The sequence below is a fragment of the Pristiophorus japonicus genome, chromosome 2 (genome assembly GCF_044704955.1).
Source record: "Pristiophorus japonicus isolate sPriJap1 chromosome 2, sPriJap1.hap1, whole genome shotgun sequence".
Taxonomy (NCBI): domain Eukaryota; kingdom Metazoa; phylum Chordata; class Chondrichthyes; family Pristiophoridae; genus Pristiophorus; species Pristiophorus japonicus.
The window spans coordinates 10,588,930-10,869,496 of record NC_091978.1 but is presented as its reverse complement, the minus strand read 5'-3'; the positions used below and the strand labels follow the sequence as shown (position 1 = coordinate 10,869,496).

The 280,567-nt window shown below is 46.2% G+C and overlaps 1 protein-coding gene and 2 non-coding genes across 12 annotated transcripts; 2 read left to right on the top strand and 1 right to left on the bottom strand.

Annotated features, from left to right (window-relative positions):
• Positions 1 to 40,293: 40,293 nt before the first annotated feature.
• On the top strand, positions 40,294 to 40,475 carry LOC139253110 (U2 spliceosomal RNA). Its single transcript, XR_011591899.1, has one exon. It is a non-coding gene; the product is annotated as a U2 spliceosomal RNA (small nuclear RNA).
• Positions 40,476 to 59,683: 19,208 nt separating this feature from the next.
• Positions 59,684 to 261,487, top strand: m1ap (meiosis 1 associated protein). 10 transcript variants are annotated; one of them, XM_070866777.1, is made up of 11 exons: positions 59,684 to 59,988; positions 117,067 to 117,353; positions 118,633 to 118,818; positions 138,911 to 139,100; positions 146,460 to 146,621; positions 173,551 to 173,707; positions 175,366 to 175,507; positions 193,002 to 193,208; positions 204,306 to 204,470; positions 239,863 to 240,058; positions 249,388 to 249,459. In XM_070866777.1, exons 2-10 carry the CDS (start codon positions 117,096 to 117,098, stop codon positions 240,025 to 240,027), a joined length of 1,632 nt encoding a protein of 543 aa, XP_070722878.1. In that variant the 5' UTR covers positions 59,684 to 59,988; positions 117,067 to 117,095; the 3' UTR covers positions 240,028 to 240,058; positions 249,388 to 249,459. The 10 variants fall into 10 exon arrangements, with proteins under 10 accessions (XP_070722878.1, XP_070722880.1, XP_070722879.1 ...); XM_070866779.1 differs by lacking the exons at positions 239,863 to 240,058; positions 249,388 to 249,459 and adding an exon at positions 261,193 to 261,487 and having other exon boundaries at positions 59,685 to 59,988; XM_070866778.1 differs by lacking the exon at positions 239,863 to 240,058 and having other exon boundaries at positions 59,688 to 59,988; positions 175,426 to 175,507; positions 249,388 to 254,238.
• trnak-uuu (transfer RNA lysine (anticodon UUU)) lies at positions 196,191 to 196,263 on the bottom strand. The gene has a single exon. It is a non-coding gene; the product is annotated as a tRNA-Lys (tRNA).
• Positions 261,488 to 280,567: the final 19,080 nt, after the last annotated feature.

The window sequence follows — 280,567 nt, the reverse complement described above, 5'->3', positions numbered from 1 at the left end:
AGGCATTGCTGGATCTGATTCTGGGGAATAAGGCAGGTCAACTAGAGCAAGTGTCAGTAGGGGAACATTCAGGGAACAGTGATCACAGTATTATAAGGTTTAGATAAGCTATGGAAAAGGATAGGGAGCAATCTAGAGTAAAAATACTTAATTGGAAGAAGGCAAATTTCAGTGGGGTACTAACAGATCTGGCCCAGATAAATTGGAATCAAAGATTGGCAGGCAAAACGGTAGTGGAACAATGGGCTGCCTTTAAAGAGGAACTAGTTCGAGTATAGTCGAGGTACATTGCCACTAAGGCGAAAGGTAGGGCAACTAAAGTCAGAGCTCCATGGATGATGAAAGATATAGAGAATAACATGAAGCAGAAAAAGAGTGCGTATGACAGATGTCAGGTCGAGAATACATCTGAGAATCAGGCTAAATATAGAAAGTTCAGAGCAGAAGTGAAAATAAGAGGATCAATGAGAATAGAATGGCAACTAACATAAAAAGTAATCAAAGAGTCTTCAAAGGCATATAAATAGTAAATGGGAAGTAAAAGGGTTGGGGCCGATTCGGGACCAAAAAGGAGACCATCCTACACATGGAGGCAGAGAGTATGCATGAGGTGCTAAATGAGTACTTTGCATCTGTCTTCACCATGGAAGAAAATGCTGCCATAAACATAGCGAAGGAGGAGGCAGAGGAGATATTGGTTGGGATAAAAATTGATAAAGAGGTACTAGAAAGACTGGTTGTACTTAAAGTAGATTAGTCATCAGGACCAGATGGGATGTATCCTCGGATGGTGAGGGAAGTGAAGGATGAAATCGCAGAGGTACTGGCTATAATCTTCCAATCCTCCTTAGAAGCGGGGGGTAGTGCCAGAGAACTGGAGAACTGCAAATGTTACACCCTTGTTCAAAAAAGGATGTAAAGATTGTTATGTCTTTAATATTCTTATGAATGACTCCACAAGGTCTAGTATTGTACTTGAGCTGTTGTGATCTTAATACCATTTATTGTAACTCCAGAGTGAGGCACAAGCATGTTGGGCAGCCTTTTATACAGGTCTCCCACCGCTGTACCCTCTGGAGGCACACCTTATGTGACTATACAGTCAGTATACATGGTCTACATACATGTCAAAGATAAACCCAGCAACTACAAGCCAGTCAGTTTAACCTCGGCAGTGGGGAAGCTTTTAGAAACAATAATCAGGGAGAAAATTAACAGTCACTTGCATAAGTGTGGATTAATTAAGGAAAGCAAGCACAGATTTGTTAAGGCCAAATTGTGTTTAACCAACTTCATCGAGTTTTTTGATGAGATAACAGAGAGAGTTGATGAGGGCAATCTGGTTAACGTGGTGTACATGGATTTCCAAAAGGTGTTCGACAAAGTGCCACGTAATAGGCTTGCCAGCAAAGTTGATGCCCATGGAATCAGCTGCAGTATAGCGGGACCTGGGGGTACTTGTGCATGAAACACAAAAGGACAGTATGTAGGTGTTGTGTATGGAGAAAGAGTTAGACTGAACACTGTGAGCTCAAAGTAAAGTGTGACCTTAGTCTTCTATTGCAGATCTCCAGAGTGCCTCTTCAATCTGTGAAGCTTTCTTAAATACCTGTGCTCCCAAGCGATTATGGGATCCCTTGGTACTCCGGGGAATGAGCCTTCTGGTGGTTGTACAGAGTAAATACAAGTCCAAATATATAACAACATTTCCCCCCCCCCGCCCCCCCCACCCCCCGCAAAGTCAATAGTGTAACTATTTACAATATGAGTCGATCTAGGGCCCTTCTTGCCCTGGTTGATCGTCTCGGTGTGAAAGCTGGTGTTGTTGAATCTTTTGTTGGGTCCTCGCTGGGCTGCTGTGCAGCTGGCCTTGCTGGGCTGCCTGGTGTGTTGGGCCCTGCAGGGCTGCTGTGGATGATGGGTTCTGCTTCGTGGTCAACCATGGTGTCGGTTGCCACTGATGTGTGTGTTGGGGGATCAAAAAAGGTAGGGTCCAAGGTGGGTTGCTCAGGATAGTCCGTGAATCTGAGTTTGATTTGGTCCAAGTGTTTCCACTGAATGAGTCCATTTGAAAGTTTGACCCGAAACACCCTGCTCCCCTCTTAGGCCACTACAGTGCCAGGAAGCCACTTGGGACCTTGTCCATAACTTAATACAAATAAATTGAAATCACTGATTTCAATCTCGCGTGATACATTTGCGCTATCATGGCATGCACTTTGTTGAAGCCGCCTGCTCTCTACCTGTTCATGTAGATCAGGGTGAACTAACGAGAGCCTTGTCTTAAGTGCTCTTTTCATGAGCAGTTCAGCAGGTGGGATCCCAGTGAGTGAGTGTGGTCTCGTGTGGTAGCTAAGTAGGACTCGGGATAGGCAAGTCTGCAGTGAGCCTTCAGTTACCCTTGTCAAGCCTTGCTTGATGGTTTGCACTGCTCTCTCTGCCTGACCATTGGACGCTGGTTTCAACGGAGCAGATGTGACATGTTTGATCCTGTTACAGGTCATGAATTATTTGAACTCAGCACTGGTAAAACATGGCCCGTTGTCGCTCACTAGGACATCAGGTAAGCCGTGTGTGGCAAACATGGCCTGCAGGCTTTCAGTGGTGGCAGCGGACGTGCTAGCCGACATTATCTCACATTCAATCCACTTGGAGAACGTGTCTACAACCACAAGGAACATTTTACCCAAGAACGGGCCTGCATAGACGACGTGTACCCTAGACCACGGTTTGGAGGGCCAAGACCATAAACTTAGCGGCAGCTCCCTGGGGACATTGCTTAACTGCGAGCATGTATTACATCTGTGAACGCAGGGCTCTAAGTCTGCATCGATACTGGGCCACCACATGTGGGATCTGGCTATCGCTTTCATCATTACGATGCCTGGGTGGGTACTGTGGAGGTCATTGATGAAGGTGTCTCTGCCCTTCTTGGGGACCACTACTCGATTGCCCCACAGAAGGCAGTCTGCCTGTATAGACATTTCATCTTTGCATCGCTGGAATGGCTTTATCTCTTCCTGCATTTCCACTGGGACACTGGACCAGGTCCCATGAAGCACACAGCTTTTGACTAGAGATAATAAGGGGTCCTGGCTTGTCCAGGTTTTGATCTGCCGGGCAGTGACGGGTGATTACTCACTCTGAAATGCTTCCATAACCATGGCTAGATCTGCGGGCTGCACCATTTCCACCCCTGTGGTGGGCAATGGCAGCCGACTGAGCGCATCGGTGCAGTTTTCTGTGCCTGGCCTGTGGCGGATGCCATAGTTGTATGCGGATGTGAGCGCCCATCTCTGGATGCGGGCCGATGCGTTGGTATTTATCTCTTTACTCTCGGAAAACAGGGATATAAGTGGCTTATGGTCAGTTTCCAATTCGAATTTTAGCCCAAACAGGTATTGATGTATTTTCTTTACCCCATAGACACACGCTAACGCTTCTTTTTCAATCATGCTGTAGGCTCTCTCGGCCTTATAGACAGACCGGTTGCAGTTTCCCGAAATCATTAGCTTGTTGCAATACACACCCGACGCCATATGACGACGCATCACATGCTAGTACCAAACGCTTACATGGATCATACAACACAAGCAATTTGTTTGAGCATAACAATTTTTTCATTTTACAAAGGCATTTTCTATGCTTTTGCCCCAAACCCATTCGCCCCCTTTTCGTAGGAAGACATGTAGTGCTCTAACAGGGTGCTAAGACCCGGTAAGAAGTTACCAAAGTAGTTCAAGAGTCCCAGAATCGACCGCAGCTCCGTCACGTTCTGTGGCCTCGGTGCGTTCTCGATTGCCTCCGACTTCGCGTTGCTGGGCCTGATGCCGTCCGCCGCAATCCTCCTTCCCAGGAACTCCACTTCAGGTGCCAGAAAAATGCACTTTGAGCGTTTTAACCTGAGCCCCACGCGGTTGAGCCGACTAAGAACCTCCTCCAGGTTCTGCAGGTGCTCGACTGTGTTCCGACCTGTGACCAAGATGTCGTCCTGGAAGACCACGGTGTGCGAGACCGACTTCAGTAAACTTTCCATGTTTCTATGGAATATCGCCACCGCTGATCGGATTCCAAACGGGCATCTGTTATAAACAAAAAGATCTTTGTGTGTGTTGATGCAGGTGAGGTCCTTCGATGATGCCTCCAGTTTCTGCATCATGTAGGCTGAAGTCAGATCCAGCTTCGTGAATGTCTTTCCTCCCGCCAGCGTTGCAAAGAGGTCATCGGCTTTTGGTAGTGGGTATTGGTCCTGCAGGGAGAAACGATTGATAGTTACTTTGTAATCGCCACAGACTCTGACGGTGCTGTCTCCCTTGAGGACTGGGACAATAGGACTGGCCCACTCGCTGAACTCAATCAGTGAAATGATGCCCTCTCGTTGCAGCTGGTCTAATTCGATCTCTACCCTTTCTCTCACATGTATGGTACTGCTCCCGGCTTGTAATGGATGGGTCGCACCCCCGGAATTAGGTAAATTTGCACTTTTGCTACTTGGAATTTCCCGATGCCTGGTTCGAACAGCAAAGGAAATTTGTTTAAGACCTGGGCACACGAAGTGTCGTCAGCGGGCGATAGCGCTCAGACGTCGTCCCAGTTCCATCGTATCTTTCCCAGCCAGCTCCTGCCGAGCAGCGTGGGACCATCGCCCGGTACCACCCAGAGTGGTGGCTTGTGCACCGCTCCATCGTAGCAGACCTTTACAGTAGCAATGCCGATTACAGGAATCAGTTCTTTAGTGTAAGTTCTTAGTCTCGTGCGAACTGGAGTTAAGACTGGCCTTGAGGCCTTGTTGCACCACAACCTTTCGAAAGTCTTTTTGTCCATGATGGACTGGCTCGCGCCCGTGTCCAGCTCCATCGACACCAGGAGTCCATTTAGTTCAACATTCAGCATTATCGGGGGACACAGATAGATAAATTTTTAACCAATAAGGGAATTAAGGTGTATGGGGAGCGGGTGGGTAAGTGGAGCTGAGTCCATGGCCAGATCAGCCATGATCTTTTTGAATGGCGGAGCAGGCTCGAGGGGCTAGATGGCCTACTCCTGTTCCTAATTCGTACGTATGTTTTTACATATGTACGTATGTACGTATGTTCAATTCATGGTGAATGTGTGCACCCCATGTACCTCCGCCTCCTCTATCTGAGGCTCTGGTTCGTAGTGATCCTCCGTGGATCTGTCCTCCTCTGCAACGTGGTGGTTTGCAGGTTTAACAGGCTTAGCAGCTCGCCTGCACACTCGTTGTCCCATTGTTCCACAGCCCTTGCAAACGTATCCTTTGAATCAGCATGAATGGAAACAATGATCACCCCCGCAGCGCCAACAAGGAGTTAATGACCTTGCATTTATCACCCTTGATGGTGGACTCTGAGACATCTGCGGACGTGTAGCTGCAGGTATGTGTGACCTGTCGTGTACGTTATGATTCGAAAACAATATCACTTTGTTCACAGTACTTGTAGCAGCACTTGTGTGCTGAGAGATTTGCTTAGTATTGTCACTGGTGGCAATGAACGCCTGGGCTATCGCTATGGCCTTACTCAAGGTTGGGGTCTCTACAGTCAAAAGCTTGCGAAGTGTGGTTTCATGGCCAATGCCAAGTACGAAAAAGTCTCTGAGCATGTGCTCCAAATGTCTTTCAAATTCGCAATGTCCTGCAAAGCGTCTCAGCTCGGCGACATAACTCCCCACTTCCTAGCCTTCAAACCTTTTGTAGGTGTAGAACCGGTACTTCGCCATCAGAACGCTTTCTTTCTGGTTCAAATGCTCTCGGACCAGTGTACACAAATCGTCGTACGATTTCTCCATGGGTTTCGCTGGAGTGAGCAGATTCTTCGTGAGGCCATACATTGGTGCCCCACAGGCGGTGAGCAGGATCGCTCCATGTTTGGCAGCGCTCTCTTCCCCATCCAGCTCGTTGGCCAAGAAGTATTGGTCAAGTCGCTCCACTAAAGTTTCTCAATCATCTCCCTCCGAAAATTTCTCCAGGATGCCCATTGTTCTCTGCATCTTTGGGTTCGCTATCTGTATCTCGTCGCCTGTTGTCGTGTATGGAGAAAGAGTCAGACTGAACACTGTGAGCTCAAAGTAAAGTGTGACCGTAGTCTTTTATTGCAGGTCTCCAGAGTGCCTCTCCAACCTGTGAAGGCTTCTTAAATACCTGTCTCCCAAGGAATTATGGGATCCTTGGAACTCTGGGGAATGAGCCCTCTGGTGGCTGTACAGAGTAAATACAAGTCCACATGTATAACAGCAGATACAGCAAGTGATCAGGAAGGCCAATGGAATCTTGGCCTTTATTGCAAAGGGGATGGAGTATAAAAGCAGGAAAGTCTTGTTACAGCTATTGTTGTGGCCACACCTAGAATACTGCGTGCAGTTTTGGTTTCCATATTTACGAAAGGATATACTTACTTTGGAAGCAGTTCAGAGAAGGTTCACTAGGTTGATTCCGGGGATGAGGAGTTTGACTTATGAAGAAAGGTTGAGCAGGTTGGGCCTCTACTCATTGGAATTCAGAAGAATGAGAGGTGATCTTATCAAAACGTATAAGATTATGAGGGGGCTTGAAAAGGTGGATGCAGAGAGGATGTTTCCACTGATGGGGGAGACTAGAATTAGAGGGCATGATCTTAGAATCTTAGCCCATTTAAGACTGAGATGAGAAGAAATTTCTTCTCTCAGAGGGTTGTAAATCTGTGGAATTCGCTGTCTCAGATAGCTGTGGAAGCTGGGACACTGAATAAATTTAAGACAGAAATAGATAGTTTCTTAAACGATAAGGGGATAAGGGGTTATGGGAAGCGGGCAGGGAAGTGGAGCTGAGTCCATGAATAGATCAGCCATGATCTTATTGAATGGTGGAGCAGGCTTGAGGGGCCGTATGGCCTACTCCTACTCCTATTTCTTATGTTTTTATGTTCTTATATTCTTAATAAACAGCATGGATACGAAATTGGCAAGTTACAGGAAACAGAGTGTAGTGGTGAATGGTTGTTTTTCGGACTGGAGGAAGGCATACAGTGGTTTTCCCCAGGGATCGGTTCTAGGATCATTACTTTTCTTGATATATATTAATGACTTGGATGTGGGTGTACAGGGCACAATTTCAAAATTTGCAGATGACACAAAACTTGGAAGTATAGTGAACAGTGAGGAGGACAGTGATAGACTTCAAGCGGGCATAGACATGCTTGTGGAGTGCACAGAACATAAGAATATGAGAAATAGGAGCAGCATTAGGCCCCTCGAGCCTACTCCGCCATTTAATACGATCATGGCTGATCCAATCATGAACTCGGGTCCACTTCCCTGCCCGCTCCCCATAACCCCTTTATCGTTTAAGAAACTGTCTTAAATTTATTCAATGTCCCAGCTTCCCCAGCTCTCTGAGCAGTGAATTCCACAGATTTACAACCCTCTGAGAAAAGAAATTTCTCCTCATCTCAGTTTTAAATGGGCGGCCCCTTATTCTAAGATTATAAGAACATAAAAACATAAGAATTAGGAACAGGAGTAGGCCATCTAGCCCCTTGAGCCTGCTCCGCCATTTAAAAAGATCATGTCTGATCTGGCCGTGGACTCAGCTCCACTTACCCGCCCGCTCCCCATAACCCTTAATTCCCTTATTGGTTAAAAATCTATCTATCTGTGACTTGAATACATTCAATGAGCTAGCCTCAACTGCTTCCTTGGGCAGAGAATTCCACAGATTCACAACCCTCTGGGAGAAGAAATTCCTTCTCAACTCAGTTTTAAATTGGCTCCCCCGTATTTTGAGGCTGTGCCCCCTAGTTCTAGTCTCCCCGACTAGAACTAGAATTATGACTCCTAGTTCTTGTCTCCCCTATCAGTGGAAACATCCTCTCTGCATCCATCTTGTCAAGTCCCCTCATAATCTTATACGTTTCGATAAGATCACCTCTCATTCTTCTGAATTCCAATGAGTAGTCGCCAAAGCTACTCAATCTTTCCTCATAAGTCAACCCCCTCATCTCCGGAATCAACCTAGTGAACCTTCTCTGAACTGCCTCCAAAGCAAGTATATCCTTTCTTAAATATGGAAACTAAAACTGTATGCAGTATTCCAGGTGTGGCCTCACCAATACCCTGTATAAATGTAGCAAGATTTCCCTGCTTTTATACTCCATTCCTTTTGCAATAAAGGCCAATATTCCATTGGCTTTCCTGATCACTTGCTGCACCTGTATACGAACCTTTTGTGTTTCATGCATCAGGACCCCCAGGTCCCACTATACTGCAGCACTTTGCAATTTTACACCATTTAAATAATAACTTGCTCTTTGATTTTTTTCTGCCAAAGTGCATAACCTCACACTTTCCAACATTATACTCCATCTGCCAAATTTTTGCCCACTCACTTAGCCTGTCTATGTCCTTTTGCAGGTTTTTTGTGTCCTCCTCACACATTGCTTTTCCTCCCATCTTTGTATCGTCAGGAAACTTGGCTACGTTACACTCAGTCCCTTCTTCCAAGTCGTTAATATAGATTGTAAATAGTTGGGGTCCCAGCACTGATCCCTGTGGCACCACACTAGTTACTGATTACCAACCATTTATCCTGACTCTCTGTTTTCTGTTCATTAGCCAATCCTCTATCCATGCTAATATTAGTGAGGGTGATCAATAGCTTGGTCAAAGTAGTGAGTCTTAAAGGAGGAAAGGGAGGTGGTGAGCCAGAAGGGTTTAGGAGAGAATTCCAGTGCATTGGGCTTAGGGCTGTTGAAGGCAGAGTCGCCAATGGTGGGGCAAAGGGAGGAAGAGCTGTACATGAGGCCAAATGTTGAAGATACAAAATTGGTGGTGCATTTCTAAAAGGACAGAGCATGCTATCATGGAAAAGAATGATTCTTTTACATTTAAAAAAAAGTCACATTCTGTTCAATTTTGAGTACTTTTGACTTTACAATTAATATAGTTTTAATCTACAAAAAGAAAAAGAAAGTGACATTTGGATTTTCAACAGAACAACTAGTCCAGCATTTCACCACAAGGTACTTCAATGCTCAGGCTCTAACATCCGATTCCTGCTCCAGTTCTCAGAGATACTATACCCCATCCAGTTCCCGAACTCTTCTGGCCTTCCCGATTTATATTGGCAGTCTGCTTCTGCTCTCCCTCAATTCAATTTGGAATTATTTTCTGCCTCAATCCCAATTCACTCTCTTCTTCCCTCACCCTCTTATTCAAGCTAGCACCATTCCTCCATTCCAGTTCAAGCTAGCACTCCTCTCCCTCTCCAAAAAGCTGGTACATTTCCACCCTCTAGTTCACACTGCCTCTCTTACCCCTTCACTTTTCTCTCTCAGTGAATGCTGGCACTCTGGAAACATCACTCCCAGCTTCTGACCACTTCACTTCATTTCACCCTTCTCTATCCCCTCATTGCTACTCCTTCCATCTCTCTTCCATGGATTTCCTAGACCCTTTATGCCATCCATTGCTCCATCATTATCTTTAATTCATCCCTTCATGACCATCATTGCACTCTCCTCTCCCTTTCTTTACCATCCATTCTCCCCTCACTATCATTATACAGTGATTACACTTCAAAAAATACTTCATTGTCTGTAAAGCTCTTTGCGATGTCCATTGACTGTGAAAGGCGCTATATAAATCCAAGTCTTTCTTTCTTTTCACTGCCCCTTCCTTTCCTTTCCTCTTCTGTTCAGTTCTGGTCTGCATGTTATAAAAAGGATATATAAAAGCACTGCAGAATGTGAAAACAAGATTCACAAGGGTGATACCAGAACTGAGAGTTATATCTATCAGGAAAGATTGAACGGACTGGGGCTATTTTTTCTAGAAAAGAGAAGGCTGAAGGATGATATGATCGCGATCTTTAAAATTATAAAAGGGTTTGATAGGTTAGACTTGTGCAGGAGACCAAAGCTAGGGGCCATAAATATAAGATAGTCACTAATAAATCCATCAAGAAATTCAGGAGAAACTTCTTTCTCCAGAGAGTGGTTAGAATATGAAACTCACTACCACAAGGAGTAATTGAGGTAAATAGCACAGATGTATTTTTGAGGAAGCTAGATAAACAAATGAGCGAGAATGGAATTGAAGGTTGGCATGCAGGTACAGCAGGCGGTTAAGAAAGCAAATGGCATGTTGGCCTTCATAGCGAGGGGATTTGAGTACAAGGGCAGGGAGGTGTTGCTACAATTGTACAGGGCCTTGGTGAGGCCACACCTGGAGTATTGTGTACAGTTTTGGTCTCCTAACCTGAGGAAGGACATTCTTGCTATTGAGGGAGTGCAGCGAAGGTTCACCAGACTGATTCCCGGGATGGCGGGACTGACCTATCAAGAATGACTGGATCAACTGGGCTTGTATTCACTGGAGTTCAGAAGAATGAGAGGGGACCTCATAGAAACATTTAAAATTCTGACGGGGTTAGACAGGTTAGATGCAGGAAGAATGTTCCCAATGTTGGGGAAGTCCAGAACCAGAGGTCACAGTCTAAGGATAAGGGGTAAGCCATTTAGGACCGAGATGCGGAGGAACTTCTTCACCCAGAGAGTGGTGAACCTGTGGAATTCTCTACCACAGAAAGTTGTTGAGGCCAATTCACTAAATATATTAAAAAAGGAGTTAGATGAAGTCCTTACTACTAGGGGAATCAAGGGGTATGGTGAGAAAGCAGGAATGGGTTACTGAAGTTGCATGTTCAGCCATGAACTCATTGAATGGCGGTGCAGGCTAGAAGGGCCGAATGGCCTACTCCTGCACCTATTTTCTATGTTTCTATGTTTCTATGGATAGGGTTAGATGAAGAGTAGTAAGAGGAGGCTTGTGTAGAGCATAAGCACCGTCATGGACTAGTTGTGCCAAAATGCCTGTTTCTGTGCTGTACATTCTATGTAGTTCTATGTAGATCACTGATATCCATTCAATCCTATCACTGCCATATATTGTTCCCTTTATTGGTAAGAAAGAAATGTGTAACTTCTAACAGAGGTAATGATGTGGTACTCTGAAGTGTACATGGCCCAGCTTCAAAAATTTACTGAACAGGAATCGAGATTTGTTTGATTGTTGAAAGAGGCTTTTGAAGGTGATGAGAGGTTTAAGGGATGTGACAGGGAAGTAGGATCTAGCGAGAGAATTCTAGTGTTCAAGGATGTGATGGCTCTGCCACCAATGGTGGAGTGGTTGGATACAAAATCGATGAGAATATAAAAAGTAGAAGATACAAGCAGAGCTGTCTGGCCGGAGGAAGTTGTAAAAGTAGAGTGGAGCAAGGCCATGAATCTTTGTGAGGGACATTATATAGGGTCAAAAAGTCAGCTTGGGATTGAATGGGACATTGAGGTTATGAGCAGTCCCGTTCAGTCTGAGGCAATGTCCAGGGAGGTCGATGGAATTAGTAGTGAGGGTATGGAGTTTGAGATGAGTGGCAAAAAGTGATGGCTTCAGTCTTCCCAATGTTCAACTGAAGGAAGTTGTGGCTCATTCAAGACTGGATCTCAGACAAGCAGTTAGACAGCACAGAGGCAGTGGAAGGGACGTGAGAGGTGGTGAAGTAAAGCTGGGTGTCCACGTGGTTACGATTAGATTATATAAGAGGGAGACCAAATTAGGTAAGAGTTCCACTAAGCTACATCATGAAGGAGAGCCATTGGAGAAGTATAGTGTTGTCAACTGAGTGAAAGGCTACAGAGAGGTTGAGGAGAATGAGGCATGATAATGCATCATGGTTACAGTCATAAAGAATGTCCTTCATGACTTTGGTTAGAACCATTTCGGTGCTGTGGGAAGGTGAAAACCTGATTGGCGGAATTAAAATAGGGAGTTGTGGGAGAGATGGATAATGATCTGGGAGGCAACAATACGTTCAGCAACTTTGAAGAGGAAGGGGAGGTTGGAGCAGTAGCTTACAAGGGGCCATGGGTGGGCTTTCTGAGGAGAGTTGGTGATGGTGTTTTCAAAGGGGGGCAGTGCATGAGGAGAGGAAACCATTTGCAATTTGGGAAGTTGGGTGCTTAGCCGTTTAGTAGGAATGGGGTTCAGAGAGAAGCAGGTGGACCTCATCGACAAGAATAGCTCTAAGACTGCATGAGGAGAGATGGAAAAAACAAAAGAGAGATGCAGTTCAGGACTCAGGTAAGGTGGCCTGAGGCCTGGTTGGCAAAGGTTGGGAAGCAACAGAGACAGCTGAACAGTTGGTCTTTATATTGATGACAAAGAAATGAATAAGCTCACCAAGCAGAACTTTGATTGTGGGGGCAGGTAATAAAGGAATGAATAACAATTACAATGAAACTTTGTAAGGTAAAATAGGAAGAATCATAGGCAAATAGCAAAATAACACTGTCCTAAGTTTCCTTCACAACTATCTCACTGACTCTGTGAAAAAAAGTGTACAAACAGATCTCATAATAATCTATGTCACTTCACAATTCAAAATTTTAAGTGCTACCAAAAAATGGATATATATATATATGCTAAATAAAAATATTAAAATATCAAATTCATATATATACTGCACAGCACATGTTGGAGAAATAGACTCATCACTCCCTTTCCTACTCTAACTTATTAATCCCAGCACCATTAAAACAGTGCTGCTCCTCACCTCCCTCCAATGACAAATACATTTTTAAAAACCACGTTCACCCAACTACCGTAGTTAATTTATCTTGTAATTGTTTCCTCTTATTGTCTACTTTGGCTATTATCCAAAAACATTGGCCCTTAACCTGGATTTTTCAATTTAAGAAAAACATTTCAAAGATTGGTGATTTACAGAAATTAAGATACCGGAGCTAAAAGGGTTAAATTATGAGGGCAGGTTGGATAGACTAGGCTTGTATTTCCTCGAGTATAGAAGATTAAGGGGGTGATCTAATTGAGGTGTTTAAGAAGATTAAAGGAGTTAATACGGTAGATCGAGAGAAACGATTTCCTCCGGTGAATGAGTCCAGAACAAGAGTGCATTACCTTAAAATTACAAAGAGTAGTGGGAATCTGGAACTCTCTCCCCCAAAAAGCTGTTAAGACTGGGGGTGAATTTAAAATGTCAAAACTAAGATTGATAGATTTTTGTTAGGCAAGGGTATTACAGAACCAGGGCGGGTAGATAGAGTTTAGACACAGGTCAGCCATGATCTAATTGAATAGCGGAATAGGCTCGAGGGGCTGAATGGCCTCCTCCTATTCTTATGTTCCCAAGTCCCTTGTTTTGCTGCCAGTTACATAAATAAGTAACATACTCCCAGCAGTGTTTATGCTTTAAGTGGCTAGCGCCACTCAGTGGTTTGCTAATTGTAAAGCACCAGTCCCAATATGTGTATCCATTATTTCTCATTTTCCTGACAAAAATAAAACAGCTTTGTTTTATGTCCTCATTTTTTTCCATGAGGAGGGAGTTGGGTATATGAATAATCTGAAACAAACTATAAAATGAGTTATATTCACAAGAAATGTAATGATTTCTTATTAAGTGCATTTACCATTCCTTTGTCTGTGCACTTAATCTGTCGAGATCCTGTTGAATGCTTTCATTCCCTTTTGACATGTAGCTTAGACAAAGAATTTACTGAAGTATTCTCTTTAATATCATTACTAAAAAGCGGAAAGGCACGGGATACATGAATTGACCTCTGTGGGACAATTGGCCACCAAACAGGGCTTTTTCTATTTCTTACCACCCTCAGCTTGATGTTGTCCAGGCAGTTTTCAAACCAGTTAGCCAATGTGTCATTACTTCCATAAGCTTTAACCATTTTCAAAATTCTCCAACAACAGGCACAGGCACTTGCATTTATATAGCGCCTTGAACATAGAAAAAGCCCCTAAGGCATAATCAAACAAAATTGGTGCCGAGCCAAAGTATGAGACATTGGCCCAGATTTTGGTGTAATAATAACAGCAAGGTTAACAGCGCTCGCCTTTACTACAGGATAAATCTGACAGCAACTTCTAGTGTCCGCACATACGCAGTTAAACACTGAAATCCAGAAGTTGCTATCAGAGCTATCCTGCTCCTTCACAGGGTGTGTTGTTGCAGTCCTCACAAATAGAATCAGCACTGAAATCAATGTAATGGCTTCAATTTAAGGTAATTACCCAATAGTCTCTCACTAAAAACAGCTGCAAAGGTTAGGGCGAGTGCATTCAGGAGTGAGTGAGTTTTTAGCAGCATAATAAATTATAATTATTGCTGAACAACCTCTCTGGCCCTGAAAAATTAATTTTACAAATGTGGAGTCTCATTCCCTCAGAAAAAAATTAATATTGCAGATTTTTTGGAAATAAATTATTTTAGTTTTTCTGTTTTTCTTTTATCTCTCCCCCTTAATCCCATCTGTATGTCCCACTCTTTGTTTCACTTCCTGTACAATGATTTAAATGCAATTTACATGTCCTGTTTTTTACTTCCTGATTTGCAGTCTGCATGTTTCAGTGAAGATTCTCCAATCTGATTGGTTGAAGAGCCTCCCTGCTTCATTCTGCTCACAGATGCCATAGTTTCCCTGTAGAGGACGGTGTACTGAATCAGATGCCCGATTTGTAGAAATCTTTGCTGACAAGCCCACAAAAAGTCTCAGGCAATTGCACACGAGGTGAATGGCAGAAGCCGTTCCTTCGCCGCTGAGAGCAAAAGCCATGTCATTAGAATGGTGACTAAAAGCTTGGTGAAATAGGTGGGTTTGAAGGAGGGTCTTAATGGACGAGAATGAGGTGGAGAAGCGGAGAGAATTCCAGTGTGTATGACAGATAGCTGCCAATGGTGGGCAAAGTGATTGGGGGATAAAACTTTATCAAATGAGATTCTGAAAATGATAATTATTTATATCCACTAATTTAGTTGCTTCCTCAAATAATTTATTAATATTTGTGAGGCATAATGTAATGCATTAAAAACCATCCTTTACAGCTTATACGCTCTAATAGCTTATACCAGATAAGACTGATAACAGCACGTAAAATTCTAAGATTGTGACACCTTTTTTTGAATAACAGAATCATATTTGCTATGATTCAGTCCTAATGTACAGCCCATTTATTCATGAAGTCCCCCAAAATATTAAACATCATCCTGATGGTTATCCTGAGTGGGGTAGGGGAGTTATCACTGATGTCCTGACCTCAACCAACATCACTAAAACAGATTATCTTGTTATCACACTGCTGTTGGTGGAAGCTTGCTATGTGCAAATTGGCTGCCGCGTTTCCTATACTACAACAGTGATTACTCTTCAAAAAGTACTTCATTGGCTGTAAAGTGCTTCGGGATATCAAGTGGTCATGAAAGGCGCGATACAAATGCAAGTCTTTCTTTCTTTGTGAATAACAGGACACCCAAAACTGCAAACAGTGCTCTAAATGTGACCTGTAAGTTTCATACAAAATATCTTTACATCTTTAGTCTTGCACTCTAGATCCTATTTATAAAACCCAAAATGCTGTTTTTTTAAAACAGCTGTATCCCTGTACCCTCAGTTTCATGAAATTATGTATTTGAACCCTTAGGTTTTTTGACATCAATAGAAAAAATCGGGAGAGATGTAAAACAGGCTGCCATCTCGCTAGCACACATTTTCGCAGAAAGTCAAGATATACTCCAAAGTCTTCAAGAGAGCACCGTAAAAATTGGAGGAATTAAAGAAAAATGGAATACAAGAAAGTAGGAAAGGAATGCTGGGCGATATCTTTTTTATTCAGTCGAAACAATCACGCAGAACCGTGACATTATTATCAAGGTGTCATTAACTGACCAGTGACCTGAAAAGTGATGTGGTTATGGTTATCCCACAGTTTCCCTATAGGAGCTTTGTATTCCTACCTTTTACAGCTCCAGGCCACCTAATTCAAATATAGGTAAAGTATATTAATTAATTATACAACATTATATCAGGTGAATTTTCCAATACATCCATTTTTATTTTTTTTATTCTGTATTTTATCTATAATTAAATAGCTAATAGGATTCCTCAAAATTATCATCTGGATCACAATCTATACACGTAAAAGTGAAATTAAAGCTTTCCTAATTTCTATGCCTTGTGACTAGCTGAGAAGATTCTATAAACGGAAGATGGGCAGCAGGTTGAGCAGCAGGGGGAGCTGGAAACATTCTATGTGATGCTGGGATGTTACACCAGAGTGCCTCACACCTTGCCCAGAAGGAAGAGAGCGCACAGTAAACAGCAGGTCTGATCAAGAGGCCAACTGCGTAATCGGATAAAATTGGGCAAAATTAACATTATCTTGCGTTATCTCTTTGAAGTAAATTGTGCCACAGAATAATACTTAGTTTCAGTTTCAAAGTAAGTATAAAATGTGTAACCCACACTTCAAATGTGTCAGTCATGTATCTGTGGGTAGCTCTCTCACCTCTGAGTCAAAATGTTGTGGGTGCAAATCCTAGTCCAGAGACTTGAGCACATAATCTAGGCTGACACTCCAGTGCAGAACTGAGGGAGTGCTGCACCGAGGCCCAAAGGTGAACGTAAAAATTCCCATGGCATTATTTTGAAGAGCAATGGAGTTCTTCCCGGTGTCCTGGCGAATATTTATCCCTGCACCATAATTAAAACAAATTATTCCCTTGCATATATAATATTAAAGGATATTCTAATTGAAGCGTTTAAGATGACCAAAGGAGTTGATAGGGTAGATGAAGAGAAATTATTTCCTCTGGTGGGGAGTCTGATGTGGGAAGCACGGAGTTAATGTCAATGTTGTTTTGAAATACTGTAGCTATGTTACAATACATGATGGGAAGCTTTGCCAAAACAGACAGAAGCATAGTATAAAAACATAAGAAATAGGAGCAGGATTAGGCCATTTGACCCCTCGAGCCTGCTCCGCCATTTAATAAGATCATGGCTGATCTGATCATGGACTCAGTTCCATTTCCCTGCCTGCTCCCATAACCCTTTACTCCCTTAATCGCTCAAAAATCTGTCTATCTCCACCTTAAATTTATTCAATGCCCCAGACTCCACAGCTCTCTGGGGCAGAGAATTCCATTGATTTGCAACCCTCTGAGAGAAGAAATTCCTCCTCATCTCAGTTTTAAATGGGTGGCCCCTTATTCTAAGACTATGTCCCCTAATTTTAGTTTCCCCTATGAGTGGAAATATCCTTTCTGCATCCACCTTGTTGAGCCCCCTCATTATCTTAGGTTTCAATAAGATCATCTTTCATTCTTCTGAATGTGTATAGGCCCAACCTACTCAACCTATCCTCATAGGTCAACCCCCTCACCTCCGGAATCAACCTAGTGAACCTTCTCTGAACAGCTGTAAGGATCGAATCCCCAAGGATTTATTGGACATTATCTGGACATTGCGTTTTAATCCCCAAGGATTCGTTGGACATATTTTTTTCACCGCAGAAAAAGCTGGAAGCTGTTTGTGGGAGGGGCCCAGGTACTTCTCCATGTTGGACTTAGAATGATGGGCAGGGGATCTGGGAAGACAATGGCCAAGATAAGGCAATTCATCGCAGGTGATGAGCAGATGGAGAGTCCATTGTTAAGCAATGTGAATTCGTCAAAGGTAGATCAAGTCAACTGATCAGTGATCGAGCCATTGCCTGGATAGATACCAGAACAATAGAAAGCCATTAAGCCCAGACCGGTCGGAAGCGAAAACCCATCACTGGACTCAAAACAGGAAGCCTCGAAAACAAGGATAAAACTTTATTGGACCAAACGATACACCCACAGGAAGCCTTGAAACAAGAACAAACTTTATTCAGCCTGAAAGGGCAGACAGTGTGAGGGTATAAAAGGGGTCATGTAGCCATAGCTCGCTCTCTTGCTCTCGCTCGCTTCGCCTCTACAAGGGCCAAGCCCTCCGTATGGGACGGAGAGAAGAAATCAGAAGAGACACGTTTACATCAGGAGAAGCAGTGAGTAAGCCAAGGAATCGGTGAGCATCATCTCTGCACATGCATCTTTTTAAGATCACAGCCACGGTGTGAGGGGGTATCGTGTATTCTCCCAATCAAATCTTAGGGGATTTCAGGGGAGGTTTTAGATGTGGGTACTTCGCGATAGGGGATAGTTAGATGAGCCAGACTGTGTATTGTACTGCATTTGTTTGTTTTACACACCAGGGCGTGTATGGTTTTACTGGGTGCAGATGTGTGTTTTAACTTTAATAAAAGCATTACCGGTTGAGACCAAGGTATTCATCCCTGACTCATTCATCTATTCAGTACAGTAATCACTCCCAGTGATAGAACTATTGTAAAGTGAGGGTGCTTCGAAAACACCTAAGGAAAACCACTTACAGAATTTGGTGACCGCGGCAGGACCTGGGTGTACTGAACAGAGTTATGGAGGATATTAAGGCCAAGAGATCGGCAATGGGGGCTAGGATTTCCTCATATATCTTTGGGAAAGTTAGTGTAACACAGCAGTGGGTACTAGAACTTTTATGGGCTGAGAGTCTGAAGGACAAAGCTGCTGAGTGGATGGGGAGTAACAGGCATAGAAAGGCAAAAGAAAAGGCCATCTGGCTCCTGTGTCTGCAGAAGCAAGTTCAACTGCTTAGGGAACAGGTTGGTAGGCTTAAAGCAGAGCTCAAAGAGTCCGAGGAGCAGTCAGCCAAAAAGGGTCATGGCAGGAACGAGGCTTTTAGATGAGTTCCCGTAAGAAAAGCAGGAGAGGCACACTCAGGAGGAAATCTCCCGTAACAAACGGGAGTACCTGTAGTGTCAGGTAACAGAGGCCAAGCTCAATCAGCAGGTCGCACGGGAGGAGACCACTCATCTAGCAGTAAAGTAAACGGGCTGGAGGGGCAAATGAAGGATATTAAGACAGCATATAGGGTAGCCACCAATAAGGGTTTTGAGAATGGGAATCACGGGCCCTGCCAAGAGAAAATCCAAAGCTTGGCTCACGCTCTATCCAAGGCCAAAGGAATGGGCTGCATAATGGCCCCGGAGGGAGCCCGGGTGAACTGGGAAGAGGAAGGGGAAGACATTAAGGATTGGGAGCCGGTCAGGGACGCACGACCTCCGCCAGAGGCGCAGGGACCCATGCATCCCATACGTCAGCGGAAATACGGTGCGCCCATAGACGGCCACGATCAGGGGATGCTGCAAAGCGATTTTGTGGTCCCATTCACAACCCTACAGCTGCAAAATATAATTTCAGGGGAGCCCAAGCTTACCAACGAAGGAGCCCCATCAGTCCACTTCACGGAGGTGGAACAGGTGGGAGGGATTAATGGGTGCAATGAAGCAGAAGTTCACAAGCTGCTATTATTTTCCCTAGAGGAGAAGATGTATCAGGTCCTATCTGCCGGAAAGCAAAAGGAGACAGGAAACCATAGAGGGCTTAAAGGAGGAAATCCGAAGAGCCATGGGTCACACCCAAGGTAGTCCATTCTCCAGGGTGGAAAGGACGCTGCAACTGGCTGGGGAAACACCTCAGGCTTTTGCGGACCGGCTCTGGCCGGTCTATAATAAAGCCTGTCATGGAATGCTGGACCGAGCGCAGTTGCAGGGGGAGCCAAAGAACTATTGGCTCAGGACCCTAGTGTCAAAGATTTGCCCCGGATTAGGGTAAAGTCCGAGAACTGGTTTGACCCTGAAAATCTCCAGAACACGGAGGCCGATGTGCTCTGTCACATGAGTCTGGTATTCAAGGTCGGCGTGGAGGTCAAACCAGTTAAAGGGAAGGTTCATGAGATGAAGCCCAGTGAGGGTAGTAAAAGGGAATGGCGCCAGGAAGGAGATAGCTCAGAGAGGGTTAGGACGTGTTTCGGATGTGGGAAGCCGGGCCACTGGAGGAAAGACTGCCCAGCCCTGAGGGAGGGGCAAGGCAAAGGGGATCCTATCCTCCAGTGTCTACAGCAAAACCTGTCAAGGTGAAGGGACCTACCCCGAAACAATTTGATGTTTTGGTGGTCGCCTTTTGGACAGCTTTTGTGCCAGAGCAGGGAAGGGTAGATGCTGCCGTGAGCAGGGAAATCCAGACCTCTCAATGCGAGGAGTATTCGTAATAAGGTGGACGAATTAACTGCACAGGCAGCAATTAATGAATATGATATAATTGGCATCATGGCTCCAGGGTGACCAAGGCTGGGAACTCAACATCCAGGGGTATTCAACATTCAGGAAGGATAGACAGAAAGAAAAAGGAGGTGGGGTAGCGTTCCTGGTTAAAGAGGAAATTAACGCAAATAGTAAGGAAGGACATTAGCTTGAATGATGTGGAATCTCTATTTGTGCAGCTGCGGAATACCAAAGGGCAGAAAATGCTAGTGGGAGTTGTGTACAGACCACCAAACAGTAGTAGTGAGGTTGGGGACAGCATCAATCGAGAAATTAGGGATGCGTACAATAAGGGTACAGCAGTTATCATGGGCGACTTTAATCTACATATTGATTGGGCTACCCAATACGGTGGAGGAGGATTTCATTAGAGATGGTTTTCTAGATCAATATGTCGAGGAACCAACTAGAGGGCTGGCCATCCTAGACTGGATGATGTGCACTGAGAAAGGACTAATTAGCAATCTTGTTGTGCAAGGCCCCTTGGGGAAGAGTGGCCATAATATGGTAGAATTCTTTATGAAGATGGAGTATGACACAGTTAATTCAGAGACTAGGGTCCTGAACTTAAGGAAAGGTAACTTCGATGGTATGAGACGTGATTTGGCTAGAATAGATTGGTAAATGATACTTAAAGGATTGACGGTGGATAGGCAATGGCAAACATTTAAAGATCACTTGGATGAACTTCAACAATTGTACATCCCTGTCTGGAGTAAAAGTAAAATAGGGAAGGTGGCTCAACCGTGGCTAACAAGAGAAATTAAGGATAGTGTTAAATCCAAGGAAGAGGCATATAAATTGGCCAGAAAAAGCAGCAAACCTGAGGACTGGGAGAAATTTAGAATTCAGCAGAGGAGGACAAAGGGTTTAATTAGGAGGGGGGATATAGAGTATGAGAGGAAGCTTGCTGGAAACATAAAAACTGACTGCAAAAGCTTCTATAGATATGTGAAGAGAAAAAGATTAGTGAAGACAAACATGGGGCCTTTGCAGTTAGATTCAGGTGAACTTATAATGGGGAACAAAGAAATGGCAGACAAGCTGAACAACTATTTTGGTTTTGTCTTCACGAAGGAAGACACAAATAACCTTCCGGAAATACTAGGGGTCCGAGGGTCTAGTGAGAAGGAGGAATTGTAGGGAATCCTTATTAGGCGGGAAATTGTGTTAGGGAAATTGATGGGATTGAAGGCCGATAAATCCCCAGGGCCTGATAGTCTGCATCCCAGAGTATTTAAGAAGTGGTCCTAGAAATAGTGGATGCATTGGTGATCATTTTCCAACAGTCTATCGACTCGGGATCAGTTCCGATGGACTGGAGGATAGCTAATGTAACACCACTTTTTTAAAAAGGAGGGAGAGAGAAAATGGATAATTATAGACTGGTTAGCCTGACATCAGTAATGGGGAAAATGTTGGAATAAATTATTAAAGATGAAATAGCAGCGCATTTGGAAAGCAGTGACAGGATCGGTCCAAGTTAGCATGGATTTATGAAAGGAAAATCATGCTTGACAAATCTTCTAGAATTTTTTGAGGATGTGACTAGTAGAGTGGACAAGGGAGAACCAGTGGATGTGGTGTATTTGGACTTTCAAAAGGCTTTTGACCAGGTCCCACACAAGAGATTGGTGTGCAAAATCAAAGCACATGATATTGGGGGTAATGTACTGACATGGATAGAGAACTGGTTGGCAGACAGGAAGCAGAGAGTCAGGGTAAACAGGTCCTTTTCAGAATGGCAGGCAGTGACTAGTGGGGTGCCGCAGGGCTCAGTGCTGGGACCCCAGCTATTTACAATATAAATTCATGATTTAGACAAAGGAATTGAGTGTAATATCTCCAAGTTTGCGGGTGACACTAAACTGGGTGGCGGTGTGAGCTGTGAGGAGGACGCTAAGAGGCTGCAGGGTGACTTGGACAGGTTAGGTGAGTGGGCAAATGCATGGTAGATGCAGTATAATGTGGATAAATGTTAGGTTATTCACTTTGGTGGCAAAAACACGAAGACAGAATATTATCTGAATGATGGCAGATTAAGAAAAGGGGAGGTGCAATGAGACGTAGGTGTCATGATACATCAGTCATTGAAAGTTGGCATGCAGATACAGAAGGCGATGAAGAAGGCAAATGCTATGTTGGCCTTCATAGCTAGGGGACTTGAGTATAGGAGCAGGGAGCTCTTACTGCAGTTGTACAGGGCCTTGGTGAGGCCTCACCTGGAATATTGTGTTCAGTTTTGGTCTCCTAATCAGAGGAAGGACGTTTTTGCTATTGAGGGAGTGCAGCGAAGGTTTACCAGACTGATTCCCGGGATGGAAGGACTGACATATGAGGAGAGACTGGATCGACTGGGCCAGTATTCACTGGAGTTTAGAAGGATGAGAAGGGATCTCATAGAAACATATACAATTCTGATGGAACTGGACAGGTTAGATGCAGGAAGAATGTTCCCGATGTTGGGGAAGTCCAGAACCAGGGAGCACAGTCTAAGGATAAGGGGTAAGCCATTTAGGACTGAGATGAGGAGAAACTTCTTCACTCAGAGAGTTGTTAACCTGTGGAATTACCTGCCGCAGAGAGTTGTTGATGCCAGTTCATTGGATATATTCAAGAGGGAGTTAGATATGGCCCTTACAGCTAAAGGGATCAAGTGGTATGGAGCGAAAGCAGGAAAGGGGTACTGAGGTGAATGATCAGCCATGATCGTATTGAATGGTGGTGTAGGCTCGAAGGGCCGGATGGCCTACTCCTGCAACTATTTTCTATGGTTCTATATCTCTATGTTTCTCTCTCCGGTATTCCCACCACTCTTTGACTAGCACGCACCCAGCCTGTGTACCTGTATTCGCTTATGTACGAGGAGTGGAGGAGACCATGCATGAGGATGGGGGTGGAAAAGGTAAAGTGGAAGTACTTCGTGGACACCGGGGCTTCGAGCACGGTGATCCATGCGAGTAACCCGACCGATTCACCCTGATCCAGCAAGGTTCCACACAGTCTGCTGGGGTTCACAGGAAACGAGCAGGCGGAGACGATGTCCAGACCGTTAGCTATAGATTTAGGACCTCTCCACGCTGTTATGTCTCAAATAAAGCAATATGACTGAGTACTATAGACTCGAGTAAGTGTGACCTTCGTCTCGTTATTCTGACTCCAGAGTGCTGGCACAACATGGGAGGCCTGCTTATATGCCGTGCTCCCAAGGGATGCTGGGATCACTTGGGACTCCAACAGGTGCACCCTCTGGTGGCGGTAGAATGCTGATTACAATGTATTGCATACATAACATCACTCCCCCCAAAGTCAATAGTACACTTATTTACAGGGTGAGACGATCTGGGGCTTTCCGCTCCCTAGTCGATCGTCTCGGTACAAACACAGGTGCAGGTGAGTTGGTTGGGCCTTCACTGGGCTGCTGCGCAGCTGGCCTTGCTGGGCTGCTGGGGATGGTGAGTTCAGCTTCATGGTCAACCGTGATGTCGGTTGCCACTTGTTTGTGTATCGGAGGGTCGAAGTTGGTGGTGTCCTGTTCAGGTTGCTCTTGGGTGTCTGTGAATCACACTTTGGTTTGGTCCAAATGCTTTCTGCAAGTCAGTCCATTTGCAAGTTTGACCTCAAACACCCTATTCCCTTCTTTGGCTACAACAGTGCCAGCAAGCCATTTGGGACCATGTCCATAGTTGAGTATAAATACAGAGTCATTGACTTCAATATCGCGTGACAAATTTGCGCGATCATGGTACATGCTTTGTTGATGCCGCCTGCCCTCTACATGATCATGGAGATCGGGGTGGACTAGAAAGAGCCTTGTTTTGAGTGCCCTTTTCATGAGCAGCTCGGCACGGGGAACCCCAGTGAGCGAGTGGGGTATTGTGCGGTAACTGAGCAGGACTTGGGACAGGCAGGTCTGCAGGGAGCCTTCCGACACATGTTTCAAGCTTTACTTGATGGTTTGGACTGCCCGTTCTGCCTGGCCGTTAGATGCGGGCTTGAACGGGGCAGATGTGACCCGAATTGATCCCATTGCGGGTGATGAATTCCTTGAATCCAGCACTGGTGAAGCATGGCCTATTGTCACTGACAAGGACATCAGGCAGGCCGTGCGTGACAAACATGGCTCGTAGGCTTTCGATGGTGGCAGTGGACGTGCTTACAAACATTCTTACACACTCAATCCATTTTGAATAAGCATCCACAACAACCAAAAACATTTTGCTTAGGAACGGGCCCGCAAAGTCAACGTGGATCCTAGACCATGGTTTGGAAGGCCATGACCACAAACTTAGCGGTCCCTGGGTGCATTGCTCAGTTGAGAGCAAGTGTTGCATTGGCGCACGCAAGACTCCAAATCTGAGTCGATGCCGGGTCACCAGACATGGGATCTGGCTACAGCTTTCATCATTATTATGCCTGGATGGGTGCCGTGTAGGTTGTGTATGAACGTTTCCCTGCCTTTCTTAGACAAAACCACGCGATTACCCCACACAAGAACATTTCATCTTTGCGCCGCTGGAACGGCTTGATCTCTTCATGCACCTCCGCTGGGACGCTGGACCAGCTCCTATGGGAGGACACAGTTTTTTACAAGCAACAGTAAAGGATCCTGGCTGGTCCAGGTCCTGATCTGGCGGGCCGAAACGGGTGACTTTTCGTTTTCAAATGCATCCATCACCAAGAGCAAGTCTACAGGCTGTGCCATTTCCGCCCCAGTGATGGGCAATGGTAGCCGACTGAGAGTATCAGCGCAGTTCTCTGTGCCTGGCCTGTGGCGAATTACATAGTCATATGCTGACAGCGTGAGCACCCATTTTTGGATGTGAGCAGAGGCATTGGTATTAATACCTTTGCTCTCTGAGAATAGCGATATGAGCGGTTTATGGTCAGTTTCTAATTCGAACTTAAGCCCAAACAGATACTGGTACATTTTTTTCATCCCGTAACCGTGCCAGAGCTTCTTTTTCAATCATGCTGTAGGCCCTTTCGGCCTTGGACAAACTCCTGGAAGCATAAGTGACCGGTTGCAATGTTCCCGATTCGTTTGCTTGTTGTAACACACGCCCGACCCATTACGATGACGCATCTCAAGCTAGCACAAAACGTTTATATGGGTCATACAGAACAAGCAGTTTGTTGGAACATAACAGATTTCTGGCTTTCTAAAAAGCAGTCTCTTGTGATTTCCCCCATACCCAGTCATCTCCCTTGCGAAGCAACACATGTAGAGGTTCTAACAAGGTGCTCAACACAGGTAAAAAATTACCAAAATAATTGAGGAGTCACAGGAACGATCGCAGCTCCGTCACGTTCTGTGGTCTTGGCGCATTCTTGATGGCCTCTGTCTTGGTATCGGTGGGTCTGATGCCATCTGCCGTGATTCTTCTCCCAAAGAACTCGACCTCTGGCGCCAGGAAAACACACCGAGCGTTTCAACCTGAGTCCCACACAATCTAGCCAACTTAGAACCTCTTCCAGGTTCTGCAAGTGTTAGATGGTGTCCCGAGCTGTGATCAATATGTTGTGCTAGAAAACCATGGTGCGCGGAACTGACTTTAGCAGACTCTCCATGTTCCTTTGAAAAATAGCTGTGGCCGATCGAATCCCAAACGGGCATCTATTGTAGATGAACAGACCTTTGTGCGTGTTGACGCAGGTGAGGCCTTTCGAAGATTCCGCCAGCTCCTGCGTCACGTAGGCCGAGGTTAGGTCCAACTTGGTGAACGTCTTCCCTCTTGCTAGCGTCGCAAACAGGTCGTCTGCCTTGGGTAGCGGGTACTGGTCCTGCAGTGAAATACGGTTTATTGTTATTTTATAGTCCCCACAAATGCTGACCGTGCCATCGCCCTTGAGAACCGGAACAATCGGACTGGCCCACTCGTTGAACTCAACCGGCGCGATGATGCCCTCTCGTTGCAGCCTGTCCAGCTCGATCTCCACTTTCTCTCGCATCGTGTATGGCACTGCACGTGCCTTGTGGTGGATGGGTCGTGTACCGGGAACTAAGTGGATCTGCACCTTCGCCCCAGAGAAATTTCCGATGCCTGGCTCAAACAACGACGGGAACTTGCTCAAAACCTGGGCACATGAAGCGTCGTCGACGGACGAAAGCGCTCGGATGTCGTCCCAGTTCCAGCGGATTTTCCCCAGCCAACTTCTGCCGAACAGTGTGGGGCCAGCTGCTGGTAAACCATAGTGGTAGTTCGTGCACCGTTCCATCATAGGAGACTTAGCGCTCAGGGTACTCGGGAGTTTAATTGCCCTTGCAATGCCTGCCATCGGGTCATAAATCCTACACCCGGTGAAACGCTCCCCTGCTACCACCGAACTGGATCCGTCGACATATATTTTGCGGCCCATGGGGTGTAACCCGACCCAAAATCCTTTGTCTCCATCCCATACTCCCTCTACCGAGCACTTATGGGCCGCCCCTGTATAGATCATGTTAGCTGCCAGCTTGGGCTCACACAGGCCTTGCACTCTCAGATTCATCTGTGAGAGCAATAAAGTCCAGCGAGCAATGTGAGCACTGCTCACCATGCCCTCCTTTATCCTCCCATCAAATAACATCTGAGTGGGGGTATGGTGGGTTAGTAGAATGATCTGGGATGACCCCGTGAAGAGCTGGGAGTGCTTCACGGCCCAATGCGTGGCAAGGAGATGCCTCTCACAACTGGAGTACCCCCATTCTACATCTTTGAGGACTCTTGAGGAGTAAGCCACGGGTCTCAGTTTGCCGTGCTGCTGGCACCACGCTCAAACTGTTCCCGCTGGCTGCTATTTCTAAAAAGTCCTCCCCATCATTAATCGCCCCTAGTGCGGGTGCCGTCTGCAGGTCTCCCTTGAGACAATTGAATGCGGCCGTGCAATCCTCATCCCACTCCCATCTAACTCCCTTGCGGAGGAGCTGAAGTAGAGGGGCTGCTGTGGCGGCGGAATCCTCAATAAAATCCCTGCAGTACCCCGTAAGCCCCAGGATGGATATCACCGCCATCACGGTTGTGGGGGTTGGTAACTTCTGTACCGCTTTCTGTTTGGCCTCGTCGATAGCTCTTTCCCCAGCCCTTATGGTCAGCCCGAGGAATTTGACTTCCCTTTGACCAATCTGAGCTTTCTTGGGATTGACCTTGAACCCGATGTCCTTCAACAGCTCCAGCAGCTCGGCCTGCAGCGGACCATGCTTCTCCCCCCTCGTTGGAGAACAAAAGCATGTCATCTACATACTGCACCAACTGCTGGGGGGCCTGCTGAAACTCTTACACTGGTGAAAGATGGAGGGGCTGTTGTGGAAACCCTGGGGAAGGCACGTCCAGGTATACTATTGCCCTTTAAATGTGAATGCGAACTTGTGCTGGTCCTCTCTTTGTGGGAAATTGACCAGAACCCATTCGATATATCCAGCACTGTGAATGTGGTCGCGGATGCTGGAATGCTCCCTATCAGGTTGGCTATGGCCGTGACAGTGGGTGCACAAGCTGGGATGTTCCTGTTGAGCACCCGATAATCCACGGTAACCGGCCAAAGAGGAGAGTTCACGTGGGTGGTTATGGGCATCAACAACTCCTGAACTACCAGGGATCCCAGTGCGGTCTGTAATTTGGCCTCTGCCTCCCTGGGGAAATTATACTGTATCTGCGGTCGGGACATAGGGTCTCCTTGTACCCTGACTTCTACCCCCATCACCCTACCGCAGTCGTGTTTGTGTGTGGCGAACGATGCAAGATTGTCCCGCACGTAAGCCTGGTACTCAGCTGGAGTAGTATTAACCAGTTGCTCTAGGTCGTAACTACCCCTCTTTTCATCGTACACACTGTGCCTCTACCTTCCCCTTTCCTTGGGATCACTACCACTTCTTTTTCCTTCCTTGTACACACTGCCCCCCCCCAAAGACAGTGGTTCCTTAAATCTACTATGATTCTGTGGGCTAACATACAGTCGGCCCCGAGGAGTCCTGACCCTATTTTCACTTTATTAGGACGCATTCCCACCTGGTGTGTGTTATGTATGCAACACCTTGTAACCAGCATTCTACCACCACCAGAGGGCGCACCTGTTAAGAGTCCCAAAGGATCCCAGCATCCCTGAGGAGCACTGCATATAAGCAGGCCTCCCATGCTGTGCCAGCACTCTGGAGTCAGATTAAAGAGACTAAGGTCACACTTACTTGAGTCTACAGTACTCAGTCCCATTGCTTTATTTGAGACATAACAACTGGCGACAAGTAATAGATAACGAACCATCACGCGAAAATGCAGAGAACTGTTGGTACCCTGGAGAAATTCTCAGAAGGTGATGATTGGGAAGCCTTCGTGGAGCGACTTGACCAATACTTCGTGGCTAACGAGCTGGAAGGGAATGAGAACGCTACCAAACGAAGGGCGCTCCTCCTCATCGTCTGCGGGGCAACAACCTACGGCTTCATGAACAATCTTCTTGCTCCGGTGAAACCAACAACCAAATTGTATGAAGAACCTCTCGTTGCAGCCTGTCCAGCTCGATCTCCACTTTCTCTCGCATCGTGTATGGCACTGCACGTGCCTTGTGGTGGATGGGTCGTGTACCGGGAACTAAGTGGATCTGCACCTTCGCCCCAGAGAAATTTCCGATGCCTGGGGCCATTGACACCCACGAATAAGATACTTAACAGCAGTCCAAGGGACAGTCAGCGCGGAATGCCTAGCCATAGTCCCTTTGTTCCTAACAATGGAAACTTTAACTCGTGCTGGAGGTGTGGGGAAAAACACTCAGCTAGATCTTGCAGATTTCAATAGTTTGTCTGCAGGAACGGCAACCTCAATGGCCACTTAGCTTGAATGTGCAGGAAGTCTGCAACCAGACTAATATATGAGGCGGATGGACCAGAAGAGGGTTCTTTGAGGCAGGATGACTTTTGGGGCGAATCGATGGACGCCGAGGTTCAGCGGGTCCATGTGGCGAATATTCACAGTTCATACACCCACGATGATGAGGGTTTTGTTAAATGGTATCCCTGTACGCATGGACCTGGACACTGGCTGGCCCCAGTCACTCATGGGCGTTCAGCAATTTGAGAAGCTATGGCCATTTAAAGCCAGTAGACCAAAATGAGCACGTGTTGAGACACAATCACGGACTTACACAAAATAAATCATTCCGGTGCTAGGCAGTGCAATGTTGACTGTCACACACAACGGGGTAGTGAATTGGCTGCCGCTCTGGATTGTCCCGGGCAATGGTCCCGCACTGTTGGAGAGGAGCTGGTTAGCCGAGATGAACTGGAAATGGGGGGATGTTCATGCAATGTCATTTGTGGAGCAAAGTTCGTGCTCACAAGTTCTGCAACAATTCGATTCACTATTCCAACCTGGCGTCAGGACTTTCAAAGGCACGAAAGTAGTGATACACATCACCCTGATGCCAGGCCAGTGCACCACAAAGCCAGAGCGGTGCTGTATGTGATGCGGGAAAAGATCGAGAGCGAATTGGACCGGCTGTTGGGAGAGGGCATCATTTCACCTGTTGAATTCAGCGACTGGGCGAGCCCCATTGTTCCCATCCTAAAAGCGGATGGCTCTGTCAGGATCTGTGGAGACTACAAGGCCACCATCAATTGGGTGTCCCTACAAGATCAATACCCGCTCCCGAGAGCGGAGGACCTTTTCGCCACGCTGGCAGGCGGCAAGCTGTTCACCAAGTTGGACCTCACTTCAGCCTATATGACCCAGGAATTGGCCGATGAATCTAAACTACTGACCACCATCACCACGCACAAGGGTCTGTTCGTTTATAACAGGTGCCCGTTTGGTATTCGATCAGCGGCGCCGATTTTTCAACGTAACATGGAAAGCCTGCTTAAATCCATTCCTGGAATGATCGTATTTCAGGATGACATCCTCATCACAGGTCGAGACACTGAGGAACACCTCCACAACCTGGAGGAGGTGCTACACCAACTGGACTAGGGAGGCCTGCGACTCAAGAAGTCTAAATGTGTGTTCAAGACTGGGAATTAAACATACAGGGGTATCTGACGATTCGGAAAGATAGACAAGAAGGGAAAGGAGGTGGGGTAGCTCTGTTAATAAAGGATGATATCAGGGCAGTTGTGAGAGATGATATTGGCTCTAATGAACAAAATGTTGAATCATTGTGGGTGGAGATTAGAGATAGTAAGGGGAAAAAGTCACTGGTGGGCGTAGTTTATAGGCCCCCAAATAATAACTTCACGGTGGGGCGGGCAATAATCAAGGGACTAATAGAAGCATGTGAAAAAGGAATGGCAGTAATCATGAGGGATTTTAACCTACATATCGATTGGTCAAATCAAATCTCACGGGGTAGCCTGGAGGAGAAATTCATAGAATGCATACGGGATTGTTTCTTATGTTACAGAACCTACAAGGGAGCAAGCTATCTTAGATCTGGTCCTGTGTAATGAGACAGGAATAATAAACGATCTCCTCGTAAAAGATCCTCTCGGAATGAGTGATCACAGTATGGTTGAATTTGTAATACAGATTGAGGGTTAGGAAGTAGTGTCTCAAACGAGCATACTATGCTTAAACAAAGGGGACTACAATGGGATGAGGGCAGAGTTGGCTAAAGTAGACTGGAAACACAGACTAAACGGTGGCACAATTGAGGAACGGTGGAGGACTTTTAAGGAGCTCTTTCATAGTGCTCAACAAAAATATATTCCAGTGAAAAAGAAGGGCGGTAAGAGAAGGGATAACCAGCCGTGGATAACCAAGGAAATAAAGGAGAGTATCAAATTAAAAACAAATGCGTATAAGGTGGCCAAGGTTGGTGGGAAAATAGAAGATTGGGAAAATTTTAAACGACAGCAAAGAATGACTGAGAAAGCAATAAAGAAAGGAAAGATAGATTACGAAGGTAAACTTGCGCAAAACATAAAAACGGATAGTAAAAGCTTTTACAGATATATAAAACGGAAAAAGTGACTAAAGTAAATGTTGGTCCCTTAGAAGATGAGAAGGGGGATTTAATAATGGGAAATGTGGAAATGGCTGAGACCTTAAACAATTATTTTGCTTCGGTCTTCACAGTGGAAGACACAGAAACCATGCCAGAAATTGCTGGTCACAGGAATGTGGGAAGGGAGGACCTTGAGACAATCACTATCACTCGGGGGGTAGTGCTGGACAAGCTAATGGGACTCAAGGTAGACAAGTCCCCTGGTCCTGATGAAATGCATCCCAGGGTATTAAAAGAGATGACGGAAGTTATAGCAGATGCATTCGTTATAATCTACCAAAATTCTCTGGACTCTGGGGAGGTACCAGCGGATTGGAAAGCAGCTAATGTAATGCCTCTGTTTAAAAAATGGGGCAGACAAAAGGCAGGTAACTATAGGCCGGTTAGTTTAACATCTGTAGTGGGGAAAATGCTTGAAACTATCATTAAGGAAGAAATAGCGGGACATCTAGATAGGAATAGTGCAATCAAGCAGACGCAGCATGGATTCATGAAGGGGAAATCATGTTTAACTAATTTACTGGAATTCTTTGAGGATATAACGAGCATGGTGGATAGAGGTGTACCGATGGATGTGGTGTATTTAGATTTCCAAAAGGCATTCGATAAGGTGCCACACAAAAGGTTACTGCAGAAGATAAAGATACGCGGAGTCAGTGGAAATGAATGAGCATAGATAGAGAATTGGCTGGCTAACAGAAAGCAGAGAGTCGGGATAAATGGGTCCTTTTCAGATTGGAAATCGATGGTTAGTGGTGTGCCACAGGGATCGGTGCTGGGACCACAACTGTTTACAATATACATAGATGACCTGGAAGAGGGGACAGAGTGTAGTGTAACAAAATTTGCAGATGACACAAAGATTAGTGGGAAAGCGGGTTGTGTGGAGGACACAGAGAGGCTGCAAAGAGATTTAGATAGGTTAAGCGAATGGGCTAAGGTTTGGCAGATGGAATACAATGTCGGAAAGTGTGAGGTAATCCACCTTGGAAAAAAAAACAGTAAAAGGGAATATTATTTGAATGGGGAGAAATTACAACATGCTGCGGTGCAGAGGGACCTGGGGGTCCTTGTGCATGAATCCCAAAAAGTGAGTTTGCAGGTGCAACAGGTAATCAGGAAGGCGAATGGAATGTTGGCCTTCATTGCAAGAGGGATGGAATACAAAAGCAGGGAGGTCCTTCTGCAACTATATCGGGTATTGGTGAGGCCGCACCTGGAGTACTGCGTGCAGTTTTGGTCACCTTACTTAAGGAAGGATATACTAGCTTTGGAGGGGGTACAGAGACGATTCACTAGGCTGATTCCGGAGATGAGGGGGTTACCTTATGATGAGTAGACTGGGTCTTTACTCGTTGGAGTTCAGAAGGATGAGGGGTGATCTTATAGAAACACTTAAAATAATGAAAGGGATAGACAAGATAGAGGCAGAGAGGTTGTTTCCACTGGTCGGGGAGACTAGAACTAGGGGGCACAGCCTCAGATTACGGGGGAGCCAATTTAAAACTGAGTTGAGAAGGCATTTCTTCTCCCAGAGGGTTGTGAATCTGTGGAATTCTTTGCCCAAGGAAGCAGTTGAGACTAGCTCATTGAATGTATTCAAGTCACAGATAGATAGATTTTTAACCAATAAGGGAATTAAGGGTTTTGGGGAGCGGGCGGGTAAGTGGAGCTGAGTCCACGGCCAGATCAGCCATGATCTTGTTGAATGACGGAGCAAGCTCGAGAGGCTAGATGGCCTATTCCTGTTCTTAATTCTTATGTTCTTATAAGGTCACAGAGTGACCTTGTTCCCAGAATGTGCCTCATGTGGTTACATACTGTAGAGTAAGGACTTCACACAAAGGAGAAGGGTAGAGGGACCATGGCAGTCAGTACAGGTCAATTACATCGGGCCATTGCTCACCGTAAAGGGGGGTTACAAGTACTGTTTGGTCCTAGTGGATGTTTTCTCAAAGTGGGTTGAAGCCTTCCCTTGTCGATCAACCACAGCTCTGGCGACGGCAAGGATCTTGGTGAGGGAAGTGTTCACTAGGTGGGGACTCCCGCAAATCATGGAGTCCGACCAGTGGAGCCACCTCACAGGGCAGGTCACACAGGCTAGCTTGAAAGTGCTAGGGATAGAAGGGAAATGGCATGTGGCTCACAATCCACAGTCATTGGGGGTTGTGGAGCATCGGACCATCAAAAAAAGGCTGCGCTGCGGAAGGAAACAGGACAATCCCTGAAAAAGTGGGTTGAGGTCCTGCCGTTTGTTCTGATGGGGGTCCGAGCCAGCCTCTCAAGAAGCACAGGGTATTTCCCACAAGCTCATGACTGGTAGGATCATGCGCACGCCCACCCATGTTCTGCCGCTGGTTCTCACAGCGGTGCAGGTGAGAGAGGTAAACCGAGACAAGTTTGTCAAGAATCTGTTTGAGCCCTTGAAACAGATTCATTGGCAATCTGCCAGCAACATGGGGGAAGCAGCACCGGAGCAATCAGTTGCTGCTCAAGCCCTGGAGAACCCACAAGTGGAAGGTAGGAGATCAGGTCATGGTCCGCAATTACGCATGGGTGGGCATGTTTGAGCCTTGTACATGGGACCCTACAGCATCATAGATAATGCCAGTCCCATGGTGTACGCAGTTAAGCTTGCGAAGCGCACAAAGTGGTTCCATGTGAACCAGTGCAAGTTGTTTAACCCGGGGGAAAGAACGAGAAACAGAAAGAAGCACCAAGGCGCTGTAAACAGCACAGTGGACGCGGGTCTTCCTCTCATAGTTTGGGACAGTGAGGAGCCCGTGGGTGTGGTGGTTAGGAGGAGTAGCAGGATCCCACGGCCGAGAACTCCGTGGTCGCCTCCTTACACACCGCCGAGGAGCCGTAAAAGGTCCAGGGTCATAGAGACCTAGCGGGACCACCAAGACGGGTGGCGATGCATATAGTTTTCTTCTCAATTTCGTGTTTTACAGGGTGTTTTTGATGAAGCCAGACTTATAGAGGTATACCCTCTCTCAAAAAGGTTGTTATTTCTTTGTATCTTCACTGGGAGCCGAGAAATGGAGACAGCCCCGGTAATCATTCTTTGGAGCTTGGCCGGACAGGGTACAGCAGGAGGGGGAACGTCAAGTTGTCCTTCCTCGATAGATGTACTGGGGGGAACGGACCCACCATGACACAGCAGGGCAGGGTAGGGGACACTGACGGGATGGCAGCCTATTTCCATGAGGGAAGGTCGCTAGGATGGCTGGGATCCAATTCGACAAAATACTCCAGCCACGCTGGATTCACATACGGGGAGGCTTCCATACCGTGTCCCAGACCGAAGGTCACAGCCACAAGGGTTGGGGTGACCGAGGGCAAGCGCGTATGCTTGAAGTGAAAGGGACACATTCCCCTGGGATGGTGGTGGTGGCTCAGGAAATTGAGTCAGGACACAGTGAATCAGACAGCGGACTGGAAACAACTGGGGAACGATACGTACCGACAGATCACGGGGTCAAAGGGGAGAGTGGAAGTGTGCTGGGACAAGTGGTGGAAGGAGGAACAGGGAATTTATGTGTGAATTTGGGGGTTGGAGAAGATCTGCCCAGCAGGTGTGCCGAGTGCCTTCTTGAGGCAATGGTAGGATGCCGGGGTTGGGGATCAGATAGGATCGGAGTATGGATTCCTGCGTGATCCCAGACCCTCCCAACACAATAAATGCCACTGAACTTGTAGCACACAAGAGGAAACCCCTGCCCACAGCCCCACTGGTACAGACGACAGAAGTTAGGAGTCCAGCCACCACACCAGGCTCAGGTAATGGTTTAGTTTTAGTTCCGACTGGAAAGGTTTTATTCCAGGGGGTGCATTACGCGGTCGCGTCAGTCATTTTAAACCTAACCGGGGTACATCTGCCTGAGTGGTGTCCAAAAGAAACTGAGCAGCTGTATGAGACGTTCATTAAAGAAATGTTCCGTCAGTTCTTTGAACTCAGTTACAGGGATGTGAGTCGGGAAAGATTGTATGATATGGGAGTGTACGATAACATTAGTCCGAGGAGGCAGAGGCGAGGGGTGCTCAATGATGTCGCTACGGCGTTTAGCGCGGGTACATCTCTCGTCAATAGTATGGACGACATGCAGCTGCAGATGCAGATCAGTCATTTAAAGGACCACCGGCAGAAAATCCTGGGGAAAGGGAACGCGGTGGTCGGGTCGGAGTTAGAGGAGGACCAGGCAATGACTGTCCATTTAAAAGAGGTTATCACAGAGCTGGAGACACACGCAAAGACCGTAAATGCATTAATACGGGAGGACAGGAATGCCTCGGTGCAGGCAGCACGAAACGAAGTGTGCGTGTTGTACGGTGCCTGGTTGCTGAGCGAGGGACGGAGTAAATTAGAGGACCTCCAGCAAGGTCGCATCCCATCTTGGATCAGCAACCGGCACCTCATTGCGCTCAGCCCGTATAGTAATTCGATGAGCCCGTGTCAGCTCCATCTAGCCTCCAAGGCCTACCCAGTCCCAGTGGATTGCGATCGGTCCAACCACACAATCATGGGGATAGTGTTGCGTATACCGGTAATGGGCGGGACATCACAACCAGCGCCGATATACAGTGTGGAGAACATTGGGGTCATACGGGAAGGGGTGCACGTGCAGTGTCATGCGGTCCCACCATTTGTTATAAAGTGGGAGCACACCATGACTGGCAATGACCTCAAGGGGTGCCAGAGCAGGGGTGCACACGTCATATTGTGTCCCCAGCATTTGAACGCGTTCGATCGGCCAGAGTGCAAATTTGAATCAGAGAGTCGAGATCCCATCAATTGCACCATTTAGGTGATTGCCCAGAGGCACGTTGCACCTGAGGTAGCATATGCGGGCAATGGGACATACTGCGTAACATAGAGACATAGAAAATAGGTGCAGGAGTAGGCCATTCGGCCCTTCGAGCCTGTACCACCATTCAATATGATCATGGCTGATCAGTTTTGCAACTTTAGTACCCAATTCCTGCTTTCTCTCCATACCCTTTGATCCCTTTAGCCGTAAGGGCCACATCTAGCTCCCTTTTGAATATATCTAACGAACTGGCCTCAACAACTTTCTGTGGTAGAGAATTCCACAGGTTCACAACTCTCTGAGTGAAGAAGTTTCTCCTCATCTCAGTCCTAAATGGCTTACTCCTTATCCTTAAGACTGTGATCCCTGGCTCTGGACTTCCCCAACATCAGGAACATTCTTCCTGCATCTAACCTGTCCAATCCCGTCAGAATTGTTATGTTTCTATGAGATCCCATCTCATTCTTCCATAACCACGAGCGTGGCCAGTATCGAGTGTACTGGGATACTTGGTGCCCGGTCACCGACAGCGCTTTCTGCTTCAAACCACACACCGAAGTTCAAGTGGCACAGGAACGTATTATTCCGATCCTAGAACCATCCATGGTACACATTACGGTAAATGACACGATCCCGAACCTGCAACAGTACATTACCCAAGGCCCTACATCACTACTGGCCAAGAACGGAGAGGTGCTCATCAAGGTCAGAGAGGCAGTCAGTGCCCGCTGGAAGGAGCACTTCGAGGATCTCCTCAACCGAGACTCTGTCTTCGACGTGAGTGTCCGCGACTCCATCCCACAGCATGTCACCCGCCACCATCTCAGCACAACCCCAGCCCGGCACGAGGTTGATAAGGCCATCCGACAACTGAAGAACAACAAGTCATCAGGAGCAGATGGAATTCCCGCCGAAGCACTAAAACATGGTGGAGAAGCTCTACTAGCGCGGATTCATAACCTCATCTCTCTTATCTGGAAGGAGGAGATCATGCCAGATCTCTGAGACGCTGTAATTGTGACCATCTTCAAGAAAGGTGACAAGTCCGACTGCGATAACTACAGAGGAATCTCCCTGCTGTCGACCATCGGGAAAGTCATCACAAGAATCCTCCTGTAGGTGAAGAACTCCTCCCAGAGTCGCAATGCGGATTCCACCTACTAAGGGGCACAATGGACATGATATTCACCGCGTGGCAGATTCAAGAGAAATGCAGGGAAGAGCACCAACCCTTGGCCTTCTTCGACCTCACAAAAGCCTTCGACACTGTCAACCGTGAGGGATTATGGAGCGTCCTCCTCAGATTCGGCTGCCCTGAAAAGTTAGTCACCATTCTCCGCCTGTTGCACGATGACATGCAACACATGATCCTGACCCATTCCACGTTCGGACTGGGGTCAAGCAGGGCTGCGTCATCGCACCAATGCTCCTCTCGATTTTCCTTGCTGCAATGCTCCAATCGCACCCTTAGCTAGCTCCCCGCTGAAGTGGAGTTAAATTGCAGGACAAATAGGAATCTGTTCAACCTCCGCAGCCTCCAGGCCAGATCCAAGATCGTCCCATTCTCCGTCATCAAACTACAGTATGCAGACGACGCCTGCGTTTGCGCACACTCGGAGGCCGAACTCCAAGCCATCATCAACACCTTTACCGAGGTGTACGAGAGCATGGGCTTTACACTAAACATCTGTAAGACAAAGGTCCTCTACCAACCTGCCCCTCGGTTATCAAAATTCACGACGAGGCCTTGGACAATGAGGACAATTTTCTATAACTCGGGAGCCTACTATCAACAAGGGCAGACATTGACGACAAGATCCAACACCGCCTTCAATGCGCCAGTGCAGCCTTCGGTCGCCTGAGGAAAAGAGTGTTTGAAGACCAGGACCGCAAACCTGGCACCAAGCTCATGGTCTACAGAGCAGTGGTGATACCCGCCCTGCTATATGGCTCAGAGACATGGACTATGTACAGCAGGCACCTCAAAACACTGGAGAAGTACCATCAACACTGCCTTCGCAAGATCCTGCAAATCCATTGGCAGGATAGGCACATCAACGTCAGTGTCCTCGCTCAGGCCAATATCTCCAGCATTGAAGCACTGACCATGCCCGATCAGCTCCACTGGACGGGTCACATCGTCTGCATGTCCGACACAAGACTCCCAAAACAAGCGCTCTACTTGGAGCTCCGACATGGCAAGCGAGCCTCGTGGGCAGAGGAAACTCTTCAAGGACACTCTCAAAGCCTCCTTGAAAAAATGTAACATCCCCACCGACAATTGGGGATCCCTGTCCCAAGACCACCCAACGTGGAGGAAAAGCATCCAGGAAGGCACTGAACACCTTGAGTCTCTTCGCTGAAGCCAAGCGTCGACAGTGGAAGGAGTTCATGGCACCGCACCCGACCTGTTCCTTCAACCACCGTTTGCCCCACCTGTGACAGAGATTGTAGGTCCCGCATTGGACTCTTTAGACACCCGAGAACTCATTTCTAGTGTGGAAGCAAGTCATCCTTGACTCCAAAGGACCGTCTATGATGCTGATGAGTGGGTAAAGATGAAACCTTGTTGCAGAGGCAATGGGCAAACATAAGACAGTTGAGATAACAGAATACATCTGCTGAGAGTTTACGTGATTAACAATTGACAGTTGCTCGGTTGTTGATCACGTAAGCTCTTAGCTTGACAACTGTTAAGTTTCGCTTCCGCTTGATCATGTATAATTACGCTGCCACAACTATTGTAAAGTTGAGAGATTTCAGGACTTGACTTCGGGATGCCGAACGTTCTCCCCTGCATGCTTGTATTAAAGAATTCTTGGATCGTGGAATGTAAGTGACTTCGAATGGTGTTTTTTCCCACAACAATTGCCGTCCGCTGAAGGTCCGGAGATTGAAACCCTGGGAGACCGACAGAAAAGAGGGTAAGTAAAATTAATATACTATTCATAATTAGGTCTGTCGATCTCCTCAGTGGTTTTGCCGGGCCAACAGGGATTCACGTACAATACGGAGTCACAGTGACCACGTTCGAGAAGGCAGCGCTGCGCAAATGAGTTACGAGAGTCATGGGAACCTAAATAAAAAAGTAAAGTGACCAGACTTAAAAGTTTCAACGACAAGTTTAGACATAGACTTGCGAGTAACCAGTCTAAATGGTTATGAGAATCACGGGAACATAAGCGAAGGAAATAAAGTGACCAGACTTAAAAGTGTCGATGTAGATTTGTGAGTAACCGGTACTGGGGTCGGTTAACAACATGACCGATGTATCAGGGGAACTTCAGGGTCGGATAACAGAATATCTGTTGAGAAAGCATGATAAGGTGGAGCAAGGAGGATGGTTTCCAGAAGGAAGTCCAGAGGGAATGGTGGAATAAGGAAAGTAAGCATAAGGAAATATAAAGCATTTGTAATACTCAAGAATGTGTAGAGATGGGGAAGAACATCAGGAAAGAATGACAAAAGAAAACGATTAAAAAGAAATAAAAATAAAATCATTAGAAAAAGAAAATGAAGAACTAAATGAAAAATTAAATAAAGTAAAAAGGGTAGGTGTCAAATGCGCCACAGTACTAAAAGGGCGATCAAAACCAAGTGCCCCAATAATGAAGGAACTATTTTAGGGATGGATATGTTAGAAGAGGTGGGCACCCTTATAGACCCAAGGCAGAGGAAGGTTATCTGGCCAAATACCACAGTGAACAAGAAACATAAATCAGAACTACGAGTAAGTCCCAAAAAGGCATTCATAGGTCAGACTTCTGTGTAATACCTGGGACATACCATCCAACATAGGGCTATGTCCGATGACCGATGGACAGCGGTGGTGAGGGGAGGGGGTGGAGGGAAGAGGGAGAGGTAAGGGGAGTCAGGCAAGTTTTAGGACTTTTTAAACTATTGCCGGAATTTTATCCCAGAGTTCATGTCCTTAGTAGCCCCTATTACAATCAGTCACCTGGGGACCGGAACAGGAATTGGCGTATATGCAAGTTAAGCAAGTCCCGACTATGTCCTAGCTTTGGGGGTGCCCGATATGAGTAAACCGTTTCACCTCTCCTGTGATAAACAAGGAGATTTTTACAATGCTATATTAGTACAAGAACACAGAGATAGGAAACGACCAGTAACCTATTACCCCACCCTCCAATCACTGGTAGTAGCCAGACTGCCCCGATGCGTCGCAGCCTTAGATGTGCCGTCTGGGCAGTTCACGTCAGTGAGCCAGTTGTGATGGCAGGACAGACCATATTACACACCCAGCATATGAGAATCTGTATCACTGTAGCTACCAACTTTATATGTATTATCCGTACTAATTTCAAATGTATTAACTCGTTCTAAAATGGCCGCTCATGGTTGTTGCTGACTCTTTAGATCTCACTGTAAGGGAAAACAATGAGTGACATTTCTTTGTTAAACAACCTTGAGGGACCGTCTGATCATGGGAATGTAGCAACAGATCGCTTCTCGGTCTTTTGGCTAAGATCAAGTGTAGTATCTGTTCTTATCAGTTTAATATCCCCTATCTGGGGACCAAATATTAAATTGTTTTATGGAACAGGGAGATGGAACAGGGGCTTGCTCCGTCCACTCCATGCATCGACCTGGTATTGCAGTATTTCCAGGAATGGTGCAGCTTCCCCTCTTGATCTTGGCTAAGATCAAGTGTAATAGCGCAAAGTGATCTTTGGCGCTGGAGTTGATCTGACAAGAATGAACAAAAAAAAATGTAGCAACAGATGTAGAAGCTAAACTGTGGGAATACCCAGAGAAGCAGAACTGTGTCTTCCTTGCCTGCAAAACAAAGATAAGCTGGAGATGACTTAATCTTCTCTCATGATTAGGGGCATTGCTTAAATAACTGTGTAAATGACTAATTTAGCTTGTATCTATGCCACAGTAGCTGATGTGATAGGACAATGAAAAGGGGTGGTACCATTCACGAACTGTATAAATGTATTGATTTTGTAATGATTTTTGCTTGCTCTGATGGATTCGACAGACTCATCGAGTCAGTGCCCCTTTATCAGAGCAAGACCCTTCATCGATGAAGCCTGAATAAAGTTAGTCTGAACTAAACTTTAAAGTGTTTGAATCAGTATATTCGCTGAAACAGATTGAGGGAAAAGAATCCGTATCAACATTTGGTGTCAGAAGTGGGATCTCAACGGACGACTGCCGAAAGCTTGCGAATTAAGAGCCGAACTAGCCTTGGACGAGACGGGAGGAAAATGGCCACTGGAGTGAGTATTCTTTAAATACCACTTCGGTTTCCTCTAGTCCAAAAGTCTGAGGAAAGTTTGGCCACTCACTGGTTCTCAGGTAGCGTCAGAATGAGATCCAGGTCAATCTGTCGAATACCTTTAAAACTTAGAAAATAAGTGTCCAAGTCAGGTACGACGTCGACCTTGTATATCACTTGGCCCGTCTAGGCGCTGATTGGACTTACAGACTAACTGGGATACGATTACCGCGGGGCGACGCGAGGGGGATTGTGTAAATTTGACTTGTACTTATGCCAGGTACGGTGTCGACCTTGTATATCACTTGGCCCGCCTAGGCTCTGGATAAGATAAACTACCTTTACCACGGGGCAACGCGAGAGGGATTGTGTAAAGTTAACTTGTACTTATGCCAGGTACTGTGTCGACCTTGTATATCACTTGGCTCGCCTCGGCTCTGGATAAGATAAACTACCTTTTTACCACGGGGCGACGCGAGGAATTGTGAATGTCTGTCATTGAGTGAGAGTCCTTGTGTGATTTTTTGACTGCGGAATGAATTTTTATCTTTTCATGTTTTTTAAAAGCCTGTTTGGAAAAGTGGTGCAGCTGTCTATTAATTTAGGCTCCTCCCACTTCTCCAAACAGAGTGAAAGTTTTTTTTCAACCTTTGTAGTGTTGTCCTGTATGTGGGAAGTTTTAAGACATTTTAAGTTAGGATTGCAGGTGTGGATATATTTGGATGATAAGTTACGGAGCTAGGAAATGCACAAAGGATAAGTTTGTTGAGTAAAAGATGAAAAATACATGGTCCCGGTGGTTGAAAAAAAAAAGAATTTATTTGACACGCTCACTTACTTGTCGAAAGAAAACATGCAATGATTGATTACATTGGGTTGAAAGACATAAATTTAGTCTAGGAATGAGATAAAGAATGCCTTTTTTAAAAAAAGCTTCTAGCTCAAAAAAAAGTTTTAAATAAAGATTGAAATTACAAAATTTGAATTGGGATTTTGAGATATTAAGAGAAGGCACAACAAAATACTGAGGTGGATTCAAACAAAAAAAAATGATTATATTAAATCTGTTCTCTTAAAGAAAATAGGAGATATAAAACTAAAAGGTTTGGAAACAATCTAGAAATACCTTCAGGGATCAGGTCAAACTCCCGGCGAGTGGCGAGCTATCTGCGAAGGTGTAAAAGGGACTTTTGAAAAATGTTAAAAACAGCAAGCTTTAGCAGTTTAGAAGAGTCATTTTAACGACTTTGAAACTGGAGCATTTTGAGATAACGAAAAGCAGCCCTCAATGCCTACGTTGCGATGGAAAAAGACATACTGGTTGATATCGGCTGTGAAAAAGATATTGGTTTAATTGGGAAAAAAAGAATTTGAAGTAGTAAAAGACACTCTCCATTGATAATGATTTTAAATTACGAGAAAGCTTCACTGCAGTTTGAAAGATTTCCAAAATGGACGTTGTTTATCAAGGAAAGTCCCGAACAGTCTAAACAAGCAGGAGGTTTTGAAAATAACGAGGAGAAAAGATCTAAGCTATGCGAACTCAGCACAGAAAAAAAAACTGGGAATTAGAGAATCTTACTGAATTTTTAAATTCTTATAGAAAATGGATTTTGTGCTGAGAGAGAAAAAAACCCACAAGATTTGCCCAGTGAACGGGACCGTAAAATAAAACGAAATGTTAGAATGTACACAGCGTGTGTGAAAATTGGATTTCAGTAAACAAAATAGCTATTAAAAATGTGTGGTCTCGTTTTAAATCAATCAAAAGAAATCTTTGGCAATTAGAAGAAAACATTGGAGTTTACTCTAAAATGCCGTCTTTCCCGATGAGAAGACTTTTATTATGACGGCTTTACTAATGATTTCTGCTGTGTTAACTGATTCCTAATTTCTAAGCAAGTTTTGAAGGCACAAAGATTTAAAAAAAAAATTTTTTCGGATGATTACGCGAAGTCACGTAATGACATCAGCTCTTCTTACAAACCTGTAAAGGAGTTAACCCTTTCCATTGACAGCTGTTTTATACTGGACATTATTAATTTGAATTTCTTAATAGAATAAAAAAGACTCACCTGACAGATAGAGGAAATGGTGGAATAGTCAGAATAAAAATAAAACAGAACTAGCCTATGTAATAATACTCACCTGATACAAATAAAAGAAAGATATTCAAACAAAACAAATTCAAGAGTTAAAAGCTAAGATAAATAAGCTGGAAGAGATTTTTTTTTTCAAATGGGACCAGACGGATAGTGCAGTGCGCAGTCATAGCACCATCACCTATGGCAATAGAGCCAATGTACCCCACGGTGGGTACGTATAGTCTACAAAACCAACCTAACTTTACCTCCGATTTCACAGAGTGACCGCAACATGCATAGATAAAAGATGAGTAGACCAGAACCTAACACCTGGTGACGACCAGGCTATCTGTTTAAAATTTGCAGATAAAACACTCACCGAGATGGGACCGCAGCGGCTACTTCGACTCTGGAAACTCAGGATACTGGGAACCTTAAGGCCCACGCAAGCACTGGATAATACAGATGGACTACGAGAGATATAGCACACGCAGGAAAGATACAACTACATGAACTAGCTTTGTTTAATTTGACTGCCGACATATGCAACCCAGCAGCCAAGGACTGGAGCAAGGACAGAACTTATTTTAATGCATGGCTATGTATAGTATATTAAGTAAGGTTGTAATGCAGCAGGCTGCCGATGCCATGGGCGCCAGTAGATTCCGAGGACAGGAGCAAGTTCATAGGACCAAAAGGGGAAGGGCACAGAAATCCAACTGGATGGAATTTCAGTTCTAGAAGCTCATGCCTGGGCGGACGAAGCTGCAAAACAAGCAGCCAAACCCACCCCGCAAGAACAGAAGGTTGGGAAGAGAACGGAGCAAAGGGGGGGGCTAGTAATAAAAGAATCTAAAGAAAGGATATAATTTGGGGTGCGTCAGCGACTACTTACCCAAAACCTAATGGATATCATTTTTCCTAGCTTCTGTGGGAATGAAACTGTGGCCCCAAGTTTCCACATGCGGCGAAAAAGGCGCACTTCAGAGCTGGGCGCCTGTTTTTTGCGCCGAAAACGGCGCCGGAAAAAAAGTGCGGTATTCTCGAGCTCCTTGGAACTCGATGTCTGCTTGGCGCAGCGCACAGGGGGCGGAGCCTACCACTCGCGACGATTTTGTAAGTAGGAGGAGGCGGGTACAATTGAAATGAGGCTTCTTGGTGCCGGCAACCCTGCGCGTGCGCGTTGGAGCGTTCGCGCACGCGCAGTCTGAAGTAAAAATTGGCACTCGCCCATTTTTAAAAGTGCTGCAGAAAAAGTGAAGATTTGTTTCTTGGACCCCTGCAAAGGCTTGTATTTTAATTTTCTTGATATTTCTGTGTGTGAGGGAGTGCTTTTAGCAGCACTGCTGAATAAATCAGCTGTTGAAATCAGTGAGTTCAGCTTTTCACTGCTAAACTTGCAGAACCGGTGCCTGCAAATTAAGGACTGTGTGTTTGGAGAAATAAAAGTGCCAATTCAACTTTGCAATGGATCAACGTCCACCAAGAACAAAGAATTTCTTGCATGAGGAAGCAAACCATTGCATAATATGTGGTGTTGACAATGCAGCACCCATTCTGCAAATTTAAGTATAAAGATGTCGATGTGGCTGCCTCTCCCTGTCCAAATGGCCTCAGTCAGTCCCCCTCACAGCTCGAAGGCTGCTGCTGTTCTTTCTTCAGCTCCCGGCCAGCCACTGACGCCGCTGCAATCCCATGGCCGAATGGCCTCACATCGCTCCTGATTCTTCGGCTGTCTTCGAGCCACTGACGCCGCCCCATAAGCGTGGCCGAACGGCCTAAAGAATTTAAAATCTGCAGCTACGTGTGTCCTGTGTTCATTCTTCGGCTCCCGGCCAGCCACTGACGCCGCTGCAATCCCATGGCCGAATAGCCTCAAGTCCGTCCGGGTGCTGCATCTTCGCGGGGAATGAAGGCCTGCCTCAAGCACCGCAGCTCAGCTCGAAGGCTGCTTGCTGCCGCTGCCGTCGAGACACTGACGCCACACCGCTGCCTGAAAGACCTGCCTGAAGCACTTTCACACAGGTAGGAACATGGTTTATTTAATCTTTTCTTTGCTTATAAATTTTTATTCAGGTTGGATTTATTTGTATAATATTTGTATAAGTATAACTAAGGATTGATTGTAGAATTTAATGACTTCCCTTCCCCCCCTCCCCCCCCCACCTCATTCCCGACGCCTAATTTGTAACCTGCGCCTGATTTTTTAAAGTGTAGACAAGGTTTTTTCAAGCGTACAGAAATCTTCACTTACTCCATTCTAAGTTAGTTTGGAGTACGTTTTCACTGTGGAAACTTTGAAATCAGGCGTCAGTGGCCAGACACGCCCCCTTTTGAGAAAAAAATTCTGTTCAAAAGTGAAACTGTTCTACCTGACTAGAACTGCAGAAAACTAAATGTGGAGAATTCCGATTTCTAAGATACTCCGTTCTACACCAGTTGCTCCTAAAAATCAGGAGCAAATCATGTGGAAACTTGGGGCCTATAAGTCTATACCAGAACCTGGCACAACGGATCCTCGAAGGCCCGGAACCCACTACCCTGAGATTTAATGTCAGAAATGGAACAGGGCAATGTCGAACAAAAAGGGGAATACTGGAAACACTAGGCACGGGTTATGCAGCAGGAGTTACGACGATGAATGCCATAGGCCTGTATGCAATATACGACCGGGTTAACCACTTAATGGCGTAGTCTTGAGGGGTTTACTGGGGAGGGACTTGGATAACCAAGCTCTACAAGCGCGGTTGGAAGATGGCGTGGAAGGGGAACTGTTACAGGTGGCCCATACATTATAGAAGCATGCCAAGACAATAAATTTGATCCACGCAATGGGGAACGATATAAGTAAACGATTACAGGCTGAGATAGTTTGCTCTGGGTATGGGGCCTGGATATTAAGCGAGGTACAACATAATTTGGAGCAACTCCAGAATGGAGACATACCAGATTGGATTCCGAACAGCATACTTAACAATTGGACTCTAGATAAAAAAATGAATAACACATGCGAGGTACGAAGGAATAGTCACGCATGGGTGCCAGAATTCAGATGTATTACTGGGTGGGTGAATATGATCGGATTTATGTTGTCCATACCACAGTATGATGTAACAAAGGGAGACCCCTTATATCAGATCGATAATATTGGTGAAGTGAGAAACCAAACTCGGTTACGTTACCATCAGCCTGCCAGACGGGTGGTTAAAATTAACAATAGTACCAAAGGCATTGACATAACTGATTGCTTTAAAAATAATCAAGTGATTTTATGTCGAGGTACGCCACGAATGACGAATGATGATTGCAGATTCCACCAAACAAACGGATGCATGCTGAGTATAACTCCTCTCGAACACGATCTTGAGACCATCGCTGCCCCGCAAGGGAACGGAGAGTGATGCGTGAGCACGGGGGCAGCCAACTTAACCATTAAGACCAGGGGAGGAGTCACCCCCTGTGTCCTCATTACTCCTAACTTCTGCTTCAGACCCAAGGGAGAAATAGACATAGACGGATATCATATACATCCCGAGACAATGGAAATCATCAACGGAACAATCACGGATACCCTCCGAGAGGGGTACGAAGAGGCGGTATGGGAACCGCAAGGCAAACAGATACCGGAATTAAATGAGGAACAATTACGTCTGGTGCAAGGAATCCAGAATCAAAGACGACTGATGGAAGAAATAGACAACTTACAGAGAGACGCTAACGCAATGCTGGCTGATCAGCCCTGGTACTCAAAGCTGTGGGACATTGGACTTAATATTCAAATTCACCCATGGATAAGAATAATATCACACGTACTTGTAGTAATACACGGTCTGGTTATGATGGTCATGATGGGATTAACATGTGCACGAATTAAACAGGCCAAACGATAAGTCAGGGCACGCACTATGATTAAGGCCATAAGGGATGAAAATTTAAGCAGTCCTACAGGAAGGACTTACCTTATATAGCTCTGTGGGAAGGTTTCAGGAGATCCCGAAGCTTGGGAGGTGAACGTGTTGATTCTTGGATTCTTTTACCTCAATCTGGTTCAGTAAAATTACTGAGTCGAATACCTCTTGTGCTTTGAACAAAGCAGTCTTTATTTTACCGGCCGGCAAGACTTATCAGAAAGAGGATATACATTCTCGATCGAGCGTACACACTCCCTACGGATAAGTGAAGTTACATCGTAAAGCGACAACAGTTATACATTCTCGGCAAAAGATAACAAGATAGGGCTAGAGTGACATCCTAGTTCAACCTATCTCTTTTGGTCCCTCTTTCCCTTTGTCCACTCATAAGCTGACCTAAGTATGGTCTGATTTTAAACAAAGACCTTCTGTTAATGTTTCAGGTTAATAACATGATTTAATAAGACCTTGAGGTTTTTCTGCAAGCTGTGGGTTTTGTTTCAATATGTGTTAGTGTTGTAACATTTCGCAGTCTTGAGTCCGAGATGTCATGGCTATTCCTCCATGAATTCTTTGTTAGCTTATACTGTCCCTATACAATTCCCACGTTCTCAACTTCAATGTCTCTATACATTTTAAACATTCACATTCCCCCCTTTTATCATTCCATGATAACACTTAGGATCATTCTAGGAGTAAAATGTATAGGGACTGTGAACACACCTAATATCCAGAAAAGTTCCCATTTTGCGCAAAAACATAAGACATGTAGCTCTCGTCTCTGTCTCCCCTCCCATGCGCCGAAACTGTCATATATCAACACTATTATACAGACTGGCATACAGACAGCTTCATCTTATGGCTCAGGATTCAGATAAATAGTCCAATTATTTTGCTGATTAAAAGAGTTCAGTTTTCCCGTCTCTCTTCTCAGGTCACCGTCGGTGTAGCTGGCTGTCTATCACTACGGGTAAAAGTTCAAACTGGTCCACGTTCCAATTAGGATGCCAACGGCCTTGTTCAGCTATGGAGAAGAGGAAGTCTGGAACAGAAACAGGAGTTAGAATAACCAGTAAAATAGGTTCGTTAGAGGGTGGTGAGCTTGCAGTGGTGCAGGTGAACCCAGGCACTTTTCCCCTCAACCTTGGCTGCAGTGGGGTAGTGAGTAACACCTGAAAAGGCCCCTCCCATTGTGGCTCCAATCCCTTCCAAATCCATACTTCCCTGGTGCCACGAGGGACAATTCGGGTAAAACTGGGAGGTCGAGGTGAGCATCTTGAACCTGGTTGTGAACTAGTCGCTGAGCCTGAGTCAGAGAAAGAACATAGGTGGTCATCAGTCGAGCTGAGATCTCATATCTAGGAACAATTTCCCTCATTAACACCTTAACAACAGTTTGAGCCTTATTGTCCAGGTTAGGGTAGGCTTCAATCCATCTGCTAAACACATCTACTATTACTAACACATATTTGTAACACTGAACTTTTTGCAACTCAATGTAGTCCAACTAAAATGTCTCAAAGGGGACCTTCGGGTAGGGGCGTTTTACCCCAATCACAGGGGACTCCCTTCCCTGGATTATGTTGCTGGCCAACCAGGCAACGACTACTGATGTTCTGGGTGAGCGCCTGGAGTCTAGGGTGCCACCAAGTAGCCAAAAGTGTGTCACTTGTGGTCCTTACTCCACAATGAGTAGCAAAATGCATACATTCAATAACCCATAGAGCCAACTTGTCAGACATGCAAGTCTGTTCCACGGGAGTGGTCCAGAGTTTAGAAACATTGTCATAAGTACATGCATAATATTTCCACAACAGTTTATCTTTTTCAGGAGCGTCCTCCTGTGCTTTTATAACATCTTGGATGGTTGGCATTGGTTTTTCCGAGGCTAACTTATCCTTTGCAGGATTTTTAGTCTGACTCATAATTTTGGGCACTACCATCTGTTGGTCACGAGAGGCCTGTTTGGCCTCTTGGTCAGGACAATGATTCCCGATATCAACCAGAGAATTTCCGGTTGTGTGGGCGGTACATTTAACAATGGCAATGCGTTTGGGGAACATGAGGGCTTGCAACAAATCAGATACTAGCTGTTTATGAAATATCTCATTCCCCTGTGAGGTTAGGAATCCCCTATTTTTCCATAATTGTCCGAAATCATGGGCCACCCCAAAGGCATACCTAGAGTCAGTATAGATATTGACTTTGAGATCTTTGGCTAAGATACAAGCTCGGGTGAGGGCGAATAGTTCAGCTTGTTGAGCAGAATAGGCGGTTTCAAAAGCGGCAGATTCCAAGACCTGATTCTCCTGGTTTACTATGGCGTATCCTGAGATTCGTGTATCTTCTGGATTAATAGAAGTACTTCCGTCAACATACATAAACAATCATGACTGGGTTCTTCCTCATCTTGGGGTGGCTCAGTAAGAATACAGTCTGGATTAATTGCAGTACAGTGCCGAAAGGTCAGTTTAGGATTGCCTGTGATTTCAGTGGGTTCTGTCGGATAGAGGGCCAGTCCACATTGCCCTGCACTGGGATCTCAATCGGATCAATGGGAGTATAACCCACTTGGGAGGGATCCTCTGCCCACACATGAGGATCCACATAGTCAGGTATGTCCGAGCCAGTATGATGCTGTAGAGTCGTTAAGACCTTCTCGGGGTCCCCATGAAATTGGACTATTCGGCCATGTTTTACGATTTGCACATCCTGGCTGGTAGGGTCAGCCTCATCTATGGCCTTGCGTACCATAACTCCCAAATCTTTAGCATGGTGAGGGGCTGATACTTCACGAGCAATATGCGGTGCCATTGTTAGGGGCTGTTTCCACAGATTCTTATCCACTTCCACAAAATCTGCCTCTCTTTCCAGTCCAGTCACTCTAGCCCTTAATAGAATTCCCTTCACTTCCCCTTCGTGATCCTGATAAAAGTTCTGTAGGTCCTGATTCTTTCCACTGGGATCGTATGCTAGGGTCACGTGATAGGGTGCCTGCGGCAGGTCCAGAGACCACCACTGAGGGGTTCTAGTGGTATAATACTGCCGCTTAAGGGTTTCCTGTTTTACAATAATCCCATCATCTCCACACTCCAAATGCAACTGGAATTTGCAGAGGAGGTCTCTAGCCATCAAGTTACAGTCCAGATTGGTTGTGATAACAACTCGATGTTCCACCGATTCTTCCTGGTAACCCATTTTAACCGGTTCTGACACTGGGAATGTCGAGATTTGTCCCAGGAATCCTGAAAGTTCCTGTGTTTCAGTAGAGGCAGGGAGTTTAAGCTTTGATTGTACAGAAGACATGAAGGCTCCCGTATCTATCAAAAAGGGTTGCCACTCATTCAGAATGGGTTCGTCGTCCGGGGAGGATCCCTGCACAATCAAGTTGCGTAGTCAATCGGGGGACAATTGACCAAAGGGGTTGTTCTGGGAGAAGTTAGTGTAAGATCCTCCTCTCCCCCCTTGCCCCCCTCCTCTTCCTCCTCTTCCTTTTCCATGCTGACGGCAGGGGCAATTTTTATTCCAATGTCCTTCCTGCCCACAATGAAAACAGTCAATTCCTCTTACCCAGTCCCGGCCTCTTCCCATACCATGCCGGGGACAATAGGGAGGTTTATTAGCAGGGCTCGGGCCGTTTGGTTGTTTAGTATAACCGTATCCTTGCTTATCCATCCAATCCTGTAAGCAACACTGCGGTTCTATTGATCCTTCCTCCCGAGATGGCTCTTCCTTTCTAGTCACGTATTCAGTCTTGACCCGGGTTGGGGGCGCACCTCCCCCCTCCCCTTTCTTTTCCTGCCAATAATATCTAACTGCCCTTTCCATTTGTCCGGATAGCGTGAGCAATCAAATAGTTGTTCGAAGATCACATAGACATCTATAGTGGGGTGGTCTGCAACTTGTTGTGCATCAGGGTTTGGCATTGGTCTGACAGGGAATTGGTGTCGGGACTTTGGGATCTTGGAAATCATTTCTAGGTCGGAGGATGTTTCGGAGCTGTCTGACTGCTTGACAGTTCTGCGTCTCGATCGGCGGGGGTGTTTGCTATATCTTTCACAACTTGGACTGGTAGATTGACTAGAAGATTTACGGGACTGTCTGTGATGTCGAGATATAGTTCTGCCCTTTCGAGTATGAGATCTGGTTCTTTCGGCTATATTGCTTGTGAACTGGGGATCCGAATCACTATCAGAGGATGAGGAGTCAGTTTGGGTTTGTTGCTTTGGTGGTATGGGGTTATTTTTAACTCCTCTCGCCGGAGTGTAAGGTGGAGGGTGTTGGGAAGAGGACTGGAGCAAGGGGCCAGGGGGTGCGGGAGGCGCCGTTGGGCGGTGAGTCAGTGACCACTCATCAATTTCATCATCAGCCTCGGTTAACACAAAGCCAGCCATTTTACTACGTAGTCGGTCAATACCTTTCTCAGAGGTCCCAGAGGATCTCTTAGTAAGTTTCTCGTGCGCACATTCTTTTTTTTTAAGACGTCTACAGTTTTAACATGTGTTCCCTCTGTCAATGAAAGTCCTAATTTAATAGCATTTGTTTGCCAACTTGACAGAAGTGATGCATCTTTTAATTTTTTTTTTGACAATCCCTGTGCTTTTTTGCTACCTCTACACTTCTAAATAATTTTCTAAAGTCTTCAGCTCTTTCAGGGAATTCTTCACGTAACTTTTGTAGCGGACTATCCGCATCCGTTGTTTTATCCAACTGATTACCCATTTTCACGCTGCCCCTCGTATTACCGTGTCGTTACGCGTTCGTGTCATCGTGCAATTTAAACAAACTTAAAATAAACACAGACTTTACGGAAACTAACACTGACTTTTAACCAACTCCAAATAAACAGACTTTACTAATGCTAACACTGATCCGCGTCGCCCCACGGTTTGCGTCGCCACGCGATTAGAATACTTAAGATAAACAAAGACTCTAACACTAATCCGCATCGCCCCGCGGTTCGCGTCGCCGCGCGATACTTAAGACTCCCGCGTCGCCCCGCGGTTCGCGTCGCCGCGCGATTAGAATACTTAAGATAAACAAAGACTTTAACACTGACAAAGACTACTGACACTGGCACTGACTTTCGCGGTTCGCGTTGCTGCACGCTTGTGTCGGCCCACGTTTACTCGGGCGCGTGCTGCCGCACGTCCCACATCACCACGTGTTCACGCTGCCGTGCGTCTGCGTCAGCCCTCCTTTACTCGGCCACACGCTCGCGCCGCTGCGCGTCTCGCATCGCTGCGCGTTTGCGCCGCTGCGCGTCTGCGTCACCACGCGTTAGCGCCGCTGCGCGTTCGCGTCGGCCCTACCTTCCGAGTTGCTGCGGGATTTAAATTCAATCAGTGCCTAGACGGGCCAAGTGATATACAAGGTCGACGTCATACCTGATTTGAACACCTATTCTCTATTTAATTCCCTGTGAGCCTAATTTTCGAAATTTATTTTCTTATTTCCCTATCCTTTCGCGTCACTGCGTAGTTTAAATTCAATCAGTCAATGAAAGCCCTAATTTAATGGAGTTTTTCTGCCAACTGGACAGGAGTGATTTATTTTTTTTACTGCAGTGGAATTTTTCTCATAATTTAAAATCTCAGAACATTTTTTTTCAGCACCTATTTAGTACGTTACTTTTTTTTTGTATTTTTCATAACTAGAGAAAAGTCTGGCACGTAGGCTGTGGACTGCTTTTCGTTATCTCAATTGTTCCAGCCTCAAGGTCGTGTTATTTAATATAATATTTTTTTGAATCCTTTTGAATCCATCTCAGTTGTTTTGCTGTGCCTTCTCTGAATGTTTTCTTTCAACAAGTTTTTCTTTTTTTTTAACCACCGGGACCATGTAATTTTTTCTTTTTTTTTTCAACAAACCTATCCTTTGTGCATTTCCTGGCTCCGTAACTTATATACGTAATTCAATAAGGTTCACACTCTTAAACTTCCCACATACAGGACAACACTACGAAGGGTTAAAACAAACTTTCATTCTGTTTGAGATAAAACAAACCACAACTCCCCGGCTTTTTTTTTACAGTAAAAATCACAGAAGCATTTCTCATTTAAACAGACATTCACAAGAGTCTCTTTTCTTTCTTATTAATTTTTGGATCCATGATTGATCATCTATCCCTATCTAGCTCTAACTATAACCTATCTTTCCAAGTCGCCGCTTGGTTTGCGTCATCGCGCAATTTCCCTATCTCTATCCCTATTCTAAGTTTGAAAGGTATTCACCAGATTGTCCTGGATCTCGCTCAGACACTACCTGAGAACCAGCGAGTGGCTAAACTTTCCTCAGACTTTTGAAACCGGGGGAAACTGGAGCAGTATTGAAATCATACTCACTCCAGTGGCCACTTTCCCCTCGTCTCGTCCAAGGCTAGTCTGGCTCTTAATTCGCAAGTTTTCGACAGTCGTCCGTTGAGATCCACTTCTGACACCAAATGTTGATTCTTGGATTCTTTTACCTCAATCTGGTTCAGTAAAATTACTGAGTCGAATACCTCTTGTGCTTTGAACAAAGCAGTCTTTATTTTACCGGCCGGCAAGACTTATCAGAAAGAGGATATACATTCTCGATCGAGCATACACACTCCCTACGGATAAGTGAAGTTACATCGTAAAGCGACAACAGTTATACATTCTCGGCAAAAGATAACAAGATAGGGCTAGAGTGACATCCTAGTTCAACCTATCTCTTTTGGTCCCTCTTTCCCTTTGTCCACTCATAAGCCGACCTAAGTATGGTCTGATTTTAAACAAAGACCTTCTGTTAATGTTTCAGGTTAATAACATGATTTAATAAGACCTTGAGGTTTTTCTGCAAGCTGTGGGTTTTGTTTCAATATGTGTTAGTGTTGTAACATTTCGCAGTCTTGAGTCCGAGATGTCATGGCTATTCCTCCATGAATTCTTTGTTAGCTTATACTGTCCCTATACAATTCCCACGTTCTCAACTTCAATGTCTCTATACATTTTAAACATTCACAAACGAATCTATCTGGAACTTGCCTACAGGGAGATAGTTATTGGGAAATATGGCCAGCTTGGCGTATAGCCAAGGGCCAAAAGGGGGGAATTGTAAGAGAAATTTGGCATTAGAGATATCAGCAGGACAAGGGTTAAAGTGCTGGTTCCTGCACTGGCCCATAAGGAGGTAAAAGGCCTCTCTTCGGCCTTGTACCAAGGCTCCAGAAGTTATCAATTCAATAATATTCCGACAGGATACGATGTGAGAACCTAAACAGATGTTGATAAGACCTTGCGAAGCGGCTCGAGGTGGACTCACAGATAACAAGGAGGATCAGGAAAGAGAGTGCGAACAGCTGAATGCGATACTCCTGGAATAGTCACCAGAGTTATCATGAAATGATAAAAGGGGGGAATGAGAATCTGTATCACTGTAGCTACCAACTTTATATGTATTATCCGTACTAATTTCAAATGTATTAACTCGTTCTAAAATGGCCACTCATGGTTATTGCTGACTCTTTAGATCTCACTGTAAGGGAAAACAATGAGTGACTTGTCTTTGTTAAACAACCTTGAGGGACTGTCTGATCATGGGAATGTAGCAACAGATGTAGAAGCTAAACTGTGGGAATACCCAGAGAAGCAGAACTGTGTCTTCCTTGCCTACAAAACAAAGATAAGCTGGAGATGACTTAATCTTCTCTCATGATTAGGGGCATTGCTTAATTAACTGTGTAAATGTCTAATTTAGCTTGTATCTATGCCACAGTAGCTGATGTGATAGGACAATGAAAAGGGATGGTACCATTCACGAACTGTATAAATGTATTGATTTTGTAATGATTTTTGCTTGCTCTGATGGATTCGACAGACTCATGGAGTCAGTGCCCCTTTATCAGAGCAAGACCCTTCATCGATGAAGCCTGAATAAAGTTAGCCTGAACTAAACTTTAAAGTGTTCGAATCAGTGTATTCGCTGAAACAGATTGAGGGAAAAGAATCCGTATCAATACATACTTTAGTGGAACTATTGAACACAGGAAAGTTGAGGGCCGTTTCTGATAGCCGACGGGCAGCCTGAGAAGCAGTGCTTCTTCCAAAGATAAATCCGTTCAAATTATTCGAGACCATGGGGTGAACCCTGCAATTGGAGTTCTGACCCAAGGAACAGAGCTTAAGTGTGAGTCAGTAGTAGAAGAAGAGGAGAGTTGTGGGGTCAAGGATACACCACTGGAAGAGTCCATTTCAGTTTCTCATGACTAGTGATACAGGTGTATGCTTAGACATGAGAGGAAGGGGACATTGGAAACACTGATCACAGGTAAAACCGTTTGAAATTAAATCAAAATCCGTTTCAGCCAATAGGAGGGCCACCAGCCAATGCCTTAATTATTTTGTTGCAGATAAAGGATGCGGCGACTGAACATCGTCCTGGAAGCACTGGAGGATCCTCCTCCTGGTATTCCACGGAAGATGTCCAAAGCAAACACTGGGGACAAAGAATGGGTTGGTTTTGGTCCCAATAGGAAATGTAATGTATGATAATGTACACCATAAGTTGGTACCCGTGGTACTATACTTGACAGACATAGGTCTTCCCCGGTGGTGCTGAAATAAAACCCAAAAGCTGTATCAAAAATTAACCAGACAAGTGCTGGAACAAAGGGTTAAAGAGAACGGCCATGCCCCCGGGCCAACGCCACAAAAGGCGACACAGGAGAGATACGCTTAACGATATGACGGCCATATTCAACACTGGAACCTCAATAGTTAATCCGATTGATTTAGCAACCCTGGACAGTAAAAAAGAGACCTGGGCTCCAGAATTAAAGAAATTCTAAGGGAGCAGAATCAGAACCAGGACTCCCAATTGACTGAGGATCAGGTCCTCACCAGTCGGCTTCAGGACGTGGCTACTGTCCTCGAGGCGCATGCCCAAACCATGAATAAAATTATTAAAGAGGACCATAAAGCTTCCGAGAATGCTGCAAGGAATGATATCTGTAGCACATTTGGAAATTGGATGGTGGAACAGACCAGGGAAAATTTTGCCTGGATAAAGGAAGGTGAGATACCCTTATGGATTAGAACATAAGAACATAAGAGCATAAGAAATAGGAGCAGGAGTAGGCCATACGGCCCCGCTAGCCGGCTCCGCCATTTAATACGATCATGGCTGATCCGATCATGGACTCGGGTCCACTTCCCTGCCCGCTCCCCATAACTCCTTAATCCCTTATCGGTTAAGAAACTGTCTATCTCTGTCTGAAATTTATTCAATGTCCCGACTTTCACAGCTCTCTGAGGCATCGAATTCCACAGATTTACAACCCTCTGAGAGAAGAAATTCCTCCTTATCTCAATTTTAAATGGGCGACCCCTTATTCTAAGATTATGCCCCATAGTTCTGGTCTCATCATCATCATAGGCAGTCCCTCGGAATCAAGGAAGACTTGCTTCTATTCTTAAAATGAGTCCTTACGTGGCTGAACAGTCCAATACGAGAACCACAGTCCCCGTCACAGGTGGGACAGATAGTCGTTGAGGGAAAGGGTGGGTGGGGAGTCTGGTTTGCCGCACGCTCTTTCCGCTGTCTGCTCTTGATTTCTGCATGCTCTTGGCGATGAGACTAGAGTTGCTCAGCGCCCTCCTGGATGCACTTCCTCCACTTAGGGTGGTCTTTGGCCAGGGACTCCCAGGTGTCACTGGGGATGTTGCATTTTATCAGGGAGGCGTTAAGGGTGTCCTTGCAATGTTTCCTCTGCCCACCTTTGGCTGTTTGCCATGAAGGAGTTCCAAGTAGAGCACTTGTTTTGGGAGTCTCGTGTCTCCCTTATCAGTGGAAACATCCTCTCGGCATCCACCTTGTCAAGCTCCTTCATAATCTTATACGTTTCAATAAGATCACCTCTCATTCTTCTGAATTCCAATGAGTAGAGGCCCAACCCCCTCAACCTTTTCTCATGTCAACCCCCTCATCCCTGGAATCAACCTAGTGAACCTTTTCTGAGCTGCCTCCAAAACAAGTATATCCTTTTGTAAATAGGGAAACCAAAACTGTACTCAGTATTCCAGGTGTGGCCTCACCAATAACCTGTACAACTGTAGCAAAACTTCCCTGCTTTTATACTCCATCCCCTTTGCAATAAAGGCCAAGATTCCTTTGGCCTTCCTGATCACCTTAGCAATGAGAAATTGGCTAATCTATCCTGTGAAGGAGAGACTATCTCAGGATGCCAACTCAGGAGAATGGTGCGAGTATACCCCACACAAATTGAATGTAAAGTGAACGGTGTCAGTCTGCTGGGACTGATACTTGCAATACCAGTGATTGTACCAGGAACAGAGCCTTGAGAGGTATATCGAGTCCAAGATATCGGAATCATTAAGGGAAATACATACATAATGTATCATGAGACATTACCCTATGCAGTAATATATGAAGATAGTTTAGTGGGAACCAAGTTGGAAGGTTGTGCCACCCGTGAGGAAATAATAATTGTGGCCTGTAGATTTAACGTATGAAAGAAAGGGATAAACTGTACTATGGAGGCCAGTGAAGCCCGTTTAACACCAACGCAGGCTGCTTATGTCGACAAAGGACAGTACTGTGTAACCACTAACCATAAAACTTTTGAGTACGCAGACCAGATCTGTGAGATCCCCAGCCTGGTTTTCTGTTTCACCCCAGAGGTTTAGACGAGAAGAACTGATCGATTTCCACAGACGAGAGTCCACTTCAATCCAGAAGTCCGAAGACATCAAGAAGGAACTACTAAACTACACCAACAAATTTGGGTACGAAGTGTTCCCACTGCCAGAACACATGGTGGAGCTACAGAAAAAGATCACCGAATCCCAGAAGATATACTACATGCTCTAGCAACAGAACAAGGACATAAAAAAGGAAATAGAGGAAATTAAGGTCACCACTTGGTGGGATGACTTATAGGACTTGGGACTGAACATTCAGGTCCATCCATGGAGCTGCATAATATCGCATGTGTTAGTGGTGATTCAACAGATGATTGTTATATATCTCCTTCATGACATCTGTGGATGGATCCGGCGAAGGAAAGCCAAAAGGTTGGCTAAAGCAATAACTCGAGTAAGGGAAGAAGGGGAAAGCACACCTCTCAAACCAGGCCCGTATCAAAGTATTTAGAGCAATTCAAGACGGGTGGGGCACTGGGCAGCTAGAGATAGGGAATAAGTAGTGGTAGTTTATATCCAGGCATAGCCAGGTCGTCAGGACACTGGTGATGCTGTAAGAGGTTCAATAGTCAGGATGAGACACTTATGGATATGAACCCATACGTAGAACATCCGGGTATGGCTGTTAGGCAGGGAAACAGGAGGGATTGATGTGGGAAGGACGGGGTTAATGTGAATGTTGTTTTGAAACACTGTAGCTATGTTACAAAGCATGATGGGAAGCTTTGCCAAAACAGACGGCAGTTAATATGTAACAGTCGGTATAAAGACATTTCATGATACAGATGCAGTGTCGAAAATCCGGAGTTCCGGAATACGGATTCTGGACTGATCGGTGGCAGGGGCGTCCGGAACCCATAAAATGTTCCGGAATCCGGACCCGCCGACCTCAGGGTCTGCTGCTGCCCGACCTCGGGCCTGGCTTCACAACCCCTCGCCTCACCCGCTGCCCTTACCTCGCCGCCACTCAACTCGCACTGCTTGCCGCCGCTGCCCTTACCTCGTCCCGCTCGCCGCCGCTGCCCTTACCTCGCCTCGCCCGCCGCTAATGCCCTTACCTCACCTCGCCCGCCGCCGCCCTTACCTCAGGGCCTCCTCGCCGGCAGGCCCGAACACCTCCTCCACGACAGATCCCGCCCGAACAGCTCCTCTTCGGAGGGGCCCGCCCGAACACCTCTCCGCAATGGGGCCCACCCGAACAGCTCCTCTTCGGTGGGGCCCGCCCGAACAGCTCCTCCATGACAGGACCCACCCGAACACCTGCTCCATGACGGAGCCCGCCCAAACACTTCCTCCATGACGGGGCCCGCCCAAACACCTCCTCCTCAGTGGCGGCGCCCCACCTGAACAGCTCCGTAGCAGCAGGCCCCGCCCGAACAGCTCCTTGGCAGCACGGCCGGCCCGAGCAGCTCCTCTTCGGTGGAACCCACCTAAAGACCTCCTCCACGACAGGGCCCGCCCGAACACCTGCTACACGATAGAGCCCATCCAAACACTTGCTTCCACAACGGGGCCCGCCCAAACATCGACTCCACAATGGGGCCCACCCGACCATCTCCTCCTCGTCGGCGGGGCCCCACCTGAACAGCTTCGTGGCAGCAGGCCCCGTCCGAACAGCTCCTTGGCGGCGGGGTCCCGCCCGAACAGCTCCACCACGGTGGTGTCCGTCCTAACAGCTCCACCATGGCAGGGCCCGCTTGAACAGCTCCACCACGGTGGTGCCCGTCCGAACAGCTCCTTGGAGGCGGGCCCGCACGCTTTCTGATGTTCCGAAATCCGGAAATACCTGAACTTAGGCTCGGGTGTTTCCGGATTCATGACGTCAGAAAGACGATCGAAAGTCTGGAAAATCCCGGAATCTGGAACGACCTCGGTCCCAAGGGTTACGGATTTTCGACGCTGCACCTGTACCTTGTTACAGAGACAGTGGGTAAAGATGAAACCTTGTTACAGAGACAATGGGTAAAGATGAAACCTTGTTACAGAGGCAATGGGCAAACATAAGACAGCTGAGGTAACAGAATACATCTGCTGAGAGTTTACGTGATTAACAATTGACAGTTGCTCGATTGTTGATCACGTAAGCTCTTAGCTTGTCAACTGTCGAGTTTTGCTTCCGTTTGATTATGTATAAATACTGCCACAACTACTGTAAAGTTGAGAGACTTCAGGACTTGACTTCGGGATGCCGAACGCTCTCCCCTGTACTAAAGAATTCTCGAATCGTGGACTGTAAGTGACTTCGAGTTGTGTTTTTCCGATAACAGAATCCAAAACAAATTGATTTAAAATTAGAGCTAGGGCATTCAGGAATGATTGGAGAAAATACTTCTTCACACAAAGGGTAGTTGAAATTTGGAACTCTCCCCCTCAAAAAGCTATTGAGGTTAGGTCAATTGAAAATTTCAAAATTGAGATTGATAGATTTTTGTTAGGCAATGGTATTAAGGATTACAGAACCGAGGCGGGTAGATGGAGTTAAGCTCCAGGAAAGCCATGAACTAACTGAATGGCAGAATAGCCTTGAGGCGCTGAATGGCCCATTCCTGTTCCTATTATTCTATCTGGTCATTATGTCATTGGTGTTTGTGGGACCTTGCTGTGCACAAATTGGTTGCTGTGTTAAGGAAACATGGGACTAAATTGGATAGTTCTTTCAAAGAGCCGGCACAGGCACAATGGGATGAATGGCTCCTTCTGTGATGTAAGATTGTATGGGCTGGAAATTTGGTGCATTTGCACCTCCTGTTCGCACCAGGGACACTATCGGGGCGCAAATGCCTTACCGTCAGGGCGCGACATTGGCAACGAATCCCGCCATACTCACTGGGTGTATAGCAGCGGTGCTATGGTGTTGAGCCCTGATCTCCTGCGCCCGAAAATCATGATGTCATCGCTGTGCGCATAAGCCCCCTTAGTGCCCCGGCCCTGAAATTGGCTTTCACTCCCTGTCCCAGTACCAGGCGATAACACGACAGCTTCAGGGAACATGTATCAGGCAGCCAGCCACTACTGGGGAGAAAATTAAAGGGAAAGTGGCTGAGCGCGGGAAAAAAAACATACCTTTTCATTGCCACTCCTCATGCGGTTTCTTCACAGGGTCGTGGCTGCGATCGCTCAGCCCGGCACTCTTGTTTCCTGGTGGTCCAGTTAGGTGCTTTTTTCTTTTGCAGAGTCGGCAACGTGGGCCCTTCCTGTTAATTGAGGGAAGAGCCTCTCAGACGCGGCCAAGTGCATAGCACTGCTGAGGCTTCCACCATCTTACCGCCAGAGGAAGGAAGTGGAGCGCTTCACTCCACTTCCTTCCGGAGGTGGTAACCCGAATTTATCGATCGGGGCGGGACTTCCACGCCTATCGTAAAGTTTTGCGCCTCCCGGATGTTTTATCCCCCAAGTGGGGTGATAATGAATTTCACCCCCTATGAATTTATGATAGTGACTTCAAGCACCTCATTGGCTGTAAAGTGCTTTGGAACATTCTGAGGTCATGAAAGGCGTTACACAAATGCAAACTTTTTTTTTTACATCAGCACAGTTTTTTGTCACCTTTTGAGTAAGGAAGTTATGGATTCGAGCCGTACTTGAAGGCTTGTGGATATGATCTAGGTTGATGCTCGAGTCACTTTTCGCTGCCGTTGCCCTCCTGCATCAGCTCGCGCTGCTCCCTGAAGTGGCATGCCTCCATGCTGCTCCCGAGGCCACCACACAAGGTCCAGGTCGGTGATTGGAGCGTGGGCAGATACAGTAGGAGCGGCGAGAGACTGTGGAGGGATGTGATCTGGGCCCAGGAGAGGCGTAAGTTCAGGGCCAGGCCAGCCCACACTGCAATATGTGTATGCACTAGGTCCGTGCAGCAGAGCAGGTCTCCAGTCATCTTGGATAACCCTTGCCACTGAACCAAGACCTAGCTCTATGAAGCTCGTGTGGTGGCTGGTGTGCAACGGCCACCACACGTTAAAAAGATCTACGCACAGGCATCTTCCACCCTTTAGGATATAGTTCAGGACCTGGAATATTAGGTTCTTCATTGAAACACCTGTGAACTTATTCTTTTTTGGCGTGGAAGCAAGTCATCCTCATTTCGAGAGACTGTCTATGATGATGATGATGATGACGCTCGAGTGCAGTAATGAGAGATTGCTGCATTATTGGAGGTGCAGTTCTTCAGATAGGACATTAACCCAAAGCGTTATCTGCCTGTTTCAATGGTTCATAAGAACTTAAGAAATAGGAGCAGGTGTAGGCCATTCGGCCCCTCGAGCCTGCTCCGCCATTCAATAAGATCATGGCTAATCTGATCTTGGCCTCAACTCCACTTTCCTGCCTGTTCCCCATAATCCCTGATTCCCCTGTATTTCAAAAATCTGTCGATCTCCGCCTTGAATATATTCAATGATTCAGCCTCCACAGCTCTCTTGGGCAGAGAATTCCAAAGATTCACGACCCTCTGAGAAAAGAAATTCTTCCTCATCTCCGTCTTAAATGGGCGACACCTTATTCTGAAACTATGCCCACTAGTTCTAAATGCCCCACAAGGGGAAACATCTGCATCGACCCTGCCAAGCTCCCTCAGATGTTTCAGTAAAATCACCTCTCATTCTTCTAAACTCCAATAAGTATAGGCCCAACCTGCTCTTATTGGAGTTTAGAAGAATGAGAGGTGCTTGTTCTCACCAAAGATGAGCGGGAGCGTTATTTCTATATTCAAATCGGGAATCCAACAACTACCTTGTCGAGCCCCTCCGTATCTTACATGTTTCAATAAGATCACCTCTTATTCTTCTAAATTCCATAGGCCCAACCTGCTCATCCTTTCTTCATAAGACAACCCTATCATCACAGGAATCATCCTAGTGAACCTTCTCTGAACTGCCTCAAATGCAAATATATCCCTCCTTAAATAAGAAGAACAAAACTATACGCCGTACTCTGGGTATGGTCTCACCAATACCCTGTACAATTGTAGCAAGACTGCCCTACTTTAATACTCTATCCCATTTCAATAAAGGCCAACATTCCATTTGCCTTCCTGATTACTTGCTGTACCTGCATACTAACTTCTTGTGTCTCATGCACAAGGACCCCCAGGTCTCTCTGTACTGCAGTATTCTGTAGTCTCTCTCCATTTAAATATTTTGCTTTTCTATTCTTCCTACCAAAGTGGAAAACCTCAGTTTCACACATAATGCTCCATTTGCCAAATTTTTGCCCTCTCACTTAACCTATCTATATCCCTTTGTGTCCTCCTCCTCCTCAGAACTTGCATTCCCACCTTTCATTGTATCATCAGCAAATTTGGCTACAGTACAATTGCTTCCTTCATCCAAGTCATTAATATAGATTGTAAATAGTTGAGGCCCCAGCACTGATCTCTTCGGTACCCCATTAGTTAGTTTGCCAACCGGAAAATGACTCACTTAACCCGACACTATGTTTTCTGTTAGTTAGCCAGTCCTCTATCCATGCTAATATAACACTCCCAACACCTCTTATCGTGTGCCTTTTATGTGGCAACTTATTGAATGCCTTTTGGAAATCCAAATACACCACATCTCCTGGTTCCCCTTTATCCATCCTGCTCATTACATCCTCAAAAAACTCTAATAAATTTGTCAAATATGATTTTGCTTTCATAAAACCATGTTGATTCTGCTTGATTGTATTATGATTTTCAAAATATCCTGCTACAGGTTGAGCGTCCGAAATCCAGAATTCCGAAATTAAGAATTTTCCGGCATCCGGATAGATCCGTGGCGGGGTCGTCCGGAATCCATAAAATTTTACGAATCCGAACATTTTTTAAAAACGATTCCCACTGCCATTCCCTAATGAGGGGGAAAAATACCCCCAAAAATTAAAAAAACATTCGCAAAACATTCACAAAACCCTAAACTACTAAATCACGGAAAATGAATTTTAAAAATGAAAACTTTAACTTACCTTTTTTGTAGGTCTTCAACGCAGGTTTTACGCATCCACCGACGCTGCTCAACCCAGAGCCGCCGCCCTCCCCTGCCCCTCTGCCGGCCGACTCCACCGCTGACGAGCCCTCCCCGCCCCCCCCCACCCACACCCGACCCGTTCCGCCGCCAACCACACCTGCTGCGCCGACCCTCTCCACCGCCGACCCGTTCCATCAGCGACCTGGTCCACTGATGCCCACCCCTGCCACCGACCCTCCGCTCCACCGACCTGCACTACCACCGACCCGCTCCGCTGCCGACCCCCCCACTCCGTTCCACCGACCCAATCTACCACTGACACAATCCACCGCCGAACTGCTCCGCTGTCGAACCCCCCCGCCACCACACTCCACCACCGACCCCACCCCTCCTCCCTTTCCTCGGCCCAGGCGTTTCCGGATTTGGGATGCCGTAAAGACATTCCAAAATCTGGAAATACTCGAACCTCGTCCCGGGCATTTCTGGATTCAGGACGTCAGAAAAACGTCCCAAAATCCAGAAATACCCAAAATCCGGTCACAAGTATTGTGTTTCTAACACAGATGCAACTGCACACAGGGAGGTTAAAGTAACAGTGACCTCAGTCTTTATTAAGATACTCCAGAGTAAGGAACAGGCCTTAGAGGCCGGCTTATATATAGTGCTCCCAAGGGATGCTGGGATCCCTTGGGACTTCAGGGGATGCGTTCCCTGGTGGCGGAACATGGGAGTGCATGCTTTACAGATACACAACATCACTCCCCCCCCAAAGTCTAAGTGAAAACTATTTACAAGGTGAGGCGGTTGGGAGCCTTTCTTTCCCTGGTGTACTGCCTCGGTACAAGTGTCTGTTCTGGTGTGTTGGCTGTGCCTACGCTGGGCTGGGGTATTGTTGGCCCTGCAGGGCTGCTGGGTGAGCCCGGCCTTGCTGGGCTGTTGGGCGTGATGGGTTCAATTTCCTAGTCTGGGGTGGTATCGTTGATCCTTTGGGTGTGTGTTGTGGGCTCGAAAAAGGTGGTGGCTGCTGTTGTTCAGGGCAGTCTGTGAAACGCAACCTCATTTGGTCCAGATGCTTTCTGCAAATTTGTCCATTGTCTAGTTTGACTACAAACACACTACTTCCTTCTTTAGCTATCACCGTGCCCGCGATCCACTTGGGACCATGTCCATAGTTTAGCACATACACAGGGTCATTCAGATCAATTTCCTGTGACACAGTGGCGCCACCATCGTTTACGTTTTGTTGCTGCCGTCTGCTCTCTACCTGATCATGCAGGTTGGGGTGAAACAGCGAGAGTCTGGTTTTAAGTGTCCTTTTCATGAGTAGCTCAGCCGGGGACACCCCGGTGAGCGAGTGGGGTCTCGTGCGGTAGCTGAGCAATACTCGGGACAGGCGGGTTTGGAGTCAGCCTTCTTTGATTCGTTTAAGGCTCTGTTTGATTATATTGCCCGCTCTGCCTGCCCATTGGAGGCTGGTTTAAACAGGGTCGAGGTGACATGTTTGATCCCATTGCGGGTCATGAATTCTTTAACTTTGGCACTGGTGAACCAGTATGTCAGGCAGGCCGTTGATGGCAAACATGGCCCTCAGGCTTTCAATGGTGGCGGTGGCGGTGCTTCCCGACATTATTTCACATTCAATCCATTTTGAAAAAGTATCCACCACCACCAGGAACATTTTACCGAGAAATGGACCCTCATAGTTGACATGGATCCTCAACCATGGTCTGGAGAGCCAGGAGCACAAACTTAGTGGTGCCTCTCTGGGCGCGTTGCTCAACTGAGCACACACGCTGCATTGCCATACACAGGACTCTTAAGTCGATACCGGGCCACCATACGTGGGATCTGGCTATCGTTTTCATCATTACTATACCCAGGTGTGTGCTGTGGAGATCCGAGATGAACGTCTCCCTGCCCTTTTTGAGTAGCACTACGCCGTTACCCCACAACAGGCAGTCTGCCTGAATGGACAGCTCTTCCTTATGCCGCTGGAACAGCTTGATTAGCTCTTGCATTTCAATAGGGATGCTGGCCCAGCTCCCATGCAGTACACAGATTTTTACTAGAGACAGCAGAGGACCTTGGCTGGAACAAGTCCTAATCTGGCGGGCCGTGACAGGTGATTTATCATTTTCAAATGATTCCATGACCATCAACAAGTCTGCGGGCTGCGCCACCATCAAAAAGTTTGCAGGCTGTGCCATTTCCAATGGTAGGCAATGGTAGCCGATTGAGAGCATCCGCACAGTTCTCGGTGCCTGGCCTGTGGCGAATGGTATAGTTATACGCTGATAGCGCGAGTGCCCACCTTTGTATGCGGACTGAGGCATTAGTATTTATCCCCTTGTTTTCAGCGAACAGGGATGTGAGGGGCTTGTGATCGGTTTCCAGCTCAAATTTGAGGCCAAACAGGTACTGATGCATTTTCTTTACCCTGAACACACACGCTAATGCCCCTTTCACAATCATGCTGTAGGTCCTCTCGGCCTTAGACAAGCTCCTGGAGGCATAGGCGACAGGTTGCAACTTTCCCGCAAAGTTTGCTTATTGTAAAACACACCCGACTCCATAAGACGACGCATCACATGCTAGCATATGTCGTTTACACGGGTTATACAATACAAGCAGCTTGTTGGAGCATAAAATGTTTCTAGCTTTCTCAAAAGAAATTACTTGTTTTTTTCCCCATACCCAGTATTCACCTTTACGCAATAACACATGTAGGGGCTCTAAGAGGGTGCTTAACCCCGGTAGGAAATTACCAAAATAGTTGAGGAGTCCCAGGAACGACCGCAGCTCCATGACATTCTGTGGCCTGGGCGCGTTCCTGATAGCCTCTGTCTTGGCGTCTGTGGGCCAAAGGCCGTCCGCCGCGATCTTTCTCCCCAAAAACTCCACTTCTGTTGTCATGAAGACACATTTCGACCTCTTCAGCCGCAGCCCTATGCGATCCAGTCGCTGAAGGACCTCCTCCAGGTTTTGTAGATGCTCGACGGTGTCCCGACCCGTGACCAATATGTCGTCCTGAAAAACCATCGTGCGTGGTAACGACTTGAGTAGGCTCTCCATGTTTCTCTGGAAGATCGCTGCAGCCGACCGAATTCCAAACGGGCTTCTGTTGTAGATGAACAGTCCCTTGTGCGTGTTGATTCAGGTGAGGCCCTTCGAAGACTCCTCAGCTCCTGCGTCATGTAGGCCGAAGTCAGGTCGAACTTGGTGAATGTCTTGCCCCCTGCCAGCGGCGCAAATAGGTCTTCTGCCTTAGGTAGCGGGTATTGGTACTGTAGCAAGAAACGATTAATAGTTACTTTATAATCGCCGCAAATCCTGATCGTGCCATCACTTTTGAGTACTGGAATAATCGGGCTGGCCCACTCGCTGAATTCCACTGGGAAGATGATGGCGACGTAGCTTGCCACTTCCTGACCTTCAGATCGCTGGCACGTGTAGAACCGATACCTCGCCATCAGCACGCTCTCCCTCGGGTTAAGATGCTCCCGAATCAGTGTACACAGCTCCCCATACGACTCATCTGTGGGTTTCACCAGAGCCAGAAGATTCTTCATGAGGCTGTCGGTCGGTGCCCCGAAGACCGTGAGGAGTACTGCTCTACTTTTTGCAACGCTTCCTTCTCCGTCCAGCTCGTTGGCTACAAAGTACTGGTCTAGTCGTTCAACATAGGCTTCCCAGTCCTCACGCTCCGAGAACTTCTCCAGGATGCCCACAGTTTTCTGCATCTTTGCGTTGGATTCGTATACTCGTCACCAGTTATTGTGTTCCTAACACAGATGAGACTGCAATAGGGAGGTTAAAGTAACAGTGACCTCAATCTTTATTAAGACACTCCAGAGTGAGGAACAGGCCTTAGGGGCCGGCTTATATACAGTGCTCCCAAGGAATGCTGGGATCCCTTGGGACTTCAGGGGATGCACTCCCTGGTGGCGGAACATGGGAGTGCATGCTTTACAGATACACAACAAGGTTTCTGCATTTCGGATGCTCAACCTGCACTACTCCCTTAATAATGGATTCCTGCATTTTCCCAATGACAGATATTAGGCTAACCGGCCTATAGTGTCCTGCTTTCTGTCATCCTCCTTTCTTGAACAGGTGCATTACATTTGCTGTTTTCCAATCCGCTGGGACCTTTCCAGAATCTAGGGAATTTTGTAAGATTACAATCAATGCATCTGCTATCTCTGCAGCCACTTCTTTAAGATCCTAGGATGCAGGCTATCAGTTCCAGGGGACTTGTCAGCCTTTAGTCCCAATAGTTTGCCTAGTACTTTTTCTCTCGTGATAGTGATTGTAGTAAGTTCCTCCCTCCCTATAGCCCCTTGATTATCTACAATTATTGAGATGCTTTTAGTGTCTTCTACTTTGAAGACAAATACAAAATATTTGTTCAAAGTCTCTGCCATTTCCTTGTATCCCATTATTAGTTCCCTAGTCTCATCCTCTAAGGGACCAATGTTTACTTCAGCTACTCTCTTTCTTTTTATATACTTGTAGAAGCTCTTACTGTCTGTTTTTATATTTTCTTGCTCGTTTATTCTCATAATCTATCTTCTCCCTCTATTATTTTTTTAGTCATCCTTTGCTGGTTTCTAAAAATTTCCCAATCTTCTGGCCTACCACGAATCTTCGCAACATTGTATGCCTTCTCTCAATTTGATACCATTCTTAACTTCCTTAGTTAGCCACGGATAGGTCACCTTTCTCATAGTCTTTCTTTGTCACAGGAATATATCATTATCGAGAGTTATGAAATATCTCCTTAAATGTCTGCCACTGCTTATCTACCGTCTTACCTTTGAATCTATTTTCCCAGTCCACTTTAGCTAACTCTGTCTTCATACCTTTGTAATTCCCTTTATTTAGGTTTAAGATACTAGTTTCCGACCCAAGTTTCTCATCTTCAAACTGAATGTGAAATTCTATCATGTTATGATCACTCTTCCCTGGAGAATCCTTTACTATGAGATCCTTAATTAATCCTGTCTCATTACACATTACCAGATCTAAGGTGGACTTTAACAATCCTACGGTATTAGTCAAGGAAGAGCTGAAAGTTCACCCATTATCCATCACATCATTCATCTCTCAACAAAAGCGGATTCATCTAATTGTTTGTGGGATCTTGCTGTGCGTACAATGGCTGCTACATTTACTCATGTAACAACAACACTAGCATTATAATTAATTCTGTGTGTGAAATGGGGATTTCAAGCTCTGCTATAATTATAGAGTTAAGAAGGGGTCTCGGGACTCAGATGAACTAACAGGCTGTTTGCAGTGGTCAGCTTTTAGATCACTTAAAAAGCAGTTGAGATAATGCTAAGAATAACATGTTGACTTTGCAATAACTAACCGACTTAGCAATGGAACCACAAGGGGCCTAGAAGCGGATTAATGGGGCAGAAGTAAACTGTTAACAGGATACCACCTGGCCTGAGCAAAGGTCAGGCTAACAACAATAGATTGTGGCCACATCAGCTTCTCTGGTAAAGGAGGCGGTACCTTAATGTTACGCGAGCTAGGCAGGAAACAGAGGCAAGTGATTGAGACGCGAAATGGAATTAACCAATCAGTCACTGTGTACGCGGGCCTTAAACTAATCAAAGTGTGCCAAAGGATCGTGCACGAGGTTGAGCATATACGTTTAAGAGTATAAAGGTTGTTTGAAACTACATATCGTTGGATAGTGACCTGGCTAGACCCATAGCAGGTCACCTCCCCACTGGTGCGAATAAAGACTGCATGAATCTTTGAACTCAGACCTGGTGTCAAGTGTTTACTTTAAATACTCCACTTCAGTGTGAGACATTTAAGGACTTTTCTGAGCGATATGATAAGGCACTATGTAAATGCATATTGTTTTTCTTGTTATGGGAAAATGCTCTTGGAATTCAGGTGGCCCAAAACATTTCTCAGGTATTTCACTTGAACTGTTCCGTTATAGGAGGTGCAAGTTGGAAATAGATCTGAACAAGAAAAATGTTCCAAAATTACAAGCCCTTGACCCCCTTCGAGTAGTCACCCATAAGAACATCAATCAGGTAAAAGGTGAAGTTGCAAGCCTGCCTCAAGCTACAAGATAAGACCATTCTTCTTGCCCATGCCCCACTGACCCCCAAGCAGGCATCAGCAACTATACAAAGCATGCACTTCCATGTTCCGCCACCAGGGAACGCATCCCCTGAGGTCCCAAAGGATCCCAGCATCCCTTGGGAGAACTGTATATAAGCCGGCCCTTAAGGCCTGTTCCTCACTCTGGAGTGTCTTAATAAAGACTGAGGTCACTGTTACTTTAACCTCCCTGTGTGCAGTCTCATCTGTGTTAGGAACACGAGTATACGCATCTAATGCAAAGATGCAGCAAACTGTGGGCATCGTGGAGAAGTTCTCGGAGGGTGAGGACTGTTGAACAGCTAGACCAGTACTTTGTAGCCAAAGAGCTGGACGGAGAAGGAAGCGCTGCAAAAAGGAGAGCGGTCCTCCTCACGGTCTGCGGGGCACCGACCTACAGCCTCATGAAGAATCTTCTGGCTCCGGTGAAACCCACAGATGAGTCATATGAGGAGCTGTGCACACTGGTTCGGGAGAATTTTAACCCAAGGGAGAGCATGCTGATGGCGAGGTATCAGTTCTACACGTGCCAGCGATCTGAAGGTCAGGAAGTGACAAGCTACGTCGCCGAGCTAAGGCAACTTGCTGGACAATGTGAGTTTGATGGCTACCTGGAGCAGATGCTCAGAGACTTTTTTGTACTGGGCATTGGCCACGAGACCATCCTACGAAAACTTTTGACTGTAGAGACACCGACCCTCAATAAGGCCATTGTGATAGCACCAGGTGTTTATGTCCACCAGTGATAACACCAAACAAATCTCTCAGCACACAAGTGCTAGCAATGTTCGTAAATTAACTGGAACTGTGTTTGCGAGCAGAAATGTACAGGGCAGAAACCATGAGTCTGCAACTGCCAGCAGGCCTCAGGTGACCCAGATGACTCAGAGTCCGCAACAAAGGATGAATGCAAGGCAGTTCACACCTTGTTGGCGTTGTGGAGGCTTCCATTCAGCCTATTCGTGCACTTCAAAGGGTATGATTGCAAGAGCTGTGGAACAATGGAGCACCTCTGCAAAACCTGCGAACCACCACGTGGCAGAGGAAGATTGGTCCATGGTGGATCAAAGCAATTTCGAGCCTCAGAGGAGGCAGATGCTGAAGTACACAGGGTGCACACATTTTTGACAAAATGTCCACCGATAATGCTAAATGTAAAGTTGAATGGCTTACTCGTAGCCATGGAACTGGACACTGGCGCTAGCCAATCCATCATGAGTAAAAAGATGTTTTAGAGACTGTGGTGCAACAAGGCACTCAGACCAGCCCTGAGCCCCATCCACATGAAACTGAGAACATAAACCAAAGAGCTCAGCACTGTCCTGGGCAGCGCCATGGTCAAGGTCACCCACGAGGACACGGTGCACGAACTGCCACTCTGGATTGTCCCGGGCGATGGCCCCACACTGCTTGGAAGGAGCTGGCTGGGCAAAATCCGCTGGAACTGGGATGACATCCGAGCGCTATCACATGTCGATGAGGCCTCATGTATCCAGGTTCTTAACAAATTTCCTTCCCTTTTTGAGCCAGGCATTGGAAACTTTTCCGGGGCGAAGGTGCGGATCCATTTGGTCCCAGAGGCACGACCCATTCACCACAAGGCGCGAGGGGTACCTCACATGATGAGGGAGAGAGTGGAAATCGAGCTGGACAGGCTGCAACTCGAGGGCATCATCTCCCCAGTGGAATTCAGCGAGTGGGCCAGCCCGATTGTTCCAGTACTCAAAAGTGATGGTACGGTCAGGATTTGCAGCGATTATAAAGTAACTATTAAACGTTTCTCGCTACAGGACCAATATCCGCTACCTAAGGCAGACGCCCTATTTGCGACGCTGGCAGGAGGCAAGACATTCACCAAGCTCGACCTGACTTCGGCCTACATGACGCAGAAGCTGGAGGAGTCTTCGAAGGGCCTCACCAGCATCAACACACACAAGACACTGTTCATCTACAACAGATACCCGTTTGGAATTCGACGGTGGCAGCGATCTTCCAGAGAAACATGGAGAGCCTATTCAAGTCGGTACCAGGCACGGTGGTTTTTCAGGACGACATATTGGTCACGGGTCGGGACACCGTCAAGCACCTACAAAACCTGGAGGAGGTCCTCCAGCGACTGGATCGCGTAGGGCTGCGGCTGAAGAGGTCGAAATGGCAACAGAAGTGGAGTTTATGGGGAGAAATATCGCGGCGGACGGCATTCGGCCCACAGACGCCAAGACAGAGGCTATAAGGAACGCGCCCAAGCCACAGAATGTCATGGAGCTGCGGTCGTTCCTGGGACTCCTCAACTATTTTGGTAACTTCTTACCGGGGTTAAGCACCCTCTTAGAGCCCCTACATGTGTTATTGCGTAAAGGTGAGAACTGGGTATGGGGAAAAAAACAAATAATTGCTTTTGAGAAAGCCAGAAACATTTTATGCTCCAACAAGCTGCTTGTATTGTATAACCCGTCTTACGGAGTCGGGTGTGTATTACAACAAGCTAATGTTGCGGGAAAGTTGCAACCTGTCGCCTATGCCTCCAGGAACTTGTCTAAGGCCGAGAGAGCCTACAGCATAATTGTGAAAGAGGCATTAGCACACATGTTCGGGTAAAGCAAATGCATCAGTACCTGTTTGGCCTCAAATTTGAGCTGGAAACCGATCACAGGCCCCTCACATCCCTGTTCGCTGAAAACAAGGGGATAAATACTAATGCCTCAGCCCGCATACAAAGGTGGGCACTCGCGCTATCAGCGTATAACTATACCATCCGCCACAGGCTAGGCACCGAGAACTGTGCAGATGCTCTCAGTCGGCTGCCATTGCCCACCACGGGGGTGGAAATGGTGCAGCCTGCAAACTTGTTGGTGGTGGTGCAGCCCGCAGACTTGTTGATGGTCATGGAAGCGTTTGAAAATGATAAATCACCTGTCAAGGCCCGCCAGATTAGGACTTGGACCAGCCAAGGTCCTCTGCTGTCCCTAGTAAAAAACTGTGTACTGCATGGGAGCTGGGCCAGCATTCCTGTTGAAATGCAAGATCTAATCAAGCCGTTCCAGCGGCGTAAGGATGAGCTGTCCATTCAGGCAGACTGCCTGTTTTGGGGTAACAGCGTAGTGCTACCCAAAAAGGGCAGGGAGATGTTCATCTCAGATCTCCACATCACACACCCGGGTATAGTAATGATGAAAGCGATAGCCAGATCCCACGTGTGGTGGCCTGGTATCAACTCTGACTTAGATTGCTGTGTACGGCAATGCAGCGTGTGTGCTAAGTTTGTGGTCCTGGCCCTCCAGACGATGGTCGAGGATCCATGTCGACTATGCGGGCCAGTTTCTCGGTAAAATGTTCCTGGTGGTGGTGGATGCTTTTTCAAAATGGATTGAATGTGAAATAATGTCGGGAAGCACCTCCACTGCCACCACTGAAAGCCTGAGGGCCATGTTTGCCACCCACGGCCTGCCTGACATACTGGTCAGTGACAATGGGCCATGTTTCATCAGTGCCGAATTTAAAGAATTCATGACCCGCAATGGGATCAAACATGTCTGGCGTAAAAATAAAAAAGGGAAGATGGCTCAACCGTGGCTATCAAGGGAAATCAGGGATAGTATTAAAGCCAAAGAAGTGGCATACAAATTGGACAGAAATAGCAGCGAACCCGGGGACTGGGAGAAATTCAGAACTCAGCAAAGGAGGACAAAGGGTTTGATTAGGGCAGGGAAAATAGAGTGCGAGAGGAAGCTTGCAGGGATCATTAAGACGGACTGCAAAAGCTTCTATAGTTATGTAAAGAGAAAAAGGTTAGTAAAGACAAACGTAAGTCCCCTGCAGTCAGAATCAGGGGAAGTCATAACGGGGAACAAAGAAATGGGAAACCAATTGAACAAGTACTTTGGTTCGGTATTCACTAAGGAGGACACAAACAACCTTCCGGATATAAAAGGTGTCAGAGGTTCTAGTAAGAAGGAGGAACTGAGGGAAATCCTTACTGGTCGGGAAATTGTGTTGGGGAAATTGATGGGATTGAAAGCCGATAAATCCCCAGGGCCTGATGGACTGCATCCCAGAGTACTTAAGGAGGTGGCCTTGGAAATAGCGGATGCACTGACAGTCATTTTCCAACATTCCATAGACTCTGGATCAGTTCCTATGGAGTGGAGGGTAGCCAATGTAACCCCACTTTTTAAAAAAGGAGGGAGAGAAATCAGGGAATTATAGACCGGTCAGCCTGACATCGACAGTGGGTAAAATGATGGAATCAATTATTAAGGATGTCATAGCAGCGCATTTGGAAAGAGGTGACATGATAGGTCCAAGTCAGCATGGATTTGTGAAAAGGAAATCATGCTTGACAAATCTTCTGTAATTTTTTGAGGATGTTTCCAGTAGAGTGACAAGGGAGAACCAGTTGATGTGGTGTATTTGGACTTTCAGAAGGCTTTCGGCAAGTTCCCACACAAGAGATTAATGTGCAAAGTTAAAGCACATAGGATTTGGGGTAGTGTGTTGGAGTGGATTGAGAACTGGTTGGCAGACAGGAAGAAAAGAGTAGGAGTAAATGGGTACTTTTCAGAATGGCAGGCAGTGACTAGTGGGGTACCGCAAGGTTCTTTGCTGGGGCCCCAGCTGTTTACATTGTACATTAATGATTTAGACGAGGGGATTAAATGTATTATCTCCAAATTTGCGGATGACACTAAATTGGGTGGCAGTGTGAGCTGCGAGGAGGATGCTATGAGGCTGCAGAGTGACTTGGATAGGTTAGGTGAGTGGGCAAATGCATGGCAGATGAAGTATAATGTGGATAAATATGAGGTTATCCACTTTGGTGGTGAAAACAGAGAGACAGACTATTATCTGAATGGTGACAGATTAGGAAAAGGGGAGATGCAATGAGACCTGGGTGTCATGGTACATCAGTCATTGAAGGTTGGCATGCACGTACAGCAGGCGGTTAAGAAAGCAAATGGCATGTTGGCCTTCATAGCGAGGGGATTTGAGTACAGGGGCAGGGAGGTGTTACTACAGTTGTACAGGGCATTGGTGAGGCCACACCTGGAGTATTGTGTACAGTTTTGGTCTCCTAACTTGAGGAAGGACATTCCTGCTATTGAGGGAGTGCAGCGAAAGTTCACCAGACTGATTCCCAGGATGGCGGGACTGACATATCAAGAAAGACTGAATCAACTGGACTTGAATTCACTGGAGTTCAAAAGAATGAGAGGGGATCTCATAGAAACCTTTAAAATTCTGATGGCTTTAGACAGGTTAGATGCAGGAAGAATGTCACCTTACTTAAGGAAGGATATACTAGCTTTGGAGGGGGTACAGAGACGATTCTCGAGGCTGATTCCGCAGATGAGGGGGTTACCTTATGATGATAGATTGAGTAGACTGGATCTTTACTCGTTGGAGTTCAGAAGGATGAGGGGTGATCTTATAGAAACATTTAAAATAATGAAAGGGATAGACAGGATAGAGGCAGATAGATTGTTTCCACTGGTCGGGGAGACTAGAACTAGGGGGCACAGCCTCAAAATATGGGGGAGCCAATTTAAAACCTAGTTGAGAATGAATTTCTTCTCCCAGAGGGTTGTGAATCTGTGGAATTCTGTGCCCAAGGAAGCAGTTGAGGCTAGTTCATTGAATATATTTAAATCGCAGATAGATAGATTTTTAACCAATAAGGGAATTAAGGGTTATGGGGAGCGGGCGGGTAAGTGGAGCTGAGTCCACGGCCAGATGAGCCATGATCTTGTTGAATGGCGGAGCAGGCTCGAGGGGCTAGATGGCCTACTCCTGTTCCTAATTTTTTTGTTCTTATGTTCTTATTAATGTTGGGGAAGTCCAGAACCAGGGGTCACAGTCTAAGGATAAGGACCGAGATGAGGAGAAACTTGTGGAATTCTTTACTACAGAAAGTTGTTGAGGCCAATTCACTAAATATATTCAAAAAGGAGTTAGATGTAGTCTTTACTACTAGGGGGATCAAGGAGTATGACGAGAAAGCAGGAATGGGGTATTGAAGTTGCATGTTCAGCCATGAACTCATTGAATGGTGGTGCAGGCTCGAAGGGCCGAATGGCCTACTCCTGCACCTATTTTCTATGTTTCTATGTCACCTCGGCCCTGTTTAAACCAGCCTCCAATGGGTAGGCAGAACGGGCAGTACAAACAATCAAATAGAGCCTTAAACGAGTCACAGAAGGCACACTCCAAACCCGCCTGTCCTGAGTACTGCTCAGCTACTGCACGAGACCCCACTTGCTTACAGGGGTGCCCCCGGCTGAGCTACTCATGAAAAGAACACTTAAAACCAGACTCTCGCTGGTTTACCCCAACCTGCCTGATCAGGTAGAGAGCAGGCGGCAGCAACAAAATGTAAACGATGGTCGCGCCACTGTGTCACAGGAAATTGATCCGAATGACCGTGTTATGTGCTAAACTATGGACATGGTCCCAAGTGGATCGCGGGCACGGCCACCAGGGAAAGAAAGGCTTCCGACCGCCTCACCTTATAAATAGTTTTCACTTTGACTTTGGGGGGGGAGTGATGTTGTGTATCTGTAAAATATGCACTCCCATGTTCCGCCACCAGGGAGTGCATCCCCTGAAGTCCCAAGGGATCCCAGCATCCCTTGGGAGCACTGTATATAAGCCGGCCCCGAAGGCCTGTTCCTCACTCTGGAGTGCCTTAATAAAGACTGAGGTCACTGTTACTTTAACCTCCCTGTGTGCAGTCTCATCTGTGTTAGGAACACAATACAAACAACATGCTCAGTTGAAATCTTGTATTGTTAACTCTGGTGGGAGACAGCATTGTAACATGAATTACTTTATATCGTTGTTGGCTTGGAGCAGCAGCCTTTTCAGCAAGTACCAAGTAAGACTGCTGGCCACAAAATTTCCTGGTCTCCGCCCAAACCCTGCCCTGTTACTTCTTTCCATCAGTTTTAAGTTCTTGACTGACACAGTTGGAGATGGATAAGGATGAAAATGGAAACAGTCTCATAAGAACATAAGAAATAAGAGCAGGAGTTGGCCATTTGGCCCAGCGAGCCTGCTCCGCCATTTAATACGATCATGGCTGATCTGATTATGGACTCAGTTCCACTTCCCTGCCCGCTCCCCATACCCCTTACTCCCTTATCGCTCAAAAATCTGTCTCTCTCCACCTTAAATATATTCAATGATCCAGCCTCCACAGCTCTCTGAGGCAGAGAATTTCATATATTTACAACCCTCTGAGAGAAGAAATTTCTCCTAATCTCAGTTTTAAATGGGCAGCCCCTTATTTTGAGACTATATCCCCTAGTTTTAGCTTCCCCTATGAGTGGAAATATCCTTTCTGCATCCATCTTGTCGAGCCCCCTCATTACCTTTTCTGTTTCAATAAGATCACCTCTCATTCTTCTGAACTCCAATGTTTATAAGCTCAACCTACTCAACCTATCTTCATAAGTCAACCCCTTCATCTCCGGAATCAACCTAGTGAACCTTCTCTGAACAGCCTGCAATGCAAGTATATCCTTCCTTAAATACAGAGACCAAAATTGGACGCCGTACTCGAGGTGTGGCCTTACCAGTACCCTGAAAAGTTGTAGCAGGACTTCTCTGCTTTTATACTCTATCCCCCTTGCAATAAAGGCCAACATTCCATTTGCCTTACTGATTACTTGCTGTACCTACATACTAACTTTTTGTGTTTCATGCACAAGGACCCCCAGGTCCCTCTGTACAGTAACACTTTGCAACTTTTCTCCATTTAAAGTGTAATTTGCTTTTCTATTTTTTCTGCCAAAGTGGATAACCTCACATTTTCCCACATTATACTCCATCTGACAGATTTTTGCCCACTCACTTAGCCTGTCTATATCCCTTTGCAGATTTTTTGTATCCTCCTCACAATTTTCTTTCCCACTCATCTTTGTATCAGCAAACATGGCTACATTACACTCAGTCCCTTCATCCAAGTCATTAATATAGATTGTAAATAATTGAGATCCCAGCACCGATCCCTGCGGCACCCCACTAGTCGCTGTTTGCCAATCGGAAAATGACCCATTTATCCCAACGCTCTGTTTTCTGTTAGTTGGCCAACCCTTTACCCATGCTAATATATTACCCCCAACACCGTGAACTTTTATCTTGTGCAGTAACCTTTTACGTGGCACCTTATCGAATGCCTTCTGGAAATCCAAATACACCACATCCACTGATTCCCCCACATCCGCCCTGCTCATTACATCCTCAAAGAACTCCAGCAAATTTGTCAAACATGATTTCCCTTTCATAAAACCATGCTGACTCTGCATTATGCTTTTCCAAATGTTCCGCTAATGCTTCCTTAACAATAGATTCCAGCATTTTCCAATGACAGATGTTAGACTAACTGGTCTATAGTTTCCTGCTTTTTGACTGCCTCTTTTTTTAATAGGGGCGTTACATTTGCGGTTTTCCAATCCGCTGGGACCTCTCCAGAATCCATGGAATTTTGGTAGATTACAATCAATGCATCCACTATCTCTGCAGCCACCTCTTTTAAGACCCTAGGATGTAAGCCATCAAGTCCAGGGGACATGTTCGCTTTTAGTCCCATTATTTTATCGAGCACTACTTCATTAGTGATAGTGATTGTATTAAGTTCCTCCCTCCCTATAGAAACATAGAAAATAGGTGCATGAGTAGGCCATTCGGCCCTTCGAGCCTGCACCACCATTCAATATGATCATGGCTAATCATGCACTTCAGTACCCCATTCCTGCTTTCTCTCCATACGCCTTGATCCCTTTAGCTGTAAGGGCCACATCTAACTCCCTTTTGAATATATCTAAAGAATTGGCCTCAACAACTTTCTGTGGTAGAGAATTCCACATGCTCACAACTCTCTGAGTGAAGAAATTTCTCCTCAACTCGGTCCTAAATGGCTTACCCCTTATCCTTAGACTGTGACCCCTGGTTCTGGACTTCCCCAACATCGGGAACATTCTTCCTGCATGTAACCTGTCCAATCCCGTCAGAATTTTATACGTTTCTATGAGATCCCCTCTCATTCTTCTAAATTCCAGTGAATATAAGCCTAGTCGATCCAGTCTTTCTTCATTTCTCAGTCCTGTCATCTCGGGCATCAGTCTGGTGAATCTTCGCTGCACTCCCTCAATAGCAAGAATCCTCAGATTAAGAGACCAAAACTGTACACAATATTTAAGGTGTGGCCTCGCCAAGGCCCTGTACAACTGTAATAAGACCTCCCTGCTCCTATACTCAAATCCTCTCGCTATGAAGGCCAACATGCCATTTGCCTTCTTCACCGCCTGCTGTACCTGTATGCCAACTTTCAATGACATGATACCCAGGTCTCGTTGCAGCTCCCCTTTTCCTAATCTGTCACCATTCAGATAATAATCTGCCTTTCAGTCCCGATGGCAAACCGCTTCCTAAAGGCCTGCCTGAAGAACTTTCACACAGGTAGGAAGATGGTTTATTTAATCTTTTCTTTGCTTATAAATTTTTATTCAGGTTGAATTTATTTGTATAATATTTGTATAAGTATAACTAAGGATTTATTGTAGAATTTAATGACTTCCCTTCCCCCCCCCACCTCGTTCTGGACGCCTAATTTGTAACCCTGCGTCTGATTTTTTAATGTGTAGAACAGGTTTTTTCAGTTCTACAAAAATCTTCACTTGCTCCATTCTAAGTTAGTTTGGAGTACGTTTTCACTGTGGAAACTTTGAAATCAGGCGTCAGTGGCCGGACACGCCCCCTTTTGAAGAAAAAAATTCTGTTCCAAAGTGGAACTGTTCTAACTGACTAGAACTGCAGAAAAAAAAATGTGGAGAATTACGATTTCTAAGATAGTCCATTCTCCACCAGTTGCTCCTAAAAATCAGGTGCAAATCATGTGGAAACTTGGGCCCATAAAATGGAAAAGAGTGACTAAAGTAAATGTTGGTCCCTTAGAAGATGAGAAGGGGGATTTAATAATGGGAAGTGTGGAAATGGCTGAGACCTTAAACAATTATTTTGCTTCGATCTTCACAGTGGAAGACACAAAAACCATGCCAAAAATTGCTGGTCATGGGAATGTGAGAAGGGAGGACCTTGAGATAATCACTATCACTAGGGGGGTAGTGCTGGACAGGCTAATGGGACTCGAGGTAGACAAGTCCCCTGGTCTGGATGAAATGCATCCCAGGGTATTAAAAGAGATGGCGGAAGTTATAGCAGATGCATTCGTTATAATCTACCAAAATTCTCTGGACTCTGGGGAGGTACCAGCGAATTGGAAAGCAGCTAATGTAACGCCTCTGTTTAAAAAAGGGGGCAGACAAAAGGCAGGTAATTATAGGCCGGTTAGTTTAACATCTGTAGTGGGGAAAATGCTTGAAGCTATCATTAAGGAAGAAATAGCGGGACATCTAGATAGGAATAGTGCAATCAAGCAGACGCAACATGGATTCATGAAGGGGAAATCAGAGGCTGCAGAGCGACTTGGATAGGTTAGGTGAGTGGGCAAATGCATGGCAGTTGAAGTATAATGTGGATAAATGTGAGGTTATCCACTTTGGTGGTAAAAACAGAGAGACAGACTAATATCTGAATGGTGACAGATTAGGAAAAGGGGAGGTGCAACGAGACCTGGGTGTCATGGTACATCAGTCATTGAAGGTTGGCATGCAGGTACAGCAGGCGGTTAAGAAAGCAAATGGCATGTTGGCCTTCATAGCGAGGGGATTTGAGTACAGGGGCAGGGAGGTGTTGCTACAGTTGTACAGGGCCTTGGTGAGGCCACACCTGGAGTATTGTGTACAGTTTTGGTCTCCTAACTTGAGGAAGGACATTCTTGCTATTGAGGGAGTGCAGCGAAGATTCACCAGACTGATTCCCGGGATGGTGGGACTGACCTATCAAGAAAGACTGGATCAACTGGGCTTGTATTCACTGGAGTTCAGAAGAGTGAGAGGGGACCTCATAGAAACGTTTAAAATTCTGACGGGTTTGGACAGGTTGGATGCAGGAAGAATGTTCCCAATGTTGGGGAAGTCCAGAACCAGAGGTCACAGTCTAAGGATAAGGGGTAAGCCATTTAGGACCGAGATAAGGAGAAACTTCTTCACCCAGAGAGTGGTGAACCTGTGGAATTCTCTACCACAGAAAGTAGTTGAGGCTAATTCACTAAATATATTCAAAAGGGAGTTAGATGAAGTCCTTACTACTCGGGGGATCAAGGGGTATGGCGTGAAAGCAGGAAGGGGGTACTGAAGTTGCATGTTCAGCCATGAACTCATTGAATGGCGGTGCAGGCTAGAAGGGCTGAATGGCCTGCTCCTGCACCTATTTTCTATGTTTCTATGTTTTCTGTTTTTACCACCAAAGTGGATAACCTCACATTTATCTGCATTATACCGCATCTGCCATGTATTTGCCCACGCATCTAACCTGTCCAAGTCACCCTGCAGCCTGTTAGCATCCTCCTCACAACTCACACTGTGACATAACTTAGTGTCATCTGCAAACTTGGAGATATTACATTCAATTCCTTCGTCTAAATCATTGTGGTACCACACTAGTCACTGCCTGCCATTTTGAGGCCGTGATCCTTACCAACGGATCCATTACAGTCCGGACCACGGTCAAACACGTCTGCGTCATCCCCCAACCCTCTTCTCAATCTTCCTTGCTGCCATGCTCCACGTCACAGTCAACAAGCTCCCCGCTGGAGTGGAAGTAAACTACAGAACCAGTGGGAACCTGTTCAACCTTCACCGACTCCGGCCAAGTCCAAGACCACCCCAACCTCTGTCGTCGAGCTACAGTACGCAGACGACGCCTGCGTCTGTACACATAGAGGCTGAACTCCAGGACATAGTCGACGTATTTACTGAGGCATACGAAAGCATGGGCCTTATGCTAAACATCCGTAACACAAAGGTCCTCCACCAGCCTGTCCTTGCCGCACAGCACTGCCCTCCGGTCATCAAGATCCACGGCACGGCACTGGAAAAAGTGGACCATTTTCCATACCTCGGGAGCCTCTTATCGACAAGAGCAGACATTGATGACGAGATTCAAAACCACCTCCAGTGTGCCAGTGCAGCCTTCGGCCGCCTGAGGAAAAGAGTGTTCGAAGACCAGTCCCTCAAATCTGCCACCAAGCTCATGGTCTACAGGACTGCAGTAATACCCACCCTCCTATATGGCTCAGAGAGATGGACCATGTACAGTAGACACCTCAAGTCACTGGCGAAATACCACCAACGATATCGCCGCAAGATCCTACAAATCTCCTGGGAAGACAGATGCACCAATGTTAGTGTCCTCGATCAGGTCAACATCCCCAGCATCGAAGTACTGACCACACTCGATCAGCTCCGTTGAGCGGGCCACATTGTTCACATGCCTGACACAAGACTCCCGAAGCAAGCACTCTACTCGAACTCCTACATGGCAAGCGAGCTCCAGGTGGGCAGAGGAAACATTTCAAGGACACCCTCAAAGCCTCCTTGATAAAATGCAACATCCCCACCGACACTTGGGAGTCCCTGGCCAAAGACCGTCCTAAATGGAGCAAGAGCATCCGGGAGGGCACTGAGCACCGCGAGTCTTGTCGCCGAGAGCATGCAGAAATCAAGCGCAGGCAGCGGAAAGAGCATGCGGCAAATCTGTCCCACCTTTCCTTACCCCCAAAGACTATCTGTCCCACCTGTAACAGGGACTGTGGCTCTCGTATTTGACAGTTCAGTCACCGAAGGACACATTTTAAGAACGGAAGCAAGTCTTCCTCGATTCCAAGGGACTGCCTATGATGATGATGATGATGATGATGATGATGATGAATCTTTTCTGACCATGAGATTCAACTTCAGGGTCCTATACCCACGAGCGAACCAATCCAAAGAGATTCTCACTGTAGTCTATCGTGTGCACGCCCCCCAGATAGCAATTATTCTCTTTGTCCAAACTAACCTGGCAACCATGGATCCTTTTCTGAGTTTTAGAAACATAGAAACATAGAAAATAGGTGCAGGAGCAGGCCATTCAGCTCTTCTAGCCTGCACCGCCATTCAATGAGTTCATGGCTGAACATGAAACTTCAGTACCCACTTCCTGCTTTCACGCCATACCCCTTGATCCCCCGAGTAGTAAGGACTTCATCTAACTCCCTTTTGAATATATTTAGTGAATTGGCCGCAACTACTTTCTGTGGTAGAGAATTCCACAGGTTCACCACTCTCTGGGTGAAGAAGTTTCTCCTTATCTCGGTCCTAAATGGCTTACCCCTTATCCTTAGACTGTGACCCCTGGTTCTGGACTTCCTCAACATTGGGAACATTCTTCCTGCATCCAACCTGTCCAAACCCGTCAGAATTTTAAACGTTTCTATGAGGTCCCCTCTCACTCTTCTGAACTCCAGTGAATACAAGCCCAGTTGATCCAGTCTTTCTTGATAGGTCAGTCCCACCATCCCGGGAATCAGTCTGGTGAATCTTCGCTGCACTCCCTCAATAGCAAGAATGTCCTTCCTCAAGTTAGGAGACCAAAACTGTACACAATACTCCAGGTGTGGCCTCACCAAGGCCCTGTACAACTGTAGCAACACCTCCCTGCCCCTGTACTCAAATCCCCTCGCTATGAAGGCCAACATGCCATTTGCTTTCTTAACCGCCTGCTGTACCTGCATACCAACCTTCAATGACTGATGTACCATGACACCCAGGTCTCGTTGCACCTCCCCTTTTCCTAATCTGTCACCATTCAGATAATAGTCTGACTCTCTGTTTTTACCACCAAAGTGGATAACCTCACATTTATCCACATTATACTTCATCTGCCACGCATTTGCCCACTCACCTAACCTATCCAAGTCACTCTGTAGCCTCATAGCATCCTCCTCGCAGCTCACACTGCCACCCAACTTAGTGTCATCCGCAAATTTGGAGATACTACATTTAATCCCCTCGTCTAAATCATTAATGTACAATGTAAACAGCTGGGGCCCCAGCACAGAACCCTGCGGTACCCCACTAGTCACTGCCTGCCATTCCGAAAAGTACTCATTTACTCCTACTCTTTGCTTCCTGTCTGACAACCAGTTCTCAATCCACGTCAGCACACTACCCCCAATCCCATGTGCTTTAACTTTGCACATTAATCTCCTGTGTGGGACCTTGTCGAAAGCCTTCTGAAAGTCCAAATATACCACATCAACTGGTACTCCTTTGTCCACTTTATTGGAAACATCCTCAAAAAATTCCAGAAGATTTGTCAAGCATGATCTCCCTTTCACAAATCCATGCTGACTTGGACCTATCATGTCACCATTTTCCAAATGCGCTGCTATGACATCCTTAATAATTGATTCCATCATTTTACCCACTACTGAGGTCAGGCTGACCGGTCTATAATTCCCTGCTTTCTCTCTCCCTCCTTTTTTAAAAAGTGGGGTTACATTGGCTACCCTCCACTCGATAGGAACTGATCCAGAGTCAATGGAATGTTGGAAAATGACTGTCAATGCATCCGTTATTTCCAAGGCCACCTCCTTAAGTACTCTGGGATGCAGTCCATCAGGCCCTGGGGATTTATCGGCCTTCAATCCCATCAATTTCCCCAACACAATTTCCCGACTAATAAAGATTTCCCTCAGTTCCTCCTCCTTAATAGACCCTCTGACCACTTTTATATCCGGAAGGTTGTTTGTGTCCTCCTTAGTGAATACTGAACCAAAGTACTTGTTCAATTGGTCTGCCATTTCTTTGTTCCCCGTTATGACTTCCCCTGATTCTGACTGCAGGGGACCTACGTTTGTCTTTACTAACCTTTTTCTCTTTACATACCTATAGAAACTTTTGCAATCCGCCTTAATGTTCCCTGCAAGCTTCTTCTCGTACTCCATTTTCCCTGCCCTAATCAAACCCTTTGTCCTCCTCTGCTGAGTTCTAAATTTCTCCCAGTCCCCAGGTTCGCTGCTATTTCTGGCCAATTTGTATGCCATTTCCTTGGCTTTAATACTATCCCTGATTTCCCTAGATAGCCACGGTTGAGCCACCTTCCCTTTTTTATTTTTACGCCAGACAGGAATGTACAATTGTTGTAATTCATCCATGCGGTCTCTAAATGTCTGCCATTGCCCATCCACAGTCAACCCCTTAAGTATCATTAGCCAATCTATCTTAGCCAATTCATGCCTCATACCTTCAAAGTTACCCTTCTTTAAGTTCTGGACCATGGTCTCTGAATTAACTGTTTCATTCTCCATCCTAATGCAGAATTCTGCAAAGTTTTGAAGTCCAATTGAAGGGATCAAAAAGAATCCTTCCATTTGTAAGATCACATCTTGCATATATGTCTTTAGGTTCTTCTGATACTGAACCTCCGGGGGGCGCTAACGGGTGCAATGGCGTTTTCACCCTGGGGAGGGGGCGAGCGCCCGGGGAAATTGCCTTGATGGTTTGGCAGGGGGAGGGGGGGGCGCTGTCCCGTCAGCGCCATGCCCTGCAATTTCCAGAAGAAATGTTGATAGAATGTTGCTGAAGTTTTGATAAAGTGTCCCAGAAAGTCTTCCAATGTGTTCCAAAAGTCCTCTTCAAACCTCCAGCAGCAAGTGAACAAAAAAAGGTGATAAATCTTTAAGTAGCATTCAAAATGATCAGCAATTACTTGTTTACTCCTGTCAGCTGGTCACCGTTAGGAGAGGTTGTTAAATGAAACACTTGGCGGAGCTGACCGGTGCCCTGGACCAGTTCTCGAGGGGAAAGGCTCCGAGGCTGGATGGGCTGACCGTGGAGTTCCAAAGGGCGTTCTGGGACGTCTTGGGGGGGGGGGGGCGACTACACGCGGGTCCTGGAGGAAGATCTGGCGATCTGAAAGCATAAAAGGCACAAAAACTGCGTTAAGGTGAGGGCAAGAGGCAGGAATGGAGCAAGGAAGGCAGACAGTATCAGGAGCTGGAAAGTGTTAAAGCCTCCTGATGTGAGGGGGAAGTGGGATGAGAAAAGGAGGGGATAAAGATACCATTGTTGCCCCCAGCAGGGTTGATGTCGCCGGGGGCCATGGCGCCCACCACCTGCTGACCAATAAGTCGCAGCACTCGCTCCTCCAGATTGAACATCTGCTGAAGTTGAGGTTCACCCAACCCCGTCCTCTGCTGCTCATTCCGATTGTGTGCCATCTTGGCCTGCAAAAGAAAGTGTGTCAGTCAGAGTCCAGCTATGTGACTGGGAGATATGCTTGCCATCGTTGAATAGCAGTGAATGTAGGCAAGGCGTGAGATGAGGATGTGAGTTTGAGTAGCTGCACATGTTTGGTGGGTGAGTGGTGGGGAAGTGGTGGTTTGCTCAGTGTGCATAGACAGAGGTTCAGAGGCTGGTATGTAAGAGGTATGGAAGCATGTACTCACCTTGACCACCTGTGATTGTTGAATTTCTTCCGGCACTGTGAGGCTTCGTTGAATGACAGTGCTGGCTGACACCTCCTCTGCCACTTCCCTCCACATTTCCCTGAAGACCTGGGGCAATGGCAGTCTTCCACTTTCCGGGAACAGAGTTTCCCTCCTTCGTTCGACTGCCCCCACCTCTCAGGTCTCCTTCAGAGGCAGGACTGGTAAAAATAAGCAGCTACAGCTTGATATAACCTCCCCTTAAAGAGCTGGAATGAGCCAGTGTAAAGAATGATTGCTGAAAGCAATTCACCTGAAATTGGGTAGCTCTCTGGTGTTGGTGCCCCTGTAGTACCCCACTGAAGTGATTGGCGCATGATTATCGCCCACCCTTCCTTCCTGGGGTGCTAATGCCCAATTTAAGATTCCTTTGCGCCTGGCGCTAAATTTTCAAAATTTAAAAAGCTAACACCCCAAATGGGGCACAACCGAATTTCTCCCCCTTTGACTATCTTCTAGTCAAAACAGAACACCCCACACCTGGAGTATTGTGTACAGTTTTGATCTCCTAACTTGAGGAAGGACATTCTTGCTATTGAGGGAGTGCAGCGAAGATTCACCAGACTGATTCCTGGGATGGTGGGACTGACCTATCAAGAAAGACTGGATCAACTGGGCTTGTATTCACTGGAGTTCAGAAGAGTGAGAGGGGACCTCATAGAAACGTTTAAAATTCTGACGGGTTTGGACAGGTTGGATGCAGGAAGAATGTTCCCAATGTTGGGGAAGTCCAGAACCAGGGGTCACAGTCTAAGGATAAGGGGTAAGCCATTTAGGACCGAGATAAGGAGAAACTTCTTCACCCAGAGAGTGGTGAACCTGTGGAATTCTCTACCACAGAAAGTAGTTGAGGCCAAGTCACTAAATATATTCAAAAGGGAGTTAGATGTAGTCCTTACTACTCGGGGGATCAAGGGGTATGGCGTGAAAGCAGGAAGGGGGTACTGAAGTTTCATGTTCAGCCATGAACTCATTGAATGGCGGTGCAGGCTAGAAGGGCTGAATGGCCTGCTCCTGCACCTATTTTCTATGTTTCTATGTTTCTAGGCGAGGTAGCGTGAACAGGCTTGGACCAGCAACACTCACGATTTTCAAAAAGTTCTTTGCACAAAAGCTTTAGACGTAGGGCGGTGTGTACTGCTTTCTATGAGGTCTTAAGATGAATAGTTTGAAACAATAATAAATGAAGTTAATTGTCAGACATATTATCATCTCTAGCTTTTCGAATCTGTTGTTAAAAAAGTATAAGGAAGGAATTATCCAAACTGTTTTACCTTCTACAATTTCAGACTTCACCTCAGTGCTTCCATAGCCCGACCATCCGAAAGAAAGCCAACTTGTGGATATTCTCATAACTCAGCAACAGTATTCTGAAATATATAATGATCAATGAGTACATCCACATTGATACCTCTCTTTCCGCCGTCAACATTATCCTTAAAACCCACCTCTGATCAAGCTTTTGGTCACCTCGGAATATCTCTATCTTTGACTGGCTGTCCTCTTTCGTCCGATTACGCCTCTGTGAAGCGCCTTCGGACATTTTACTATGTTAAAGTTACAGAAAGGCAAGTTGTTGTTGAAAACGAATGGCCATTTCATTAGTTCAATGGGAGCCCGGCAGAACAGCTACAAATTCCCTGTCAATGCAAAGCCTCTGAAATGGTTCTGTGGGGACAGAGTCTTCCACTCGGCCCTACAAGGCCAGAGGGCAGGACCTCGAGCAAAATTACCGCTGACAAAGCCTCATGTGAATCTGCCACAACAAGGACAGACGTGGTGGGACCCACTTGGGGTTCAAGGCCAGGATAGGGGGCCTAAAGAACCACTGAAGATCAAGGATGCAAACTTCAAAATATATATATATTACAAGTGTGGGGGAAGGCTCTTTCCTATTCCATGGGGGAAGGAGGGAAGACTCCCACACCCCCAGTAAGCTTTGGCCAAGGTTCACGAGAACACCAGAGGAATCAAGGGATATGGAGATCACTGGGAAAGTGGAGCATAAGTCAAAGATCAGCCATGATCTCACTGAATGACGAGCAGTCTCAAAAGGCCGTATAACCTACTACTGCACCTAATTCTTAAGTTCCCAGCCTCTTCAGCAGGCAGGGTTAGCAGTGGAGAGCGTTCATTCCACCATGCACTAAAATGTAACACCAACCCCCTGCCCCCTTCGCTCCCCCGCTTAGTGGGGTCTTGCGAACATTGATCACAAATCTTATCCCCCCAAAAAATCTCCATCCCCAACACATCCTGCGAGAGGCAAATCCCATCCCATACCCTCAAAACATCTCCAATCCTAACACCCTGCAAAGAGGCAAACCACCCCGCTATCACATACCACAAAAACATGTCCAACCCTAACACCTTGCAAGAAGCAAACTCCTCCCATCCCATTCCCGAAAATATCTCCCACCCTGCAAGAGGCTACTCCCCTTCCCATACCCTCAAAAACATCTCCCGCCCTAACACCGTGCAAGAGGCTACTCCCCTTCCCATATCCCCAAAACATCTCCAACCCGAACATCTTGCACGAGGCAAACACCCCAAAAACATGTCCAATCCTAACACCCTGCTAGATGAAAGCCCACCCCATCCCATACCCCCAAAACATCTCCAACCCTAACACCCAGCAAGAGGCAAACAACCCCAGCACATACCCCACAAAACATCTCCAACCCGAACACCCAGCAAGAAGCAAGCCCCCATCCAAAACCCTCAAAACATCTCCAACCCTAACACCCAGCAAGTGGCAAACTACTCCAGCCCATACCCCCAAAATATCTCCAACCCTAACACCCTGCCAGAAGCAAGACCCTCCCCCACAAATCCCATACCCCCAAAACATCTCCAACCCTAACAGCCTGCAAGTGACAACCTTCCCCCCACCGCTGCCCCCCCCCCTGGCGCCCGCCCATCCCATCCCCCCAAAGACATCTCCAACCCTAACACCCAGCAAGAGTCAAACCACCCCAGCCCATCCCCCCCAAAACATCTCCAACCCTAACAACCAGCAAGAGGCAAACCACCCCAGCCCATCCCCCCCAAAACATCTCCAACCCTAACACCCAGCAAGAGGCAAACCACCCCAGCCCATACCCCCCAAAGCATCTCCAATCCTAACACCCAGCAAGAGGCAAACCACTCCAGCCCATCCCCCCCAAAACATCTCCAACCCTAACACCCAGCAAGAGGCAAACCACCCCATCACATTGTCCCAAAACATCTCCAACCCTAACACCCAGCAAGAGGCAAACCACCCCAGCCCATACCCCCCAAAACATCTCCAACCCTAACAGCCAGCAAGAGGCAAACCACCCCATCACATTGTCCCAAAACATCTCCAACCCTAACACCCAGCAAGAGGCAAACCACCCCATCACATTGTCCCAAAACATCTCCAATCCTAACACCCAGCAAGTGGCAAACTACTCCAGCCCATACCCCCAAAATATCTCCAACCCTAACACCCTGCCAGAAGCAAGACCCTCCCCCACAAATCCCATACCCCCAAAACATCTCCAACCCTAACAGCCTGCAAGTGACAACCTTCCCCCCCCCACCGCTCCCACCCCCCCTGCCGCCCATCCCATCCCCCCCAAAACATCTCCAACCCTAACATCCAGCAAGAGGCAAACCACCCCAGCCCATATCCCCCAAAACATCTCCAACCCTAACACCCAGCAAGAGGCAAACCACCCCAGCCCATACCCCCCAAAACATCTCCAACCCTAACATCCAGCAAGAAGCAAACCACCCCAGCCCATACCCCCCAAAACATCTCCAACCCTAACACCCAGCAAGAGGCAAACCACCCCAGCCCATACCCCCCAAAACATCTCCAACCATAACACCCAGCAAGAGGCAAACCACCCCATCACATTGTCCCAAAACATCTCCAACCATAACACCCAGCAAGAGGCAAACCACCCCAGCCCATACCCCCCAAAACATCTCCAACCCTAACACCCAGCAAGAGGCAAACCACCCCATCACATTGTCCCAAAACATCTCCAATCCTAACACTTAGTAAGAGGCAAGAACACCCGCCCCCCACTCATCCTCCCAAAAAGATCTCCAACCCGACCACCCTGCTGCAAGCGGCAGCATGAGGTGTATAAGGGCGAGAATAGGGGGTGGCAGTGGTAAAATGGCGCCTGTCTGTGGGAAGAAGGAGAGAGAGAGGCGAGCAACCATCAACAAGGGCGCGCGCCAAACGCCAACCGCCTCCGGCCCGCGAGCCCGGGCTGCGCGCGCATCCTCCCACCCACTTGACGCGCCAAGTCAGAAAGGGCGGGAAAATGGGATCCCAGCCGGTTGTCTGCTCCCGAGGGAGGCACAGGAGGCGAGGTGGGTCAAGGAGAGCACGCCGAGCGCCATTACAAGATTAGCTTTTTGTGGTTAAAAATTAGACCTGTGCATTTGGGCCATTCCCTTTGAGCAATTGTGAATGAGTTATTTTGTTTTTACTCGCATTTTTGTTTTAATTAGATTTTTTTTAACCACAGAAATATTTATGTTTTGCGTAAAATCCGCCTTCCCTCTGAATGAGATGTTGGTTTTTAACTTTCATAGAAAAATATTTTATATATATGTTTCACTTAAATTTCTCGAGTTTCTTCAAACGGTTTTCTTTTTTGGTTTGTTGCTGAGAAATGTTTGTGTTTGGTGCATCTCCAAAAAAAGTATTGAATAACACATTTTGTTTTTATTTAAAAAAAATGCAATTTCCAGCAGGTGATCAATTCAAATACAATGTTTGAAAAAAATATGGTATGTACATCTGCAATCCAACAATGGCAGGAATCTTATAATGATAATAGATATTGTATCATTTATAAGTATAAAAAACGAAGGTACTTCTTTATAAATTTATTTTTATATTAACAAAATAGCTTCTATAAAATGGGTCATCGTTCATTGTACTATTTCTCGCATGCAAATATTTCCCTCTAAAATATGCTGCCTGGCGTGGTGCTGAACCACATCTGCTGGAATTGGCCTCAACACCCATGGTTCTGGGAAGGAGAAAATCAGTTAAAGATTCCTGCTTTTCGTTGCTATTTGGTGACCCCAGAGGGTAAAGGTGCATGTGTGTAAACACTCAAAGACTTGCATTTATATAGCGCCTTTCGTGACCTCAGGACATCCCAAAGCACTTTACAGCCAATGAAGTACTTGTGAAGTGTAGTCACTGTTGTAATGTGGCAGCCAAATTGCACACAGCAAGCTCCCACACACAGCAACGCGATAACGACCAGATAATCTGTTTTTGGTAATGTTGGTTGAGGGTTAAATATTGGCCAGGGCACCAGGGATAACTGGCCTGTTCTTCGAATTAGTGTCTTGGGATCTTTTGCGCTGCACCTGAGAGAGCAGGCGGGGCCTTGATTTAACATCTCGTCCGACAGTGCAGCACTGCACTGGAGTGTCAGCCTAGATTTATGTGCTCAAGTTTCTGCAGTGGGACTTGAACCCACAACCTCTGACTTAGAAGTGCGGATGCTACTAACTGAGCCACGGTTAAAGTAAAGGTAGGATCTCACTGTGATTACCCTCCATTGTTGTACAGGCTGCTAGTACTCAATGTTTAGATTCTCAGGTGGATAGCCACATGTGGAAGTACTGGCTTTATTAATAGAGGCATAGAGTACAAAAGCAAGGAAGTGATGCCAAACCTTTATAAAACACTGGCTTGGTCTCAGCTGGAATATTGTGTCCAATTCTGGAAACCACACTTTAGGAAGGATGTCAAGGTGTGGAGGAGATTAACAAGAATGGTTCCAGGGATGAAGGACTTCAGTTACGTGGAGAGACAGGAGAAGCTGCGGTTGTTCTGCTTGGAGCAGTGAAGGCTAAAAAGAGATTTGATAAGAGGTGTTCAAAATCATGAGGGGTCCAGATAGACAGTAGATAGATAGAAACTGTTCCCATTGGCAGAAGGGTTGAGAACCAGAGAACAGAGATTTAAGGTAATTGGCAAAAGAACCAGGGGGAAGATGAGAATATTTTAATGCAGTGAGTTGTTGTGATTTGGAATGCACTGCCTGAAAGGAAGTAGAGTCAATAGAAACTTTCAAAAGGGAATTGGATAGATACTTAAAAAGGATATTAAATTGTCTTTGATTGTCCACAGGATACTTGATCAGATATCCATTTGAAATCTAATAAGTATCGGCAAACCCTGCTGAATATAACAGCAAGCTTTAACTTAAAAGCATATATTAATACAATTCATAACTAGATTACATTACCGTTCTAATTGGCGTTTCACACCTGAAACCACCCCATAGTAATGGGCGGGTTGAGTGTTGCAGGCTACTTCCGCTTTGACAAGTTAAAATGGCGTTGGGATCCTTTTGACATCATGAGACCCGATTTACATACTTGCTTCAGGCTGGGTTGCCCTTGTGAAGGCCATGGGGAAAATGACCGCGTATTGGTACACTCATAATGAAGGATGAAACTGAGTACTGTATACAATGAGCAAGCGTGACCTTAGCTCCTTTAATAAGACTCCAGAGTGCAGGTACCTCGTGTGTGGCCTGCTTATATACCGTGCTCCCAAGGGATGCTGGGACTCCAACAGGTGGGCCCTCTGGTGGTCAGGTGTTATACAGGTTACAAGGGGTTAAATACATATCATGACTCCCCCGTGAAGTCAACAGTACACTTATTTACAAGGTGAGACGATCTGGAGCTTTTCGCTCCCTTGTCGATCATCTCAGTACAAATGTGGGTGTAGGTGAGTTGGTTAGTTCTTCACTGGGCTGTTGGGCAGCCGGCCTTGCCGGGCTGCTGGGGATGGTGAGTTCAGCTTCGTGGTCAACCATGATGTCAGTTGCTACTTGTGTGTGTGTTGGAGTGTCAAAGTTGGTGGTGTCTTCTTCGGGTTCGTAGCTGTTGGTGAACCGCAATTTGATTTGGTCCAAATGTTTTCTGTATGTTTGTCCATTGGCCAATTTGACTTGAAACACCCGACTCCCCTCTTTGGCTGTGACCATGCCAGCGAGCCACTTGGGATCATGTCCATAATTGAGCACAAACACAGGAACATTAATCTCAGTATCGCGTGACAAATTTGCGCGGTCATGGTACACACTTTGTTGATGCCGCTTGCCCTCCACGTGATCATGGAGATCGGGTGGACAAAAGAGAGCCTTGTTTTTAGCGCCCTTTTCATGAGCAACTCGGCTGGGGGATCTCTTGTGAGTGAGTGGGGTCTGATGCTGAGCAGCACTCTGGACAGCCGGGTCTGCAGGGAGCCTTTCGACACGCATTTCAAGCTTTGCTTGATGGTCTGAACTGCCCGTTCGGCCTGGCCGTTGGATGCGGGCTTGAACGTGGCAGATGTGACGTGTTTGATCCCGTTGCGGGTCATGAATACCTTGAATTCAGCACTGGTGAAGCATGGCCCATTGTCGCTGACTAGGAATCAGGCAAGCCATGCGTGCAAACATGGCACGTAGGCTTTCAGTAGTGGACGTGCTTACAGACATTATTGCATATTCCATTTTGAGTAAGCGTCCATGACAACCAAAAACATTTTGCCTAAAAATGGGCCCGCATATCCACGTGGATCCTCGACCACAGTTTTGAGGGCCACGACCACAAACTTAGCGGTGCCTCCCTGGGTGCATTGCTCAGCTGAGAGCAAGTGTTGCACTGGCGCACGCATAACTCTAAATCTGAGTCGATGCCAGACCACCACACATGGGGCCCAAGTTTCCACATGATTTGCGCCTGATTTTTAGGAGCAACTGGTGGAGAACGGACTATCTTAGAAATCGCAATTCTCCACATTTTATTTCCTGCAGTTCTAGTCAGGTAGAACAGTTCTACTTTAGAACAGAATTTTTTCTTCAAAAAGGGGCGTATCCGGCCACTGACACCTGATTTGAAAGTTTCCACAGTGAAAACGTACTCCAAACTAACTTAGAAAGGAGCAAGTGAAGATTTTTGTAGAACTGAAAAAACCTGTTCTACACATTAAAAAATCAGGCGCAGGTTACAAATTAGGCGTCCAGAACGAGGTGGGGGGAGGGGGGAAGGGAAGTCATTAAATTCTACAATAAATCCTTATTTATACTTCTACAAATATTATACAAATAAATCCAACCTGAATAAACATTTATAAGCAAAGAAAAGATTAAATAAACCATCTTCCTACCTGTGTGAAAGTGCTTCAGCCAGCCTCACAAGTTCGTTCGTTCGTTCCCGACGGCAGGGGGGGGGGGGAGGAGGAAGCCGTTCCCGACGGCGGGCGGGAGGGAGGGAGGGAGTGCGGGACCGACCGACCGCTCGCCCGACCGCAGCTGGTAGGGGGGGAGGAAGCTGTTCCAGACGGCGGGTGGGCGGGAGGGAGGGAGTGTGGGCCTGACCGACCGACCGACCGCAGTGGGGGGGGCGGGGGGAGGAAGCTGTTCCAGACGGCGGGCGGGCGGGAGTGCGGGCCCGATTGACCGAACGCAGCGGAGGTGGGGGGGAAGGAAGTCGTTCCAGACGCCGGGAGTGCGGGCCCGGTCGACCAAACGCAGCGGGGGGGGGGGGGGGGGGGAGAGCCGTTCCAGACGCCGGGCGGGAGACAGTGAGAAGGCTGCAGGAAGCCTCAGTGCTGATGGCAATGTGCTTTTATTAAAACATTTTCAAAAATTAAACAGCTACAAAGAACTACAAAAATTGCCGAGTGCCAATGTTTCCTTCACACTGCGCGTGCGCGAATGCTCCAACACGCACGCGCAGAGTTGCCGGCAGGAAAAAAACTAATTTAAATAGTACCCGCCCCCTCCCACTTACAAAATCGGCGCGAGTGTAGGCTCCGCCCCCCTGGGCGCCGCGCCAAACAGACAAGGAGCTGCAGGGCTCTCCAGAATCGCGAGTTTTTTTTTCCGGCGCCGTTTTAGGCGTGAAAAACGGGCACCCAGCTCTGAGGGGCACCCGTTTTTTATCGTGTGGAAACTTGGGGCCCCATGGTATCTGGCTATGGCTTTTATCATTACAATGTCTGGTTGGGTGCTGTGCAGTTCACATATGAACGTATCTCTGCCTTTCTTGGGCAAGACCACATGATTGCCCCACAATAGACTGTCCGCCTGCAGCGACAACTTGTCTTTGCGTCTGTGGAATGGCTTAATCGCCTCCTGCATCTCCGCTGCGACACAGCACCAGCTCCCATGGAGGACACAGTTTTTTTTTACCAGGGACAGTAAAGGATCCCGGCTGGTCCAAGTCCTGATCTGGCTGGCCGTAACGGGGGACTTTTCGTTCTCGAATGCCTCCATGACCATGAGCATGTCCGCTGGCTGTGCCATTTCCACCCCGGTGGCGGGCAATGGCAGCCGACTGAGAGCATCTGCGCAGTTCTCTGTGCCCGGTCTGTGGCGGATTACATAGTTGCATGCCGACAGCGTGAGCGCCCATCTTTGGATGCAGACAGTGGCATTGGTGTTGATTGCTTTGCTCTCAGAGAACAGCGATATGAACGACTTGTGGTCAGTTTCAAGCTCAAACTTGAGGCCAAATAAGTACTGGTGCATTTTTTTCACCCCGTAAACGCACGCCAGGGCCTCTTTCTCAATAGGCTCTTTCGGTCTTGGACAAACTCGTGGACGCATAAGCGACCGGTTACAAAATCCTCAATTCGATAGCCTGTTGCAACACACACCCAACCCCGTTGTATGACGCATCGCAAGCTAGAACTAATCGTTTACAAGGGTTATACAGGACAAGCAGTTTGTTTGAACACAACAGATTTCTGGCTTTCTTAAAGGCAGACTCTTGTGAATTCCCCCCTACCCAGTCGTCTCCCTTGCGCAGTAGTGCATGTAGGGGTTCTAGCAGGGTGCTTAACCCAGGTAGGAAATTACTGAAATAATTAAGGAGTCCCAGGAACGACTGCAGCTCCGTCACGTTCTGTGGTCTCGGCCCGTTCTTGATGGACTCCGTCTAGGCATCGGTGGGTCTGATGCCGTATGCCGCGATTCTTCCCAAGAACTCAACTTCCTGCGCCAGAAAAACATACTTCGAGCGTTTCAACCTGAGTCCCACATGATCTAACTGACTAAGAACCTCTTCCAGATTCTTCCAAGTGCTCAGTGGTGTCCCGACTTGTAACCAGTATGTCGTCCTGGAAAACCACGGTGCGAGGAACTGACTTTAGCAGGCTCTCCATGTTCCGCTGGAAGATAGCCGTGGCCGACCGAATCCCGAACGGGCACCGGTTATAGATGAACAGACCTTTGTGCGTGTTGATGCAGGTGAGGCCTTTCGAAGACTCCTCCAGCTCCTGCATCATGTAGGCCGAGGTCAGGTCCAGATTGGTGAACGTCTTGCCTCCAGCCAGGGTCGTAAATAGGTCATCTGCCTTGGGTAGCGGGTACTGGTCCTGCAGCGAAAAACGGTTAATCGTTACTTTATAGTCTCCACAAATTCTTACCATGCCGTCCTCTTTAAGTACCTGGACAATCGGACTGGCCCAGTCGTTGAATTCCATCGGCGCGATGATGCCATCTCGCTGCAGCCTGTCCAGCTCAATTTCCACTTTCTCACATAGAAACATAGAAAATAGGTGCAGGAGTAGGCCATTCGGCCCTTCGATACTGCACCACCATTCAATAAGATCATGGCTGATCATTCACCTCAGTACCCTTTCCTGCTTTCTCTCCATACCTCTTGATCCCTTTAGCCGTAAGGGCCATATCTAACTCCCTCTTGGATATATCCAATGAACTGGCATCAACAACTCTCTGCAGTAGGGAATCCCACAGGTTAACAACACTCTGAGTGAAGAAGTTTCTCCACATCTCAGTCCTAAATGGCTTACCCCTTATCTTTAGACTGTGTCCCCTGGTTCTCAACTTGCCCAACATCGGGAACATTCTTCCTGCATCTAACCTGTCCAGTCCCGTCAGAATTTTATATGTTTCTATGAGATCCCCTCACATTCTTCTAAACTCAGTGAATAAAGGCCCAGTTGATCCAGTCTCTCCTCATATTTCAGTCCTGCCATCCCGGGAATCAGTCTGGTGAACCTTTGCTGCACTCCTTCAATAGCAAGAATGTCCTCCCTCAGATTAGGAGACCAAAACTGAACACAATATTCCAGATGAGGTCTCACCAAGGCCCTGTACAACTGCAGTAAGACCTCCCTGCTCCTATACCCAAATCCCATAGCTATGAAGGCCAACATGCCATATGCCTTCTTCACCGCCTGCTGTACCTGCATGCCAACTTTCAATGGCTGATGTGCCATGACACCCAAGTCTCGTTGCACCTCCCCTTTTCCGAATCTGCCGCCATTCAGATAATATTCTGCCTTCGTGTTTTTGCCACCAAAGTGAATAACCTCACATTTATCCACATTATACTGCATCTGCCATGCATTTGCCCACTCACCTAACCTGTCCAAATCACCCTGCAGCCTCTTAGCATCCTCCTCACAGCTCACACCGCCACCCAGTTTAGTATCACCTGCAAACTTGTAGATATTACACTCAATTCCTTCATCTAAATCATTAATGTATATTGTAAATAGCTGAGGTCCCAGCACTGAGCTCTGCAGCATCCCACTAGTCACGGTTTGCCATTCTGAAAAGGACCCGTTTATCCCGACTCTCTGCTTCCTGTCTGCCAACCAGTTCTCTATCAACGTCAGTACATTACCCCCAATACCATGTGCTTTAATTTTGCACACCAATCTCTTGTGTGGGACCTTGTCAAAAGCCTTTTGAAAGTCCAAATACACCACATCCACTGGTTCTCCCTTGTCCACTCTCCTAGTTATATCCTCAGTGTTATATATGTGGACTTGTATTTACTCTGTACAGCCACCAGAGGGCTCATCCCCTTATGGGATCCCTTGGGAGCACAGGTATTTAAGGAGGCTTCACAGGTTGGAGAGGCACTCTGGAGACCTGCAATAAAAGACTACGGTCACACTTTACTTTGAGCTCACAGTGTTCAGTCTGACTCTTTCTCCATACACAACAACTGGTGGCGAGAAACAGATAGCGAACCCAAAGATGCAGGGAACAGTGGGCATCCTGGATAAATTCTCGGAGGGAGATGATTGAGAAATTTTTGTGGAGCGACTCGATCAATTCTTCGTGGCCAACGAGCTAGATGGGGAAGAGAGCGCTGCCAAACGTAGAGCGATCCTCCTCACCGTCTGTGGGGCACCAACGTATGGCCTCATAAAGAATCTACTTACTCCAGCGAAACCCACGGAGAAATCTTACGATTTGTGCACACTGGTCTGAGAGCATTTGAACCTGAAGGAAAACATAGACATAGAAACATAGAAACATAGAAAATAGGTGCAGGAGCAGGCCATTCAGCCCTTCTAGCCTGCACCGCCATTCAATGAGTTCATGGCTGAACATGAAACTTCAGTACCCCCTTCCTGCTTTCTCGCCATAACCCTTGATCCCCCGAGTAGTAAGGACTTCATCTAACTCCCTTTTGAATATATTTAGTGAATTGGCCTCAACTACTTTCTGTGGTAGAGAATTCCACAGGTTCACCACTCTCTGGGTGAAGAAGTTTCTCCTCATCTCGGTCCTAAATGGCTTACCCCTTATCCTCAGACTGTGACCCCTGGTTCTGGACTTCCCCAACATTGGGAACATTCTTTCTGCATCTAACCTGTCTAAACCCGTCAGAATTTTAAACGTTTCTATGAGGTCCCCTCTCATTCTTCTGAACTCCAGTGAATACAAGCCCAATTGATCCAATCTTTCTTGATAGGTCAGTCCCGCCATCCCGGGAATCAGTCTGGTGAACCTTCGCTGCACTCCCTCAATAGCAAGAATGTCCTTCCTCAAGTTAGGAGACCAAAACTGTACACAATACTCCAGGTGTGGCCTCACCAAGGCCCTGTACAACTGTAGCAACACCTCCCTGCCCCTGTATTCAAATCCCCTCGCTATGAAGGCCAACATGCCATTTGCTTTCTTAACCGCCTGCTGTACCTGCATGCCAACCTTCAATGACTGATGTACCATGACACCCAGGTCTCGTTGCACCTTCCCTTTTCCTAATCTGTCACCATTCAGATAATAGTCTGTCTCTCTGTTTTTACCACCAAAGTGGATAACCTCACATTTATCCACATTATACTTCATCTGCCATGCATTTGCCCACTCACCTAACCTATCCAAGTCACTCTGCAGCCTAATAGCATCCTCCTCGCAGCTCACACTGCCACCCAACTTAGTATCATCCGCAAATTTGGAGATACTGCATTTAATCCCCTCGTCTAAATCATTAATGTACAATGTAAACAGCTGGGGCCCCAGCACAGAACCTTGCGGCACTCCACTAGTCACTGCCTGCCATTCTGAAAAGTACCCGTTTACTCCTACTCTTTGCTTCCTGTCTGACAACCAGTTCTCAATCCACGTCAGCACACTACCCCCAATCCCATGTGCTTTAACTTTGCACATTAATCTCTTGTGTGGGACCTTGTCGAAAGCCTTCTGAAAGTCCAAATATACCACATCAACTGGTTCTCCTTTGTCCACTTTACTGGAAACATCCTCAAAAAATTCCAGAAGATTTGTCAAGCATGATTTCCCTTTCACAAATCCATGCTGACTTGGACCTATCATGTCACCATTTTCCAGATGCACTGCTATGACATCCTTAATAATTGATTCCATCATTTTACCCACTACTGAGGTCAGGCTGACCGGTCTATAATTCCCTGTTTTCTCTCTCCCTCCTTTTTTAAAAAGTGGGGTTACATTGGCTACCCTCCACTCCATAGGAACTGATCCAGAGTCAATGGAATGTTGGAAAATGACTGTCAATGCATCCGCTATTTCCAAGGCCACCTCCTTAAGTACTCTAGGATGCAGGCCATCAGGCCCTGGGGATTTATCTGCCTTCAATCCCATCAATTTCCCCAACACAATTTCCCGACTAATAAAGATTTCCCTCAGTTCCTCTTCCTTACTAGACCCTCTGACCCCTTTTATATCCGGAAGGTTGTTTGTATCCTCCTTAGTGAATACCGAACCAAAGTACTTGTTCAATTGATCCGCCATTTCTTTGTTCCCCGTTATGACTTCCCCTGATTCTGATGGCGAGCTACCGGTTCTACACCTACAAAAGGTCTGAAGGCCAGGAAGTGATGAATTCTGTCGCCGAGCTAAGACGCCTTGCAGGACATTGCGAATTTGAAAGACATTTGGAGCACATGCTCAGAGACGTTTTCATACTTGGCATTGGACACGAAACCATAATTTGCAATCTTTTGACTGCAGAGACCCCAAACTTGAGTAAGGCCATAGCGATAGCCCAGGCATTCATAGTCACCAGTGACAATATGAAGCAAATCTCTCAGCACACAAGTGCTGCTACAAGTACTGTGAACAAAGTGATGTTATTTTAGAATCGTAACACAGGGCAGGTCACACATTCCTGCAGCTGCACGTCCGCAGATGACTCAGAGTCCACCATCAAGGGTGATGAATGCAAGGCCATTAACAACTTGTTGGCGCTGCTAGGGTGATCATCGTTTCCATTCATGCCGATTCAAAGAGTACGTTTGCAAGGGCTGTGGAACAATGGGACACCTCCAACGAGTGTGCAGGCGAGCTGCTAAGCCTGTTAAGCCTGCAAACCACCATGTTGCAGAGGAGGACAGATTCCTGGAGGATCACGACGAACCAGAGCCTCAGATAGAGGAGGCAGAGGTACATGGGGTGCACACATTCACCACGAATTGTCCCCCGATAATGCTGAATGTTGAACTAAATGGACTCCCGGTGTCAATGGAGCTGGACACGGGCGCAAGCCAGTCCATCATGGACAAAAAGACTTTCGAAAGGTTGTGATGCAACAAGGCCTCAAGGCCAGTCTTAACTCCAGTTCACACGAAACTAAGAACTTACACTAAAGAACTGATTCCTGTAATCGGCAGTGCTACCGTAAAGGTCTCCTACAATGGAGCGGTGCACAAGCCACCACTCTGGGTGGTACCGGGCGATGGTCCCATGCTGCTCGGCAGGAGCTGGCTGGGAAAGATACGTTGGAACTGGGACAACGTCCGAGCGCTATCGCCCACTGACGACACTTTGTGTGCCCAGGTCTTAAACAAATTTCCTTCGCTGTTCGAACCAGGCATCGGGAAATTCCAAGGAGCAAAAGTGCAGATCCACCTAATTCCGGGTGCACGACCCATCCATCAAAGGCAAGAGCAGTACCGTACATGATGAGAGAAAGGGTAGAGATCGAGCTAGACCGGCTGCAAAGAGAGGGCATCATTTCACCGATCGAGTTCAACGAGTGAGCCAGTCCTATTGTCCCAGTCCTCAAGGGAGACGGCACCATCAGAATCTGTGGCGATTACAAAGTAACTATCAATCGTTTCTCTCTGCAGGACCAATATCCACTACCAAACGACTAACGACCTCTTTGCAACGCTGGCGGGAGGAAAGACGTTCACGAAGCTGGATCTGACTTCAGCCTACATGACGCAGGAACTGGAGGAATCATCGAAGGCCCTCACCTGCATCAATATGCACAAGGGTCTTTTTGTTTATAACAGATGCCCGTTTGGAATCCGATCAGCAGCAGCGATATTCCAGAGAAACATGGAAAGTTTACTAAAGTCAGTCCCGCACACCGTGGTCTTCCAGGACGACATCTTGGTCATAACTCTTTTGGGGGGGGTGAACAAAATAAACATTAGATCAAGTGTCCCCCTGATCTGGGGGACACTCCAGACACTTTTAACTGCCCTATTTTTCATTTTGTTTTTTGTTTTTTTTTGTGTTCGACATCTTGGTCACAGGTCGGAACACAGTCGAGCACCTGCAGAACCTGGAGGAGGTACTTAGTCGACTCAACCATGTGGGGCTCAGGTTAAAACGCTCGAAGTGCATTTTCCTGGCACCTGAAGTAGATTTCTTGGGAAGGAGGATTGCGGCGGACGACATCAGGCCCACCAACGCGAAGACGGAGGCAATCGAGAACGCACCGAGGCCACAGAATGTGACGGAGCTGCGATCGTCTTTTGAAAGTCCAAATACACTATATCCACTGGTTCTCCCTTGTCCACTCGACTAGTTACATCCTCAGAAAATTCCAGAAGATTTGTCACGCATGTTTTCCCTTTCATAAATCCATGCTGACTTGGACCGATCCTGTCACCGCTTTCCAAATGTGCTGCTATTTCATCTTTAATAATTGATTCCAACATTTTCCCCACTACTGATGTCAGGCTAACCAGTCTATAATTACCCGTTTTCTCTCTCCCTCCTTTTTTAAAAAGTGCTGTTTACATTAGTTACCCTCCAGTCCATAGGAACTGATCCAGAGTCGATAGACTGTTGGAAAATGATCACTAATGCATCCACTATTTCTAGGGTCACTTCCTTAAGTACTCTGGGATGCAGACTATCAGGCCCCGGGGATTTATCAGCCTTCAATCCCATCAATTTCCCGCCTAATAAGAATATCCTTCAGTTCCTCCTTCTCACTAGACCCTCGGTCCCCTAGTATTTCCGGAAGGTTATTTGTGTCTTCCTTCGTGAAGACAGAATCAAAGAATTTGTTCAATTAGTGTGCCATTTCTTTGTTCCCCATTATAAATTCACCTGAATCTGACTGCAAGGGACTTAGGTTTGTCTTCACTAATCTTTTTCTCTTCACATACCTATGGAAGCTTTTGTAGTCAGTTTTTATGTTCCCAGCAAGCTTCCTCTCATACTCTATTTTCTTCTCCTAATTAAACCCTTTGTCCTCCTTTGCTGAATTCTAAATTTCTCCCAGTCTTCAGGTTTGCTGCTTTTTCTGGACAATTTATATGCCTCTTGGACTTAACACGATCCTTAATTTCCCTTGTTAGCCACAGTTGAGCCATCTTCCCTGTTTTATTTTTACTCCAGATAGGGATGTATAATTGTTGAAGTTCATCCATGTGATCTTTAAATGTTTGCCATTGCCTATCCGCTGTCAACCCTTCAAGTATCATTCGCCAGTCTATTCTAGCCAATACACGTCTCATACCATCGAAGTTACCTTTCCTTAAGCTCAGGACCCTCGTCTCTGAATTAACTGTGTCACTCTCCATCTTAATAAAGAATTCTACCATATTATGGTCACTCTTCCCCAAGGGGCCTCGCACAACAAGATTGCTAATTAGTCCTTTCTCATTACACATCACCCAGTCTAGGATGGCCAGCCCTCTAGTTGGTTCCTCGACATTTTGGTCTAGAAAACCATCCCTAATATATTCCAGAAAATCCTCCTCCACTGTATTGTTACCAGTTTGGTTAGCCCAATCTATATGTAGATTAAAGTCGCCCATAACTGCTGCACCTTTATTGCACGCGTCCCTAATTTCTTGTTTGATGCTGTCCCCTTCCTCACTACTAGCATTTGGTGGTATGTACACAACTCCCACTAGCGTTTTCTGCCCTTTGGTATTCCGCAGCTCCACCCATGCAGATTCCACATCATCCAAGCTAATGTCCTTCCTTACTATTGCGTTAATTTACTCTTTAACCAGCAATGCTACCACACCTCCTTTTCCTTTCTGTCTATCCTTCCTGAATGTTGAACACCCCTGGATGTTGAGTTCCCAGCCTTGGTCACCCTGGATCATGTACGGTACCGCCCATGCCTTGTGGTGGATGGGTCGCATACCGGGAACCAAATGGATCTGCACTTTTACCCCGAGAAGCTTCCAATGCCTGGCTCGAACAATGATGGGAACTTGCTCAGAACCTGGGCACATGAGGCGTCGTCGACGGACGAAATGCTTGCATGTCGTCCCTTTTCCAGCGGATTTTTCCCAGCCAGTTTCTGCCAAACAACGTGGGGCCATCCCCTGGCACAATCCACAGTGGGAGTTCGTGCACTGCTCCATCATAGGAGACTTTGACTTCTGCACTGCCAATTATAGGGATTAGTTCCTTAGTGTAAGTCCTTAGTTTAGTGTGAATGGGGCTGAATTTAGGCCTGTGTGCCTTTTTGTCCCACAGCCTGTTGAAGACCTTTTTACTCATTATGGACTGACTTGCACCAGTGTCCAGTTCCATAGATACTGGAATACCGTTCAGTTCAACTTTCAATATTATTGGTGGACATTTCGTAGTGAATGTGTGTACTCCGTACACTTCTGCGGTATGAGTCTCCAATTCAGCTTGATCCACCGTGGATCGATCTTCCTCTGCAATGTGGTGGTTTGCAGGGTTTGCAGCTCGCCTGCACATTCACTGGAGGTGTCCCATTGTTCTGCAACCGTTGCACGCATAATGCTTAAAGCAACATTGATGGGGCCGATGATCACCTCCACAACGCCAACAAGGTGCTAACTGCCTCGCATTAACGATTGATGGCGGACTCTGGGTTATCTGGGGTCAGGCAGCAGCAGCCGGCGTGTGTGTTCTGCCATGTACATTCCTGCTCGAAACCGACGTTACTTTATGCACAGTACTGGCCGAAACTTCTTTACTCTGCGAAATCTGTGTGGTGTTGTCGTTGGTGGACATAATGCCTGGGCTATCGTTATGGCTTTACTTAGATTCGGAGTTTCTACAGTCAATAATTTGCGAAGGATTGTCTTATGGCCAATGCCCAGTACAAAAAAGTCTCTAAGCATTTGTTCCAGGAATCCCTCAAACTCACAATGTCCTGCCACCTCCTGACCCTCCGATCATTGACACGTGTGGAACTGATATCTTGTCATCAAAACGCTTTCCTTAGGATTTAGGTGCTCCCAGACCAGCATACACAATTCTTCATAGGATTTCTCTGTTGGTTTTGCCGGAGCTAGGAGATTCTTCATGAGGCCATATGTTGTTGCCTCACAGACAGTTAGGAGAATCGCCCTTCATTTGGTAGCGTTCTCGTCCCCTTCCAGCTTGTTGGCCACGAAGCATTGGTCAAGTCTCTCCACGAAGGCCTTCCAAATGTCCTCTTCTGAGAACTTCTCCAGGATGCCGACTGTTCTTTGTATTTTCGCGCGGTTGTTCGTGACCGCGTCACCAATTAGTACATTCATAATGAAGGCTGAAACTGAGTACTGTATACAATGAGCAAGTGTGAACTTAGCTCCTTTAATAAGACTCCAGAGTGCAGGTACCTCGTGGGTGGCCCGCTTTTATACCGTGCTTCCAAGGGATGCTGGGATCCCTTGGGACTCCAACAGGTGGACCCTCTGGTGGTCAGGTGTTATACAGGTTACAAGGGCTTAAATACATAACAGGCGTGATTGAAGCAGGAATGGGCAGCCAGTGCAGCACTGATTTTAAGGCTGATACCTACCACCCGATTCCCAGCGAGAGTATCAAGTTAAAGTCCATATGCTTCTGCACGCAAGAACTCCTTCCCTCCATCCCTCCACTCTGCTGCCTCGCTCTCTACAAAAACCTAAAAGCCTTTGTAATCAATAAGTCTTTTCCACTATAGTTTTTATCTGTTTGGCTCAGCACTTTTTCTATGCTTTGCTTTGAAAAGTACTTGGAGACATTGCTCTGCATGTGATGCATGTTTTAGAAATCTAAGTTGTTCATTAATCTGCTTGACTACTCATTTGGATAACTATCTAGTATATTTCTGCTAAGATTTATTACTTTTATGTGCTTTAAATAAAGGCACGGGTGCAATGTTGAAAATCCGGAGTTCCGGAATGTTCCGGAATCTGAACCCGCTGACCTTGGGACTCTGCCGCTGCCCGACCTCGAGCCTCGCTGCTCGCCTCACCCTCGCTGCCCTTACCTCGCCGCCGCTTGCCTCGCCCCACTTACCACCACTGCCCTTACCTTGGGGCCTCCTCGCCGGCCCACCCGAACAGATCCACCATGGCAGGGCCCGCCCAGACAGCTCCTCTGTGACGGGGCCCGCCTGAACAGCTCCTTGGTGGCGGGGCCCACCTGAACACCTCCTCTGCGCGGGGCCCGGCCGAACAGCTCCTCGGCGGCACAGCCCGCCCGAACAGCTCCATCACGGTGGGGCCCCGCCCGAACACTTCCTTGGTGATGGGGACCTGCCCGATGATCTCATTGACGGGGCCAACGGCCCAAACAGCTCCTCACCCCTCCCTCCCCACCCCCCTTTTCTGACGTTCCGAAATCCGGAAATACCCGCACCTGGGCTCGGTTGTTTCCGGATTCGTGACGTCAGAAAGACGATCGAAAGTCCGGAAAAGACCGGAATGGCCTCGGTCCCGAGAGTTCCGGATTCTCGATGCTGCACCTGTACTAGTCGATCTCCTGTGGTGTTGTACACAGGGAGACGAGACCATCCATCAAGCCAATCCTGAAGTTTACAGATTTCCTATCCATTTTTATCTCATACCTTTCATATTTTTGTTTACCAAATGTTTATCCATCACTGTTTTGAATTTATAACATTTTCCTCTTGGCACTGCTTGCCTGATAGATTATTTCACATATATCGTAACTTTTATTCATCAAAGTTGAAAACATATCCCCTTGTCTTGAACTGTGTTTATGGTGGGTATCTCTATGGATTCCAGTTTATCTATTCTCTTTTGACACTCTGGGCAACTAGGGATGGATAATAAAGACTGCCTTGCCAGTGTTTCCCACAACCTAAGAGCAAATTAAAGGGACAGCAACTGTTAAAATACTTTTTCCCAATATTAAGTCATATCACATGTCCAATCCTACTTATCAACTTTGTTCCTTTCTTTGTACTTCTTCCAAGGTCAGCTGTCTCCCACATGCTATGGTGCCCAAAACTGTATGCAGTGCTCCAGGTCGGAATATGCTGGTGCTTTGCAGGAACCAATTATCTCTACCTGGGATTTATGCTTAATCCCTCGAGCAGTAAAACGCACTGTTGCACATCCTGTTGGTGCCTAAAGGATTATTTCCACTGAAACCCCTGAATTATTCTCTGCTGATGTTTCCAACATACTGTTTCCATTGATTTTGTACTCTTCCTGATTTTCCCTTTTCCCAACTTCATGGCTTAATGCAATGGTGTAATGCGAGAATCTGACTGAAGAAGATAGCAGTAATATGGGTTAATAAAAGATGAGTTATCATGTAGCACATTTATGTCATTACCGGGATAGGAAGTGCTTCTTGTACATAATGGCCTTTACCCCGTAAGTTCTTGTCTTTTTACCAGATACTCCTCCAAGTGAACTCAAAGAAAACATCCAAAACAATTAAATTGTTATGAATCTGCTTTTAACCTTGCTGACGTCCTGTTTTGTTAGTTGTGCGTTGCCTTGTCATGATTTTGATTGTCTTCACTATGTAAGTTAATGATCGTTCTTGATATTTTTAATTTGATATTTCTGTTAATGTGCACATTTCCACGAACTGTTGTGTCCAAGCTGGAAAAAAAACTAGAAACTGAAGCCATTTTTGGACAAGCTGCAGCTGTTAATTTTCACGTTTGAAGTGAGTTGGACAGTTGGCTGATTTCATATGGTTTCCTGTGAAATGTCATTTAATGGAATGTTAGAATCAACAAATTTCTGGATAGATTTCTCTTATGTGTGCTCTGGTTCATAACCTGCTTGTTGAGCGGGGAGAGACACAGTTTTGCTTCAATATTTCCAAGAGAAACTTCAGGAGGTTCCACTGAGCCCTATTTTTTAAAATGATGGAAGTAAATAGGGTAGAAATTGGAATTGTGGCCATTTTGTGGGTGAAAACCAGGGCAAAGGTACCAATTTTACAGACGATATCATGCACGCCCAAGGACACTCGATATAAGTCTCACCCCATATTGGGTCGGGTGACTTTTCAGACATCCCTAACAGGCGTTAGCTGCATTGCATAGGTCAACGTGCGGTCCAATGCCTGTTTTAGGACCATTCTTCCAAATTGGGCTGGCCAACTCCGCTCAGATTTTCCTGTTGTGGATGCGTCCTCAACCATATGTGGAGCCACTGGGAGCATGAGTGCCTGCCCCAGCTCCACAGCAATCCTGAGGGCCATTACCAGCCTGCGATCCACCCTCCCTCCTGTTGTACTTCCACCTTTCGCAGGGCCTACCTGAGGGCCACTGCCAGTGAGGCAGGCGGCCCTAAATTGATGTCTTCAAAATGGCCGAGCTGCCTCTGGAGGTGTGACAAGCACCGGTAGCTCACCCAAAGTATTCAGACTAGGCCCAATTTAGGGCGAGCCCTTGGGCTCCCTGTTCGGGCGCTAACTGTGTGTGCAATTGGTTATTCACCTGAAAACAAGGCATAACCAATTTCAACTCCAGTGAGTTTTAAATGGAATATGGATTCTAAGACTTTTGTATTAAAGCTTCTGTTTCCATCAATTTTTACCCTGCCAGTCGCCACTCTTGTCCTTTTAGGGGTATGATTTCATGGTCACCGGTCACCTTCCCGTACTTCATCCAAGTGGTCCTTCTTCATGTTCATATATAAACATAGTCAGTGAATTTATTCAGGCTGTTCAACTGCAGAAAGAATCAAAATCTAACCCAGTATAGCCTCATCTCAAATCCATCGAGCCTCACTCCGGTAGTGGTTGCTGGATAGTGACTGGGAGTGGGAACTTGGATGATTTTCTCCTCCTAAATCTGGGGTTACTGTGTCAAAATGTCCCAGCCGCTATACTGCAAATGCAGCAGATACTGGGATAAATGATGTGGGGTTTTTGATCTGTACAGCATTCAGCTGGACTGTGCTCCTGGCCCAATTTTCCTCACCTCTCCCAAAGGCATTGAGTCAAGTTGGATTAGGAATCCACAGTGAGCTTGCCCCCCAGTATTCCACTGGTGTGTGTTATTTATATTTAAGCCTCGAGACTGAGGGAGTCATTTTATAGGTCCGCACTGCCACTTGAGAACCTTTCCAGTCAGCCTTGGCTCAGTGGGTAGCACTCTCACCTCTGAATCAGAAGGTTGTGGGTTCAAATCTCACTCCCGAGACTTGAGTACATAAACTAGACTTACACTTCAGTACAGTACTGAGGGAGTGCTGCACTGTCAGAGCTGTCATCTTTTAGATGAGATGTTAGATCGAAGCCCTGTCTGCTCTCTTGGGTGGATATGAAGGATCCCATGGCACTATTTTGAAGAAGAGCAGGGGAGTTCTCCAGGTGTCCTGGTCAGTATTTACTCAAACAAATGCTGAAACAGATTATCTTAGTCATTTATTTTATTGCTGTTTGTGCGACCTTGTTGTGCACAAATCGGCTGCTGCATTTCCTACATTACGACAGTGACTACACTTCAAACATACATCATTGGTTGAAAAGCAGGTGAAAGGTACTATAAAAATGTAAGCCTCTCTTTCAGAGCAAATTGGAAGGGATTCATAGGCAGTGTGAAAATAAATTGTCAATACGCACTGCTGGCAAGTGAGTCTCTTCTCTGTTAAATCAGCTTATGATTGTCAGCTGCCTGTTCAATTGTGAGGGTATCATAGTCAGTCCTCATCTGTTCATTTTTCAGGCGGAGTTGCCAGGTAACAATTATCAGAGGATACCCTAGCTTCAGATCTGAAGCCAATTATGGCACTCCAACTTCTGCCCCACTGCAAGCCAGCTAACTTAGCAGAGACTGTGGAACAAACCTGGGACCTTGGGATTCAATTTTCCACAAATTGTTTCCCCAAAGCTGATTTTTGACGTTCTTGAAGAATTAAACCTGTTTTTTTGCGGCCCAAGTACACCAAAAATATATCATCCAAATTTCTCCGTTTGAATTCTTCATTTTGGCTCTGCCTAGCCTGTCCTTTAGTTTTGGGGGTGGAACCGAAGATCTGCGCCTAAAAGATCGGGTTGCCACGGTAACCAGGGGCACACTGCGGGCTGAGGCTGGAAAGTGAAACATACAGCCAGCTCACAGCAGCTTACATTGCAACAACTTACCTCCATTAAATTATTGAAGTGTAATGACAAAAGTCTATCTTGCTCCAACCCCCATGCCGGTGCTGGTCCCTGCTCCTGTCCCAGGCCGAATGGCTTCCTCCCTCCCGCTACCTGTTCCTAACTATGCCCGAAAGGCTCCCCCCCCTCCCACCTCTCTGCTGCTGCTGTCCAGGCCCTGGAACTGCATCTGCTCCGCTGGTTTGCTTACCTGCACCGATTTTCTTAACTCACCAGAAGATTTTTCTACAGAGGACATATACGCCGTCCTAAGAAAAATTTGAGTAAATCAGAGTTAGCCAAACTTGTTTAAATGGTCAGAATTGGTGTGGGTGGCAGGTTATGCCGCTTATGACGCACAAAAAATGACCCCAAAAAGATTGTAACTAACTGAGTTATGCGAGCGCACATTGATTGGGGAAACTTGTATTTTTTAACAGGCCAAAAAAAGCGGCGTCTGTCTGAAAAACTGTGTAAATCACTAGGGAAAATTGTGCCCTTGGTCTATATGGCTCAGTAGCACACCGTATAGTGCCTCTACCAGCTAAGCCATCAAAGGAGTTAGTTTTGCTTTCATAGAAACATAGAAAATAGGTGCAGGAGTAGGCCATTCGGTCCTTCGAGCCTGCACCGCCATTCAATGAGTTCATGGCTGAACATGCAACTTCAGTACCCCATTCCTGCTTTCTCGCCATACCCCTTGATTCCCTCTAGTAGTAAGGACTTCATCTAACTCCCTTTTGAATATATTTAATGAATTGGCCTCAACAACTTTCTGTGGTAGAGAATTCCACAGGTTCACCACCCTCTGGGTGAAGAAGTTTCTCTTCATCTCGGTCCTAAATAGCTTACCCCTTATCCTTAGACTGTGACCCCTGGTTCTGGACTTCCCCAACATTGGGAACATTCTTCCTGCATCTAACCTGTCTATACCCGTCAGAATTTTAAACGTTTCTATGAGATCCCCTCTCATTCTTCTGAACTCCAGTGAATACAAGCCCAATTGATCCAGTCTTTCTTGATATGTCAGTCCTGCCATCCCGGGAATCAGTCTGGTGAACCTTCGCTGCACTCCCTCAATAGCAAGAATGTCCTTCCTCAAGTTAGGAGACCAAAACTGTACACAATACTCCAGGTGTGGCCTCACCAAGGCCCTGCACAACTGTAGCAACACCTCCCTGCCCCTGCACTCAAATCCCCTCGATATAAAGGCCAACATGCCATTTGCTTTCTTAACCACCTGCTGTACCTGCATGCCAACCTTCAATGACTGATGTACCATGACACCCAGGTCTCGTTGCACCTCCCCTTTTCCTAATCTGTCACCATTCAGATAATAGTCTGTCTCTCTGTTTTTACCACCAAAGTGAATAACCTCACATTTATCCACATTATACTTCATCTGCCATGCATTTGCCCACTCACCTAACCTATTGAAGTCACTCTGCAGCCTCATAGCATCCTCCTCGCAGCTCACACTGCTACCCAACTTAGTGTCATCCGCAAATTTGGAGATACTACATTTAATCCCCTCGTCCAAATCATTAATGTACAATGTAAACAGCTGGGGCCCCAGCACAGAACCTTGCGGTACCCCACTGGTCACTGCCTGCCATTCTGAAAAGTACCCATTTACTCCTACTCTTTGCTTCCTGTCTGACAACCAGTTCTCAATCCATGTCAGCACACTACCCCCAATCCCATGTGCTTTAACTTTGCACATTAATCTCTTGTGTGGGACCTTGTCGAAAGCCTTCTGAAAGTCCAAATATACCACATCAACTGGTTCTCCTTTGTCCACTCTACTGGAAACATCCTCAAAAAATTCCAGAAGATTTGTCAAGCATGATTTCCCTTTCACAAATCCATGCTGACTTGGACCTATCATGTCACCTCTTTCCAAATGCGCTGCTATGACATCCTTAATAATTGATTCCATCATTTTACCCACTACTGATGTCAGGCTGACCGGTCTATAATTCCCTGTTTTCTCTCTCCCTCCTTTTTTAAAAAGTGGGGTTACATTGGCTTCCCTCCACTCGATAGGAACTAATCCAGAGTCTGTGGAATGTTGGAAAATGACTGTCAATGCATCCGCTATTTCCAAGGCCACCTCCTTAAGTACTCTGGGATGCAGTCCATTAGGCCCTGGGGATTTATCGGCCTTCAATCCCATCAATTTCCCCAACACAATTTCCCGACTAATAAGGATTTCCCTCAGTTCCTCCTTCTTACTAGACTCTCTGACCCCTTTTATATCCGGAAGATTGTTCCTGTCCTCCTTAGTGAATACCGAACCAAAGTACTTGTTCAATTGGCCTGCCATTTCTTTGTTCTCCATTATGACTTCCCCTGATTCTGACTGCAGGGGACCTATGTTTTACTAACCTTTTTCTCTTTACATATCTATAGAAACTTTTGCAGTCCGTCTTAATGTTCCCTGCAAGCTTCCTCTCGTACTCTATTTTCCCTGCCCTAATCAAACCCTTTGTCCTCCTCTGCTGAGTTCTAAATTTCTCCCAGTCCCCAGGTTCACTGCTATTTCTGGCCAATTTGTATGCCACTTCCTTGGCTTTAATACTATCCCTGATTTCCCTTGATAGCCACGGTTGAGCCACCTTCCCTTTTTTATTTTTACGCCAGACAGGAATGTACAATTGTTGTAGTTCATCCATGCGGTCTCTAAATGTCTGCCATTGCCCATCCACTGTCAACCCCTTAAGTATCATTTGCCAATCTATCATAGCCAATTCATGCCTCATACCTTCAAAGTTACCCTTCTTTAAGTTCTGGACCATGGTCTCTGAATTAACTGTTTCATTCTCCATCCTGATGTCGAATTCCACCATATTATGGTCACTCTTCCCCAAGGGGCCTCGCACAACGAGATTGCTAATTAATCTTCTCTCATTACACAACACCCAGTCTAAGATGGCCTCCCCCCTAGTTGGTTCCTCGACATATTGGTCTAGAAAACCATCACTTATGCACTCCAGGAAATCCTCCTCCACCGTATTGCTTCCAGTTTGGTTAGCCCAATCGATATGCATATTAAAGTCACCCATGATAACTGCTGCACCTTTATTGCATGCACCCCTAATTTCTTGTTTGATGCCCTCCCCAACATCACTACTACTGTTTGGAGGTCTGTACACAACTCCCACTAACGTTTTTTGCCCTTTGGTGTTCTGCATATAGATTCCACATCATCCAAGCTAATGTCCTTCCTAACTATTGCATTAATTTCCTCTTTAACCAGCAATGCTACCCCACCTCCTTTTCCTTTTATTCTATCCTTCCTGAATGTTGAATACCCATGGATGTTGAGTTCCAAGCCCTGATCATCCTGGAGCCACATCTCCGTAATCCCAATCACATCATATCCGTTAACATCTATTTGCACAGTTAATTCATCCACCTTATTACGGATACTCCTTGCATTAAGACACAAAGCCTTCAGGCTTGTTTTTTTAACACCCTTTGTCCTTTTAGAATTATGATGTAGTGTGGCCCTTTTTGTTTCTTGCCTTTGTTTACTCGGCCTTCCACTATTGCTTTTTACCTTTCTACCATCTGTTTCTGACTCCATATTACTTCGCCCTATCTCGCTGCATAGGTTCCCATCCCCCTGCCATATTCGTTTAAACACTCCCGAACTGCATTAGCAAATGTTACCCCTAGGACATCAGTTCCAGTCCTGCCCAAGTGCAGTTTCATGATAGTCTGGTTTTTGCTATTAAATCGCAATGACAGCTTGTTATGTTGTGGAAAGGTAATCTGTTTAAGCAGTTGACTTCCTATATTGTTATGCTAATATAATATCATTGTTGGATTACCATAATTTTAGTCATGTTAACTGTCTAACTCAGTCATTTGCAACTTGGTCTCGATCAGGCTTTGCAGTGTTTGTGTATGCTTGTGATTTGATTGGTCATATGTCTCTAGGATTTCCCCTCTTCCAGTATTGTGCATGTTCAAGGCTTTCTGGATCAGAACATATTTCAGTGCTATGTCATCTACCATTATTAGTAGTTCTGAAAGCATAAGAGTATCCTGGATGTTAAATAAAACATAGGCGCACAAGAAATTACATTATGGAGTCATTTAGTTCCAGAGTTCAAGTCATCATAGGCGATCCCTCAAATGAGGATGACTTGCTTCCACGAGAGTTCACAGATATTTCAATGAAGGACCCGATGTTCCAGTCCTGAACTCCAGTTGAGGAGGTGGAGATGCCTGTTTGTGAATTTTTTTAACGTGTGGTGACCGTTGCACATCAGTCACCACACGGGCTTGACAGAGCTAGGCCTTTATCCAGTGCCAAGGATTAACCAGGACGACTGGAGACCTGCTCTGCTGCATGGACCTAGTGCACACATATAATCGCAGTGTGGGCAGGCCCATGCTGCCCCCGGGCCCTCGGCTCTTCTGGGCCCTGTACCGTCATTCGCCGCATCTCCGCCACGATGTTCCAGGGCCCGGCGCTCCAACTCTATTTATAGCCCCAACCTGCAGTGGTGTTCTCAGACAGGTCGGAGCAGCCCACGATGTTCCAGGGCCCGGCGCTCCAGCTCTATTTATAGCCCCGATCTGCGGTGGTGTTCTCACACAGGTCGGGGCGGCCCAAGAATACTTGGTTCATGAATGCCTTGCCTAGATGAGCTCTCTTGGCCAACCTCCAACCTTGCTCCCTCCGTAAACTTAAGTTCATCCAAAACTCTTCTGCCCTTATTCTAAGTCCCGTTCATCCATCACACCTGTGCTCACTGACCTACATTGGCTTTGGTCCAGCAATGCCTCGATCTTAAAATTCTCATCCTTGTTTTCAAATGGCCTCACCTCTCCCTATCTCTGTACATAGGAACAGAATGAGGCCATTTAGACCTTCGAACCTGTTCTGCCATTCAATGAGATCGTGGCTGATTTATGACCTAACTCCATATGTAAACTCATCCAGCCCTATAATCCCCCCCAAGATCTTTGCGTTCCTCCAATTCTGGCCTCTTGTACATTCACGATTTCCTTTGCTCCATAATTGACGGTTGTGCCTTCAACTGCCAAGGCCCTAAGCTCTAGAATTCCCTCCCTAAACCTGTCCGCCTCCCTACTTCTCACTGATTTGCTAAAATTCCCTGGATTTTGGGAAGGTCCCAGCAGATTGGAAAACTGCAAATGTAACGTCCTATTTAAAAAAGGAGGCAGACAAAAAGCAGGAAACTATAGACCAGTTAGCCTAACATCTGTGGTTGGGAAAATGTTGGAGTCCATTATTAAAGAAGCAGTAGCAGGACATTTGGAAAAGCATAATTCAGACAGGCAGAGAGAGTCAGCATGGATTTATGAAGGGGAAGTCATGTTTGACAAATTTGCTGGAATTCTTTGAGGATGTAGCGAACAGGGTGGATAAAGGGGAACAAGTGGATGCAGTGTATTTGGACTTCCAGAAAGCATTTGACAAGGTGTCACATAAAAGGTTACTGCACAAGATAAAATTTCACAGGGTTGGGGGTAATATATTAGCATGGATGGGGTATTGACTAACGAACAGAAAACAGTCGGGATAAATGGTTCATTCTCGGGTTGGCAATTAGTAACTAGTGGGGTGCCGCAGGGATCAGTGCTGGGACCCCAATTATTTACAATCTATATTAACGACTTGGATGAAGGGACCGAGTGTAACGTAGCAAGTTTGCTGATGATACAAAGATGGGATGAAAAGCAATGTGTGAGGAGGACATAGACAGGCTAAGTGAGTGGGCAAAAATTTGACAGATGGAGTATAATGTTGGAAAAGTGTGACTTTGGCAGAAAAAAATCAAAGAGCAAGTTATTATTTAAATGGAGAAAAATTGCAAAGTGCTGTAGTACAGCGGGACCTGGGGGTTCTGGTGCATGAAACACAAAAGGTTAGTATGCAGGTACAACAAGTGATCAGGAAGGCCTTTGTTGCAAAGGGAATGGAGTATAAAAGCAGGGAAGTCATACAGTTATACAGGGTATTGGTGAGGCCACACCTGGAATACTGCGTAGTTTTGGTTTCCATATTTAAGAAAGGATATACTTGCTTTGGAGGCAGTTTAGAGAAGGTTCACTAGGTTGATTCCGGAGATAAGGGGGTTCCTTTATGAGGAAAGGTTGAGTAGGTTGGGCCTCTACTCATTGGAATTCAGAAGAATGAGAGGTGATCTTATCGAAATGTGTAAGATTATGAGGGGGCTTGACAAGGTGGATGTTTCCACTGATAGGGGAGACTAGAACTAGGGGGCATAATCTTAGAATAAGGGGTCGCCCATTTAAAACCGACATGAGGAGGAATTTCTTCTCTCAGAGGATTGTAAATCTGTGAAATTCGCTGCCTCTGAGAGCTGTGGAAGCTGGGACATTGAATAAATTTAAGACAGAGATGGACAGTTTCTTAACCGATAAGGGGATAAGGGGTTATGGGGAGCAGGCAGGAAAGTGGACCTGAGTCCATGATCAGATCAGCCATGATCGTATTAAATGGCGGAGCAGGCCCGAGGAGCCAATTTTCTATTTCTTATGTTCTCCTTTAAGACATTCCTTAAAACCGACCTCTCATCCTAATATTTCCTTGTGAGGCTCAGTGTCAAATTTCCTTTACAGTGAAGCACCTTGGGACCTTTTACGATATTAATGATGCTATATAAATACAAGGTGCTGTTGTTGCTCAGTTTCTTTTCCCTGAATTTTAAAAATTGATTTTGTTTGGCTTTTTAAGCCAACGGGAAACATAGAAACATAGAAAATAGGTGCAGGAGCAGGCCATTCGGCCCTTTGAACCTGCACCACCATTCAATATGATCGTGGCTGATCATCTTGGTAATGGAAGAGGCTGGTTACACCAGTAGATTTTACAGTATCATTAGAAGCAATTTTGGTGGAAAAAAATTTGAACACAGCACCAAAATTCAGAAACTAATGAAAAATATAAGTTTTCCATTCTTATACTGTGGTTTTTCAGCTGTAGGAGTGGCGGAACAATAAACACCCATTGCAATGAATTCAGAAAGGTCAATGTCGGAGATCAGGAACAGCTTCAGTAACAAAGCCAACTCTGCCATCACGACAAGGCAACCACCCCGAATCCTCGTGGTGGATGTTACACCTCCTTTCTGGTCAGACATTTGCACCAATCTCTGCGAAGCCCTGGAAAATTTCTTTGCTTTGGCCTGCAGTTTAGGAGGGTCAACTCGCCTGCCTCTCCTCAGTGTATATGTGGTTCACAGTCAACAGGAATGTCTTCTTCCTTTTGTGGTATGTAAGAATATCAAACCCAGCCGACTCTCATTTAGTTGTCATGTAATTATTCCAAATTAAACAACTCTGCTTGAATTGAAAGATCATAAGCCAACTCATTAACAGTAATGATGCAGTGACACAGCACTTTATGTCAGGTTATTAGCCAGACGATAATATATTTCACCACATAAAGCCAATATTTCCAGTTAGTCAGAGGCCAGAGTAATCCATGTGAACTACATAAATCGGTCTGTACTCCGATAAGGAAACATAAGCAAAAGTTTGAGGCTCAAGGGCTGCTTAAAATGGAATTTACTGAAGGCTTTAAAAAAAAAATTGCTTCTCTAACTTTGAGGTCTTTTGTTTGAAGGGTAACAGGTTTTCTTTTAGTGAAGATGAATGAGAAACATTATTAAAAGAAAGTACATAGCAGTAGCAGTTCTGCAGGGTTCAGAATGATTGCATGGTAATAACAATTTTATGTTTTGAGTTCCGATTATGGCACAATATTCAATCAAGGTTTTGAAAATTGCTAAACTTTCTGGGACTGAATTGCTTTTGAGTTTTATTTGCCGCAGGGAGGGGAGTAAACGAACAAGGCGAGTCAGCTCAAGCCACTCTTGACCATCTCAAGAGCAGCATGACCAGCTCCTGCCTGCTATCTTACCTGGGGGAGTACTGGGTGGTATGCGAGGGGGAAATATCTAAAAAAGCAAGAAATATAAATGATGTACAACAAGAAATGTATCCTGGTCAGTCACTTTCTATATGAACAGGACTTTAGGTTCACCAGACTGATTCCTGGGATGGGGGGAGATTGACCTATGAGGAGAGATTGAGTAGACTAAGCCTATATTCTCTGGAAGAATGAGAGATGTTCTCATTGAAACATACAAATTTCTTACAGGGCTTGACAGGGTAGATGCAAAGAGGATACTTCCCCTGGCTGGGGAGTCTAGAACCAGGGGTCACAGTCTCAGAATAAGGGATCGACCATTGAGGACTGAGATGAGGAGAAATGTCTTCATTCAGAGAGAAGTGAATCTTTAGACTTCTCTACCCCAGAGGGCTGTGGATGCTCAGTCATTGAGTATATTCTAGACAGAGATCGATAGATTTTTGGATATTAAGGGAATCGAGGGATATTGAGATAGTTCAGGAAAGTGGAGTTGAGGTAGAAGATCAGCCATGATCTTATTGAATGACGGAGAAAGCTCGAGGGGCCGAATGGCCTCCTCTTGCTCCTATTTCTTATGTTCTTATGTTTAATAAGTAATATTTTCTTCTGATGCAGCAAGTGAAAGGAAATTTTCCCAGGCTCCACTCTTGTGTTGCTGAACTGCGGTCAATGCCAAAAGAGGGTTGTATACGTGAGAAGCCAGGCTCTTTAAAACATGCGGTGGAGGATGGCCTCTTGCAGTTTAAACAGTACATGAGGCATGTGACAGTGGGAGGATCGCTGAATAGCTGTTCAGTGGAGGTAAAACATACTTACATTTGCTTTAAATGATTTTTATTGCCTTGCAGCTGGTTGCCATCTCATAAACTTTGCAATTGTATATTTTGTTAAAAAGGAAAAGTGACATTTTAAAACTTGTGTCTCAGATATTATCACTAGTAAAGTTTCCCATGGGATTGCTCATGGTGAGTCAGAGGATTTGTTATTTTACAACAATAGGGCTGATTATGCCATTTAGGGCATAGAAAGAAAGTCTTGGATTTATTTAGCGCCTTTCACGATCACCGGATATCTCAAAGTGCTTTACAGTCAATGAAGTACTTTTAAAAATGTAGTCACTGTTGTAATGTAGGAAACATGGATGATGTATAGAAGGCACCTCAAGTCTCTGGAGATATATCAGCATCGATGACTCCACAAGATCCTGCGGATCCTCTGGGAGGACAGGCGCACCAACAGCATTGTCCCCGTCCAGGCTAACATCTCCAGTATTGAAGCACTGACCACACTTGATCAGCTTAGAAACATAGAAACATAGAAAATAGGTGCAGGAGTAGGCCATTCAGCCCTTCTAGCCTGCACCGCCATTCAATGAGTTCATGGCTGAACATGCAACTTCAGTACCCCATTCGTGCTTTCTCACCATACCCCTTGATTCCCCTAGTAGTAAGGACTTCATCTAACTCCTTTTTGAATATATTTAGTGAATTGGCCTCAACAACTTTCTGTGGTAGAGAATTCCACAGGTTCACCACTCTCTGGGTGAAGAAATTCCTCCTCATCTCGGTCCTAAATGGCTTCCCCCTTATCCTTAGACTGTGTCCCCTGGTTCTGGACTTCCCCAACATTGGGAACATTCTTCCTGCATCTAACCTGTCTAACCCCGTCAGAATTTTAAACGTTTCTATGAGGTCGCCTCTCATTCTTCTGAACTCCAGTGAATACAAGCCCAGTTGATCCAGTCTTTCTTGATAGGTCAGTCCCGCCATCCCGGGAATCAGTCTGGTGAACCTTCGCTGCACTCCCTCAATAGCAAGAATGTCCTTCCTCAGGTTAGGAGACCAAAACTGTACACAATACTCCAGGTGTGGCCTCACCAAGGCCCTGTACAATTGTAGCAACACCTCCCTGCCCTTGTACTCAAATCCCCTCGCTATGAAGGCCAACATGCCATTTGCTTTCTTAACCGCCTGCTGTACCTGCATGCCAACCTTCAATGACTGATGTACCATGACACCCAGGTCTCTTTGCTCCTGCCCTTTTCCTAATCTGTCACCATTCAGATAATAGTCTGTCTCTCTGTTTTTACCACCAAAGTGGATAACCTCACATTTATCCACATTATACTTCATCTGCCATGCATTTGCCCACTCACCTAACCTATCCAAGTCGCTCTGCAGCCTCATAGAATCCTCCTTGCAGCTCACACTGCCACCCAACTTCGTGTCATCCGCAAATTTGGAGATATTACATTTAATCCCCTCGTCTAAATCATTAATGTACAGTGTAAACAGCTGGGGCCCCAGCACAGAACCTTGCGGTACCCCACTAGTCACTGCCTGCCATTCTGAAAAGTCCCCATTTACTCCTACTCTTTGCTTCCTGTCTGACAACCAGTTCTCAATCCATGTCAGCACACTACCCCCAATCCCATGTGCTTTAACTTTGCACATTAATCTCTTGTGTGGGACCTTGTCGAAAGCCTTCTGAAAGTCCAAATATACCACATCAACTGGTTCTCCCTTGTCCACTCTACTGGAAACATCCTCAAAAAATTCCAGAAGATTTGTCAAGCATGATTTCCCTTTCACAAATCCATGCTGACTTGGACCTATCATATTACCTCTTTCCAAATGCACTGCTATGACATCCTTAATAATTGATTCCATCATTTTACCCACTACCGATGTCAGGCTGACCGGTCTGTAATTCCCTGTTTTCTCTCTCCCTCCTTTTTTAAAAAGTGGGGTTACATTGGCTACCCTCCACTCCATAGGAACTGATCCAGAGTCAATGGAATGTTGGAAAATGACTGTCAATGCATCCACTATTTCCAAGGCCACCTCCTTAAGTACTCTGGGATGCAGTCCATCAGGCCCTGGGGATTTATCGGTCTTCAATCCCATCAATTTCCCCAACACAATTTCCCGACTAATAAGGATTTCCCTCAGTTCCTCCTCCTTACTAGACCCTCCGACCCCTTTTATATCCGGAAGGTTGTTTGTGTCCTCCTCAGTGAATACCGAACCAAAGTACTTGTTCAATTGGTCTGCCATTTCTTTGTTCCCCGTTATGACTTCCCCTGATTCTGACTGCAGGGGACCTACGTTTGTCTTTACTAACCTTTTTCTCTTTACATATCTATAGAAACTTTTGCAATCCGTCTTAATGTTCCCTGCAAGCTTCTTCTCGTACTCCATTTTCCCTTCCCTAATCAAACCCTTTGTCCTCCTCTGCTGAGTTCTAAATTTCTCCCAGTCCCCGGGTTCTCTGCTATTTCTGGCCAATTTGTATGCCACTTCCTTGGCTTTAATGCTATCCCTGATTTCCCTTGATAGCCACGGTTGAGCCACCTTCCCTTTTTTATTTTTACGACAGACAGGAATGTACAATTGTTGTAGTTCATCCATGCGGTCTCTAAATGTCTGCCATTGCCCATCCACAGTCAACCCCTTCAGTATCATTCGCCAATCTATCCTAGCCAATTGACGCCTCATACCTTCAAAGTTACCCTTCTTTAAGTTCTGGACCATGGTCTCTGAATTAACTGTTTCATTCTCCATCCTAATGCAGAATTCCACCATATTATGGTCACTCTTCCCCAAGGGGCCTCGCACAACGAGATTGCTAATTAATCCTCTCTCATTACACAACACCCAGTCTAAGATGGCCTCCCCCCTAGTTGGTTCCTCGACATATTGGTCTAAAAAACCATCCCTTATGCACTCCAGGAAATCCTCCTCTACCGTATTGCTTCCAGTTTGGTTAACCCAATCTATGTGCATATTAAAGTCACCCATTATAACTGCTGCACCTTTATTGCACGCACCCCTAATTTCATGTTTGATGCCCTCCCCAACATCACTACTACTGTTTGGAGGTCTGTACACAACTCCCACTAACGTTTTTTGTCCTTTGGTATTCTGCAGCTCTACCCATATAGATTCCACATCATCCAAGCTAATGTCCTTCCGAACTATTGCCTTAATTTGCTCCTTAACCAGCAATGCTACCTCACCTCCTTTTCCTTTTATTCTATCTTTCCTGAATGTTGAATATCCCTGGATGTTGAGTTCCCAGCCCTGATCATCCTGGAGCCACGTCTCCGTAATCCCAATCACATCATATTTGTTAACATCTATTTGCACAGTTAATTCATCCACTTTATTGCGGATACTCCTTGCATTAAGACACAAAGCCTTCAGGCTTGTTCTTTTAACACCCTTTGTCCTTTTAGAATTTTGCTGTACAGTGGCCCTTTTTGTTCTTTGCCTTGGGTTTCTCTGCCCTCCACTTTTCCTCATCTCCTTTCTGTCTTTTGCTTTTGCCTCCTTTTTGTTTCCCTCTGTCTCCCTGCATTGGTTCCCATCCCCCTGCCATATCAGTTTAAATCCTCCCCAACAGCACTAGCAAACACTCCCCCTAGGACATTGGTTCCGGTCCTGTCCAGGTGCAGACCGTCCGGTTTGTACTGGTCCCACCTCCCCCAGAACCGGTTCCAATGCTCCAGGAATTTGAATCCCTCCCTGTTGCACCACTGCTCAAGCCACGTATTCATCTGCGCTATCCTGCGATTCCTACTCTGACTATCACGTGGCACTGGAAGCAATCCCGAGATTACTACTTTTGAGGTCCTACTTTTTAATTTAGCTCCTAGCTCCTTAAATTCGTTTCGTAGGACCTCATCCCTCTTTTTACCTATGTCGTTGGTACCAATGTGCACCACGACAACTGGCTGTTCTCCCTCCCTTTTTAGAATGTCCTGCACCCGCTCCGAGACATCCTTGACCCTTGCACCAGGGAGGCAACATACCATCCTGGAGTCTCGGTTGCGGCCGCAGAAACGCCTATCTATTCCCCTCACCATTGAATCTCCAATCACTATTGCTCTCCCACTCTTTTTCCTGCCCTCCTGTGCAGCAGAGCCAGCCACGGTGCCATGAACTTGGCTGCTGCTGCCCTCCCCTGATGAGTCATCCCCCTCAACAGTACCCAAAGCAGTGTATCTGTTTTGCAGGGGGATGACCACAGGGGACTCCTGCACTACCTTCCTTGCTCTGCTCTTCCTGTTGGTCTTCCATTCCCTATCTGGCTGTGGACCCTTTCCCTGTGGTACGACCAACTCGCTACACGTGATACTCACGTCATTCTCAGCATCGTGGATGCTCCAGAGTGAATCCACCCTCAGCTCCAACTCCGCAACGCGGTCTGTCAGGAGCTGGAGGCGGATACACTTCCCGCACACGTAATCGTCAGGGACACCGGAAGTGTCCCTGAGTTCACACATGGTACAGGAGGAGCATAACACCCGACCGAGCTCTCCTGCCATGACTTAACCCTTATATACACTTAAATTGGCAACAACAATGTTAAAAGTTACTCACTGATATAGAAGAGAAAAAAGAAAAACTACTCACCAATCACCAGCCAATCACTTACCCTCTTGGCTGTGACGTCACCTTTTGATTTCTTTCTACTTCTTTTTTGCCTTCTCCCTGTAGCTGCACAAGTACGCCTTTTATAGGCCTCTCCACGCACCTCCTCGACGCTGCTCCCGACTGCCGCCGACGCTGGGCCCCGGACTCCCTGCTGTGCCTTTTATAGGCCTCTCCACGCACCTCCTCGATGCTGCTCCCGACTGCCGCCGACGCTGGGCCCCGGACTCCCTGCTGTGCCTTTTATAGGCCTCTCCACGCACCTCCTCGACGCTGCTCCCGACTGCCGCCGACGCTGAGCCCCGGACTCCCTGCTGTGCCTTTTATAGGCCTCTCCACGCACCTCCTCGACGCTGCTCCCGACTGCTGGGCAGGTCACATAGTTCGCATGCCAGATACGAGATTCCCTAAGCAAATGCTTTATGCGGAACTCCTTCACGGCAAACGAGCCAAAAGTGGGCAGAGGAAACATTACAAGGACACCCTCAAAGCCTCCCTGATAAAGTGCGGCATCACCACTGACACCTGGGAGACACTGGCCGAAGATCGCCTGAGGTGGAGAAAGTGCATCTGGGAGGGCGTTGAGTTCTTCAAGTCTCAACTCCAAGAGCATGAAGAGGTCAAGTGCAGACAGCGAAAGGAGCGCGCGGCAAACCAGCCCCATCTACCCCTTCCCTCGACGAATGTCTGTCCCACCTGTGACAGGGTCTGTGGCTCTCATATCGGACTGTTCAGCCACCAGAGAACTCACTTTGGGAGTGGAAGCCAGTCTGCCTCGATTCCGAGGGACTGCCTATGATGATGATTGGTAGGAAACATAGCAGCCATTTTGCGCACAAACAGCAATGTGATAATCACCACATAGTCTGTTTTTTTGTTGAGTGAGGGATAAATAATGGCCAGGACACTGGGGATAACTCCCCTGTTCTTCGAAATGGTACCATGAGATCTTTTGCGTCCACTTGAGAGGGCAGACAGGGCCTCGGTTTGACATCTCACCCGAAAGATGGCACTCGCTCAGTACTGCACAGGAGTGTCAGCCGAGATTTATGTGCTCAAGTTGCTGGAGTGGGACTTGAATCCACAACATAGAATCATAGAAATCTACAACGCAGAAGGAGGCCATTTCGGCCCATCGTGTCCGCACCAGCCAACCAAGAGCCACACGGCCCTCGGTCAGCAGTCCTGAAGGCTACATATAAACCTATGAACAATGAACAATGACGGAAAGGTAAAGAGCACCTAGCCCAACTCGTCCACCCGACATAACTGCGACACTCCCTGCACAGCAACATTCTGCACTCCACCTCAACCGGAGCCATGTAATCTCCTGGGAGAGGCAAAAACCCAGATAAAAAACCCAGGCTATTGAGGGGGGAAAAATCTGGAAAAATTCCTCTCCGACCCATCCAGACGATCAAAACTAGTCCAGGAGATCACCCTGGCCATATTCGATTCCCTGCAGTACTTACCATCATATCTGCACTAGCCAACAAGAGGTTATCCAGTCTAATCCCACTTACCAGCTCCAGGTTACGGCACTTCAAGTGCCCATCCAAGCACCTTTTAAATATGGTGAGGGTTTCTGCATCCACTACGCTTCCAGGCAGTGAGTTCCAGACCCTTACAACCCTCTGTGTGAAGAAGCCTCCCCTCAAATTCCCATCTAAACCTTCCACCAACCACCTTAAAACTATGCCCCCTCATAATTGACCCATCCACCAAGGAAAATAGGCCCTTGCTATCCACTATATCCAAGTCCCTCAAAATTTTATACACCTCAAAGAGGTCTCTCAGCCTGCTCTGTTCCAATGCGAACAAACCCAGCCTATCCAATCTGTCCTCATACCTAAGAATCTCCATTCTAGTCGGCATCCTAGTAAATATCCTCTGCACCCTCTCTAGTGCAATCACGTCCTTCCTATAATACAGCGACCAGAACTGCACGCAGTACTCCAGCTGTGGCCTAACCAGAGTATTATACAATTTAAGCATTACCTCCCTGCTCTTGTATTCTATGCCGCATTCTGTATGCCTTCTTATAGAAACATAGAAACATTGAAAATAGGTGCAGGAGTAGGCCATTCGGCCCTTCGAGCCTGCACCACCATTCAATAAGATCATTGCTGATCATTCCCGCAGTACCCCTTTCCTGCTTTCTCTCCATACCCCTTGATCCCTTTAGCTGTAAGGGCCATATCTAACTCCCTCTTGAATATATCCAATGAACTGGCATCAACAACTCTCTGCGGCAGGGAATTCCACAGGTTAACAACTCTCTGAGTGAAGAAGTTTCTCCTCATCTCAGTCCTAAATGGCCTACCCCTTATCCTTAGACTGTGTCCCCTGATTCTGGACTTTCCCAACATCGGGAACATTCTTTCCGCATCTAACCTGTCCAGTCCCGTCAGAATCTTATACGTTTCTATGAAATCCCCTCTCATCCTTCTAAACTCCAGTATATAAAGGCCCAGATGATCCTGTCTCTCCTCATATGTCAGTCCAGCCATTCCTGGAATCAGTCTGGTGAACCTTCGCTGCATTCCCTCAATAGCAAGAACGTCCTTCCTCAGATTAGGAGACCAAAACTGAACACAATATTCCAGGTGAGGTCTCACCAAGGCCCTGTACAACTGCAGTAAGATCTCCCTGCTCCTATATCAAATCCCCTAGCTATGAAGGCCAACATACCATTTGCCTTCTTTCACCGCCTGCTGTACCTGCATGCCAACTTTCAATGACTAATGAACCATGACACCCAGGTCTCGTTGCACCTCCCCTTTTCCTAATCTGCCACCATTCAGATAATATTCTGCCTTTGTGTTTTTGCCCCCAAAATGGATAACCTCACATTTATCCATATTATACTGCATCTGCCATGCATTTGCCCACTCACCTAACCTGTCCAAGTTACCCTGCAAGTCCACCTGGCCTGCTACTTTCCGGGGTCCGTGGACAAGCACATCTACACTTTTAAGTGGCCTACCATTTAATGTGTATACCCTTTCCTTATTAGCCCTTCCCAAGTGCATTACCTCACACTTCTCTGAATTAAATTCCATTTGCCACTGTTCTGCACACCTGACCAGTAGATTGATATCCTCCTGCAAGGCATTATCAACCGCACAACCAATTTTAGTGTCATCTGCAAACTTCTTAATCAAACTCACTATATTCAAATCTCGATCATTGATGTATACCACAAAAAGCATCATTGATGTATACCACAAAAAGCAAAGGACCCAGTACTGAGTCCTGCGGAACCCCACTGGAAATATCCTTCCAGTCACAAAAACATCCATCAACCATTACCCTTTGCATCCTACTTCAAAGCCAGTTTTGGATTCAACTTGCCACTTTGCCCTGGATCCCATCGGCTTTAACCTTTATGACCAGTCTACTATGTGGGACCTCCTCAAAAAATTCAATTAGTTTAGTCAAACACCATGTTTCCTTAACAAATCCGTGCTGATTGTTCCTAATTAATCCTTGCCTTTCTAAATGTAGATTCATCCTGTCTTTCAGGATTTTTTCCAATAATTTTCCCACCACTGAAATTAGACTGACAAAATGTAATTACCCGGCCTATCCCTTTCTCCCTTCTTAAACAAGGTTATCACATTAGCAGTCCTCCGGCACCATGCCCAAATCCAAAGAGGACTGGAAAATGATGATCAAGGCCTCTGCTATTTCCTCTTTTACTTCGGTCAACAGCCTAGGATGCATTTCATCCAGGCCTGGGGACTTAGCGACTTTCAAAGCTGCTAAACCCATTAATACCTCCTCTCTCACTATGTTTATTTCATCCAGAATTTCACACTCTTCCTCCATAGCAGTATCTGCATTGCCCCTTTCCTTTGTGAAAACAGATGCAAAGTAGTCATTAAAAACCATACCAACATCTCCTGTCTCCACACAAAGATTACCCTCACGATCTCTAATAGGCCCTACCTTTTCTTTAGTTATCCTCTTGCTCTTAATATACTTATAGAACATCTTTGGGTTTTCCTTAATTTTACTTGCCAAGAAATTTTCATGCTCTCTCTTAGCATTCCTAATATCGTTTTATTTTACCTCTGAATTTTCTATATTCCGCCAAAGATTCTACAGTATTTAGCTGTCGGTATATGACATAAGCTTCCCTTTTTATCTTTATCCTCCCCTGTAAGTCCCTAGACATCCAGGGGGCTCTAGAATTGTTACTCCCACCTTTTTCTTTCAGAGCACATGTTTGGCCTGAGCCCTCCGGATCTCCTCCTTGAATGCCTTCCACTGTTCTGACACTGATTTACCTACAAGTAGCTGTTTCCAGTCCACTGTGGCCAAATCACTCCTCAACTTTGCAAAGTTAGCTTTTCCCCAATTTGGGACTTTTATTCCTGGTCTAGCCTTGTCCTTAACCATAACTAACTTGAATCTGACTGAATTATGGTCACTGGTATCCAAGTGCCCTCCCACTAATACTCTTTTCACCTGCCCAGCTTCATTCCCCAAAACTAAATCCAAAACCGCCCCCTCTCATGTTGAGCTTGTTACATATGACTAAAAAAGTTCTCTTGAATGCATTTTAAGAATTCCGCACCTTCTATACCCTTCACACTATATTTGTCCCAACCAATATTAGGATAGTTAAAATCCCTTACTATTACTACCCTATGGTTTTTGGACTTCCAGAAATTTGCTTCCATATTTGCTCCTCTATTTCCCTCCCATTGTTTGGGGGTCTCTAATAAGCGGCAGCAGAGTGATCGACCCTGTTTTATTTTTCAATTCGACCCATATGGCCTCATTTGATGTTCCCTCCAACATATCATCCCTCGTCACCGCTGTAATAGTTTCTTTAATCAATACCGTGACCCCCCCCCCCTCTTTACCGCCGTCTCTGTCTTATCTAAAAATCCTGTAACCAGGAAAATTGAGCTGCCAAACCTGCCCCTCTTTCAGCCATGTCTCTGTAATGGCAATAATGTCATACTCCCAAGTATCTACCTGTTTACATCCGCCTTATTCGCTATATTCCTTGCATTAAAGTATATACCATTTAGCACAGGAAGACCTCCTTGATTACTACTTACTAACCCTTGTTTCCTTTGTCTTACAGATTCACTTTCTACATTCTTGCTATCCAATTTCAGCTTTACTTCCTTATTGAATTTGTTCTCAGGTTCACATCTCCGCGAGGATATTGGTCCCGGCGCTGTTGAGGTGCAAACCGTCTGGTTTGTACAGGTCCCATCTACCCCAGAAGCGGTCCCAATGCCTCAGAAATTTAAAGCCCTCCCTCCAACACCAACTCTCCAGCCACGCGTCCACCCTCTCTATCCTTCTATTCTTGTACTCATTAGCATGTGGCACCCGTAGTAACCCGAAGATTACTACTTTTGATCACCCTACCCATTAATTTTTCGCCTAGCTCCCTAAATTCTGATGAGGACCTCATCACTCTTTCTACCTATGTCATTGGTCCCGATATGGCCCACGACCTCTAAACGTTTACCCTCTCCCCCCAGAATGCCCTGCGCCCACTCTGTGACATCCTTGACCGTGGCACCAGGGGGCAGCATACCATTCTGGAGTCACGTCTACAGCTGCAAAAACGCCTCTCTGTTCCCCTAACTATTGAATCCTCTTCCACTACAGCTCTCTTATTCTTCGTCCCTTCCCCCTGTGCACCTGAGCCACCCGTGGTGCCTTGGACTTGGCTCTGGCTGCACTCCCCAGAGGCACCATCACCCTCACCGGTGCTCAGAAGAGAATATGGGTTGGAAAGTGAAATGGACTCACGAGGTAGACTCCTGTACTACCTGCCTAGTGTTCTTACTCCGTCTGGTGGTCAGCCACTTCCCTTCTACCTTCATGCTTTTAAGCTGTGGGGTGACCACCTCCTGAAATGTGCTATCCACATAGCTCTCAGCCTCGCAGATGCACGTATTGACTCCAGCCGCCATTCAAGCTCTGAAATATGGAGCTCGAGTAGTTGAAGATGGAGACATGTCCTGCACACATGGTTGTCTATGCTGTGTAAAGCGTCCAGGACTTCCCACATGACGCAGGACATGCACTCCACTGAACTGAACTGCCCTGCCATCCTTCTAATTAGACTTATCTAATTAAAATCGAATCAAAAAGAAAAAGAGAGATCCTTATCAATCAAACAGCCAACCACTTGCCTGCCCGGACGAGAGCTGTGAGCTCCTCGCCAGAAGTAAACTCCTCGCCTACATCTAGCACTCCTGCTCCTCGGATTCCTGGCCTCCTGAACTCTCTGGCCTCTCAGACTCACTGAGGTCGGGGTCTCTCGGGTCGGTGCCTCTCGGGTCGGGGTCTCTCGGGTCGGGGTTTCTCGGTGCTCGGGTTGGGGCCTCTTAGGTCGGGGTCTCTCGGTGCTCGGGTCGGGGCCTCTCGGTGCTCTGGTCGGGGCCGCTCGCTGCTCAGGTCGGGGGTGCTCGGGTCGGGGCCACTTGGTGCTCGGATCGGGGCCTCTCGGTGCTCGGGTCGGGGGTGCTCGGGTCGGGGCCTCTCGGTGCTCGGGTCGGGGCCGCTCGCCGCTCAGGTCGGGGGTGCTCGGGTCGGGGCCTCTCAGCGCTCGGGTCGGGGCCTCTTGGTGCTCGGGTTGGGGGTGCTCGGGTCGGGGCCTCTCAGCGCTCGGGTCGGGGCCTCTTGGTGCTCGGGTTGGGGGTGCTCGGGTCGGGGCCTCTCAGCGCTCGGGTCGGGGCCTCTTGGTGCTCGGGTCGGGGGTGCTCGGGTCGGGGCCTCTCAGCGCTCGGGTCGGGGCCTCTTGGTGCTCGGGTCGGGGGTGCTCGGGTCAGGGCCTCTCAGCGCTCGGGTCGGGGCCTCTTGGTGCTCGGGTCGGGGGCTCTTGGTGCTCGGGTCAGGGGGTGCTCGGGTCGGGGCCTCTCAGTGCTCGGGTCGGGGCCTCTTGGTGCTCGGGTCGGGGGTGCTCGGGTCGGGGCCTCTCGGCGCTCGGGTCGGGGCCTCTTGGTGTTCAGGTCGGAGCTGCTCGGGGAGCCGCTCGGCGCTCCAATTTTAGTCCAGTTCGGTATGAAACTAAATTGTCAAAAGGAACAAAGGGATCTAGAAACTCAGATGCTTAAACTACTAAAATTACCAACACAAGTTGAAAATAGAGTTAAGGTTAACAATTATCTCCCGTGCCCTGTCTGAGAGCACTTCACGCCTTTAGCCCACCTTTAGTCCCTTCTGACTCGGAGGCGAGAATGCTACCCACTGAGCCACAGCTGACGTCTGAGCAACTGATTTACAGCGAAGGAATAAATCAAATTCCATTTTTATTAAATGGTATTCTGGGACTTTTTCTGTTTCTTTGGGGAATTGGATTGCACAGCTTTGTTGATTCTTGTGTGAAAAATGTAAGTGCTGGAAAAGGCACTTGCCTTGTGGAGTCGGCAGCTCCCACCCACTGGTTTCCCGACTACTGGGGGGGGTTTCGCTCTCTGTAACTCTTCCCTTTGTCTGGCAGGGGCAGGTAACATATCTCTGAAGGTCAATATAGCACAGATGATAATCGTGTGTTAATCAGAAGTAGTTTGATTTCTTTAAAAAATAAACTCTTGATTTACACAAAGAAAGACACAATGAGCTGGATTTTACCAACCTTGGTCGGTGGTGGGTCCCGGCCTCGCTGTCAGCTCCAGCCTGCTGTCCCAAATGATTTTCCCCTGATTGGGCATGTTAAGCCCGCCAGCGCGTTTACCAGCCAATTGAAGGAAGCGGGTCTGATTACGTCACTTGATGATACCGGTTCCTTAAAGGCACCATGCGCAAATTAATTTTGACATTTATGCTGTCAGTGATCTACAGCATTGAGGTGCTTCAAACATTGACAATCACGGCACAGAAGTGCACGGCTGCACCCAGCTCCTCCATGACTCCCTCCATATGCTTATGCAGGGAGTCACAGCACGCTGGGAGATTCTCTTCCCTTATAATGGGCAGGAGAGACCTCCCCAGGACACCAATGCAGCCTGGTTGCACACGGCACAGGAGGACATAAGCAAGGATATCGTCAGGAGGTCTAGGCTGCAGTGGCGCAAACCTTCCAATAATCTCAGTCGATCACCAAACGTTAGTACAAAGCCACACTCAACCTCATCCTGCTGTGCCACTCATCACATCCCCATCACTCTGGCTTCCTTACCCTACTCCTGCACATCCTTACTCACGCCAACTTACCTTGCACCTCCACCCATCCCTCTCTATCTATATTATCACATCCACCCCTCACACTTACCCTTATCATCATCGGCAGTCCCTCGAAATCGAGGAAGACTTGCTTCCACTCCTGAAGTGAGTTCTCAGGTGACTGTACAGTCCAATTCGGGAATTACAGTCTCTGTCGCAGGTGGGACAGACAGTGGTTGAAGGAAAGGGTGGGTGGGGAGTCTGGTTTGCCACATGCTTCTTCCGCTGCCTGCGCTTGTTTTCTGCATGCTCCCGGCGATGAGACTCGAGGTGCTCAGCGCCCTTCCGAATGCTCTTCCTCCACTTAGGGCAGTCTTTGGCCAGGAACTCCCAGATGTCAGTGGGGATGTCGCACTTTATCAGGGAGGCTTTGAGGGTGTCCTTGTAGCGTTTCTGCTGCCCACCTTTGGCTTTTTTGCCGTGAAGGAGCTCCGAGTAGAGTACTTGCTTTGGGAGTTTCATGTCTGGCATGCGAACAATGCGGAGCTGATCGAGTGTGGTCAGTGCTTCAATGCTGGGGATGAGGACGCTGATGTTGGTGCGCCTGTCCTCCCAGGGGATTTGTAGGATCTTGCGGAGACATCATTGGTGATATTTCTCCAGCAGCTTGAGGCGTCTACAATACAGAGATGACAGAAACGATCTGTCAATGGTGGGAGAGGTAATAGGGTTAGACTGGATCGAGACTTGCAGAAAACTGAATCTGTAGTGGAAATGCAGTTTGGAGAACCTCGTGGCTAAGGGAAGATATCTGATTCAGCTGGGAGCTTTGACTTGACATTTGAAGCAGTCAACTCATCAGCTGAAAGAATGGCAAGTCACCTCTCACCTCAGCTTCACTGACGAAGTCTTTGCACAATGGGAAAGCGTTGGGCGACTAGTAAAAATCAAAAAGCAGGGGAAAAAAGCATTGTTAAGTGGCTATAAACCAGCCACTAATGATTTCAGTTACCTCTCCCGCTGCTTCGTGTCGGGACTGCTCAGCGCTGGCAGACCCGACATTTTGGAAAGGCGCGTGGCAGCGGGCTGACAACGGGGTCCCGTCCCTCTGTCAAAAAAAGCATTTACCCACCTGACCTGCCACTGATCGCGCCGCTGACCCCCGGAAAATCATTTCCACATATATGAATGTTTTTGTGCTGTGCACTTCGAGTATCTCGATTTTATGTACAAGATTACATTTGCAGTTTGTTCATAACATCAATACTATGGGCCCAAGTTTCCACATGATTTGCGCCTGATTTTTAGGAGCAACTGGTGGAGAATGGACTATCTTAGAAATCGCAATTCTCCACATTTTTTTTTCTGCAGTTCTAGTCAGGTAGAACAGTTTCACTTTGGAACAGAATTTTTTCTTCAAAAGGGGGCGTGTCCGGCCACTGACGCCTGATTTGAAAGTTTCCACAGTGAAAACGTACTCCAAACTAAAGTAGAATGGTGCAAATGAAGATTTTTATAGAACTGAAAAAACCTGTTCTACACATTAAAAAATCAGGCGCAGGTTACAAATTAGGCATCCAGAACGAGGGGGAGGGGGGGGGAAAGGGAACTCATTAAATTCGACAATAAATCCTTATTTATACTTCTACAAATATTATACAAATAAATCCAACCTGAATAAACATTTATAAGCAAAGAAAAGATTAAATAAACCATCTTCCTACCTGTGTGAAAGTGCTTCAGGCACGGAGAATGCTGCAGTCAGCCTGAGGCGCCCGTTCTTCCCGTGGGGGGGGGGGGTGGGGGGAGGAGACGCCCGTTCTTCCCGCAGTGGGGGTGGGGGGAGGAGGAGGCGCCCGTTCTTCCCGCGGGGGGGGGGGGAGGAGGTGCCCGTTCTTTCCCGCGGGGGGAGGAGGAGGCGGCCGTTCTTCCCGCGGGGGGGGGGGGGGAGGAGGAGGTGCCCGTTCTTTCCCGCGGGGGGAGGAGGAGGCGCCCGTTCTTCCCGTGGGGGGAGGAGACGCCCGTTCTTCCCGCAGTGAGGGTGGGGGGAGGAGGAGGCGCCCGTTCTTCCCGCGGGGGGGGGGGGGAGGAGGAGGTGCCCGTTCTTTCCCGTGGGGGGAGGAGGAGGCGGCGCCCGTTCTTCCCGCGCGTGGGGGGGAGGGGAGAGGAGGCACCTGTTCTTTCCCGTGGGGGCGGGGGAGGCACCCGTTGCATATATTTTCTCAGTAAGGAAGGGCAATAAATACTGGCCTTGCCAGCGACGCTCACATCCCATGAACGAATATTAAAAAAGCCATTGAAAGAGCCCCACATGCTGTTTACATGCTGAGTTAATTTCGTGAATTGTTAATTGGTTTGGAACAAAATTGGAAAAAAATATACAATTGAGATTGAAAAGTTAAGAACAGAGCAAAGTACATGGCCAGGAAAGACTTTGTGGTTTTCTGGTTTGTCCAAAAACTTATATCCCTCAAATTACCTACTCTCTCAAAAATCTATCCAATTCGCTTTTAAATATTATCACACTATTTGCCTCCCTGGCAGCCACCCTTTGCATAAAGCAGCTAAACTTAAAGGGGCTGAAATTGCCCTTCCCTTGAGGCCTGTTACTGCTGGAATTCGGCAGCCATGCTGCAGAGTAGAATAGCCACCAATTTTAAGTGGAATGGCCACCATTTTGAAAATTCCACTCCGGCGGTGACCCACTCCCCCCTCTACCACCGCTGCTGCTGAGGTTCAGCCGAACCACCAACAGGCAGCCTGGCACCACTTCTTGAGTGCCAGGCTGCTGGCCCGGCCGAAACCCTCCCTGGTGACCCAGTGGACCGAACTTAAAGAATAGCAGCGGCTCTCTCTTGGAAGTGAAGGAGAGTCGTGGTGACGCTCCAGCGTGATAACGTCATCAGTACTATGCTGATGAGTGACAGCGGTGGGCAGCCGTCCGCCCCTCTACTTACCGAACCTCCGCTCACCGCCGCACTTCCGCCCCCATTATGACCGACTTCCGGGCCGCTGGAAAAAAAAAGCCAAAGAGCCGAATTTCGCTCAAGACGGCACTGGATCCACCGCGCTGGTGAAAACAGCTGAAACAGGGTAGGTGCGCCACGTTTCCGGCGGTGGGCAATTTCGGCCCCAAACTGTTTCAGCTTGAGCTCGTGTACCCTGGTTCTTGAAATTAAGGCATTCTTGCCATTTGTCTGTTCTTTTAAGGATCTTGGATATTTGAATTATATCTTCTTGAGGCTTCTCTTCTCCACAGTAAACAATCCCAAGCTCTTCAACCTCTCCTCGTGATTCCAGTGCCTTAAGTTAGGTAGCAGTTTGGTTGTCCTTTTTCTGCACTGCCTCCAGTACCGAGATATTGTAGCTGTAGTAGAGCAACCAGATTATATACTTAACTTTGTACACACTCTTAGAATTTGTGCTCTATCCCTCTGGTTATACATCATAAAATCCAGCTAGCTTTACTAGCGAGCAGTGTCTTCAACATCTTCTGCATAATCTTTGTCATTATTTCATACTGAAAACATAAATTTTTCAAAACTGCATCGAGCGGATGAAGAAATGGGAACTTTTCTCTTTTGTGACAATTATTGAAGAATATTTTCACACTATTTTCCACAGAAATTTTTATTGATTCTAGCCTGGGTAGTTTTGTTCTGTCGATTCAAATTGACTAGGAATGGGCTTGAAGGGAAAGATCTTCATCCCATTACTCTGAGCTATACACAGACCCAGGTTCCAGTGGAGAAAGAACAATGTTTGAACTAACAGCTTCTCCTATTTGACTTTTCATGTGTTTTCAGAGGCTGTTAATGGATTTCATTATTAGTATTTAGTTAGCTTAGAGTTTGAATGTGCAGTAATTTTACACAGTAGTGATGCATTTTGCCTCCAATTCTCCCAAATTGGCTAATTCAAAAAGCACCTCAGCTCAGACAGAAACGACAAAATAATTGCTGAATCAGTGTGGCAATTTTAACTTAACCAGCCACCAGGAAACTTACAAGATTGGGTGCAATGCTGGTTTCACACACTGCTCGATTTTACTCCATGAAGTTAATGGAGAGTAATATTGGGTGGGATATGAAACCGGCATTCCACTCCATCCTCTGGGCTTCCCACCCAGAGAGTTAGGTTAAAATTACCCACATCGAATCTAGTAAAAGAAAGACTTGCATCTATATAGCGCCTTTCATGACCACCAGACGTCACAATGCGCTTCAGTGCTTTTGAAGTGTAGTCACTTATAATGTAGGAAATGCGGCACCCAGTTTGTGCACAGCAAGCTCCCACAAAAAGCAATGTGATAATGACCAGATAATCTGTTCTAGTGATGTTCATTGAATGATAAATATTGGCCAGGACACCGGGGAGAACGCCCCTGCTCTTCTTCGAAATAGTGTCATGGGATCTTTTACGTCCACCCAAAAGAGTTTAACGTCTCATCCGAAAGAAGGCACCTCCGACAGTGCAGCACTCCCTGTGCAGCGTCAGCCTAGATTTTGGGGTTCAAGTCTCTGGAGTGGGACTTGAACCCACAACCTTCAGTCCCAGAGGTGAGGGTGCCACCAACTGAGCCATATAAGTTTCCCTGGTGATCGAATGGTTAAATGCATCAAACAGATCTGGGATGCAAAATTAGATTCGATACAAAAACAGAAAAACACACAGCATCTGTCAGTATCTGTGGACAGAACAGATCCTTGGTCTGTGCTGGGTGAACCAATAACAGCCAAGGCAATGGTTGGGCACGACAACAGCCTGCAGTGCCCCCGAGCTAGGGAGTTGAAAAAAAATCACCCTGATGTCTCACTCCTGCTGGAACGTTTGCATGTGTGAATGTTGGGCAAGAACAGAATCAGCCTCAGCTTTGATGCTGAAATAATTTGATGAAGTTCTCCTTCAAGACTCAAACTAGTGGGAGGACAGAAGATTGGGAAGCTTTTAAAAGCCAGCAAGGAATGACTAAAAAAATAATTAAGAAAGGGAAGATAGAATATGAAAGTAAACTGGCACGAAATATAAAAACAGATAGCAAGAGTTTCTATAGGTATATAAAAAGGAAAAGTGTGGCTAAAGTAAATGTTGGTCCCTTAGAGGACGAGACCGGGGAATTAGTAATGGGGAACATGGAGATGGCAAAAACTCTGAACAAATATTTTGTATCAGTCTTTACGGTAGAGGACACTAACAATATCCCAAAAGTGGATAGTCAAGGGCCTATGGGGAGGGGGGGGAGGGGGAGGAACTTAACACAATCACGAAGGAGCTGGTACTCAGTAAGATAATGGGACTAAAGGCAGATAAATCCCCTGGACTTGATGGCTTGCAGCCTAGGGTCTTCAGAGAAGTAGGGACAGGGATTGTGGATACATTGGTTGTAATTTACCAAAATTCCCTGGATTCTGGGGAAATCCCAGCAGATTGGAAAACTGCAAATGTAACACCCCTATTTAAAAAAGGAGGCAGGCAAAAATCAGGAAACTATAGACCAGTTAGCCTAACATCTGTGGTTGGGAAAATGTTGGAATCCATTATTAAAGAAGCAGTACCAGGACATTTGAAAAGCAAAATTCGGTCAGGCAGAGTCAGCATGGATTTATGAAGGGGAAGTCATGTTTGACAAATTTACTGGAGTTCTTTGAGGATGTAACGAACAGGGTAGATAAAGGGGAACCAGTGGATGTGGTGTATTTGGACTTCCAGAAGGCATTTGACAAGGTGCCACATAAAAGGTTACTGCACAAGATAAAAGTTCACGGGGTTGGGGGTAATATATTAGCATGGATAGAGGATTAGCTAACTAACAGAAAACAGAGAGTAGGGATAAATGGTTCATTCTCGGGTTGGCAATCAGTAACTAGTGGGGTGCCGCAGGGATCAGTGCTGGGACCCCAACTATTTACAATCTATATTAACGATTTGGAAGAAGGGACTGAGTGTAACGTAGCCAAGTTTGCTGATGATACAAAGGTGGGAGGAAAAGCAATGTGTGAGGAGGGCACAAAAAACCTGCAAAAGGACATAGACAGGCTAAGCGAGTGGGCAAAAATTTGGCAGATGGAGTATAATGTTGGAAAGTGAGTTCATGCACTTTGGCAGAAAAAAATCAAAGAGCAAGTTATTATTTAAATGGAGAAAAATTGCAAAGTGCTGCAGTACAGCGGGACCTGGGGGTACTTGTGCATAAAACACAAAAGGATAGTATGCAGGTACAGCAAGTGATCAGGAAGGCCAATAGAATCTTGGCCTTGATTGTAAAGGGGATGGAGTATAACAGCAGCAAAGTCTTGCTACAGTTATACAGGGTATTGATGATGCCATACCTGGAATACTGCGTGCAGTTTGGTTTCCATATTTACAAAAGGATATACTTGCTTTGGAGGCAATTCAGAGAAGGTTCACTAGGTTGATTCCGGAGATGAGGGGGTTGACTTATGAGGAACAGTTGAGTAGGTTCGGCCTCTACTCATTGGAATTCAGAAGAATGAGAGGTGATCTTATCGAAACGTATAAAATTATGAGGGGTCTTGACAGGGTGGATGCAGAGAGGATGTTTCCACTGATAGGGGAGACTAGACCTAGAGGGCTTAATCTTAGAATAAGAGGCCGCCCATTTAAAACTGAGAGGAGGAGAAATTTATTTTCTGAAAGGGTTGTAAATCTGTGGAATTCGCTGCCTCGAGAGAGAGAGAGAGCTGTGGAAACTGGGACATTGAATAAATTTAAGTCAGAACTAGACAGTTTCTTAAACGATAAGGGGTTATGGGGAGTGGGCAGGGAAATGGACCTGAGTCCATGATCGGATCAGCCATGATCGTATTAAATGGCGGAGCAGGCTCGAGAGGCCATATGGCCTACTCCTGCTCCTATTTCTTATGTTCTTATGAAGGATGGTCATTTGGGTGAGATACTGGCTGATCTGATCATGGACTCAGCTCCACTTCTCTGCCCGCTCCCTTATTTTCAGGAGGTGGTGAGAAAATCTGATGAGGAAAAAAATTAACCAAGTAATTGAAAGTAGTGATTTAATGAGGTTCCCAAAAACCATGTGAAAGTGACAGATATCGATAGATTTTTGGATATTAAGGGATATGGAGATAGTGCAGGCAACTGGAGTTGAGGTACAAGATCAGCCTGATCTTATTGAATGGCGGAGCAAGCTCGAGGGGCCGAATGGCCTACTCTTGCTCCTATTTCTTATGTTAAGAGCAAAGGCTGATAGCACTCATTCAGCCGAGAAATTAGATCCTAAATGTTAATGAATTAATCACTGACCTTTAATAGCAGTAGTTTATTTTCTACCCTTTCAGATTACAGTACTCACCAGCCAGCCTGGGAAGCTTGTGGTGAAGCAGCTAGAGTCAGGTCTCCGTGAAACAGATTTAGTCAGCGTTAGACGGTTGCAGGTACTGCATATCTCCAGATGTAACTCACTGGAATTGATGGACATGGTGTGGAACACACAGTCAGCCTTGTCCAGCGAAGAAAACAACTCTGATGGTATGTACTTACAGTAATTGAAATCACTTTACCTAAGTGATGGGCTTTTTGCTTATAGCAGTTTGTCTTCCTTATCGATTTGTTAAAAAGCAATTAGGTAATTCAGTAAACACCAGCGATCAAACTTGAGACCTTGCTGGTCAGTATGGCCAGCACCACGTGTATTTACATACTCAGCCACCTGAGGAACTCAGTGTGCTAATTCCATTATTTTTTTCACCTACTTAAGACATAGTGGGGTAGATTTTGACTTTGTGACTTTGACTTTACATCTCTGCCTATTTTTATTTTCATTAGGAATTGGCTTCCATTGGCTGCCAATTCACTTCCCAAATTATCCTCAACCAGCCTATACAGATGTGGGATCCTGGAAATGTTTTATTCTCCTCTAAAGAACTTGGCTTTATTTGTTCGGCTTATTTTGTCTGCTCCTCCAGGTTTCTAGAAAAAAGAGATAAATGCTCGTTCGTTTGTAGTTTCAAGATTGGACTTCAGATAGCTATGACTTTTTCTTTAATTTACTTCCCTTGCCTGATGACATTGGCCTAAAAATTCGATCGGCCCGAAAACGTGCTAGGGCTTCATTAAAATGATTCAGGTGTGTGGTCAGTGCTACCCGCGCTATTCATTGGCTCCACGGCTGGTGGGAGGGCGGGGGGAATTTTGTGTCTCTGACATCACTGAAAGACAGCCAGCAACTCCTAAAGGGTAGGTGTACCCTTGCTGCAGGCAGGAGAGAATGTTTCTGAAGAGCAAAATGGCTGCAAGAGGTCCAGTCAGCGCATCCAGGTTCTCCAGTGGTGTTGAAGGTCCTGGTGCAGGCAGTGGACAGGCGGAGAAAGATCCTGGGGACAGAAAGCCCTCTAGGCAACACCTTCACCGCTAGTGAGAAGAGATCACAGAGGAGGTCAATGCCAGCAGCTTGGCTCCCTGGATATGGTTGCAATGCTGCAAAAGGTTCTTTGATCTCACCGGAGTTATTCTCTGCTCACAGCTCCACCACTTGCAGCCTCATTACTCACAGTACTTCCCTCCGCCACATCCCTTGACTCTCCTACAATCACTGCACCACACTTAATTCATCCTCCTACTCACATACTCTACACATCCTACTGTCACCATTATTGCAAATCTTACTGCCCACATCTCACATCTTACACACTGCATATCAATTGACCATGACAGGCACATTTTCTAATCACCTCACAAGACACAGTCCCTTACACTTTATTGCTGGTACTGCATATCGCCAGATGTAACCCAATAAAATTCATGGATATTGTGTGGAACACAGTCACCCATGTCTGAAGGTCACACAGAACCTGCGCCAGGAAATCCCTGGTCGCTCAGTAGCCAGCCTGTAACCTGCCAGCCTGGTTGCACAAAGGCAGCATAGAGGATGGCAGAGGATAAATGAATTCACAAGGTTGATTTCTGAGATGAAGGGTTGACTTATGAAGAAAGTTTGCGCAGGTTGGGCCAGTACTCATTGGAGTTTAGAAGAATGAGAGGTGATCTTATTAAACATAAAAGATACTGAGGGGGCTTGACAAAGTATGCAGAGAGGATGTTTCCACTTGTGGGGCAATCTAGAACTAGGGGCGCATAGTTTAAGAATAAGGGGTCGCCCATTTAAAATGGAGACGAGGAGGAATTTCTTCTCTAAGATCGTAAATCTGTGGAATTCTCTGCCCTATAAAGCTGTGGAGGCTGGGTCATTGAATATATTTAAGGTGGAGATACACACATTTTTGAACAATAAGGGAGTGAAGGGTTATGGGGAGAGGGCAGGGAAGTGGAGCTGAGTCCATGATCAGATCAGCCATGATCTTACTAAATGCAGACCTGAGGGGCCAAATGGCCTACTCCTGCTCCTATTTCTTATATTCTTATGAATCATGACTGCTGCCAGGAAACCGGGCACAGATCTGCACAATGCACTGTCTGTGGTCGCAACCCAGCTGGACATTGAAGGAGCGGAATCCCTTTGACTGATAAAGATGCCAGGCTGGTGATGGGGAACACGTAAGACAATTGAGTGCAGGCTATGGAACCTTGAATCCCGAGGAAGCCTGCCTAGCATGCAAAGCCTAGTGCTCTTGTCGCTTTTACAATAAGGAAGAATATATTTGTGTTTCTCCTGGTGTAAGGATCCTCAGTGATTTCCCTGATATAATGTTGGACTATGAACAGTCACTGTTGTCACCTGCTGCAGCCTGGAAGGAGCCTCTGACAAAGGACCATTGACCTTGATAGCCACAGGCATGCTGTCCATGTCCTGATATGAGGCTCAAATTGTTGCTGCAGTAAGTGACATAGTTCAATGATGACCTCCTTTGTGAAGCGAAGGCTCCTGAGACATTCATGACCATGTAAAATTGGATATGTGGCAGTCTGAGAACATCTCTGACAAGTTCATGTAGGAGAAGTGCTCGCTGAAAATCCTCTGTGGGTATGGCTTCCTGCACAGTCTCTCTTCTGCAAGCTGATCCTGCGCTCTCCTGGCAGCTCCCCTCTCTTCCTCTAGCCCAAAGGCAGATCTACCAGACCACCCATGACTGCAGTAAAACTGTTTGGAAGGCAGCCAAAAACAGTCCTGCATCAGGAAGAATTTGTTATCAGCAGTCACAAATCAGTTCTCCAAGTCAAAAAACTCCCAGTAGTTGACCCACCGCCTCAAATAATAAACCAGCAACAAATCTGTGTGTAGGGAGGAGCCCTTTAAATAGCGATGCTGAAGGGTCCTTCCTGACTGGATAGCACCACGAGTGCCTGAGCGAGTTTATCACATGCCGAGTTAGGTGCTGGGGCAGCCCAAAATCACAAAGGGTACATCAAGAGTAGGACTCTGATTTGAATATTTTAATCAGCAATTTAAATAGTTCTGGTGTGCTTCCTGAACACCTACGGAGCAGGCCAATCCAATATGGTGGGTTGTGCATGTAATGAGGGCACTTGGCGCTTGCCGTGTTAGCTGGATGCTTGGATGCTCTTTTTGCGCCTGAACGAGCGCCGTGTCATCGAATTTCTAAGCCATCTACGGCTTTAGTGTGCTGCATTCCCACTAATGTTCTTGTGCAAGTCTGGCCAGTGAGTAACAGTGGGTTAGTCAACATTGGAAACCAAACTTGATTGAATTTTCCGAGGAGGTAACCAGGAGGATCGATGAGGGCAGTGCGTATGATGTAGTGTATATGGATTTTAGCAAAGCTTTTGATAAGGTCCCACATGGCAGGCTGGTCACGAAAGTAAAAGCCCATGGGATCCGGGGCAAAGTGGCAAGTTGGATCCAAAATTGGCTCGGAGGCTGGAAGCAAAGGGTAATGATTGATGGGTGTTTTTGTGACTGGAAGGCTGTTTCCAGTGGTACACCGCAGGGCTCAGTGCTGGGTTGCTTGCTCTTTGTGGTATATATCAATGACTTGGACTTGAATGTTGGGGGTATGATTAAGAAGTTTGCAGATGACACTGCCTGAAAGGGTGGTAGAGGCAGAAAGCCTCACCACATTTAAAAAGTACTGGGTTGTGCGCTTAAAAGTGCCTTAACCTGCGGGGCTACGGACCAAGAGCTAGAAAGTGGGATTAGGCTGGATAGTTCTTGGTCGGCCGGCGCGGACACGATGGGCCAAAATGGCTTCCTTCCGTGCTGTAAATTTCTTTGAAACAATCAAGCCTGGTCCTGTCCTCACCCAAAGTCTGTAAAATAATGAAGAAGAAAGCTGCGGACTGCAGGAAGATATCAGTGTACTGGTCAGGTAGGCAGAGCAGTGGCAAATGGAATGCAATCCGGATAAGTGTGAGGTAATGCATTTGGGGAGGTCTAGCAAGGCAAGAGAATACACATTAAATGGTACAACACTGAAAAGTGTGGACGAACAAAGGAGTGTAGATCCACAGATCCCTGAAAGTAGCAGGCCAGGTAGATAAGGTGGTTCAGAAGGCATATGGAATACTTGCCTATATTAGTCGAGGCATGGAATACAAGAGCAAGAGGGTTATGCTTGAACTGTATAAAACACTTGTTAGGCCGCAGCTGGAGTACTGTGTGCAGTTCTGGTCACCACATTACAAGAAAGAAGTGATTGCACTGGAAAGGGTGCAGAGGAGATTTACAGATTTACTGGACTGGAGAACTTTGGCAATGAGGAAAGATTGGATAGGCTGGGTGTGTTTTCTTTGGAACAGAGGAGGCTAAGGGGAGACATGATTGAGGTGTATAAAATTATGAGGGGCCTGGATAGAGTGGATAGGAAGAACCTATTTCCCTTAGCAGAGGGGTCAACAACCAGGGAGCATAAATTTAAAGTAATTGGAGGGAGGTTTAGAGGAGCTATATAGGGAAATGTCTTCACCCAGAGAGTGGTGGGGGTCTGGAGCTCACTGCCTGAAAGGGTGGTAGAGGCAGAAAGCCTCACCACATTTAAAAAGTACTAGGTCGTGCGCTTAAAAGTGCCTTAACCTGCGGGGCTACGGACCAAGAGCTAGAAAGTGGGATTAGGCTGGATAGTTCTTGGTAGGCCGGCGCGGACACGATGGGCCAAAATGGCTTCCTTCCGTGCTGTAAATTTCTTTGAAACAATCAAGCCTGGTCCTGTCCTCGCCCAAAGTCTGTAAATAAAGTAGTTCCTCGCGTATGTCGGGTACAGTCTGAAATAATGAAACAAGGACACCTGGTGGACAGCTAATGTCTTGCATCAGAGAATAGTTTGTGTTATTTGAATGATGTCGACAATCAAATTTAAAAACTAATTACTGAAGAGGCAGGCTATTTTGCCCATCTTAATTTATCCAGCTAGAAAGATGCTTCACTCTCCCATTGTAATATCCAATTGTTTTTAAATGATTCCATGGTTTTCACCTCCACTCTTTGATTTGGATTCAATGTTTATTTCACATGTTGATCTGTTTATTGTTCAAAGCATTTCCAGGTTTTAAAGTCCAGGGGACCAAAATTGCCCCTCGCCCCAATTGGGGGCGGTAACCTTCCGGGCTGGGACTTTGATCGCCCGACTTGGAAGTCCCTCCCCCGACGCGAAATGGGCCACGTGCGCCCCTCAAAGGAAGCAGAGCGCTGTCTCCGAGGCGGGAGTGCGATGCGGAGTCCAGCGCTAATGCGCTACAACGCCGCTGCCCTTCATTTAAAGGGGAGCGCCACTGGGCCACCAGGGACATGATCGACAGGGCCGACACCCAAAACAATGTGCCGGGCTGCATAATAGCGGCCCGGTCAATGCAACGGCTGCCATTGTTGTGCCGACAAAATAAAATGGCGGCCCGGGGCACTGGAGGCCACCCTTTAAGGGGTGCCCCGGCAGCAGATATCCGCCAGCTTCGTGACCCATGGGGCTATTTCCCCCGAGGGGTACAAAGGGGTCGGCATGGGGTGGTAAGGGGTCGGCGCACATGTCGAGGACCTAACCGCCGGGCGTGCGGCAGCCCGGAGCACTAATCGCGAGGCATGCCTCTACCGGAAAGTGTCTCCCAAACCTCCAGGGCCATTTCCCGGGAGGCACAAACACTCCACTCGCCCGGGGGATAACACCTCTGTGCCCTGTTAACGTCTCCCCCGGAGGCATTAATGGGGCTAAAAAAAGGGGCAATTTTGGACCCCCAGGTCTCCAACATGTCTTCATTAGTCAGACCCTGTTACTGTAGATAAGCCTCGTGGCTCTTCCCCGCATGGCCTACAGCGCTTGAATATCTCCCTTGTTTCTTGGTGACTAGAACTGGACGCAATATTCAAGGTGCAGTCTGACTCGAGTGCCATAAAGTTGGATCACTATTTCCTCTGCCTTGTATACTATTGTTTTGGCTAAGTAGTTCAGCATTCTATCGGCTTTATTGATTGTTGCACTGCATTGATGAGTATCAGTAACCTTGAGCTAGTGTACCTTTGAACCTAGTTATACAGTGAACAAATAGTGGGCTCCAGTGTAAGCAGATATATTTTTGCCCCATCATAATAGTAATGCTCAGATGCTATTATTTACTTGTGTTGTGTAAGACTATTTGGGGTAGGGCTAGTTGTCCTTTTTTGGATTCTCCAACCTGAGGAAATAGTATTTTCCTATTCACCCTAGCAAAACCCCCTCATAATTTTTTTAAGATCTTGTAACTCTCTTCTTAGCCTTCTCATCTCCAGTGCAAATAGTCCCAGTATATTAAGGCTATCTGCATAGCTATAGTTCTCATTCTAATATAATCCTGGTGAACCTACACGGTACCGGTGGCTTAATATCCTTTCTGAAATAGGACCTTTGCATGTTTAGTGTCAAATCTACTGATTCCTAGGTCTCTTTCGGCTTCATCCGTAGCTATTGCAGCATTCATTGAGTACACTAGTCAATCTCCAGAGGCAGTCAAGACCATTTTGAATTTTCGCAGTCCAGCAGGGTTAGAGGATGAGGTTTAAGGTACCAGTGTTGCAGAAGACGAGGGGGAAGAGGAAGGAGGAGGTGGAACTAAAAAGCAGGGAGGAGGGGCGGGGAAGGGGAAAAGAGGCAAGTGAGAAGGCTGTGGGAGGAGAGAGAAAGGATATTACGGTAGATCTCGACTTCGTGTGATAGTGTAAAATGGGTGATAGTGAGTTGGCAGCCCGTTATTCACCGTTCCCAACTTTTATTTCCACTGTCTTCACTATCAACCGTTTTGCATTATTGCATAATTTCAGGACCTATTTCATTGCACTGGAGATCATGCCAAATCTACCCTGTTCAGGCTGAAACAGTTGCTCAGAAGTCACTGAGCTCCAACTGCAACTATTGGCTGGGACTTTTCCCCAATGTTGAGAGAAGCTCTATAAAGCCAAAAGTGCAAGCTGAGAATTCAACCAAAATGATTGACTCGACTTAAATGGTGCCAGTAGGAGCAGTTTAGATTTGATAGCACCAGCACTTTAAGTCAGAGCCCCGCAGCAAAATGCCCGTTCTGAGAGCGTCCAGTAGTTTACACCACAGGGGTATTTCTGACTGTACTTGCTGTCAGAGGTAACCACAGGGTGCAAGATTAATGAACAACCATCTCTGCTTTGCCTTGACAAGATAGCTTTACAAGAGCATTGCCTGCTGCGTTACATTGCTTTCCTCATAGTCCCACCAACTATGCTGGAAGTTTTTCGCGGAATGTACCATTAATATACGTCCACGAGCTGTTTCAAGCACTTTCCGAATTTAACGCTACATCCTTATGGCCACCTGATGGAAAGGTGAAATTCATCACACCTGTCAAGATTGGATTTCACCCAGATTGAGTTGGCTGATTTCCCAGCTGTTAGTAAATGATATTGTAGACCCTAATGAAAAGTGATGACCACTGTTTTTTGCTACATTTAGTTAATCAATGCCTTTTTTTCCTGTGCAGAATGCTCCATCCTGGGAACAGATATCGATCTGCAGACAGTTGAGAATGATACAATCAGTCTGGATAGTTTCTTCAAGAGTTGGTTACATAATCATGGAACGGACAAGGAACATCTCCATTTGCTGCTTCCAGCAGCACGCCTCCCCAGCTCTGCAGGACGAAGTAATCAGTGTTAACGAGTGATGACTAGGGAAAGAGGGGCATAAAAGCTGCATCTAAATCTTGTCTCTAAATTGTGAAGCATTTCAGAGTTGAAGTGCTTCATTAGGTACTCTGATGGCACAGTTGGTAAAGGCAGTGTCTAACTGGGCCGTAAAAGCAAGAGGATAACTAAAGAAAGGGTAGGGCCTATTAGAGACCATGAGGGTAATCTGTGTGTGGAGGCGGAAGATGTGGGTATGGTTCTTAATCAATACTATGCATCTGTTTTCACAAAAGAGAAGGGCAATGCAGACACTACTATCGAGCAAAAGAAGTGTGAAATATTAGATGAAATAAACATCGTGAGGGAGGAGGTATTAAGCGGTTTAGCAGCTTTGAGAGTGGATAAATCCCCAGGCCCGGATGAAATGTATCCCAGGCTGTTAAGAGAAGCAAAAGAGGAAATAGCAGAGACTTTGACGATCATTTTCCAATCCTCTCTGGCAACAGGTGTGGTGCCAGAGACTGGAGGACTGCTAATGTGGTACCTTTGTTTAAGAAGGGAGAAAGGGATAGACCGAGTAATCACAGGCCTGTCAGCCTAACCTCAGTGGTGGGAAAATTATTGGAAAAAATCCTGAAGGACAAATGCTTAAACAAAGGGGACTACAGTGGGATGAGGGCAGAGTTGGCTAAAGTAGATTGGAAACACAGATTAAACAGTGGCACAATTGAGGAACAGTGGAGGACTTTTAAGGAGCTCTTTCATAGTGCTCAACAAAAATATATTCCAGTGAAAAAGAAGGGCGGGAAGAGAAGGGATAACCAGCTGTGGATAACCAAGGAAATAAGAGAGTATCAAATTAAAAACCAATGCGTATAAGGTGGCCAAGGTTAGTGGGAAACTAGAAGATTGGGAACATTTTAAACGACAGCAAAGAATGACTAAGAAAACAATAAAGAAAGGAAAGATAGATTACGAAAGCAAACTTGCGCAAAACATAAAAACAGGTAGTAAAAGCTTTTACAGATATATAAAACGGAAAAGAGTGACTAAAGTATATGTTGGTCCCTTAGAAGATGAGAAAAGGGATTTAATTTTAATGGGAAATGTGGAAATGGCTGAGACCTTAAACAATTATTTTGCTTCGGTCTTCACAGTGGAAGACACAAAAACCATGCCAAAAATTGCTGGTCACAGGAATGTGCGAAGGGAGGACCTTGAGACAATCACTTTCACTAGGGGGGTAGTGCTGGACAGGCTAATGGGACTCAAGGTAGACAAGTCCCCTGGTCCTGATGAATTGCATCCCAGGGTATTAAAAGCGATGGCGAAGTTATAGCAGATGCATTCGTTATAATCTACCAAAATTCTCTGGACTCTGGGGAGGTATCAGCGGATTGGAAAGCAGCTAATGTAACACCTCTGTTTAAAAAAGGGGGCAGACAAAAGGCAGGTAACTTTAGGCCGGTTAGTTTAACATCTGTAGTGGGGAAAATGCTTGAAGCTATCATTAAGGAAGAAATAGCGGGACATCTAGATAGGAATAGTGCAATCAAGCAGACGCAACATGGATTCATGAAGGGGAAATCATGTTTAACTAATTTACTGGAATTCTTTGAGGATATAACGAGCAAGGTGGATAGAGGTGTACCGATGGATGTGGTGTATTTAGATTTCCAAAAGGCATTCGATAAGGTGCCACACAAAAGGTTACTGCAGAAGATAAAGGTACGCGGGGTCAGTGGAAATGTATTAGCATGGAGAGAGAATGGCTGGCTTACAGAAAGCAGAGAGTCGGGATAAATGGGTCCTTTTCGGGTTGGAAATCGGTGGTTAGTAGTGTGCCACAGGGATCGGTGCTGGGACCACAACTGTTTACAATATACATAGATGACCTGGAAGAGGGGACAGCGTGTAGTGTAACAAAATTTGCAGATGACACAAAGATTAGTGGGAAAGTGGGTTGTGTAGAGGACACAGAGAGGCTGCAAAGAGATTTAGATAGGTTAAGCGAATGGGCTAAGGTTTGGCAGATGGAATACAATGTCAGAAAGTGTGAGATCATCCACCTTGGAGAAAAAAACAGTAAAAGGGAATATTATTTGAATGGATAGAAATTACAACATGCTGCGGTGCAGAGGGACCTGGGGGGTCCTTGTACATGAATCCCAAAAAGTTAGTTTGCAGGTGCAGCAGGTAATCAGGAAGGCGAATGGAATGTTGGCCTTCATTGCGAGAGGGATGGAGTACAAAAGCAGGGAGGTCCTTCTGCAACTGTATAGGGTATTGGTGAGGCCGTACCTGGAGTACTGCGTGCAGTTTTGGTCACCTTACTTAAGGAAGGATATACTAGCTTTGGAGGGGGTACAGAGACGATTCACTCGGCTGATTCCGGAGATGAGGGGGTTACCTTATGATGATAGATTGAGTAGACTGGGTCTTTACTCGTTGGGGTTCAGAAGGATGAGGGGTGATCTTATAGAAACATTTAAAATAATGAAAGGGATAGACAAGATAGAGGCAGAGAGATTGTTTCCACTGGTCGGGGAGACTAGAACTAGGAGGCACAGCCTCAAAAAATGGGGGAGCCAATTTAAGACCGAGTTGAGAAGGAATTTCTTCTCCCAGAGGGTTGTGAATCTGTGGAATTCTCTGCCCAAGGAAGCAGTTAAGGCTAGCTCATTGAATGTATTCAAATCACAGATAGATAGATTTTTAACCAATAAGGGAATTAAGGGTTATGGGGAGCGGGCGGGTAAGTGGAGCGGAGTCCACGGCCAGATCAGCCATGATCTTGTTGAATGGCGGAGCAGGCTCGAGGGGCTAGATGGCCTACTCCTGTTCCTAATTCTTATGTTCTTATAAATCTTCACTTAGAAAGACACGGATTAATCAAGGACAGTCTAGATTTGTTAAGGGAAGGTCGTCTCTGAATAACGATTGAATTTTTCGTGGAGGTAACCAGGAGGGTTGATGAAGGCAAAGGGTATGATGTCGTGTATATGGATTGTAGCAAAGCTTTTGATAAGGTCCCACATGGCAGACTGGTCACAAAAGTAAAAACCCATGGAATCCAGGGCAAAGTGGCCAGTTGGATCCAAAATTGGCTCGGAGGCAGGAAGCAAAGGGTAATAGTTGATGGGTGTTTTTGCGACTGGAAGGATGTTTCCAGTGGGGTTCTGCAGGTCCTTTGCTTTTTGTGATATACATCAATGATCTAGACTTGAATATGGGGCTATGAGTTTGCAGATGATACTAAAATCGGCTGTGTGGTTGATAATGAAGTAAAAAGCTGTGGATTGCAGGAAGATATCAATCAACTGGTCAGGTGGGAAGAACAGCGGCAAATGGAATTGAATCCAGAGAAGTGTGAGGTAATGCATTTTGGGAGGGCTAACAAGGGAAGGTGTTATGCTCAAAATAAAGTAAAGCAACTGAGTACTTTGGACAATGAGTAAGTGTGACCTTAGCTCCTTTATTCAGACGCCAGCGTGCTGGTACAGCTTGGGAGGCCTGCTTATATACAGTGCTCCCAAGGGATGCTGGCATCCCTTGGGACTCCAACAGGTAAGCCCTCTGGTGAAGGTATTATACAAATTGCCTGGGGTTGCGTACATAACATCGCTCCCTCCCAAAGTCAACAGGGTGAGACGATCTGGGGCTTTTCGCTTCCTTGTCGATCGTCTCGGTACAAATGCAGGTGTGGGTGAATTGGTTGGTTCTTCGTTGGGCTGCTGGGCAGCTGGCCTTGCCGGGCTGCTGGGGATGGTGAGTTCAGTTTCGTGGTCAACCGTGATGTCGGTTGCCACTTGTGTGTATGTTGGAGGGTCGAAGTTGGTGGTATCCTCATCGGGTTGCTCGGGACTGTTTGTGAATCGCAGTTTGGTTTGGTCCAAATGCTTTCTGCAAGTTAGTCCATTGGCAAGTTTGATCTGAAACACCCTACTCCCTTCTTTGGCTATGACCGTGCCAGCAAGCCATTTGGGACCATGTCCATAATTGAGTACAAATACAGGGTTCAATACATTGACTTCAATATCACGTGACAAGTTTGCGCGATCATGGTACATGCGCGATCATTGTTGATGCCGCATGCCCTCGACATGATCATGGAGATCAGGGTGGACAAGAGAGAGCCTTGTTTTGAACGCCCTTTTCATGAGCAGCTCGGCTGGGGGAACCCTGATGAGCGAATGGGGTCTGTTGCAGTAGCTGAGCAGGACTCGGGACAGGCGGGTCTGCAGGGAGCCTTCTGACACGCGTTTCAAGCTTTGCTTGATTGTCTGGACTGCCCATTCTGCCTGACCTTTAGATGCGGGCTTGAACGGGGCAGATGTGACGTGCTTGATCTCATTGCGGGTCATGAATTCATTGAATTCAGCACTGGTGAAGCATGCTCCATTGACGCTGACGCTGACGAGGACATCGGACAGGTCGTGCGTGGCTCATAGGCTTTCGATGGTGGCAGTGGACATGCTTACAGACATTATTACACATTCAATCCATTTTGAATAAGCATCCACAACAACCAAAAACATTTTGCTTAGGAACAGGCCCGCAAAGTCAACGTGGATCCTCGGCCACGGTTTGGAGGGCCATGACCACAAACTTAGCGGTGCCTCTCTGGATGCATTGCTCAGTTGAGAGCAAGTGTTGCATTGGTGCACGCACAATTCTTAAGTCTGAGTCGATGCCGGGCCACCACACATGGGATCTGGCTATAGCTTTCATCATTGCTATGCCTGGGTGGGTACTATGTAGGTCGCGTATGAACGTTTCCCTACCTTTCTTAGGCAAAACCACGCGATTACCCCACAAAAGACAGTCCACCTGTATGAACATTTCGTCTTTGCGCCACTGGAACGGCTTAATCTCTTCATGCATCTCCGCTGGGATGCTGGACCAGCTCCCATGGAGGACACAGTTTTTTACAAGGGACAGTAAAGGATCCTGGCTGGTCCAGGTCCTGGTCTGGCGGGCCGTAACCGATGACTTTTCGTTTTCGAATGCATCTATCACCAAGAGCAAGTCTTTAGGCTGTGCCATTTCCACTCGGTGGTGGGCAATGGTAGCTGACTGAGAGCATCAGCACAGTTCTTTGCGCCTGGTCTGTGGCGGATTACATAGTTGTATGTAGCCAGCGTGAGCGCCCATCTTTGGATTGGGGCAGAGGCATTGGTATTAATCCCTTTGCTCTCTGAGAATAGCAATATGAGTGGCTTCTGGTCAGTTTCTAGCTCAAACTTGAGACCAAACAGATACTGGTGCATTTTTTTCACCCCATAAACGCATGCCAGAGCTTCTTTTTCGGCTTTGGACAAACTCCTGGACACATAGGCGACAGGGTTGCAATGTTCCCGATTTGTTAGCTTATTGTAACACACACCTGATCCTGTATGAAGATGCATCGCAAGCTAGCACTAAACGTTTACTTGAGTTATACAAGGCAAGCCATTGTTGGAACATAACAGATTTCTGGCTTTCTCAAAAGCAGCCTCTTGTGATTTCCCCCACACCTAGTCATCTCCCTTGCATAGCAGCACATGTAGGGGTTCTAGCAAGGTGCTTAACCTGAGTAGGAAATTACCGAAATAGTTGAGGAGTCCCAGAAATGACCGCAGCTCCGTCACGTTCTTGATGCATTCTTGATGGCCTCCGTCTTGGCGTCAGTGGGTCTGATGCCGTCTGCCACGATTCTTCTCCCTAAGAACTCGACCTCTGGTGCCAGGAAAACACACTTCGTGCGTTTCAACCTGAGTCCCAAGCGATCTAGTCGACTTAGAACCTCTTCCAGGTTCTTCAAGTGTTCGATGGTGTCCCGACCTGTGACCAGTATGTCGTCCTGGAAAACCACGGTTCGCGGAACCAACTTTAGCAAACTCTCCATGTTCCTTTGGAAAATTGCTGCGGTCGATCGAATCCCAAACAGGCATCTATTGTAGATGAACAGACCTTTGTGCGTGTTGATGCAGGTGAGGCCTTTCGAAGATTCCGCCAGCTCCTGTGTCATGTAGGCTGAGGTCAGGTCCAACTTGGTGAACGTCTTTCCTCCAGCCAGGGTCACAAATAGGTCATCTGCCTTGGGTAGTGGGTACTGGTCCTGTCGCGAAAAACGGTTAATCGTTACTTTATAGTCCCCACAAATTCTGACCATGCCATCGTCTTTGAGAACCAGAACAATAGGACTGACCCACTTGTTGAACTCCACCGGCGCGATGATGTCTTCTCGCTGCAGCCTGTCCAGCTCAATTTCCACTTTCTCTCGCATCATATATGGAACTGCCCGTGACTTCTGATGAATGGGTCGTGTACCGGGAGCCAAATGGATCTGTACCTTTGCCCCCGAGAAACTTCCGATGCCTGGCTCAAACAATGACAGGAACTTGCTCAGAACCTGGACACATGAGGCGTCGTCAACGGACGAGAGCGCTCGGATGTCGTCCCAGTTCCAGTGGATTTTTCCCAGCCAGTTTCTGCCAAACAGTGTGGGGCCATCTCCTGGTACAATCCATAGTGGGAATTCGTGTGCTGCCAATTACAGGGATCAGCTCTTTAGTGTAATTCTTAGCTTGGAATGAATGGGCTAAGCTTGGGCATGTGTGCCATGTTGCACCACAGCTTGTCGAAGGCCGTTTTGCTCATGATAGATTGACTCGCACCCGTGTCCAGTTCCATGGATACTGGAATTCCATCCAGTTCAACTTTTAGCATGATCGGTGGACATTTCGTGGTGAAGGTGTGTACCCCATACACTTCTGCCTCCTCGGTTCGAGTCTCTAGTTCAGCCTGATCCGCCATGGATCTGTTCTCCTCTGCAACGTGGTGGTTTGCAGGGTTTGCAACTCGTCTGCACATTCACTGGAGGTGTCCCATTGTTTCACAGCCTTTGCACGCATAGTGTTTGAAGTGGCATTGATGGGCTCGATGATCACCTCCACAGTGCCAACAAGGTATTAACTGCCTCGCATTAACGATTGATGGTGGACTCTGGGTCATTTGAAGTCATACAGCTGCCGGCCTGTACGTTCTGCCATGTACATTCCTGCCTGAAAACGACATTACTTTGTGTACAGTACTTGACGAAACCTCTTTATGCTGTGAAATTTGTTTGGTGTTATCGCTGGTAGATATAAATGCCTGGGCTATCGTTACGTCTTTGCTCAGATTCGGTGTTTCAACAGTCAATAGTTTGCGAAGGATAAACTCATGGCCAATGCCAAGCACAAAAAGGTCTCTTAGCATTTGCTCAAGGAATCCATCGAATTCGCAATGTCCTGCAAGGCGCCTTAGTTCGGCAACGTAGCTCGCCACTTCCTGGCCTTCAGACCACTGACATGTGTAGAATCTATACCTTGCCGTCAGAACGCTTTCCTTCGGATTTAGGTTCTCCTGGACCAGCGTACACAATTCTTCATAGGATTTGGTTGTTGGTTTCACCGAGGCAAGAAGATTCTTCATGAGGCCATAGGTTGTTGCCCCGCAGACGGTGAGGAGGATCGCCCTTTGTTTGACTCCGTTCTCATCCCCTTCCAGTTCGTTGGCTATGAAGTATTGGTCGAGTCGCTCCACGAAGGCCTCCCAATCATCTCCTTCTGAGAATTTCTCCAGGATACCAACAGATCTCTGCATTTTCGTGTGGTTGTTCATTATCTCGTCGCCAATTGTTATCCTCAAAATAAGATAAAGTCACTGAGTACTGTAGACAATAAGTAAGTGTGACCTTAGCTCCTTTATTCAGACTCCAGAGTGCTGGTACAGCGTGAGAGGCCTGCTTATATACAGTGCTCCCAAGGGTTGCTGGGATCACTTGGGACTCCAACAGGTAAGCCTTCTTGTGGTGGTATTACACAGGTTGCCTGGGGTTGCATACATAACAAAAGGGAATACACATTAAATGGTAGAATACTGAGAAGTGTAGAGGAACAAAGGGACCTTGGAGTGCATGTTCACAGATCCCTGAAAGTAGCAGGCCAGGTAGATAAGGTGGTTAAGAAGGCATACGGAATGCTTGCCTTTATTAGCCGAGGCACAGACTACAAGAGCAGGGGGGTTAAGCTTGAACTGTATAAAACACTGCTTAGGCCACAGCTGGAATACTGTGTGTAGATCTGGTCAACGCATTACAGGAAGGATGTGATTGCACTGGAGAAGGTATAGAGGAGATTTACAAGGATGTTGCTGGGAGTGGAGAATCTAAGCTATGAGGACGGCTTAGATAGGCTGGATTTATTTTCATTGGAACAGAGGAGGCTGAGGGGAGACCTCATTGAGGTGTATAAAATTATGAGGGGGCTTGATATATTGGATAGAAATGACCTATTTCCCTGATCATAGGGGTCAACAATCAGGGGGCATAAATTTAAAGTAATTGGTCGAAATTTTAGAGGGGATTTGAGGGGAAATTTCTTCATGCAGAGGGTTGTGGGGGTCTGGAAGTCTGAAGGGGTGGTAGAGGCAGAAACCCTCACCACATTTAAAAAGGACTTGGATGTTCAGTACCCGGCGCGGACACAATGAGCTGAAACGGCCTCCTTCCATGCTGTAAACTTCTATGAATCTATGAAAAAGACCATAGAAGGCTGGTTCAATCCCTAACGTGTGCTTAAGTTAACAAACCTCAGCCACGGTAGAAGGTTTTACAGGTTTAGAATAGTTATGGAAAATTACACGGTACAATCAACCATAAAAATACTTAGCTGGAGGAGGGCTAACTTCATAGAGTTGAAAAGGGATCTGGCCCAGGTGGATTGGAATCATAAATTGGTAGGCAAAACTGTAATTTAACAATGGCAGGCCTTCAAGGAGGAAATGGTTCATTTACAGAATAGACACAATAGGGGGAAAGGAAGGGCATCCAAAGCTCCCTGGATGACTAATGATATAAAGGTTAAAATGGGACAGAAAAATAAGGCTTACTGCAATGATTCCAAGGTTTATAATGCAGTAGAGTACCAAGTTTAAAAAAAAATTGTTTATAGGATGCTGGCATTTATTGCCCATCCATAATTGCCCTTGAGAAGATGGTGGTGAGCCGCCTTCTTGAACCACTGCAGTTCATGATACTTCTTTTGTATGGTTTTGGTACAACTGACGTGCTTGCTGGGCCATTTCAGAGGGCAGTTAAGAGTCAACCTACTGTGGGTCTGAAGTCACAGATAGGCCAGGCCAAGTAAAGACGGCAGATATCCTTCCCTAAAACATTAATGAATCAGATGAGTTTTCTGGTAGTTTCATGGACACTGTTACACTTTTTACCTCCAAATTTATTTAATTAACTGAACTTAAATTACCCAGCTGCCATGGTGGGATTTAAACTCCCCTCTCTGGATTATTTGTCCAGGCCTCTGGATTACTAGTACATTAACATAACCACTATGCTACCGTACCCCAACTGAATATAGAATGCTGAAAGTATAGAAGAGATCTAAAAAAGGGAATTGTAGGGCAAAGAGAGTATGAGACTAGATTAGCGCCTAATATAAAAGGGAACGCAAAAGTCTTTTATAAATAATAAGAGGGTAGTCAAAGGAAGGGTGTAGCTGATGAAGGACCAAAAAGGAAATACTCTTGTGGAGGCAGGAGCATGGCTGAGGTACTACATGTGTACTTTGCATCTGTCTTCACTAGAGAAGAGGATGCTGCCAATGCAGCAGTAAAGGAAGAGTAGCGATATTGGATAGGATAAAAATAGATAAAGAGGAGATGCTTAAAAGGTCGGCAGTCCTCAAAGTAGAAAAGTCACCGGTCCGGAATGGGATGCATCCTTGGTTACTGAGGGAAGTAAGGGTGGAAATTGGAAAAGTATGGGCAAATAAATGAAAGTTAGCACAGATTTATTAAAGGCAAATCGTGTTTGATAACTTGATCGAGTTCTTTGATGAAGTAACAGAGAGAGCTGATGAGGGTAATGTGATTGATGTTGTGTATATGGACTTTGAGAAGGTGCTTAACAAAGTACCACATAATAGACCTGTTACAAAAATTAAATCCCATGGGATTAAAGCGACAATGGCAGCAAGGACACAACATTGGCTAAAGGACAGAAAGCAGAGAGCAGTGGTGAACAGTTGTTTTTCAGACTGGAGGGAGGTATACAGTGCTTTCCCCAGGGGTTGTTATTAGGACCACTGCTCTTTTTGATATATATTAATGACCTGGACATGGGTGCAGGAAATAATTTCAAAGTTTGCTGATGGTACGAAACTCTGAGATGTAGTAAACAATGAAGCGGATGGTAACAAACTTCAGGAGGACGTAGACAGACTGGTGAAATGGGCAGACACATGGCGGATGAAATTTAACGTAGAGATGTGTGAAGTGATACATTCTGGTTGGAAGAATGAGAAGAGGCAATATAAACTAAATGGTACAATTTTAAAGGAGGTGCAGGAACAGAGAGACCTGGGGCTGTACATTCACAAATCTTTGAAGGTGGCAGGACAAGATGAGAAGGCTGTTAAAAAAGCATATGGGATCCCAGGCTTTATTAATAGAGGCATAGAGTACAAAAGCAAGGAAGTCATGCTAAACCTTTATAAAACACTGGTTAGGACTCAGCTGGCGTATTGTGTTCAATTCTGGTCACCACACTTTAGGAAGGATGTCAAGGCCTTGGGGAGGGTGTAGAGGAGATTTACCGGAATGGTACCAGCGATGGGGGACTTCAGTTATGTGGAAAGACTGGAAGCTGGGGTTGTTCTCCTTCGAGCAGAGAAGGTTAAAGGAAGATTTGATAGAGCTGTTCAAAACCATGAAAAGTTTTGATAGAGTAAATAAGGAGAAACTGTTTCTCTTGGCAGAAGGGTCGGTAAATATAGGACACAGATTTAAGGTAATTGGCAAAAGAAAAAGAGGTGAGATGAGAAAACATTTCTTTACCCAACAAGCTATTGTGATCTGGAATGCCCTACCTGAAAGGGTGGTAGAAGCAGACTCAATAGCAACATTCAAAAGAGAATTGGATAAATACTTGAAGGGAAAAACTTTTCAGGGTTATGAGGAAAGAGCAAGGGAGTAGAATTAATAGGGCCCAGGGGCAGCACGGGCCAGCCCACACTGCGCTATGTGTGCGCACTAGGCCCTTGCAGCAGAGCTTAGTTAATCCTTGCCACTGGACCAAGACCTAGCTCTGTCAAGCCCGTGTGGTGGCTGGTGTGCAACGGTCACCATATGTTAAAAAAAATCCACGCACAGACATCTTCCTCCCCGCCTTCAAGATGTATTTCGGGATCTGAAATATTAGGTCCTTCATTCAAACACCTGTGAACTCATCCCTTTTTCGCGTGGAAGCAAGTCATCCTCATTTCGAGGGACAGCCTATGATGATGATGAAAATGAATTGGACAGCTCTATCAATGAGCCGGCACAGGTACGATGGGCCGAATGGCCTCCTTCTGTGCTGTATCATTCTATGAGTGCTGCTAGAATTGACCTCAGCATCTCAGCAAGGGAGAAGAAACTATCAAGCAGGAATGCCATTCCTAAACACTACCTAGAGAAATTGCCCCTGTGTGGTTGTCGGCTGACATCAGGTTTTATTACTAGGCTGCGATGCACTCCCAAGGTCAGTGTCAACTGTCTGGCTCTGACACATGAATAATATTCACTTGGCAAGATACTCCAGCCCATGGAACCGTATCCCAACATAAATCAACGTCTGCAAAAGAGGGAGATGAAAAAGAAAAAAATTAGAGAATTATTGAGTTGACTCTAATGAATATTATTTTTGAAGTGATGATCAATTTCACTTCAGAGCTTGCAGTGACCTTACTCGTGTTAAATCGATAATGTTTTCTTTGTTGACTGGTTCAATTGAGAAATTTAGAAATAAGATCCAGTTCTATAATATGCTGGCGACAGAGGTTTCCTTTTTGTGAAATTTTGCTTCTGGCATGAGTCCCACTACTGGCGAGCACAAATCCGAGAATCAGGTCCTACTTTAGCTGTATCTCCAGTTCACTGCTTGTCTTGGGGAGAATCCCTGCCAGCAGTGGAGCCCCGCAGAATGATCTCCCTGGGGGCTTGCGTAAACCTAGAAAACATGCACTGTCACACTCAAAGTCTGATCATTGGTTTAATAACAAGTGTCATCCATCACTGAGAGCATGCAGAAAACAAGCGCAGACAGCGGAAGGAGCATACGGCAAATCAGACTCCCCACCTACCCTTTCCTTCAACCACTGTCTGTCCCACCTGTGACAAAGTCTGTAATTCCCGTATTGGACTGTTCAGTCACCTGAGAACTCACTTTTAGAGTGGAAGTAGGTCTTCCTCGATTTTGAGGGACTGCCTATGAAGATGATAATGTAAACACAAGCAGTCTTTATATGTGTACAATAGCCAAGTACCCACTGTTGCCGATAACCTATGGCGATCACGTTACACAAAAATCTGCCAGTCATTTAAAAAGATTTAAATCAACAGCAAATTTGTCTGTTCCATGACTTCATGTGAATAGGGTTGTAAACTTATGCCAATTATTCTGAGATCTCTAAATTCCCTTTTGAAAGTATTATAATTTATAGAACAACCATCCAGTGTTAAATAGTACAGAGAAGATACTAATCCTATTCCTGCGGTGAAAGGATGGGCTCCCTGTAGCTGATTGTGAGAGTTAGAAACATAGAAATAGAAATCTACAGCGCAGAAGGAGGCCATTTCGGCCCATCGTGTCCACGTCAGCGGACAAAGAGCCACCCTGCCCTCGGTCAGCAGTCCTGAAGGTTACATGTGAACCTATGAACAATGGCGGAAAGGTAAAGAGCATCCGGCCCAACCAGTCCGCCCCACACAACTGTGATACCTCATGCATTACAACATTTTACATTCCACTCCACCCGGAGCCATGTGATCTCCTGGGAGAGGCAAAAAAAACCCAGACCAATTGGGGGAAAAAAATCTGGGAAAATTCCTCCCTGACTCATCCAGATGTTCGCAACTAATTCAGGAGATCACTGGCCGTATTCGATTCACTGAAGTACTTAGCATCATATCTGCGCCAGCCAACATGAGGTTATCCAGTCTAATCCCACTTACCAGCTCTAGGTCCGTAACCCTGCAGGTTACAGCACTTCAAGTGTCCATCCAAGCACCTTTTAAATGTGGTGAGGGTTTCTGCCTCTATCACCCTTCTAGGCAGTGAGTTCCAGATTCCCACAACCCTCTGCGTGAAGAAATTTCCCCTCAAATCACCTCTAAAGTTTCCACCAACCACTTTAAAACTATGCCCTCTCATAATTGAGCCCTCCACCAAGGGAAATAGGCCCTTGCTATCCACTATAAGAAGGCCCCTCAAAATTTTATACACCTCAATGAGGTCTCCCCTCAGCCTCCTCTGTTCCAATTAAAACAAATCCAGCCTATCTAACCCGTCCTCATAGCTTAGATTCTCCACTCATAAATCTCCTCTGTACCCTCTCCAGTGCAATCACATCCTTCCTGTAATGTGGTGACCAGAACTGCACGCAGTACTCCAGCTGTGGCCTAAGCAGTGTTTTATACAGTTCAAGCACAACCCCCCCTGCTCTTGAATTCTATGCCTCAGCCAGTAAAGGCAAGCATTCTGTATGCCTTCTGAACCACCTTATCCACCTGGCCTGCTACTTTCAGGTATCAGTGGACATGCACTCCAAGGTCCCTTTGTTCCTCTACACTTCTCAGTATCCTACCATTTAATGTGTATTCCCTTTCCTTGCTAGCCCTCCCCAAATGCATTACCTCACACTTCTCTGCCCACCTGACCAGTTGATTGATATCTTCCTGCAGTCTGCAGCTTTCTTCTTCATAATCAACCACACAGCCGATTTTAGTATCATCTGCAAACTTCTTAATCATACCCCCTATATTCAAGTCTAGATCATTGATGTATATCACAAAAAGCAAAGGACCTGCGGAACCCCACTGGAAACATCCTTCCAGTCGCAAAAACACCCATTAACCATTACCCTTTGCTTCCTGCCTCCGAGCCAATTTTGGATCCAACTTGCCATTTTGCCCCGGATTCCATGGGCTTTTACTTTTGTGACCAGTCTGCCATGTGGGACCTTATCAAAAGCTTTACTAAAATCCATATACACTATATCACGCGCTTTGCCTTCATCGACCCTCCTGGTGCCTCCTCGAAAATTTAAATCAATTAGTCAGACACGACCTTCCCTTGACAAATCCGTGCCGACTGTCCTTGATTAACCTGTGTCTTTCTAAGTGAAGATTTATCCTATCCTTCAGGATTTTTTCCAATAATTTTTCCACCACTGAGGTTAGGCTGACTGGCCTGTAATTACTCAGTCTATCCCTTTCTCCCTTCTTAAACAAAGGTACCATATTAGCAGTCCTCCAGTCCTCTGGCACCACACCTGAAGCAAGAGAGGATTGGAAAATGATCGTCAAAGCCTCTGCTATTTCCTCTTTTACTTCACTTAGCAGCCTGGGATACATTTGATGATCTCTCTAACATATCATCCCTCTTCACAGCTGTAATAGTTTCTTTAATCAATACCATGACGTCCCCCCCCTACCTTTTTACACCCCCCCCCCCCCCCCCCCCGGCGCCCTGCCACCCCCTGTCTTGTCTAAAAATCCTGTAACCAGGAATATTTAGCTTCCAAGCCTGCTCCTCTTTCAGCCATGTCTCTGTAATGGCTATAATGTCATACTTCCAAGTGTCGACGTGTGCTCTCAGCTCAGCCTTATTTGCTATACTCCTTGCATTGAAGCATATACCATTTAGCAGAGGAAGACATCCTTGATTACTACTTACTCACCCTTGTTTCCTCTCTCTTACAGATTCACTTTCGACATTCTTGCTTTCTGTTATGTATTGACCCTCTGTAACCTGTATGATACCTGACCACCAGAGAGCCCACCTGTTGGAGTCCCAAGGGATCCCAGCATCCCTTGGGAGCACGGTATATAAGCAGGTCACCCACGAGGTACCTACACTCTGGAGTCTTATTAAAGGAGCTAAGGTCACACTTGCTCATTGTACACGTACTCAGTTTCATCCTTTATTATGAGTATACCACTTTCCAATTTCAGCTTTATTTTCTTCCCTATTGAATTTGTTTTCAGGTTCCCATCCTCCTGCTAAGTTAGTTTAAACTTTCCCCAACAGCACGAGCAAATTTCCCCGCAAGGATATTGGTCCCAGCGCTGTTGAGGTGCAACCTGTCCGGTTTTTACAGGTTCCATCTCCCCGAGAAGTAGTCCCAATGCCTCAGGAATTTAAAGCGCTCCCTCCAACACCAACTCTCCAGCCACACTTTCATCCTCTCTATGTTTCTATTCTTGTACTCATTAGCACGTGGCACCGGTTGTAACCCGGAGATTACTACTTTTGATTGTCCTACCCTTTAATTTTTCTCCTAACTCGCTAAATTCTGCCTGCAGGACCTAGAAACATAAAAATTGGTGCAGGAGTAGGCCATTCAGCCCTTCGAGCCTGCACCGCCATTCAATAAGATCATGCCTGATCATTCACCTCAGTACCCCTTTGCTGCTTTCTCTCCATACCCCTTGATCCCTTTAGCCGTAAGGGCCATGTCTAACTCCCTCTTGAATATATCCAATGAACTGGCATCAACAACTCTCTGCGGCAGGGAATTCCACAGGTTAACAACTCTCTGAGTGAAGAAGTTTCTCCTCATCCCAGTCCTAAATGGCTTACCCCTTATCCTTAGACTGTGTCCCCTGGTTCTGGACTTCACCGACATCGGGAACATTCTTCCTGCATTTAACCTGTCCAATCCCGTCTGAATTTTATATGTTTCTATGAGATCCCCTCTCATCCTTCTAAACGCGAGTGAATACAGGTCCAGACGAAACAGTCTCTCCTCATATGTCAGTCCTGCCATCCCGGGAATCAGTCTGGTGAACCTTCGCTGCACTCCCTCAATAACAAGATCGTCCTTCCCCAGATTAGGAGACCAAAACTGAACACAATATTCCAGGTAAAGCCTCACCAAGGCCCTGTACAACTGCAGTAAGATCTCCCTGCTCCTATAATCAAATCCCCTAGCTATGAAGGCCAACATACCATTTGCCTTCTTCTCTGCCTGCTGTACCTGCATGCCAACTTTCAATGTCTGATGTACCATGACACCCAGGACTTGTTGCACCTCCCCTTTTCCTAATCTGCCGCTATTCAGATAATATTCTCCCTTCGTGTTTTTGCCCCCAAAGTGGATAACCTCACATTTATCCACATTATACTGCATCTGCCATGCATTTGCCCACTCACCTAACCTGTCCAAGTCACCTTACAGCCTCTTGGCGTCCTCCTCACAGCTCACACCGCCACCCAGCTTAGTGTCATCTGCAAACTTGAAGATATTACACTCAATTCCTTCATCTAAATCATTAATGTATAGAAACATCGAAACATAGAAAATAGGTGCAGGAGTAGGCCATTCGACCCTTTGAGCCTGCACCGCCAGTCAATAGGATCATGGCTGATCATTCCCTCAGTACCCCTTTCCAACTTTCTCTCCATACCCCTTGATCCCCTTAGCCGTAAGGGCCAAATCTAACTCCCTCATGAATATATCCAATGAACTGGCATCAACAACTCTCTGCGGCAGGAATTCCACAGGTTAACAACTCTCTGAGTGAAGAAGTTTCTCCTCATCTCAGTCCTAAATGGCCTACCTCTTATCCTAAGACTATGTCCCCTGGTTCTGGACTTCCCCAACATCGGGAACATTCTTCCTGCATCTAACCTGTCCAGTCCAGTCAGAATCTTATACGTTTCTATGAGATCTCCTCTCATCCGTCTAAACTCCAGTGAATAAAGGCCCAGTTGATCCAGTCTCTCCTCATATGACAGACCAGCCATCCCTGGAATCAGTCTGGTGAACCTTCGCTGCACTCCCTCAAAACCAAGAACGTCCTTCCTCAGATTAGGAGACCAAAACTGAACACAATATTCCAAATGAGGCCTCACTAACGCCTTGTACAACTGCAGTCAGACCTCCCTGCTCCCTGGGGAGGTACCAGCGGATTGGAAAACAGCTAATGTAACGCCTCTGTTTAAAAAAGGGGGCAGACAAAAGGCAGGTAACTATAGGCCAGTTAGTTTAACATCTGTAGTGGGGAAAATGCTTGAAGATATCATTAAGGAAGAAATAGCGGGACATCTAGATAGGAATAGTGCAATCAAGCAGACGCAACATGGATTCATGAAGGGGAAATCATGTTTAACTAATTTACTGGAATTCTTTGAGGATATAACGAGGTGTACCGATGGATGTGGTGTATTTAGATTTCCAAAAGGCATTTGATAAGATGCACAGTTGGTTCAACACTCCATGGCTGTAGGGTATACAGCTGACAGTTTGGTTGTAATCTCTTCATCAGAACACAGTTCTGCAGAGGCTCTGCACCAAGGGAGTTGGCCTGTGTTTATATCTTTTTTGGATGTTCGCCTGCTTTCTGTGTGTTTCCAGAATTTGTTTCTATTTCAGATTTCCATTGGCAGATTTCTCCCATTTTTCTTACCTTTTTCTGTGTCTATTTTTCTCGTGCCTTTCCATCACCATACTTAACATATTTCAAACCCTTTATCATTGTAATGCCTATTCATTGTCTGATTAAGATGGCCCACGAATTTTTACCTCCAGCTTTTCAAAAAAAAATGTTTTCTGGCTATTCAACCTATTAACCCCTCTCTGTAACAGGAATCAAATATTCTTGACTTTCACTACCTATTGTTCTCTTATATCCCGACACGCCTTTGCTTTTATTCCTCTGAATGTTAATCTTCCAGTTTCCAGCTGATAATGGGTCTATATACAAAAATGTATTTTCTCTTTGAGGCCTTTTCTGTGTTTATTTCTAACTTGCAGCATTTGTAGTTCTTTTTTTTCATTTTATCAGTACATAAACCCATGGGACTAAGTTAGCTGATCTCATCCAAGAGCTGCTCTCTCCATTATCCATTCCTAAATGTCACGTTGCAGATGTTACATTAGCTCAAACAGTTTCTCCTCCCATGCCCAGATGGTCACTTCTGTTATACCCACAGTTTTATCCTTGGCCCCCTTTGCTTCATCATTTACATACTACCTTTCACATGCATGGTCTACTTTGCTATCGCTCTACTGACTCCATGGTTGTTGCCACTGTTTCCAACTGCATATCTGTCATTAAGACCTGGATGAGCCAAAATGTCCTCCAGCTTAATGTCGACAACATCAAAGCCATCCTCCTCAGCTCCCATAAACACTTACACACTTCCAGCCTTGAGTCTGTCTCCCTCCAAGCAGACAATTTAAGCTTGGCCCAGAAAGCCTTGGTGCATATAAGGGGCAGAATTCCCCACGGCAGTTCCCTGTAACTTCAGCAGAAACTCTGGAGAAACAGAGTAAATGGCCATGTCCTATCTGTACTCAGGCCTGCATTTCAAGTCCGTGCCAAGTTCCACTGGCTTCCATGTTTTAGAGGGTTTTGTCCTCACCTTCAAATCCCTCCAGTGCCTCATTCCCTATTTACCCAAGTGATCCAAACTTATGTCCTTGTGTGCACCCACCAGTCCTGCAAAACCACCCTACTTTTCATTTCCCATGCCCTCTGCTTGACTATCAGTGATTGCTCCTACCCTCTGAAACCCCCTCCCTCACTCAATATCTCTGTTATGCCACCTCCCTCCCCACATTTTAAAATCTCCTTTTGGCCTTCTTCTTTGACTGTGCTTTTGCCTTCTCCTGACTCATTCCTCCACTTCCCTCCTCATCACATGGTATCCCTTTGCACGTAATGAGCACTATAGAAGTGACAATAAGGATATTACAAATCGCCTGTGTGTCCCTGGGGTTGGAGATGGTTCTACCTCTTGATTTTTAACCGATGACCCCTGTGTGTATATGTGGCCATTGGGTGAGAGCAGGATTCAGCTTGATTGTGATTTGCCCATCCTTGATTGTGTAGCCTACTTAGTCCCCGAGATGTCTGCGCTCCTCTAATTCTTCCCTACTGAGCATCCCTGATTATAATCGCTCAACCATTGGTGGCCGTGCCTTCTGTTGCCGAGGCCCTAAACTCTGGAACTCCCTGCCGAAACCTCTCCGCCTCTCCTCTCTTTCCCCCTTCAAGACCTCTTTAAAACATACGTCTTTCAGCAAACTTTTGGTCACCTGTGCTAATTTCTACTTATGGGGCTCAGTATCAAATTTATAAATCGCATTATACTCCTGTAAAGCGCCTTGGGATGTTTCAATACGTTAAGGGGCTGAAATTCAGCCTCCCGATAAGGCCTCTGGCCGCTGGAAAGCGGCGGCCACGAGGCGGTGTCGATGGCCGCCGACTTGTGGTGGACTGGCCGACGCTTACAAAATTCTCCTCAGGGTTTTTTCCGGTGGTGACCATATCCGCCCCACTCCCCCCACGCTGCTACCAAAGCCTAAGTGCGTCATCACAGCGTGGAAGATACACTGCTGATGTCCTGCCCCGGAAGCGAAATTCAGCTGAGAAAGTCTTCTGGCCGGTGCCCCCGACAGCTTTTTCTGTCGGTGCACGGTGTGTAAAATGGTGGAGTGGCCAGTTTATTTTGTCGGCCGACCACAAGGTCAGCCCGACCATTATGCCCCCAGGTTCGGCCGGGCTGCCAATAGGCAGCCTGGCAACCCCTCTTGGGGGTGACGTGCCAGCGCGATGACGTCACCAGCCCGGCGCTGATGACAGACAGAGGTGGAGACTCCGTCCCACCTCCACTTCTGCCCCGCTAGTGATGGTCACTCCGTCCCACCCCCACTATGACCGACTTCCATCCACTCGGAAAAAAAAGTAACAAAGTGCTGAATTTTGCAGAATGGGCTGCTGCATCCATTGCAGCGGCTAAAACACAACAAAAACAGTAGGCGTGCCCTGTTTCTGGCGGGGCTGAATTTCGGTCCCTAAAGGCGCTATATAAACACAAGCTGTTGTTGTAATCAAATAAGGTTTTATATTTTGGGCCTATCTGCTCCAAAGCTCTTCCAGTACACAAGAGGTTGCGAGCAACAATAGCAGCAAGTTATTAGGTGCAAATCTGCACAAAAACTAAGCTGCATATGCTGAGGATCTTGCAAAGTGCAATACCTCAAGCGGTATAGGCTCCTAAATATTCTCACGGCTACTGGTAAGAGTGCTTGGAGGGCACCAAGAGCTCTGAATAGAGCCAATTAGCAAAATCAAAATAAAACTTAATTAAAGTCAATTTCATTTCGCTCTCCAACCGATATTCTCTTCTGAGCACCGGTGAGGGCGATGGTGCCTCTGGGGAGTGCAGCCAGAGCCAAGTTCAAGGCACCACGGGTGGTTCAGCTGCACAGGGGGAGAGACAAAGAATAAAAGAGCTGTAGTGGTAGTGCATTCAATAGTTAGGGGAATAGGCGTTTCTGCAGCCATAGATGTAACTCCAGGATGGTATGGTGCCTCCCTGGGCTAAAAATTTAGCAGATGAAATATAATGTTGGAAAGTGTGAGGTCATGCACTTTGGCAGAAAAAATCGAAGAGCAAGTTATCATTTAAATGGAGAAAGATTGCAAAGTGCCACAGTACAGTGGGATCTGGGGGTACTTGTGCATGAAACGCAAAAGGATAGTATGCAGATACAGCAAGTGATCAGGAAGGCCAGTGGTATCTTGGCCTTTATTGCAAAGGGGCTGGAGTATAAAAGCAGGGAAGCCTGGCTTGAAAGGGTGGTAGACGCAGAAACCCTCACCACATTTAAAAAGTTCTTGTATGTACACTTGAAGTACCGTAACCTACAGGGTTATGGACCAAGAGCTGGAAAGTGGGATTGGCTGGATAGCTCTTTGTCGGCCGGCGATGACACTTAGGCCCTCCTTCCGTGCTGTAAATTTCTATGATCCTATGAACCATGTAAAGCTGAGGAATGGCTGTAAATTAGTCAACGAACTTCTCAATATCGGAGCAACAGAGAAAGTGGCACCAGCACAGTCATCGATGTTAGAGGGCAGCAGAGTAGCTTGAGCAGGTTTGGAACAGTGTTTCAAATATCCTGCAAAAGGATAGGTGTAGCTGGGATCCATTGAGTTCGCAATTTTATCCTTCTATCTGGAGGGAGTGAATGGAGTTAAAAGAGAAGTTGTTCAGAGTGATAACAAAATCAAACCAGTGAAGGAGGGTGGCGATAGATAGGGACTGGTAGGGCTGCTGCTCAAAGAAGAAGCCGATGGTCCAGACACCATTTTGTATTTTCTGCACATGTGGCTCAGTGCCACACCAAGCAGTACACTGAGCAGGCAGGGAGAGCTGCACCATGTCACAGAAAAATCTAGTGGACAAGTCATTAATATATCATTAAGCTTAAAATACAACGGAGCAGCGGATCATGTGTTCGGGGATATCGGGCCTGGCTGGGATTGGGGCTGGGGCTGGCTAGCAGTGTGGCGCGGAGATCGTGGAGGGGCTGGGGGTCGGGAATCGCAGGGTTGGGGATATTGGGACTGGCTGGCAGTGCATCGCGGAGATCGTGGCGGGGGGTGGGGGGGGTGGGGGAGGGCGGGAGAGACGGTGGATTGCGGGGTCGGGGATGTCTGTGTCGGGCCTGGCTGGCTGGGGCTGGCAGGCAGTGCGGCACAGAGATCTTTGAATGCCAGTCATTTCCATGTTCAAGTTGTTGTACCACAACCTTCTCATCTCCCAGGGAGAACAAAGACTTCCAAAGGGAAAGATAGAACTATAATTGATCCTTAGTTTTAGTACACATGACCACATGACATTTCGCATGAGATTCAGCTTTACTTGATAAGTGATACACTCAACCATATACTATAATATATACTCTTAATTACAAGCTCTGTAAACTCCAAAGAAAACAAGCGTGTGCTCTTTATTTTTAGGATGTTCTTGAATAGCTCCATTTAAGCTGACAACTTCCTTGTTTATTGTTAATTGTTTCACGTTGTCCATGTTGGAGTTCTGTGCATGCGCCACCCGGTGGCCGCGAATGGTTCTGGGCGAGGGGTGGTGATAAGGGAGGGTCAACCTGTACTCTACGAAAAGCTCATTGTTTCTACGACCAGTACTGATTAGAATCATCTGCACATCCAATAAGAAATGCCTGTCCTGAAAAGTGTCTTTGCCTGTGTTTAGAAGTTAATTAAGTCGACGGTTGCTAGGCAGTTTTACACTTGTCTCTTTGAAATATCTTTGAATTCGACCTCTCTGATGGCTGTACATTAAGGGGAATGTTTGGGAGGAGGACAACAATGACTCAAAATGAACAATTCAACTTTTAGATTTTTGGGCATCAAGGGACATGGAGATAGGGCAGGAAAGTGGAGTTTATATAGAAGATCAATTATGATCTTATTGAATGGCGGAGCAGGCTCAGTGGGCCGTATGGCCCTCTCCTACTCCTATTTTTTATGTTCTTTTGTAACTTCAAAGGTGCGAGCTCTGTTGAACTCTTAGGTGGTCATTTGATCTTCGAAGAGTAGACTATGACATCACATACTTCACATGACAATAATCACAGCTCTAATTACTCAGCTTCAGTGCTATGGGCTTAAATTTGCCACTCAGTCATTGTGCTTTCAGAGGTTCAGCAAGTGGCTACATCTGCCTGCTCCACATGTGCATTGCTGACCCCAGTCTAATTTCCAAGGTCAACTCATTAACATAATTGGGGGAAGATTCCCTCTGGAGTTCCTCCAGATATTGTCATTATGCATGTGGGGGGGGGGGGGGGGAATTCTCGCGCTACTGCAGTAAAGTTCTGCAACAGCTTCAAGAAGGTAGAAGAAGGAAAAGAAGCGACATGGCGGCATGGGCATACGCTAGCTGACATTCTGCTAGTATTAACATCAAGGGAGGTGTAGGTACTCAGTGAGAAGAAGGAGGGATTGGCTGTATGGAGCAGTGGCTGACAGTTGCAGACAGTAAAGGAAGGTGACTGTCTAAGTGCCACTCCAAAACTCCCAGGTGTGGAACGCCGAAAAAAAGTTCAACATCCAAATAAGGATGGGCAAGGAATGAGAAGTTACATGCAGCTTCCAGGACGTCTCAGCGCTTCCATGTCTATTATTACCTCACCACTTAACCACAAATGTACTCCAGGCCTCCCTTAAGTGGCATCAGTGCTTAGCCCAGTTCACTGCCACCTTAGCAATACCATCCCACTCCTACACGTGGCACTTTACTCGCCACTTTACCTGCATGCTTTCCTTTGAAAGCATAACCTACAGTTTGCAAGCAGCGTATCTTCTTTGCATGCTTTATCTGCTGGTTCATGGGTATCATTGCATATGCAGCTATAACCGTATCCTTTACGCAGCCTGCACTCTCCTTTCAGGAGAAGTTAACACATAATGTGAGGGGTGGTGCAGCAAACATCAAGCTACTGCCCACCCCCCCCCCCCCCCAGGAGGAGGAAGCCCTGGAACTTTTGGCAGGACTCTAGGTGAATGAGTTGAAGATGACGTGGGACGGTGGATGATCTTTAATCTGTTGCTGCAAATCCCCCAAATTCTACCCTATCGAATCCTTTTAACATTTAAAGACCGTGACGAGATCACCCTTCAATCATCTATACTCCAAGTTTATACAACCAGTACTCATAATTTAATGCCCTGAGCCCCAGTATCATTCTGGCGACTCTGCGCTGCACCCATTCCAAAGCTAATAGATCCTTCCTGAGATACGGTGCCAGAATTGAATGCAGTACTTCAGATGGAATCTAACCAGAGCTTTATGCAGCTGTAAAGTATCTTCCTCCCCTTTGTAATCCAATCCCCTTGAGATAAAGGCCAGGATTCCATTAAACTTTTTGATTTATTTTTGAACTTGTCTATTAACATTTTAATGATTCGTATCCTTGGACCCCTAAATCTATTGGCTCTTCTACAGCTCCTATTTTCTCACTGTTTAGAAAATACTCTGATTTATCTTTTTGGAGTCCAGCATCTCATACTTATCCACATTGAACTTCATCTGCCATAGTTTAGCCCACTCACTTAAGTTGTCTATATCCGGTTGTGACTTCTTGATCCATCTACACTGTTTACACAGCGCGGCCCTGGACACCGTGGACCACTTCCCATATCTCGGGAGCCTCCTATCAGCAAGATCAGGCATCGACGACGAGATCCAACACCGCCTCCAGTGCGCCAGTGCAGCCTTCGGCCGCCTGAGGAAAAGAGTGTTTGTAGACCAGGCCCTCAAAACAGCCATCAAGCTCATGGTCAATAGAGCTGTACTAATACCTGCCCTCCTGTATGGCTCAGAGACATGGACCATGTACAGAAGACACCTAAAGTTGCTGGAGAAATATCACCAACGATGTCTCCGCAATATCCTACAAATCCCCTGGGAGGACAGGCGCACCAACATCAGCGTCCTCATTCAGGCCAACATCCCCAGCATTGAAGCACTGACCACACTCGATCAGCTCCGCTGGGCATGCCACATAGTTCACATGCCAGACACGAGACTCCCAAAGCAAGCGCTCTACTCGGAGCTCCTTCACGGCAAATGAGCCAAAGGTGGGCAGCTGAAATGTTACAAGGACAGCCTCAAAGCCTCCCTGATAAAGTGTAACATCCCCACTGAGGCCTGGGAGTCCCTGGCCCAAGACCGCCCTAAATGGATGAAGTGCATCTGTGAGGCCGCTGAGCACCTCGAGTCTCGTCACCGAGGGCATGCAGAAATGAAGTGCAGACAGCGGAAAGAACGTGCGGCAAACCAGCCCCACCCACCCCTTCCCTCAACGACTATCTGTCCCACCTGTGGCAGAGTCTGTGGCTCTCGTATTGGACTGTTCAGCCACCAAAGAACTCACTTCAGAAGTGGAAGCAAGTCTTCCTCGATTCCGAGGGACTGCCTATGATGATGATGATGATGATGATGTTACTGTCTCTCCTCTCCCCCCGCGCCCCACCCCAGGTCACGAAGCATGAGCCGCACTGGCTCCACTCGTGCTTCTTATGCCGGTGCTGCAGCCTAAGCAGCGACTGCCACCAAAAGATAAAGGGCTGAATTTTTGGATTGTTGCTGCCTCTTTGTTTGCCCCAGAGGGATGACAGTGGCGGCAGCAAGCACTTCCGGGCGGGCGGCCAGCTTCCAGCATCCCGCCCGGGACCTTTGGTGCCAGTTTTGGCGGGGTGCGGAGCATTATCGCTCGAAAGAGGCGAGCTGGTGTGCAACTGGTTACGACACCTGCTCGATTTTTGGCTGCCGCCCAATCTGTCGAGCGCCATGCCGGGACCGCTTGTGAAAGCTGGCGGTCCGAGCTGCAGCAGCCGCAGTCAGGTAAGTAACGTCAACCTCAGAAAGTGTGATTTTATTTTATTTTTTTACGATTTATGTTGTGGCGTGAGTTATTTATTGCGAATGATTCTGGTGGGTTTTTAATCAGTTTGTTTCTGCCCCCAGGCCTCTCACAGAGCGCTCTGAGGCCGGCTGTTTAGTTCGGGATTTTCGATTGCTCAGCCGGCCGAGAGCCCTGAGAGAGGTGTGGAATGCTTCCCTTAGCGCCCCGCCCCACACTCAGGGCCTTGCTGCCCAATTTTGCTGACTGAAGCGCAAACTGTTCCCGGGCGCAAACTTTACCGCCCCGTCGCCATTACTGCCCGGACAGAACCAAAAATCCAGCCCAAATCTTTTTTAAACTAACATGCTTGTAATAGAGCTAAGAGCAGGAGTGCTCACTCCCTATTCCACAGTAGTCACTAATGACGCCTTCTCATTGCCACTCCACAACGCCCCCCCCCCCACCACCCCACCTAGGACTAAACCTTAGAGCAGCTGCTGATGAGGTGGTGAGGCAAGTGGGTCGATATTCAACAATGTAAATTAGGTCATCCAAATAATATAAATGAGATCCGAGGCCCAATTTTGGGTCGACCTTTGGCCTCCTGTCTGCACGCCCCTAGTTATATGTCTGAAAATGGGTCATGACCAATTTCTAGGCCATTATGTCTCACTGCTTCTGTATAATTTTATTTCTAAATAGATCTGACTTTATTTTAACATATATAGATTGGTTTGATTGTGTGGTGCTTACCACCTTTCAGACAAGAAAACATGGTGGACAGCCGCATGATTTCTGGCAGCTGATATCACAATAGGACGGTAATATTAATCTCGGGCATAATATCTCAGATCCTGCAACATGGTTTTTTGGAGGCTTGGTTTATTTATGGAAACTGCCTTTTTGCTGTGAGCACATGTCAAAATTGTTGGCAGACGGTCCAATCTTTTAACAACTCATCATCATCATCAGATTAGGAAAAGGGGAGGTGCAACGAGACCTGGGTGTCATGGTACATCAGTCATTGAAGGTTGGCATGCAGGTACAGCAGGCGGTTAAGAAAGCAAATGGCACGTTGGCCTTCATAGCGAGGGGATTTGAGTACAGGGGCAGGGAGGTGTTGCTACAGTTGTACAGGGCCTTGGTGAGGCCACACCTGGAGTATTGTGTACAGTTTTGGTCTCCTAACTTGAGGAAGGACATTCTTGCTATTGAGGGAGTGCAGCGAAGGTTCACCAGACTGATTCCTGGGATGGCGGGACTGACCTATCAAGAAAGACTGGATCAACTGGGCTTGTATTCACTGGAGTTCAGAAGAATGAGAGGGGACCTGGTTTGCCGCACGCTCCTTCCGCTGCCTGCGCTTGTTTTCTACATGCTCTCAGCTACGAGACTCGAGGTGCTCAGCGCCCTCCCGGATGCTCTTCCTCCACTTAGGGCGGTCTTTGGCCAGGCACTCCCAGGTGCCGGTGGGGATATTGCACTTTCTCAAAGAGGCTTTGAGGGTGTCCTTGAAACGTTTCCTCTGCCCACCTGGGGATCGCTTGCCATGTAACAACTGCATCACAACTGGCCCCACATGATACTCCCTAGTTCCAAAAAGTGTCTCTTCACTAATCATCAATATAGGGAAGACCTAGTGTAGCTCTTGTAAAAATAATGTGGTCTACATTATTTATTTGTTTCTCAAATGTAGCCTGCCTGAAATGTGATGTTCAGGAGAGACTCATCAGTCCTGCGCTCCTTCCTGGACCGACTGACTTCACTGAGAAAACAGAGTGCCTCAGAGACTTCCAGAACACAAACAAAGCAACAAACCCAGGAGCCCTGCAGCAGAAACTCCAAGTTGTAAAGTAGGTAGTTTTCTTTTGACCAATATAGCACACCCAGTCTAAAGTCAGTATCACATCAAGGTGTTCAGCTAGTTTAGTCCATGGCCTCGCCTCCCCACCCCTCCCCTCGCGCCAATCTCTGTAATCCCCTCCGGCTCTACAACCCTCCGAGATCGCTGCACTCCTCCAATTCTGGCATCTTGTGCATCCCTGGTTTTCTTAGCTTCACCATTGATGGCTGTGCCTTCAGTTGTCTAGGTCCTACCCTCTGGAATTTCCTCCCTAAACCACTTCGGTTCTTTACCTTTCTCTCTCTCTCTCCTCCTTTAAGACGTTCCTAAAAACTTACCTCTTTGACCAAGCTTTTGATCACCTGTCCTAATATATCTACATGGCTTTGTGTCATATTTTGTATGATTTTGAGTGAAGTGCCTTGGGGTGTTTTACTATGTTAAAGGTACTATATTAATGAATGCAAGTTATTGTTTTTGTGTGTGAAAACATAAGGTTCAAAACTCCAATTGCCAGTTTTTAAAAAATTCATTCAAGGCATGTGGGTGTCGCTGCAAGGCCAGTATTTATTGCCCATCTCTAATTGCCCTTGGGAAGGTGGTGGTGAGTCACATTTTTGAATGGCTTGCTCGGCCATCATTTCAGAGGGCATTTAAGAGTCAACCACATTGCTGTGGGTTTGTGAGTTACATATAAGCCAGACTGGGTAAGGATGGCAAATTTCCTTCCATAAAGGACGTTAGTGAATCAGATGGGCTTTTACAACAATCCAGAAGTTTCATGGTCTCTTACTATTACTAGCTTTTTGATTCCAGATTTATTTAATTGAATTTAAATTCCACAGCTGCCGTGGTGGGATTTGAACTCTGGTCTCCAAAGCACTGGTCCAGGTCTCTGGATTACTCGTTCAGTAACATTACCACTATGCGACCGTATTTTTAATGCCTGTAGCAACCTGCCTTTGTGCCTTCACATACAAAACATTTCACATTAATCATAAAAGGAATGGAACACTAAGCAGAGGGAGGTTAAAGGAGATGACTGAGGCTTGGGGGAAAAGCAAGGTTTTTTTGACCATTTTAGAAGGAGGGAAGTAAGTAGAGAATAACAGCATTCAACTCCCCCGAACTTATAGATTATGAACCATACCAGCAATCTAGCCTGAGCGCCACCTGAGACATGTTTTAGCCTTTGCCGGCCTGCTCACCACCTTGGGCTGTTGCTCTCCCCCGCCTTGGTCTTTCCCCTGCCTATTATCAGCTTCAGCCACTCATTGGCGTAGCTGCTTGCTGTCCACCAGTCACCTTGATTCCCCACTACCTCAGACCCCTGCCCCCGACCCTCAACCACATCTACTCACCGCCTCAGTCAGTCCTCCATTCAACCAACCACCGTGCCTGAGGAAACTAATAAGGCGGCAACCAATTTCTAAAACGGACCTGAAACAGCATTAGACCCCTGATCTTCATAGGCAGTGAGTCTAATGGCTGTCTCAGGTGGATGACTACAGATTGTCCTAACTAATATTCCATGCGACGCATACCTGGCATGGAATGAAAACGTGCACGCCATATTGGATATTTCAGCATCCAGTTTTCACCTCAAAACTGGGCGCTGCCCAGTCCAATTTCGAGGCCTGGCTGTTTATTAAAATTCTTACCTTATAGGGCTCTGAAATCTGACGGTGTCTGTGAATCTGTATTCTACGGGCTCCCTCTTATCATCAGACCCACAAACTGCTGGAAGCTGGACTGGGATGAACTGGAGACAAACCACCAAAACTTTCATGCGCTATGTCACACTTTGAAGGTAGGATCAAGAAGCACAAAATCATTAGCAAATGAGTTATAAATGTAGAGTAAGGGCAACGGCAGAACACTTTATAGCTGTAATGTAACAAGATCTGAGACTAATCTCACTGCTGCATTTTTGGCTCAGTTTGCACTAAGTCTAATGGAAAGCATCAAACATTGAAGCGGCTCATTGATTCACAAATGCAGATTGTAGGCTTTGAGATGACAACCTCACTCACTTTTTTTATATTAATGATTACCTTATATGTCAGCAGTTGTAAGTATTGCTGCACCAGGTAGAGTAGCTGTAGAGAGCTGTCAGAATAAAATATATATCCACATATTAAAGATTAATTCTGCAGTGATTGTAATGGCTATACAAGGTCAGGCCTGAAATATAGGAGAAATTACCTCATTAACCGTCCTTAAGAAGGGATAACAAATATAGTGGCTCGGTTGCGCTGTTTTTTAGAGCGTAATTCACCAGAAATCGGTGCAAAAGATAGTGGAATTTTAAGCTCAAATTATGTTCAGCACAACTCAAGTTTCCGCGATCTGTTGCGCTGGTTTAAATCACGCTAGAAGAAGGCCCTTCCCACGAAACTGGATGAATTAATCACCAATGTGAGTTTCTGCTAAATGCACTTGTTTGCGAGTCCTTTGAGGTGGCTCTAAAAATTAAGCTGGTTCTTTTAGTTGCAAGGATACTGATAGGACCATTTAAAAAGATTTTGAATATATATATTTTTTAATTTACTAAGACACTGACTACGGTAACCCAATATAACTAGCAAATGGTTCTGTATTTTGTTTAAGTCATTTAAAATTGGGTTACTCACAAGTAGGGGATTGACACTGGCTTACTTTTTTGTGATAAACCCATTTTCAGCTGTATTAATCAAATTGCACCTAGTTACCACTCAAATATATCAAGGAATATTTTTTCAAGCGAATTTTAATTTTTTTAAGTTACATTTTAAAATCGCTGCTCGATTGTGCTGGTTCATGACAGATTTTGTGTTTACCAATATGCAAATAATTTTGAGTGGAAACTCGAGGGAAAAAAACACTTTTCAAAACAGGTGCAATTTGTGCCTGTTTTGTTAATTACACCCAAAGCGGAAACTCCATTTCCTACATTACAACAGAACCCACACATCAAAAGTACTTCATTGGCAAACATCGCACCACTACACCTATGCCGCGAATATGCACTCTCCAGCGAATACAACCGCTACACCAGCAAAAACATGCTGATCCAGGCCGACTTGAACAACCTACCACCAACCTGTTTTAAATGTAGAAGGCCATTTTGGACCGTTGGCGATCTCTCCGCAGCCGTGATGACCGATGGTAACATGCTTAGTAATACCCGCCCTCCTGTATGGATCAGAGGTATGGACCATGTACAGTAGACACCTCAAGTCACTGGAGATATATCACCAACTATGTCTCCGCAAGATCCTACAAATCTCCTGGGAGGACAGGCGCACCAACATTAGGGTCCTCGTCCAGGCTAACATCCCCAGCATTGAAGCACTGACCACACTCGATCAGCTTCGCTGGGCAGGCCACATAGATCGCATGCCAGATACTAGACTCCCAAAGCAAGTGTTCTATGCGGAACTCCTTCACGGCAAATGAGCCAAAGGTGGGCAGCTGAAATGTTACAAGGACACCCTCAAAGCCTCCCTGATAAAGTGCAACATCCCCACTGACACCTGGGAGTCCCTGACCAAAGACCGCCCTAAGTGGAGAAAGTGCATCCGGGAGGGCGCTGAGCACTTCGAGTCTCAATGCGAGAGCATGCAGAAATCAAGTGCAGGCAGTGGAAGGAGCATGCGGCAAACCAGTCCCACCCACCCTTTCCCTCAACGACTATCTGTCCCACCTGTGACAGAGTCTGTGGCTCTCGTATTGGACTGTTCAGCCACCTAAGAACTCACTTCAGGAGTGGAAGCAAGTCTTCCTCGATTCCGATGCCTATGATGATGAGGCTTGGAAGAACTAACATATGGAATGGATTCTTTATAGAGGACCCCACAGTACAACCTGAAGGATCAAACCTTCCTCGCAAACTGTGGACAACCATCAACTGCCTCAGATCTGGACATGGTAGATGCTGCCACCTTCACCATAGCTGGAAGTTTAAAGCATCCCCATCATGCGACTTTGGAGCTCCTAATCAAACCCAAGAGCGCAACATTGAGCACTGCCCTCAGAGACAGCCTACAAGATATTCACCCTGTTACACCAGAAGCTTTGTCCTGGATATCTAACTTAGATACTGAAATTTGATTTGCTTTCAGACATCCTGAGGATGTGAAAGGGCGCTATATAAACACAAATCTTTTCTACTCTTTTTTAAATCAGTTAATAAGACGATAGGGAGTAATCTGGTATGAATCAGGGTTGTGTTATGACTTCAGTTCTACAGAGAATTAATGAGCACCCATGTGTGAAATGTCCAGAATGTAATGAATAATCAAAGGCATACACAACAAATGGTAGCAGCCAGCGACCCTTATCACTAAATGCGCTTACATGTCAACAGTATACACACAGAATGTGACGACATATGGGACCCACATTTATCCTGTGTAATTAAACCTATAAAAGATAAACACACTGGTGCTCCTGGGAACTTCAATCCTGAAGGATTCCCTGGTATATATTATAATTGGTACCTATGGCTCATATGCACTGTAAGAGGTTGTTTTATTACTTAATTGACTTGATTTACCGAAGAGTACTAGCCAGATGTTTCAATTTTTCCTAGTCCTCAAACTTGCATCAGAGGTAACTACATCCTACAATACCCCCACATAAGGGCAATATTGTCATGTATCTCACACTACTGTACATAACTATATCTTACCATGCTATACATAACTGTAACCAGAGATGACCTGTAACCACAAGCTTACCTTACCACCAGGGGTGCACTTCTAGGAGACACTGGATACCTGTCCCAGACAGATATACAAGGACAGGTCTCAGGCAAGTGTGGCATTCGGGAGCTGTGTAATAAAGGTGCAGGTCTGAGTGACCTTGACTTCAGTATGTGCCTCGTGTGAATCTGTACTGAGGGGACAGGATTTAACAGTGGCGATGAGTTACGGGATTACAGAATCCACAGAATGGCAAACAACGGCTCAGATGAAAAATACAATGCTGGAGACAATTGGGAGAATTTTATAGTAAGGCTCCAGCAAAGCTTTGTAACCAAAGACTGGTTAGAACATAAGAACATAAGAATTAGGAACAGGAGTAGGCCATCTAGCCCCTCGAGCCTGCTCCGCCACTCAACAAGACCATGGCTGATCTGGCCGTGGACTCAGCTCCATTTACCCGCCCGCTCCCCATAACCCTTAATTCCCTTATTAGTTAAAAATCTATCTATCTGTGACTTGAATACATTCAATGAGCTAGCCTCAACTGCTTCCTTGGGCAGAGAATTCCACAGATTCACAACCCTCTGGGAGAAGAAATTCCTTCTCAACTCGGTTTTAAATTGGCTCCCCCGTATTTTTTGAGGCTGTGCCCCCTAGTTCTAGTCTCCCCGACCAGTGGAAGCAACCTCTCTGCCTCTATCTTGTCTATCCCTTTCATTATTTTAAATGTTTCTATAAGATCACCCCTCATCCTTCTGAACTCCAATGAGTAAAGACCCAGTCTACTCAATCTATCATCATAAGGTAACCCCCTCATCTCCGGAATCAACCTAGTGAATCGTCTCTGTACCCCCTCCAAAGCCAGTATATCCTTCCTTAAGTAAGGTGACCAAAACTGCACGCAGTATTCCAGGTGTGGCCTCACCAATACCCTATACAGTTGCAGAAGGATCTCCCTACTTTTGTAGTCCATCCCTCTCGCAATGAAGGCCAACATTCCATTTGCCTTCCTGATTACCTGCTGCACATGCAAACTAACTTTTTGGGATTCATGCACAAGGACCCCCAAGTCCCTCTGCACCGCAGCATGTTGTAATTTCTCCCCATTCAAATAGGATTCCCTTTTTTTGTTTTTTTTCCCAAGGTGGATGACCTCACATTTTCCGACATTGTATTCCATCTGCCAAACCTTAGCCCAATCGCTTAACCTATCTAAATCTCTTTGCAGCCTCTCTGTGTACTCTACACAACCCACTTTCCCTCTAATCTTTGTGTCATCTGCAAATTTTGTTACACTACACTCTGTCCCCTCTTCCAGGTCATCTATGTATATTGTAAACAGTTGTGGTCCCAGCACCGATCCCTGTGGCACACTACTAACCACCGATTTCCAACCCGAAAAGGACCCATTTATCCCGACTCTCTGCTTTCTGTTAGCCAGCCAATTCTCTATCCATGCTAATACATTTCCACTGACCCCGCGTACCTTTATCTTCTGCAGTAACCTTTTATGTGGCACCTTATCGAATGCCTTTTGAAAATCTAAAATACACGACATCCATTGGTACAGCTCTATCCACCATGCTCGTTATATCCTCAAAGAATTCCAGTAAATTAGTTAAACATGATTTCCCCTTCATGAATCCATGCTGCTTCTGCTTGATTGCATTATTCCTATCTAGATGTCCCGCTATTTCTTCCTTAATGATAGTTTCAAGCATTTTCCCCACTACAGATGTTAAATTAATTGGCCTATAGTTACCTGCCTTTTGTCTGCCCCCTTTTTTAAACAGAGGCGTTACATTAGCTGCTTTCCAATCCGCTGATATCTCCCCAGAATCTAGAGAATTTTGGTCGATTATAACGAATGCATCTGCTATAACTTCCGCCATCTCGTTTAATACCCTGGGATGCATTTCATCAGGACCATGGGACTTGTCTACCTTGAGTCCCATTAGCCTGTCCAGCACTACCCCCTAGTGATAGTGATTGTCTCCAGGTCCTCCCTTCCCACATTCTTGTGACCAGCAATTTCTGGCATGGTTTTTGTGTCTTCCACTGTGAAGACCGAAGCAAAATAATTGTTTAAGGTCTCAGCCATTTCCCCACTTCCCATTATTAAATCCCCCTTCTCGTCTTCTAAGGGACCAACGTTTACTTTATCGAATGCCTTTTGAAAATCTAAATACACGACATCCATTGGTACAGCTCTATCCACCATGCTCGTTATATCCTCAAAGAATTCCAGTAAATTAGTTAAACATGATTTCCCCTTCATGAATCCATGCTGCTTCTGCTTGATTGCATTATTCCTATCTAGATGTCCCGCTATTTCTTCCTTGATGATAGTTTCAAGCATTTTCCCCACTACAGATGTTAAATTAATTGGCCTATAGTTACCTGCCTTTTGTCTGCCCCCTTTTTTAAACACAGGCGTTACATTAGCTGCTTTCCAATCCGCTGATATCTCCCCAGAATCCAGAAAATTTTGGTCGATTATAACGAATGCATCTGCTATAACTTCCGCTTATATCTTGTATCCTGTATAACTTATATCCTGTAAAAGCTTTTACTATCCGTTTTTATGTTTTGCGCAAGTTTACCTTCGTAATCAATCTTTCCTTTCTTTATTGCTTTCTTAGTCATTCTTTGCTGTCGTTTAAAATTTTCCCAATCTTCTAGTTTCCCACTAACCTTGGCCACCTTATACGCATTAGTTTTTAATTTGATACTCTCCTTAATTTCCCTGGTTATCCACGGCTGGTTATCCCTTCTCTTACCGCCCTTCTTTTTCATTGGAATATATTTTTGTTGAGCACTAATAAAGAGCTCCTTAAAAGTCCTCCACTGTTCCTCAATTGTGCCACCATTTAGTCTGTGTTTCCAATCTACTTGAGCCAACTCTGCCCTCATCCCACTGTAGTCCCCTTTGTTTAAGCATTTTAGGCGACGGCAACGGTAAGGCGACGGCAAGGCAGACAAGCAGTGGCTCGAAAACATACGCTTTAATGAAGGACCTGCTGGCACCCGAGAAACCAGCAAGCAAGTCGTTTGAAGAGTTGAGCACACTGGGAAGAGACCACCTGAAGCCAGCGAGCAGCCTACACATAGCCAGACACAGGTTCTACAACTACAGACGCTGTGTGGGCCAGAACATACCCGACTTCGTGGCGGAACTTCGGAGGTTGGCTAGCTTATGTTAGTTCTCCGATGAACTAAGGAGAGAAATACTGAGAGAATTTTTTACTGAAGGAATAGGCCACGCAGGCATATTCCGGAAGCTCATAGAAACCAAGAACTTGACCCTAGGGGCAGCAGCACTGGTTGCACAGACATTCTTGGCAGGAGAAGAAGAAACGAGGTTGATCTACACTGCGGGTACGACAACTAATGAAACATCGGAACAAGGGGTTCACAGCGTGAAACAAGCTGCTACCCCCAAACACAGACAAAGGCAGGAGAGCAGGCCCTCAACAGCAGGCAGTCGCGCCAGAAGCCATCAAGGGCCACATGAATGGCCGTTCACACCTCATCAACCACAATGCGAGCAATCAACTACAAACTGAGAGAAGCTGAAGAGAGATCAGCCAGACGCAGCTCATTCTTTGAAAACAATGGAAGCGGTCTGTGCTGGAGATGTGGGGGAAGGCACTCATCAAGGGGGTGTCGATTTCAGCATGCTGTTTGCAGAAACTGTGACTATACAGGGCATCTGGCCCACATGTGCAGAAAAACGGCAGCTCGGCTGGTATACGAATCGGAAGGGTCGGAAAGCGGACTAGAAGATGGTGGGGACAGTACCCGGGACACCGAGGTACAGCAGGTCAACACGATCAATGGCCACTGCTCCTACAACAAGACGCCTCCAATAATGATGAATGTCCTACTCAACGGGCTACTGGTCAACATGGAGCTGGATACGGAAACGAGTCAATCTCTCATGAGCGCTCAATAATTTGAACAGCTGTGGCCGCACAAAAGAGACAGATCAAAACTCACAAGGGTCGACACCAAACTAAGGACCTATACCAAAGAAATCGTCCCAGTCCTCGGCAGCGCCATGCTCTCAGTCACACACAAAGGGACAGTGAACCGACTTCCTCTTTGGATTGTCCCCGGAGATCTCCCAGCACTGCTGGGGAGAAGCTGGCTGGCAAAACTAAACTGGAAATGGAATGATGTTCATGCCATATCGTCAGAGGAACGGACCTCCTGCTCAACAGTTCTAAGTCGATTTGAAGATCTCTTTCAGCCAGGTGTGGGCAACTTCAAAGGGGCTAAAGTCAAAATCTACATCACACAGGATGCTAGACCGGTCCATCACAAGGCCAGAGCTGTACCCTATGTGATGAGGGAAAAGATTGAACATGAACTGGACAGGCTTCTGCGGGAAGGCATTATCTCACCCGTGAAATTTAGCGACTGGGCAAGTCCCATCGTCCCCGTCATGAAGCCTGATGGATCGGTACGAATCTGTGGGGACTACAAATCTACCATAAACAGAGTCTCCCTACAGGACCAATACCCGCTGCCCAGAGCGGAGGACTTATTTGCCACATTGGCTGGAGGAAAACTTTTCTCAAAACTAGATCTCACATCGGCGTATATGACGCAAGAATTGGCCGAGGAGTCCAAGCTACTCATCACCATCAACACACATCGAGGCCTTTTCATGTACAATCGATGCCCATTCGGCATCAGGTCGGCAGCTGCCATATTCCAGCGCAACATAGCGAGTCTGCTCAAGTCCATCCCGGGGATGGTTGTATTTCAAGATGACATACTTATCACGGGCAGGGACACCAACTCCCATCTCCGCAATTTGGAGGAAGTACTAAAGCGGTTGGATCGGGTAGGCCTAAGAGTTAAGAAATCCAAGTGCCTGTTTCTCGTGCCCGAGGTTGAATTTTTGGGCAGAAGGATTGCCGCTGATGGAATCCGCCCAACAGAGTCCAAAGCCGAAGCAATTCACCTGGCGCCCAGGCCCCGGAATGTCTCAGAACTGCGCACCTTGCTCAATTACTTTGGGAATTTTATGCAGAACTTAAGCACGCTGTTGGAGCCTCTCCACGTGCTAATCAGAAAGGGGTGCAATTGGTTTTGGGGGAACGCCCAGGAACGCGCCTTCAATAAGGCACGCAACCTTCTGTGTTCCAACAGTGTTTTAGCTTTCTTTGATCCAGGTAAAAAGCTAGTTCTTACATGTGATGCGTCAGCGTACGGGATCGGGTGCATTTTACAACATGTCAATAGTGCGGGTAAATTACAACCCATAGCTTATGCCGCCAGGTCACTTTCGCGGGCGGAGCGCTGGTACAGAATGGTAGAGAAGGAGGCGCTCGCGTGCATGTACAGTGTCAAAAAGATGTACCAATACCTTTTCGGGGCCAAGTTCGCATTAGAAACCGACCACAAGCCCCTCATGTCCCTATTATCCGAAAGCAAGGCAATAAACGCCAATGCCTCAGCGCGCATTCAACGGTGGGCACTCATGCTGGCATCTTACGATTACACCATAAGGCACAGACCAGGCACAGACAACTGTGCCGACGCGCTTAGCAGGCTACCCCTGGCGACCACGGAAGGGTCTGACGAACAGGACTGAGAGATAGTCATGGCAATCAATGCCTTTGAGTCCACAGGTTCGCCCATGACGGCTCGCCAAATCAGAGCCTGGACGACCAGCGACCCCACGTTATCCTTAGTAAAAAGATGTGTCCTAACCGATGACTGGGCAGAGGCTCGCGATGCCTGCCCCGAGGAGATCAAACCTTTTCATAGGCGCATGCATGAGCTGTCACTTCAAGCAGACTGCCTGATGTGGGGCAGCCGAGTAGTTATGCCTCTGCGATGCAGAGAGACATTTGTCTGGGAGCTCCACCGCGAGCACATGTGGATCGTTCTCATGAAGGCCATAGTCAGATCCCACGTCTGGTGGCCTGGCATTGACGCGGACTTGGAGCTCTGCGTACGACTGTGCACCATTTGTGCCCAACTCAGTAATGCCCCCAGGGAGGCCCCCCTGAGCCCCTGGCCCTGGCCTACCAAACCGTGGTCGCGGGTTCACGTAGACTATGCGGGCCTATTCATGGGCAAAATGGTCCTCGTAATTGTAGATGCATTTTCAAAGTGGATCGAATGCACCATTTTAAACTCGAGCACCACCTCCACCACTGTGGAGAGCCTTGGAACCATGTTCACAATGCACGGCATTCCTTGACATATTGGTCAGTGATAATTGTTCGTGTTTCACCAGCGCAGAATTCCAAGATTTTATATGTGACCACGGCATAAATCACGTTAAGACGGCACCGTTGAAGCCGGCCTCCAACGGCCAGGTGAGCGAGCAGTGCAGATCATTCAACAAGGCATGCTCAAAATCCAAGGTTGCATGCTGCAGGGCCGCCTGTCGCGACTGCTGCTGGCATACAGATCTCGTCCGCATTCATTGACTGACTGGAGTTCCCCCCGCGCAACTATTAATGAAACTGACCTTAAAGACCAGGCTCTCATTAATCTTCCCAGACATGCATGAAATCGTTGAGGCAAAGGGCCGTAAGCTAACCGAGTACCATGACTGAAATTCGAGGGGGAGGTGGAATAACATAGGGGACAAAGTGTTTGTGCTAAACTATGGCAGGGGTCCCAAATGGCTTGCAGGGACAGTAACAGGCAAGGAAGGAAACAGGCTACTGGTGGTACAAATGAACAATGGCCAAACCTGCCAGAGGCATGTAGACCAAGTCAAAAGTAGATTTACCAACAACACTGCTGAACCAGAGGCAGACTAAAATGTGGAACTCACACCACACCTGGTGGACAGACAAAGGGAACAACCTGAGGAAAGGGCAATCCCAACAGACAGTCAGGCGAGACACCAACAATCATACTGAACAAAACAGACAGCCCAGGCGAGATACCAGCAATCACCCCGAAAGAACAACAGGCACCAAGGCAAACAACTGAACCACAACTAAGACGCTCCACGCGAGAGCGTAGACCACCTGAGAGACTGAACCTATAAAGACAATAAGACCTTGGGGGAGGGTGATGTCATGTATCTCACACTACTGTACATAACTGTATCTTACCATGCTATACATGACTGTAACTAGAGATGACCTGTAACCACAAGCTTACCTTACCACCAGGGGTGCACTTGCAGGAGACACTGGATACCTGTCTCAGACAGGTATATAAGGACAGGTCTCAGGCAAGTGTGGCATTCGAGAGCTGTGTAATAAAGGTGCAGGTCCTGAGTGACCTTGACTTCAGTATGTGCCTCGTGTGAATCTGTACTGAGGGGACAGGATTTAACAAATATAAACACAACAGTAGTGACTATTTAAAAAAATGTATTCATTCACGGGATGTGGGCGTTGCTGGTAAGGCCAGCATTTCTTGCCATCCCTAACTGCCCTTGAGACGGTGTTGGTGAACCGCCTATAGTAATGGGAAACCAGCTCTGCTGCACTGACCTAGTGCGCACACATGTGTGGGCTGGCCCGTGCAGCCCCTGGGCCTGCACCTCTTCTGGGTCCCGAACTCGAGCCTCTCCTGGGCCCCGATCATGTTGCTCCACGATCACTCGCCGCTCCTTCACCCTGACTTTGCCGCTCCTGCTGCACATGCCCAAGCTCCAATCACCGACCTGGGTTATGGTGACGTCCAATCCAGTCGTCCTCTTCACAGCCGTCGCCCTCGCGCTGCTCCCTGGAGCAGTACACCGCCACGCTGCTCCAGGGCCGCCGCACGCCTTGTCACTGGACAGATACCAAGCTCTGTCAAGCCCATGTGGTGGCTGGTATGCAATGGCCACCACATGTTAAAAAAGTCCACGCACAGGCATCTTCCGCCCCCTCAATATGCAGTTCGGAACCTGGAATATTAGGCTCTTCATTGAAACGCCTGTGAACTCATTGAACTCATCCCTTTTTGGCGTGGAAGCAAGTCATCCTCAATTCGAGGGATCGCCTAAGAAGAAGATAGCAATGGGACTCTTCTAAACCAAATGACTAAACAAAATATGATGCTCTGCAGCGCAGAGCTCGGATTCCACTGCAATCACTTCCCTTTGTGGCTTTTTTGATGTCACCGAATGTATTTTTTGCCACTCTTTGATGTTTCTCCTGGTCTCAGACACAACATTGACACATGTTATCACCTCCGCCCACACATAAAGTCGAGCTTTCGTTGTCTGTAATCCTACTTGAATTACTTGTCGCTGATGAGCCACTACTTCATCTACAAACATGAATACATCGCGGTTCTTGTACACTGATCTCTCCTGTTCCTCTGCTTTGTGCACTGTTTCAGTGAGCACAGCTGCCTTTATCACAATTATTGGACTCTTGTGACACTTCATTACTGATTTATTCATTTATTTTTGTTGCTAGCCTGACACAGGGATTAAATTATCACCCAGCAGAGGTTTAGAACTGCGTCTGGGTAGTGCCAATACCTGCTAATTATTTAAACGAAAGCAAAATACTGCAACTGCTAGGAATCTAAAATAGAAGCAAAAGATGCTGGAAACACTGAACAGGTAAGGCAACATCTGTGGAGAGAGAAACCGAGTTAACATTTCAGGTCGATGACCTTTCATCAGAACTACTTTCAATTCCGATGAAAGGTCAGCAAGTGCAGAGCCAGGATAATAAAATAGGCAGGGGTGGGGTGGGTGGGACGAGAACAAAGGGGAAGTTATGTGATAGGGCGGAAGGCAGAATGATTATATGACAAAAGGGTGATGGTGCACGGCAACTGGGGATGGTAATGGGACAAATAAAGAAACAGAAGTTGAGCCTAGAGGATGTGTAAATGATTACAGCAGAATCATTGCCTACTTCCCAGAAAATGGGAGCAGTGGTTATGATCTGAAGATGATAGAAACATAGAAAATAGGTGCAGGAGTAGGCCATTCGGCCCTTTGAACCTGCACCACCATTCAATAAGATCATGGCTGATCGTTCACCTCATTACCCCTTTCCTGCTTTCTCTCCATACCCCTTGATCCCTTTAGCCGTAAGGGCCATATCTAACTCCCTCTTGAATATATCCAATGAACTTTCTGCGGTAGGGAATTCCACAGGTTAACCACTCTCTGAGTGAAGAAGTTTCTCCTCATCTCAGTCCTAAATGGCTTACCCCTTATCCTTAGACTATGTCCCCTGGTTCTGGACTTCCCCAACATCGGGAACATTCTTCCTGCATCTAACCTGTCCAGTCCCGTCAGAATTTTATATGTTTCTATGAGATCCCCTATCATCCTTCTAAACTCCAGTGAATACAGGTCCAGTCGATCCAGTCTCTCCTCATAGTCAGTCCTGCCGTCCCGGGAATCAGTCTGGTGAACCTTCGCTTCACTTCCTCAATAGCAAGAAGGTCCTTCCTCAGATTAGGAGACCAAAACTGAACACAATATTCCAGGTGAGGCCTCACTAAGGCCCTGTACAACTGCAGTAAGACCTCCCTGCTCCTATACTCAAATTCCCTAGCTATGAAGGCCAACATACCATTTGCCTTCTTCACCGCCTGCTGTACCGGCATGACAACTTTCAATGACTGATGTACCATGACACCCAGGTCTCGTTGCACCTCCTCTTTTCCTAATCTGCCGCCATTCAGATACTATTCTGCCTTCGTGTTTTTGCCACCAAAGTGGATAACCTCACATTTATCCACATTATACTGCATCTGCCATGCGTTTGCCCACTCATCTAACCTGTCCAAGTCATACTGCAGCCTCTTGGCGTCCTCCTCACAGCTCACACCGCCACCCAGCTTAGTGTCATCTGCAAACTTGGAGATATTACACTCAATTCCTTCATCTAAATCGTTAATGTATATTGTAAAGAGCTGGGGTCCCAGCACTGAGCCCTGCGGCACTCCACTAGTCACTGCCTGCCATTCTGAAAAGGACCCGTTTATCCCGACTCTCTGCTTCCTGTCTGCCAACCAGTTCTCTATCCACGTCAGTACATTACCCCCAATACCATGTGCTTTAATTTTACATACCAATCTCTTGTGTGGGACCTTGTCAAAAGCCTTTTGAAAGTCCAAATACACCACATCCCTTGTCCACTCTACTAGTTACATCCTCAAAAAATTCTAGAAGATTTGTCAAGCATGATTTCCCTTTCATAATCCCTACTGACTTGGACCGATCCTGTCACCGCTTTCCAAATGCGCTGCTATTTCATCTTTAATAATTGATTCCAACATTTTCCACATTACTGATGTCAGGCTAACCGGTCTATAATTACCCGTTTTCTCTCTTCCTCCTTTCTTAAAAAGTGGTGTTACATTAGCTACCCTCCAGTCCATAGGAACTGATCCAGAGTCGATAGACTGTTGGAAAATGATCACCAATGAATCCACTATTTCTAGGGCCACTTCCTTAAGTACACTGGGATGCAGACTGTCAGGCCCCGGGGATTTATCGACCTTCAATCCCATCAATTTCCCAAACACAATTTCCCGCCTAATAAGGATTTCCTTCGGTTCCTCTTTCTCACTAGACCCTCGGTCCCCTCGTACTTCCGGAAGGTTATTTGTGTCTTCCTTCGTGAAGACAGAACCAAAGTATTTGTTCAACTGGTCTGCCATTTCTTTGTTCCCCATTATAAATTCACCTGAATCTGACTGTAAGGGACCTACATTTGTCTTCACTAATCTTTTTCTCTTCACATATTTATAGAAGTTTTTGCAGTCAGTTTTTATGTTCCCAGCAAGCTTCCTCTCATGCTCTATTTTCCCCTCCTAATTAAACCCTTTGTCCTCCTCTGCTGTATTACAAAATTCTCCCAGTCCTCAGGTTTGCTGCTTTTTCTGGCCAATTTATATGCCTCTTCCTTGGATTTAACACTATCCTTAATTTCCCTTGTTAGCCACGATTGAGCCACCTTCCCCTTTTATTTTTACTCCAGACAGGGATGTACAGTTGTTGAAGTTCATCCATGTGATCTTTAAATGTTTGCCATAGCCTACCCACCATCAACCATTTAAGTATCATTCGCCAGTCTATTCTAGCCAATTCACGTCTCATACCATCGAAGTTACCTTTCCTTAAGTTCAGGACTCTAGTCTCTGAATTAACTGTGTCACTCTCCATCTTAATAAAGAATTCTACAATATTATGGTCACTCTTCCCCAAGAGGCCTCGCACAACAAGATTGCTAATTAGTCCTTTCTCATTATACATCACCCAGTCTAGGATGGCCAGCCCTCTAGTTGGTCTTGAAAACCATCCCTAATACACTCCAGGAAATCCTCCTCCACCGCATTGCTACCAGTTTGGTTAGCCCAATCTATATGTAGATTAAAGTCGCCCATGATAACTGCTGTACCTTTATTGCACACATCCCTAATTTCTTGTTTGTTGCTGTCCCCAACCTCACTTCTACTGTTTGGTGGTCTGCACACAACTCCCACTAGCGTTTTCTGCCCTTTGGCATTCTGTAGCTCCACCCATACCCATTCCACATCATCCAAGCTAATGTCCTTGCTTACTATTGTGTTAATTTCCTCTTTAACCAGCAACGCCACCCCACCTCCTTTTCCTTTGTGTCTATCCTTCCTGAATGTTGAATACCCCTGGATGTTGAGTTCCCAGCCTTGATCACCCTGGAGCCATGTCTCCGTGATGCCAATTATATCATATTAGTTACTTGCCTGCACAGTTAATTCATCCACCCTATTATGAATATTCCTTGCATTGAGGCACAGAGCCTTCAGGCTTGTCTTTTTAACACACTTTGCTCCTTTAGAATTTTGCTGTAAAGTGGCCCTTTTTGCCTTGGGTTTCTCTGCTCTCCACTTTTACTTTTCTTCTTTCTATCTTTTGCTTCTGCCCCATTCTACTTCCCTCTATCTCTCTGCATAGGTTCCCATCCCCCTGCCATAGTAGTTTAATTTCCCCAACAGCACTAGCAAACACTCCCCCTGGGACATTGGTTCTGGTCTTGCCCAGGTGCAGACCGTCTGGTTTGTACTGGTCCCACCTCCCCAGAACCGGTTCCAATGTCCCAGGAATTTGAATTCCTCCCTTCTGCACCACTCCTCAAGCCACGTATTCATCTCAGCTATCCTGCTATTGCTACTCTGACTAGCACGTGGCACTGGTAGCAATCCTGAGAGAACTACCTTTGAGGTCCTACTTTTTAATTTAGCTCCTTGCTCCCTAAATTCGTCTTGTAGGACCTCATCCCGTTTTTTACCTATATCGTTGGTACCTATATGCACCACGACAACTGGTTGTTCACCCTCCCCACTCCGAGGCATCCTTGACCTTTGCACCAGGGAGGCAACATACCATCCTGGAGTCTCAATTGCGGCCGCAGAAACGTCTACCTATTCCCTTTACAATAGAATCCCCTACCACTATAGCTCTCTCACTCTTTTTCCTGCCCTCCTGTGCAGCAGAGCCACCCACTGGGAGCGTCCCTGACTTCCCACATAGCACAGAAGGAGCATAACATGTGTCCGAGCTCTCCTGCCATGACTAGATTAACTTAATTTGGCAACAACAAAGATAAAGATTAAAGGAAAAAAAAAAGAAAAACTACCCACCAATCACCAGCCAATCACTTACCCCCTTGGCTGTGACGTCACCCTTCGATTTCTTTCTACTTTTTTGCTTTCTCTCCCTGCAGCTGCACCAGCTGGCCTCCCGACCTACCACGCTGCTCCCTCCGACTGATGGGCGTTTTGTAGGCCTCCTGGATCTCCTGCTTCGCCTCCCGACTCACCACGCTGCTCCCTCCGACTGATGGGCCTTTTGTAGGCCTCCTGGATCTCTTGCTCCGCCTCCCGACTCACTGTTGAACTCAATGTTGCCCGGACTAGAGAATTTTAGCTGTGAGGAAAGATTGGATAGGCTGTGGTTGTTTGTTTTGAAACAGAGGAGGTTGAGGGGGAACTTAATTGAGGTGTATAAAATTATGAGGGGCCTAGATGAGGGGCTTAGCAGAGAGGTCATAGATTTAAAGTATTGGTACAAGCATTAGAGGGGAGTTGAGGGGAAATGCTTTCACCCAGAGGGTGGTGGGTATCTGGAACTCACTGCCTGAAAGGGAGGTAGAGGCAGAAATCCTCATCACATTTAAACAGTTCTTGGATATGCACTTCAAGTGACGTAACCTACAGGGCTCCAGACTAAGAGCTGGAAAGTGGGATTAGGCTGGATAGTTCTTTTTCAACCGGTGCAGACACGATGGGCTGAATGACCTCCGATGATTCTATAATGTTGAGGCCGGAATGCTATAAAGTGCTTAATTTAAAGATGAGCTGCTGTTTCTCGAGCTTCATTGGGACCATGAAAGAGAGCTAATATTGGGAGTGGGCTGACCACTTTTAATTCCCAATCCCACTCCCACTCTGCCCTCGTACAAATTTCAGACCTACCCCAATAACTCCAGAGGTGGAGAAATTAACCACTGATCTATGGAGTAAATTGAAATGCAACAGGGACCTCTTCTACCACCAGGTGGAGTTTTCATTATATCCGCCGTTTACTGAGGCCCTCGTGTGACAGAAGCCATCTACTGCAGCATTTTGAAAAAGGTAGGAGGGGTTTGTGTGTGTGAAATTACTGCTGCAATAATTGTAGTGGAAAAGTCAGCGCAAGAATCATCTCGTTAATTCATTCTTTCCCAGGCGATGGAAATTATGGAACTCCTTCCACCATCAGTTTTCTCGTCCTCTACAATCTACAGGCTTGTAAAACCCAGACTTAGCATCATTTAATCAATACTTACTTTGTTATCTTGTCTCTCCCTCCGCCCCTCACTCTTTCCAACCTTCGTTTGATAAATACATGCCATAATTGCAAACTTTGGTGACAGATATTTGTTAATAGATATATCCCGGCACAGGCACGATGGGTCGAATGGCCTCTTTCTATGCCACAAATTTCTATGATTCTATGATGTACACATGTAAAGTGCATTTATCCATATCTTATGCAGGATGTTTTCCACTAAATTCAATGCATGTAGCTAGTCATCAATTTCTATTGGCCAACACTGGATTAGTGGGGTAATATTGTTGGTATAACTGAAGTCTGCAGTTATTCAGCCATTGCACAGGATTAGCACCCCTTCCTCAGAGTCAGAAGGTTGTAGGTTCAAGCCCCAATCCAGAGATTTGAGCATATCATCTAAGATGACACTCCAAGGAGTGCAGTACTGTCAGTAGATGCCGTCTTTTAGATGAGATGTTAAACTGAGGCCTCATTTGCCCTGTCAATTGGAAGTAAAATATCCCATGGCAATGCTTCGAAGAACAGCTGGGGAGTTCTTCTCGGTGCCCTGGCCAATATCGGATCAGCCATGATCGTATTAAATGGCGGAATAGGCTCGAGGGGCCGTATGGCCTACACCGGCTCTTATTTCTTATGTTCTAAGAATGGGGAGTTCTTAACCAACATCACTAAAAACAGATTATCTGGTCATCATCAAATTACTGATTGTGGGACCTTGCTGTACGCAAATTGGCTACTGTTTCCAACATTGTAACAGTGACTACACTTCAAAAAGTATCTCATTGGCTGCAACGTGCTTTGAGAAAGTATGAATGCAAGTCCATTCTTTCTTTCTATTCCATTTCAAATTATAGAAAAGAGACTGGATGCTTCTAGCTCGTTCTGAACCTCAGGTCATGGGACCCACTTGGTCTGTTCATGTTGACTCCTATTACGTCATACTGCCTTCCACCTCACTGACACTCCTGCTGAAGCCCATAGCGGTGCAAGAACTCCTTTTACCCTGCGACCTTCCCTACAGATCTGATGATCCACCGGAAACAGCTCTAAGTAAAATAGAGGTGAGTGACTGCGCTGGTCATTTGTATGGACTTGGGAGGGAGAGAAGATGTAGGCTAACACATTCATGTAAGTAGAATCATGTAAGTAAGTAGGATGGTATGTTGCCTCCCTGGTGCAAGGGTCGAGGATGTCGCGGAGGGGTGCAGGACATTCTGAAAAGGGAGGGTGAACAACCAGTTGTCGTGCACATTGGTGCCAACGTTATAGGTAAAAAAAGGGATGAGGTCCTACGAGACGAATTTAAGGAGCTAGGAGCTAAATTAAAACGTAGGACCTCAAAAGTAGTAATCTCGGGATTGCTACCAGTGCCACGTGCTAGTCAGAGTAGGAATCGCAGGATAGCTCAGATGAATACGTGGCTTGAGCAGTGGTGCAGCAGGGAGGGATTCAAATTCCTGGGGCATTGGAACCGGTTCTGGGGGAGGTGGGGTCAGTACAAACTGGACAGTCTGTACCTAGGCATGACCTGAACCAATGTTCTAGGGGGAGTGTTTGCTCGTGCTGTTGGGGAGGAGTTAAACTAATATGGCAGGGGGATGGGAACCAAAGCAGGGAGACAGAGGGAAACAAAAAGGAGACAAAAGCAAAAGACAGAAAGGAGATGAGTGAAAGTGGAGGGCAGAGAAACCCAAGGCAAAAAACAAAAAGGGCCACTGAATATAAAGGGGCTGCAGGAGGGGTCAAAACTAAAAATCATGGTTTAAAAACTAGGATTAAAACACTCTACCTAAACGCACACCATTCGAAATAAAGTAAATGAGTTGACGGCACAAATCATTACAAATGGGTATGATTTGGTGGCCATTACAAAAACGTGGTTGCAGGGTGGCCAAGACTGGGAATTAAACATACAGGGATATCTGACAATTCGGAAAGATAGACAAGAAGGGAAAGGAGGTAGGGTAGCTCTGTTAATAAAGAATGATATCAGGGCAGTTGTGAGAGATGATATTGGCTCTAATGAACAAAATGTTGAATCATTGTGGGTAGAGATTAGAGATAGTAAGGGGAAAAGGTGGGCGTAGTTTATAGGCCCCCAAATAATAACTTCACGGTGGGGCGGGCAATAATCAAGGGAATAATGGAGGCATGTGAAAAAGGAACGGCAGTAATCATGGGGGATTTTAACCTACATATCGATTGGTCAAATCAAATCGCACGGGGTAGCCTGGAGGAGGAACGCATAGAATGCACACGGGATTGTTTCTTAGAACAGTATGTTACAGAACCTACAAGGGAGCAAGCTATCTTAGATCTGGTCCTGTGTAATGAGACAGGAATAATAAACGATCTCCTCGTAAAAGATCCTCTCGGAATGAGTGATCACAGTATGGTTGAATTTGTAATACAGATTGAGGGTGAGGAAGTTGTGTCTCAAACGAGCATACTATGCTTAAACAAAGGGGACTACAGTGGGATGAGGGCAGAGTTGGCTCAAGTAGACTGGAAACACAGACTAAACGGTGGCACAATTGAGGAACAGTGGAGGACTTTTAAGGCGCTCTTTCATAGTGCTCAACAAAAATATATTCCAGTGAAAAAGAAGGGCGGGAAGAGAAGGGATAACCAGCCGTGGATAACCAAGGAAATAAAGGAGCGTATCAAATTAAAAACCAATGCGTAAAAGGTGGCCAAGGTTAGTGGGAAACTAGAAGATTGGGAAAATTTTAAACAACAGCAAAGAATGACTAAGAAAGCAATAAAGAAAGGAAAGATAGATTACGAAAGTAAACTTGCGCAAAACATAAAAACAGATAGTAAAAGCTTTTACAGATATATAAAATGGAAAAGAGTGACTAAAGTAAATGTTGGTCCCTTAGAAAATGAGAAGGGGGATTTAATAATGGGAAATGTGGAAATGGCTGAGACCTCAAACAATTATTTTGCATCGGTCTTCACAGTGGAAGACACAGAAACTATGCCAAAAATTGCTGGTCACAGGAATGTGGGAAGGGAGGACCTTGAGACAATCACTATCACTAGGGGGTTGTGCTGGACAGGCTAATGGGACTCAAGGTAGACAAGTCCCCTGGTCCTGATGAAATGCATCCCAGGGTATTAAAGGAGATGGTGGAAGTTATAGCAGATGCATTCGTTATAATCTACCAAAATTCTCTGGACTCTGGGGAGGTACCAACGGATTGGAAAGCAACTAATGTAACGCCTCTGTTGAAAAAAGGGGGCAGACAAAAGGCAGGTTAGTTTAACATCTGTAGTGGGGAAAATGCTTGAAACTATCATTAAGGAAGAAATAGCGGGACACCGAGATAGGGATAGTGCAATCAAGCAGACGCAACATGGATTCATGAAGGGGAAATCATGTTTAACTAATATACTGGAATTCTTTGAGGATATAACGAGCATGGTGGATAGAGGTGTACCGATGGATGTGGTGTATTTAGATTTCCAAAAGGCATTCGATAAGGTGCCACACAAAAGGTTACTGCAGAAGATAAAGGTACGCGGAGTCAGAGGAAATGTATTAGCATAGATAGAGAATTGGCTAGCTAACAGAAAGCAGAGAGTCGGGATAAATGGGTCCTTTTCGGATTGGAAATCGGTGGTTAGTGGTGTGCCACAAGGATCGGTGCTGGGACCACAACTGTTTACAATATACAGATGACCTGGAAGAGGAGACAGAGTGTAGTGTAACAAAATTTGCAGATGACACAAAGATTAGTGGGAAAGCGGGTTGTGTAGAGGACACAGAGAGGCTGCAAAGAGATTTAGATAGGTTAAGCGAATGGGCTAAGGTATGGCAGATGGAATACAATGTCGGAAAGTGTGAGGTCATCCACCTTGGGAAAAAAAACAGTAAAAGGGAATATTATTTGAACGGGGAGAAATTACAACATGCTGCGGTGCAGAGGGACCTGGGGGTCCTTGTGCATGAAACTCTTTTTGGAGTTTATCTGCAAAAACAAAAGACATTAAACCGTGCCACCCTACCTGGGTGAAAAAAAGTTGTGCTTTAAACAGAACGCCCGAACAGGGACTTGAACCCTGAACCCTCAGATTAAAAGTCTGATGCTCTACCGACTGAGCTATCCAGGCTCTTGCATGAATCCCAAAAAGTTAGTTTGCAGGTGCAGCAGGTAATCAGGAAGGCGAATGGAATGTTGGCCTTCATTGCGAGAGGGATGGAGTACAAAAGCAGGGAGGTCCTGCTGCAACTTTAAAGGGTATTGGTAAGGCCGCACCTGGAGTACTGCGTGCAGTTTTGGTCACCTTATTTAAGGAAGGATATACTAGCTTTGGAGGGGGTACAGAGATGATTCACTAGGCTGATTCCGGAGATGAGGGGGTTACCTTATGATGATAGATTGAGTAGACTGGGTCTTTACTCGTTGGAGTTTAGAAGGATGAGGGGTGATCTTATAGAAACATTTAAAATAATGAAAGGGATAGACAAGATAGAGGCAGAGAGGTTTTTTCCACTGGTCGGGGAGACTAGAACTAGGGGGCACAGCCTCAAAATACGGGGGAGCCAATTTAAAACCGAGTTGAGAAGGAATTTCTTCTCCCAGAGGGTTGTGAATCTGTGGAATTCTCTGCCCAAGGAAGCAGTTGAGGCTAGCTCATTGAATGTATTCAAGTCACAGATTGATAGATTTTTAACCAATAAGGGAATTAAGGATTATGGGGAGCGGGCGGGTAAGTGGAGCTGAATCCACGGCCAGATCAGCCATGATCTTGTTGAATGGCGGAGCAGGCTCGAGGGGCTAGGTGGCCTACTCCTGTTCCTAATTCTTATGTTCTTATGAATTTGCAGACATCTCCCTCGATGACTCAGCTGTTAGAGGAGGGGTAACTGTGTGTTCTTACTTATAATTTATTTCTCAAATTAATAGGGTTCGCAACATTGAATGTCAGATATCACAGATTTATTTATATGGTACCTTTATTTATATAGTACCTTTAACGTAGGAAAACGTCCCAAGGCGCTTCACAGAATTATTATGAGACAAGAAATTTGACACTGAGCCATATAAGGAGAAATTAGGGTAGGTGACCAAAGGCTTGGTCAAAGAGGTAGGTTTTAAGGACCGTTTTAAAGGAGGAAAGAGAGGCAGTGAGGTTTTGGCAGGGAATTCCAGAGCATAGGGCCCAGGCAACAGAAGACACGGCCACCAATGGTTGAGCGATTATAATCAGGGATGCTCAAGAGGGCAAAATTAGAGGAGTGCAGATGTCTCGGTGGGTTGTGGGGCTGAAGGGGATTACAGAGATAGGGAGTGGCGAGGCCGTGGAGGGACTTGAGAACAAGGATGAGAATCTTGAAATCGAGGCGTTGTTTAACCGGGAGCCAGTGTAGATCAGCGAGCACAGGGGTGATGGATGAGCAGGAATTGGTGCGAGTTAGGTCATGGGAAGCCGAGTTTTGGATGACCTCAATTTTAAGTAGGGTAGAATGTGGGAGGCCAGCCAAGTGTGTGTTGGAATAGTCAAGTCTAGAGGCAACAAAGGCTTTGATGAGGGTTTCAGCAGCAGATGAGCTGAGGCAAGGACGGAGATGGGTGATATTACGGAGGTGGAAAAAGGTGGTCTTAGTTATGCTGTGGATATGGTTGAAAGCTCATTTTAAGCATACAAAAATTAAATATATACTTAACCAGCAGTGCTTACAACAAAATCTTGAGTTTTCAGCAGAGAATTCAAACCCGTTACAGTTCCAATATCAGTCAACAGATTGACCAGACCTTAATCGAATTCTAAATATTTGTTCCAACACCCACTTTTTATATTTGTTTCGCATCCATTCTACGTGACAATTCGTATGTTTCACAGTTGGATTATATAGTTATCATTCAACACTGATTTGATTATGTCCTGTACTTTCAGCCATAGATTCATAACTCCCTAACTTGACGATACTCCCTAATATTCCAGATCTGCGGTCTTTCTCAGGCAGATGCTTATCTTCAAAGCCTCCCTTCTAATGAATGAGCAAAGGGAGCTTTTCTATTTGTTCTGTGTCTGTGACTTCTAACCATTTTAAGATATAACAAGTCCCACTCCAGAGACTTGAGCAGAAAAATCTAGGCTGATACACCAGTGGAGTACTGAGGGAGTGCTGCACTGTTGGAGGTGTCGTCTTTCAGATGAGACGTTAAACCGAGGCACCGTCTGCTCTTTCAGGTGGACATAAAAGATCATACAGGTACAACATCCGGAATCCTTGGGACTTAATCCGTGCAGGGTTTTGGATTTTTCCCAATTTCAGACAAGAAAATCAATAGTCTAAAATATGGAATCCCCAACCAAATCCATGCCAGGTTTTGAGTGGCGAGGTCCAAACTCTGGCGCGGATTCGGTCAAGGATTCCCGATTTCACGCTTGATTTTCTTGCCTGAAATCTGGAATCCTCGACCGAATTTGTGCCGGATTTTGGACAATAATTCCAGACGACTGCATCAGCTATGCGCAAAATATCCGTTTTTTTGGACCATTTTGGTTTTCAGAGTTCTGGATTCGAGACATTGCACCTGTATAACACTATAGAAACATAGAAAATAGGTGCAGGAGTAGGCCATTCGGCCCTTCTAGCCTGCACCGCCATTCAATGAGTTCATGGCTGAACATGCAACTTCAGTACCCCATTCCTGCTTTCTCACCATACCCCTTGATTCCCCTAGTAGTAAGGACTTCATCTAACTCCTTTTTGAATATATTTAGTGAATTGGCCTCAACAACTTTCTGTGGTCGAGAATTCCACAGGTTCACCACTCTCTGGGTGAAGAAATTCCTCCTCATCTCGGTCCTAAATGGCTTCCCCCTTATCCTTAGACTGTAACCCCTGGTTCTGGACTTCCCCAACATTGGGAACATTCTTCCTGCATCTAACCTGTCTAACCCCATCAGAATTTTAAACATTTCTATGAGGTCCCCTCTCATTCTTCTGAACTCCAGTGAATACAAGCCCAGTTGATCCAGTCTTTCTTGATAGGTCAGTCCCGCCATCCCGGGAATCAGTCTGGTGAACCTTCGCTGCACTCCCTCAATAGCAAGAATGTCCTTCCTCAGGTTAGGAGACCAAAACTGTACACAATACTCCAGCTGTGGCCTCACCAAGGCCCTGTACAATTGTAGCAACACCTCCCTGCCCTTGTACTCAAATCCCCTCGCTATGAAGGCCAACATGCCATTTGCTTTCTTAACCGCCTGCTGTACCTGCATGCCAACCTTCAATGACTGATGTACCATGACACCCAGGTCTCTTTGCACCTGCCCTTTTCCTAATCTGTCACCATTCAGATAATCGTCTGTCTCTCTGTTTTTACCACCAAAGTGGATAACCTCACATTTATCCACATTATACTTCATCTGCCATGCATTTGCCCACTCACCTAACCTATCCAAGTCGCTCTGCAGCCTCATAGAATCCTCCTTGCAGCTCACACTGCCACCCAACTTAGTGTCATCCGCAAATTTGGAGATACTACATTTAATCCCCTCATCTAAATCATTAATGTACAGTGTAAACAGCTGGGGCCCCAGCACAGAACCTTGCGGTACCCCACTAGTCACTGCCTGCCATTCTGAAAAGTCCCCATTTACTCCTACTCTTTGCTTCCTGTCTGACAACCAGTTCTCAATCCATGTCAGCACACTACCCCCAATCCCATGTGCTTTAACTTTGCACATTAATCTCTTGTGTGGGACCTTGTCGAAAGCCTTCTGAAAGTCCAAATATACCACATCAACTGGTTCTCCCTTGTCCACTCTACTGGAAACATCCTCAAAAAATTCCAGAAGATTTGTCAAGCATGATTTCCCTTTCACAAATCCATGCTGACTTGGACCTATCATATTACCTCTTTCCAAATGCACTGCTATGACATCCTTAATAATTGATTCCATCATTTTACCCACTACCGATGTCAGGCTGACCGGTCTGTAATTCCCTGTTTTCTCTCTCCCTCCTTTTTTAAAAAGTGGGGTTACATTGGCTACCCTCCACTCCATAGGAACTGATCCAGAGTCAATGGAATGTTGGAAAATGACTGTCAATGCATCCACTATTTCCAAGGCCACCTCCTTAAGTACTCTGGGATGCAGTCCATCAGGCCCTGGGGATTTATCGGCCTTCAATCCCATCAATTTCCCGACTAATAAGGATTTCCCTCAGTTCCTCCTCCTTACTAGACCCTCCGACCCCTTTTATATCCGGAAGGTTGTTTGTGTCCTCCTCAGTGAATACCGAACCAAAGTACTTGTTCAATTGGTCCGCCATTTCTTTGTTCCCCGTTATGACTTCCCCGTTATGACTGCAGGGGACCTACGTTTGTCTTTACTAACCTTTTTCTCTTTACATATCTATAGAAACTTTTGCAATCCGTCTTAATGTTCCCTGCAAGCTTCTTCTCGTACTCCATTTTCCCTGCCCTAATCAAACCCTTTGTCCTCCTCTGCTGAGTTCTAAATTTCTCCCAGTCCCCGGGTTCTCTGCTATTTCTGGCCAATTTGTATGCCACTTCCTTGGCTTTAATGCTATCCCTGATTTCCCTTGATAGCCACGGTTGAGCCACCTTCCCTTTTTTATTTTTACGCCAGACAGGAATGTACAATTGTTGTAGTTCATCCATGCGGTCTCTAAATGTCTGCCATTGCACATCAACAGTCAATCCCTTCAGTATCATTCGCCAATCTATCCTAGCCAATTCACGCCTCATACCTTCAAAGTTACCCTTCTTTAAGTTCTGGACCATGGTCTCTGAATTAACTATTTCATTCTCCATCCTAATGCAGAATTCCACCATATTATGGTCACTCTTCCCCAAGGGGCCTCGCACAACGAGATTGCTAATTAATCTTCTCTCATTACACAACACCCAGTCTAAGATGGCCTCCCCCCTAGTTGGTTCCTCGACATATTGGTCTAAAAAACCATCCCTTATGCACTCCAGGAAATCCTCCTCTACCGTATTGCTTCCAGTTTGGTTAACCCAATCTATGTGCATATTAAAGTCACCCATTATAACTGCTGCACCTTTATTGCATGCACCCCTAATTTCATGTTTGATGCCCTCCCCAACATCACTACTACTGTTTGGAGGTCTGTACACAACTCCCACTAACGTTTTTTGTCCTTTGGTATTCTGCAGCTCTACCCATATAGATTCCACATCATCCAAGCTAATGTCCTTCCGAACTATTGCCTTAATTTGCTCCTTAACCAGCAATGCTACCCCACCTCCTTTTCCTTTTATTCTATCTTTCCTGAATGTTGAATACCCCTGGATGTTGAGTTCCCAGCCCTGATCATCCTGGAGCCACGTCTCCGTAATCCCAATCACATCATATTTGTTAACATCTATTTGCACAGTTAATTCATCCACTTTATTGCGGATACTCCTTGCATTAAGACACAAAGCCTTCAGGCTTGTTCTTTTAACACCCTTTGTCCTTTTAGAATTTTGCTGTACAGTGGCCCTTTTTGTTCTTTGCCTTGGGTTTCTCTGCCCTCCACTTTTCCTCATCTCCTTTCTGTCTTTTGCTTTTGCCTCCTTTTTGTTTCCCTCTGTCTCCCTGCATTGGTTCCCATCCCCCTGCCATATCAGTTTAAATCCTCCCCAACAGCACTAGCAAACACTCCCCCTAGGACATTGGTTCCGGGCCTGCCCAGGTGCAGACCGTCCGGTTTGTACTGGTCCCACCTCCCCCAGAACCGGTTCCAATGCCCCAGGAATTTGAATCCCTCCCTGTTGCACCACTGCTCAAGCCACGTATTCATCTGCACTATCCTGCGATTCCTACTCTGACTATCACGTGGCACTGGTAGCAATCCCGAGATTACTACTTTTGAGGTCCTACTTTTTAATTTAGCTCCTAGCTCCTTAAATTCGTTTCGTAGGACCTCATCCCTTTTTTTTACCTATGTCGTTGGTACCAATGTGCACCACGACAACTGGCTGTTCTCCCTCCCTTTTTAGAATGTCCTGCACCCGCTCCGAGACATCCTTGACCCTTGCACCAGGGAGGCAACATACCATCCTGGAGTCTCGGTTGCGGCCGCAGAAACGCCTTTCTATTCCCCTCACCATTGAATCCCCAATCACTATTGCTCTCCCACTCTTTTTCCTGCCCTCCTGTGCAGCAGAGCCAGCCACGGTGCCATGAACTTGGCTGCTGCTGCCCTCCCCTGATGAGTCATCCCCCTCAACAGTACCCAAAGCAGTGTATCTGTTTTGCAGGGGGTTGACCACAGGGGACTCCTGCACTACCTTCCTTGCACTGCTCTTCCTGTTGGTCTTCCATTCCCTATCTGGCTGTGGACCCTTTCCCTGCGGTACGACCAACTCACTACATGTGATACTCACGTCATTCTCAGCATCGTGGATGCTCCAGAGTGAATCCACCCTCAGCTCCAACTCCGCAACGCGGTCTGTCAGGAGCTGGAGGCGGATACACTTCCTGCACACGTAATCGTCAGGGACACCGGAAGTGTCCCTGAGTTCCCACATGGTACAGGAGGAGCATAACACCCGACCGAGCTCTCCTGCCATGACTTAACCCTTATATACACTTAAATTGGCAAGAACAATGTTAAAAGTTACTCACTGATATAGAAGAGAAAAAAGAAAAACTACTCACCAATCACCAGCCAATCACTTACCCTCTTGGCTGTGACGTCACCTTTTGATTTCTTTCTACTTCTTTTTTGCCTTCTCCCTGTAGCTGCACAAGCCCCGCCTTTATAGGCCTCTCCACGCACCTCCTCGATGCTGCTCCCGACTGCTGCCGACCCCCGGACACCCTGCTGTGCCTTTTATAGGCTTCTCCACGTACCTCCTCGATGCTGCTCCCGACTGCCGCCGACGCTGGCCCCCGGACTCCCTGCTGTGCCTTTTATAGGCTTCTCCACGCACCTCCTCGACGCTGCTCCCGACTGCCGCCGACGCAGAAGAAGAGCAGAGGAGTTATCCCCGATGTCCTAGCCAATATTTATCCCTTAATCCATATCACTAAAAAAACAGATCATCTGGTTATTATCACATTACCGTTTGTGGGATCTTGTTGTGTGCAAATTGGCTGCCGCGTTTCCTACATTACAACAGTGACTAAACTTCAGTATAAATACTTCATTGGCTGTAAAGAGCTTTCGGACATCAAGTGATCCAAAGGCCCTGTATAAATGCAAGTCTTTCTTTAACAATTCAAGAATGATACTTCCCTACTTAACAAACAAAGGCTAAAAACTAACATTGCAACAATATAAAGATTAACCCTTTGCTTGCACAGGGGTATGGTAGCATAGTGGTTATGTAATCCTGAGCTTGGAGATCAAATCCCAACACGTCATCTGGGGAATTTAAATTCAATTAAATAAATTTGAAATAAAAGGCTAGTATCAGTAATGGTGACCATAAAACTACCGGATTGTCATAAAAACCCATTTGGTTCACTAATATCCTTTAAGGAAGGAAATCTGCCATCCTTATCCAGTCTGGCCTATATGTGGCTCCAGACCCACAGCAATGTGGTTGACTCTTAACTGCCCTCTATGGCCTAGCAAGCCACTCAGTTGTATTCAAGAAGGCAGCTTCACCACCACCTTCTCGAGGGCAATTAGAGATGGGCAATAAATGCTGGCTTTGTCAGCGAAACCCACATCCCATGAATGAAAAAATCTACTGACCAGCTGAACCACATAGATGGGCTGATTAAAGCACAGGCCTATGGGACCCATGCCCATGTGCCCTGTACAAATGGGGAGCTCCCAGTAAACCTCACCATAACACAGAAAAACTGCATACAACCACTGAATTAAAATACTTTAAATGCATTTAAAGATACTGTCAGAAGGGAATGAGGCAGAGTCAGCAGATTTGTTACAGTATAAATACAAAATTAAGCAGTTCACTTAAGTGTAGTATATTATGATATGATTTGCTTTATTATTAATGTAATGTGTAAACATTCTACAGGCCTATTTTTTTCATGCATTTTTCTACATGTTTGTTTTTCAATGGATCGGATGGAGGGAGGAGGGTCTTATACAGGTGGCTACGGAGAGCACCGAATGTTCTTGATGCCCAGGGCACCGTGAATTCAAGAAAACAAAAACTAAAAGTTTTTGTATTGTATTTTTGTAGGACATATTGGATGGGCTCGATGTAGAATTGACATATAACCCACTGAGTCTGAAAAGTAACCTGTACAAGCATCTCAGAGGAACTTTGGTTAGAACTCTTTACCGTCAGCAACCAAAGCAAGTACAGCGTAAAGAGCAACATCATCCTGAACAACTACATAGACAGGTATTTATCTTCACTTTATTCGTGAACTCCTAATTTAAAGGACATCTGTCCAAAATAATGGAGAAAGAAGGCTCACTAGATTGATCAGATGTACAGAGGGACATGGGTGTCCTTGTACACCAGTCATTGATGAAGTCTAGAACAAGGGGTCATAGTCTCAGGATATGGGGTAGGAAATTTAGGACCGAGGTGAGAAGAAATGTTTTCACTCAGAGGGTGGTGAACCTGTGGAATTCTCTACCACAGAAGGCTGTGGAGGCCAAGTCACTGAATATATTTAAGAGGGAGATAGATAGATTTCTAGAAACAAAAGGCATCAAGGTGTTTGGGGAAAAAAGTGGGAATATGGTGTTGAGATCGAGGATCAGCCATGATCATATTGAATGGCAGTGCAGACTTGAAGGGCCAAATGGCCTACTACTGCTCCTATTTTCTATGTTTCTATGATCCCTGGGATGAGAGGGTTGTGCTATGAGGTGAGATTGAGTAGATTAGGCCTATACTCTCTGGAGTTTAGAAGAATGAGAGCTATAAGAAGCTGAGGGAAATTGACAGGGTAGATTCTGAGAGGTTGTTTGCCCCTGGCTGGAGAGTCTAGAACCAGGGGTCACAGTCTCAGGATAGGGGATCAGCCATTTAAGACTGAATTTCTTCACTCGGAGGGTTGTGAAAGTTTGGAATTCTCCACCCCGAAGGGCTGTACATGCTCAGTCGTTGAGTATATTCAAAGCTAGATAGATATAGATAGATTTTTGGACTCTAGGGAAATCGAGGAATATGGGGATAGGGCGCGAAAGTAGATTTGAGGTTGAAGATCAGCCATGATTTTACTGAATGGCGGAGCTGGCTCGAGGGACGTCTGGCCTTCTCCTGCTTCTAATTCTTACGTTTTTATGTTAAAAGTCTTGGACAGTATTTGCTCCTTGAGAAGGTGCATTCTCAGTTTTGTTATTTTAGAAACTCAGCAATGCTCCCTCATGGCTCAGTTGGTAATTTCATTGCCCAGCGTGGATCAGAATACAGGCCAGGGAGGTCGCAGGTTCGATTTCATAGAATCATAGAATGATACAGCACAGAAGGAGGCCATTTGGCCCATCATGCCCATGTCGGCTCTTTTAAAGAGCTAACCAATTTGTCCCACTCCCCAGCTCTTTCCCCAAAGCCCAGCAGATTTTTCCTTTTCAAGTATTTTTCCATTTCCCTTTTGAAAGTTAGTACTGAATCTTCTTGCACCACCCTTTCAGGCAGCACATTCCAGATCATGACAACTCTCTGCATAAATTTTATTTTCCTTGAGTTGCTAATGTCAGTTGTTTCAAATCTGGGTCCACTGGTTACCGACCCTTCTGCCACTGGAAACAGTTCCTCCTTATTTACTCTATCAAATCTCATGATTTTGAACACCACTATCAAATCTCCCCTTAACATTCTCTGCTGTAAGGAGAGCAACCGCAGTTTCTCTGGTCTCATGTAACTGAAGTCCCTCATCCCTGGAACCATTCTCGTAAATCTTTCACCCTCTCTAAGCCCTTGGCATCCTTCCTAAAGTGTGGTGCCCAGAATTGGCCACAATACTGCAGCTGGGACCTAATCAATGTTTTATAAAGATTTAGGATAACTTCCTTGCTTTTGAACTCTATGCTTCTATTTATAAAGCCACAAATCCCATATGATCTTTTAACAGCCTTCTCAACTTTTCCTGCCACCTTCAATGACTTATGTACACAAGACTGTCTGATCCTGCTCTCCTTTAGAATTGTACCATTTAATTTATATTGCCTCTCCTCATTCCTCCTACCAAAATGAATCACTTCACACTTCTCTGTGTTAAATTTTATCTGGTATTTGTGCTTTGTGCTGTGTTGGCTGATCTCAGCTTAGGTACCAGTTGGGACACTATAATTAGCCTCAGTATGAAGGATGAAAAAAAAGATCTAGCGTCCAACATCTGCTCACCACTCAAAGATCCATGCTGGAAAGTGCACATGTATGGATGCTTAAATGAAGACAGAATCAGGCTTGGCTGTGACATTCCCCAAGGGGTGATCGAATTGAGGTGTTTAAGATGATTAAAGAAGTTGCTAGTATAGACAGTGTTATGTATGTGAACCTCACCTGTGTGTAAGACTTGCCATTAAGGGGCACACCTGTGGGAGACCTGTGTGTACCCTGGAGCAAGGTAGGTATAAAAGGCAGTCCACCACGCTGCTGCCTCACTTTGGAGTTATATTAAAGAGACCAAATTCACAATGGTTTGAGCTTACAACACAGTCTCGTGGAGTTATTCTGAACTTAACAGACAGAGAGAAACTATTCTGGTGGGGGAAGTCCAGAACAAGGAAGCATAAGCTTAAAATTAGTGCTCAGCTGTGCAGGGATGATGTCAGGAAGCACTTCTTCACACAAAGGGTAGTGGAAATCTGGAACTCTCTCCCGCAAAAAGCTGTTGAGGCTGGAGGTCAATTGAAAATTTCAAAACAGATTGATAAAAAGACTTTCATTTATATAGCGCCTTTCGCCACTTCAGGACGTCCCAAAGCACTTTACAGAATCTAAGAAAGTTAATATGCAGGTACAACAAGCAATTAGGAAAGCAAATGGTATGCTAGCTTTTATAACAAAGGGATTAGCGTATAAAAGAAAATAAGTCTTACTACAATTATACAGGGCATTGGTGAGGCCACACCTGGAGTACCGTGTTTGGGTCTGCTCTCCTTACCTAAGGAAAGACATACTTGCCTTAGAGGAGTGCAACAAAAGTTCACTAGACTGATTCCTGGGATGAGGGGATTACCCTATGAGGAGAGATTGAGTAGACTAGGCTTATATTCCCTCGAGTTTAGAAGAATAAGAGGTGATCTAATTGAAACATGGAAAATTCTTCCGGGTTTGACAGGGTTAATAGACTGTGGGCTGCTTTTCCGTAGTCCCCTCTGTGGAAGTACTTCATATTCAGACTAATATTAGTTTAGGGACCACTTATCGCAAAAATCAATGTTCAAAAAGTGAACATTTATCGGCGGAAATTGCATCAAAACACAGAGTGATGACGTAATTGCGAGTTTCTTAAATGACCAATCACAACTGCTGTATTTGTCAGTACCGTGAAATCTGCCAATCACGATGTCTGTACTAGATCGATTAGAGTCAGTGACTGCATGCAAACAATGGCGTGCTGCATGCATGTAGTTGTGGGAGCCAAAGGCAACATCATTTATTTTTCGGACTCTTAGCTGGATAACATTTTTAACCAGTGTTCTTCAGTGGAGATTTACTTGAAGTCGAGAAGTTAAAATTGCAGAGAATGTCATCGAAAGTTCAGATCTGTTGGTCTGAATGGTCTTGAGCACTGCTCTTCAAATTCTCAAGTACTAGAACATGACACAGCACTGACTGAGCTTCAGATTCAACAAAGTGAGCAGTATATCCCACCTAATGTCAAGCCGAACGTACACACAACACTGGTTTGGGACAGCAACGATTTCGGAGAGGACACATTGTCAGGAAAAGGCACAACTCACAATACAAATGGCACACTAATTCAAAGGGATAAGTCAACTGCTAATCATGATCATCCCTCATCAAGACAAACAAAGCCAAGCTCTTGCACTTTCTCGAGGGGTCAGTCAACCCACCCCATACCATTGATGGGATCCCAAGTGGTTCAACATGGGTGTGGGATGCTATGGCATTGATTCAACTCATGAGACCACAATTAACATTTGGACAGGTTGCTGACCAAGTACTGAATGTTCTTGTGGGATGAGCAAAGGTGGATAAGTCCAGAGTGATCCACTTTGTTCCAGACAGAATCAAGACCAACAGCATCAAAATGGTGAAAGGGGACGGAGGTCAATTGGAGGAACGCAAATCACCAAAATCTGACCAGAAAATCTGATTTAAAAAATTCCAAAACATAGACACATAGAAAATAGGTGCAGGAGTAGGCCATTCGGCCCTTCGAGCCTGCACCACCATTCAGTAAGATCATGGCTGATCATTCACCTCAGTACCCCTTTCCTGCTTTCCCTCCATACCCCTTGATCCCTTTAGCCATAAGGGACATATCTAACTCCCTCATGAATATATCCAATGAACTGGCATCAACAAATCTCTGCAGTAGAGAATTCCACAGGTTAACAACTCTCTGAGTGAAGAAGTTTCTCCTCATCTCAGTCCTAAATGGCTTAACCCTTATCCTTCGACTATGTCCCCTGGTTCTGGACTTCCCCAACATCGGGAACATTCTTCCTGCATCTAACCTGTCCAGTCCCGTCAGAATTTTATATGTTTCTATGAAATCCCCTCTCATCCTTCTAAACTCCAGTGAATACAGGCCCAGTCGATCCAGTCTCTCCTCGTATGTCATATGTCCTCATGTGTCAGTCCTGCCATCCCGGGAATCAGTCTGGTGAACCTTCGCTGCACTCCCTTAATAGCAAGAACGTCCTTCCTCAGATTAGGAGACCAAAACTGAACACAATATTCCAGGTGAGGCTTCACTAAGGCCCTGTACAACTGCAGTAAGACCTCCCTGCTCCTATACTCAAATTCCCTAGCTATGAAGGCCAACATACCATTTGCCTTCTTCACCGCCTGCTGTACCGGCACGACAACTTTCAATGACTGATGAACCATGACACCCAGGTCTCGTTGCACCTCCCCTTTTCCTAATCTACCGCCATTCAGATAATATTCTGCCTTCGTGTTTTTGCCACCAAAGTGGATAACCTCACATTTATCCACATTATACTGTATCTGCCACGTGTTTGCCCACTCACCTAACCTGTCCAAGTCACCCTGCAGCCTCTTAGCATCCTCCTCACTGTTCACACTACCACCCAGCTTAGTGTCATCTGCAAACTTGGAGATATTACACTCAATTCCCACTCAGCACCACTGAAAAACAAAATAGATCTAAAAAAAAGTTAGAGGCTGAAAAGGAATGCATATCGATGAATCATCATCAGAATCAAGGGTTTCTGCTTCCTCAGCCCTCGACGTCTCAGGCAAAGATGCAACATTCTCACAACCTACACACGAGCAGATGTTGGTGCAAGGTAGCTTGATGCCGGAAATCCCATCTCCAAAGGACCATGGGTGGAAACTTGAAGATGATGTACTTGTCACAGACTGGATGACACTTCCTCCAGCACCAGTGAATTTCAATCTTCCGAATGTACTAGGGGACAGTGGGTCTAGTGAGAAGGAGGAACTGAAAGATATCCTTATTCGGCGGGAAATTGTGTTAGGGAAATTGATGAGATTGAAGGCCGATAAATTCCCGGGGCCTGATAGTCTGCATCCCAGAGTACTTAAGGAAGTGGCCCTAGAAATACTGGATGCATTGGTGATCATTTTCCAACAGTATATCGACTCTGGATCAGTTCCTATGGACTGGAGGGTAGCTAATGTAACACCACTTTTTAAAAAAGGAGGGAGAGAGAAAACTGGTAATTATAGACTGGTTAGCCTGACATCAGTAGTGGGGAAAATGTTGAAATCAATCATTAAGGATGAAATAGCAGCGCATTTGGAAAGCAGTGACAGGATCGGTCCAAGTCAGCATGGATTTATGAAAGGGAATTCATGTTTGACGAATCTTCTGGAATTTTTTGAGGATGTAACTAGAGTGGACAAGGGAGAACCAGTGGATGTGGTGTATTTGGACTTTCAAAAGGCTTTTGACAAGGTCCCGCACAAGAGATTGGTGTGCAAAATCAAAGCGCATGGTATTGGGGGTAATGTACTGACATGGATAGAGAACTGGTTGGCAGACAGGAAGCAGAGAGTCGGGATAAACGGGTCCTTTTCAGAATGGCAGGCAGTGACTAGTGGAGTTCCGCAGGGCTCAGTGCTGGGACCCCAGCTCTTTACAATATACATTAACGATTTAGATGAAAGAATTGAGTGTAATATCTCCAAGTTTGCAGATGACACTAAACTGGGTGGCGGTGTGAGCTGTGAGGAGGATGCTAAGAGGCTGCAGGATGACTTGGACAGGTTAGGTGAGTGGGCAAATGCATGGCAGATGCAGTATAATGTGGATAAATGTGAGGTTATCCATTTTGGGGCAAAAACACAAAGGCAGAATATTATTTGAATGGCGGCAGATTAGGAAAAGGGGAGGTGCAACGAGACCTGGATGTCATGGTTCATCAGTCATTGAAAGTTGACATGCAGATACAACAGACGGTGAAGAAGCCAAATGGTATGTTGGCCTTCATAGCTAGGGGATTTGAGTATAGGAGCAGGGAGGTCTTACTGCAGTTGTACAGGGCCTTCGTGAGGCCTCACCTGGAATATTGTGTCCAGTTTTGATCTCCTAATCTGAGGATGGACGTTCTTGCTATTGAGGGAGTGCAGCGAAGATTCACCAGACTTGATTCCAGGATGGCTGGACTGTCATATGAGGAGAGACTGGATCAACTGGGCCTTTATTCACTGGTGTTTAGAAGGATGAGAGGGGATCTCATAGAAACATATAAGATTCTGACGGGACGGACAGGTTAGATGCGGGAAGAATGTTCCCGATGTTGGGGAAGTCCAGAACCAGGGGACATAGTCTTAGGATAAGGGGTAGGCCATTTAGGACTGAGATGAGGAGAAACTTCTTCACTCAGAGAGTTGTTAACCTGTGGAATTCCCTGCCACAGAGAGTTGTTGATGCCAGTTCATGGATATATTCAAGAGGGAGTTAGATATGGCCCTTACGGCTAAGGGGATCAAGGGGTATAGAGAGAAAGCAGGAAAGGGGTACTGAGGGAGTGATCAGCCATGATCTTATTGAATGGCGGTGCAGGCTCGAAGGGCCGAATGGCCTACTCCTGCACCTATTTTCTATGTTTCTATGGTCAAAATTTCTGTCTTGAGGTGACAACAAGGAAAATCTTCTCCAGTTGCTCTGGGAAAGATAATGCAAGTCTGCAAAGGAGATTATTGATGATGTAACACTCTTTGTTGGACATGGAAGTGAGTGTCATGCTACACGTCAGAATGACAGCAAAACAAATCTGGAGGTGGTACCAATCCCAGCTCTGTTCTCCAACCAGGAAGAAGCCAACACACGACTGCTGCTTCACAGCTCTTTTGCTGCCAGTTCTAGTGAGCATATCATCATAAACAGTCCTGATACTGATGTCTTTGTACTGTACTTGGTGTTCTGCAAGGACCTTGATGCTAAGCTCTACTTTCGCACAGGAAGAGGAAACAACACGGGTACAATAGATGTCCATCGCATCTTTGATCACTTTGGGAAAGATGTATGTGCTGATCTCATAGGGTTTCACTGTTTTTCAGGATGTGATTCAGTGAGTGCTCTATGGAATGGGGAAGGTGAAATCAGCGAAAGCCTAATCGCCAGCAAAGAGCACTGTTCGACACTTGAGCAGTTAGGGGCCTCGTTTGCTGTTTCACAATCCCTTTGTGAAGAACTAGAGGCATAGACTTACAAACTTTATGGGTAGAGTGGATACAGAGATGTGAAGCAGGCCAGATGGCAAATGTTCAAGATCGGAAGTTATGCAGAGAAGTGCATGCCACCAAATAAAGATTCACTGTACAAGTATATACAGCGTGCCAATTACCAGTCTGCAATTCACAAGCGATATCTTGCGAACATGCCAGAAATCCCATCTCCAAAGGACCATGGGTGGAAACTTGAAGATGATGTACTTGTCACAGACTGGATGACACTTCTTCCGGCACCAGCAAGTGTAATGGAGCTTGCACATTGTTCATGCAAAAAGACGCGGTGTGCACAAAGAAGGTGCTCTTGCCTTCTTAACAAGTTACCTTGCACCGACATCTGCTTGTGTGTAGGTTGTGAGAATGTTGTATCTTTGACCGAGACGTCTAGGGCTGAGGAAACAGAAACCCTTGATTCTGATGATGATTCATCGATATGCATTCCTTTTCAGCCTCTAACTTTTTTTTAGATCTATTTTGTTTTTTCAGTACTTCTATCTTTTAAAGAAAATCAATACTATTACTTTTATTATTATAATTATATGGTTGACAAATGAGTGCAGGTGTCCGTCTGAAATGTCAATAAGTGTGTATGAAATAAATGGTTGCAAGGTTAGATTTCTTTCTTTGTAACGAATATGAAAACAAAACTTAGATTTATGTATAACTGCACCATATGATGCGTCCAGACCTCAGAAGTCCTCAGTGATACTTTTTACCAATTCTTACACTATCCATGCTTAAAATTTAGCAGTAGCACTGATATAGCACTGTTGCTGGGGAAAAGAAAGTCCATAGCAATCAATTTTATGTTTTTCTTTGTTTTTGGCCATTTCTCAGCAACATTCAATTTTCAGACTTGGGAATATGTGGTTTTTGCTTCAGATGCATATGTTTAACATATTTAGCATGGTTCTAGGTACTTCCCTCACGGAGACTATGGAACTAAAAATCTAGGCAAGAAAACAGGCCACGGTCTATTATGCTGAGAAGTTGTTTCCCCTGGATGGGGGATCTAGAACCAGGAGTCACAGTCTCAGAATAAGAGGTTGGCCATTTAGGACTGAGATGAGGAGAAATTTCTTCACTCAAGGGATTGTGAATCTTTGAAATTCTCTACCCCAGAGAGCTGTGGATGCTCAGTCGTTGAGTATATTCAAGACAAAGGTCGATAAAATTTGAGGAACTAAGGGAAATAAGGGATATGGGAATAGTGCGGGAAGGTGGAGTTGAGGTAGAAGTTCAGCCATGATCTTGTGAATGGCGGAGCACGCTCGACGGCTACTCCAGCTCCGATTTCTTATGTTCTTATGTCACTGTTGTAATGTAGAAATGCAGCAGCCAATTTCCACATAGCAAGCTCCCACAAACAGCAATGTGCTAATGAGAACATAGTCTGGTTTTGTTGAGTCGATTGAGGGATAAATATTGGCAAGGGTACCAGGAATAACTCCCTTCCTCTTCTTTGAAATAGTGCCATAAGATCTTTTACGTCCACTTGAGAGAGCAGACGGGGCCTCAGTTTACCATCTCATTGGAAAAACAGCACCTCTGACAGTGCAGTACTTCCCTTGAGTGAAGAAATTTCTCCTCATCTCACTCCTAAATGGCCGACCTTTTATTCTGAGACTGTGACCAGCTAAGAGTGCCCTATACAGTCAGCGCCTCACAGCTAACCTGACACGCCTTGATGAACCTGAGATGCAGAATGCCCACAATGCTTGGTCTGCCCTCCAGGCCAAGTGCCTGTGCCTGTGAAGAGACACTCGGTCACTCAACCAGGAAATACCAGGACTTACTTGATGAGAATGATCAGGAGATCCAAGAGCTAACAGATTGCATGTGCAGGGCATTTCTGAGCCTTAAACAACAACCCAACTTGGGAGCAGCAAAGCAGCATTACAAGCGGCTCAAGGCTGAGGTCCAACAAAAAACCCGGGACCTAAAGAACAGGTGGTGGATGGAGACAGCACAGGAAATACAGCAGCTGGCCAATAGCCATAATTTGCAAGGATTCTTCATCGCAGTTAAGGCCACCTAGGGCCAAAACATCCAAGGCCCCACCCTACTGCTGGCCAAGAACCAGGAAACACTCATCAAAGACACCGAGGCAGTCAGGGCCCGCTGGAAGGAGCATTTCGAAGATCTCCTCCAGCGAGACTGTGCCTTTGACTCGAGTGTTCTCGACCAGTCCCGCAGCATGCTAGTCGCCACTGTTGTATATGCAAGCACGCTAATAACGACACCACAAGGTAAAAGTATAGTACTTGAACTGTAGTGACCTTAGTCTATTTATTGCAGCTCCTTGAGTGAGGACACAATGAGGTGAGCTCCCTTTTATACTTGGTTACCTGCAGTGCGCAGGTGAACTTTAGGCCTCCACCAGTAGCACTCTGGTGGTACAGGTATGGTGTATACAGTTTGAAGGTACATTCAGTGGTCTAGTGTTACAGTACATGCATTAACATACATAACAACACTCCCCCCTAAGTCTTGTGCCACAGGCTTTTGCACTGTGTTCTCTGGCCCTCGACTTGAGCCTTTGCACTTTGTCTTTGCTTGGGAATGGCTCTCTCCCTGTGGATCCCCAAGTCCTTATTGTCATGACATTAGGAAGTGGTCAGCAGTGGACGGTTGGAAGTTGTAGTGATGGTTGTGTGGGTTCTGGGTGTGATCCATGTGTTCATGGCTACAAACATCCATTTTCCCCCCCATACATAGACCATGTGTATGACTCAACACCTGCATTGGCATACATGTAGAGTGAGTAAGGAATCTGATTGGTTGTGTCACTGTTTTTGAATTCAGCAGTGGTGGAGCAAGTACATGTTATAGGTAAGATACGTACATTATATTGTTTGGGTGGGTGAGGACGTTTAGTGGTGGGCAGAGCCACAGGGTGGTGTGGCCTCCCTGTCTACCATTGAGGGCTACAGGGTCACCCTGCTGCCCTTCATGGTGTTGGAAGTCTGGTCATTCTAGGTCCTGCCGGGAAAGCTGGAGGGTACTGGCCTCTTGCTCCCGGTGCTGGACCTGGTGGCCAGGGGGTTAGGGCTGATCTGGGGCAGGTTGCCAGTGGTGGTGGCTGTGCCGTCCATTGATTGCTGGCCCTGCAGAGGGTATGCTTCCACTGTGTGTGTGTGTGCACCCTCCCTGGGGCATCACATTGGTCCCGGAGGCGCAGGCTACATGATCGGGTAGCCCGCTGGACCTGGGTGTTTCCTATGGGGGGTTGCCTTTGGCATTGTCGGCATACATGTAGAATCCGGCATCATTTCTCATTTTATCATTAGCATTCATGATACATTTGCTCCGACCGCAACCAGCCGACTCGACATTGTTACTTGTCTTTACACTTTCACATTTGTCCATTACAACACTTTCCTGTATACTATCCGTATCTCTGTGCAAGGTTACATTTGTTAGTTACATTTTTCTTATTAACATTACCGGAATTACTGTACCAAGAGTGGAACTGTCCCTTTAATTGTTTTGGGTTGCCGGTCTCCTTTAAGAGGGCCTTACAATTTTTACCCCAATCCGGTTCGCTACTCGGCATCACGTGTTGCTCCCTCAACGCTGCCCCTCGTGGTCTGGTCGTGGCCATCTTGATTTCAGGTGCTTCACCTCGTGGTGCGGACGCCATCTTCTTTCTCTCCACTAGGTAGGCTGCGGTGATCCTTTTCTCCCCAGGTTCTGCCACGGAAGGTGAGGTCTAGTCGTTCAGGTTGGATCATCTCGCCGTTGAGTTGTGCAGTCTGTTGTCGCCACGCAGTCGAGTCCAAATTTGGGGCCGCATAGGACGTCGATCGCCGGGGCCTAGCGGCTTTCCCCGCTCCAACAGATTTGGATTTGCTTCATCCATCTTCTTCCCAGCAGCGTTGGACCATCACCGGCAACGATCCACAAAGGAAGCTTGTGCATCGCGTGCCATGGGACACCTGGACCTCCACGCTGCCAACGACTGGGATGGTGTCTTTTGTGGAAGTGAGCAGCTTCACCTGGATTGGGAACATTTTGGGTCATTTGGCGGGATTGTCCCAGAGTTTCTCGAAGGCCATCTGATTCATCAGCGATTGGCTCGCCCCTGTGTCGATCTCCATTGAGACTGGAACACCATTGATTTCTACTTCCATTTTCCTCGGGGAACTCTCGGTGGAGCAGGTATACACTCCATACACCTCTTCCAGGGGCTGAGCCGCTTCATCTTCATCAGCGCTGGAGCCCGGGTGATCAGCCAACTCATCAGTGACTCAGTGAGTAAAATTTCTTGTACACATTCACTGGAGATGCCCTTTAATGTTACAGCCTTTGCAGGTATAGACTTTGTATCGGCACTGGTGGGCCCTGTGGTTTCCTCCACAGAACCAGCACATGGCTAGTCGGTTGGCCCCATGTGACGGACTCAGAGTTGCGGGACTCGGGGCAGCAGCCTTGCTTCTGAAAGGCAGCATTCAGTTCACTGTACTCGTCGGGTTAGAGTCCTGGGGGTGAGTCATCATTCTCTTGGAGTCGCAGACCGAAATCATGAATGCCTGGCTCACTTTGATTGCCTTCTGCAGGTTGACCGTAGTGTCCGCAGAGAGCAGCTTATGGAGGAGGCCCTCGTGGCCGATTCCAATAATGAAGATGTCAGTGCTTTGGTGAGGTGGTCGCCAAAATCACACGATGCAGCCAATCTTCTCAGGTCTGCAGCATATTTAGCAATTTCTTGACCTTTGGGCCGCTGATGGGTGTAGAACCGATGTCTGGCTGTGAGGATGCTCTCTTTAGGTTTGAGTTGTTCTTGTATTATAGTTACGAGCTCCGCATAAGTCTTGTTATTGTCTTCGCTGGGGCTAGCAGATCCCTGACGAGGCCATTAACATTGTACTCAAACTGCTGAGCGGGTGGCTCTGCGCTTATCAGCCAGCGAGATTGGTGTGTCTCCAGCCAGGTCGTTCGCGATGAAAAAGTGTTCGAGCCTTTCCACAAAGGCATCCCAATCTTCCCCATCAGCGAATTGTTGGAAGTTGCTTAGGTTAGACATGTTGTGCGTGGAAATTCGTAACCTCGTTTCCAGTTGTTGTCTATGAAAGCACTCTAATAACGACTCCACAAGGTAAGGGTATAGTACTTGAACTGTAGTGACCTTAGTCTGTTTATTGCAGCTCCTTGAGTGAGGACACAATGAGGTGAGCTCCCTTTTATACTTGGTTATCTGCAGTGTGCAGGTGACTCTTAGGTCTCCACCAGTAGCACCCTCTGGTGGTACAGGTATGGTGTATACAGTGTAAAGGTACATTCAGTGATCCAGTGTTACAGTACATACATTAACATACATAACAGCTACCACCAGAGTAAAACCCCAACACTGCACGAGGTAGAAAAAGCCATAAGGCAGCTTAAGAACAACAAGGCTTCGTGAGCGAATGGAATCCCTGCTGAGGCACTGAAGTATGGCGGAGAGGCACTACTGCGCGAATACATGACCTCATCTCTCTCATCTGGAGGGTGGAGAGCTTGCCGGGAGATCTCAGAAATGCGGTGATCATGACCATCTTTAAAAAAGGAGACAAATCCGACTGTGGCAACTACAGAGGAATCTCCCTGTTAACAGCCACTGGGAAGGTCGTCGCTAGAGTGCTCCTCAACCGTTTTCTCCCTGTGGCTGAGGAGCTCCTCCCGGAGTCACAGTGTGGATTTCGTCCCCTACAGCGCACAACGGACTTGATTTTTGCAGTGCGACAGCTGCAGGAAAAATGCAGGAAACAGCACCAGCCCTTATACATGGCCTTCTTTGACCTTACAAAGGCCTTTGACACTGTATACCGCCAGGGTCTATGGAGCATCCTCTTCCATTTCAGATGCCCCCAAAAGTTCGTCGCAATCCTCCGCCTGCTCCACGACGACATGCAGGCCATGATCCTTACTAACGGATCCATTACAGACCCAATCCACGTCCAGACTGGGATCAAACAGGGCTGCGTCATCGCCCCAACCCTCTTCTCAATCTTCCTCGCTACTATGCTCAACCTCATAGTCGACAAGCTCCCCGCTGGAGTGGAACTAAACTACAGAACCAGTGGGAAGCTGTTCAACCTACGCTGTCTCCAGGTCAGGTCCAAGACCACCCCAACCTCTGTCGTCGAGCTGCAGTACGCAGACGACGCCTGCGTCTGCGCACATACAGAGGCTGAATTACAGGACATAGTCGACGTATTTACTGAGGTGTACGAAAGCATGGGCCTTATGCTAAACATCCGTAAGGCAACGGTCCTCCACCAGCCTGTCCTCGCCGCAAAGCACTGCCCCCCAGTCATCAAGATCCACGGCGCGGCCCTGGACAACGTGGACCACTTCCCATATCTCGGGAGCCTCCTATCAACAAGAGCAGGTATTGACGACAAGATCCAACACCGCCTCCAGTGCACCAGTGCAGCCTTCGGCCACCTGAGGAAAAGAGTGTTTGTAGACCAGGCCCTCAAAACCACCACCAAGCTCATGGTCTAAAGGGCTGCAGTAATACCCGCCCTCCTGTATGGCTCAGAAACATGGACCATGTACAGTAGACACCTGAAGTCGCTGGAGAACGACCACCAATGATGCCTCCGCAAGATCCTACAAATCCCCTTGGAGGACAGACGCATCAACATTAGCGTCCTCGCCCAGGCCAGCATTGAAGCACTGACCACATTTGATCAGCTCCGCTGGGCAGGCCACATTGTTCGCATGCCAGACACAAGACTTCCATAGCAAGCACTCTACTCAGAACTCCTTCATGGCAAGCAAGCCAAAGGTGGGCAGCGGAAACGTTACAAGGGCACCCTCAAAACCTCCCTGATAAAGTGCAACATCTCCACTGACACCTGGGAGACCTTGGCCAAAGACCGCCCTAAGTGGAGGAAGTGCATCTGGGAGGGCGCTGAGCACCTCGAGTCTCATCGCCGAGAGCATGCAGAAATCAAACTTAGGCAGCGGAAAGAGCGTGCGGCAAACCAGTCCCACCCACCCCTTCCCTCAACGACTATCTGCCCCACCTCTGACAGAGACTGGTTCTCGTATTGGACTGTTCAGCCATCTAAGAATTCATGTTAAGAGTGGAAGCAAGTCTTCCTCGATTCCGAGGGACTGCCTATGATGATGATGACTCCCACAGCGCTGGAATGTCAGCCTAGATTTTTGTGCTCAAGTTCCTGGAGTGGGACTTGAATTCACAATCTTCTGATTCAGAAGCGAGAGTGCTACCCACTGAGTCACGGCTGACATAAGTTTTTATTAGGCAAGGGCATTAAGGGATATGGTACCAAGGTGTGTAGATGGAGCTAGGTCACAGATCAGCCATGATCTAATTGAATGGGGGATCAGGCTCGAGCAGCTGAATGGCCTCCTCCTGTTCCTATGTTCCTGGAGTGCACACTCCGTATCGGGCAAACAGAAATTCTACAGGTGTAAATTTTTCAGTAACTTAATTTAAAGACTCTTAAACATGGCAAGGGTTTCCGTATGTATAGACTTTAATTATCCTAAAAATGTTAAGTTTGTGAAGTAATTACTGCAGGATTACCTAAATTGAACTTGTTGAACTTGTCAATTTACTGTGAATTAACAATGTATTAGAGCATTAAAGTAGGGTGTGAGAGGATTACAAGATTCGATTCACATAACCAGCACTTAATTACAACAATAGAAGGATGCAGTACAGAAGGATGCATTCGGCTCATCGTGCCTATGGTAGAACTATCCAATTAGTCCCACTCCCCTACTCTTTCTCCATAGCCCTGAAAATGTTTTACCTTCCAATATTTATTCAATTCCCTTTTGAAAGTTACGATTGAATCTGCTTCCACTGCCCTTTCAGGCAGCGCATTCCTGATTATAACAATTTGCTGCGTAAAAAAATGTTTGCTCATGTTGTCTCTATTTTTTTTGCCAGTTACCTTAAGTCTTTGTCCTCTGGTTGCTGATCCTTCTGCCACTGGAAACAGTTTCTCCTTATTTACTCTATCAAAACCCCTCATGATTTTCCACACCTTGAACAAATCTCTTAAACTTCTCTGCTCAAAGGAGAACAGCCCCATAATCTCCAGTCTCTCCATATAACTGAAGTCCCTCATCCCTGGTACCATTCTAGTAAATCTCCTCTGCACCTTCTCTAAGGCCTTGACATCCTTCCTAAACAATTCCCAGAATTGAACACAATATTCCAGCTGAGACCTAACCAATGTTTTATAAAAGTTTAGCCTGACTTCCTTGCTTTTGTACTCTATGGGCCCAAGTTTCCACAGGATAAAAAACGGGCGCCCCTCCGAACTGGGCGCCCGTTTTTCGCGCCTAAAACGGCGCCAGAAAAAAAACGCGCTATTCTCGAGCGCTTTGCAGCTCCTTGTCTGTTTGGCGCGGCGCCCAGGGGGGCGGAGCCTACACTCGCGCCGATTTTGTAAGTGGGAGGGGGCGGGTACTATTTAAATTAGTTTTTTTCCTGCCGGCAGTGTGAAAAAAAACATTGGCACTCGGCCATTTTTGTAGTTCTTTGTAGCTGTTTAATTTTTGAACATTTTTTAATAAAATCACATTGCCATCAGCACATCAGCACTGAGGCTTCCCTTCTCACTGTCTCCTTCCCCTCCCTCCCCTCCGCGGCAACAAATGGCTGTCTCCTTCCCCTCCCTCCCCTCCGCGGCAACAAGCCGCTGTCTCCTTCCCCTCCCTCCCCTGCGCGGCAACAAGCCGCTGTCTCCTTCCCCTCCCTCCACGGCAACAAGCCGCTGTCTCCTTCCCCTCCCTCCCCTGCGTGGCAACAAGCCGCTGTCTCCTTCCCCTCCCTCCCCTGCGCAGCAACAAACGGCGGTTTCCTTCGAACGATGGCTGAAGCACTTTCACACAGGTAGGAAGATGGTTTATTTAATCTTTTCTTTGCTTATAAATGTTTATTCAGGTTGGATTTATTTGTATAACATTTGTAGAAGTATAAATAAGGATTGATTGTAGAATTTAATGAGTTCCCTCCCCCCTCCCCCCCCCACCTCGTTCTGGACGCCTAATTTGTAACCTGCGCCTGATTTTTTAATGTGTAGAACAGGTTTTTTCAGTTCTACAAAAATCTTCACTTGCTCCATTCTACTTTAGTTTGGAGTACGTTTTCACTGTGGAAACTTTCAAATCAGGCGTCAGTGGCCGGACACGCCCCCTTTTGAAGAAAAAATTCTGTTCCAAAGTAGAACTGTTCTACCTGACTAGAACTGCAGAAAAAAAAATGTGGAGAATTGCGATTTCTAAGATAGTCCGTTCTCCACCAGTTGCTCCTAAAAATCAGGCACAAATCATGTGGAAACTTGGGCCATATGCCTCTATTAATAAAGCCAAGGATCCCATATGCTTTTTTAACAACCTTCTCAACTTGTCTTGCCACTTTCAAATATTTGTGTACCTATACTCCAGGTCTTTCTATTCCTGCACCTCTTTAAAATTGACCATTTAGTTCATATTGGCTCTCCTCATTCTTATCAAATACCTACCAAAATGTATGACTTCACACTTCAAATTTCATCTGCCATATGTCTGCCCATTTCACCAGTCTGTCTACGTCCTCCTGAAGTCTGTTACTATCTGTTAAGTATCAAATAACTCCACGAGGCTAAGTACGGTGAGCTAGTTCAGGCATGACCTTACTCCAGTTTAGTTATTCTCAAAATGAGGATTCAACATGGCTGCCAACATTATATACACGGCTTGCACGTGTCTGCCAGTGACCATTCGGACTCCGACAGTCGCGCCCTCCAGTGGCAGGTAAAACCCAGTTAACATACATAACACTATCCTCAGTGTTTACTACCTTTCTGAGTTTTGTGTCATCTGCAAGCTTTGAAATTATGCTCTGTATCCAGGCCATTAATATATATCAAAAAGAGCAGTGATCCTAATACTGACCCGTGGGGAACATCACTGTATACCTCCCTCCATTTTGAAAAACAACTTCATCACTACTCCCTGCTTTCTGTCCCTTAGCCAATTTTGTATCCATGCTTTAATCCCATGGGCTTTAATTTTGCTAATAAGTCTATTATATAGTATTTTTTCAAAAACCTTTTGAAAGTCCATGTACACAATATCAATGCATTATCCTCATCAAACCTTACCATTACTTTATCAAAGAACTTATTCAAGTTAGTCAAACACAATTTGTCTTTAATAAATCCATGCTGACTTTCATTTATTAGCGCATACTTTTGCAAATGGCAATTTATTTTGTCCCAGATTATTGTCTCTGTTATTAGGTAGAGATGTAGAGATCAGTCCATTTGTGAGCAGATCCATCATCATATGCAGTCCCTCGGAATCGAGGAAGACTTGCTTCTACTCAAAAAAAGGTGATGAACAGTCCAGTACGAGAATTACAGGGCCCAAGTTTCAGCCTCAGTTGCTCCTGATTTTTTAGAGCAACTGGTGTAGAACGGAATATCTTAGAAATTCAAATTCTTGGCATTTAGTTTGCTCCAGTTCTAGTCAGTTAGAACAGTTTCACTTTGGAACAGAATTTTTTTTTCAAAAGGGGGCATGTCCGGCCACTTACGCCTGTTTTCAAAGTTTCGGCAGTCAAAACTTACTCCAAACTAACTTAGAATGGAGTAAGTGAAGATTTTTGTACGTTCGAAAAAACCTTGTCTACATTTTAGAAAATCAGGCGTAGGTTACAAATTAGGCGTAGGGAACGAGGTGGGGGGGGAGGGAAGGGAAGTCATTAAATTCTACAATCAATCCTTAGTTATACTTATACAAATATTATACAAATAAATCCAACCTGAATAAAAATTTATAAGCAAAGAAAAGATTAAATAAACCATGTTCCTACCTGTGTAAAACAGCAGCAGCCTTCGAGCTGCTGTGCTTCAGGCAGGCCTTTCATGTTGGAGACAGGCAGGGATGTGGCGTCAGTGTCTCGACGGCAGCCCCAACAGCGGCAGCAAGCAGCCTTCGAGCTGAGCTGCTGTGCTGCAGGCAGGCCTTCATTCTGTTAGTGGCTGGCCGGCAGTCGAAGGATCAACACCGGAGGCACGCAGCTTTTCAAGGGGGTTGAGGCCATTCGGCCATGGGATAGGAGCAGCGTCAGTGACTGGCCGGCAGCCGAAGGATCAACACCGGATGCACGCAGCTTTTCAAGGGGGCTGAGGCCATTCGACCATGGGATAGGAGCGGCGTCAGTGGCTGGCCTGCAGCTGAAGGATCAACACCAGACGCATGCAGCTTTTCAAGGGGATTGAGGCCATTCGACCACGCTTAAGGGGCGGTGTCAGTGGCTCGACGGCAGCCGAAGATACAGCACCGGACCGACGTGAGGCCATTCGGCCGTGGGATAGCAGCGGCGTCAGTGGCTGGCCGGCAGCCGAAGAATCAACACAGGACACACGCAGCTTTTTAAGGGGGTTGAGACCACGTATTATGCAATGGTTCACCATCAATTCACTGCATAGGAGAGCTGGCTACTGGGAGACAAAGGGTACGGCCTGACCACCTGGCTCATGACGCCCCTACGCGTGACACGGACAGAAGCTGACCGTCAATACAACATGGCGCACATTGAGAGGACCATTGGCATATTGAAACAGCAATTCTGATGCCTGGACCATTCCGGAGGACAGTTGCTATACTATCCTCAGATTGTCGGTCACTTCACTGTTGTGTGCTGCATGCTTCATAACTTAGCCATCATGAGGCAGCAGGAGCTGGTAGTGGAACCAGAAGACCTACGTGAGGGTCCAGTGCATGATGATAGTATTACGGAACAGCAGGATGTGGATGATAACGACGATCAGGAAAGTATGCAAGTGCCTGATGCCGAAGCACGAGGTCGGAGGAGGGCCGTCCATCGTGCCCCTTTAACGATTGCTCGAGCCTTGCGCCAGCAGCTCATCCGTGAACGCTTCAACTACTGATGCCTGAGGGCTCTGCGACCACTTTTGCGTATGGACATGTTTATTCTTTGCAGTTGTTCCTGCGTTGTGTTGTGTTAATGGAACATGAAACAGTTTTAATGAAAAAATATTTTATTGAAAAGTTAACGTCACTCCAATAAAATATTTGTTGTATCAAACTATACTTTTTAATGACTCTTGAAGATCACTTATAAACTTGTAAAGTTACAAAAGTTACAAAAATTTTACACTCTAAGATCACTTACACTTAAAGATCACTTTTTAGATGCAAAATTAAATAATTTACAGAATGTGAGAGCATTTACACTATAAGATCACTTGAAAACCCTGAGATCACTTATATGTTGTAAAGTTACAAAACTTACAAAACAGTTTCATTGTGAAAAATCTTACACTCTGAAGAACACTTAAACTTCAGGATCACTTTTTAGGTGCAAAATTAAATAAGATACAAAAAAATGTGAGAGCATTTACACTATAAGATCACTTAAAAACCATAAGATCCCTTATAAGTTGTAAAGTTACAAAACTTACAAAACAGTTTCAATTTGAAAAACGCTACTACAGCTACATCAAGAACAAGAACAAAAGCAGCAAAGAAAGGCTGCAACCATGTCTCATCCATATCTCAGTGAATGTTCACTTCCTCATGGGGGTGTCATTTGATTGGCTGGGCTGTGTGCCCTTATTGCAGTAGCTACCTCACCCAGGCCCTCCCTGATGGCCTGTGTCGTCATTTGCATGCCCTCCCTGACGGCATGTGCCTTCGATTGCACTCCCTCGGACATTCCCTCCCTAAGTTCCCGTGTCATTACTGCTATTTCTCCCATCTGGACCGTCAACTCTTCATCTACTCCACTAACGCCACCGATGAGTGATCGGGTAAGCTCATTGGTCTCCATACCCAATGCCACAACCTGAGTCGCATCTGTTGCACGCTGCATCTCAGGAGAGCGTGTCTCCAATCTCCTTCTCCTCTACCTGGATCTGTCTTGTGGCAGCACTACACTGAGAGGCGCGGGCACGGACGGTGGGACGCTCGGTGTTGCAAACGGCACCACTACACAGGGAGGCGCAGGCTGGGACTGTGGGACGCTCTGTGTTCCAGACGGCTGAACTGGAGGGAGCGGCTCGGGCTGGAATGGTGGGATGCTCTGTGTTGCAGACGGCAGAACTAGAGGGAGAGGTTCAAGCTGGAACGGTAGGACGCTCTGTGTTGCAGATGGCAGTACTAGAGAGAGAGGCTCGGTCTGGGATGCTGGGGCGCTCGGTGTTCCAGACGACAGCATTTGAGTGCGAGCCGTGGGCTGGGATGTTGGACGAATGGGTGTAAACTGCTCCATGATATCAGCAGCAACACTGGGACCTGAAGCGTCGGAATCAAAACCATAGTAGGTGGAACCAGAACCTATGCAAGAGGGAGGCGCAGGCTGGGACGGTAGTGCACTGACTGTAGAATGCTGCATTATACCAGCAGCACCACTGGGACCCGCAACATCGGAAGCGAAACCATGGAAAGTGGAACCAAGACCTATGCTCGGGGTTGAAACTCTGATGCCCCTTGATGGGGGCTCATAAACATTAAATTGGACGCTCTCCCCTGCAGACATTTCAGTCATCGCTGCCATCATCCAGTCTGGTTCGTCCGCAGCTGGTTGTACTGGTTCTTGTTCTGCACCCTCAGGATCCTCAGGGTTGGCAGCAGCAGCATCGTCATCATCATCATCATCATCATGTTCTGCAAAATACATCAGAACAGTCAAATGCTTAACAGCAAGGATGGGTGGCATGAGTACTCTCACACATAGCAGGTTAAGCAGCAGGTTGATTTAAAGGGCCACGATGCATTTTCAGGACTTACCCTCTTCCTCGCGTGCGGGCCCAGCTTGTGCTGTACCAATTGCTTTTCTCCATGTACGACTCATCATAGCAGCTACCTTTTGTTCCAAGGGTGTCAGTGGATGCAGATTGGGCACGCCTCCTCCTGTCCGAGTTGCCTCCCTTTTGTTGTGGGCCAATTTCTTCTGCAAAGAGTAAAATATAACTTTTTACAGAGTGTGTCAGTCTGCAAGGTGGGACTACAGATAGCCAGGTTACAATTACGATTAAATTAAAAATGGGAAATATTACTTACACTAACTACTTCAAGGTCGTGCCATTTCTTTTTACACTGGCTTCCAGATCTCATAGTATGCACCACTGCGCAGTAATCTTCTGCAACTTGGTTCCAGCGTTTCTTCATTTGTTTTGGTGGCACTTTTATGCGACCTCTGTTGCTGATATCTAGCTCCTGCCATCTCTGCTCAATTACGTTGACTAATATCTCTACTTCCTCATGCAAGAAATTCTTTGTTCTTGGTGGACGTTGATTCATTGCAAAGTTGAATTGGCACTCTTATTTCTCAAAACACACAGTCCTTAATTTGCATGCACCAATGCAGCACCGGTTCTGCAAGTTTAGCAGTGAAAAGCTGAACTCACTGATTTCAGCAGGTGATTTATTCAACAATGCTGCTAAAAGCACTCCCTCACACACAGAAATATCACAAAAATTAAATTACAAGCCTTTGCAGGGGTCCAAGAGACAAATCTTCACTTTTTCTCCTTTTAAAAATGGCCGAATGCCAATGTTTGTTTGACACTGCGCGTGCGCGCACGCTCCAACGCGCACGCGCAGGGTTGCCGGCACCACGTTGGCTCATTTAAATTGGACCCGCCCCCCACTACTTACAGAATCGGCGCGAGTGTTTGGCTCCGCCCCCCCGCTGTGAAGAGCACACCGCGCCAAGCTGAGATCGAGCTCCGAGGAGGCGGAGAATATCGAAGTTTTTTTCTAGCGCGAAGAACAGGCGTCCAGCTCGGAGGTGCGTCGTTTTCAGCGCGGGCCGAAACTTGGGGCCACAGTCTCTATCAAAGGTGGGACAGACAGTCGTTGAGGGAAAGGGTGGGTTGGACTGGTTTGCCGCACGCTCTTTCCGCTGCCTGCGCTTGGTTTCTGCATGCTCTCGGCGATGAGACTCGAGGTGCTCAGCGCTCTCCCGGATGCACTTCCTCCACTTAGGGCGGTCTTTGGCCAGGGACACCCAGGTGTCGGTGGGGATGTTACATTTTATCAAGGAGGCTTTGAGGTTGTCCTTGAAACGTTTCCTCTGCCCACCTTGGGCTCATTTGCTGTGAAGGAGTTCCAAGTAGAGTGCTTGCTTTGGGAGTCTTGTGTCAGGTATGCGAACAATGTGGCCTGCCCAGCGGAGCTGATCGTGTGTGGTCAGTGCTTCAATGCTGGGGATGTTGGCCTGGTCGAGGACGCTAATGTTGGTGCGTCTGTCCTCTCAGAGGATTTGCAGGATCTTGCAGAGACATCATTGGTGGTATTTCTCCAGCAATTTGAGGTGCCTACTGTATATGGTCCAGGACTCTGAGCCATACAGGAGGGCGGGTATCACTACAGCCCTGTAGACCATGAGCTTGATGGCAGATTTGAGGGCCTGATCTTGCAACACTCTTTTCCTCAGGCAGCCGAAGGCTGCAGTGGCGTACTGGAGGCGGTGTTGAATCTTGTCGTCAATGTCTGCCTTTGTTGATAAGAGGGTCCCGAGATATGGGAAATGGTCCATGTTGTCCAGGGCTGTGCCGTGGATCTTGATGACTGGAGGGCAGTGCTGTGCGGCGGGGACAGGCTGGTGGAGGACTTTGTCTTACAATATTTAGTATAAGGCCCATGCTTTCGTACGCCTCAGTGAAGATGTTGACTATGACTTGGGGTTCAGCCTCTGAATGTGCGCAGATGCAAGCGTCGTACGCATTCTGTAGCTCGACGACAGAGGTTGGGACGGTCTTGGATTTGGCCTGGAGACGGCGGAGGTTGAACAGATTCCCACTGGTTCTGCAGTTTAGTTCCACTCCAGCGGGGAGCTTGTTGAGTGTGAGGTGGAGCATGGCAGCAAGGAAGATTGAGAAGAGGTTTGGTGTGATGACGCAGCCCTGTTTGACCCCGGTCCGGACGTGGATTGGATCTGTAATGGATCCGTTGGTAAGGATCACGGCCTGCATGTCGTCGTGGAGCAGGTGGAGGATGATGATGAAATTTCGGGGGCAGCCGAAACGAAGGAGGACGCTCCATAGATCCTCGCGGTTGATAGTGTCAAAGGCCTTTGTAAGGTCAAAAAAGGCCATGTACAAGGGTTGGTGCTGTTCCCTGCATTTTTCTTGCAGCTGTCACGCTGTAAAAATTCTTGTCCGTTGTACCCCGGAGGGGATGAAATCCACACTGTGCTCCTCAGCCACAGTAAGAAGACGGTTGAGGAGGATTCCCAGTGGCTGATAACAGGGAGATTCCTCTGTAGTTGTCGCAGTCGGACTTGTCCCCTTTTTTAAAGATGGTCACGATTACTGCATCCCTGAGATCTCCCGGCATGTTTTCCTACTTCCAGACGAGAGAGATGAGATCATACATTCGTGCCAATAGTGCCTCTCCGCCATACAGCAGATCCACAGATGTTTTCTAAGCCACTTCCTTACTTTCCTCATCTGAATAAGCAGTATAAATACAGCATTAATGCAAATATATATGGATATGTGGTTTTAAATAGCACACATTGTCATTAAGGAAAGATTACCCATTATTAGAGTCAGCGTCAGATAGTCAAAATAGGGGAATTTACATTCAGTCAGGATCAGATATTTAGTCAAAGTCTTGTTTGCGTTTTATTAAATCCCAAAAAGAGTATGTTAGTTGGACAATATTTATACTAACACTGATAACCAGATTGCATCGTACTAAGTGATATGGACCGGGAATTTCTCAAATTCAACCCTTGTACTGCGCTGAGTTCGTTGATCTTGGCTGAGCCAGCAGTTGGGTTGTAAGGCTACAGAGTTGGGAAGGGCGAGGCAAAACAAATATGAGACTTTTTAAAAACATTGATTATAATTAAATTGGTGATCAATGGAAGTAATTTTTTTAAATTGTAATCAATAACCCAAAATACCTTAACGTGAACATTTAGGGATACGGTAGCATAGTAGTTCTATTACTGGAGTAGTAATCCAGACTATATGAACCAGAGACACAGAGCTCGACTTTTCCTACTGAGGCGGGCGATGTCCGAGGCGGGCTGCAACCCCACTCCTGGCTCCAAGTCAGCTCCCCCCACGACTTTCCCTAGATTGGGCTTGTTAAGTCCGCCCTGCGAGGTTCCAGGCCAGTTAAAAGCAAGCAGTCTGAGGAGCATTGAGGTGTTGCAAACACTGACAAACACTGTGCAAAGGTGCACGGCTGCACCCAGGCTCTCCCATGACCTCCTCCATATGCTTATGGAGGGTGTCACAGCACACAGGGAGGTTCTCTTCTCATCCCATGGGCAGAAGAGACCTCTCCAGCCTGTTTGCACGTTGTACACGAGGGCAAAAGCACGGGATGTCGTCAGGAAGCCCTGGCTGCCATGGCGCAAAACTTTCAACGATCTCAGAAGATCACGAAACGTTATTGCAAAGCCACACTCAACCATATCTTGCTGTGCCACTCATCACATCCCCATCACTCTGCCTTCCCTACCCTACTTCTGCATATCCTTACTCACACCAACTTACCTTGCACCTCTATCCATCCCTCTGTCTCTATCTACATTATCACTTCCCCATCTCACTCGCCACCCCTCACACTCACCCTCATCCTTTTCCAATCACACCACCTAAGAACACACAAGGGTAGACACTTGGGTGTTATCGCCAATGCTGATGTAAAGTTTCTTCTAATGTGTTGTCAAACATTTGTAAGGGGTGGTTAGCAGGGGGTCAGCTTTCCCTTCTGACCTTATATGAGCGGTTCCGAATCGCTCCCACACCCTTGGTTCTAGACACTGGAATTATGAAGGGACTGTGACAGACTTGGACAGACAATCGGTTTCAAGGTAGGAAGCAGGTCTGGCTTTATTGCATTTTAAAAAAAGTAAAAGGCACACCTTTAATAACACACACAGACCAATACACACTGAGGGGTACAACACATTGAATAAATTGTCCAATTACAGTCTGTGGGGAAAAGAATACAGCTTAAACTCTAAATGGGGTAAAAAGGAGAATGCAGATACATTTACACAAGATATCCCAGCCTCCCTCCTCCCAATTCCCCTAACTAACGAAGTTATAGCTCTGGGAGGTTCAGGGGCTATGCTCACCAATCCCCTTTTTGACAGTTCCAACTCCAGGGTTCGCCTTAGTTGTCCCTGGGGTTCGCCTTAGTTGTCCACGTTCTGTAGTCTGTACCCCTTGGTAGCGTAGGACCAGCTTGTAGAGTGGAAAAATCTTCGGTTTTTCTTCGGTTTTGTCGGGTTGGTTCCGGTTGACTGTTGGGTTGGTCGCGATGGCCCGCAACTTTCCAATAGTGGTTTTGACAGCCTGTTTGCTGGTGTGGTGCTGTCCTTCTGGGTTTTAGAGATTCCTTTCGCCGATGTTTCGGGATCCCACTTTTCGAGGCTGGTGTAGAACTTATGCAACGAGACTACTAACTTAATAGTGTCTCTTGAAGCACACCTAACTGCCAGAACAGACTTCAATTATATTAAAACAGGCTTATTTATCTTCCATCAAATCTAGCTCAGTTCTTTGTTTTGATTTTGCAGCCAGCTAACTGAAACTTGATTAAGTGGTTTTAATCTGGCGTTAATAGGCTTTTCAAAGTTGGTGAGCTCTCCATTGTGCTAGTCTGGCCTGAGCCAGATATTTCTATGCCTGTTGAAAAGGTGTTGGAATATGTATGTGACATTTGGGTCCTCTGGGTGTGGTGATAAATGTTTCTTCCATCGTTGATTGTTTAAATGCTAATGTTTTCAAGGGGCAAGTTTCGAGGGTATACAGTTCCCAGACAATTTGATTAGTTCCAATGTCCAAATTGGCCATTTAGATATTGACCCCACCCCTTTTCTTGCAGACCCAACATACACCTTTTAAAAATCCCAAATTCGATTAAAGTTCGTAGTTTCTTCCATGTGCACTTTAGGATTTCAAACTTTCTGGTAGATAGTTCCAAATTAAATTCCTATGAGTCCAAACACTGGGGGAGGGGGGGGGTCTCCATGAATGCATCCCCTTTTATCCCCTGCAGGCTTCGTCTGCCCCTTTAAAATTCATTTGTGTCCCAAAGTTTTAAAGTCCAGAAAGGGATTCTTCTCCTCTGCAGGGGAAAGGTACCTGGAATCTTTGCGAGATATTGGTAAATTCTACATTCCCCCCTATGATACCATATCACTTATGGTATCATTCTTCGAGGTGAGCAAAGTTCCTGACTCCCAAGAGATAACCTTCCCCGTAAATTAGCTAAACTAATACCCAAAATGCATTACACTTATGCAACATCACCATAGATGCACACTTTTCCCTTTACAGGTACAAACTTTTTACATTTATACCCTCCCAGCTTGGAGGGGGTTCAATCACTACAATTGCATTTCAGCACAGTTACATTTCATTTCAGTTACATTATATTCACCAGCATATAGGCAATGTACAACCACATTACAGAAGGAAAAAAAACATAGATTAAAACTAAACAACATCAATTGGTCTCCTGAGGTTTGTCCATCACCCGGTAATGTCTAGATCCTGCCCTTGAGAACTGCTCTCAGGCTGGCTGACACACAAGACAAACTCAAAATAATCATCTAAACATTACTGCAACATTAACCTCAGTTCTAAACTAAACCTTAAAATGTAAAATGGTGCAGTCAGCTGCCTTAAACTAAAATTAGAGCTATGTACAACCGCCACCCTTTTCCGGGTGGCCTGGTTAGTCCCTGTCAGGCCCATGCCTTGTGCGGCCTGATAGCCGCCTGGATGCTAGGGTTTCCCCGCAGCCGGTGAGCTGGAGACCCTTGTCTCTGGGACAGCTCGTTGCTACTGCTCCTGTGAGACCCTCACCGCTGGAGGCGGCTGGCTGGTGGTCCCTACTCTGAGCGGCCTCTGAACTTCTGACCTTCGGCCTTTTCTGTCGGGCTGCCCTTCTCCGAGAGTAGAATCGCTGAGGCTCAGATGCCGGTGACCACGGTATCTTTGGCCGTGGTGTATGGAGGAGGGTCCTTCTCAGGGCTTGAGATACTGGGGGTGCATCCGAATCCCAAACGATGGGTGGGATAGCCCCTCCAGTACTGCAATTCACCGCCCCTATAGGCACGGTTTCTGAGCCTGCCACATTCCCTGTCCTGAGGACGGTTCACCCCTCCCGGCTGCCCTCTGTACTTGGCTGAACCTGGGTTGTACAGCTTGCACTGGTTGATGTGGAACCACTTAGTACGGCGGGGCAGCTTTATGGCATAGACCATCGGGCTTGCCTTGTCCACAATGCTGTATGGCCCCATATATAATGCTTCAAAAACCCCGACCCGAGCATAGTTCCTGACCATGACCTGGTCCCCTATCTCCCATTCGTGGTGTTTGCTGGGTTCTAGCAGCCATCGGTTACTCTGATGCTGTCTGCCCATGTTACTAGCAGCCTGCCAGTGAATCTGTTTGAGGTGTTCAAACAGGTTCCTGACAAACCGGTCCCAGTTCACCTCTCTGAGCTGACCTTCTGTGAGCACCGGGGCTAGGACATGGGTGGGGGTCCGCATGATCCAGCCAGTCATGAGCTCGTATGGGAAATACCCGGTGCTCTTTGACTGGCTAGCTCGGATCCCCATTAGGACCAATGGTAAGATCTCCACCCACTTTTGGGGTGAGTCTCCCGTTTCCTTCCGCAGCCTTTCTTTAATGGTGCGGTTTAAACGCTCCACAATAGGATGACTGTGGATTGTGGGCAACGTGCCATTTCCCCTCAATGCCGAGCACCTTAAGGGTTGCCTGCATTACCTGCCCGGTGAAATGGCTCCCCGGTCCGACTCCACATACTGTGGGAGTCCCCACCGGGAGAACACTTCCCTCACTAGAATCTTAGCTGTCCCAAGTACGGTGGCTGTTCGGCAGGGGAAGGCTTCAACCCATTTTGAGAACACGTACACCAGGACTAGGCAGTATTTGTAGCCTCCCTGGGCAGTGGGTAGGGGCCCAATGTAGTCAATTTGGATTGACTGCCATGGTCCCTCTACCCTCCTGACGTGTCCTAGGGACACCTTCCTTTTCTGGGGGTCAGGGTTGTTCGCAGCACACACCAGGCAGTTCGCACAGAACTCGCGGACATCCTCCCTGAGTCCCGGCCACCATCCTGCCTGTTCGACCCGTTGCCAGGTGGTCTCAGGCCCGGGGTGTCCCGCTCCTGGACCCTCATGGGCCAGTTTTAGGAATTCCCTCTGGTGCTGCTGTGGCACGACCCATTGTCCCTCTTTAAACAGCATGTCTTCCTTAACGGTAATGGCTGCTGTGCCGTACAGACCTTCTACTCTCTCTCCTCTAGCTAGCGCATTCAGGACAGCTTTCAGGACTGGGTCCTGTGCCTGAACTGTTTTTAAGTCCGGGGCCAAAGCTATCCCTGTACTCTCTGCTGCCCTGTTCTTATTCTTGACCGCTGCGGTGTCATAGAGGTCCCAGAACTTTCCCATGCGGGCACCTTCTTTGGCCAGTTTGTCAGCCTGTTGGTTTCCCTCTGCACGGGGTTCGGTTTTTGAATGGGCCTTCACCTTATGTATGTAGACCTTTCCTTCTTCCCCCACCGCTGTCATGATTTTCTCCAGCAGGGGCTTGATTGCCAGGGGTCTCCCGTCAGTGGGCGTGTATCCGCGACGGGACCAGATAGCCAGGTACTCCGTACATGAATTGCAGGTGAACATACTGTCCGAGCAAATCGTGTACGGGGTAAGGAATTCCTCGGGGTGGGTCACCACATACATTACGGCAGACAGTTCAGCATGCTGGACGCTCATGGTGCTGGGGAGCTTGATTGCCAGGGCAATACCTGCCCTTGAGTCATAGACTCCGCACCCAGTGAGTCGTTCGCCAGCAGATACCGTGCTGGACCCGTCCACGTAGATGTCCCGGCCTGTAGGGTATAACCCCGCCCGAAGGCCAATGTTTACCTCCCATACCCCTTCTATGGAGCACCTGTGGGCTTTCCCTGGATAGATTAGGTTGGCTGCGAGCCTTCTACTCTGAGGTCCATCTGGGAGAGGAGCAGGGTCCAGCGAGCAATGCGGGCACTACTCACCATCCCGTCCTTAATCCTCCCATCTAGGAGCATCTGAGTAGGTGTGTGGTGGGTTAGGAGTGTTAGAGGAGACCCTCCCGTGAAGATCAAGGATCTTTTCACTGCCCAATGTGTGGCTAGGAGGTGTCTCTCACAGTTGGAGTACCCCTTCTCCACATCTGTGAGGATCCTGGAGGAGTAAACCACCGGTCTCAGCTGGCCGTGCCGCTTTGAAGCAGCACTGAGCTCAAACTGTCCCCGCTGGCTGCCACCTCCAGGAAAAACTACTTTCCTACATCTGTCGCTCCTAAGACTGGCGCGGTCTGCAAGTCCTTCTTAAGCTGATTAAATGCTGCCTCGCAACCCTCATCCCAGTCCCACTCTACCCCCTTGTGTAGGAGCCTGAGCAGAGGGGCTGCGGTGGCTGCATAATCCTCAATGAAGTCTCTGCAGTACCCGGTGAGTCCTAGAAAGGACCTTACCCCTGTCATTGTGTTGGGGGCTGGTAACTCCTGTACTGCCTCCCTTCTAGCCTTGTCTATGGCCCTTTCCCCAGCGCGCACAATCAGCCCCAGGAATTTGACTTCCTTCTGACCGATCTGTGCCTTCTTGGGATTTACTTTAAACCCTTCTTCTTTTAGCAACTCCAGCAGCTCAGCCAGCAGTGGGCCATGCTCCTCCCCCTGATCGGTGAACAGGAGCAGGTCATCCACATACTGCACCAACTGCTGGGGTCTGCTAAAGCCCTTTAAACAGTTCGCCATGCATTGGTGAAAAATGCTGGGACTATTGTGGAAGCCTTGGGGAAGACAGTTCCATGTGTATTGTTGGCTCTTAAAGGTAAAGGAGAACTTGTACTGGTCCTCCCGTTTTAAAGGAATGGACCAGAACCCATTTGAAATATCCAGCACCGTGAAAGTGGTCGCAGATGCTGGAATACTCCCTATGAGATCCGCTACGGCTGCTACAGTGGGTGCACAGACAAGGATATTCTTATTTAATACTCGATAGTCCACGGTGGCCCTCCATGAGTTGTCCGGTTTCTTAACCGGCCACAGTGGAGAGTTCACATGGGTTGCTATCGGTCTTAACACCCCTTGCTCTACCAGTGATCCCAGCGCCGTTGTCAGGTCTGCCTCTGCCTCCCTGGGGAAGTTATATTGCTTTTGTGGTCGGGTCATGGGGTCCCCTACTATACTAACTTCCACCCCCGTTACCTACCACAGTCATGTTTGTGGGTGGCAAATGCTGCAAGATGTGCCCGTACATATGCCTGGTACTCCACTGGGGTGTTACTGACCAGTAATTCCAAGTCATAACCCTCCTTTGGCTTCACGATACACAATGTTCCCTTGGCCCCTTTTTCTGGGATCACGCTACCTCACCTTCCCTGTCAGTCACTATGGCTCCCCATAGACAGTGGTTCCTGAGATCCACTGGGATCTGGTGGCCAATGATAAAATCAGCTCCCAGGATCCCTTTTCCCTTCTGCTCCCATTTCATCAGAACACACTTCCATTTGGTTTTGAGTGTCCCTAACTGAATGGTGAGCGGGATGGAAAATGAACCAGTTTGCTCATTGCCTGTGAACCTCACTAGACTGTACAGGACCCCGTTCGATAGAGGTGAGGTAGCTGGGTTATCTGCATATACAAGGGTGCTGGAAGCACCAGTATCTAGCAGGTAGGTCCCTTTCACTTTCTCCACCTCCATCGTAACGCATGGTCTCTTCCAGGCATCGTACTCTAGGGAACACAGGTACACAGGCTTCACTGGCCTTAGTCATGCATCTGGGTGGGTTGGAGCAGAGGGTTTTACCGTACCGGCTACTGGACCGGTTGCGATAGCTACTGTTCCCTGTCCGTTTATGAGTGTCTGTAGGGTGGCTACGAGTGTCTCATATGTGTCGAGTGTTCCTGCCCCGGCCTTACGGGCTGGGGCTGGAGTGGCCTTTCCCTTAGTCTCTTTCCAGGGGTTCATACAATCCTTCCTCCAGTGCCCACTTTTCACACACCCAAAACACTCGCCCTCTTTGTGGGGAGGGTTCCCACCTTCCTGATGCCACTCTCTCTTGCCTTGGCTGGGTTTAATCTCATGGACCCTCCCTTTAGAGGAGGGCTCCTCTGTCCCTCTACTGTTCCGGTAAGCCAGGGTTAACTGCCTGACCACTGTCTCCTCGGTGGTTCTTGGATCTCTTGGATCAAACCAGACCTGGGCTTTTGCCTTTACTCCAGGTAGGCTGTTTGCCACCAGGCTGCGGAGCCAGTGAGCCAGCTCGTTAGGTTTCAGGTGGGCCCGGTCAAGAACCCCACTACAGGCCCTTTCGTAGACCGGCCACAACCTGTCGGCGAAAGCCTGTGGAGTCTCCCCATCGAGCTGCACTGTCTTCTCCACTCGGGAGAAAGGACTCCCGTCGTTCATACCCATGGCCTCTAGAACCTCCTCCTTAACCGTAGCGTACGTGTTTCGCCCCTTTCTGCTGTCTGCAGAGAGGGAATGGCACAGCTTGGTGTCTAGCGAGAAGAGCAACAGCTTAGCCTGCTCTGAATCATCGCACCCGTTAATATCCCCTGTGTGTTCCACTTCCAGGAAGTGTACCGAGGGATCCCCCTGTTGGGTGAGCTTACTTAGGTGGCCTATCATAGCCCTCAGTTTTTGGGTGTCGTGGGGAACTATGAAGTTGCTTTCTAGGGGTCCTGCTGCCCCATTGGCATCAGGCGGGCCAAACTTCTGCTGCCGGACCGGGTGCATTGGCCCTGGTTCCGGCCCTTCTTGTATTGGCTCGCCCTCTTCCCCCTGCTGCCAAGCCGAGTTAAAACTCGGGGCTGCCGCTGTTGGTAGTTTGCAATCCTTGCCTGCCCCGCACTCTGGCTGACACCCCTGCTGCCCCGGGCCGTTCCTGGGAGCTGCAGGCGGTGACTGAGGGGTTTCTCCTTGCCCAACCAGGTGTTCCTGGGCTAAACTCGGGTTTATCAGGCACACCATGCCTTTAGCCCGGGATAGAGCAAGGTTCAAGCTTTGGATCTGCTGCTGGCAGGGGCCGTGGTCTCCTGCCTCAAATTCCCTGGCACTGGCTACCTTATAGGCTACCTGAATGTCTCTCACCCTCTCCCCGTACTCTTTAATTGCTTGGCGAGGCAGGAATTCTCTTCCCGCAATGCCAGTTCGCTATTCTTGGCTTCAATAATCTGACACTGTAAAAGGTCAAGTTGGGTTTTGTACCTTTCTTTAGTGAGCTCTCTACTTTCCTTTAACTGTCCCATCTCTGTCCACAGCCTTACTCCGACTGTGGCCCTTGCGCTGGACTTCTCTTCTGCCTGTCTCAATACTTCCTTTAATTTCTCATTCTCCTCATCTAGAAGCCGGATCTGTTGCTGAAGGCAAATTAGCCAAATGGCCTTCTCTATCGACCTTTTATGGTCCTTGCTCTCGGTCCATTGAGCTGCAGCATCTTCTGGACGCTCAGCATACAATAGATCGAGTACCCACTCCTTAGCCACATTTACCCTCTTAAACACATACGAGGAAATCCCCTCTTCCAATTTGCTTCGTTTCCTGAAACCAGTTTCTCTCTTATCACGTCCCTTGTACCAGTGTCCCATCTGGGTCGCCATTATGTAAGGGGTGGTTTGCAGGGGGTCAGCTTTCCCTTCTGACCTTATATGAGCGGTTCCGAATCGCTCCCACACCCTTGGTTCTAGACACTGGAATTATGAAGGGACTGTGACAGACTTGGACAGACAATCGGTTTCAAGGTAGGAAGCAGATATGGCTTTATTGTGTTTAAAAAGAAGTAAAAGGCACACCTTTAATAACACACACAGACCAATACACACTGAGGGGTACAACACATTGAATAAATTGTCCAATTACAGTCTGTGGGGAAAAGAATACAGCTTAAACTCTAAATGGGTTAAGAGGCGAATGCAGATACTTTTACACAAGATATCCCAGCCTCCCTCCTCCCAATTCCCCTAACTAACGAAGTTATAGCTCTGGGAGGTTCAGGGGCTATGCTCACCAATCCCCTTTTTGACAGTTCCAACTCCAGGGTTCGCCTTAGTTGTCCCTGGGGTTCGCCTTAGTTGTCCACGTTCTGTAGTCTGTACCCCTTGGTAGCGTAGGACCAGCTTGTAGAGTGGAAAAATCTTCGGTTTTTCTTCGGTTTTGTCGGGTTGGTTCCGGTTGACTGTTGGGTTGGTCGCGATGGCCCGCAACTTTCCAATAGTGGTTTTGACAGCCTGTTTGCTGTTGTGGTGCTGTCCTTCTGGGTTTTAGAGATTCCTTTCGCCGATGTTTCGGGATCCCACTTTTCGAGACTGGTGTAGAACTTATGCAACGAGACTACTAACTTAATAGTGTCTCTTGAAGCACACCTAACTGCCAGAACAGACTTCAATTATACTAAAACAGGCTTCTTTATCTTCCATCAAATCTAGCTCAGTTCTTTGTTTTGATTTTGCAGCCAGCTAACTGAAACTTGATTAAGTGGTTTTAATCTGGCGTTAATAGGCTTCTCGAAGTTGGTGAGCTCTCCATTGTGCTAGTCTGGCCTGAGCCAGATATTTCTATGCCTGTTGAAAAGGTGTTGGAATATGTATGTGACATTTGGGTCCTCTGGGTGTGGTGATAAATGTTTCTTCCATCGTTGATTGTTTAAATGCTAATGTTTTCAAGGGGCAAGTTTCGAGGGTATACAGTTCCCAGACAATTTGATTAGTTCCAATGTCCAAACTGGCCCTTTAGATATTGACCCCACCCCTTTTCTTGCAGACCCAACATACACCTTTTAAAAATCCCAAATTCGATTAAAGTTCGTAGTTTCTTCCATGTGCACTTTAGGATTTCAAACTTTCTGGTAGATAGTTCCAAATTAAATTCCCTTTCCTATGAGTCCAAACACTGGGGGGGGGGGTCTCCATGAATGCACCCCCTTTTATCCCCTGCAGGCCTCGTCTGCCCCTTTAAAATTCATTTGTGTCCTAAAGTTTTCCTTCCATTTTAAAAGTCCAGAAAGGGATTCTTCTCCTCTGCAGGGTAAAGGTACCTGGAATCTTTGCGAGATATTGGTAAATTCTGCACGTTGAAATCGTTATTTTCAATACTTTGCCTTCTTGGCAGGTCTGTGTGCACCTTTGGAAGTGGCTTAGTGAATTGCAGTGAATGGTGAGACCTAACGGTACTCCCTCCAATGGTGATGAGTGTGAAAGGAATGGTTTGGATATTGTAGGAATGCTTTATGATCTTGGTGTGGGGTGGTGCCAACCTGGCGCATCACGTGGCAGCCAGGGTGTATAGCTCCAAGTGAAGTAAATCTGACCATGGTGAGGCCATCCCTGGTGTGCCAGGCAGCAATGTGGTCAGGTCCTGATGCCCTATGTCCTGTGATTGTGGAGAAGGTTGTTGTTGGTGATGCTGGTATCCCTAGTGATGTTGGTGTTGGGACTGATCGTGATGGGATTCTGAGGACCAAGGTGAGATTTTTTCAAGGGCACCGTGTTGATGGAATAGATGGCAGCTGAAGTTGAGACGACAGAAACGATCTGTCATTGGTGGGAGAGGTTGCTCCAAGGAGGTGACACTGGATAGAGAGTTCACTGCGATCACTTCAAACCTCCATAAAGCTGAAAAGTGTATTCCAAATCCCGAAGGCTTCAGCTTCTAAGATTGGAAATTGAACAGCTGTGAAATGATAGCTTTTATACCACCTCTGCAGCTGTCAACTAGTCAAACTAATCCAGAGTTGTTGAGAACCGACACATTTACCTGACGTAATACCCGAGGGATGGAAACCTTGTGAAAAACTTGGAAAAATTCTTTAGACCTGGTAAAATGCTGCTTAATTAGCTTTAAGGTATAGGCAGTAAATACTGGTCTTCCTAGGTTTTTTTTTATTCGTTCACAGGATGTGGGGATCGCTGGCAAGGCCAGCATTTATTGTCCATTCCTAATTGCCCTCGAGAAGGTGGTGGCGATCCACCTTTTTGAACCACTGCAGTCCTTGTGGTTGAAGATACTGCCACAGTGCTGTGAGGGAAGCAATTCCAAGATTTTGACCCAGCGACGGTGAAGGAACGGCGATATATTTCCAAGTCAGGATGGTGAGTGACTTGGAGGGGAACTTGGAGGTGGGTGTTCCCATGCGCCTGCTGCCTTTGACCTTCTAGGCGGTAAAGGTCACGGGTTTGGGAGATGCTGCTGAAGAACCTTGGCGAGTTGCTGCAGTGCTTCTTGTAGATGGTGCACACTGCAGCCACAGTGCGCCGGTGATGGAGGGGGATGGATGTTTAAAGTGGTGGATGGGGTACCGATCCAGTGGGCTGCTTTGTCCTAGATGGTGTTGAGCTTCTTGAATGTTGCTGGAGCTGCACTCATCCAGGCAAGTGTTGGGTATTCCATCACACTCCTGATTTGTGCCTTGTAAATGGTGGAAAGGCTTTGGGGAGTCAGGAAGTGAGACACTCGCTGCAGAATACCCAGCCTCTGGCCCGCTCTTGTTGCCACAGTATTTATGTGGCTGGTCCAGTTAAGTTTCTGGCCAGTGGTGACCGCACCCCACCCCCTCCCCCCACCCCACCCCCGGCCCAGGATGTTGATGGCGGGGGATTCGGCGATGGTCGATGGTAATACAATTGAATATCATGGAGAGGTGGTTTGACACTCGCTTGTTGGAGATAGTCATTGCCTGGTACTTGTGTGGCATGAATGTTACTTGCCACTTATCAGCCCAAGGCTGTATATCATCCAGGTCTTGCTGCATGTGGGCATGGACTGCTTCATTAACTGAGCAGTTGTGAATGGAACTGAACACTGTGCAGTCATCAGTGAACATCCCCACTTCTGACCTTATGATGGAGGGAAGATCATTGATGAAGCAGTTGAAGATGGTTGGGCCTAGGACACTGCCCTGAGGAACTCGTGCAGCGATGTCCTGGGACTGCGATGATTGACCTCCAATAACCACAACCATCTTCCTTTGTGCTAGGTATGACTCCAGCCAGCGGAGAATTTTCCCCCTGATTACCATTGACTTCAGTTTTACTCGGGCTCTTTGATGCCACATTTGGTTAAATGCTGTCTTGATGTCAAGAGCAGTCACTCCCACCTCAGCTGGAATTCAGCTTTTTTGTCCATGTTTGGATCAAAGCTGTAATGAGGTCTGGAGCCGATTGGTCCTGGCGGAACCCAAACTGAGCATCGGTGAGCAAGTTATTGGTGAGTAACTGCCGCTTGAGAGCACTGTCGACGACACCTTCCATCACTTTGCTGATGGTTGAGAGTAGACTGATGGGGCAGTAATTTTCCAGGTTGGATTTGTCCTGCTTTTTGTGAACAGGACATACCTGGGAAGTTTACTCATTATCGGATAGATGCCAGTGTTGTAGCTGTACTGGAACACTTGACTGGAGGCACGGCTAGTTCTGGAGCACAAGACTTCAGCACGGCAGCCGGGATGTTGTCAAGGCCCATAGCCTTTGCTGTATCCAGTGCGCTCAGCCGTTCTTGATATCACATGGATTGAATTTATTTGACTAAAGACTGGCTTCTGTGTTGGTGGGGAACTCAGGAGGAGGCTGATATGGATCATCCTCTCGGCACTTCTGGTTGAAGATCGTTGCAAACGCTTCAGTCTTGCTTTTTGCGCTTGCGTGCTGAGCTCCGCCATCATTGATTATGATTGGATGTGGCAGGACTGCAGAGCTTTAATATGATCCGTTGATTGTGGGGTCGTTTAGCTCTGTTTCTAGCATGCTGCTTCTGCTGCTTAGCATGTATGTAGTCCTGTGTTGCAGCTTTCCCAGGTTGGTACCTCATGTTTAGGTGCTGCACTTGGCATGCTCTCCTGCATTCCTCACTGAACCAGGGTTGCTCCCCTGGCTTGATGGTCATGATAGAGTGAGAGATATGCTGGGTCATGAGGTTACAGATTGTGGTGAAATACAATTTTGCTGCGACTGATGGCCCACAGCCCATGGATGCCCACTTTTGAGCTGCTAGATCTGTTCTGAATTGATCCCATTTAGCACAGTGATAGTGCAACACAACACTCCTCAGATATTGGAGCAGTCCATGCCCGCATGCAGCAAGACCTGGTCAACATTCAGGCTTGGGCTGATAAGTGGCAAGTAACATTCGCGCTACAAAAGTGCCAAGCAATGACTATCTCCAACACCGCCCCATAACATTCAATGGCATTACCATCTCCAAATCCCCCAACATCAACATCCTGTTGGTCACCATTGACCAGAAACTTAACTGGACCAGTCACATAAATACTTGGCAACAGGAGCAGGTCAGAGGCTGGGTATTCTGCGGCGAGTGTCTCACCTCCTGACTCCACAAAGCCTTTCCACCAGCTACAAGGCACAAGTCAGGAGTGTGATGAAAAGGTCTCCACTTACCTGGATGAGTGCAGCTCCAACAACACTCAAGAAGCTCGACACCATCCAGGACAAAACAGCCCGCTTGATTGGAACCCCATCCAACAGCATAAACACCCACTCCCTCCACCACTGGTGTACCTCGTACCTTGTCATGGACAGATGCATCTGAGAGAGGTAGATTGGTGAGGACGAGGTCAAGTAAGTTTTTCCCTCGTGTTGGTTCTCTCATCACATACGGCAGGCCCAGTCTGCCAACTATGTCCTTCAGGACTCGGCCAGCTCAGTCAGTAGTGGTGCCAGCGAGCCACTCTTGGTGATGGACATTGAAGTCCCCCACCCAGAATACATTCTGTGCCCTTGCTACCCTCAATGCTTTTTCCAAAAGATGTTCAACATGGAGGAGTACTGATTCATCAGTTAAGGGAGGGCGGTAGGTGGTAATCACCAGGAGGTTTCCTTGCCCATGCTTCACTTGAAGCCATGCGACTTCATGGGGTCTGGAGTCAATGTTGAGGACTCCCAGGGCCACTCACTCCTGGCTGTATATCACTGGGCTGCCACCACTGGTGGGTCTATCCTGCCTGTGGGACAGGACATACCCAGGGATGGGAATGGAGGAGTCTGGGACATTGTCTGAAAGATATAGGGCCCGAACTTGGTGGGAGCTAAGTTCCGTCCAAAGGACAACCGAGATACCTGACGGTACTTTGGTTGGGAGTTTTGTAAAAAAAAAAAGTCCTTGAAAGACCGCCCAGCAGCAAAATGGGACTTACGCTGTGAATCTGTGTGGCAGGGGGTGGGAGCTCCCAATCTCATCGGCAAATGCAATCCTCACCAAAGTGTCGCCAAGGATTGTCGGGCCCAGGGAGGGGGATGGGGTACATAAAAATAAAAAGTTACACAAAAAAAACCCACTGGAAGACCTTCAGGGGACCCCCATCCACATAAATCGCTGAAAAGAAAAATAAAAGAAGTTCACTAAGCATTTTTTGCAAGTCTTTATACTTTCCGTTGCGGTTAGACCTGCCTCCACGCAACGGTCCTTCCCCCTGCCCTCTCCGACTCCCGCCTAGAGAAATCTGGCAGCTCGGTGGACGGGAAGCCACTTGCACGCTAGCGGCCATCAGCGGGTGGTTCCCAGCGGTCCTCCCCTCCCGCCGGTGGGAGGCTTAGTGCAAACTGGCACCGAGGGGAGACCGCCGAAAAAACTCGGCAGCAGCGGGCGGTAAGGCCACCAAGTTCGGGCCCATGATTCTGTGAGTATGACGATGTCAGGCTGTTGCTTGACTAGTCTGTGGGACAGCTCTCCTAATTTTGGCACAAGTCCCCAGATGTTAGCGAGGAGAACTTTGCAGAGTCAACTGGGCTGAGTGTGCCATTGTCATGTCCCAAGCTGGTGCCGGTGCCGAGGTCGATGCCGGGTGGTCCGTCCAGTTTTATTCTTGTTCTTATTTCTTGTAGCGTTTTATTACAACTGAGTGGCTTACTAGGCCATTTCAGAGGGCAGTTAAGAGTCAACTCCATTGCTGTGGGTCTGGAGTCACATGTAGGCCAGAGCAGGTAAGGAGGGCAGATTTCCTTTCGTAAAGGACATTAGTGAACCAAACCAGATGAGTTTTTACAACAATTTGGTAGTTTCATGGTCATCATTACTGGCACTAGCTTTTTATTGCATATTTATTTAATTAACTGAATTTAAAATTTTACAGCTGCTGTGTTGGGATTTGAATTTGCGCCTCCAGATTACTAGTCCAGGCCTCTGGATTACTAGTCTCTTCATTTAACCACTATGCTACCGTTCCTAGTGACGCTAATGTCCCAAGAGTGAATTAAAAAAACAGGATTAAGCCGTTCAGCCTCTCAAGCCTGCTCTGCCATTCAATTAGATCATGGATGATCTGCAGCTCCGTTCCACTTTCCCACTATGTTCGGCAAACAGAAACTCTACCTGTGTGGATTTCTCAATAGCCTGATTAGAAAGCTCTGAAGCAGAATGATTGGCTTATGTGTGTGTCAGACACTTGCCCAGCCCAAAGCAAATACCATGGCGTGCTGTATATATACTTCCTCTACCATAAATCACACTAGAGACTTAATTGTGATCCATTCTTTTTTGCTAAGCAAATCATTATTTATTTAATATTTAACTGGAAATGCAAAAAGGCACTGCTGGACGAGGTAGCCTTTGGAACATCTCAGGAACACAAAGGCCAATCAGTGTCTTGGTGTGTCTTATTTTAATCACAGATTCAAATATTGTGGTCTTCGATTACAGTAATGCGGGGGGGATAAAATAATACTGCCTCAATTTTCCTGTTACCATTGAAATTTCCTTTTATTAGTTTTGGTGTTTACATAAGAATATAGGAAATTGGAGCAGGAGTAGGCCATTTGGCCCCTCGAGCCTGCTTCAATAAATCATGGCTGACCTGATCTTGACCTCAACTCCACTTTCCTGCCCGCTTCCCATAACCATTCACTCCCCTATTGTTCAAAAATCTGTCTATCTCCACCTTAAATATATTCAATGACCCAGCCTCCACAACTCTCTGGGGTAGAGAATTCCAAAGATTCACAACCCTCTGAGAGAAGAAATTCCTCCTCATCTCAGTTTTAAATGTGTGACCCCTTGTTCTGAAACTATGCCCCCTAGTTCTAGATTCTCCCACAAGGGAATCATCCTCGCTGCATCTACCCTGTCAAGTCCCCTCAGAAACTTATATGTTTCAATAAGATCACCTCTCATTCTTCTAAACTCCAATGAGTATAGGCCCAACCTGCTCAACCTTTTTTCATAAGACAACCCCCTCATCTCCGGAATCAACCTCGTGAACCTTCTCTGAACAGTCTCCAATGCAAGTATATCCCTCCTTAAATAAGGAGACAAAAACTGTACGGAGTACTCCAGGTGTCATCCCTACTTTTATACTCTATCCCCCTTGCAATAAAGGCCAACATTCCATTTGCCTTCCTAATTACTTGCTGTACTTGCATACTAACACATGAACAAGGACCCTCAGATCCCTCTGTACTGCAGTATTTTGTAGTCTCTCCCCATTTAAATAATAATTAGCTTTTTTATTTTTCCTACCAAAGTGGATAACCTCACAATTTTCCACATTACCACCATTGAATGGAAAAGAGGTCCTTTTTATTACAATGAGGCGCGCTCCAATGGAAACATAAGTTATGAACAAGTGTACTTTTCAGGTGAAGCAGGGTTAGAGGACATGGTATAATTGGACCAAGGCACTCAGACGTAATTTAGTCATCATTTTTAGTCATACATTCTGTCTTGATTTTTGTATTTCCATTGTAGATTTCTATATTTGCATTTATAATGCGAATTGCAGCACCACCACTGGCAGGCAGCCTGACAATGTTTAAATGGGCAATGTCCATTATAAATGAGGCCACAGCAATTCATAATGGAAAAAAAATGGCAGCAAATGCAGGTTTAAGATTTTTTTTTTAAATTGGAGATTACATTGAACTGTAAAAAAGTTGGAAAAAAAACCCGACGAAGAGGTTGATCTTAATTTTTGGCCAGCTGCCCAGCGGTGTGTGCCAGCATCCCAGCCCATTCGTTCAGCCAAGAGGCCATTCCGGGTCTCCTGTAAAGAGAACTAGCGAGCAAAACAGGCATCCCCTGGTGCAGCTCGCCGGATTCAGACCGGTGCAATATTGGACGGCTCGGAGGTAGCCCAGTTGACAACATGGTAAACGAGCCGGGGGTGGGGGGGGGGGGATAAGAGAGTAGGGCCAGGATGCCAACAACTCTGATTATTTTTGCAAGGTCCGGAGGGACACTTCTGCTCCTCCTGGCTCCACAAGAATCACTTAAAACTTAACTTTTCAGGGCCTTTCTGGCTCTATCATCAGTACAACTGGTCAGAGAGTGCACTCCGACCAGTTCGATCCTAAAATGTCAATCGGGGTCCTATATACCTCATAATTCCCCAATATTTGCATATTAAAAGCAACCGACCGCCTGAAACAGGCAGACGCTTCAGCCACCCAGCGGTAGGCTCCTGTATAAGTGGCAACGGGCTGATCATCAACATTAATGGGGCAGTAAGGCTACCAACACCATATTTGAGGCCGTTGCCACCCCATTAATGACCATTTCGGCAAGTTAAAAACATCCCCAAAGAGTAATTTTGAATACTATTCATTAGCGACAGAAGAATTTCCATCAATCACAACTCGGAAGCAATACAGAACTGGTAATCTACTTTAATGAACCATAGCAAACAGCAACAACTTGCAGTTTTATCCTTTCTTTAACGTAGAAATTGAAGTTCGCAACTAGCATGTCATCCAGGTCTTGCTGCATTCGGGCATGGACTGCTTCATTATCTAAGGAGTTGTGAATGGAACTGAACACTGTGCAGTCATCAGCGAACATCCCCACTTCTGACCTTATGATGGAGGGAAGGTCATTGATAAAGCAGCTGAAGATGGTTGGGCCTAGGACACTGCCCTGAGGAACTCCTGCAGCAATGTCCTGGGGCTGGGATGATTGACCTCCAATAACTACAACCATCTAACTTTGTGCTAAGTATGACTCCAGCCAGTGGAGAGTTTTCCCCCTGATCCACTGACTTCAATTTTACTAGGGCAGGCTCCAAAATAAATACAAATGCAACAAAGGTGTCGTCGACAGTGCTATAAAGCGGATCTTACTCACCAATAACCTGCTCAATGATTTTAAGGTCCACCAGGACCACTCGGCTCCAGACCTCATTGCAGCTTTGGTCCAAACATGGACAAAAGAGCTGCATTTCAAGGTTGAGGTGAGAGTGATTGCCCTTGACATCAAGGCAGCATTTGACTGAGTGTGGCATCAAGGAGTCCTAGTCAGTGGGAAAATTCTCCGCTGGCTGGAGTCATACCTAGCACAAAGGAAGATGGTTGTAGTTATTGAAGGTCAATCATCCCAGCCCTAGGACATCGCTGCAGGAGTTCCTTAGGGCAGTGTCCTAGGCCAACCATTTTCAACTGCTTCATCAATGACCTTCCCTTCGTCATAAGGTCAGAAGTAGGGATGTTCGCTGATGACTGCACAGTGTTCAGTTCCATTCACAACTCCTCAGATAATGAAACAGTCCATGCCCACATGCAGCAAGACCTGGATGACATTCAGGCTTAGGGTGATAAGTGGCAAGTAACATTTGCGCCCTACAAGTGCCAGGCAATGACTACTCTTAACAAGCGAGAGTCTAACCACCGCTCTTTAACATTCAATGGCATTACCATCGCCGAATCCCCCACCATCAACATCCCGGGGGTTACCATTGACCAGAAACTTAACTGGACCAGCCACATAGCTACAAGAGTAGGCCACAGACTGGATATTCTGTGGCAAGTGTCTTACCTCCTGACTCCCCAAAGCCTTTCCACCATCTATAAGGCATAAGTCAGGAGTGTGATGGAATACTCTCCAGTTGCCTGGATGAGTGCAGCTCCAACAACACTCAAGAAGCTCGACACCATCCAGGACAAAGCAGCCCACTTGATTTGCACCCCATCCACTACCTTAAACATTCACTCCCTCCACCATCGGCACATCGTGGGCTGCAGTGTGTACCATCTACAAGATGCACTGCAGCAACTCGCCAAGGCTTCTTCAGCAGCATCTACCAGACCCGCGCCCTCTACCACCTAGAAGGACAAGGGCAGCAGGCGCATGGCAACACCATCACCTGCAAGTTCCCCTCCAAGTTACACACCATCCTGATTTTGAAATATATCGGCCGTTCCTTCATCATCGCTGTGTAAAAATCCTGGAACTCCCTCCCTAACAGCACTTTGGGTGTTCCTTCCCCAAACGGACTACAGCGGTTCAAGAAGGCGGCTCACCACCACTTTCTCAAGGGCAATTGGGGATGGACACTAGATGCTGGCCGTGCTAGCAATGCCCACACCCCATGAACGAATAAATAATAAATAGAAAATTACCAGAGGAAGCCTCTTGAGATCTTAATATGACATTGTGTAGGAATGACCTGATCTTCATGATAAAGTACCAGCACACGTGGTTAAAAAAAGTTGCATTTAAAGAAGTTCGAGTAAGTGCCATAAATAAGATATACATTTCATGTTATGGATCTTTTGTTTTATCCACGTCTTTACTAATCTTCTTGTGAGGATTGAAACTGTACTTAGTAGTTTTGAAATTTGAAGATAGGTTCTTTGATTTTAACTTAATATCCAGAAATTAGTTGCCAGGACCTCATGGATTTTTGATCAATTGAATAGGCTTTTAGGCTCTTCTAATATGACTGCCCTTAAAAGTAATGACTGCCATCAAATCAAAAACTGAAACAAAAAGTTTTTGGTCACAGTTCTCACGAAGTCTTTCTCCTGTCTTCGCTTGAAGATACTAAATCTTGCTGAGCTATGTTCCACGGACATCAGTATCATTCCGGTACTATGAGTGAGTCTAGATCGTGCGTGATTTTCATCGCTCCACCATTGGTGGCCCTGCCTTCAGCTGCCAAGGCCCTAAGCTCTGGAATTCCCCCCCCCCCACCACCCCCCCAAACCTCTCCAGCTCTCTAGCTTTCCTCTTTAAGATGCTCCTTAAAATCTACATCTTTGACCAAACTTTTGGTTATCTGTCCTAATATCTCCTTATGTGGTTCAGTGTAAAATTTTGTTTGACAACACTACTGTGAAGTGCCTATATAATGGCGTTATAAATGCAACTTGTTGGCGGGCCAATTAACCTTCGATGACACCAAAGTCAAGCCTCATTTGTTGTTATACGATGTCAGAACACACTTACTTTTCAGGAGGGGTCGCTGGGTAGTGATGGTGCTGCTGATTCCTCATCCTCCCACCAGCCCCCTCTAGCCCATTAGCATGGAGGCTAATTGGAGTGCTCCAGTCATTTCCCTGGCTGAGATCGGTTAAGACAACGCAGATTAGGAATTGAACCTGTGGCCTCTCAGCCATTGGGAAATGTTGCGTAGATGCCAACACCAAATGTTATTTTGTTATGGTGATACACTATTAATCGTCTCTTTTTGTTTCTCCTCCAGCAACAGAACAGGCCATACCAAAGTAAAATGAAAGCTACTGTGGCCCCCCTTCCATTAGTCCGTCAGCCCACCAATCAGCCCAAGAGTTTCAGGCCTGCGTTGCCTATGAACACTTGTACTCACAGAACAGCCCCATTTTCAGATGATGATGAATTTCTGACAGGCTTCTGATGCATTTTTTGTTTTTACTTTTCCGCACTCTGATTTTAAAGCGGTAGAATGTAATTTTCCTGGGACCTGTAGCTATTCTGAGACAGGGGTGGAATATTGCACTGGTCTTAGGTCAGAGCAACTGGGTGTCGTCATTTTTCTGGTCAGAAAATATGGAATAGCATTTTACTGACAGTGGGTTACAAGGCTAGTGGTGAGCTTTTCTACTTAACATCTACTACAACTGCCTGTTATAGCCACGGGTTTCTCCTAGATTTCTTAACAAATATAATTTTCATCGTCTAATTCTTTATCCTTGCAAGAATGTGACCTTTCACTTCCGAAACCCAAATTTAAAACTAGCTTGATGAAATGAGATGAAAATCTCCTCTGTCTGCTAGCTACAAGCATCCTAAATGAACATAGGAACAGGAATAGATCATTCAACCCTTCGAACCTGTTCCAATTTGGATGGTCTTAGTCTAGTCCTGAGAAGGAATGGGTCCACAACATTCTAATTAAACAGTCATTTGGCAATCTCACTTAGAGAATTGGAAAGACGTGCTGCTGGTACAGGCTTTTCTGAGGTTCGCTGGAGGCACATTGTTGGCGCAGAGCAACAAGACCTTTGCTCTTCATGTAGCCCTCCTATATCTGACCTGGGAGTGCTAGATGTAAACATTGGGTGCACAAAATGACAAATGTTCCATTTATTAACATCACTTGGCTTGCTGAACAGGAAAAAAAAGTATTTAAGAAAAAATCTTATCCCCCCATAACCCTTCATTACGAGTTCGGTGCAACTTTTGTTTGTGTGTTAATCGCTATTGCACCGTAACATAAACTACCCCATGGTTTCACCTGCATTAAGGAGCACGGGTGTACAAATCCAAATACAGTTACTTCATCTGACTGCATGAGAGCGAAGCATTTTCACCTACACTTGAACGTGAGAAAGAACAACTAGTGACATCAAAAGTCTGTGACGGGATGCAAGAACAGACTCAGAGTGGAATTTTAATTCCTTACTGCAGCATGCTATTGTCAGGGAGAGAACACCACACTTAACATAAGAACATATGAAACAGGAGCAGGAGTAGGCCATTTGGCCCCTCGAGCCGGCTCCGCCATTCAATAAGACCATGGCTGATCTGATCATGGCCTCAGCTCCACTTCGCTGCCCGCTTCCTATAACCTTACACTCCCTTATAGCTCAAAAATCTGTCTATCTCCGCCTTAAATATATTCAATGATCCAGCCTCCACAGCTCTCTGGGGCAGAGAATTCCACAGATTTACAACCCTCTGAGAAGAAATTCCTCCTCATCAGTTTTAAATGGGCGACTCCTTAATCTGAGACTATGCCCCCCGAGTTTTAATTTTCCCCATCAGTGGAAATATCCCCTCTGCAGCCACCTTGTCTAGCCCCCTCATTATCTTATATGTTTCAGTAAGATCACCTCTCATTCTTCCGAACTCTGAAGAGTATAGGCCCAACCTAGCTTCGTAAGTCAACTCCCTCATCTCCGGAATCAACCTAGTGAACCTTCTCTGAACAACCTCCAATGCAAGTATATCCTTCCTTAAATACAGAGACCAAAACTGTACGTAGTACTCCAGGTGTGGCCTCACCAATACCCTGTACAGTTGTAGCAAGACTTCTCTGCTTTTATACCCTACCCCCCTTGCAATAAAGGCCAACATTCTATTTGCCTTCCTGATTACTTGCTGTACCTGCATACTATCGTTTTGTGTTTCATGCACAAGGACCACCAGGTCCCTCTGTACTCCAGCACGTTGCAAGTTTTCTCCATTTAAATTATAATTTGCTTTTCTATATTTTCTGCCAAATTGGATAACCTCACATTTTCCCACATTATACTCCATCTGCCAAATTTGTGCCCACTTATTTAGCTTGTTTATATTCCTTTGCAGATTTCTTGTGTCCTCACAATTTGCTTTCCCACCCATCGCTGTATCATCAGCAGTCTTGGCTACATTACACTTGGTCCCTTCATCCAAGTCATTAATATAGATTGTAAATAGTTGAGGCCCCAGCACCGATCCCTGCAGCACCCCACTAGTTACCATTTGCCAACCAGAAAATTATCCCGACTCTCTGTTGTCTGTTAGTTAGCCAATTCTCTATCCATGCTAATATATTACCCCCAAACCCGTGAACTTTTATCTTGTGCAGCAACCTTTTATGTGGCACCTTATTGAATGCCTTCTGGAAATCCAAATACACCACATCCACTGGTTCCCTCTTATCCACCCTGTTTGTTACATCCTCAAAGAACTCCAGTAAATTGTCAAACATGATTTAGCTTTCATAAAACCATGCTGGCTGCTTGATTGAATCATGCTTTTCCAAATGTCCTGCTACTGCTTCCTTAATAATGGACACCAACATTTTCCCAACAACAGTTGTTAGGCTAATTGGTCTATAGTTTCCTGCTTTCTGTCTGCCTCCTTTTTTAAATGGGGCATTTCATTTGCAGTTTTTCAATCCGCTGGGACCTCCCAGAAACCAGGGAATTTTGGTAGATTACAACCAATGCATCCACTATCTGTAGCCACTTCTTTTAAGACCCTAGGATGCAAGCCATCAGGTCCAGGGGTCTTGTCCGCCTTTAGTTCCATTATTTTACCGAGTACTACTTCTTTATTGATAGTGATTGTATTAAGTTCCTCCATCCCTATAGCCCCTTGATTATCCACTATTGGGATATTTTTAGTGTCTTCTACCATGAAGACCGATACAAAATATTTGTTCAAAGTCTGCCATTTCCCTGTTCCCCATTATTAATTCCCCAGTCTCATCCTCTAAGAGATCAACATTTACTTTAGCCACCTTTTTCCTTTGTATGTACCTGTAGAAACTCTTACTATCTGTTTTAATATTTCGTGCTAGTTTGCTTTCATAATTTACCTTCCCTCTCTATTATTTTTGTAGTTGTTCTTTGCTGGCTTTTTAAAAGTTTCCCAATCCTTTGGCCTCCCTCTAGTCTTGGCCACTTTGTATGCCCTTGTTTTCAATTTGATACCATCCCTTATTTCCTTAGTTAGCCATGGATGGTTATTCATTCTCTTACAGTCTTTCCTTTTCATTGGAATATATTTTTGTTGAGAGTTATAAAATATCTCCTTAAATGTCAGCCACTGCTCATCAACCGTCCCACACTTTAATCTATTTTCCTAGTCCACTTTAGCCAACTCTGCCTTCATACCCTTTTAGTCTCCTTTGTTTAAGCTTCGGACACTGGACGGGGATTCAACTTTCTCACCCTCCAACTGAATTTGAAATTCAACCATGTTATGGTCACTCATTCCTGGAGATCCTTTACTAGAAGATCGTTTATTAATCCTGTCTCATTACACAGGACCAGATCTAAGATAGCCTTCTCCCAGGTTGGTGCCGCAACGTACTGTTCAAGGAAACTATCCCGGATATACTCTATGAACTCGATCTCAAGGTGTTTTTTTTACCATTTTTTTCCTGCTTTGACCCCACTTTCTGATACATTTTTATGTTTATACATTCTGTCACGCTCTGGTTTTCATTTCTGAGATTTGCTTTGTCCAATCAATATGAAGGTTAAAATGTCCTATGATTATTGCAGTTCCTTTATTACAGGCCTCCATTATTTCTTGATTTATACTCTGTCCCACAGTGTAGCTACTGTTAGGGGGCCTATGGACTATGCCCACCAGCGACCTTTTCCCCTTATTATTCCTTATCTCCACCCAAACTGATTCAACATCTTGATCTTCTGAGCCAATCTTGTTTCTCACTACTGCACTGATCTTATCCTTTATTAACAGAGCTACCCACCTCCTTTTCCTTTCTGTTTGCCCTTCCAAATTGTCAAATACCCCTGAATATTTAGTTCCCAGCCTTGGTCACCTTGCAACCACTTCTCTGTAATGGCTATCAGATCATACCCATTTGTATCTGTTTGTGCAGTCAACTCATCTATTTTGTTACAAATACTGCATGCATTCAGATAAAGAGCTTATAAATTTGTTTTTTTTACCATTTTTTCCTGCTTTGACCCCACTTTCTGATACACTTTTACGTTTATACATTCTGTCACGCTCTGGTATTAATTTCTCTCAATGCTACCCTGCTCTATTGCCTTCTCCTTATTTGACTTTTTAAATTTCCGCTCACCTGAACCCTCCCAACTTCTCCTAACTGACTGGCTCTACATTGCAGTAGGAAGAACCTTGGGGAGGGTCACTTCCTCACTGATGGGGGAAATGCATGTGACATGAGAAGCCAGAAAGAGGAGAAAAATGGGGTGGGGGGGTGCCATAAAAATACAAACGGAGCACAACGAGCGTTCAGTTCGAGGGTGCAGTTAAAAGTTAGGTGAAAGACAGGTAAAAACCTTGTGCTTGTCTACCACCTACACTGGGTAAATCAGAATCTGGTTATTAGTATAGTAATAAGCTGACGTGTTTTCGCCACATTCTTAATTTTAACTTGGACGAGTGGTTTGCAGTTCCTGTTAAGCGAGTAATCTTTTACACAACTTATATCAGGAGCTTTCTCCCGCCGGGGGAAATATAAGGAAAAATATATTCTGTTGTGCGATTTCATGAATGCTTTCAATTGTACTAGGAGATTTCCATCGTTGTGAAACTTTAATATTACTTTTAATAGTTGATACAATAAAATTCACGTGGCACTCGAAAAGATACTGAACAGCTGTCATTTTTGTAAACTTGATGAAAGGAGCCAGAAAAAAAGTTAACAATTAACGGCGAACTGCTGCAAAATGTGGGGTGTAGTCACAAGTATTCATTCGGAAATTGCAGACTCCACTCTTTTTTCCTCCCTTTATTTTTCGGTTTTGGATACTTCCACATATCACAGGAACAGGAATAAGACATTCAGCTGGTTTCGCCATTCAATTAGATCATGCTGATCTGTATCTTAACTCCATCTACCAGGCTCGGTTCCATAACCCTTAATACACTTGCCGAACAAAAAGCTATCAATCTCTGTTTTGAAATTTTCAATTAACCACAAGCTTCAACAGCTTTATGGGGGAGAGAGTTCCAGATTATCAGTGCCCTTTCTGATATACTCAGATTACTAGTGCCCTTTCTGATATACTCAGATTACTAGTGCCCTTTCTAATATACTCAGATTACTAGTGCCCTTTCTGATATACTCAGATTACTAGTGCCCTTTCTGATATACTCAGATGACCAGTGCCCTTTCTGATATACTCAGATTACCAGCACCCTTTCTGATATACTCAGATTACTAGTGCCCTTTCTGATATACTCAGATTACTAGTGCCCTTTCTGATATACTCAGATTACTAGTGCCCTTTCTGATATACTCAGATTACTAGTGCCCTTTCTGATATACTCAGATTACCAGCACCCTTTCTGATATACTCAGATTACTAGTGCCCTTTCTAATATACTCAGATTACTAGTGCCCTTTCTGATATACTCAGATTACTAGTGCCCTTTCTGATATACTCAGATTACTAGTGCCCTTTCTGATATACTCAGATTACTAGTGCCCTTTCTGATATACTCAGATTACCAGTACCCTTTCTGATATACTCAGATTACTCGTGCTCTTTCAGATATACTCAGATTACTAATGCCCTTTCTGATATACTCATTACTAGTACCCTTTCTGATATACTCAGATTACCAGTACCCTTTCTGATATACTCATATTACTAGTGCCCTTTCTGATATACTCAGATTACTAGTGCCCTTTCTGATATACTCAGATTATCAGTGCCCTTTCTGGTATACTCAGATTACTCGTGCCCTTTCTGATATACACAGATTACTAGTACCTTTTCTGATATACTCAGATTACTAGTGCCCTTTCTGATATACTCAGATTACCAGTGCCCTTTCTGATATACTCAGATTACTAGTACCTTTTCTGATATACTCAGATTACTAGTGCCCTTTCTAATATACTCAGATTACTAGTACCTTTTCTGATATACTCAGATTACTAGTGCCCTTTCTAATATACTCAGATTACCAGTACCTTTTCTGATATACTCAGATTACCAGTACCCTTTCTGGTATACTCAGATTACTCGTGCCCTTTCTGATATACACAGATTACCAGCACCCTTTCTGATATACTCATATTACCAGTGCCCTTTCTGATATACTCATTACTAGTATCCTTTCTGATATACTCAGATTACCAGTACCCTTTCTGATATACTCATATTACTAGTACCCTTTCTGATATACTCAGATTACTAGTGCCCTTTCTGATATACTCAGGTTACTAGGGCCCTTTCTGATATACTCATATTACCAGTACCCTTTCTGATATACACAGATTACTAGTGCCCTTTCTGATATACTCAGATTACCAGTGCCCTTTCTGATATACACAGATTACTAGTGCCCTTTCTGATATACTCATATTACCAGTAGCCTTTCTGATATACTCAGATTAACAGTGTCCTTTCTGATATACTCAGATTACCAGTACCCTTTCTGATATACTCAGATTACTAGTGCCCTTTCTGATATATTCAGATTACCAGTATCCTTTCTGATATACTCAAATTACCACTACCCTTTCTGATATACTCAGATTACCAGTATCATAGAAAATAGGTGCAGGAGTAAGCCATTCGGCCCTTCGAGCCTGCACCACCATTCGATAAGATCATGGCTGATCATTCCCTCAGTACCCCTTTCCTGCATTCTCTCCATACCCCTTGATCACTTTAGCCGTAGGGCCATATCTAACTCCCTCTTGAATATATCCAATGAACTGGCATCAACAACTCTCTGCGGTAGAGAATTCCACAGGTTAACAACTCTTGAGTGAAGAAGTTTCTTCTCATCTCAGTCCTAAATGGCTTACCCTTTATCCTAAGTCTGTGTCCCTTGGTTCTGGACTTCCCCATCATCGGGAACATTCTTCCCGCATCTAACCTGTCCAGTCCCGTCAGAATCTTGTAAGTTTCTATGAGATCCCCTCTCATCCTTCTAAACTCCAGTGTATAAAGGCCCAGTTGATTTAGTCTCTCCTCATATGTCAGTCCCGCCATCCCAGGAATCAGTCTGGTGAACCTTCGCTGCACCCCCTGAATAGCAAGAACGTCCTTCCTCAGATTAGGAAACCAAAACTGAACACAATATTCCAGGTAATGCCTCATCAAGGCCCTGTACAACTGCAGTAAGACCTCCCTGCTCCTATACTCAAATCCCCTAGCTATGAAGGCCAAAATAGCATTTGCCTTCTTCACCGCCTGCTGTACCTCCATGCCAACTTTAAATGACTGATGAACCATGACAGCCAGGTCTCATTGCACCTCCCCCTTTCCTAATCTGCCACCATTCAGATAATATTCTGCCTTCGTGTTTTTGCCCCCAGAGTGGATAACCTCACATTTATCCACATTATACTGCAACTGCCATGCATTTGCCCACTCACCTAACCTGTCCAAGTCACCCTGCAGCCTTTTAGCGTCCACACCGCGACCCAGTTTAGTATCATCTGCAAACTTGGAGATATTACACTCAATTCCTTCATCTAAATCATTAATCTATATTGTAAAGAGCTGGGGTCCCAGCACTGAGTCACTGCCTGCCATTCCGAAAAGGACCCGTTTATCCCGACTCTCTGCTTCCTGTCTGCCAACCAGTTCTCTATCCACGTCAGGACATTACCCCCAATACCATGTGCTTTGATTTTGCACACCAATCTCTTGTGTAGGACCTTATCAAAAGCCTTTTGAAAGTCCAAATACACCACATCCACTGGTTCTCCCCTGTCCACTCTGCTAGTTACATCCTCAAAAAATTCCAGAAGATTTGTCAAGCATGATTTCCCTTCCATAAATCCATGCTGACTTGGACCGATCCTGTCACTGCTTTCCAAATGCACTGCGATTTCATCTTTAATAATTGATTCCAACATTTTCCCCACTACTGATGTCAGGCTAACCGGTCGATAATTACCCGTTTTCTCTCTCCCTCCTTTTTTTAAACAGTGGTGTTACATTAGCTACCCTCCAGTCCATAGGAACTGATCAAGAGTCGATAGACTGTTGGAAAATGATCACCAATGCATCCACTATTTCTAGAGTCACTTCCTTAAGTACTCTGGGATACAGCCTATCAGGCCCCGGGGATTTATCGGCCTTTAATCCCATCAATTTCCCTAACACAATTTCCCGCTTTCTACTCATTACTAGTGCCCTTTCTGATATACTCAGCTTACCAGTACCCTTTCTGATATACTCAGATTACTACTGCCCTTTCTGATATACTCATTACTAGTGCCTTTCTGATATACTCAGATTACCAGAACTCTTTCTGATATACTCAGATTACCAGTACCCTTTCTGATATACTCAGATTACTAGTGCCCTTTCTGATATACTCAGATTACCAGTACCCTTTCTGATATACTCAGCTTACCAGTACCCTTTCTGATATACTCAGATTACTCATGCCCTTTCTGATATACTCAGATTACTAGTGACCTTTCTGATATACTCAGATTACTAGTGCCCTTTCTGATATACTCAGATTACTCGTGCCCTTTCTGATATACTCAGATTACTAGTGCCCTTTCTGATATACTCAGATTACCAGTACGCTTTCTGATATACTCAGATTACCAGTACGCTTTCTGATATACTCAGATTACCAGTACGCTTTCTGATATACTCAGATTACTAGTGCCCTTTCTGATATACTCAGATTACTAGTGCCCTTTCTGATATACTCAGATTACCAGTACGCTTTCTGATATACTCAGATTACTAGTGCCTTTTCTGATATACTCAGATTACCAGTACCCTTTCTGATATACTCAGATTACCAGTACCCTTTCTGATATACTCAGATTACCAGCGCCCTTTAAAACTTGAACATCGGTGCAATCAGCTCATCTGCACCGTATTTCACTTTCTTGCTCATCGTTTCTTATTTTCCCCCATTGTGCCTCAAATACAGCTGTGCACATGGTAATTTTGATGTCTGACCAGCGTTACAAGCAACCTTATTGGTTCAAATCTTACAACAAAGACTATTTTTGGTTTTAGTGAGCACATTTTTCTACAACCTCAGATTAAATTAAAAAACCCTTGACACTAAGTAGGTAGCAATCTCTAACAAAATCCGATCCCACTACATGGATCCTAATTTTCAGGAAGATAATTTTGTCTTTTTGACCCATGACTCTAGACTTTCTGATTTGGCACAAGCCCAACCTGATCAGACCGGGAGAGCTCTTTTCTCTAGAAAAGAGAAGGCTGAGGGGAGACATAATGCAGGTATTTAAAATTATGAAATGGTTTGATAGCGTAGATGTTTTCACTTGCGGGGAGACCAAAACTAGGGGCCATAAATTTAAGATAGTCACTAATAAATCCAGTAAGGAATTCAGGAGAAATAGCTTTACCCAGAGAGTGGCTAGAATGTGGAACTCATAAGAGTAGTCTATGAGGCCAATGTTCTCCCCAATGTGCGATCCCTTTAAATTTGCTTCGCGGCCATGCATGTACGATATCTTCTTGGTGAGCGGACCTCCCGATCTATGCACGACTGCGTGCCCGCGTTGCTTAGGGGGAACGTTGGTTGAGGCAAATAGCATAGATTCATTTAAGGGGAATTTGGATAAGCACGTGAGGGAGAAAGGAAGAGAAGCATACATTGATAGGGCGAGATGAAGTAAAGTGGGAGGAGGTTCGTGTGGAGCATAAATGGCATGGGCCATGTAATGTCTGTAAGCTTGTAATATTTGTAGCTCCACACTGTGGATGTATTGTGTACTGCAAGTGCAGGGTTAATAATAAACAGAACCAGGCAGATTTCCGGAGTCTTCTGAGAGAGCTGCCTGCCATGTTGGAAGCTGTGTGTACTTGTGCTCTGTGAATATATCACATTTGGCGATTGAGATGGGAAGTTCCTACCAAATTTGGCTACAGTATTACATCTACTGAATGAACTTTTGAAAAAACAGGTCCATTGGAAGTGGTCAAAAGAATGCGATACAGCATTCAAAGACTGTAAAAGCAAATTGGTAGAGAGCACCATGTTAGTTTACTATGACATATCTAAGGAGATTAAGCTAGCATGTGATGCCTCTCCGTATGGAGTTGGGGCAATAATCTCTCAGGCAGTGGGGAGGAGAGACCAATTGCCTTTGCTTCACGCACTCTCAGTGCCAGTGAGAGTAACTATGCGCAAATTGAAAGGGAAGCTTTGGCATTAATTTTTGGGGTCAAGAAGTTTCACAAATATTTGTATGGTCGTAAGTTTACCATCGTTACGGACCATAAGCCTCTAACAGCAATCCTCCATCCAACATCCCCAGTTCCAACATTAGCTGCAGCCCGAATGCAGAGATGGGCTTTGATTTTGTCAGCATATACATATGATATTGAATACAGACGATCAGCTGATCACAGTAATGCTGATGCAATGTCTAGATTGCCTTCCCCATCATAAGTTACACCCGATAGGGAAGAAGTGTTTTATTTTTCATACATTGATGAACTGCCAGTCACAACTGAAGAGATTGGTAGAGCAACCAAACGTGACCCAATGATGTCAAAGGTGTATGAGTATATTGCAAATGGATGGCCAAACCAGGTAACAGACAAAGATACACATCCATTCTTCATTCGTAGGAATGAATTATCAGTCGATAAAGATTGTATCATGTGGGGTGCAAGAGTGCTTATACCAAATAAATTCAGATCCAAATTATTAGGAGACCTCCATGACCAGCATCTGGGAATGTGCTTGACCAAGTGTTTTGCACGCAGTTATTTATGGTGGCCAGGTCTTGATAAAGATATAGAGTACATCGTGAGTCAGTGTACGACATGTCAATCGGTAAGCAAGCAACCACCACCAGTACCATTACAGCCATGGAAATGGCCTCCCAGGGTGTGGCAAAGGCTACATATTGATTTTGCTGAGCTAGAAGGACAACAATTGTTCATTGTGATTGATAGCCATTCAAAGTGGATTGAGGTGTTCCCAATGTGGAAAATAACAAAAAGTAAAACACTGGACATTTTGCGAAAATTATTTTCTTCATTTGGCCTCCCTGAAGGGATTGTTTCGGATAATGGACCACAATTTCGTTCAGAAGAATTTGCACAATTCATGAGCAAAAATGGTGTGAAACAGACCAAGGTTCCACCATACCATCCTGCTTCAAATGGTGCAGCAGAGCGCACTGTACAAATTGTAAAATGTGCCCTCATAAAACAAATGTTAGATTCAAATCCAAGGAAACGACAGTTGTCATTGGATCACGAATTGGCTAATTTTTTGATTACATATCGAAATACTCCTCATACAACTACTGGTAGAACAGCAGCAGAGTTGTTTCTCAAATGACAGCCATGAACCAGATTCTCGTTGTTAAAACCAAATTTGGCACAGTCCATAGAAGAGACACAATTAAAACAGAAAGAGAATCATGATAAAGGTAGAGTAAAAGAGAGAAGTGTGAAATTAAGCCAGAAGGTGAGAGTGAAGAACCATCACCATAAATGGTTAAAGTGGTTACCAGGAAGAGTGGTGAAGATATGTGGTCCTCGCACATATTTGGTAAAGATGTTTGATAATGAACAGGTTAGGTTTATTCATATTGATCATATTTTACCTACAGACATGGAAGGAGTTGAAGGAGGGAATGATTCAATTATTTCTGACTCATCAGATAGTTTTGATACACCAGTAGCAAATCCTAAATCCAATGTACTGGAAACAAATCCAGGAGAGAATGAAAGTCTGAGTCTGAGTCAGGAAAATAAAGAGCCTGAAGTTAGAGTGAGTTCAAATGAAACTCAAGGAAATTCCGTGGAGGAAAACGTTCCTCAGGATGAGCCTCGAATGAGTGTGAAATTGACACCATGTTTGGAAGGTTCTGTTCGAGAACGAAGATAACCTCTAAGAAACAGAAAACAAATGGTAAAGTTAAATTTGTAAATAAGTTTATATCCTGTGTTATGTATAAACATGAAAGTTATGTATGATGTTTGTTATAATAACTTCTTCATTAAGGGAGAAGTGTAATGTCTGTAAGCTTGTAATGTTTGTAGCTCCACACTGTGGATGTGGACGTATTGTGTACTGCAAGTGCAGGATTAATAATAAACAGCCCAGGCAGATTCCCGGAGGCTTCCGAGAGAGCTGCCTGCCATGTTGGAAGCTGGGTGTGCTGTGCTCTGTGAATATATCACAGACCAAATGGCCTTTTTCTGTGCTATAAATTCGGGAGCGGCCCGTTGGCGCTAACTTTTAAATGTTTGAAATATTAGCGCCAGCCGCGAATATTTTCAAACTTTAAAAAAAATTGCCTTTTGCACACCAGGAAGGAAGTGGAGCGCTAAATCCAAGAGCTCAAGAGGCAACAGGCGGGGCGATATTTGTGCAGCGCTGTCATGTTGGAAGGCTCCTTCCCTCCCTTAAAGGGAAGAACCATCGCTGCAGGCTCTGCAAAAGAAAAATTTGCCTGGACACCGACATCCCCGATCAGTCCGATGCACTGCAGCAGAGTGTCGGGATGATCGATCACGGGGGGGGACAAATTGAAAAAAAAATCAATGACAACAAAGGCAATTTTATTTTACTTGCCTCGGCCGCCTCGTCTTTAAGCATTGCGCCTGGCCTCCCGATGAATGCCCCCTGCAGCTGCTGGTGTTTTTGCCCAGCAATGCTGCAGAGGGCGGAACTGAAATTTGGGGAGCTGTCAGGGCGATGCGCACGACGATGACGTCATGATCTCCGGGCGAAGGAGATCGGGGTACAACATCCTACCGCCGCTGCAGACCTCCCGCCACGCCCGGTTGGTAAGTCATTAACGCCAACAGGAGGCGCTAAGGAGGCCAATGTCTAGGCCATAAAGTATTGCAGAGAGCACTTCACTCTTCCCCTGATGTTATGGAGTCGACTTTGACCTTAAAAACATAGAAATCCACGGTGCAGAAGGAGGCCATTTTGGCCCATCGGGTCTGCGCCTGCCAACAAAGAGCCGCACGGCCCTGGTCAGCAGCCCTGAAGGTTACCTATGAACAATGGTGGAAAGGTAAAGAGCACCCAGCCTAACCAGTCCGCCACACACAATTGCGACACCCCTTGCACCGAAACATTCTACACTCCACCCCAACCGGAGCCATGCGATCTCTTGGGAGAGGCAGAAACCAGATAAAAACCCAGGCCAATTGGGGGGGAAAAAATCTGGGAAAATTCCTCTCTGGCCCATCCAGGCAATCAAAACTAGTCCAGGAGATCACCCTGACCGAATTCGATGCCCTGCAGTACTTATCCACCTCGTGGGTGGCTGACTGGCAGAGTGTGCTGCCTTTCTTCTGCTCCGGCGGTGAAGAGGCACCCAAGCTGTAATTTTGAGGCTCCCACCCTCATTTGGAATTTGGCAGGTGAACTGCAGACCCCAAACGGGGATCCTGATGCAGCTCGCCGATCTTGGACCTCAGGAACGTCGGTCGGGACACTGCAGTTGATAATGGAGGAGGAACACGTGATGCCGAGGCGGGGCCAGGAGAGCCCAGGCTGGCAGTGACCCCCTCAGTACTTTTGTGGAGCTAGGATGAGGACAATTTGTTCTGCTCCCAATATAGCTGCAACTCTCTCCCTTTATATCCTTTCTGGTCACTGCTAGGTGACAGCTCTGATGCAATCTTTGTTACTCGGCTTGCCCGTGCACCTTAGAAAGAAAAGAAAGAACTTGCATTTATATCGAGACTTTCACAAGCTCAGGACATCCCAAAGCACTTTACAGCCAATGAAGAACTATATCGCTGTTCCTTCATCGTTACTGGTTAGATATCCTGAAATTCCCTACCTAATGGCATTGTGAAAGGACAAGGACTGCAGTGATTCAAGAAGGAGGCCCACCATCACCTTCTCAGTAAAACTAGGGACGGGCAACAAATGAGGCCTTGCCTACTTCATCCTGAAAACATTTTTTTTTAAAAGGACAATCAAGGTGACTTAATTGAAGTTTGAAGGTGGGGAAGGTGATTCACCAGACATATTGTTCACCATGGGGTAAATCGTTCCAAATATATAGAAACACAAACTAAAAATTAGAACTAACAAAGGAAATGAGATGACACTTTTTCACCCAAAGAGCTATCCAGACTTTTGAACTAATTTACCAGGGAAGCATATTTAAGCATAAGGTATAAATGGGAGACAATTGGATGCGTTTCTGGAGAGAGAAGATAATGAGAAAGTTAGCAGGTGGGATTGGATTTCCTGGGCCTGATGGGCGTTTTTTTGTTTTTAATGTTTCTCGTGTGAGCAGCTTTGCTGGTGGTTCTGGTGCTTTCAAGAAAGGGTCACCTGCTTTTGAACACTATACTGGTTAAACTATTGCAGTGATGACCTTTAATGCTCTTTTACAAAAGACCTGTCAACAGCTATCTTGCTTCCTGTTTTGACATAACTAGAGTGAGTAATTTCCAAACATGCAGCTCCAAAGTTCCTAATTTATCACTAAGTTTCATCACAACATCCTTCAGTAAAACCAAATCTGTTCTAGTAATAACCTTACTAGACTGCAAGGGCACAGAATGTACTCTGGGTGGGTGACTTCATAGAATCATAGAAATTTACAACACGGAAGGAGGCCATTTGGCCCATCGTGTCCGCACTGGCCAACAAAGAGCTATCTAGCTTCATCCCACTTTCCAGCTCTTGCTCCGTAGCCTTGTAGGTTACGGCACTTCAAGTTAATCGATAAGGGGTTATGGGGAACAGGCGGGGAAGTGGACCTGAGTCCATGATCGGATCAGCCATGATCATATTAAATGGCGGAGCAGGCTCGAGGGGCCAAATGGCCTACTCCTGCTCCTATTTTTTATGTTCTTATGTAAGTGCATATCCAAGTACTTTTTAAATGTGGTGAGGATATCTGACTCTACCACACTTTCAGGCAGTGAGTTCCAGACCCCCACCAACCTCTGGGTGAAAACATTTCCCCTCAAATCCCCTCTAAACCTCATACCAATTACTTTAAATCTATGCCCCCTATGTGCTGAACCCTCTGATAAGGGAAATAGGTCTGTCCTATCCATTCTAGGCCCCTCAAAATTTTATACACTACAATAAGGTCTCCCCTCAGCCTCCTTTGTTTCAACGAAAACTACCCCAGCCTATCCAATCTTTCCTCTTAGCAAACATTCCCCAGGACATCGCTGCAGGTGTTCCTCAGGGTCCTAGGCCCAACAATCTTCAGCTGCTTCATCAATGACCTTTCCTCCATCAGTAGGTCAGAAGTGGGGATGTTTGCTGATGATTGCACAGTTTCAGTGCCATTCTCAACTCTTAAGATAATGAAGCATTCCATGCCTGCATGCAGCAAGACCTGTGCACAAGTGCCAGGCAAGGACCATCTCCAACAAGCGAGAGTCTAACCACCTCCCCTTGACATTCAACAGCATTATCATCACCGAATCCCCCCGCCATCAACATCCTGCGGGGGGCGGAGGGGTCACCATTGACCAGAAACTTAACTGGACCAACCACATAAATATTGTAGCAACAAGAACAGGTCAGAGGCTGGGTATTCTGCGGCGAGTGTCTCACCTCCTGACTCCCCAAACCTTTCCATCATCTACAAGGCACGTTAGGAGTGTGATGGAATACTCTCCACTTGCCTGGATGAGTGCAGCTCCAACAACACTCTCGAAGCTTGACACCATCCAAGACAAAGCAGGTTGATTGGCACCCCATCCACCAGCTTCAACATTCACTCCCTCCACCACCAACGCACCGTGGCTGCATTGTGTACCATCTACAAGATGCATTGCAGAAACTCGCCAAGGCTTCTTCGGCAGCACCTCCCAAACCTGTGACCTCTACCACCTAGAAGGACAAAGGTAGCAGACACATGGGAACCTCCAAGTTCCCCTCCTAGTTACACACTATCCTGACTTGAAAATATATCGGGCGTTCCTTCATCGTCGCTGGGTCAAAATCCTGGAAGTCCCTCCCTAACAGCACTGTGGGAGCACCTTCACCACACGGACTGCAGCGGTTCAAGAAGGGGGCTCACCACCACCTTCTCAAGGGCAATTAGGGATGGGCAATAAATGCTGACCTTGTCAGCGACGCCCACGTCCCATGAATGAATTTTTTAAAAAAGAAACTCTTATTTCGAAAGATGCCAATGAAACTTATTATTGAGTTGCCAACCCGCCAGAATTGCCCTGGAGTCTCCGGGAATTTTAGATTATAATCTCCAGAACACTGCTGCAAGCAGCACTGGGAGAAAAATCATAGGGACATTAAAAAAAATTGTTTATTTTCATTTTCTTTGAACACTTATTTATTAATTCTAAAAATATTAGAGATGGAGAAATAAGGAGGACAGGGCAGGCCTGTTGGAGTTAGGAAGTCATGTGATGAAACCTCCAGGGATATTTCAACCAGAATTGGCAACCTTAAATTTATAGTATAATATTTATTTAAAAAATATTTGTAGAACAAGTTAGACATCAACCAGTAAGTTACTTCTGAAATGCTGTGATTATTGTGCAGCCACTTCTCACCAACAGCAATGCGATAAATGACTATTAATCTCTTTTTTGGTTGCTATTTTTTGATGGACAAATGTCGGCCATGGCACGAGGCAAAGGGTTTGCATTTATATACTGCCTTTCACGACCTGAGGTCATTCAAAATGCGGTCAACCAATGAAGTACTTTTTCGAAGCGTAGTCACTGTTGTAATGTAGGAAATGCTGCAAACAATTTGTCCACAGCAAGCTCCCACAAACAGGTATATAATAATGACCAGATAATCTGTTTCAGTGATGTTGATTGAGGGATTAATATTGGCCAGGATACTGAGGATAACTCCCCTGCTTTTCTTTGAACTAGTGCCGTGGGATTCTTAACGTCCACCTGAGAGAGCAGATGTGGCTTCGGTTTAACATCTTATCTAAAAGACAGTGCTTCATTCCCTCTGTACTGCACTGGAGTGTCAGCCTCGATTTTTGAACTCGAGTCTCTGGAGTGGTACTCACAACCTTTTGAACATAAGAATTAGGAGCAGGAGTAGGCCAGACGGCCTCTTATGCCTGCTCCGCCACTCAATACGATCATGGCTGATCCTCGACCTCAACTCCACTTTCCCGCCCAATCCCTGTTATGTCTGTAATGTACCTATGAATGACTTCACGAGGCAATGTGTTGTACTCAAACTGTAGTGATCTTGGTCCTTTATTTGTAACTCCTGACTGAGGCAGCCGCATGGTGGATACCCTTTTATACAGCCCCTGCCACCAGGGCAGGAATCCCCAGTCTCCACCAGTTGCACCCTCTAGTGGTGCCAGCATGTATATATACACAGTGTAAACTTTATTGATAGTACATCAGGTAACCAAGTCTCCATCTTATGCAACTATACAGTGACTACATAGCGAGTATATCTATAGTCTGCATATATAACAATCCCCATATTCCTTGATTCCCCTAGAGTCCAAAAATCAATCTATCTCAAGCCTTGAATATATTCAACATTCAGCAAGACTGCTACCAACTGAGCCAGGGCTGACACATATTGCTGCTTATACCCCAATACAGCATCTCAGGACATTTTGTTATGTGAAATAGACCAATATTAATTAACTTCTACTGGACAAAGCTGAAAGAGGCAAATTGTTTACTGTGGTAGAGTTCAAATATCAGGGCAAAAGCTAAAAATTAGGAAATTGGAAGCAAGAACGGAAGTCAGGTGGAACCTTTGCATCCAAATATCAGGACAGGCCATTGAAACTTACAGTAGTATGAATCTGTTCAAGAAACAATTGAATCTGTTTGTGAAAAGGGGATTGAGAGATGTTATGAAAAGGCTAGTCGGTAGCATTGATCTATGAAAAAGGGACAAAATAGTTCAGTCAAACGGTCTTGTCCAGTCCCTGAAAACTCATTATGTTCCAATCTGGTTATCTTAGAAATAATTTACCTCGGTCTCAAACATCTCTGGTTTTCTGAAAATTGTATCTGAAATTCCCAAATTCCTATAGCTCGACCATTAGATAGTATTTTTCTCCCTGCAATTGGTGTTGCCCTTGACTATTCACTTTCATAAAGCATTTCATTTGGAGATGGGAATAAGATTGACCGCTCTGGCTGTGAGTCTTTGAGATCAGGTTGGGTAAGTTATAGGCCCAGAAATCCCGGCCTCCCCAGGTCCGTACGAAGTTTCTACGGATCCGGGAAGGCATCAGAAAAGCCGGTTTTTAGCGCGCAATGCGCATGCGCTGAAAACCGGATTTTCCGATCTGTCAAGTTTCTGGCTTGACAGAGTCCTCCGTATCTCGGGAGCAAGGATATTTGCCAGGGCAAGATTGCAGGATTTACCCATAACTTGCCCAGCAAATATCATCAAAACTCTTGCGCCTGATAAAAGCCTACTTTTACAGGCATAAGAATTTAAAAACATACAAAAGTATAATTAAATTAAATTTAAAAAACACTCTATTTTAAAAAACGTTACAATTATTTTTAACCATAATTAAAACTAATTTTTAAAATCGGCAAATTCTTTTTCTTTAAAAAACATTTCTATCAACTTTAATTTCTATGGTGTATTTATGTGAGGTGTTTTTTTAATGTTTTATGTAGTGTTTTGGGGGTGTTTCTCAATCATAGTAATAGGAATTTCAGTTACTTTACCGTGATTGGGTGTTCAGGCTCACGTGACTCCTGCGGACGTCCCAACGTGAACGCACTCCGTTGCGCAAGAAGAGGAGGCCTCGAGTCCGAGATCTCTGGCGGGCATTCGACCAAAAGGTAGGTGCGCATCTTTTCTCTTATTTTTAGTCGAACGCCTGCGGGAAGAAGAAACAGGGATTTCTGAGCCATAATCTCCGCGTGGTTTTGTTGGTTAGTTGTCCAATCTCCCGATGTATGTGTCAGAACCCTTCTGCCTAAAGATATTGTTGGTTGCAGATAGAGTTAAAGGCTGAATCCTGCATGACTTTCTGTATACAGTATGTAGCCTGACCAAGTAGCATGAGTATTGAAGGCAAAGGGCAAAATTCCAGTTAAAAAAAAATAGCTTGAAGAAAGCCAGTTATAATATTCTGAGGGCGATTAACAGGGTAGGTACTGAGAGGCTGTTTCCCCCTGGCTGGAGAGTCTAAAACTAGGGGACATAGTCTCTGAATAAGAGGTCGGCCATTTAAGACTGAGATGAGGAGGAATTTCTTTACTCAGAGGGTTGTAAATCTTTGGATTTATCTGCCCCAAAGGGCTGCTGATGCTGAATGTTAAGTATATTCAAGGTGGAGACCGATAGATTTTTGGACTCTAGGGGAATCAAAGGACATGGGGATCGGGCGGGAAAGTGGAATTGAGGTCGAAGATCAGCCGTGATCTTATTGAATGGCAGAGCAGGCTCGAGGGGTCGTATGGCTTACTCCTGCTCCTAATTCCAATGTTCAAGAAAACAGGATCACACTCCTGTGAAGCGCCTTGGGATATTTTACTACATTAAAGTCACTATGTAAATGAAAGTTGTTGATGTTGTTGGAATATAAAGGTTACAAAGGTAAGTATCCATGAGGGAAGTCATTTCGCCCCCTTGACCCTCCCCACATGTAATTCTTCATCCCATTAGATCTATAGTTGCCCCCCCGCAATCTCTGTTTCTGCCCCTTTAATGATTCCAGAGCTTTAACCTTGTTACGTATGCAATAAAGGTTCAAACTGAGTACTGTTTAACTAAGCAAGATACAACCTTGCTTCTGATTTATTACGGCCCAAAGTGCCTTACTCACAAAATGGCTGGCCTTTTATACCAGAGCAGCACCATGTGCGTGCTGCTCAGTGGCCTCCAACAATGACACCACCTGGTGGCTACAAACAGCATGTACATACATGACAAACCGCTACTATCCTACCCTATGCAGAATACCATCCCAGATACTATTTGCATGAAGAAATGTCTAGAATTGTATTTTACCAATTTATTCCTATGTTTCCTTGTCCTCCATTTGTACTTTGTACTGCTCCAGATTTATTTTTTCTATTCCATTTATTGAGACAGTGACTACATTTCAAAAAGTACTTAATTGGCTGCAAAGCGCTTTGGGATGTTTGGTGGTCGAGAAAAGCGCTATATAAATGCAAGTCCTTTTTTCTGATATACTTTTGTAAAGTGCCTTCACAATCTCTTCCTTTTAAGGCTAAAGTGTGCCAAGTTTTTCTCATTTATTCTCATGACTCAGCCTGTTGACACGAGGGATCAGTACGGTGACCTTTCTCTGCGCTACCTCCAGCCCTTTAATGTTCCCCTTATGCCTTGATGTCCAGAACTAAACACAATGCTGAAAGGCACAGGATATCTGTGCGACAGGCAGTTAGACCGTTTAAAATTATGCTTTAGTGAAGTTTAGCTTGGCTGCCCTGAATGGAAGAAACAAAGTTTCACACAGGTTCATCTTTTACGAAGCTTTATCTAAGTTCATTGAGAACTCACATGTACTGTTATATATATGCATGTCAACGATACTGTAACACTGGACCTGAATGTGCCTTCACCCTGTATATACCATACCTGTACACCAGAGGGTGCTGCTGCTGGAGACCTAAGGGTCACCTGTACATTGCGGGTAACCAAGTATAAAAGGGAGCTCACCTCTTGGTGTCCTCACTCTAGGAGCTGCAATAAAGGACTACAGTCTGTACAGTTCAAGTGCCATACCCCTGCCTCATGGAGTCATTAACAGAGTGCTTACATACACAATATGTATCTTCCTCCCCTCCAAAAGAATCAGCACTTTAGCGCTACCCCAATGCCTCATCACATCATCCACTATTGAGTCATTTAAATTTTTCAACTTTGTTTTATTTGTTGTTGGGATGTGGGCAACACTAGAAAGTCAGTAGGTTGGATTTTAGACTTTTCCGTTTCCGGGGCGAAAATGGAGGTGGGACAGGAAAGTTACCGGCCGGGAATAGGTTGCGCTTTAGTAAGGAATTTTCACCATCTGGGCCCTGCACCAGGGTACGCAGAGCGAAGGGAGCCGTTGTACAACTTTCGAGGCACAAAAATGGGAACCTCGCGAACTAAAGATCCGGGCCATGTGCACTCCGAGAGAGCCCTGGGGGGAGGAGGGAACCTTTAAAAAAACACAAGAACATTCCCAAAACATTGCCCATGTCACAGCAACACAAATCGCTAAAAAAAATTAAAAGAACAAAGACTGGCACTTACCTTTACAGCAGATTACCTTCCTCACCGCTGCCGGCATGGCTGGACCGCTCTGATTTCCCAGGCGTACGGGTCGGGTTCGAGTCAAAACCCGGATGGTGTCGCAGCTCTCCCCGGCAGTGCTTCTAAGCGCCGCCACAAAACCCAGCCCGAAGCGCCCGACCGGAAGCAGGAGACCTCGCCGCCCCATTTCACACCGCTCCGGGGTGAAACCCATAGCGCAAAGGATCGGAAAATCCAGCCCAGTGTTCATTGGCCACCCCTAGCTCCTCCCCTAAGGACATGAATAGGCAATCACATAGTGTGGGGACTGGAGACACATACAGGCCAGACCAGGTAGCTTCCTTTCGCTCAGGAAACATTAGTTAACGAGTTGGGTTTTTAGGAGCATAGGAACAGGAGGAGACCATTCAGCCCCTCAAGCCTGTTCAGCCATTCAGTTGGATCATGGCTGAGCTGCACCTTAACTCCATCTACCCGCCTCGGTTCTGTAACCCTTAATACCCTTACCCAACAAAAATCTATCAATCTCAGTTTTGACATTTTCAGTTGACGCCTAGGGGTAGAAATTGCCCTCCACCACAAACAGGGTGCACCGAACTGTTTATCTCCGCCGCAGAGAAATTCAGCACTTTGTTTTATTGTTCTCTGTGGTGCGGTGTTCTGGTCAGGTGCGGGACGGAAATGACCTCGCCGCGGGTCTGCCGCCCCAATCAGTCATCAGCACATCGCTGATGATGTCAGCACAATGCGGACGTGCCGAGTTGCGCTGGTGAGTCACCACGTCTCTCCCCTTCAGTGAAAGGGGAGGGTCGCTGCGAACTCTGCAGATATTTTAGTTTGGTCCACTGGGCCACCAGGGAGGGTTTCGGCCGGGCCAGCGACCTGGCACCCAAGAGGGGATGCCAGGCTGCTTGTTGGCGGCCCGGCCGAACCCGGGGGCATAATTGTCGGGCCGACCTAGAGTCGGTTGACCAAAAAAGTAACATGGCAGCCGTGGCAGTGCGCCCCACCCCACTTTAAGGGCGGCCATTCCGCCATTTTACATAGAGTGCACTTACAGCAAAAGCTGTCGGGGACATTGGCCAGCGGCGGGGCCTCTCCCACGGGGCAATTTCGGGTAAGGGGAAATTTTGCGAGGGGGTCCCTGCCAGTCAGAAAGGTGTCGGCGTGTGCACGCCGTGGTGGGAAAACGGACGGAGAGGTCCCAGTCATCGCTCCGGAGGAAGGGCAATTTAAAAAATAGCGGCCCTTCCAAGGAGAGGTGGCGGCCATTGCGCTCCGCCCCGAGGTCGGTGCTCTCCAGCTGCCAGAGTCCTTATCGGGAGGGGCAATTTTGGCCCCCTAGCCTCAACAGCTTTCTGGGGAAGAGAGTTCCAAATTTCCACAACCCTTTGCGTGATGAAGTGCTTTCTGGCATCACCCCTGATCAGCCGAGCTCTAATTTTAAGGTTATGCCCCCTTGTTCTGGATTCTAATTTCTCTGTACCCTACTGCGTACAGTTCTGGTCACCACATTACAGGAAGGATGTGATTGCGCTAGAGAGGGTACAGAGGAGATTTATGAGGATGTTGCCTGTACTGGAAAATTTTAGCTATGAGGAAAGATTGGATTGGCTGGGTTTGTCTTCATTGGAACAGAGGAGGCGGAGAGGAGACCTTATTGAGGTGTATAAAATTATGAGGGGCCTGGAGAGAGTGGATAGGAAGGACCTATTTCCCTTTGTAGAGGGGTCAACAACCAGGGGACATGGATTTAAAGTCATTGGTAGGAGGTTTTGAGGAGAAATGTTTTCACCCAGACGATGGTGGGGGTCTGGATCTCACTGCCTGAAAGAGTGGTAGAGGCAGAAACCCTCACCACATTTAAAAAGTACTTGGATGTGCACTTGAAGTGCCATAACCTACGGACCAAGAGCTTGAAAGTGGGATTAGGCTGGATAGCTCTTGGTCGGCTGGCACGGACACGATGGACCGAAATGCCCTCCTTCCGTGCAGTAAATTTCTATGATCCTATCCTCTTAAAGACCTCAATTGATCACTCTTTAATATTCTAAACTCAAGGAAATACAAGCTTTGTCTATGCAACCTGTTCTAATTTAACCCTTGTAGCCCTGGCATCGTGACAACAATCCAGCAGCTTTCATGGTAATTTTCTGCAGCTAGCCCAGAAGTTCAATTTCACAACTTGCCACTAGGTCCAGTACCAGTGTTCCACAGTACTCTGTGTACTGTACTTAATAGAAACAAATAGTAGTTCAAAAGCCAGTTTCTTTATCACTCTTTCAGCCAAAATTATCTTCAAGGCCCCTTGACGCAGTGCTATTGTGTTATTGCTGACGCAAAACATAAAAGTAGAAAGACAGCAAAAAATTTGAATTCAGAATGCATTACGAACACAACGAAAAAAATGTTTCAGAACACAGAGTTGAAGAATTAGTTCTCACTCAGAAAGTGACGGTGAGATGACAACTAAACACTGTGTGGAAACCACAAACCAGACCTACAATGGGTCTTGGCTGTTACCCATTTACTGTAATTTGAGTACATTTGATTTATTGCGGTCTGGATGAAGTAAGTGATGGTTGCACCTTTAGTAAACAATGTGCCCGCAGTTTCAAAACTAGATTGCTAGCTTCTGTTCATTGTCATTGATCCTATTTTTCCGCGTTCCCCGCGCCCCCGCCAACCACCTCCTCCTTCTGTTCGGACTGAGGCAACTGCTGAAGACAGTAAAGAAAGAAAGACTTGCATTTATATAGTGCCTTTCACTTTACAGAGGTGAGAGTGCTACCAATTGAGCTCCAGCTGGCACTATTAATAACAGCAGTCATTGCAGGACTAGGCCACACTACTAACATAGAAAATAAAGCACAGAAACAGACCATTTGGCCCAACTGCTCCACTCGAGCCTGCTCCCATCCTTTCCCATCTAACTCAGCATAACCCTCTATTCCCTTCTCCCTCATATGCTTATCTAGCTTCCCCTTAAATGCATCAATACTATTTGCCTTAACTACTCCCTGTGGTACCAAGATCCACATTCTCACCATTCCCTGGGTAAAGAAGTTTCTTCCTGTTGGATTTCTTGGTGACTTACCTTATATTGATGGACTCTTTGAGGAGCAGGCAAGTTGAAATCAGGCCTCAGCAAGTGTAGCGCAGGAGGGACCATTTCCTTCCCCTTCAAAACCATTGTAATCACTCAATCCCCAGTAAAAAAGAGCCCTACAAGTAGCCCACCTGACCTTTTGAACGGTCAGCCCACCTCCAAGCTCCATTCGTGGCTCAGTTGGGTAGCACTCTCACCTCTGAGTCCAAAGGTTGTGAGATCATGGGGCTAAAATTCAAGCCCGCCAGAAACCTGGCGCACATACAGTCATTACCGCCGCTATAGTTGGGGCGGGCATTGGATCTATTTTCCCCGATTTTTTTTCAAAAGAATGGCGGCCAGCTTTAATCGGGACTTTGCGGCCATGTGAGTGGGTAGATTGGAGCGCAGTTACCACGGGGAAATTCATCATTCTGCTGATTTCCAGCCAACGAGCCAGCGACTCCCTGGCCTTCTTAAAGGCCAGGGTTTGCAGCTAAGCCCTGAGTGGGAAGGCCTTTCAGTGAAGGCCATGGCTGGTACTGCCCTACCAAGCAGGGCAACTCAATTCTTGGAAGCAGAGCTGGAGACCCTGATGCAGGCTGTCGAGGGAAGGAGGTGAGTCCTGTACCCAGACGCAGCGAGACCCAGTCATGAAGTTTTCACCAATGCCTGGAGAGTGATTGCTGTGGAAGTCTCAGGGACTTGCATCCGTGATCGGAAGGCTACCCAATGTCGGAAAAGGATGAATGACATCATCTGTTTGATGAAAGTGTGTCCATGGAAAAAAGAAAATAGGAGCAGTAGTAGGCCATTCGGCCCTTCGAGTCTGCACCGCCGTTCAATATGATCATGGCCTATCCTCTATCTCAACACCATATTCCTGCTTTTTCCCCATACCCTTTGATGCCTTTTGTGTCTGGAAATCTATCTATCTCCCTCTTAAATATATTCAGTGACTTGGCCTCCACAGCCTTCTGTGGTAGAGAATTCCACAGGTTCACCACCCGATGAGTGAAAAAATGTCTCCTCATCTCGATCCTAAATTTCCTGCCCGTATCCTGAGACTGTGACCCCTTGTTCTGGACTTCCCAGCCAGGGGAAACTCCATTCTATCCAACTCCGTCAGTACCTGTTCCACCAACTGCTGACCTTCCATCTGTGAGCCTCTTCTTCATCTTCTTATTTCCTACCTTCACTGTATAGTCACTGAAGCAGCATTTCATTGTTGAGGCCCCTATGTGTGTGTGTGTTTACACCATGGAGGCTCCCTTTCATCTCACAGTTACAGCTGAATGTCAGAGACACATACTTGTGCACTCATTTCTGATGCGTCATCACAGTGGTGCTCACCAACCATTCTTTGTTTTGCAGGCCGAACTTGCTCATAATAGAATGGAGCAAAGATGAACTGGTGGTGGCGAGCCCCAGCTTCAAATCCTCACACACCATTAGTTGGCAAACAGGAACTAGTGGGGTGCCGCAGGGATCGGTGCTGGGGCCTCAACTATTTACAATCTATATTAATGACTTCGATGAAGGGACCGAGTGTAATGTAGCCAAATTTGCTGATGATACAAAGATGAGTGAGAAAGCAAATTGTGAGGAGGACACAAAAAATCTGCAAAGACAGGCTAAGTGAGTGGGCAAAAATCTGGCAGATGGAGTATAATGTGGGAAAATGTGAGGTTATGCACTTTGGCAGAAAAAATCGAAGAGCAAGTTATTATTTAAATGGAGAAAAATTGCAAAGTGCTTCAGTACAGAGGGACCTGGGGGTCCTTGTGCATGAAACACAAAAAGTTAGTATGCAGGTACAGCAAGTAATCAGGAAGGCAAATGGAATGTTGGCCTTTATGGCAAGGGGGATGGAGTATAAAAGCAGCGAAGTCCTGTTACAACTGTACAGGGTATTGGTGAGGCCACACCTAGAGCACTGTGTACAGTTTTGGTCTCCGTATTTAAGGAAGGATATACTTGCATTGGAGGCTGTTCAGAGAAGATTCACTAGGTTGATTCTGGAGATGAGGGGGTTGACTTATAAAGATAGGTTGAACAGGTTGGGCCTATACTGATTGGAGTTGAGAAGAATGAGAGGTGATCTTATTGAAACATATAAGGTAATGAAGCGGGCTCGACAAGGTAAATGCAAAGAGGATATTTCCACACATAAGGGAAATTAAAACTAGGGGACATCGTCTCAGAATAAGGGGACACTCATTTAAAACTGAGATGAGGAGGAATTTCTTCTCTCAGAGGGTTGTAAATCTGTGGAATTCTCTGCCCCAGAGAGTTGTAGAGGCTGGGTCATTGAATATATTTAAGGCGGAGATAGACAGATTTTTGATCAATAAGGGAGTAAAGGGTTATGGGGAATGGGCAGGGAAGTGGAGCTGAGTCCATGATCAGATCAGCCATGATCTTATTGAATAACGCAGCAGGTTCGATGGGCCGTATGGCCTACTCCTACTCCTATTTCTTATGTAAAGTGCCAGTGCCTACTGTGCCTTTCCTTCTGAAAGTGTGGAAGTTGCAGTCTCCATGCGTCAATCCCCTACCTCCCCCTCACGGCAGCCCTTGTGCCACTGATAATTGCAGATGAGAGGCTGAGTGGCCACCGAGGTGAGGGAGAGGATCCTCGTGAAACACCGTCGTGAGGCCCGGAGGGGAACCTTAATGAGATGACAGCATTGAGGGCCTCAGCCTTGGTGACACCCTGGATCACTCTCCACCTTTTGGGGACATGTCCGATGAGGAAGAGGAGGACACTGCTGGCAGCACCGCATCACTGCTTGCACTCACACGCACCTACTCAGATACTGGGAGTACACGGTCCGATCTAGTTCAGATAGTACAGGGGTCCGCACTAGGTGTTGCACCGGGGCCTAGAGGGCTGCACCATGGTGATGGGGCTAGGCAACGTCAGGTGCCATCTCTTTGGGAGGCGAGTGCGCACCGAAGTTCTGCTGAGCCCAACGATGTTGGGACTTATGAATGAAGGGTGGAGGCCATGTATTACCAGATGTTGGGGACACAGGCAAGGGTGCCGGAGAGGCTGTCGAAAGTAACATAGAAACACAGAAAATAGGTGCAGGAGTAGGCCATTCGGCCCTTCGAGCCTGCACCACCATTCAATAAGATCATGTCTGATCATTCAACCTCAGTACCCCTTTCCTGCTTTCTCTCCATACCCACTGATCCCTTTGGCCGTGGAGCCATATCTAACTCCTTTTTGAATATATGTAACGAACTGGCCTCAACAACTTTCTGCAGTAGAGAATTCCACAGGTTCACAATTCTCTGAGTGAAGAAGTTTCTCCTCATCTCGGTCCTAAATGGCTTACCCCTTATTCTTAGACTATGACCCCTGGTTCTGGAACTCCCCAGCAACGGGAACATTCTTCCTGCCTCTATCCTGTCCAATCCTGTCAGAATTTTATATGTTTCTATGAGATCCCTCTCATTCGTCTAAACTCCAGTGGATACAAGTCCAGTCTCTCCTCATATGTCAGTCCTGCCATCCCAGGAATCAATCTGGTGAACCTTCGCTGCACTCCTTCAATAACAAGAACGTCCTTCCACAGATTAGGGGACCAAAACTGAACACAATATTCCAGGTGTGGCCTCACCAAGGCTTTGTACAACTGCAGTAAGACCTCCCTGCTCCTATACTCAAATCCTCTAGCTATGAAGGCCAACATGCCATTTGCCTTCCTCACAGCCTGCTGTACCTGCATGCCAAACTTCAGTTACTAATGTACCATGACACCCAGGTCTCGTTGCACCTCCCCTTTTCCTAATCTGTCACCATTCAGATAATATTCTGTCTTCCTGTTTTTGCCACTAAAGTGGATAACCTCACATTTATCCACATTATACTGCATCTGCCATGCATTTGCCCACTCACCTAACCTGTCACGCTGCAGTCTCTTAGCATCCTCCTCACAGCTCACACTGCCCCCCAGCTTAGTGTCACCTGCAAATTTGGAGATATTACATTCAATTCCTTCATATAAATCATTGATGTATATTGTAAATAGCTGGGGTCCCAGCACAGAACCCGGCAGCACCCCACTAGTCACTGCCTGCCATTCTGAAAAGGACCCGTTTATTCCGAATCACTGCTTCCTGTCTGCTAACCAGTTCTCTATCCACGTCAATTCATTACACCCAATACAATGTGCTTTAATTTTACACACTAATCTCTTGTGTGGGACCTAAGGAGGACACAAACAACCTTCCGAATATAAAAGGGGTCAAAAGGAGGAACTGGGGGAAATCCTTATTAGTCGGGAAATTGTGTTGGGGAAATTGATGGGATTCAAAGCCGATAAATCCCCAGGGCCTGATGGACTGCATCCCAGAATACTTAAGGAGGTGGCCTTGGAAATAGCGGATGCATTGACAGTCATTTTCCAACATTCCATAGACTCTGGATCAGTTCCTATGGAGTGGAGGGTAGCCAATGTAACCCCACTTTTTAAAAAAGGAGGGAGAGAGAAAACAGGGAATTATAGACCGGTCAGCCTGACATCGATAGTGGGTAAAATGATGGAATCAATTATTAAGGATGTCATAGCAGCGCATTTGGAAAGAGGTGAAATGATAGGTCCAAGTCAGCATGGATTTGTGAAAGGGAAATCAGGCTTGACAAATCTTCTGGAATTTTTTGAGGATGTTTCCAGTAGAGTGGACGAGGGAGAACCAGTTGATGTGGTGTATTTGGACTTTCAGAAGGCTTTCGATAAGGTCCCACACAAGAGATTAATGTGCAAAGTTAAAGCACATGGGATTGGGGGTAGTGTGCTGACGTGGATTGAGAACTGGTTGGCAGACAGAAAGCAAAGAGTAGGAGTAAATGGGTACTTTTCAGAATGGCAGGCAGTGACTAGTGGGGTACCGCAAGGTTCTGTGCTGGGGCCCCAGCTGTTTACATTGTACATTAATGATTTAGACGAGGGGATTAAATGTAGTATCTCCAAATTTGCAGATGACACTAAGTTGGGTGGCAGTGTGAGCTGCGAGGAGGATGCCATGAGGCTGCAGAGTGACTTGGATAGGTTAGGTGAGTGAGCAAATACATGGCAGATGAAGTATAATGTGGATAAATGTGAGGTTATCCACTTTGGTGGTAAAAACAGAGACAGACTATTATCTGAATGGTGACAGATTAGGAAAAGGGGAGGTGCAACGAGACCTGGGTGTCATGATACATCAGTCATTGAAGGTTGGCATGCAGGTACAGCAGGCGGTTAAGAAAGCAAATGGCATGTTGGCCTTCATAGCGAGGGGATTTGAGTACAGGGGCAGGGAGGTGTTACTACAGTTGTACAGACAGAGATAGACAGTTTCTTAAACGATAGGGGTTATGGGGTTATAAGAAGTGGGCAGGGAAGTGGAGCTGAGTCCATGATCAGATCAGCCATGATCTTATTGAATGGCGGAGCAGACTCGAGGGGCCGTATGGCCTACTCCTACTCCTATTTCTTATGTAAATGTAGGTCTTATTTAAATTAATCTATGCTATTCGCTTCAGCTACTCCATGTGGTAACAAGTTCCGCATTCTCATCACTCTCTGCGTAAAGACAGGTGTAAATTCTAAATACGTACAAATACAAAAGGGAAAATGCTGCATATGGTGGAAATCTGAAGTATTAACAGAAAATGCTGGAAATACTCAGCAGGTCAGGCAGCATCTGTGGGGAGAGAAACACATCTGGGTTGGTGAAATAAATCTGAAGTAGCCTATACTCAATTTATGTTCTCTACCTCAATTTTCTGCCCACCCTTCCTGACAGTGAAAATTCCTTGCTGGGGCACACATCCACAGACCTCCTCTGATACCTCACTCAGGGAAATGCACTTCATCTGAAAATTTTTTGAATGTTAGCAGGCATCATGGAGCAGATCATAGCCAAGCCCAATAGTTACTTCACACGTCTACTTTCCAGTAAAAGGCCACTGAGAGCAGGAAATCAAACCGACTTTTCTCTTCCTTAGTCCTGGGGCTTTTATCTGGTCATTTATTTTATTGCTGTTTGTGGGAGCTTAAATAAGACCATAAGAAATAGGAGCAGGAGTCGGCCATTTGGCCCCTCGAGCCTGCTCCGCCATTTAATAAGATCATGGCTGATCTGATCACGGACTCAGCTCCACTTCCCTGCCCGCTCCCCATAATCCTTGACTCCCTTATCGTTCAAAAATCTGTCTGTCTCCATATATTCAATGACCCAGCCTCTGCAGCTCTCTGGGGCAGAGAATTCCTTAGATTTACAACCCTCAGAGAAGAAATTCCTCCTCGTCTCAGTTTTAAATGGGCAGCTCCTTATTCTGAGACTATGCCCCCTAAAATTAGTTTCCCCAATGAGTGGAAATATCCTCTCTGCATCCAGCTTGTCGAGCCTCCCTCATTATCTTATATGTTTCGATAAGATCACCTCTCATTTTTCTGAACTCCATTGTGTATTGGCCCAACCTACTCAATCTATCTTCATAAGTCAATCCCCTCATCTCCGTAATCAACCTATTGAACCTTCTCTGAACAGCCTCCAATGCAAGTATATCCTTCCTTAAATACGGAGACCAAAACAGTACTCTAGGTGTGGCCTTTCCAATACCCTGTATATTTGTAGCAGGACTTCTCTGCTTTTATACTCTATCCCCCTTGCAATAAAGGCCAACATTCCATTTGCCTTCCTGATC

What these genes read in the sequence shown, in the direction of transcription:
- m1ap (XM_070866773.1), top strand. Translation starts at nt 117,096, where the DNA reads ATGAATTCAGAAAGGTCAATGTCGGAGATCAGGAACAGCTTCAGTAAC. An exon ending in CCCCAGCTCTGCAGGACGAA is followed by an intron (nt 146,622 to 173,550) that starts GTAATCAGTGTT and finishes TCTCAAATGTAG; the next exon opens with CCTGCCTGAAATGTGATGTT. An exon ending in CTGAACAACTACATAGACAG is followed by an intron (nt 204,471 to 249,387) that starts GTATTTATCTTC and finishes TTTCTCCTCCAG; the next exon opens with CAACAGAACAGGCCATACCA.